Below are 250,163 nucleotides of genomic sequence, written 5' to 3' on the forward strand. Positions count from 1 at the left end.
TTGAACCTGGGTCTTCTGGTTCATAGGCGAGTGTGTTATCCACTAGGCTACTACTACCCACAAGGGACCATGGGCGGTGCAGACGTGGCAGATGTAGGAGGAATCTCTGGGGTCACTGAGAGTCTGCTATGCACAGCACACATTGGATGGGCAGCCGCATACGCATAGTGATTTCACTTGTGAGTTCTTTCATGTGCTGGCATTCTGGGGGTCCCCAGTGTAACACTTGGAATCAAGTGCAGTGGGGACATAAGTTCTTTGTGAGGTGGGGGCTCAAGGGTATGGCCTGCACCAGAGTAATGCCCACTCCACTGGTGCCAGGATGCAGGTGGGCGGAATAATGTGGTCAGGAGTGGGGTAGCTATTGTCCCTTGTATGTCGCCAGGAGAGGGCATCTGTTTTTGGTGTTCCGTTTCCCGGGGCGGTAGGAGAATATGTAATCGAACAGGTCTTGAAACACCAAGAACGGGTGTGCTGTCCCCTCCAAACTGTGGCACCGTGACTCCAGTGCCAGTTTGATCACAAGGAGCTCCCAGTAGCTGATGTCTTAATTGCCTTCTGCTGAGTCATTGTGAAAAGAAAGGGTAGCTTTTGATTTGTTCAGGAGTCATTGGAAGAGGACCGTCCTGATGGCCAGACTGAAGACGTCAACCTCCACTGAGCGTCAGGGTGGATGAGGATCGTAGCCTCATCCACCATTGATGAGGCCTTCAATAGAGGGTTGTGCTTGAGGAGACCACAGGAGATGGGTGGGTCTACCCCGGAGCAAGGACGTAAGTGGCTAAGCCACCTGTCTGTACCAGTGTATGAACCAGCAGTAGAAAGTGGTGAAGCCCGGGAGCTGCAGTTGTTATATGTTTCTGGGTACCGGCCATCCCGTGACAGAGGAGATCTTGGCTGGATCCATTGCAATCACCTGTGGACCGATAATGAACACCAATAAGGTGGTTTGGGTGATATGGAAAGAAGTGTTCCAGCACTTCTGGCAGGGGTCTCAATCAGCCTGACATCAGGCTACCATGCTCAGTCGAATGGCCAGGAGCAGTGGTGGCCTAGTGGTTAAGGAAGCGACCCCGTAACCAGAAGGTTGCCGGTTCGAATCCTGATCTGCCAAGGTGCCACTGAGCAAAGCACCGTCCCCACACACTGCTCCCCGGGCGCCTGTCATGGCTGCCCACTGCTCACCAAGGGTGATTGGTTAAATGCAGAGGACAAATTTCACCATGTGCTGTGTGTATCACATGTGACAATCACTTCACTTCACTTCACTGAATGTCTCAATCAGGACATGTAAGAATACCTGCAGTGCTACTGATCTATGGTGCTGTCCTTGTGGGCCCCTTATCTTCTTACCAGCCATTACCCTTCCTGGTTCCATTCCAATGTTCCAAGCAGACAATTGTCCAATTTGTGGCTTACCAGCTGCCCATCCCATACTCTACACACGTCAGTCCACTATTCCATGTCACCATCTGGCATCTCCAGTCTCTGCTCTGCCTTCACCTTGTATTATTGTTATTGTTTAGAATACATTCTTGGGTTTCCCGCATGATACTGCCATCTCTGCAACTTGTGTGCCCAACAGTAAGCAACAATGGTATGCTGAAAGCTAAACTGAGACAAAGGGGAAAAATGGGTTAACTGTGTGTTCTAAAAATTCTGTTCCAGACAAACCTTTACAGGCTGGACACCCTGGTGTGGCAACTGGATCCAGATCAAAGTCAACAGCAAAAATTATGAATGAGCTCCATGGATACACCTATCTCATTGTATGAGAGCATTTCTACAATCACAGGAAAGAAAGAAGTAATCAGGCAGGATGAAGAGGCTTTGATGTCTATGTATTCATCTAGTCCTGGTCTGGACTGTCAAATTTAAAAGTCAATGTGGGCCCTGAGCTAAAACGTTTGCCCACCCCAGCTCTAGGGACTCCTGCCAAGAGTGCAGTTTTCAATAAATTGCCTACTCTCCATTTTTGTCTTTTGCTCCTGTTTCTTTTTGTATTTTGAACAACCTGGTTATGATCCAAAAATATAATTTTATTCAGGAGTGTAGTTGAGCCTATGTGTATAATTTTAGCCTGGTGTTTAGCAATGCAAAAATAAATTCATTTAAACTTTTGCACCAAATTCCATTAAAACCATATGTTGTACACTGTAGTGGGCTGCAGCCCTGCCCTGAGTATGTCCCTGCCCAAGCCCAGTGTCCCAAGATGGGCTCTTGCAACCATGACCCTGAGTAACAGGACTGAGCGGTTAAGGAGTGAGTGTATGTTGTACAATCATTCCACTTGAAAAAAGGAACAGCAGTTATTAAATTATACAATATTTGTAGTTTAGAAAATAATTTCTATATTTCTATTTTTATTTGTTCAAATACACACATAACATACACATTAATGATTTCCAAAAAACTTGGTCTTTTATTAATTTGATTCCTATGAATAAATAGTTGCTGACTTATCAAATCAGATAAGATACTGACTAAAAAAAAAAATTCTAGTCATACATGCTAGCTTTTCCCTTATGTACTGTTAAATATTATAAATAAATGCAGTTTCTCAAAAAAAATTCCTTGAACATATATAGATTATAAAAACCTGTACACAGTTTACTTCAGGTATTCATAGCACACAATGAGTGTCATCAATGATCAACATGCACAGGTATAAAGCTTAAAACCTTTGGGTCTCAATGTCCAAAGCACAATAGGGGTAACGCTGCATGAATCCCAAGAATCGAACATCGATGAAGGTGGGAAGTTCTGATGAGAAGGCGACACATGGGCGAGCTTTCATATATTCTTTCATTTGGGAAAAAAAAAAAGAGAGAGAAAAACGTGAGTGAAAAGTACTTTGAACAGTAAGATAGTAGTGTTCTTGGTTTTGCTGACAGTTTCTTCCAGCACATCAACTTTGTGTAAAGAGAATTAACTATTTACTTGCTCCATAACATAATCCACAATCCAATTCCTATATGTGCCATAATAATAAAATCAATGTTTGACACTGCTGTGGCAGAGTAAGCTGACTGTTAAACAGGGCAAATGCCATTCACTGTTACGAGGTCAGTACCCCCAGAAGCAGGGTTTAATGCCGTAATAACAAAGTAGCAGACATTGTAAAAGGTGAAGTTAAATATGATTAGTGCACCTCTTGTTTTCCTCATCAGAAAGTAATTTAAATGGAGGTGTAACTAAATTATTTCTGCATGTGATTTGCAGTCTTGAGTGCTACAAAGATCACAGACCATAAATGTGCTTTGGTGTGACCGTTTTACTCCAACACATTGGTGCACAAAAGATTCAAAGAAAGACTACGAAGAGGCCAATAGAAGTCTCTGCCATAATTAGTGCATCATTTACTTCATCTCAATTAGGATTATATACGCACTGTATGCATTTCTAATTTACTTTTATTTGAAAGGTTACATTCCCTTACCATAAGCTGCTTGTGAAAAAGGTTTAGTAATATATTAATCAAACAAATTGATTACAAAATGCAATATTGCATTTTGTAAGGTCCCTGCAGTTCAGGTAAATTATGTAATTTACACTGAAGGGGCATAGTCTAAAGAGAGTGTAACAAATAGAAGTATTGTAATCGCTCTTAAATGTACAATGACACTGACATTTAAACAGGACTGAATAATTATCCATTAATCTTATGGGGATGAATAAACTGTAACTCACCTATAGACTAAGTGTTGAGTTCTTTGTCCAGAGGCTCTCTTGAAGTCAATGATTTTGGGGCCATTTCAGTGGGAGTCACTGGACTCTGGGTCATTTCTTGTTCTTTTTCATTTTGCATCTGCGCATAGACGTTGAGGCCTGGGATCTTCCTTAAGGAAAGATTTACAATGAGACAAGGGTGAAAGCAGCCATTCAATAAGTTTTGTCATGCTATTCTTGTTTATCATGTTCATACCTCATAGACTGATTCTGATTGGTGTTGCTTATGAATGTATATGAGAATAACAGACATGTCATGCTTTTCTTGTGATGTATTATCTTGTGATAAACATTTCTAATAAAAAATCATAGAATTTTAGAAATGTGACATGACTGCAAACTTTTTTTTTTTTTCCCAAATGCTGAATGCATTGGAGGTCATTGGAGGCTGCTAGTCTGACACTCAGTTTGTGATTGTGTTGTGCTCAGAGACAAAGAGGTACGTCTGTCAAATCTTTGGCCGAAACACATTACCTCTTGAATTTATAGATGACAAAAACAGCTAAACCCACTACTACAACTGACAACAGCATGAGCATGGCAGAGGCACTGTGGTCCTCACTGGTATCCACTAGGGGCGCTGTGAAGCAAAAGAGAGTTTAAATCAGCCAAAGCAATATGGTAGGAGGGTAAAACATCTGGCAGGCGACTAATGATGTCAGTTACATTAATAATTAGTATATAAACCATCCCCTTTGATTCTTCTTGCAGGACAAACTTCTGAAGAAAATATGAGGGAGCTTTTCTAGTTAGAGCTCATTAAGCAAGTTCTCGTGTATGGGTATGGAGCTCACCTGCTGATAAGTGGGCAGCATATACTGTGATCTGTATTCCTGGTCTCAGTGTGAACTTCACTAGGTTCTGATTGAGAAGTCCCAACACTACTTCTGAAAGCTAGAGAACAAAAGAAAATGAAGGACTATGTTCATAAATAACTGATGCATATACAACAATTTTCATATTGATCGAATAATGGAAACATTTACAGAAATTCTCACATTATTATTATTAGAAAGCCCAATCAGTCCATCAATCCTTTTTTGCAAACCTTTATGTAAAGGATTGGGGTCAGTAACAATCCTGATTGTAGCAATTCTAGTGTACAAGGCCAGAACAAGCTTTCATAATTTGCAGAATCAATCTGAGCAAATTTAGTTCACAAAACCTGCATGTTGGAAATCCGAAGAAACCGGTTAAACCCAGGTATGCTCAGCCACCATGTCACCATTAGTATATAACATGATGTAACATTAACTGTATGTTTTTGGTTAACTGCACTAACAAATCCTAGTTTTATTTTATGAGCATGTCTAGTTCACTTCGTTAATTCCTTCCATCCTTAAGCCTCAGTCAGCCTCATTATATTTCATGGTCCGGCTTCATAAATGTGCTTTGCCTCATTTAACAAATGAACCATGGTGTAAGCATCTCTTCCAGTCCTTCATTCCATTTTTCTTTTCAGTTTAAAATTAGACTCACTCATAAATTATTACTTATTGTTACTGTGCACAAGGGTCATTAAATCTATTCTAAATTTTAATAAGCAGTCCACACACTTCACTTGTGACCATGCAAACCCTGAATGAAGATTTACTGCATATTTGAATGGAAGGTGAGAGGGACAGAACGTGGTCTAAATGTGCTGGGTAAGACAAAAAAATCCATACTGCAACATTTGTGAGCAATAGAGTCTATTGTTATTTTTTAACAGATATTTTACAGTGGTGGCCTAGTGGTTAAGGAAATGGACCTGTAATCAGAAGGTTAAAGTATCATCCATCCACACACTTTCACGGCTGCCCTCTGCTCACATAAGTGTGATTTAGTTAAATGTGTATACATAAAGATACAGTTTGCATGAGTGTTTGATAGAATACCTGGTCTAAATGCATAGCGCCCTTCTCTGACGTTTCCTCTGCCAGGTATTTGTGTGGCAGCAGGTAAAACTCTGCAGTTGTTGGGAGGCCAGGAAGAACTGTAACCAGCAAGAGCTCCTCGCTGATCCCTGTGGCCTATGAAAGAGTTATGGAGAGGAGATTTAGAGATTGAGTTCATTCATTAGCTTTATTATTCAAAATATGTATAGAATCTATGTATAGACATTCTAATGCATTATACAGTTAGAGATTTTATCTTGTGCTACTTATGAAAGATGTCTCACCACACTTACCATAGTGTGTGCATTAATGCATTTGCCTTCTTTTAACGGAAGAGCTGGATTCTACAAATGCCATTTTAAAGTCAAAATTTTCCTAGCACTGAGGTGACCCTGAGTATTTTATGAGGTTCAGCCATTATGCACATTGACACTTTCAAATGCACTAGTTCATGCCCAGTAGTTAAACATGTCCATTTAAGGTTAGTGAAGATGTATTAATCTGGACTTTTCCACGTCCTTGTCATTCTGGTCTACACGGTTGAAAACTCACCCAAGTCAAAATGCTTTTAAAGGTGAATAATGCAGAGTAGCTGCATTTTTTTCATCCAATCATAAAACTTGCATCAGACACTGACAAGATATTGCTATCAAAGTGAATGTGGTAGACTGCAAAATTGTGGCTGTGGGCAATGTAGAGCTACACTGCATTTGCTCTAACGAACCATTTTCTCTACATTTTTCTAATTCTAGCCATAGACAGAGGATATGAAAGGACTACATGATGGTGTTGGTGTAGATCCATATGTTCAGATAGTGAGACATTCTGAGGGCTATAGCGTTTGACGTTTTAAATCTCACTTGAACCATGGAGTTCTTGATGACCCTGCTGACGTCTAGTCTCCACTCAGCAATGTCCGGATTGTGCTCATCAAGATTGGGGGAAAAGGCCAACAGTTGAGACCTGAAGTACTCTTAATCAAGAAATAAACAGAGCATGAAACAGTGACACAACAGAGGAGTGCCATGATCAGGCTGTTCGGCAAAGGAGTGAAGAGACCCACCATGGACTGCAATGGTTTTCTTGTCTTGCATGATTGCGTTCCCTGTGGACACCTGCACAGTGACTACATTGATTCCTTCTTGGGTGAATGTAAATGTGATGCTTCCCTCCAGGGTGATTACTGGCTGCAAATAAAATAAATAAAAAAGAAATTGAGAAGTCAACAGACAACTACTATGTTGTACAAGTATTTTAAATGTTTAGCCATTATTTTAATCATCAAACCACACATAACAAAAATAAACACTTTCACAACACCTATAATTCCCACACCCATTAGTGTTCACAAATCTGTCTAAATCCGTGTTAGTGAGCATTTCTCCTTTGCTGAGATAATCCCTCCCACCTCACAGGTGTGGCATGTCAAGTTGCTGATTAGACAGCATGATTATTTCATGGAGGGGGGTAAGAAAACCAGCCAGCATCTGATGTGGCCACCATTTTGCATCAACACATCCAGAGCACCCCAAATATGCTCAGTGGGTGACATGTCCGTGAGTATGCGGACCCTACAAGAACTGGGGTGTTGTCAGCTTCCAGGAATTGTGTACAGATCCTTGCAATATGGGGCTGTGCATTATCATGCTGCAACAGGAGGTGATGGTCATGGATGAATGGCACATCAATGGAAAACACCTCTCCAACGTGCCAGATGCCATAGACACTCAAGTGGGTTACAATGACTAACTGCAGTCAGATCCAGACCCCGATGAGGGCGACGAGCATGCAGATGAGCTTAGCTGAGACAATTTCAGGCAGTTTGTGCAGAAACCTGATTGTGCAGAAACCCTGTCCCGGTGGATGGTCTCAGATAATCATGAAGGTGAATGTGCTGGATGTGGAAGTCCTGGGCTGGTGGTCTAAGTAAAAGGCACAGCTGTGCAATATTCACGCTGTCTAATCAGCACCTTGATATGCCACAACTGTGAGGTGGTACGGATTGTTTTGGCAAATAAGAAGTGCTCACTATCACAGATTTAGACAGATTTGTGAACAATATTTGGTATTGTAATGGCTCTTTTGTGTACATAGAAAATGTTTCAGATATTATACAGTTCATGACAAATGGGAGGAAAAAAAAAAAGTGTTACATTTACAGCATTTATCAGATGCCCTTATACAGAGCGACTTACAATCAGTAGTTACAGGGACAGTCTCCCCCCTGGAGTGTCATGCTCAGGGACACAATGGTAATATGTGGGGTTTGAACCTGGGTCTTCTGGTACATAGGCGAGTGTGTTACCCACTAGGCTACTATCACCACTCGTCATATTTATGTGTATAAAATGTGTGTCAGATTGGGCAATTTGGTTGATTGTCTAATGAGAATAGTAATTTTGAACTTAAGTATGTTTTAACTCCAGTAATTGTATGTATTTTAAATTATTTAGCATTATTTATGTATGTGTACGTAACTTCAAACACTTCCCATCCCTGATTATTCAAAAATACAGACACACACACACACACACACACACACACACACACACACACAAAGTGAGACCAGGTATACATTTGTTTTATGCAAAATAAATCACAAGGGTTCATTATCATCTAAGCCTCTTACTTTGCTTTATTTGCACTAGAGAAGAATATAATGCTGGCTATTTCTATTTTCTGAATGCTACTCATGACTCACTGTAAACTTTAATAGAGCAGGGAGAATCAGTGATTTTCACTTTAATAGCTGCTGTAAAAATGGCCTTATTGCAATTCTACAATAAAGAGCACCAGAAATAAGACCCAATCACCTCACTGTTATTTCCAAGCCACCAGATGTAGGTAACTGTTCCCACTTGGCTGGGCCACAACACAGTGGTCAGGTTGACTTCCTTTTTCTTAACAACAACAAATGGCACAGAGAGATGAACGTACTCCAGCTGACCTGAAGATGGATGCAAACACAACAAGATGAACAGGGGGAAAAAAGTAAAAAAATGTTCAACATTTACATTATATGTGCTATTTGTTAATTAGGTTTGGACAAAAATATAATGAAGTTTAGTGATATAACATTTCAATGGTCACAATGCAAAAAACATTAATAGTTAACATTTTCATACATATAAAAACATTTTTACCAAAACCATGTTGAAATACAAGCACTATTTATCATGAATGTGGGTCTGGGCCGCACTTGCGGCGGGTGCTGAAGCAAGCAAGGATGCTGCTCTATATGAATTGCCAGTGTGCATGGGTTTGGTTCATTGCATGGGCTGGGGAGTGTCTCCACAGTGGGCTGAATGCAGGCAGAGCCAGAAGGAACAGTAGAACCAACCGTGGAGTACTGGTACTGGAAGGTTCTGAGCTGAAGATGGATCATACAGAAATAGGTAGTCACAGGGGCAGATGCGGTGTCTGAGACAGGAACTAAAGGGTCATCAAGGGCTAAGCGAGGGTCCGAGTACATTGAGGGCAAACAGAAGCAAGGGTAGTCCAGGAATCATGGTTGAAAGGCAGGCAGTTGGTAACTCATGAAAACAGGATCAAGAAACTGCTTACTACAGCATGAGGTTTGTCAGCAAAGAGTTTGTGCAGTGTGAAATTTTGCCCTAGGTTTGAAGCACTTCCTGGTCAGCTGGGGTATGCTGCGTGCCCTCTGCTGGTCTAGTGGATGGGTGGGATATGAAGTGACTCATATGATACTCAAGGGATGCATTTTGTATGTATAAGTGGCAATCAGGAACTTACATGTTATGTGTAGGTAAAGGATGGTGGTCTCCAACCCCATGCTGTTGGCAGCAGTCGCCACCACTCTATATATGCCCACGTTCTTGTACATGTGCTTGATGCCATCGTCAATGGAACTGACATTGGAATATGTGATGGTGTTGCCATCCCCGAAGTCTAACATGATGCTGGTTTGGGAGCCATCACCCTTTGGAGATGAAAACAATAGCAATCATTTTACTGAGGTGACCAAGGCAGTGGTGGACTAACCTTCTGATTACAGTCCTCTTCCTTAACTGCTAATCAAGTCAAGTAATTTAGTTTTCATTCAAACCATCAGAACAACTGTCTGACAGTGATTTGCCTATCAGCAATTATACAGGAACAGTTTACAGGGTTCATTGGATAAAATGTTTTCATGTGGCAAATATGAAAACCCTCCCCATTTATTTGCACTGGTTTACACATCTAACAGAGTAGGAGCTAAAGGGAAGATTAATTCTCTCTCAAATGGAATACCGATAAGCCTGTGGAACTTTGTTTTCATTAATAAAATAATTTTAAAAATAAAGAAAATTCAATTACAATCAAGATGTTTTTATATGAAAACTATATACCTGCAAACTATAACAATTATTATGAATGTTAATACTAACGAAAAAAGGCCTTCAAACAACTGTGCACTTTGTAAGTTTTGCAAAACAGCACATAGTAGGAAATAAATAATCTATTTCTACAGGTTGAAGTATACTTAACTGAAAGCAGGAAAATTCTTCCCACTTCCAGCTGGGCGTGACACTATTCATTGTTACACCATCCATGAATAATGCTTGTACCGTTAAATTGAATAAACAATTTTGTTTGGGAAATAAATACAAAATGCTAATAGCAAAATTGTACATGACCTTAAAACATTACTTTGGCGAGTTTATCCGCATGGCACACCATAACTTGACAATTTTTGCCATATCTTACTCATAAATATGTTCCAAATATGTCAGATTGTAGATTTCTATTAGACATTGTGGGAACTCCCACCTCCAGTTTGCTTCACTACCTCTTTACTCCATAATAACATAACACATTGGTTAAATTACATTGATACAAACAATGGTAATCAGATGTGACCTTTTTAATACATTTTTGACAAACAAGTAATGAGTGTGAAGTCAGTGATTTGAAAATAATTCTGGCCACAAAAATTGACACTTTGGATGTTTGGACTTGTGTACTCACTGCCAAATGGTGTTTGAGGGGACAGTAAATGTGCACTGTTACACATGTAATTACTTATACAGTTTGTATATCAACATTGTCATCTCTTCAGTGCTGTCCCAAGGAAAGATATAATAACATATTTACAAAAATGTAAGGTGTACACTTTTTTTTTTTTTTTTTTTGCTTAAAAAAAAAAAAAAAACAAAAACAAATTGGTCCACGCATTTAGAACACCAGGGTTAGATTACTGCAATGCATTACTGTCTGGATGCTCTAGTAGGTGCATGAGTAAACTCCAGCTAGTTCAGAATGATGTAGCGAGAGTTCTAATTAGAACCAGAACATTTGACCACATCACCCCGGTCTTAAAATCACTGCACTGGCTACCCATCAAATTTAGGATTGACTACAAAATTCTACTTTTGACCTATAAAGCCCTAAATGTTCTCAGCCCGCAGTACCTGACTGAGCATTTAATTATTTACAACCCGCCACGCCCCCTGTGTTCAAAGGGTGCGGGGTCACTAATGATAACCAAAGAACAGAAGGTCAGAGCTGGGAGCAGATCCTTCTATAAAGTTACACAGCCATGGAACGGCTTGTCAGTCAGTGTTCGAGACTCCAACACAGTATCAGTGTTTAAATCTAAACTGAAAACACATCTGTTTACTCTGGCCTTCTATTAAAATCCCAGGCTTCAAATACTGGATAGCAGCTTCCAACAGAAACATACACAAATAAGCACAATTAATTTAGTTGAAGTTTGCTCACTTACCTCCTCCAGAAACACCAGGAAGGTGACATTACTGTTTAAAGAGGCAGAAAGGCTGCCCTCATTGGTGACCAGGTGAAGACCTCTGGGAGCTTGGCTGGGACAATGCTGCTTGTGGGCTGTGTATAGGTCCGTGACCCCTCCTGTGCAGTTGTTGGACACCACTTTTCTGTAGCTACAGGTGAAATCCGGAAAAAAACTGTCAGCAGTTTATTTTACCATATGGTTAAATTGACCACAATAAAGTGATGGCAGTGGTGGACTAGCGGGTAAGGACGCTGACTCGTAATCGGAAGTGTTTCCAGTTCAAATTCCGTACTGCCAAGTTGCCACTTAGTAAAGTACCATACCCACACAGTGCCCCCCCAGCAGCGCCAACGTGTTTATTTTCGCAAGGACAACAGGAACAGACAGGAGAAAAACACGAAAGAACAAGGAACAGTCTTTCTGTCACGACTATGGACTTACGAGGGAAGGAAGCGCACAGGTGTGACAAGCTGGGAAGGGATTTTTATTATGAAACAAACAATAAAGAAATAAACAATGGCTCGGTGGCCAAAAACAATTTAACTTAAATAAAGAACATAAACAAACCCGCAGGCGTGTAGCGATTGCCAGAGCTCAAAACATAAACACATACGCTAACGGAGGTCAAGTTCATGAATGAGTTCACGAAAATGATGGAGATCTCTGGCATTTATGCGCCGTCAGGATTGGCCACCGGTGTTGAGCCCAGCTGCAGTCAATCCTGACAGAGGGCTATGTCCTCAGAGCCCCAGCAGTACCATCAGTGGAGGCGGCGGGGCAGACGGCAGCAACCACAGGGCTCCTACCCTGCTGTATCCTCCCCTTGGAGGACCCGGTCCCTCAGGCTGGCTCCCCGGCGTGGTCCCACGTGGCGGCCCCGGACCCTATCCGGGTACGTGCGGGCCTTGTCTCCGCACATCCCCTCTGACGCGTCTTGTGTCTTTCCCTGCACCGCGCAGGGAGGTGGCCCCGGAGCCTCCGGCAACCGTTCCAGGCCCCCCAGGCTGGTCCAGTCAGACACGCGAGGATGGTGTTGATCTCATCCGTGTCTGCTGCCCCACTGAAGGGTCCCGGGACCATTGGGCTGTCCCCCACGGGGCTGGGCACATCGTTGGAGATGGTGGTGGGCATGTGGTGTGGAGGGGGGTGGACGTCTTCTCCAGCAGGTGTGGGCGCTGGTGCTGCGCTGCCATTTCGCTGGAGAACGTCCGGGCAGAGGGAAGGCGGGTAGAGGGAAGGCAGCGCAGTTGCTGGCTGGCGACCTCCTGTAGCCCTCTTCCACCAGTTTTCCTCACACTGCTGGGAGGGACTTGGGTCTCCACGGACCTTGCGACGATCTAGGATGGGCACACTGTCTTCGACACTCTCGTCGTTGTCCGTGTCTCCCTCATCTTCCTCATACCCCCGGAATTCACGTGGGTCATCATGGATGTCACGACGATCTCGGACGCACGCAATGGGCGGAGCCATCCCGTCACCGACCGCCCAAAAAAAATCCACGTCATCGCCGCTTTCATCATCCGTGTCCTCCCACCGGTGACTCCGAGGGTCGTCCACCCTGCGGACATCTTGGACCCATGGTGCGATCATCTCCCATGGGCAGTACTCTGGCCATTCGGGCTGGAGCCTGCCCACCTCCTTGCTGGATGAACACCCCTGGAAGTGACGTGGATCCCCCACGGACCTTGCGACGATAGTGGACGGGCGCGATGTGCGGAGCCCAACTCGCGTCTCCCGTGCTCTCGTCTTCGCCATTGTCCGTGTCGTCCCAGTCCATGGGGAGCCTTGCCAGCAGAGATCGTGGGGTTCGCATCCTCTGCGCTCGTTGCCCACGTCACTTCCTTGCTGCTGCCGATGACATCGTCTTCCCCTCACCCGATGACGTTGTCGCTTCTGGGTTTCACGGTTCCACCAGTGCTCAACCAGAACAGGCGGCGTGTCTCTACCCCGGCGCCCATGCTCGTCGTGCCGGGCTGCATCCTTCTCGGCGTTTCTTCTCCTCTGCTTCTTACCTCTGCGCTTTTGGGTGGATCTCCGGCATTCTGTCATGACTATGGACTTACGGGGGAAGGAAGCGCACAGGTGTGACATGCTGGGAAGGGATTTTTATTATGAAACAAACAATAAAGAAATAAACAATGGCTCGGTGGCTGAAAACAAATTAACTTAAATAAATAACAAACAAACCCACAGGCATGTGCCGATTGCCAGAACTCAAAACATAAACACATACACTAACGGATGTCAAGTTTATGAACGAGTTCACGAAAATGCCGGAGATTTCGAAGGGGTGGAAGTCTCTGGCATTTATGCGCCGTCAGGATTGGCCACTGGTGTTGAGCCCAACTGCAGTCAATCCTGACACTTTCTTTAGTTGAGTTGACGAGGATTGGCCGAGTCGTTTGCAGGCAAAGGCAAATGATTGAGCTGCGAGAGGAATCCATCTTGGCTATTTATAGCCAGGAGGTGCGTCTCCTGCTGAAGGCACGCAACAATGCCTTCAGATCGGGTGATGCACAGGCCTACGGCATTTCCAGGGCGAACCTGAAGAGGGGCATCAAAAAGGCCAAGCACTGCTACAAACTAAAGCTAGAGGAATACTTCTCCAATGCTGATCCTCGACGCTTGTGGCAGGGCATTCAGGCCATTACAGACTATAAACCCAGCAACTCAGCCCCCACAACCACAAATGTCCTCTTTCTGAATGAGCTTAATGACTTTTATGCTCGCTTTGAAAGAGACAACAAGCAACCTGCTGTCAAGATCCCCTCATCTACCGACCACTCGCCCATCACATTCACCTCCTCAGATGTTTGCACTGCACTGAGTCGGATCAACGCGCGCAGGGCTGCTGGACCAGACGGCATCCCGGGGCGCGTACTTAGAGCATGTGCAGAGCAGCTCGCTGGCGTATTCACGGACATTTTTAACATGTCCCTCGCCCAAGCAGCTGTTCCAACATGCCTCAAATCTACCTCCATTGTACCAGTGCCGAAACATTCTAGCCCAACATGCCTGAATGACTACCGCCCTGTAGCACTCACACCCATAATCATGAAGTGCTTCAAGCGGTTAGTCCTGGCACATCTGAGGGACTTCCTCCCACCAACTCTGGACCCACACCAGTTTGCGTACCGTAGGCGCTGGGAGCTCAGAATCCATTCCACCGTGTAGTCAGGACCTCTGTTGATGATCCATGGCAGCAGGTGAAGGGGTGAGGTAATGAAATGCTTAAGATTGCTGACGTAAAAGACAGGATGAGCTCTGTTTGTAGGAGGGACTTGGAGATGGTAGGTCACAGGCTTGAGCTGGCTGAGGATCTGAAACCGAGGGGACAGCCTGGATGACATTGTTTGGAGGTGGAGGTTCTGGGTGTAGAGCTACATCCACTGCCCTACATAAGCACAAATTGGTAACGAATTTGCTGGGCAGTGGTGCAATGAAAAGGGGTGATGAGAGCAGACTGCACTTTCCTCCAAGTGCGTCTGCAGCCACAGATCAGCTGACTGGCAAACAGGGCCCCCCTGCAGGCACCTGGAGGGCAAAGATGGCCGGTTGTTATCCACAGCAGATCTAGAAAGGACTGAATCCAGTGGCAGATGAGACCTGCAGGTTGTTTGCCAACTCCACCCAGAGCAGGTAATATGGCCAGATGCGTTGGTGGTGGTCGCAAAACACTGCAGGTATTGTCCCAACTGTTGATTGGCTCATGTGACGTTAACACTACTTACCCCAATGACCGCCGCTTTTTTCTGCGAACATGAACCCGGCAGCGCCGCAACATCCACAGATGTTGACATTCGTGAAAACAAACATGACGAGGGAAGGGCAACAGGTCAGGAGAACAACAGGAAGGAACAAGGAACGGTCTGTCTTTAGTTGGGTTGACGAGGATTGGCCGAGTCGTTCGCAGGCAAAGGCAAATAATGACTTAGCAGAGAGAGGAATCTATCTTGGTGTCACCTCATTTACGCGGTGCTTCCGGTCACGTGTATGGAATCATGTGACATTAGCATTACTTACCCCAACCATTTTAACGTGAAAGAATGCATTACAGTAACACAGCAGTGAAATTCTCACACCTTGCATAATCCTACCTTTACTTTATTGAGTATGTGATAGTTATATCAGTGTGTGTGTAGGGCTGTACTCTTTGCTCCATTTCGTTTCTCTTCTTGTGTGTCTCATTCGTTTTTAGCCTGGACTGGTGGGGGTTTGGGAGTATGATTCAGTGTCACACTTAATATAAAGAGGATTGGTTCTGAATTGCTCTGTGAGGCTATTATGGCCGTGTCCACTCCCTTGCAGGATAATGGCCTAGAGCTGAGAGGTCAGCCTGCAGGTGCATGGAGTGCACCAAGTGGCTGATCATGCCTTTATTCATTTGAGCCTGCTTTCAGCATTTAGGCTTATGTTTTTCTACAATAAGCCCTTAATTGTATACTTATTCTTCCATTCTGTGATTTGCCAGCAAAGTCTCACCTTTCTTTTTCTCACACTCCTGGCCCTAGGCAGGAACGCAAAAAAATCAGGGCTCAGCCAGGTTTTCTCCACTTATTAATGTATAGTCGTGGCCAAAAGTTTTGAGAGTGACACAAATACTATCTTTTACAATGTTTGCTGTTTTCAGTGTTTTTAGATCTTTTTGTTAGTGTTTTTCTGTGGTGTATTGAAGTGTAATAACCAAGCATTTCAGTTACATACATTTTATGCAAAGTCATTTTTGCAATGTTGGCCATTTTTTGTTGGCCACTCTGCAATTCGCAGTGACATGCTGTCAATAAACTTCGTGCCAAATCCTGACTGGCAACCCATTCCTTCATAATCAGTGTTTGGAGTTTGTCAGAATTTGTGAGTTTTTATTTGTCCACCCTCCTCTTGAGGATTGACCACAAGTTCTCAATTGGATTAAGGTCCGGGGGGTTTCCTGGTCAAGGACCCAAAATTTAAATTTTTTATTTTTTTTCCCCTGAACCACTTAGTTCTCAATTTGGCCTTATGGCACAGTGCTCCATTATGCTGACAAAAGGCATTGTTCTTCACCAAACTGTTCTTGGATGGTTTGGAGAAGTTGCTGTCTGATTGTTTTGGTACCATTCTTTATTCACGGCTGTGAATAGGCAAAATTGTGAGTAATCCCACTTCTTGAATGAGAAGCAGTCCCACACATGAATGGTCTCAGGATGCTTTACTGTTGGTACAAGACAGGACTGATGGTAGTGCTCACCTTATCTTCTCCGGACAAATCATTTTCCAGATGCACCAAACAATCGGCGAAGGGCTTCATCAGAGAAAATAATGTTACTCCAGTCCTCAGCAGTCCAATCCCTGTACTTTTTGCAGAGTATCAGTCTGTCTTTTTTTTTTTTTTTTTTTTTTTTAAGAGAAGTGGCTTCTTTGCTGGCCTCTGACACCTGTCAACCTTCAAAAGTCACTCACACCGGCCTGATGCCATTTCTAAGAAAGCTCTGCACTGGTGGCACCCCGATTCAAGAGCTGAGGAGATGGTCCTGGCGCTTGCTAACCATTCCTGGGCACCCCTGAAGCCTTTTTCACAATGCTTGAATGTCTCTCTTTGAGAGGCCCTGTGAGGCCCTTTTTATGTAACACAATGATTCGATGCACGTGTTTCCTTGCAGGTAACCATGGTTAACAGAGGAAGGACAATTATTTCAAGCATCGCCCTCCTTTTAAAGCATCCAGTCTACTATTCTAACTCAATCAGCATGACAGAATGAGCTCCAGCCTTCACTTGTGGATCACTGAAATGATCTCAGCAGGTACTTTTGTGACACGCGAACCGGGACCAGAATGAGAGAGTCGTGTAGGAGGAGACGAGAGACCTCGGTGCGGCGGGACGCACGGAGGCAGGTAATCTCCTCCGCGTTACTCTGCGAACGCGGGCGGCGTGAGCCGCAACACCACGCTGATGTTGTCGTTCGCGTCTAAGGCACAAAGACAGGACAGGACAGAACAGGGCGACAGGACGGAGATCAGGTGTCGGGGTTACAGATAAACTGGAACGAGCTTACTTGGTTCGAGGAGTGCGGAGCCGGGTCTGACGACGGGGCAGGACAGGACAGAACAGGGCGACAGGACGGCGATCGGGTTTAAGGATTATTACTTCACTAGAACAAGCTTATTTGGCTTGAGGGGTGCGGAGCCGGTTCTGACAACGAGTGTCAATCAATGACCGAGCAGCCGGCAGCTGCTCTCTCGTCAATTTATAGGGCACACGTTACCTCGTTTCCGTGTTGCTCCTAGTCACATGATTGAATCATGTGACATTTTGTGGCAGGGCTGAAATTCAGTGGAAATGTTTTTTTGGGAATTAAGGTTATTTTCATTGCAAAGAAGGATTGCAATTAATCTAATCGCTCTTCATAATGTTCTGGAGATACAGCAGGGAAAATAAGTATTTGACACATCAGCATTTTTATCAGTAAGGGGATTTCTAAGTGGGCTATTGACGCAAAATTTCCACCAGATGTTGCAATCAAGCCAAATATTGAATTCGTACAAAGATATCAGAGCATTTGAGTCAATATAAATAAAGTGAAATGACACAGGGAATAAGTATTAAACACACTTTATTTAATACTTTGTAGAAAAGCCTTTGTTGGTGATTTACAGCTTCTAGACGCCTCTTGTATGGAGAAACCAGTCGTCTGCATTGCTCAGGAGTGATTCTGGCCCATTCTTCCACACAAACGGTCTTTAAATCTTGAAGGATCTTTGGGCCTCTTTTGAAACCACTTCATTATTTCCTTACATTTACATTTATGACATTTATCAGATGCCCTTATCCAGAGCGACTTACAATCAGTAGTTACAGGGGACAGTCCCCCTGGAGCAATTTAGGGTTAAGTGTCTTGCTAAGGGACACAATGGTAGTAAGCGGGATTTGGTCTTGGTCTTCTGGTTCATAGGCGAGTGTGTTACCCACTAGGCTACTACCACCCGGCTACTAGGCTACTCCTTGGCCTTGTGTTTGGGATCATTGTCATGCTGAAATGTCCACCCTCTTTTCATTTTCAGCTTTCTGGGAGATGGCAGCAGATTTTTTGTCCAGAATGTCTTGGTACATCTCTCCATTCATCCTGCCTTCAATAATATGAAGTACTTCTTGCTGAAAAGCAGCCCCAAACCATGATGCTTCCACCCCCAAACTTAACTGTTGGTATGGTGTTCTTGGGGTGGAGGACAAGGCCATTTCTTCTCCAAACATGGTGTGTAGAATGACAGCCAAAAAGTTCAATTTTGCTTTCATCTGACCATACTATAGTCTCCCAGTTATCCACAGGCTTCTCCAAATGCTTTTTCCAGTCCGAGCCGAGCCTCAATATGCTTTTTGTTCAGCAGTGGAGCATGCATGGATGCCATGGCGGTTCAGTGCATTGCTTATAGTATTCTTTGAAACAACAGTACTTGCTGATGCAAGCGCTTCCTGAAGTTCTGCCTGAGATGTTCTTGGCTCTTGGAGAACTCTCCTGATTATTCTTTGGACTCCTCGGAAAGGGATCTTACATGGAGCACATGATCATGGCCGGTTTATGGTGAACTGATGCTCTTTCCATTTCCGGATAATGGCCCCCACAGTGCTCACAGGCACATTCAGCATTCTGGAAATGCGCCTATAACCATTCCCATCAGAATGCTTTTCAACAATAAGATTACGAAGATCTTGGACGAGTTCTTTGCTTTTACCCATCATAAAGTATTTCCTGTGTGCCTGCTGGGTAATGAGAAGCCTTTATAGGCCATCAATTAGGACTAAAGCAACTGAAACTAATTAGTACTGATAGGAGGCACGGTTTTCTCTCTGACAGATTTCAGGTGATCGCCTGGCTTTCTATGCCATTTTGCACCTTGTTATCTTCATGTGTTTAATACTTATTCCCTGTGTTATTTCACTTTAATTAGTATGACTCAACCTGTATACTTAAATGTTCTGATACATTTGTATGAATTCAATATTTGGCTTGAGGGCAACATCTGGTGGAAATTTTGTCAATAGCCCACTTAGAAATCCCCTTACTGATAAAAATGTCAAATACTTTTTTTCCCCGCTGCATGCAAATTGTCAGGAAAAAAACAGCAGCGAACTTAGTGAAAAGAAGTATTTGGTATCACAAAACATTTGACATATATACACACACACACACACACAGTCGTTGCCAAATGTTTGTCACACACAACACTGTTCCAGCAGAGAGGGTGAGGACACCAAAGCAGAGCAACACTATAAAAACACTGGCGATTCTTCTGACTGATTATGGTACCTCTGACCCTGTTTGCCCCTGACTACTGCTCGTTTATTTCCCCCTGCCTGGCATTTCTGTGCTGTCTGACTTACCAGTTTGTACCTGGCTCACGTTCGCCTCTGATTATGTGTTGGCAGAGACATTGTCCCTTTCATTCCACAAGTGATCAACTGACTATGGGATTTTGATTTCTCAGTAGTAGGCTGTGTAGGGCCATGGTTACAGACCCTCTGCTTCCTGCAGTGCTATTCATCTCTTACAACATGCCATCCTGAGCTGAGAGTCCTACTTGCTTGCATATGGCCAAGATGACCACAGAGTCACCGATGGTGCATAAATTTAGCTAGAATGTTTGTTTTTCTATAATAAAACATGTATATTATATTCAACTTTCTGTTGCCCCCAGGCCCTAGATGGGAATGTGACCTTATATTAATAACAAAAAGGGAAGTCTGACAAAACTGACTCACCCCGTGCTGTTAAGGAAAGTGTGCTCTGTGGTGCAGCTTCTTGAAACTGAAGATGGGAGAAACCAAAAGGCAGGGGTGCACTTTCCATCACTCCGTCGCTCATACCCGTAATCGCTGCCATATTTTGATCGACCCAACACCATAGGAGCAGGAAATAAAGACAATTAAAGCTGAACAATACAATCATATTGTCACACCAGTGTAGCTTTCATCACAAAGGAAATCTACACAAGTACCCCCCCCCAAGCACTAAAATGTCTCACAAGATCAGACACTGAAGGTGTAGCATATTTGACTGATACATTGAAAGGCAACATAGTTGTGCATAGCCAGAGGGACTGGAACAAATTGCACCACTTAGTGCTACACACTACACAGATGCCAGAATATGACAGTAAATGAAAGCTAGTTTTTCCATACCTGCCCTCTTCTGCACAGGATAAAATAACAACCCACAACCCTACCATTTAATAAATCATCCTTCATAGAGAATACAGAGGAACACAAGTTGTGTGTGTGTGTGTGTGTGTGTGTGTGTTGAATGCAAACTATGTATTAAGATGCACCGCAAAGCTGTGATATTCTATAGCTGTGCACTGCACAAGGTACCAAGGCAAATCAAGACTTGGGCGAATGCATCTGTGCAAAGTTCTTACAAATGCACACACATAGCATGACAAACTTTACATTATAGGTGCTTGCAGGTCCTTTCCTCAATCCCTGTTGCTCACCGCTTGAAGTGGTGCAATTTGATACTTTATATATGACTTATATATAAATATTATATATTTAAATGTGAGATTGCCATGGCTGAATTTCAAAAAGAGACTTCAGACTACAGTATTGGAGGAACACTAAGACCTATATAAAAGCAAAAACAAAATGTTATGTCAGGGGACCTTTTAAGCAGACAATACACCGAATCCCCTTTACAATTCTAATGTCACATCAGTGATTAGGAAGACATGACGGCCTGATTAGGCTTTTATCCATCACTTCATTTCTTTTATCAGACAGCCATTTTGCCTCTGACAGCCTGAAAGGTCACATGAAAATTAATATTTGTGGTGCACCGCCATCCGGTGGTCGGTGAGTCATTAAAAGCAATGCAAGTGCTTCTGACTAGAGGCTGTAATGCTGCTGAACTTTAGCTCTGGATCCTGTGGTGAATTGCTTTTAGGCTACAAAAGAAGGCAACACACTGGAATGAATATATACAAAGCCCTCTGTGTATCTGAAATCCAGAAAAGGGCAGACTCACCACTCGAAATCCGATTCTGTGCAGTCACAAGGCTCTGAGATCATGGTGACCGACTGGTTTTTACCCATAACGCACCTAGCAACAGGCTTCAGTTTTCTGTAGATTCGTTTCACTCCCATGAGGCATGGATCCCCCTGCAAGCAAAAGTTAAAAAGTTTCAAAATGCTGTTCTGGTACAGTTTTTCTCGAAAATAGTAAAAAACAATTGTACATAATTCTCACTAAGCACAGAGGCATGTTTTACATCAGGGTATTTGGATGTTAATGGAAGATTGTTTTTGTGTGTAATGCATTTAATAGACAAGCTGTTGACACTCCCACCCACAGACACCTTGCCTTTTTGACAATTTAAGGTCTGTTTCTCTTCCAATGTTAATTGACATTTTTATAGCAACACTACTTTCCGCAGTTCAACACTGTTCAAACTTGTTTTAGTAAAGTAGGGGGGAACACTCACGTCATTGTGCAGGTGCCAGGTTTGATAGTCCCCTGGCGTGCATCGGCGGTTAAAAATGGATCTGAAGTCAATCTTCACCAGCTGCCACTCTGAGCGATGGCTTATATGACCAAATATTCTGCAGAAAGCGCAGAGAGCAGACACTTTTTTTTTTTTTTTTGTGTGTGTGTTTTCTTACTTTAAATAATACATTTATAAATAATACATTCATTTCAAATGCCATAGCTGTAAACAATCAAGCACCTAGCCATGGAGTCTGAAGATTTATGAAATAACAGGTCATTCTGAATGTACTGTCATATGTTGTCACTTTTACCTCATTGCTCAGGCTGTGAATTTTCTTCACTCATAGATATTCTATGACTGAAGATATTAGCATCTGATATTATTACAAGCATTTAGGAACATCAGAAATATGCCAGATAAAGTAACACAGACTTTCACAGTGCTGAGGTACATACTGCACATAAGAACAGTGTGGCAGCCTGATATGTCTGGGTGGCCTAGCGGGTAAGGAAGCGTACCCGTGATTGGAATGTTTACATTTATGGCATTTGGCAGATGCCCTTATCCAGAACAACTTGCAACATGCTTTCATGTTACCATAATTGAAGTATTCAGTCCTAGTTCACTAGGACTCAAACCACGAATACAATAATTTTATCCACGCCGCTGTAGTTTTTTCTTACATAAGTCAGACTAAAAGAAAGATACAAGTCAGTCTAAGAGGTGCCACTGAGCAAAGCACTGTCCCAAACACTGCTCCCCGGGTGCTTGTCATGGCTACTCACTGCTCCCTCAGGTGATGGGTTAAATGTAGAGACCACATTTCACTGTGTGCACTGGGTGCTCTGCTGTGGTGCATCAAATGTGACAAATAATCTGCAATCACTAATGGGGCAGTGGTGGCTTAGCGGTTAAGGAAGTAGACCCCTAATCGGAAGGTTACAGGTTGAAATCCTGAACTGCCAAGGTGCCACTGAGCAAAGCACCGTCTCCACACACTGCCTGTCATAGCGGCCCACTGCTCACTAAGGTGTTTGGTTAAATGCACAGTACACATTTCGTTGTGTCACTGTGTGTTCTTCACAATGATAATCACTTCACTTTCACTAATCACTTTCAAATGGAGTGAATGCCTTTCATGTTTTCAAGACTAGTGTAGTAGCAGCCCTTATTTCTTGAGAGAAACTCCGAAGGCCTTTAGCGAATCTCTTTACTGAAGCTCCTATGAAAAGTGTGCACTTTCATCAATTGTCATTTCTGGGCATGAAACAATACAGACGTGATCATTGCATGTAGCATATCATGTTTTAAACATTAAGCATTATAGGATCAAAAAGTGTTACTGGATACTCTGGATCTATTAGGTGTCAAGTAAAAAAAAAATTAAAAAAATCACAAACAGTATGGTTCTTTCCATTTTCTGATCAGGCCATCTCACAAGCCATGTACCCAAATTCTGTTTTATTGCTTTTTATTTATTGTTTTTATTGTGACTTTGGGGTACTCCGGATCCGCCTGTAATTCCAAATTGTGTTCACATGTGCTTGCCTGTATATAAATAGTTCTTTTGTATCTAGTCCTTGCCAGGTCATTGTTGGTCAGTCTGCGTTGATGCTTGTAATTGTGAATGATGTGCCTTTGTTAAAAGTGAATTCCCTTGTTCACATTAAGTTGTGCAAATGTATACGGTTTCCTGTTCCTGCCACACTGTCATGACCGTTTTAGACTTACTGAATGTACGTAGTAGAAAGTGTAGTAAGATTGCTTCTAAGTTAAAGTTTCCCTCCTTATCTGGAATCACACCCACTTCTTACATCATAATAAGTGTCTCTTCACCAGGTTCTCCCAAAACTCCATCCACAAACAGCGGAGAAGAGGTGAAGCCGTATTTATTCCACACACGACCCTCATCAAAGCTCAGCCTGAAAGAGAACAGCAACATTTTTTTCAGATACGTGGTTAAACAAATTTGCCATTAACAGAAGTCTTGTCATATAGATTGCTGTTTTAATTACAAATTGAGTACGACGTAATCTCCATGCTACAGAAAGGGCTATCAGCATTCTGAACACCCGAGAGAATTAAGAGGGAATTTCATGTGAGATTTGCTCAGATGCCTGTCTTACCAGAGGTGTCGGATAGGCAGAGGTGTGTGTCTAATAGCTACAAGGGCTCCTCCTTGGTCAAGGTACAGCACACTGTACTCCTCTTTAAAGATCTGTAACAATAGATAACATTTGCCAAAGGATTTTTTAGTATTTAAACCTGCATTAGAGGCACTTGCATACTTTTTAATACTTTAATTCATTTACAGAACGTAATAAGCATTGAACTATAAACCCAGCAACAATTCAGTCACTGTTTGGAAGCCACACTATTGATCTTCATAGACCATATTTTTGAAGCATAGAGCATAAATTCGACAATTTAGCAACACCTACCAGGCATGTTTCCTGACAAGTGAAACCCATGAGGCACAAATACATTGCTTCATTAAGATTCATCATTTTGAAAACAATGACACTTTGATTCATCAGTGTCCCTGGACTAGCCAGGTGATGCCTGTTCTCATGTACGTAAATATTAGTCAAACACAACACAAGTAAACACCAAATGTGTTTTAAGTGAAGGGGTTTTATTATCTAGGGAGAAAAAAAAAAACCCCGATAGTGCAGCAACAATTCATCCTAAAGGTCACAAAAGACCCCACAACAACCTCCAAAGAACTCCAGGACTCACTTGTCTCAGTTAAGATCAGTGCTCATGACTCCAACATAAGAAGAGACTGCCAAGACAAAATCCAGTGCTGAGCAAAAAGAACATTTAAGGCTCATCTCAATTTTGCCATCTTGGGGGGAAAAAAAAATCCCAAAGACTTTTCAGAAAATAATCTGTGGACTGACGAGACAATAGTTGAACTTTTGGAAGCCGTGTGTCCTTGGAGCTGTTTTGGTGCTTCAGGACCTGGAAGACTTGCTGTGATAAATGAATTCTGCTGCCTACCAAGCCTAATGCAGAATGTCCAGCCATCTATTCATGACCTCAGGCAGAAACAAACTTCTGCAGCAGTACAATGATCCAAAACACACCAGCAAGTCTACCTCTGACTTGCTGAAGAAAATCAGAATGGAGACTTTAGGATTCGGGTCAACTTCTTGGCCACTCAATTGTAGGATATGTAGGACACTTAATTCTATCTGTCCTGAAAATGTGTTACTGTTCAAACCAAAAATCTCATAATTATTTTCCACAGAACATCAGATGTAAGACATGCAACTCACCCAATGTGCTTTAATCTTAGTTGAATAAATTTTAGCCGGATTATTTTCACTATCTTTTTTTAATTAGTTGAGTTGAGCACCATTTAAACTGCACCACAAAATGCCAACCAAAGGGAAGCACACATGGCAACTAATCCAAATACAAAGAACAGTATCATATAATGGCAGCACTTAAACACCAATATCATCCATTTTCAAATTACCTCTCCAAACCTCCACCTCGTCTTTTTACCTTACCTCTCTCCATGTGTTGCCAGCATCTGAGGTTATAAACATACTAACGTTGCTGTTGCTCAGCTCAGTGCCTATGGATCCTGATAAGGAACAGATATGTTATGTTAATGCATCTCTTGTATATATCATCTTCTTTTAAAATGATACGTACAGGTCTACAATTACAGCGGCACATTATTATAGCACTTTACACTTCATGGATGGGCCACGTGTTCCAGGTAAAGTGGAAATTATTGTGCTTTAGCTGTTACCCAAAGCCAGTCATGCCGGATATTGCTCAACAGATCACAGGTACACATAAAGGCCACAGTTACAGTAGGGAGCCTGAATTTATCATCAAAGCCTTTTAAGCCAGGAGACAAACTGAATTTTAGCTTTTTGCTTTTGTTAAGAAATCCTGTGGGATACGCAGCCTCCCATTGGAAATCTAATGCAGAGAAGTCAAATCAATCTGGAACAGTGCATTACCTGATTAATTTTTTATTACTCACCCTAACAAATAAATTATCCAATAAATAAAGAGCTTGGAGCTTACATTTTGTTCATTGCAGTGTACCCACTCTCCAGATCCCTACACCAGGGGTTCCATACAACAACCGTCTGTATTTTCAACGTAGGTGTGTGTGTGTGTGTGTGTGTGTGTGTGTGTGTGTGTGTGTATATATATATATATATGATCTGATGGCTGGAAGTCAAACTTGGTCAGGAGGGCCTGAAGGAACCCCTGCTTTACATGACCTCATAACTGTGAACATGCTCACTTCCATTTACCTGAGGCCACTATAATTCCAGGAGCTGACTCCTTGCTGGCTATGTTTCCAGAAGTGTAGGGGTTGGCTGATACTTGGAGGTGGAGGTGAAGCGAACAGTATGGCTGAGGAACCACAAGGAAAGTACTCCAGTTAAAAGAAATATGGAAAAAATCTTCCTAGCCATTATCCTACTCAATAAAATTGCCAATACACAACTAGGAGTGTGTATTGGCAAAGATCTTAAGATACGTATCACAATATGGATTATATCTCGATATATTGTGATACTGTTCATATTTTGATACGATCTGTGTGAATCATATTAATAATTCAGACAAAACATTATGTAAAAACTCTGTAAAACAAAACAATTGTCTTCATTTAACACACTGAACTAGAGGACAGCAAAAAGATAAAATGCATAAGACTGAACAGAATATATTTAAGAGTCTGTCTAAGTCATTTATCTAAGGCTGGTGTGGTGCTTGACTAAGCCAGCGCCATATTTTTGTATACAAAATTATTGAAATTTTATGTCCCTGTATCGATACAATATCACCATGTAAAATTTGGTGATATTGTACACAGTGTAAATAAATAAAAAAAATACATTCAAGAAGGCCATACCTAAAGTTTAAGTTTGTGAAGGTTTGTATCTCTACATAGAAGTAGTAAATATAAGAGTCTGTGTTTTTGGTATAAAATGTCAGCTGAATTAATATCAAACCACTAACCTTTCACACTGATGCCTGAGTGGCAGACTTTGGTAGATGCTGCTATTTAAGCCTGTCTGAGGTCAACATCAGTCCAATAAAAGACTAAGAACCAGGAAGGGGGATCTCAATTTGGGATGGCTCTCACCAGCACACAGTGGAAACTGTTGCCCTTCAGGTCAACGGAGGGGGCCTGCAGCAGCCTCCAGTCCCTGCCCTTGTTGTAGGTGATGTAGGTCTTCACTTGCTCATTATGTTTTTTGTTGGCCAGAAACATTCCCTTTATCCCAGCAACCTAGATGGTAAATTAGAAATAAAGCATGTATAGGCTTGCAAAGTCTGAACTCATAAATACTACAATTCCACTGGCCCCAGCCCAAAAATTAGTTCTCAATCAATGGAATGATTATTTAAAAGACATTTTCTTGAATCAGAGAGACATTAAGTGATTAAACAGTACAGGAGGCATGTGACCATCACAAGCAGACTGTGACTCATGCTTCAAAAAAAAAAACGTGATAAGCAGAAAGGAGACTGCTCATATTTAATAATTGATGTAGACACCTCAATCTTACCGGATGCAGAAATTTTAGCATAAGATATTCATGGGTGGCAATCTTGATTAGACCACTGGATTTCAATCATGTACAAGAAGCCAAATTAAAGTTTACAAAAGGGACAGTGACATATAATATAATTAACGGTTTAATTATATGTCCACAAGATATTGCAGACCTGGTAAAGAATCAGTGGCTACAATGTTTCCTTTGGGTTTACCACTGAAATGTCAAGTAATAATCTAAAGCAAATTATCAGAGAACGTTTTTCAGATACCATACAGTACATTGACTTTACCAGTTTCATTGTGGCTGCACACAATGAAAAGAAATGCTTTTTGAATTTAAATTAATTTAATATGGTATCAGTCGACCTGGTCCTTCACCACGTTGTGTGTCTCCCTGGGTCCTCCATTGGACATAGTCTCTGACTGATGACCCTAGCTGGATTCAGTTTGTTCAGTCTGATCTGCTGTTGATACCAATCGGCCATCTTTGCCCACCAGATGCCCGCTGGGATGCCCACCAGATGCACCACTGCCCAGCATGATCATAGACATCCCCGGCGACTGCGCTTCTCGGTGGGACAGCAAGTGTTGCTCTCCACCCAGAACCTCCACCTCTGGACTGAGTTCTCAAACTGTCCCCTCACATCGGGCCGTTTCAGATCCTCAGAGAGGCTCAACCCCATATCCTACCATCTCCAACTGGTCTTCCACTTCAGCAAACTCAAGCCTTTCTTTTCTTGACTTGCCGGCTCCAGATCCCCTGCCACCACAGATAATCGACGGGGGTCCCACATACACGGTGGAGCAAATTCTGGACTTCCACTGGATGTGGTACGGGCCTGAACAATAGTCCTGGGTTGCCAGCCATTTCATTCTGGACCCATCCCTGGTGACTCAGTTTCAGCGTCGTACCATCGGGGGTTGGCCGTAGAGGGGGTACTGTCACGTGATTCCATCCACTTGACCGGGAGACAACATAGAAATGAGGTGATGTGACTCCTATAAATAGCCAAGAAGGACACTTTTTCCCTGCTTAGTCATTATTTTGCTTCTACCTGCAAAAAACTCGGCCCATCATCATCCCCATTGTGTCCAAGAAAGACTGTTCCTTGTTCTCTTTCCTGTGTGTTTTCTCCTGATTGTTCCTGTTATCCTTCCTTTTTTTAGTTTCGCGAACATCAACATCCATGGATGTTGCGACGCTGCCAATTCACGTTTGTAGATTCGCCTGCTTCCTTGTGCTTCACCACACCGGGGTTTTTCCATTACCACCTACACACGCTCGATCACCTGCTCAGACTTTTTGGTGTGACACAAATCCTCCTTTTATTGATAAAATTGAACAAATTAGGCTGAGGTTTACACCCTCTGTTTTTGACACCTCACAGCATTGTCAAGCTGTCTCAGCATTTTCCACTCATGTCCTTCAAAAAACATCAATATTTTGTGTCTATCACTACTGTAGTAAGGTCCTTAAAGGAACAGTCTGACCTGCCGTGCGCTATATTCCACTCATTCCTTACCATGGCACATTCACTCTATAAATGTTAATCAGTATTCTGTCATTTTACTCATCTTATTTTTGTCTATAACAAAGATCAACCTCTTTTTGTATCTACAAAATAAAAATACATCAGTAATATAGCATTGGTTATCTATATAATATTAACTTTAAATGTAAAATAATTTGATAATATTTTTGAAAATGAAAGCAGTACCTCATAAAGGTCGATCATAACGTTGCCCTCTGGGCCCATGCTGCTCATAACATTCTCCAGAGCCAAGGTGTAGTACACCCCGCTAGACTCTGACACATACAGATTGTATGTTTCTTGCTGGTTCCACTCCTGAATCGCAGCCACCACCCGTTTCTCGTCTGTGCTGATCACATGCAAATCCTGCATTTTGACACACATAGACACAGGCTAATGAACCTGACAAAAGACTGAGGGAAAATTTCATTAATTTTGTTATGGTGGATCATAACCAGGTTGTAAATAAGGGTTCAAAAAGAAATTACAAATGGAGACAAAATTCTTGAAAAGAGCATTTAAAGTCAAACAGGCTGTTCATCAGTTGATAGTCATTTTTAATTTTTTAATTTTGGTCAACATTTCCTCCCATGCAACAAAATTACCAGTTTGGATTATGCAAGGGTTTCCAGTGGTGTCTGGCTATGTAGAAATGTTGCAGCGCGCTCTGTGGTAATGACTGGGTCTTTCATTACAACAATGCTGCAGTACACAAGACCTGCCTGACAAAAGACTTCTTCTAGAAGATTAATCACTCTTTTGGACCATTGAGACACTTTGAGAGATGCAATGGAAAATGACAAAAATGGACATCAGTTAAAGACTGTGGATGCCCTTCTCCACTACATGAGGCAACGTTACCAAAAACCTCTTAGAAACACTAGTAGGGGCAGTGGTGGCTGCATGGTTAAATGCAGAAGATACATTTCGTTGTCTCGCTGAGTTGCAGTGTTTCATTATGACAATCACTGCACTATCAAGCATGCCTGAACAAATTTGGTAAAAAGAATGGTGAGGCTGCTCACTTCTGACTTTTTTGACACTTATAGGGGTCTTTTTTTTTTTTTTTTTTTGACAATGGTCTTGGACATTGGATCCAAGTGTGTGTGTGTATGTGTGTGTGTGTGTGTGTATATATGTGACTGAAAAAGAAAAGTAAGGAAATAATAAGGAAATCTTAATGCCAATATTTCCAACATTGTGCTAGGAAATATGCATTTGCATAATAACTCGCTGCCTCCTGGTCTTAAATGTAAACACTGTACAGCTAGACAGATAAAAGTGCATGAACATTAAAAAACATGAACATTAATTAACTTGTGTAACCAATGATACTGAAATGCTAGTAGTAAGTTACTGTAAAGTGCTTTGTTAATATGGTCTGTTCCAGTATTGCCAACATTCTGCAGAATCAATCATTCTCGACCACGCTGTAATGGCGAAGGTCCTTGCAAATAAATTCGGCGATGGACTTAGTGAATGCAGTAGTGATTGTCGGCTGACTTGGTTTGCCCTCATTATCACCTGAGAGTAGTTCACTGTGATAGCGAACAAGGTGCACTTGCAGATTCATAGTGCTGCTGTTATATTTTATCTTTGCAAAGCAGTTCTTGCGGATTGCATAGTCTTTATCCAGTGCTTTTTCGTCGACTGTCCCGTAAAACCTGAAGTGTTTCCACACTAGTGGAAACTAGCTGGTGGGTAAATTTTTTTTACCCGCCATTCTGTGCACTTCTTCTCTGTTGTTGTCAGTTAACTTGTGTTCTTCACCGGCCACTGTTTGCGCCACTTTACCCCATTTACTCGAACAACGCCCCCAGCAAACAGAATGGTAGATACTGGGTAATGGCGATGACACTGACAACAGGTAAATTTAAACATTTTGAGTAGTAATAAAATATCGATATTGGCCGTTAGTGTATCGATTATTTATTGCGACAGAGAGCACAACAATATATTGCAATATTAAGTTCTTTTTCCACCCCTACCTATAAGTGTCAAAAGAGTCAGTAGTGAGCCACCTCACCATTCTTCATATATATATATATATATATATATATGAGAAACAGAGTGAGTGAGAGAGAGATGGCAGTTAAAAAAAAGTTTCTTATATGCACACTTGATACACTTGCCAAAAGGCAGGGTAAAACACAGAGCTCTATTTTGGAACAGGCAACACGCTAACCTATTTTAAGTCATGCAATGTTCCATATGCTCAGCAAAATGCCCAAAAAGATGGGAAATTCAAGGAAAGGCTGAGTCTCATGTAAAGTAGCTTGTGAGGGACTTTAGCAGTCCATTGTGCTCGGTCCTAAACACCTTTTAGGTTCTGCCTGGTAGGTAGGAGTAATTAGGACCCTTCAAATGTTAGTCTCTATCACATCCCCATCTGCTGCATTAATTCACATTATCTTGAGTCTTTTATTTTCATTGGTCTTTGTGGTTTTGGCCATCATGCTATGTTTATTTTCAGTTATTAAAAAAATCACTACTTTCCAAGTTTCCATGACAGAATGCAGGACTACAAATAGACACTGTTGACACTGGAGACAGTCACCCCAGCACAAAGAAAAGTTTATTAAAGTGAAGTGATCTGTCATTGTGATACACTGCAGCACAGCATACGGTGCACATAACGAAATTTGTCCTCTGCTTTTAACCCATCACCCTTAGTGAGTGGTGGGCAGCCATGAGAGGGAAGCAGTGTGTGGGGATGTGCTCAGTGGCACCTTGGCAATTGGGATTTGAACCGGCAAGCTTCTGATTACGGAGCCCCTTCCTTAACTGCTAGGCCACCACTGCAAATTGAAAGGTCTCCAATTATGAATTATTATTATTTATTTTTTTTGCTTTTATATAGTGGTCTCCAAGTCTCTTTCCGAAATTCAGCCTTGGTGCAAAATTACAGCCATGTTTAGCCTGCCAGTCACACAGGTACAAACAAGAAGTAGTGTCAGCGTTTTTCCAAAAAAATCTCTAAACTAAAAAATTAATTTGTGCTTATTTTTACATCCAATAACAGAGCAACTGCAATGCTTCACACATTTGGAAGCCATGACTGTTGGTGTAGATACTTTTAGGGGAGAGGTGGGAAATTCTCTGGGTGGATAAAGCATGAGAAATGGGAGGTAACCTTTCCCCTTATGATAACATAAGGGGACAAATTCTAGATCCAACCGCCTGAGCTGCCGCTCTTTGAACGGCGAAGCAGAATGACCAAAGCCCTCTTTACACCTATCACCATGATTAGCCACTGCAGGACCATAGACAGGCTAGGGGAACTCGTATTAATGTTAAATCATCTCACAAAGTGAAATTTTCCATAACAGGGGACCTTTAAATGCCTGCTCTACAATTACTAAACATATGAATTACTAAATATACTCTACTGATCAGAGGCCAAAGAAGGACAAAGAGGAAAAAAGTTTTTTTCAAATGTCAAAATTGTAACAGTAACAGGACTGAAAATACAAAAAAAAAAAAGGTAATTAAATTAAATATGTATTACACAATTAACTGCAGTTTATAATTAACAATGTCATATCACCAAAATGCAATATTATGATAATGGTGGGAAAAGGTCCGGAAAAAATATCAAGATTCAATATTTCACCAATATTCTTGCCTCATCTGTTAATTGCATTCTGAGATATTTGCGTTATTCTGATCATGTTTATAAAGCACCAGTATAAGGCTACCTTTGGCAATGTGTACTTTGGCAGTTTCATGGGTGTGAAGACATCCCTCTTTGATGACACATAGTAGATGGTCCTCCCACCTGTTGTGACCTGAATGTATACAAATGTATTTAAAAGGATGATGAATATAAAACATGCATCTTTATACACTGTGATTTACCGTGGCTTCATTGAACATCATCAAGAGACCTGATTTAAAAATTCTCAGAAACAAACAGTCCCATATGAGAGTAACATACCTGAACAAACACATACTCGTCCTGAACCACTAGGGAATTGGGGTCAATGTATCCAGGAAATGGTTTCCCCTTTGTAGCATTGGTGCAGTTATGAAGTTTGCAGGTGATGTACAGGGCCTCTGTGGCAGAACAAATACATAGAATAAAACAATGTCCGGTGAAAAAGACAACCTGTGCCAGGCTTTACAACATCTTTGATTGCTCCTGTGTGGCTCTGTGGACTTTCAGTATTGTAGAGGAAATTTTATCCGCAAAGGAGGGAAGGTGCAGACTGCGGAAGAAGTTTTAAGATTAGTTTATTGAGAAGATCTCAATAAGGGCATGGAGTCCTGGAAACCAACTCCAAATAAAGCATGGGGCTTCACCAAAAGACAACCTGTTTCATCTCAGATAAGAGATGAAAGGTGGGCAGGTGGACTCAAGACAACTAGTCTGGTATGCACACAGAGATAACAGAACTTGTTTGTGGTATGCACAGCCTTGCCCCTGCTCACAACTGAACTCGAGGTCATATGCAAATGAAGCACAACATTAAAATACTCCACACATAGTGTAATTTAAATAATAAGAGAACCATGCCATATAAAACATAAATAATTATTAATGAGGTAGACACTTTTCCAATGAAGTATTAAATCCCAAACGTGGAAATGCTCTGAAACCTCCTGTTTTCTATGGCAAGTGCACCTGAAGAACAATTTTTGCACTGCAGCCAGCAAGGCAGAAAGTGGTGCAGGTTCTGCAGAAATCAGTCAAAGTTGAATTTTGTTGTGACCATTATGTGACTGACCACTGATGCTTTGTTTATTTGCATTAAAGAGTGGCCTCTGAAGCCAAGGTGAAGTAGAGGTTGATTATAGCATTGTTCAAAAGTTGATTATAGCAATTCAGTTTGGCCATAGCATTTTACTGTTATGGTCACCGGAATCAGAACGTGAGCACGTGTTGGAGGAGACGAGGAACCAGTCCACCATTGGGGTGTAATACTAGGGTGCCCCTGGCCCACGAGCTGGCCCCAACTCACTGTTTTGTTAGTCTTGATGACTCACAGGTGTCCCCCATTTGGATATTTAAGTTAAACCTTCCCTCACCCCTCATTGAACCGGTTTTGGTTAGACTGTTAATGCTGATGACCATGTTCTGTTAATCGAGCTGTTTTGTTTTTTATTTTTGTCCACCATTAAACCGCACCAGTTTCACCATGTTGTGCGCCTGTGCCACCTCCCTTGACCACAGCATTACACTGTCATTTGACAACTGTGCTAAGTAACAAGGCTATGAAACTTTCAAAATTACGCTCTTGTGCCAAGTTGGGTTACAGTTGAGATTTGGCCAGCTGTCTCTGTTCAAGTTTTGGATGTCATACTGTGAAGAATATCCCTAGCTGAATGTGATAGCAGTTTTTTTTTTTTTAAAAGCTTGCCTTTACATTCCACATATATGTGTGACACCACTTTTTCTCACTTGACAGCCACCAAAACAGAGTACAGAAACAGGCTGAACTCAGAAAACACTCCATGAGTTGTTCTGTCAGTGTGCCTTCCTCATTTCAACACTCCCCCATCACATTAGAATGTAGATTTATTTCATTTGGGTGCCAAATAATCCCGTGTGGGTGACTAGACCTGTAATTGAATTTGTTGAAAGTCATTTTGCATGTTGAACACAATTTGGCAGTATTCAAAAGCTCAAAAAGAGAAAATGCATAGGTTTCTTAGTTTTTATAGGCATAGGTAAATAATAATAACAATCATAATAATAATATAGACGTATGGACTTACAAAGCCTGACACGACTGGTCACCAAGACAATTTTGAGAAATTCTGCTCTAGTTAAACTCATAAAAATCCTGTATTAAAAATCTATTAAGAGAGGTGCAAGTAGCATTTAATATATAAAGTAAATCAGGACTGGGACTACAAAGGTTACAAAGCTTTTTGGATGTGTGAAAGGACACACAGGCCTCCAGAATAAGTACAGGTTTCCCAGATCAATGAAGTAATCTATCAGTTAGTAGATCTAATAGATTTAATAGTTTATAGATTTAAACATTTTGAAACTGTGGCTGTGAAATAAGAAAAAGTCATCTCTAAGATGGAAACACTGGAATCTCCAAGAACATTGATGCTGAAAGATAGGTAAACGATGTATATAGGGGCGTTGGAAAGTATGAGTCAGGTAAATTTAGTGTTGTGCAGCTCTTATGGACAGGAGTAAACTGTAAATTCTTAATGGGTAGAATGAATTTCCCTCCTGATTTCCCTTTCCTCCTTGAGAAATTCTGCTCTAGGCTATGAAAATATTTCTGTGTCCATTCTAATATTAATATTTCACTTTTTTGGATGGTTTTATATACAGGGATAAAAACATCTGATCTTTGGTTAGGAGATCCCACAGATCTCTTATATACAACCTTAATGGAAACATTACAAAGTTCAAGAGACCTATTGGGTGTGCAGAACAGTTCACACATTGGTGGAAGTTCTACAACGTTTTTCGGTCCCCAAAGCTCCCTAGATAAAATTAGAAGCATCTGTACAGATAGACTGTAGATTATAGTAAAACACTCCCAAAATTGTCTGCTTCATTTGCCCTCGGGTAATGTAGACTACTGGGATAGATTGAAGAAATTAACATGGGAGGGGTTGTGGCTGCAGTGACACAGAAGGCAGTTCAATATCTTTGATGTACACACTCAACATTTTTGACAAACACCACTCATGCTTTTTGCCGTCACTGCTGGAGTGTGAGCCCAAGGAAACACAAAAGATGTTAGTACTTGCATATTTGAGCAGAGTTTATAGACACACAGGTTTTTAGACGCAGACTGAGACACTTGTCATATTGGATTGCTGAACAAGCTCTGCACAGTATTATACCAAACCATTACACATTTTCAATCAGATTGACATCTCCATTCATTATTATAATTTCTTTTAATGTAATTATCAGAATGTTAGAATCTAACCTTCTAACAATACAACAGGAATGTTATGGAATATTATGTTAATACACTCAGCTCTAAGGCTGCTATACTTACGGGTTTCTGATATGATTGTCTCCAAATGGATCAGCCCAGGTTCTTTGTCCACCCCCATTTTTGACCTATGGCCCAAAGAGAAACATGTAGACTTTTGACTTCCTTCCATAGATGTTAAATTTCATATAAACTTTTATTATTAATACAATAATGAGTTGGTTAATGAACCAGCCCCGTAATCAGAAGGTTTGCTGGTTCAAATCCCAGTTCACCAAGGTGCCTCTGAGGTGCCACTGACAAAGCAACAACATTTTTTTTTTTTTTACTTCTTATATAGCCCAAAATGACATACAGTAAGTCTCAATAGGCTTTGACAGGCCCTACAGTTGACACCCCTCATAATTGACCCTTCTGCACACAAGGAAAAACTCCACAGAAAAAAAGAAGGCAGCATCTGTGGGTGTGGGGGAGGAGGATTGAGCCCACTTGGGCTGAGGTGAAGAGGCACATTGTTTAATAATGTTTTATTAAATGTTTTCTTTTTTTTAAATGAAATGTTAGTTTGATTTGCAATTCTCTCCAATATATACCAGGAGGTGGGCACTGAGGAACAGGAGCAGCATGGATAATTCTATAGCTCCTGATTGATGTGCTCAGTCTGCCTGTTAGACTGTGGATGATAGCCAGCCATGAGGCTGACTGAGAATCCCAGCTGTTGCCAGAACTGCCTCAAGAACCCGGTAATGAATCAGGAGCCCTGGTCACAGAGGCTCTCCTCTGGGAAGCTGTGGTGTTGAAACACCTCCAGTAGAACAATGTCTGCAGTTTGGGCCGCAGTTGGTAGGTGGGGCTGGGTCACAAAAATATACCAACACCATGATGACTGTGGTCAAGCCCGAGACCAAATCAATGGTTACATGTGACCTGGGACTGTGACCTATGGGTGACACAGATGGGACATGGACAGGAGTAAACTGTAAATTCTTAGTGCGTAGAATGAATTTCCCTCCTGATGTCTGAATAACCAAGGTCATAATTAGGGTTGCACCAATCGATTGTTAAGGGATCAAAATCAGGCGATCTTCAGCCTGATCAGACAGATCGGTGATCGAGTGGTCAGTCTGGCATATGTTTGATCCCAAACCAATCCTGCAGACAGCCACATATAGATCCACATGACAGGTGAGCATCCATTCAGATATAAGGTGCCATTTAGGACAGGAGCTCAGTGAAATTTTGCAAGAATTAATTCATTAAAAAATGAATTAATAAAACATGCAAGACCCATTATCTGTGCAAGAATGTTTGAACCACAGCGTATTAGAGCAGGCAAAATACAGCCTGAGCATGATCGAGAAAAGCTGATTTCAACTGAAGTAGTTCAGAAGTAGTTTCTTATCATGTTAGATAATACTGAAATAGAACTAATATTGGACCCAATAAATGTTTATTTTAATATGAGATTCAATTGTAGAACATAAATATATGGTATCTGTTGCACATCACTAGCAATTACACAAAACACAGAGCATGTGTTTGCCCACCCAGTGCTGCTGAATCACATTGATGTGTGAGAAGCAGAATTTCTTTCAGTTGGAATGTGGTACTGGTACTGAAAGTACAAGAGCAAAAATATCAATCCCATTGAGCTAGTATCTTTCCAATATTGATACCAACTTTGTATCAACAGTATGGATATTTGGGATGGAACGGTCCATCCCTAGTCTGCTAGAAATCATGCCCTTTGTGGTTGTAATTGCTGCTTGTTGAGCGTTCGATCCTCTGTCTCTGTGTTTTGGAATCACAGTTCGTTCGGTTAACTTTAGGCCACAATCCAACCACCATCTAAGGTCTTAAGCGTTATTATGGGGCCGATATCATCATGCATTAAAGTAAAACAAAAATTTTGATACTACTGGGATGATGATAATCTCTTTTGTAAAATATTCATGAATTTCTCTGGGTTGCATTCTGGTTTATTCTTCTCTAATTGTCTGAGAACCAAAGTCATAGGCCAAGACATAAATTTTCATCTGTGACTTGTTATAGTTGTGGCCCAAAATAATCCCCAGTCAAGTATTATGGCAGCAACTTCTTGTTTCAGCTGCATCACTGAAGGCCTCTGCTCTTGCAGCTTGTTCCCTGTCCCATTTGACAATTCTTCCAGAACTATTTGAGCACAGCTTTTTATAAATCTTAAGCCTGTTCTGCTATGTTCTAACTGACTGTCTGACTATCCAAGTCTGTCAGACAAGGGGCTAGCTACACAGACGGCAGATGAAGTGCAGCCTGGTATAAAAGAAATGGAGGATGGTAATCCCATTGTGATGTGAATCAGAATATTTCAATACTGAATCTTAAGATGTAATGTTTTTTATTTGCCTAGTGCATGCATATTGTATATGCATGCCACTGGGAGAAAGGACTTATCTTTTCAAAATCTACTGTTATTTTCAGGCATTTTTATTGAAAATGGTTTAATAAAAAGAAAATATCCAGTTGTGTGGACAAAAACTGCAGAATATGAATTTAATGTTTCACAGTGGGATAGCTAACATTTTTTTCTGTCTCCCAGTAGTTACTAGAGCAAGTATAGTATATAGTTTACATTGTCAATAATAATAATAATGAATTAATTCTTATATAACAATTTGCCATGGAAATCCACCATAGTCTGGTGAAATTGGTTTGTTCATAATTGCAAATCCTGCACCTTGTGATAAGAAATGTTATGAGCTATAATGCTGATCCACAATAATGGTGTGTTCTAAGGTGTTATACCCACCAGTAAAACCTATTTGGAGCAACTCTTTCATGGACCAGTTGCCATCTTCTTCCGAATTCTGTAGAGCTGTATAGCTGCAGGAGGAATAGTACAAAATAGTAAATTTAATGAGCATCTTTTTTTCCTCCTTTTTTTTTATGTTGCAAATGGAAGCAGATACAAGTCATATAATAGTCAGCTCTGGCCATCCCTATGACATTATAGCCTACATTCATCTAGTCACATATTTCAACTAAACTGTCTTAAAATCTACAGGTGTAAGTCAAACAGCTTCAGCTATGCAAAAAAAAAAACATTTTTATGATAAGTTGAAGCTACTGAAGTTAATGGATTCATGTTTAAGCAATCATGATCACATTATTCCCCTGTGCACAGCATGGATTTAGATTTCCATTCTGTATGTAATTAATTTGTGATTAATGTTACATTAACTTAAACAAGAAACTGCTTTTGTGCAATGCAATATTATTTAATCAAATTTACACCAAAGGCTGTGGTGTCTGATGTCTCTCTGCATTTTTTATGTCAAAAACTGTACCCACAGCATATGTCAGTGGCTACTAAATCTTTGCATATATTTCAGAATAGTGACTTCACTGAACGCCTGTTGAGTCGTTGTGTTTTTTTGTTTTTTCTTCAGTAGTTCGTTCAGTAGTTTTTTAACACTTAAGCATTGTAACTAAACCTTCACCTTTATTCACAAGAAATGTTTGAAATGTTTGCACTAATTAGTCAGGACCACAGTGTCTAAACAGTAGTCAGAAATTGTAATCTTGATTTTTACAAACATTGGTTGAAGATAATTGATAGACAAGCTAAACACTTAAAAAAAAAAAAAAAAACAATTGCACATGTTTGAGTCATGAAAGTTGTATATGATTTTGTATTGATTGTATAAGATTAAGACTAATAAAATTTCACAATTACATCCTATTCACAAGGGGTACCTGCTTACTGCCAGGTTGTCAGGTGTGTAAGCTTGGCCAAAAAGAACGATTAGCAAAAGACTAATGAGGTGGTGACACAAACAGGTCTGCTGAAGTGACCACTCATCTTTCCCAACCTGGACTTTTTGGACTGTGGCTGGGTCTCATTTCCCTCCTATTGGATGCACAGTTTATTTGATTTTAGCGTTAAGGCCAGGAGGTAAGCAGTGTCCCTATGATTTAAAATCCATCTAGATTCACACTTACTGACTACTACATTAATTGCACACATCCAGGTAAGGATTTTCATGTGGGTTTTACCTGACATCCTAACATCCAGGTGTTCGGACCTTTGCCCCAGTGTCCTGTTTATAGAGAGGTCTTGGATTTTTATGGCCCATTTGTCCTTATGTTTAGATCAGCAGAGAGAACTCTATAATCTTTAGAGGGGTCATCTTGCCCTGATCTGTGAGTGTTCTTTTTGGAGGCATGTTAATGGACTGTGGAATGCAGTACTATCTCTGCTTCCCAACAAGCATCAGAACCTGACCAAAAAACTGATTAGCATTTGCTTTTTTTAATCTTTTTATGTGACTGCTACCTGTTCCCTGTTATAAATAGCGCGCTATGGACCCAGTCCTGCTCAGCTATCTGTACTGTGCTGTTGTGTTCACTTTGCCACACCATGTCAAGAGATCTTTTTCTGTTTTGGTTTGGCCGTCAAGCCGTGTTATTTTGTGTTTAATTTAAATCTCCTTTCATGGCGATTTGACAGGTTTGGACACACCACAACGAATTGGTGTTGTTGATCTTGCCTCCACCTTTTCCAGATCTCAGACTGTTAGAGCATCTGTGGGATGTATTTAAAAACATACTTTTGAATGAATAAAGCAGGCTGCGGATGACACTCCAATATTCCAGACAATGGTTAAGTGGGAAAAGTCAGACATTCAAATAAAACTATCAAAAGCAAATTAGCCATAATGAGGAAGCAGCCCCGTAATCAGAAGGTTGCTGGTTCGAATCCCGATCCGCCAAGGTGCCACTGAGCAAAGCACTGTCCCGACACACTGCTCCCCGGGCGCCTGCCATGGCTGCCCACTCGTCACCTGCTGGCCTGTCTCCTGGTAGCACCTCCATGCTCTGGACACTATGCTGACAGACACACTAAACCTTCTTGCCACGGCTCGCATTGACGTGCCATTCTGGGTGAGCAGCACTACCTAAGCCACTTGTGTGGGTTGTAGACTCTGTCTCATGCTACCACTAGAGTGAAAATGCCACCAGCCTTCAAAAGTGATCAAAACATCAGCCAGAAAGCACAGGAACTGAGAAGTGGTCTGTGGTCACCACCTGCAGAGCCATACCTTTTATTGGGGATGTCTTGCTAATTGCAATTGGTTACCTTCTGGTCATGGCTGTAGGCGAGTATCCAGTCCTCCTGTTCAGGGTGGAAAAGGAGACTGAGTATGTAGAAATTCAGTCTGTACTTCTGATATGTGGCCCCTTCATCTGAGCTGATGAGCAGGCAGCTTTCCACTTCTGGATCTGTCAGCAACATGATCTGGACAGAAAGAAAGAAATTTGATAGTAAATGATCTGTGCTTATGCAGCATATTTCTTCTTCAACTGTGAAAGGGGCAAGGAGCACTATATTAAAAATGGAAACATGGCAGCTCTTTTGACACCCGTTCAACAGGAGAGTGCTTGCACATTAAAGTTTTGTTCTTGTTGCCTGGGTTGAAGGCTGTGATTTCAGTTATCTTTTTTGTAGCATGCATTTACATTTTTTTCTTTTACATTTATAGGTGCTGTAATATCTATAAACCATTAAGCCATAACATGTCGCGCATGGGGCTATGAAGTAACAGAACTAACAGAAGTCAGGGTACCATGCTGACTTGTGTCCTCCAACAAATGTCATTACAACTGACAAATGAGCATCAGAACTGGACCACATGGCAATAGAAGAAGTTGGCTTTCTGATGAATCAACATTTTGTTTCTGAATGTACTTTGCCAAAAGAGTCACATAGCCTCTGGTTCTGTTTCTTCTATACATCAGCAATGTTCTGCAGGAACACCCTGGGTCCTGCCAATCATGTGGATTCGACATGTACGACCCACCTAAACATTGCTGCTGACCAGTCACATTCCTTCTCTGAAACCAATTTCCTTTTTCAGCAGGATAACTTGCTCCACAAAACTGTAAAAAATGGTTTGAGACCATAAGGGGGGGCTACTCAATATCAGGTATGTGAACATGTAATAACTGATTGATGTAAACCAGATAAACCCAAGGCAAAATCAAGATGTTTAAAATGTGAAACTTCAAGGCACTACACAAAGATAAATGTATGAAAGAATGAGGGCACTAAAAAAGAAGCTTTCAACGGTGAAGGCTAAGACTGCCGAAATGTAAATCAAGGTTGTGCGAGATCCTATTTGGTGTTCTCTGTTCTAAAATGACAGCACAAAAATGATTTAACAATTTACTTAATTGATATTAATTGGATTAAGAATAAAATAAATAATATTTTGTTGATTGCTGATGAAGCAGTAAAATGGAAGCGGACCCATAATCAAAAGGTTGCCGGTTCAAATCCTGAACATCTAAAGTCCTACTGAGCAAAGCACCGTCCCTACACACTGCTCCCCGGGCACCTGTCATAGCTGCCCACTGCTCACTAAGGGTGATGGTTAAAAGCAGAGGACACATTTTGTTGTGTGTACCATGTGCTGTGCTTGCTGTGTATCACAATGACAAAAAAAATCAACTCACTTTAGTAATCACATGGGATTTTTAAGTGCCTATCAACTAGTGAGTATATGGAATATTATACATATAATTCAGAATCAACCGATTCAATAATAGGCTGAAGCTAGAAATGGCAGTTTGGGTCATTATATAATTCAGTACCCATTATTATTTCTGCTTGGCTAAAATACAGATGCATGAAAAATACAGTGCATCAGAGTTATGCTGATTTTTTTTTTCATACTTCTATAATGTGAAAATGAACATATACACTTGCCCAGATGAATGAGTATAAATACACTGGTCTATAGAACTTTGGGTACTCTCCAGCACTTTAGGAAAGTCATTTGCTATGAGAATGTTATGAAAGCAGTGCTCATTTTAATCCAGCACTCGAGGCAGTTATCCAAGGAGGAGCATTACAAAGTATCTGGAGGCTGAGACCATTTGTTATAGCATACATCGTAATGGCTGGCATTGAGGGCAGAACTCAAAACGAGTTCATCAATTCATCAATCGTAGACTACAATGCAACAGTACAGACCTACATGCTGACTAATTAGATAAGTCTGGGCCCACTGCCTGTGCTTCTAGAATGTCATGAGCCACTTATGTTCTAGCAGGGGTCTTATGTGTCGCAAATTCATTACTCACAGGAATTACAACAGGATCCACTTTAGAAGTGCCGACACTGTTCCAATTCATGGCAATGTGATTTGTACACAAGAATAGCTGCTAAGGTGAAAGCCCCACCATATAAATTTGTCAGGTATGTAAGTGGGTATAAATATAAGTGGATATTTGTATATTTAAAAAAAAAATCCTTAGAATTTACTTTAAATGAAAAATGGACAATCAATGTAATTCTTGATCAAATCGTTTTCTTTTAACTGTGTTGCAAAACTGCAAAGTCAAATCCATGTGTCATGACAACGGGCTGAACGGTGAAGGGAGCGCAGGTGAAGGACATTGTGACAAAAGCTGGGATTTATTAAATAGGAGTACAGGGAATGTACTCTGAGAAATCTGAGATTGATGAGGTCCTGTTAATCAGCCATGTGCACGGCAGCTGTGTGAGCCCAGGACCTGGGCGTCACACCATGTGGTTCATTTAATTGGAACAGGCCGGTTAATAGGAGCAGGCTCCGGAACATGCTATAAGTGGTGTTAAATAAACCAAAATAAATGGCAAGATAGCTGGAAACATACAAACAGGACACTCAGAGAACCCATTTCACTAAAACGTGTTTTTGGTTTCTAAAAAATCCCCGGGACAGGAGTAATCCACATCTTTAAGGGGCCCTGTAACGCCCTGGTTTTACCTAAAGTGCTTCACCCAAAGTTTTTTGTGTCTACAAATTTGCACCATAGAGAGAATTTCTTGTAGCTGCTTTGTGAGGTTCTGCAGTTGCTGCAGCACAACCGTCATACTGTCACGTGAATCCGCTCACGTTACCAGAAGCAACATGGAAGCGGGGTGACACGACACCTATAAAGCCATAAAATGGTCGCCTCTGTTTGACTATGACTGCAACAACTCTGCTCATCTCAAACCAAGTAAGTTGCCGGATGTACCGAGGCTTTGGAGCGTGTATCAAGTAGTGGAGGGGGCATTTCCGTGAAGCGGAAGAGAAGGATTTCCCCTGTGTGGGAACATTTTGAGCAGATAACTCATAATGTAAGCTACATCTAACATAATTTCAGGTGTATTATGTTTGCTTTTCAAGAACTGTATTTTTCACTGTTTATTTTAGTCAAAGGTGAGGTGCTTATTGTGTTCCAAGGAGTTGGGGTACAATAACAACACCTCAACCATGCTAAGGCATTATCATGCCTTACATGAGAATAAGGAGGAAACTGAAGCTTCACACACACAAGGTAGGTAATTACAATTTTACAAATGCACAATTTGTCCATGTGGACTTTTGTTTGTTACCTGTGTTTTTTGCGCAATAGACACTGTATTTATTCTCAGCCAGCAGGAAACAAGAGCTGGATAAAACCCTTGTCTCCATGATAGTGAAGGATACACATTTGTTTCCAAACTGGATCCCTATTATGTTCTCCCTACAAGGCAGGTATTCTTCACTCACACGGCTTCAAATGGGCTGTCATTTCTCCCCTTCTCTAAAAACCCACACTAAACCCGTCTGTATTGGATAGCTACCACCCAGTCTCCAACCTCCCTTATCTTTCAAAAATTCTTGAAAGAGCAGTCCTGGCTCAACTTCCTTCATTTCTCCACGAGCATGAGCTTTAGCCTTTTCAATCTGGTTTCAGGAAAGGACATTTGACTGAAACCTCCCTCCTGGCAATGGTGGATGACCTTTGTGCTGCAAGAGATGCCTGCAGATCATCTGTCCTCATCTTACTTGATCTATCTGCTGCCTTTGACACAGTTAATCCTGAAATTCTTCTCACCACACTCTCAGATTTAGGAATTACAGGAACTGTATTAAATTAGTTCACCTCTTATCTTCAAGACAGGTCTTTCAAGGTATCATGAGGAGGTGAGACATCTGTCCTCTCTTGGGTAACCACAGGGGTTCCACAAGGCTCTGTCCTTGGCCCCCTTCTATTCTCAATATACACTCGCTCACTTGGTCATCCAATCACATGGCTTCTCTTATCACTCCTACGCTGATGACACCCAACTCTATTTGTCTTTCCCACCAGAAGAGACCACTATTGCGACAAAAATCTCGGCCTGTCTCTTGGAATCATGTCCCACAATTTAAAGTAATAGGATTTTTCAGCCAAATAAAAGCCACTGAGGCAATAAAGCGACTGACTTCCGAGTGTGCCACCATTATATGGTCCAAACAAAGCAGAGAGGAAATCCCCCAGGCTTCCACCTCTCATGATGTCACTGGAAGTATTATTTTACATTTTGAGATCAATTATTCCTGTTAGATCACTTACTAACATTATCTGTGGTTTCCTCTTGTGTTGCAAACTGTTTCATTGTTTAGACACCAGCATCATGGAGGCATGGAAGACACAGAATATAACAGCAGATGCCACCGTGGAGGTCCAGCCCTACCTTTCAGAGCCAAATATAATCAGGCTCGAAAACCCTCTTGAGTACTGGGATAGGCAAGAAGGACTGTACCCCAAATTCTATAATCTTGCTCAGGCATTTTTGGGCACGTCTTCATCTTCTAAGCCATGTGAAAGAGTGTTTTTTAAAGGCCGGAGAGGTTGTCAAAAAAGCAATCACTTAAAACCAAAAATTGTTGAGAAACTGTTATTTCTGAATAAAATTGCCCTTGTTCTGTACAGTATTGTCCAAGTTACACAAGCATACACAACTTGCCATATCATATAATACTACCATTTTGTGAAAATATTCACACAGAATAGACCTAAACGATATTTTATTATACACGTGATTAGTGCTGCAAGATTAATCTAACCACAATCGTAATCGCGATGTCAGTCTGTGCGATTACATGAATGCAAAAAGTTGCGATTTAAATGTGACATGTTTGGTCACATGACTTTCGATTCGGTTCAATGGAGACCTCAGGTTTGTGACTTACATAGACATATGGGTACACGTACGTCAATGTCGCCGCCATATTGCGATAGGCTCTGCTGTGGCGTGAAGCATATACATGTCTATGGAGAGACGTGGATAAAAATGCCTCACTCTTGTGCTGCTTGGAGCTGTACAAACGGCTGTACGCTCCAAACCAGATCCCGGGGATTACATTTCATAGCTAAGGCTGGACTATTGTTTTGAATATATTTGGCCAATATTGTAGAATATTGTATTTTGAAAGCACTGGGCATTTCAAGTTGTTATAAGTAGTTTGTATGTTTCACTTTGAAATTAAACATTTCACTATTAGTAATTTGTATGCGACTTTTCATTGATATACAAGCAAGTGCCCTTTATCATATCGCAATCGCATATCGCAATATTGATCTCAATAATTGCAATATGTCTTTTTCCCCAAATCGTGCAGCCCTACACGTGATCATTTATGTAGAACAATTATTTAATCATACATGGTTTGTAATTATAAACCTGGCCAGTAGGTGGTGTCGTATGCACATGAAGCTTAGAGAAATAAACCCTTTCTCGAACCATTTGGCTAAAGTGGAGCAAAGCCTCATGAGGCTTCATCTCACCATCACTACAAGTAAGTAAAGGAACCTTTGTTCCTTTTTGCCTCATATACACAATTTCGTTTACCTGCTTTTCTGTCCCTTGTCGTGTCTTTCACACGAATGCCAATATCCGTGGATATTGCAGATGATGCTGTCTAAACGTTCACAGATTATATCGGTGGAGATTCCACCTGCCTCCTTGCACTGCTCCACAACTGGATTTCTGTCTCCACCTACACATGCTCATTCCGTGTCAGTTATTTGCCATTGTTTGCAGGCATGACGTGTTTGGGGTTAGGTCAGTTTGGGGGTTGTGCTAATTCTAGAAATTATAAATGGTCTTGAAGGTTGATGGAATGAGGCAGCAGAGAGGCAAAATGTAGGGTGAAACTCAGGGGAAAAAAAAATGTTTATTGTTCCCAAGGGGATTAACTGCCATTGGAGAAAAATAAAATCCATAAGCAGCAACATGGACCCTCTCAACAGAGCTCCAACAGTCCTCCACCTGCAGGGGGAGTACCCTCCTTAAAAAGGTCATAAAGCCCCATGCTTAATTGGGACATCCCATACCCAGGTTTACACGGGGGTGCTTTTCACATGAACATAAACAACTCCTTGTACATGCAGATTCCTTCAGACATACAAAACATTTCTGATAATTCCACCTATTTAAAACAGACCTACTCGCACCACATACCTCAACCCTCTAAAAACAGATGATTACTGATAAGGATAACGACCTCTAGCAAACGTGAACTCTTCAAAATGAGTCCCGGAACGAGGCCGCACTCCTTTACCCCTCCTTCCTCAGGATACACCAGTTCTTGTGTATGTACATGCATATAGTCTGTTTACCCAACACTGTGTGCCCTAGAATATGTGTGTGAGTTGGTGCGTTGGGTATATATGTATCAGAGTGTGTGCCTGTCTAAATAAACGCAAATCTGTGACACAACAGTCAGAACAGCACAATACACAATACATAGACACAAGTGCTTAAACCCAGACACTGTAAATTTTAGCAGCCACCTTTAAGTTGTGGTTTAAGGTGGCGCTCACAGTGTCACACTAATAAATCAGAATTTTTACAAAAAAGGCCGTTTTGACATCCACACGGAAAAGAGAAATTCAATCTGGAACCCTTTTAAGAAAATAACCTTTTTGGGTTCCCTGAAACGACATATCTGTGTGATCGGATAGAGATTTTTCCATTTTAGAAAAAAAAAACATAATCGTATGAACAGACCTAAAGGAAACCCAAAGCAACAACAGCATGAAAAGTCCAACAGGGACATGAGATGTCAACTCACATATAGAGTCCTGATCACCCAATACTAATTGACGGACCCAAGAGTATAATTCTTTCAACAGAACAAATCTTTTAAGGGAACATACTGAACCAAATAACTTCAAGTGATTTGTGCTGAAGCAGCATGCAGCAGCATTGTCTGTGCCACCTCGCCAATGCCTGAATGAAGGAATCATTCTAAGATCTATAATCTATGACAACACTTTGAAGTCAGTGTAGCCAAGATTTATTTCATATGAAGAAGTGCTGCAGTAATACTGGTGTAACATCTCCCTTATTTATACACCTCCCATTCATTTCCAGGCCATTGGCACAGGCAAGTTGGATAAGGAAAAAGAAAACAAAAACCAAAAGCCCATAATTCATTTTGAGGATGAGGAGCAGATTAATTAAGTTTTTGCATTTCTGTCTGACATTGTGAAGACTCTTCATCCTGGATGGGCTTCTACTAGAAGTGCTTTTTTATTAATTAGATATTCTTAGTTACTTTATTTGATTGATGCCAAAAATTTGATTCCTCTCAACAATAAACTGCCACTTAATGTTCCTACATTAGTTGGCTATAAAGACAGCATTATTCTGTCTTCGTTTTCTTTCTAACAATGGTAAATAGGGTAAAATAGCACTCAATCAGCTCTTCTTGTGGGTCCACATAAGCAAATTACTGAAAATGTTGAAATAGGAACGTTTACTACTTAACTATGTTATGCTGATGTTCCCTATCTGTACAACCTGACAAATCCAAAATTGTCAAGTGTGTCAAATTATTTTGAAATGAAAATTTGATTTTTCAAATGATTAGTGCTTATCTGTTCCTCTATTTAAATTCCATTTGTCATGTTGATCTGTTAGCTGATTAGAAATACAGAAATATTGGGATCACTTTTCATGTCAAATCATTTATAGTAATATATCTTCAAAATGAAGATATATCATTTAGACATTGCTCTAAATTTAATGTCATTTTTTTTCTGCAGTGATTGCAGGTGCAGTAATATTATATTTCATTCTTGATTTGAATAATTTTATAAATATTCATGAGAAATTACAAATAAAATGGGTCAACTATTTATCACAAAGTAAATCATCAGGCAGCCAGATGGTCAGTAAAATGGCCTGAAGTGTCAAGAGGGCAGGGTCATCTGAGAGATGGATGACCAACTCTGACACTGCATTCCTCAATCAGGGTTTCTGTTTGCAGTCTTATGAGCTTGTTTCAGAAAAATTAGTAATCTCTGTAACTTCTATTTTGCCATTCATTTGAATGATAGCAATGTATTTAAAATATTCATATGTTAACTCAACAATCATGCCAACTTAATGAATAATCCAGCAGAACAAGTGCCAAAAAATAATTCAGCATGAAGTTCACCCATATGGAAAGTTCACTTTTCTGCATTATCATGAGGTTCAATCAGGGATACCAACTGCATAAAAAAGTATGATTTTATTACTAAGTTACCTGTGTGATCGGTAATAACCTCAATGATTCCAAGACAACCAGTTCAAAGACTCGTTCATACCCAAGATGGTTTGGAAAAAAGACACAGGAACTAGTGTCTAACCCTGACATCACTGGTTCTTGTGGGTTTTATGTCTGTTTGTAGAGGCAGACCACAGGAAAGTCAATACTGATATTTATTGATCTCTCAATTACCACTTACAAGGCTGCCCACAACCTAGTAGCTGGGAGGAACATTACAGCTAAACCACCCAAAAAGTAGTAGCGTTGCAAGCCAATTATCTTGTGGCAGACTTGGAAGCAGGTCTTTGACAGGGACATATCAGTGACTCACGCAATGCCACACAGCTATGTGCTCCTTGCTGTTCATTCATTAGAAGGGCAGGGAGGTTTTGAAAATTCAGCCTGGAAGAGGGTCTGACACCGAGGCTCTGCTGTGACAGCAGAATCATGCTGTTCTAATTGTCAGCTTTTCAATGAATTATTTAAAGGATGTTATCTGCTGGTAATGTGGCTTTTTGAGCACAAAAAAGTGACTATATATAGATGTGCGTATGACACAGAGTGAGAGAGAGAGAATAGGCTGTCTTTTGAATTGCTCTTCCTCCAGATGCTGACAGAGAGCTACACAGACATGAATGTAAATTTTTTATGATTGAGCCTGCAGCTTAGATGGATCGTTTTTGCCCAAATGCACTAGAGTTTTCATCTGCTATTCTCTTTGTAAGCCTAAAAACCCTCAGCCTATGCATAAAAAATATTAAAGAAAAAAAATGTACCTAAATATCACCAGCCGATTAACAGCTAAGATAGTCAATAAATGTTTCTTTGGAAATGTGTTTTAAAAATATAAATAAATAAATAAAAATAATCAAGCCAAAATTGTATGCCTTATGGTGTGCTTTCCTTGCACAGAACAGATCAGATCTCAATAAAAAAAATAATAATAATCATGTGGGATTTCCATACTGTTTTGGAATGTGTAATGTTTTCAGAACAAAAGGATGCCACATTATTGCATTTTTCAACCTATGGCTTAATTCAGTCACCAGGAAATTTCAAATTTCAAAAAATCTAGTGAAATTTGGTGAAAATGCCATTGCATTGAATGGCCCCGACATGAGCCCTGTGGTGCTGCTGCATTCAGTCTGAAAGCGGCTTTAGATTTTCTCAAATGAGCAGAAAAACGGTCTGTGTTCAGTCCGTGCTAGCCTGACCCCACGGACATCTGAACCAGGCATTTTTCTGTCGTTTGTGGCTTCAGATGAGCATGGACTACACAGACTATTTTCTGCTCATTGTAGCAAATCAAAGCGTCCACACAGGTGTACAAGACCTGAACTACCCAGGCCACCCAACTACTGGTTCAGTCCTTAGTAATCTCAAGACTGGATTACTGCAACTCCCTTCTAGCTGGACTACCACTATGTTCCATCCGACTTCTGCAACTCATACAAAATGCAGCAGCATGACTGATCTTCAACCTTCCCAAATTCTCCCACACCACCCCTCTGCTACGTTCCCTCCACTGTCTCCCAGTAGCTGCACGCATCAGGTTCAAAATACTGATTTTGGCCTACAAAGCCAAACATGGAGCAGCACCATCCTACCTCACAGCCCTTATTACACCTTGCACTGCCCCTCGTATACTCCGAGCCTCCAGTACTGCTTGCCTGGTCCCTCCATCTCTGAAGGTAAAAGGAAAACATTCATCTAAACTCTTCTCTTGGCCCCTCGGTGGTGGAATGAACTTCCCCTCGAGGTCAGAACAGCTCAGTCACTGAGCACCTTCAAGCGACAGCTCAAGACCTTCCTCTTTAAAGAATATTTAGATTAACTTGTAACGTTCTTATTGTCTAACTTATGCACAGAATCTACAACAGAGTGAATAAAAAGATTGTATTCATAGTTGGGGGTCCTAGTGAACCGGAATTGATCTCTTCATCGATGGTAACTTAAGCACATTGTAAGTCGCTCTGGATAAGGGCGTCTGCCAAATGCCGTAAATGTAAATGTGAACTGTTTTTAAGAACATTATGTGACCATGTAGAAAATTTATGGACTGCATCCTTATTCACCGATATCGAGGCATTTGATTATAAGGTTGACACCTCTAGAGGCTAGTCAATGTATAAATTCCTTCATCATCCAGAAACTGCCTGCATGGTCTTGCCACATGAGGCAGAGAATAATAATGAACCAGAAGGAACCCAGGACCCACTTCACCATCAAAGGGTCAACTCTGTTATTGTCTGACTTATGTATAGAAACTATTGAAAAAAATTGTATTCATAGTTGGGGGTCCTAGTGATCACTTCATCGATGGTAATATGGAAGCACGTCGTAAATCGCTTCTGCCAAATGCCTTAGATGTAAATGTATAACAGGGCCTGTTTAAACCTGTTTCACCTCAGCTCCTTCTCCTTGGCATTACAGTAAGCTCGTCTTAAGAGGTGTTGCTGAAACATTTTTATCTTTGTGTGTCACAACCAATGTACCACAACCAGCCCACCAGAGGGAGCAAGATCAGCCGGGGAGACAGCGACCCGGAAGTGGAAGTGAGAATTCCCTGTGACAATAGTCTTCTTTACAAATGCCTGGTTGATCCTGCCTTTTGACCATGACTGTTGCCTGCTCTCGACCTTGATTTTGCCTGTTTACCAAGCAGTTCGGACCCCCAGTGGACCTGCTATCCCTCCTAGTTCATCCCCAGGTTCTGACGTCACTTCTGGGGACAACTGGGGGTGTCAGTCAGTCTCTCTTCTGGGTACCATACCCAATCCAATGGCCAGACCGCCTGGATCAACCCGGAGGTAGAACATACCTGTGATGCTACTGTTCGGCCCGACCCACCTCCCAACACCTCATCTCGGCGGAGCTCACGCAGAACCAACACTGTTTCTCGGCCACGGGGCGTTCTCCCTTCGACGTTGTCACTGGCCTCAAGCCCACCTGGTTCCCAACATCCACGATCGAGGGACCGGTTCCAGCAGTCAGCAGTCGAATCTGCCAACTCCACAAGCTCTGGTCCCAGGTCCACCGGGCCCTCAACCACACAGCTGACAGGAGGACCACCGTCGTCGACATGCCCTCGTGTACCCCCCCAGAGATAGGGTTTGTGTTTCCACCCGAAGACTGCCCATGTCGTACAGCCCCCGAAAACTGGGATCCTGCTTTATTGGTCCTTTCCGTGTGACATGACACATCAACCCTGTGGTTGATGTGCGCACAATATGCGTCAGCTCGGTTTTCCACGTCTCTCACCTCTGCAAAGCCTTCTCGTCCCTTCTGCCACACCCCCCCGTCATTACCACCACCTGGTACCCAGGAATGTCTGGTAGACTGGGAAGGCTACGGGCCTGCGGACCGGTCCTGGGTTCCCCAGATATTCTGGATCCTTCCCTGCTCCTGGGGGGTGTGTCACGAGCAATGTACCACCTCCAGCCGACCAGAGGGGGCAAGATCAGCTGGGGAGACAGCAACCCAGAAGCAGTTGCTTACTTGTCCTTTATTTATGAAGACTGTATGTATGTTTAAAACTCCTGGTGTGATCACACATGGCAAGGTCACATAGAGACACTGGAAATCCAATCCATGGATTTATATTTATATTAAAAAAGAAACTGTGCAGTGTCCAATTAGATAGACCTTTCAAAACAAACATTCAACCAAACAAGTTCTCATAGAAGTAAAAATGTATTACACACTTTATAAAATGTAGGAAGATGCGACACCTTAAGTGTGCCCCTTAAGTACTATACAGTACTGTTTATACATAATTGTTTCTGTTTAAGGAGTCCACAAACTATTCTCATTGTAGCATCTTATTTTGGAGAGCAGTTCACTTTGCCATTAGCATATATGGATGTTTTCTGTAGATGTGAAATGTGATATATCCTTATGTGTACTCAGAATATTGTGTATGTCTATGCTGATGCCTTAAATGAAGATAAGATTAGGGGAGTAGGATGTGATTGGTATACAGTGTGAATCTGGCAAGCGGGAGATTGTTAATTCAAGGTATTGACTCATTTCAGTCAACTGAATAAAATGAATCTATTCATTAATTCATTTTTTCATATATATACCACTATACTTGCACACACTGAACAGATCAAAGCAACAATTTGTAATAACGAATCAAAATATAACAATAATAATAAAACAGCAGCACAGTATGAGGTAATGAGAGATTAAAATGCAAATTGCAATACTTCAATTATTAAAGTGCAGAGTGCAGTACTGTTGTTCAGTTTGTAATGTGTAGTTTGCAAAAAAAGATGATTTAAGGCTAAAGGTGAGGTGATGTGGGTCCTGGGGGCAACATATTGAGGAGCCGGACAGCCTGGGAGTAAAAAACTGTTCCTCAACCTTGCAGGTCTGGCTCTGTTGCTGCAGTACCTTCTTTGTGAAGGCAGGAGTGTGAAAGGTTCATGAGAGGGGTGTGAAAGGTCCTGCACGATGCTGCAGGGCTTGCGGATGCTGCGTTTGCGGAATGTGTTGAGTATTGGGGGGAGAAGCATCCCAATGATGTTCTCAGCTGTCTTCATTACCGTCTGTAGGCTCTTGTGCTCTTGTGTTGCTATTGCCATACCAGACAGTGATGCAGCTGGTCAGGATGCTCTTGATGGTGCTTCTGTAGAATATGGTGAGGATGGGTGGGGGAGTCTCGCCGTTTCATATATAAGTGTGTACAGTGGGGTAAAGAAATATTTAGTCAGCCACCAATTGTGCAAGTTCACCCACTTAAAAGATGAGAGAGGCCTGTAATTTTATCATAGGTATACCTCAATTATAAGAGACAAAATGAAAAAAAAAAATCCAGAAAATCACATCCTCTGGTTTTTTAAGAATTTAGAAATTATGGTGGAAAATAAGTATTTGGTCACTAACAAAAGTTCATCTCAATGTTATATACCCTTTGTTGGCAATGACGGAGGTCAAACATTTGCTGCAAGTCTTTACAAGGTTTTCACACACTGTTGCTGGTATTTTGGCCCATTCTTCCATGCAGATCTCCTCTAGAGCAGTGATGTTCTGTCACTGGGTAACTCCCTCCAAAGATTTTCTATGGGGTTGATATCTGGAGACTGGCTAGGCCACTCCAGAACCTTGAAATGCTTCTTACGAAGCCACTCCTTCGTTGCCCGGGTGGTGTGTTTGAGATCATTGTCATGCTGAAGACCCAGCCACGTTTCATCTTCAATGCCCTTGCTGATGGATGGAGGTTTTCACTCAAAATCTCACGATACATGGCCCCACTCATTCTTTGCTTTACACGGATCAGTCGTCCGGGTCCTTTTCCAGATGCAACTCAGCATTCTTTCTCCTCCAAACATGACAAGTAGTTTTTACCAAAAAGTTATATTTTGGTTTCATCGGACCATATGACATTCTCCCAATCCTCTTCTGGATCATCCAGATGCTCTTTTGCAAACCTCAGACGGGCTCGTACATGTACTGGCTTAAGGAGGGGACACGTCTGGCACTGCAGGATTTGATTCCCTGGCGACGTAGTGTATTACTGATGGTAGTTTTTGTTACTTTGGTCCCAGCTCTCTGAAGGTCATTCACTAGGTCCCCCCGTGTGGTTCTGGGATTTTTGATCACCGTTCTTGTAATCATTTGGACCCCGCAGGGTGAGATCTTGCGTGGAGCCCCAGATCGAGGGAGATTAATAGTAGTTTATGTATTTAAGTATTTACCTTCCCTCACTGCCTTGTTGCTTTTTTTATTGTCCTTTCTATCATATACACACAGTACATTGGGGCTGTGGTGCCACAGAACACATGTAGGACAAGATCACAAGTGCAAACAGGATATATATCTAAAAAAAAGACAAGACAATGTTCAGTGCAATTCACAAAGGCTACATTGAGGATAAATGCAATATTTTGACCAGTCCTGTATTCTAGCAGCAGAGATGAGCAAGGGTCTGTCCACTGCTCACTACGGTGATGGGTTAAATGCAGAGGGCACATTTTAAGGCAGTGGTGTCCTAGCAGGTAAGGAAACAGGCATGTAATCGGAAGGTTGCCAGTTTGAATCCCGAACGATCAAGGTGCCACTGAGCCGGAAAGTCCACCCACTCTGCTCCCTGGGAACCTTTCATGGCTGCTCACTACTCCCTCAGGGGATGGGTTAAATGCAGAGACCACATTTCACTGTGTGAACTGGGTGCTGTGCTGTCACATGTGACTAATAATCCATTTCACTTTCACTTCACTTCAAACCAGGATGTCCAAAACCCAGGTGCAGAGCCCTCACTGTTTCTGGTTAGGTTTGAACCTGTGCCATTTACTTTCTTATCCATAACATTCTCAATGCTCCGCAATTGTGCATCATGCAGTTACTCTAGTCTGACAGATTTAGAGAGAAAAAAACTGAAAAAATACATGAAATGTGTAGTAAAGACTTGCACAGTCCAAAAATACTTTTTTTCCCAATGTCAGTTTTTCAGGACAAGATACATCTTATTACTTCACATTGCTTGACAGTTGAAATAATTTTTGTGGAAGCTCATTTGTGCTTCCCTTTCCTTTTGCTAAAGCTCCACTAGTCTGTTTGGCCATTAGTGATCCTTAATGAACCTGTTATACCATGGACAGAATCTTAATCCGCATTCACCACTGTAGCCCCTTCATTAGATTCAAGTACAATCTTTTGATCCCTTTGAAGTATTTGAAGTCAATTTCCTTCTTCCAGACAGCTTCTCTGTCTGGCCGCTTGCTGGACTTAACAAACAGCTGCACATTTGATTCACATTGCTGATTATTGAACTCCTGACTTTGGAGCTGGCACAAAATACAAATTGGACAGGGTGTGAGATTCCTGTCATATGTTCATGTGGATGAACAGACTGGATGTTTAATTTATGTGTTTCCTTTTGTATTTAAAGTAGCTTAATGATTTTTGAAAAAATGCACATACATATTGCAAAACCATGAAAACAACCTAGTTCTTTCGCATTTTAAGCTATTGAAAAGCCGTAATGTAGGCTGTAGTACTGTAATGCTCTCTGAGGGGGAATGCTAATGTGCATCACCATTCATTATCCCATTTTAATTCCAAGCTGTCCTCCTTAACGCAGTCATTTGGAGTATATGCCAGTCCATTTCAACAGATGTTCAACTTTACTATAATTTTTTTCTTATCCTGCACTTCTATTATGTTAGCACCAAATGCAACACACTGCCCGCACACACATACAGATTTAAACCAGTTGACCATCTGACCATGCCTTTTGAAAATGACCAGAGGGACTCTGCTCTACAGGAGTGTGGCATATGTGTTTGCCACAGTGCCCGAAGCTGTCACAACCAAAAGCAGACATGCTGAAAAGAGCCAGTTATGACATTTAACAAAAGCCCCTGTGTTTAATGAGGACAAAAAAAATAATCTAAATTATTTTTTTAAATTGTATCATTTAGATAAAATTGGATATGTCTAGTTCATGTGCTCATATGTATGAAGTTTATATGTAAATGGAATTTGTGTGTGTGCAATTTAACAAAAATATTTTTCATGCAGATTAGATTTCAGTGCAGGTGAATAAAATATTAATGTGCATGGGATGAAATGTCATTGCTTTCTAACAGTTTGGACACATTTAATCAGTTTTGCATTTTTTTCATAATGAAATAAGATACATGAAGCAAAAAGTTGAACATTTGCTGTGATGGCAGCGTTCACAATTTTTCTTCTTCTAAGACCCCTGTAGACTTTTTAGGCTTTTTCCAGCCTTACCAGATGTGCAAACAATCAATTAAATAAAAACTGATGTACCCCCCACACCCTCAGACATACTGAAAAGATAGAAACATATGGGCATAATTCACAGTTTACCAACTTTACATGAGATCAAAATCAAGAAATTAGCATATTTGTATGTTGATGTAATTAAATGCGCTCCTGGCCCACCAGGTGGTGTCCTTGCATATCACTGTCTTGTCTGACCTAATTAACTGCATATGTATTCCATTACACTTAATTAGAATTATTACTTAAGCTGTAGATTTCATCCCTCCAATGTTGCTCATCTTGTGTACATTCCCAAACCTTGGCTATAGTGATTCTCTGTTGACCATCAAGCCATTTTGTATTAAAACTGCGCTGTTGTGCACTGTGCCTCATTCTTGAAAATGAAAAACACATTAGTGACAGTATTAAAAGAAAAAATAGATAAAGTGGCCACAAGTGCTTATTGTAGATTTTTGTGTTGAATATATAACATTTTAAAATAAGTACATAACTCCACATGTGTTCATTCATAGTTTTGATGGTCATGAAAATACAGAAAAAACATTGAATGAGAAGGTGTGTCCAAACTTTTGGCCTGTACTGTGTGTGTGTGTGTGTGTGTTTGATATATATATAATTACCAAGCAGGTAAGGAAAAAAAAAACTCAATCACCAAGGTGCCACTGAGGTCCCCGTGAGCGAGGTCCCTGGGTGCCTGTCATGGCTGCTCACTGCTCACCAAGGGTGATGGTTAAAAGCAGAGGACTCATTTTGTTGTGTGCAGCCTGTGCTGTGCTAAGCATCCTAATAAAAATCGCTACATTTTCACTAAGTTCTGTAGTGTCTTGCAAGAATGATCCATGAATATGGATAAGCTACTATCTTTGATTGCACGAAAATCTATAAGTGCTTACAATATCTCGACTTGCATCTTTTGGAAAGAACTACGAATGCTGAAAAGTACATAAAGATGTTGCCCTCCAGACTACATCTATTTCAAGGAATTATGGGTGGTGTTTGTAGAATTTGAGAAAATAAATAATTTAATCCATTTCAGAATTGTGAAAAAGTGATACGCTGTGAACATTGTCCCCACACACACTGCTCCCACTGCTCCCCGGGCGCCTGTAATGGTTGCCCACTGCTCACCAAGGTTGATGGTTAAAAGCAGAGTGTGCACTTGGTGCTCTGCTGTGAAAATTAATCACTTTTACTTAATCCAGAGCGACTTTCATGTTACCATCAATGAAGTACCATCTGGTTCACTAGGACCCAAACCATGAATAAAATCATTTTATTCACTCAGTTTTTTATATAAGAAAGCTACAAGTTAGTCTAAGTGTTCATTCCACCACCGAGGGGTCAGAGAGTGTGAGGTGCAGTGCGAGGTGTAATAAGGGCTGTGAGGTAGGATGGTGCTACTCCATGTTTGGCTTTGTAGGCCAGCATCAGTATTTTGAATCTGATGCGTGCAGCTACTGGGAGCCAGTGGAGGGGACGTAGCAGAGGGGTGGTGTGGGAGAATTTGGGAAGGTTGAAGATCAGTCATGCTGCTGCATTTGAGGTCAGAGGTCAGATGGTACATAGAGATAGACCAGCTAGAAGGGAGTTACAGTAATCCAGTTGCAAGATTACTAAGGACTGAACCAGTATCTGGGTGGCCTGTGTTGATAGATAAGGGTGAATGTGTCTGATATTGTATAGAAGGAATCTACATGAGCGGGAAAGATTGGTGATGTGAGTCGAGAAGGAGAGTTTGTGGTCTATAGTTACTCCAAGGTTGCGTGCAATTGGAGGAGAGATCTGTAAGTTGATTAGGTGGATGATGATGATGTGAAGAAACTGCTGGAATGAATATTAGCTTTGTTTCTTTCTGGATGCACTGCACTTTTCAAAGTCAAAGTGAACTTTATTGTCATCTCACAATAAGTACACAGAGAGAGAAGACTGGGAATGTGTGCAAACTGAAATAACCCACAATACAAAAGCAGGACAATGGACATTACGCACCAATCCATAATATAGTGCAGGTCGAGACAAACCAGGTGGACAAGTATCAGCAATATGATAATAGTGTATGGATGTATTTAGTATACAGTGTATGTAGTACATGATATGGTAATATGATATGAATTATAGTATGGTGATGATGATAATAATAATAATACAACAGCACAGTGTATGGTGGTGAGAGATGTTTTAAAAGTGCAAGGTGCAATACTGTTGTTCAGTTTGCGCAAGAAAGATATCGTACTAGGGTTCATGTGGTGGACCTGCAGGTGATGTGGTTGCTTGAGTTGTGACATTATTAACTTTTTTTTAATTAAGATGTCCTCATAGACCATAGTTAGCAGTATGTGTGTGAGACCAGACACTTGCGAAAGATGTCTGTCATATGGTGTTGTAGCTATCTGTGTTTGTATGCATGTGAGTGTTCTTCTAGTTCATCGCACTTTCTGTTGTGCATATCCTGAACAGGATTATCTGAAAAATATTCTGATGGGTTGTAGAATGTCTTTGAGAAGACAATCAAAAGGATACCTGTTACATTTCAAATGTTAAGGGGAAAGAGTATTCCTGGTCACCATAACTAAATGTGTCCCTTTTTAAAGTACTTGCTATTGGCAATACTGTTTCTTTTACAGACTGCCCTCCACTATGAAAATGCATTCTGCATTCGTACTAGCTGCAGAGTGAGACAAGGACACCCGGTGAGCGATTTGCCAGCTCCCAACTCCCTTCCCTTTGTCCCAAATGTGGTTCTCTGAATGCATAAATCATGTGCTAGGTAGCACTCATACAGAAATGCTTCAATCTGAATTTTTCCCTGTTTTGTTTTTTTATGTGTTGCATGAAACTGAGAGCACTTGGAGTACATTTGTCTAAAATGTCACTCCATCCTTCAGCAGCAAGTGGTGTCTTACTGTTTAATTACTCAGTTTGGTGTTAAGCCACTTGGCCAGTTGAATGAGATGTGTGAGAGTCAAGTGAATGTCAGGAACGTGGCATGGTAGGATGGACACAAATGCTCAGTCTCAAAAAAGGGGAATTTAATCACACTTTGATTTTTTTTTTTTACTTCACTTTTTTTTAACTTCACAATTTAACAAGGGAGATTAGCATTGTCTACAAGATGATACAAAGACAAAATGTACATGAATATCCATGTGACTAAAGAACACTCTTAAGCTACATATTGCATAGCTATACATTGGATGTTTCTTACCTTTCGCTTATTGTTGGGACTGACATACAACAAACTTAGTATTGTCTTCATCCCAACCTTCTCATTAAGCTTCTCGTAAGTGGTTCCATAGTCTGTTGACCTGAAATTAAATCAGAAGTTGCTGTTGAACACTTTAAGTCAAGTTTTCTTTATAGAGCACGTTTAAACACCAACAGCTGGCCCAGATAATAAAACATAAAATTCAGGCAATTTTAAAATAAAGATGCTGGATAATCTACTAATGTGAAATGTGTGTTCTGTTGAGAGATGTTTGAAAAATCTATCTAAAATGGTCACTTGTAATCATTATGGCGCCGGTGGGGTCGGCTGCCGTCGCGACTGCTAAAAGCATTTCACTGCATATCATACCATGTGTAATAGTGTACGTTAGAAATAAAATTAGGATTTGAATTTGTCGCTTGGTGGGGCCAGTCTAATTTCATCAGAGAAGTGATGTTCAAAGATTTGTAATCAAAGTAAATGACATTCAATGATTTTTAGTCAAAGTAATAGTAATAACGGTGAAAACATATATGTGTTGTGATTCTTTTTATGTAATACTGTCTGGATCTTGGTGCTCTCTGAAAATGGAGCAAACACATTCACACAGCTGCTGCGAGACTCATTTCTGAAACCTTCTCATGTTAACACACGTGTGTGTGTGTGTGTGTGTGTGTGTCTTGGTATATAATTGTTTTTTTTTTACAAACGCACTATGGGGGTCTGTGTGAAACAGTATTTCAATACAATATATACTGGGTATAGTGTTGGAAGGGGTCGCTCACACCACTACATCTATAGGTGTTAAGTAACATAAAAAAACACAACAACTGCCCACAACTCCCAGGGGTTGTTGACTTGTGTCTCTGATGCCGAAAAACTGGCTTTCCTGTTAATGCCCTATTTATCACCCCATACTTTATGTGAGAGCCAACAATCAAAAATAGACACTATGAAAAAAATAATCCAATTATGTAAAATTACTTCTTTTAAAATATCACGTCAGTAAAAGTACAAAAGTATTTGCTTAAATACCCAAAGTACAAAATTCTATTATTAATGTTTAAGAGAATTCTTGCTTGTCTGACCTTCATTAATATGATCATAAGCACAAAATAAGGAAAACTATTTCCACTAGGTAAAAAACAGTGATTACGGAATAGAGTTTGAAAACTAGTTATGTGAATATTGTTGTACTGACAATAAAACTATTATCATGTTTGCTGTACACTGAGGACGCAGATGCTGGGTTATCCGTGCAGGCAGTGTTTATTCAAATTGACAACACAGACACTCCCCCTAATAACCAACATAGAATTAATCCACTACCCCACCTCAAAATAAATCATAATACCAAAATAGTCTCAGGGGGAATCAGGGAGAGGAGAGGTGCATCCTGCAAGATATTTGCATGTCCGTTCACTGTCTCTACACTGTTCAGATCTTGCTAATGTGTTCTTTGTTTCAAGGCCTGTTTACTACCCGTTACTATTACTCCTTCTGAACGTACCACCAGCACCCCCGGCATAAGAATAGGATTATTAAATGTTAGATCCCTTACACCTAAAACGCTCATTGTCAATGAAATGATTACAGATCAGGGGTTCGATGTACTGTGCCTGACCGAAACTTGGTTAAAACAAAATGAATTTGTAGCATTAAACGAGTCTAGTCCTCCTGGATACAGCTATGTACACCAACCTCGCTTAACTGGAAGAGGAGGTGGCGTCGCAGTAATTTATAAGGATAACCTCGGTATTACTCATAAACCCGGACAAGGATTTAACTCTTTTGAGATTCTATATACCAATATAACTCATGTAGTCTCACAAAATAAAAATCCTAAATTCATTCCATTGATTATTATTTATAGACCCCCTGGACCTTATTCTGAGTTTCTTAGTGAATTTACAGATTTTGTCTCCAACTTAGTTGTATCTGTGGATAAAGCCCTAATTGTCGGCGACTTTAACATCCACTGTGATAAATTAGAAGACTCACTAAGAACCGCATTCCTGTCTTTATTAGACTCAGTTGGAGTTAACCAAAATGTAACAGGACCTACTCACGAAGGTGGTAACACGCTCGATCTTGTGTTGACCTTTGGTTTAAATATAGAAGATATAGTTACTCTTCCGCAATCTGAAATGGTCTCAGATCATTTCCTCATCGCTTTTAAAATATGTATCAAACACAACAAACTCAATCCCCCTCGTTATAGAGACAAACGGACAATTACATCAAGTACGGCACAGAGGTTTATTAATACCTTACCAGATTTATCAACGCTGTTAAACTCACCGTCAGACCCCGCTGAACTTGACCAAGCGACCAAATGTCTAGAATTAACACTGCGTAGTACGTTAGATATAGTCGCTCCCCTCAAAAGGAAGATAGTAAGATTAAAAACTTAATTCCTTGGTATAATGATCACACGCGCTCGCTTAAGAAGACCGCCCGGAAATTAGAACGCAAATGGCGTCAAAGTAAATTAAACATATTCCGAATAGCTTGGAAGGAGAGCCTACTTAACTATAAGAAGGCACTTAGCGCGGCTCGATCAACGTATCTGTCCTCGTTAATAGACAAAAACAAAAATAATCCCGGCTTCCTGTTTAAAACTATAGCCAAACTAACCAGGAATAAGACAGAAATGGATGCGACCACCCAATATAATCATAGTAGCGATGATTTTATGAATTTCTTTAATACGAAAATTGTCGCAAATAGAGAGAAGATTAAAAGCACAACAAATAGCTCCGCCGATATTTCCATGGAAAATAATCTTCTAATAGACCACCGATTAGAACGATTCAACCCTATTAAAGAGCATGAATTAATCAAATTAATCTCATCATCAAATCAATGTACCTGCGCTTTGGATCCGATTCCAACAAGGCTCCTTAAGCAAATAGCACCCAATGTTATAAATTCTATCCTCAAAATTGTTAACTCGTCGCTTAGCACCGGCCACGTACCAAGTGCGTTCAAGGTAGCAGTCATTAGACCCCTGATTAAAAAGCCGGATCTTGATCGCAGTCAGCTTTCAAATTATAGACCGATATCCAACCTTCCGTTCATATCAAAAATCTTAGAAAAAGTTGTAGCCCAGCAGCTGAGCACATATCTAGACTGTAACAATATCCACGAAGTATATCAATCAGGTTTTAGACTTCATCATAGCACTGAGACAGCGCTGGTCAAAGTGGTTAATGACCTGCTGTTGGCCTCTGATCAGGGACGCATCTCGCTGCTTGTCCTGCTTGATCTGAGTGCAGCGTTTGACACTATTGATCACGCTATTCTCCTTGCCAGGTTAGAGAATGTTATCGGGATTAAGGGAACAGCCCTTGAATGGTTCAGATCATATTTGACCAACCGATATCAGTTTGTGGACATCAATGGTGTTTCGTCTTCACATAGTAAATTAGAGTTTGGTGTTCCACAAGGCTCTGTCCTAGGTCCGTTACTTTTTTCTCTATACATGTTACCTTTAGGCAACGTCATCCGCAAACACGATATACACAACGGTATACACAACGTCATCCGCAAACACGGTATACACACAGCTGTATCTGTCAGCAATGCCAGATCAGAGGCAGCAGCTGAACAAAATAGAGAATTGTCTGAAGGACATTAGACAGTGGATGCTCACCAACTTTCTCCTGCTAAACCCTGACAAGACAGAAGCGCTCGTAATTGGGCCTCAAGCAGCCAGGCATAAACTGGCTGACTACACAATAACCCTGGATAGCCTTTGTATCTCACCGAGTATTGAAGTGAAGGATCTAGGTGTCATCATTGATGCAGGTCTCTCATTCAGTTCGCACGTAGATAATGTCACTAGAATAGCATTCTTTCACCTTAGAAATATTGCGAAAATAAGAAATATCATTTCAATGCATGATGCAGAAAAGTTGGTCCATGCATTTATTACATCAAGGTTAGATTACTGCAATGCATTATTGCCTGGATGCTCTAGTAGGTGCATGAGTAAACTCCAGCTAGTACAGAATGCTGCAGCCAGAGTTCTAACCAGAACCAGGAAATTTGACCACATCACCCCAGTCTTACAATCACTGCACTGGTTACCCATCAAATTTAGGATTGACTACAAAATCCTACTTTTAACCTATAAAGCTCTAAATGGTCTTGCCCCGCAATACATGAGTGAACTTTTGGTTCCTTACGAACCGCCACGCCCCCTTCGATCAATGGGTGCGGGGTCACTACTGGTACCAAAAGTACAGAAGGTCACAGCTGGGAGCAGATCCTTCTCCTATAGAGCTCCGCAGTTGTGGAACAGCTTGCCTGTCAGTGTCCGGGATTCAGACACAGTCTCAGTGTTTAAATCCAATCTCAAAACCTATCTGTTTTCTCTGGCTTTTTGCTAAAGTCCTAGACCCTCATTTCACTTGATTTTGACGCAGTGTCAATTATAAAGTCCAGTTTATCACAGAGTCCCCCTGTTAGACACAGACAAAGTTAAATTCACCAGTTAGGCTGTCCTAGTTAGGGTACCGGGCCACTGTAGCACCAATATACCACATATTTCAGTATCGGTCGTACAGTCCAACCGTCTGCCGCTGCTTCTGTTTGTTTTTCTCCGAGACACGGAATCAAGCACCCAGACTACTGGCAGACCCCAGTGAAGAGACAAGCAGATACATCCTGGTTCCTGACAACTGCTTTACAAGGACAAAACATAAAACAAACCAGAGGGTCACCACAGCCACCACCACCACTACAACTACAGCTTCAGGGATCTTCAAATGGACCAGTAACATCATTACGGACATGTAATCTAGACCATGACACTGAATACATCCTGGACTTCTCCAACCCTACAACTGTAGGACTCATTATATCATATCCAACCCTGCACTGACACCATTTGCAGGCTCACTCTACCCTGGAAGGGGGTCCCTCTCTGTATTACTCCTTCCCAAGGTTTCTTCCTTTCCTTTTTTCTCTCTCCTAGAGTTTTTTTTGTGTGGAGTTTTTCCTTGTGTGCAGAAGGGTCAAGTGTGGGGGTGTCAACTGTAGGGCCTGTCAAAGCCCATTGAGACATACTGTATGTGATTTTGGGCTATATAAGAAATAAATGTTGTTGTTGTTATTCCGTTGAGTTTGCATTAAAGCTTCATTATGTAGTGCTTGTAAATGACTTTGAAACGGGTTATTGTGTAACATGTTTAAGTCTTGCTATCATAACTTTACTTATGTGCCTTTATTTTGTAAGTTCCTGTGAGACGGATACTTTTATTTTGAAATGACGGAAAACCGGAAGTTGACTGTATTAGCGCGGAGAGCGAAACAGGGAAAGGACATAAAACGACGGAAAACACGGTGATAAAGGGAAATAGCGTTACAGAAAGTGTATAGTTTTCTTTGTTTAGCTCCTGTCAATAGTGGACACAAGGTTTGTTGGAATTTTCTGTAAATTTATTTCAACTTTTATTTATGTTTAAGAAAGATACGGCTATACTTAGCTTTATTTAATGACTGTTTATTTTGTTTTAGATTGTTAATTTGTATTTATTGTTTTCTTTTAGCTCTTATGTTGGTTTGAGTTGGTTTGATAACGCAATGTGAATGAGAAAGAAATAAAGAGCATTAGACCATCAGTAAAGCTGTTTTAATTCGACGGGACGCTACAGTAAGAGCTTGTACCTCATCGATTCCATCTCACAAGTTCGATGTTCCGAAGAGGGATCCGATGATGGTCGAAAGCCGTGACACTCACTCATGATATGGAAGCATCAGCAAGCAGTAGTAAAGGTCAGATGATGGATGCCGGTCAGGACAGCGGAGAGGAGGAACTTCGCCGTTCACCACAGAGAAGATGCTTGCATATCAGAGAGAGGAGGCTCACAGAAAGGAGAAAAGGCTCATTCACCTGTACGACCAATGGAAAATCCAGGCACGCAAGGCCAGAGAGCTACTAAAGGTAGATATCCCTGAAAATCAAATTGCAGCTCTCATAGACACACTAGAGAAAGCAAATAATGATGTTACGGACCTCTATATGGAAATCAGAGACTATATTGCACCCTCTGATGAAACACGACGTCACGTTGATGCATGTGAGGCAGTGAGAAAGGACATTGTTAAAATTGCTTATGAAAGGATAGCAGGCATAGATGGAGAATTTGATGGTGAAACTGTGAAACAACGTTTCCATGAGCTGCTTAACAGAGACTATGCTTGCTCCATCTATGGATCAACAGTGTCACTTTCCAGCCAACATTCCATAGCCTCCATGGTAGCGATCAAAATAGCGGATGCTGCTGCAGAGTTAGCTGCAAGGAAAGTAGAGTATGAGATGTTACTGGAGGAGGAAAAACAATGTGAACGAATTCAACAGCTGGAAGAACAACAGAAAAGGGATCTAGCAGCCCAGAAAAATGAGCTGGCAAGACATAAGAGCTGCGCAAGCTAAATTGAATATCTACAATCAGGGAGGTATGCAGGAGGCTGATGTTGCAAGAGCTGACTATGATATTCAGAAGCCTTTGGGTTCAGCCCCTATTCACCAGTCCTTCCATGGTCCAGTAACATCACGGTCACAATCTGATGCATCCCACCTAGCTCAAGTAGTTCAAGACAGCATACCTCTGAATAGGCTTCCAATGCCAGAATCATCCATGTTCACTGGTGACCCCATCCAGTTCATTGAGTGGAAGGCCTCATTCATATCACTCATAGACAGAAAGAACATCTCTTCAGCAGACAAACTGTATTATTTAAAAAGGTATGTGGGAGGTCCAGCCAGGAAAACGCTTGATGGCATCTTTTATAGGAATGATGATAAAGCCTATAACGATGCTTGGGTTCGCCTCAACCACAGGTATGGTCAACCATTCATTGTACAGAGAGCCTTTAGAGAGAGGTTGGCAAATTGGCAAAAGATCCAGTCAAGGGATGCTGAAGGATTGAGAACGTTTGCAGATTTCCTGCATGCATGTCAGGAAGCCATGCCTCATGTTAAGGGTCTTGAGATTTTAAATGACTGTGAAGAAAATCAGAAACTGGTTCTAAAGTTACCTGAAAGGGCAGCATCACGGTGGAACCGGCAGGTCACTCAAGTTATGAACGACAAGCAGGAATTTCCGGACTTCAGAGACTTTGTTAATTTCATGCTAAATGAGGCAGAAATCGCCTGCAAGCCCATAACCTCATTTCATGCTCTCCATTTATCAGGGCCACGCACAGAGAAACACCATCTTAAAGAAAGAAACACTAAATCCAGTGTAGTCCACACACAGACAGTAACAGAGACTGGGAATCAAGGGCAGTTGATGTCTGGTTTAAAGGCTCCATGCATGCTATGCCAAGACAGTAAACATCGTCTGCACTGCTGTCCCATGTTCAAGGAGAAGTCTCTGGATGAAAGAAGGAAATATGTGAAAGAAAGGAAACTGTGCTATGGTTGTCTGAAGCCGGGCCATAGTGCAAAGGACTGCCGGCACAGACACTCATGCGACATCTGCAAGGGAAGACATCCAACGTATCTCCATGATGACAACTATACCAAATTCAAAACACCTACAGTCTCAAACCAGAGCCACACAGATGAATCAGCTACCACATTGTCTCTCAGTGTGAACACTGAAGAGCCGTTCTCAAACACCTCCATGATTGTACCAGTATGGCTGTCTTAGTGATCCAGGTATGGAAAAACTTGTTTATGCCCTGCTTGACACACAAAGTGATACGTTTTTGTTGACCAAGAAATTAGTCATAGCTTACAAACCAAGACCCATCCTGTGAGACTGAAACTCACCACCATGATTGGAAGAAATGCATTAGTGAACAGCGAAAGGATCTCAGGTCTCCGAGTAAGAGGCTATAACTCCACGATCCTCATTGATTTGCCACCTGCTTACACCAAGGATTGCATACCAATAAATCGAACACACATTCCTACCTGTGAAACGGCAAGACACTGGAATCATCTTAGTAAAATAGCTGAGGAAATTCCACCACAGCTGGATTGTGAGGTTGGCCTGTTAATAGGCTATAACTGTTCAAGGGCACTGGCACCACAGCAAGTAATCTTGGGAAAGGATAATGAACCTTATGCAGTTCGCACAGATCTGGGGTGGAGCATTGTGTGTTGTTCACCATCTAACCATGACACGCCAAGCAATACCAACATGTGCCACAGAGTTGCAGTCAAATAGCTTCCTCCAGTGACTCCATCGGATGTTATTAAGGTACTCGAGTCTGACTTCAAGGATACTAGTAAGGATGACAAGACGGTGTCTCAAGATGACATCACGTTTCTGAACATGTTAAAGGAGGGCATTAAGGAAAACATTCACGGCCATTATGAGATGCCACTACCCTTTAAGCAGAGGCCGCATCTCCCTAACAATAAACAACTAGCCATTGTCCGGCTCAGTCATCTTAAAAGAAAACTGTTAAAGGATGACGACTACAGGAACCATTATGTGAAGTTCATAAATAAGGTCATTGAGAAAGGTCATGCAGAAGAAGTCTGTGGTGAAGGAAAGGAAGGAGAGAAATGGTATATACCCCACCACGGTGTGTATTACTCCAGAAAACCAGGCAAGCTCCGGGTTGTCTTCGACTGCTCTGCTAGGTACAAGGGAACTAGCGTCAGTGATCACCTACTATCTGGTCCAGATCTGACAAACAGTCTAACTGGTGTCCTCATCAGGTTCAGACAACACCGTATTGCACTCATGTGTGATATAGAGAAGATGTTCCATCAGTTCCACGTATATGAAGCCGACAGAGACTATCTGCGTTTCCTTTGGTGGAAGGAAGGAGACCTGAAGGCAGAGCCTAAGGAATTCCACATGAAAGTTCATCTCTTTGGTGCCACATCATCACCTGGATGTGCCAACTATGGATTAAAACACCTTGCAAAGGAGAATGAGAGCCTGTTTCCCCTTGGCTCACAGTTCATTATGAAAGATTTCTATGTTGATGATGGTGTTGCTAGTGTAGCCAGTGTTCAGGAGGCTGTGCAGCTTGCAAAGGAAGCTCAGAAACTTTGTGCTATTGGTGGTCTGAGACTGCACAAGTTTGTGTGTAATGACAAATCGGTGTTAGAGAGCATTCCACGCTCTGAGCGTGCTGCAGAAGTGAAGACTCTCGACCTTGGCCTTAATCACTCAAGGATGGAAAGAGCCTTAGGAGTCCTTTGGCACATTGAATCGGATACTCTCAGATTTTGTATCTGCCTGAAAGATCAGCCAGCAACACGACGTACCATATTATCTACATTTGCCTCGCTTTACAACCCACTGGGGTTTGTTGCTCCTTTCCTGTTAACTGGAAAAGGGGTTCTTCAGGAAATGTGCAGGAATGGAACAGGCTGGGATGACCCTCTCATTGCTGAACTGCAGCCAGTATGGGAACGCTGGAAGTGTGACCTTGCGAATCTGGAAAAAATCATCATACCTCGTTGCTATGTGCCAGCTGAATTTGGACGTGTCTTGAAACAAGAGATCCACCACTTCTCTGATGCAAGTACACGTGGTTACGGACAGTGTTCATATCTGAGACAAGTGAATGAAGAAGGAAGTGTTCGTTGTGCTCTCATCACAGGAAGGTCCAGAGTTGCCCCTATAAAGGTCATTTCCATCCCAAGGCTAGAGTTGACAGCTGCTGTTGTTTCAGTTGCAGTAAGCAGCATTTTAAGGGAGGAACTTAGTTTCACGAACATTGATGAATACTTCTGGACTGACTCCAAAGTAGTTTTGAGGTACATCAGCAATGAAGCACGTCGTTTTCACACATTTGTATCCAACAGGATTCAAAGGATACATCTCACAACAACAGCTCAGCAGTGGCGATATGTTCCCACAGATAGGAACCCTGCTGATATTGCATCAAGAGGATCAAGTGTAAGTGAGCTTCTTACTTCCGACTGGTTTACAAGGCCTTGGTTCTTGTGGGAGAAGGAGATACCTCCACCTGAAGAGGTTGTCACAGAGATTACAGTTGGCGACCCTGAAGTCAAACAGGTTCAATCACTAAATGTACAAACAATCGAGGAAGTAGGTCTCTCAGACCGCTTATCAAGATTTTCCTCTTGATATAAAGTCACCCAAGTTGTCGCGCGCCTCCTCCGTCGCACGAAGAATGACAAGTCCACAGGACACAGCACTGTACAGGAGCGAGAGGAAGCAAGGTGTATAATTGTTAGAGACTTACAGAGACAACAATATACAGAGGAGATTAAGTTGCTCAGAAAGGGAGCTAAAATTCCATCTAAGAGTAAGCTGTACCATTTGGATGTCTTTCTTGATGAAGATGGAATCCTCAAGGTGGGAGGAAGACTGAAAAATGCATGTCTCCCTACTTCACAGAAACATCCTATGATTATTCCAAGGGATCATCACATCACCAAGATGATTATTTCTCATCATCATGAACAAGTCAGACATCAAGGAAAGGGCCTGACGATCAATCAGATCAGATCGAATGGATATTGGATTCCAGGAATCAATAGAACTGTTGCAACACTTATTCATCAGTGTGTCAAATGGCAGAAGCTCAGAAGATTTACAGAGGAGCAGCGAATGGCAGATCTGCCATCAGAGCGTGTGGATCCATCACCGCCATTCACCTACTGCGGAATGGACTGGTCCGTTTTTCACTAAGGAAGGACGTAAGGTACACAAAAGATATGGACTCCTTTTCAGGTGTCTATGCTGTCGAGCTATCCACATTGAAATGCTGGTCGACATGTCAACAGATGTTTTCATCAACGCCCTTAGGTGTTTTATAGCTTTAAGAGGAGCAGTACGTGAAATAAGGTGTGATCAAGGAAGTAATTTTGTTGGAGCTAGAAATGAACTGAAGGATGCTCTGAAGCAAGTGGACAGAAATCGTCTGATAACGTTTTTAGCGGAAAAGCAGTGTGACTTCAACTTGAATGCACCGCACTCAAGCCATGCTGGAGGCGTATGGGAAAGACAGATCAGGACAGTGAGGAATGTTCTTCGTTCCACTCTCTCACTCTCACCAGGAAGGCTAGACGATGCCTCACTGCGGACATTCTTCTATGAGGCGATGGCTATTGTGAATAGTCGTCCACTAACGGTTGAAAACCTAAATGATCCAAGCAGCCCTGAACCACTAACCCCTAACCACCTACTCACCATAAATCCTGTGATGACATTACCACCTCCTGGGAGATTCATCAGAGAAGACATGTATGCTCGCAAGCGGTGGCGTCATGTTCAATATCTTGCAGAGCAATTCTGGAGTCGATGGAAAAGAGAATATCTCTCCAATATTGATACCAGACAACGCTGGCATACTCCAAGAAGGAACTTGAAGGTCAACGACATAGCCATGGAGAAGACTGATGACTTGCCACGGAGTGAGTGGAGGCTGGCTAGAGTTATCGAGACAATGACTTCTAAGGACGGACTTGTAAGAAAGGTAAAGATACGTTTTGGAGACAAGAAGATGGGACAGGAAGATCAGCGTTCCAGCAGGCCTTCTGTTGTTGAACGTCCAGTTCAGAAATTGGTTCTGTTACTTGAGACTGTTTAATCATTCTTTCATTCTAGTTACATCCTGTCAGGATTGGCTGCAGCTGGGCTCCACACCTGACTCAAATCCTGATGCCCCATAAATGCCGGATGTTTCCGCCCCTTCTAGGTCTCCGGCATTTTCGTGAACTCAGACATGAACTTGACTTCAGTGGGTGAATGTATGTGTTTTCAGTTCTGGTAATCGCCACACGCCTGCGGGCAAGTTTACGTTCGTTATTGTAGTTAAATTGTTTTTGGCCATCGCGCCGCTGTTTATTTGTACTTATTGTTTATTTGTTAATAAAACCCCCTTCACAACATGTCAAACCTCTGTGCTTCCTTCCCCCGTAAGCCCGTAGTCGTGACACATCCTTTACACCAAATGGGTTTATGTATGAACGTTCTTTGAATATATAGCTACATGATCATACTGTTTACTAAATCTTGAAGAAGAGTAAGGTAATTTTGAGTTTTGAAATCATTTGTGTTTTAGTTTAACTTGTATGTAAAACACTCATAATTTGGTGGGAGTGTAAATGACTTTGAAACGTTTTTGGGTTATTGTGTAACATGTTTAAGTCTTGCTATCATAACTTTACTTATGTGCCTTTATTTTGTAAGTTCCTGTGAGACGGATACTTTTATTTTGAAAGGACGGAAGTTGACTGTATTAGCGCGGAGAGCAAAAGTTAACAGGGAAAGGACATAAAACGACGGAAAACACTGTGATAAAGGGAAATAGCGTTACAGAAAGTGTATAGTTTTCTTTGTTTAGCTCCTGTCGATAGTGGACACAAGGTTTGTTGGAATTTTCTGTAAATTTATTTCAACTTTTATTTATGTTTAAGAAAGCTATGGCTATACTTAGCTTTATTTAATGACGGTTTATTTTGTTTTAGATTGTTAATTTGTATTTATTGTTTTCCTTTAGCTCTTACGTTGGTTTGAGTTGGTTTGATAACGCAATGTGAATGAGAAAGAAATAAAGAGCATTAGACCATCAGTAAAGCTGTTTTAATTCGACGGGACGCTACAGTGCTGCCTACTCGCCTTAACACAACCTCAAATCACCTACAAAGAAGTTCAACAAAGTAAGGTTAAATCAGTAAAAGGAATGTGTCATGATCTGGTCCGTGACATTGTGCGTATCCATCCTTCTTCCTCGCCGTGCTTTGCAATCGGGACAATATGTTTTACATGGTTTAGTCAATAGTCAGCTTAGGCTTTTAATGTTTCAAGAGTTTGTCAAGAAAAGTGACCAATTCAGAAACCCTCCAGGGTAGTGAGTGGAAACAGGAGAATCTGGATAAAACCTATGCCCATTTGTGGACAGCATACAAATTCTGCACAAATATGTTAGCTGCAGTTTGGGGAATTTGTGTCTTTCAGATTTTACACTGTCCTGTCAACTGTCCTTTCACTACCCACTGGTGCATTAACAACAATATTTTTCCAGATCAACTTATCTGTGAATAAATTAGAAGATGAGTCAACAATTCAACATGACATCAACTTTGTACAAGCAATTCCAGCTGACAACTTTGACATGAAGTTAACCTGCCACCGTTTTTTTTTTTTTTTATATTTATATATTTATATATATATATATATATTGGCTATGTACAAAGTACAGATGGGGATGTAAAATGCAGTTTATTTTTAGTTCACAGACACACAAAGAGCAGGAAATTCCTAAACAGGGAAGCCTCCAACCCCCAAAAGACAGTGGTGCCTCCTGAAACATGTTATAATATTCTAATGAATACCAGCGGTTTCAGGTTGTCATCTTGGTGCGCCGGTGATAAATAAACAATGCTTGCCAGGTCCCTGTGGCAGACAGAGGGAACGGGAGAAGTGTTTATCTTAACGCATTAGTGACAGGTGTGGTTCTTGGTGAGGCAGGTTTCAGCTGCGCACAATGCTGGAAGGTCACACCACAACATCTTTAGGTGATAAAAAAAAAAAACACAACAACTGCCCACAACTCCCAGGGGTTGTCGACTTGTGTCTCTGATGCAGACAAACTGGCTTTTCTGTTAATGCCCTATGATTCACTCCATGCTTTATGTGAGGGCCAACAATCAAAAATAGATACTGTGAAAAAAATTGTCCAGGTTATGTAAAATTCCTTTCTTTAAAATATCAGTAAAAGTACAAAAGTATTTGCCTTCAAATGTACTAAATACCAAAAGTCCTATTACTAGTTTGTAAGAGAATTCTTGCTTAATCAACTAGTTTTAAGTTAAAAGACTTTTAGCACAACAATCTTTTTTAAAAGATGCCTTTCGTTTGTCTGTCCTTCATTAATATGATCATAAGCACAAAATATTGAAGGAAAACTATTTCCACTAGGTTAAAACCAGTGACTATTGAATAAAGGGTTTGAAAACTCTTTTGTCTCTCTTGTCTATCCTGAAGAGGCTTAGAATTAGAGGCCAGATGGTCCAAAATATGGCAGCCCGCCTCATCTTCAATCAGCCAAAATACACCCATGTTACACCTCTCCTTACCTCCCTCCACTGGCTCCCGGTAGCTGCTCGCATTGAGTTCAAATCCTTGATGCTTGCCTACAGGGCTGTAAATGGAACTGCGCCCTCCTACATCAACACACTACTACCTAGATACACTCCTACACGCTCTCTCAGATCGGCAAACGAAAGGAGACTAAAAATTCCTTCTTCACGGGGTCTCCGATTCCAATCATGTCTGTTCTCCGTTGTTGTCCCTGGCTGGTGGAACAACCTACCCTCCTCCACACGACTAGCCGAGACTATCACCACTTTTAAGAAGAAGGTGAAAACCCTCTTATTCCAAAAATATTACAGACAAATTTAACACATACACATGCATACACATTTAACAAACAAATACAAAATGTATAAATACATTATAATTTTTCTTAGTCTAGCACCCAACACTCTCCGAGCATGTTCTTCAATGACAAGTCTAAGCCTTATCAGGGCTCTTAGTTTGTATACTTGATATTCTATAGAAATCGAACGAGAATTGCTGGTGTCTTCCCATTGTAAGTCGCTTTGGATAAAAGCGTCTGCCAAATAAAGTAAAGTAAAGTAAAGTAAAGAATTCGTGGCTCAGCAGGGCTTGCTTCCTACCTTGATGAACGATCTTACCAAGTGACTTCCACCTCTGCTTCACATAGACTCTCCATTGGTATCCCTCAAGGCTCAGTACTAGGTCCTCTCCTTTTCTCCCTCTATACGAGATCACTTGGTGAGGTCATCTCCTCAAATTGATTTTTCTACCACTGCTATGCCGATGGCACACAACTCATCACTTCCTCACTCAGATCTACATGATGCTTCCAAAATCTCTGCATGTCTAACTGACATCTCATCTTGGATGGCAGCCCATCACCTCAAACTCATTCCTACCAAAACTGAATTAATATTCCAGCAAATTCTTCACCACGTCATTTTGTTTTCTCCGTATGTCGTCCCCACTTCCCCTCTGTGTGTCCACCAGATGGTGACCAAGCAGCAGAGCAGAACCCCAGGGAGGATGCTCCTGAGGGTGAGGTGGACGAGCCCAAAAATACCCCTTATGGAGGTAAGCTGGTGGAAGAGGGCAACGGGAAGTCGCCAGCCAGCAACTGCGCTGCTGGGACTGCCTCGCAGGGAATCCGCCTCTCCAGCTCTGGTCGTGGACACGCCTACCTTCTGCCCGGACATTCCCCAGCAGAAGAGGGAACCTTGCTCTCAGATGCAGATAAGATCACCACCGTACTCTTGTGTGGGGCTGGTGCTGTAGACAGACAGGATGGGTTACTTCCTGGAGTTTGATCGGCCAGAGTCCGAGCCATGGAATGGAACCTGCCCCACCACCACACCCAGGATCCAGTGCAGGAAGACCCCATGGTGTGGGACGAAGCACTGGCGGCTGGTGAGAGGGTCATGCCTTCAATGTTCCTGACTGTACCTCCTGAGGAGATCCCGGAGACATTTACACTTACAGCATTTATCAGATGCCCTTTTCCAGAGCGACTTACAATCAGTAGTTACAGGGACAGTCCCTACTACCATTGTGCTCAGGGGCACAATGGTAGTAGGTGGGATTTGAACCTGGGTCTTCTGGGTCATAGGCGAATGTGTTATCTAGGCTACTAGGCTACTACCGCCCTGGTGGAGGGAGCCAGAAGACCCTCTTATGTCGCCCCCACTTCCCATCTGTGTGTCCACCAGATGGCGACCAAGCAGCAGAGCAGAAGCCCAGGGAGGAATACCCCCTTTGGGCACCGTACTTGTTGGGGGCTCCTCCTGAGGGGGAGTAGGTGGGGAAGCAATGGTGCTGTGTCCTCTATGGGTGGTAGTAGCCTAGTAAGTAACACTCACCTATGAACTCACCTATGTTATCAGTTCTGGCAATCGCCACACGCCTGAAGGTTTGTTTTTGTTCTCCACTTTTGTTTCCCCTGTCTATGGCCCTCATGTCATTTTGTTTTGTGTAGTTTAATAAATCATTGTTTGCCAGATGTCCCGTCTCTGCGTTTCACTCCTCCTCAGCTCGCGGACGTGACAATACTAAATCAAATTAAGGTTGGTGTCAATACTGATATGTTGCACAAAGACTAAGAATATAGGTAACAATGTGAGTTGTTACCTCCTGGTGGACCACAGCAAGTAAAAAGTCTCTCCAAAGCTGATGGGTGAGATGGGTGAACCCAATTGTGATTGTGCACATTTGACGATTACTTTTTTAATCTACAAACACAAATGACTGTAACACGCACCAGAAAAAAGGGCCAGAGGAGTAGTCCAGAGTAGAATACATCTTACTTCAAGACTACTGTTAGAATCCCGAGAGGCAAGGTAAAGGTTTTTAAGGATTTCATGTTTTAAAATATCTTGTACACCGTAGAATTCAATAAAATCATGCACAAGACACCAGTGTAGGGATGTTACAAGTTACAGAAAATTACAATAAATTATAATTGTAATCCATTACATAAATGATTCATATTGTATACAAGATATTGACATTATATTTAATATTTGTATCAGGAAACCTACAAAACATGGTATTTATTACAGCCAATCGGTATGCAGTGCCCACTGACTATAGAAATCCCTGTGAAGTGGAAATGTATTAGTTGAATGTGACAAGATGGACTGTCCATGAGTATCCTTCCAACAAAAGCAAACACTAAAAGGGTTAAAGTGAGAAAGTTGTTGCGAGCTTCCTATTTATATTTCTAGTCAGCAGCAACCATTATAAAGTAAAGAGACATGCAGTAATATTTATTTTGTTACCCATTGTCCTCATTATCAAGTAAAGAGATGTCAGAAAAATAAATAAATGTACTCCATAATTTCTAAATATAAAATTGGCACATAGAAATAAAACAAAAATTCTCACAAAAATAGATGTATGATGTAGGGGCAAGGTACAGGATCATGGGGGAATTAGTTGAATACTATTTGAATACACAGCCCTGTAACCAATAAATGAATCTGAACCACACCATGGTTTCCCCCAATGTCTTGAGTCTATTTACTTATATGATAAACAGAGTTAAGCCAGTATCAGACCAAAGGCTATCACTGGCATGCACCACCCTCAGATCCTCGCATCTTGCGTGAAATCAAGATGGACAAAAGTTTGTTTATAGTAGTGGTTATAAATGGTTTATTATAGCGGTTTAACTGAACTATACCATTTTACTGCAATACTGTATGGAAGGCAGTACACTGGAGACAAATGTTGCATGATAAAGGGCTGCCAGTTGAAGGGAAAAAAAATGATTAATCATTTTCAAAAATAGTTAAGAAAAAAACTGACCTCCAAAGGGAGCTTTCTGTCACACTGCCGAGGTTGAAGTCGTAAGACTTTGTCAGCATTAGGATGACCTGTAATGAATGAGCAGAGTTTTAGATTATATCAAATTACAGAGATATATTCAATAACAGTTTGGTGCAGGCTGGTAGTATGGATAGGCATATAAAACCTGATATCAGTAGAAGTTGAAACGTTCTTTATTATTACTTGACCCAGCATTTTATTCACAATAGAACACAGATAAGTCTCAAAACATCTGGACATTGGCAGGTTTAATATGACGTAGCCTTTGCAATTTTTAGTTTTTGCAATTTGATGTTGAGAAATCTTGTGAAATAATTAAACATTATTTTTATGTACTTTCATTGAAGAGACTCTGCCTCTCTAAAACATCACTTGATATGAATTTACCTACTTGTATCCATTTTTCTATTTTGGCCTGTAAAACAGTTGGGATATTAACCTTAATGACTTAAAATGTGATTTGAAACCGATAATGTCAACAGATTATTGTAATCATGACTTCGTCTTTTAGGTGCAAAGACAGGCTAAAATTACAAAATTATATAATTATTAACATAATATTAATCCAAAAAATTAAAGCACAGGCTTGCATAGGACACCATACAGACCAGAAACACCAGGTGAAATGCATAGAGATCCACATACATGTACAGCATAAGCGTAAAGAGCAGAGAGTAAATTTCTCTGTGGAGTTCGGGTAGACACAAACACCATATAATAAAGAGAATGCAGCTAAGTGGTGGGAGGTGCAGAGGAGCAGATCCACCTCACTAACCAACTCATCACAATGTTCCTTAATAGATAAGATAAAATAATTTCACCTTGGGGAGCTTTGGGAGCTCCATACGAATGTTAACATGAGTTTATCTCTCTGCTCTTCTATGGTGTCTATGCTGTTTCCTAGCAACAATATCAGCAGTCATCTCTGTTCATTAGGTTGAATCTTAAATTAAGATTCACTACTTACCACCCACAACTACTTTCAAGTATTGTTAATGTCACTGAATGTGGTAAATTAAATGCATATTCATGGTAAATATATTAAATGAATAATTTGCAGTCCTACATTTAAATCATGCAATCATCAGTGCTCACCATTAGAAGATCAGCTATGCACTCCATGCATAAATTGCAAGGTTTTGATTAAGATGAATTACTGTGAAAGGACTGCAAAGAATGCTAATCATGGTTTCATGAACCATCCTGAATCCGATAGCCCCATGTACCATGGTCAGGACGTTAAAGAACACTAAGTGACTGTGACGACAACGCACGACGGCGTTGTCGTGCATTGTTCTGTAGGAAGTTATTCCATTGTTATGCTTCGGTTATTCTGAATTGAACTATTTATGTTTCTGGCCATCGCGCTGTTTCGATCTCTGTTTATTAAAAACCACGCACTTAATACAAAATGTCAAGCAATTGCGCCTCCCTCACCTCAACCCAACGTGGCACAATGCACAACCAACCATAGGCGCAGATTACAGAGATGGCATAAACCGGGAAGGACCATTTTTCCGGAATCAGCATGGGCAGAGCCAGTGGGCTTCCTGTGGGAGTGAGTCGTGCTGAGCTCCGCAAGCCACATCGAAGCGGTTTCTTTCCATTGGCACAATATTACAGCATCAAGGAGACAGTTCTGTCCAGGAGCCGGAAGGTGGAGGGAGTAGGTGGCTGGGGGCACCAGCTTGTTGTCTGGGAGGGCAGGGTGGGCAGTTAATCAGAGCAACCTCCTGAAGGGATGCGCAGGTACAGGGCATGCGAGTTCCCAAAACAAAAGGGACTAGTCCTGCCTTCATTCCTGACGTGGCATGGGAAGCTGCCTGAGTGCCTGGACCCACCTCCAGTTCAGAAACAGTGAGGGATTGTACCTGAGTTTCTGGGTCCACCAGTTTTAGTTTAGATTTTTTAAAACTCACTTTCACCCATGTCAAGCATTTCCGCCTCAACCCTCCTTCATATCAGTGAATTTGAATGGATACAGTGGGAAAAAAACAAGTTAAAATGATTTTAACCACCCCTTTCTTGAGATGGCATCGTGTTTTGGCAGTTTAGTCTTGCTGCGCTATAAAGATCCTCCCAAGCCTCACTTCGGCCTTATGGTGCTCCGTCATGTTGGAAAATACAGTTCTTCACCAAACTGTTCTTGAATTGTAGGGAGCAGTTGCTGTTGGAGGATGTTTTGGTACCATTCTTTATTCATGGTTGTGTTCTTAAACAAAATTTAAACTGAGCCCACTCCCTTGGATGAGAAGCAGCCCCACACATTAATGGTCTCACGATACTTTACTGCTGGCAAGAGACATGACTGATGGTAGTTCCCCAGTCCTCAGCAGTCCAATCCCTGTACGTTTTACAGAATATTAGTCTGTCCTTGATGTTTTCTTGGAGAAAAGTGTCTTCTTTGCTGCCCTTCTTGACACCAGGCCATCCTCCAAAAGTCTTCACCTCACTGTTGATGCCCTCACACCTGCCTGCTGCCATTCCTGAGCAAGCTCTGCACTGGTGGCACCCCGATCCCACAGCTGAATCATCTTTAGGAGATGATCCTTGGATTTGTGTGACTTTCTTGGGCACCCTGAAACCGTATTTTCAACACTCGAACCTCTCTCCTTGAAGTTCTTGACAATCTGATAAATGGTTGACATTGGTGCAATCTTAGTAGAAGCAATATCCTTGCCTGTGACGCCATTTTTTTTGCAAAGTTATAATGACTTCATGTGTTTCCTTGGCTGTAACCATGATTAACAGTGGAAGAACAATGATTTCAAGTATTAACTCAACCAGAATGATGACAGACCAGAATAATCTCAAGCCTTGTGCTCACCAACATTCTCACCTGTATAAACCAGAAGATTCTGAAGACTGAAATTGAAAGCATAATTATTTTCCTAGGATTAAGTTTTCATGGCAAAGAGGGACTTTACAATTCTTCTGATCATTCTTCTACTGTGTGCACTGCCACAATCTGTATTTGTTTGCACGGCAAAGTAGCCCCTAACATTTTGTTGTATTTGTAGCATCCTGCTTCAGTGAAATGACAATAAAGGCATAGGTAACTAACGTTATGGATTATATGAAAATTGCCATCATAACAATTGAGGAGGCAATTTGTGAAAACCAATATTTGTGTCATTCTCAAAACATCTGGCAACAACTGTCATAGAATCTCAGGGTCAAAACCAAATAGAGGCTAAGACCCACCCCTTTACTGCCTTTGAATTCTTCTGCAGGTGTGAGTGACACATAGAAATAAAAATGACCTGCAAACTGTCAACTACTTTTTGACTGAATGCAGGCAAGAAATGGCATCTGAAAAATGTGCTTATCCAATTCAGTGAATGTAAATGAATTTTACTTCTCCTGACTTTACTCATTCTACAATAATATGCACTGAATACTGCGGTATGGAAAAGATACCAGTATAACCTCACTTACAGACAGACAAGCCGAGAAAAAAAATATTACAGGTCTTTTAAAATAATGCTTTGAATTTAATTTAGCAAAAGAGAAATGCATGCTAATGACCAGGTCCATTTGTGTGTCCATAATTATTCATTAGCCATGTCTCTGTGGCTTGAGCTTATTATATGTGTGCATGTCTGTGTCGGTGTGTGTGTACATTTGCATATATTTAGCATGAAAGAAAGATGAAAGGAACCAACCCCAGTGGAGGCCTTCAGGGTTGCCTTTGTAAACATTAGCTAAAGGGTAGAGTGTTTGTGGGCCTTCTATCTGACACATATGGGGACTGACGTGGGTGGTTATCACTGAGCTGCCATGATAGTTGGCTTCCCACAGGAGGGTGCATATGGTACACTGCATTGTATGCCAGTAGGCCTAGCATGCTTCTCACAGTGTAAACACAGCCACACAGGATCGTCCACAGTAAAGCCTAGAGTAAAACAGTTTTACACTTAGAGTTCAGTGCAGCAAATTACCATATCACAACTTATTATGCAAATCCGGTGAAATATAGATCATTTGCCCAATGGTTTTATGATTTTGTCCCACAGCTATGGTTTAAGAGGAGATCTGTGTTGCCATGAGTTCAGGTGTGTTTTCATCTTGGCTTGTGAGTGTAGTGCTTGGTTATATAATTCACACATATGTGAATAATATATTTGCAGCAGAATCCTTGCATATTAAGATGAAAAATGTGTCAGTTGTGACAGGTCTATTTCAAGAGGATGTAAAAAATTTAAGATACAGGAAACTTTGTTTTGCAGACTATAAACAAATTTGAGATGGTGGGTCCCAAACAAAGTCTCCAATCGTTCCTGCAGTAACACTCCCTCCCTGAAATGGGATTTCATTACCATCTGTTATGTGCATAAAATTCAGTCAAATAAATACAGTAATGTCGTTGTGACACCCAGGAGCCGCTGGGCTCACGCAGCAGGCGCTCGTGCACTTGATTAACGGGTCCTGAACTCTCCAAGCTGATGCCAATTAAGCCAGAGTGCTCAGGACCCGTTAAAAGAGTGCATGCTGCGGCAACCATTGGTGTGGATTGATGTACCTTGTGTTTGTTGGTTCCTGACAACTGGCTCACACCTTCGGGTTATTTTGTGTTTTCTTTTTTTGGCCATCATGCCTGTTTCATTTGTTATTAATAAAATCCTTATGTCCTGCCATCCCTATGGCCTCCTTCTCTTACTCACTCAAAGTCGTGACAGTTCTGCATTTTTTTTTTTAATTCATAAATGTATTATTTCATTTACTATTTTTATTAATTAATTATTTGTTCATTAATTTACAAAACAACCAGATCTGCAATTCTGATAGGAATAAATCAATGATCATATTTTTTTGGTAAAATTCTATTTTAAACTGACAGCAAAACATCATACATTTTCCATCAAATGCTTTTTGCCGAGTTTTATTGCAGTTAAAACACTTCCAAGAAGAACAATGTTTTTGAAATTATTTCAATATTTATCTCTGCATCATATTCCATTTTTTTACTTTTCAGTTAGTACTGATCGTATGTCTATTCACTTCAACATAGTAAGACAGTATTATTATATTACTGTAATATTATTACTGCCTTGGATTTGTAAGATGATGTGAGCTCATTTACATGAACCTCCCTCTTCCCTCCCATGAATCTTTTGCATGTTGCGCAAAGACAAATTTAGGAATTTTAAAAAGTGTCTGACTGCTTAACCAAAAAATTCTGCATTGTGTTAAAATTATTTTGTTAACTACAGTATGCAGGGGTGGTTCTAACCTGTTTGATGCCCTGGGCAAACATCCCCTCCCGCATGGGCCAGCCATAGAATTAACCCCCCGTGCAGGCGCACCGCGCAAATCGAGGGCGCCCTTTCTCCCTGCAAATGGGCAATCCTAAAAACACAGCCAGCCATGATGTTGGGCCAGAATCGGTGCGTGCACAAAAAAAATTGCCCCCAGGGCATTGGCCCATGTTGCCCATATCAAAACCAGTCACTGCCAGTGAGGCATGAAAACTATTTTATGAAGAACATTTAGGCACAAAAGGACAATGTAATTTTATCATATTATATTATGTTAATGGTATTTTTAAGGGTCAGACTCCTTAGTCGATCTATAAGTGTTGATGTCGGTATCACAGAACCACATGGGAGCACAGCAGTTGAGAAGTTCTGTCGAAATGGAAAGTTTTTCTAGTTAAAATGTGTGGCTATTCTAAGCACTGATTTCCAGTGGGATTCTCAGGTAATAAGATCGTCACCATGAAATAGTCGCATTCTGGGATTTAGTGAAAACGCATTTTCCGTGCTAGGCGCATCTTTGAGGTGCATCTTTGAAAAAATATATAAATAACTCTGGAGCGTATGATTAAGAGTAGTTATAATAATGTACACTGAGTCTGAAACAAAAACCTTATAACAATATCTGGAGCCCAAAGTCTATGATTTATTATAAATTACTGGAACAGTGAACTGTGGTAGCTTTAATATGTTGCTTAAAATAAAGAGGTTTAGCTAACATAAAATATCTTAACAACTTAGGGTGTCCCCATTACTGACATAAATTGCAAGAGGAAATAATGTGAATCCAGTATTCAAGATTTGACTGGTAGGATGTCATTATTTTATTCAGTTTATTTCAGACCCGTTGTCACAGCTGAATTTAAATGCCATGGACAGGATTCTCAATACAAGATTCTTATAGCATATCCCATGCACTCCAAAAATGATTATGTATTGGAATTATTTGGCAAAGTATTTTTAGTGTTCAACAAATAAATTAAATTCAACACTCTCTTAATAAATGGAGAAAATGATTAATAATATTGAGTACCAATTCATAGTCCCAATTGAATGCGATAGAAACTGGTCAAAACTGTTTTTTGTGACCAATTAAACAACAGTGTCTACAGGCAAGAATGACTTCTCTTTAAAGACGTGTTAAATGAATTAGGCTTTAGTGTAGTATATTCAATTCAAATATATAGTAGTGTGTGTGTGTGTATAAGTTCAAATAACAATTCAGAGACTTTAATTTTGCATAGATACTTTGTAGTGATATTTATAATGCCTCTGTGTCAGCTGCATTGTTCCTTCAGTGTGAAATTGCTTTGTGATTTGTTTAATGAATTTAAAAGTAAATTTTATGGACAAGGTGCGTAGATTTGGAATTGCTGTTCAAGAGCATCATAAGTTTTAGGATTAAGTGGTGTCATAGAAATAACCAGAGCATCAACCAATCATAAATAAAAAAGATTCAAACAGTGTAGAAATTGAAGCCCACGCATAAATCAATCCATATTACATGTCAAAGACTTCAAATTTATTAAACGGGATTATGATTGGATTATATATCAAAGGATAGTGTAATTGTAAAGGACTGTGGTTTCATTGATTTATCGGTTCTGATGGCCACTGCCTGCCAACAGATTCGACATCTGCAAGCACCACCTATTAAAAAAAAGACAGAGGCCATATTGAGCAGTCTACCAGTATGATTTTTGGCAGTGGTGTTCAAACAGAGTTTTGTCAGTGCCAATGCCCAAAACTCCGGAATCAGCTAAATGGATTTGGGATCCATTTTACATGTCACGTCCTCAGCCCGACTGCCCCACCCACCTTCTCCTGCGTTCTAAACTTCAATCATCACCTGCATCTGTCAGCCCCAATCAGCTCCCTGCAAACGCCAGCACCACCAGACACATGAAAGGACCTTCCGATGCACATTTCCCTGCCAATGCTAGCGTGCCAACTTTCATGTGACACCTTGTGAAGGTTTAGTTTTCCTGCCAGTTCCTGTCTGTTTGTTTTTTTCTCTAAGTTTGTGAGTCGTGTCCCTTTTCATTGTGTGTATTAAGTTTAATAAATGACTGTTTGACAACTTGTGCCTTGGTCCTTTGTCCTCACCTTGATCCATTGACAAAATAATCTTAAACCTGCTGCTGGTCTATAAAATAGAACCAACTTGAGATGTTTGATTGATAAATAAGGTTTTGGATGCCGGAAGTCCATCCTGGGTCTGGTCCACCACAGGGCAGGCAAACCATTCACTTACACACACAATTTTGAGTAAGCAATTCATTTAGACTAGGGCTGTGCAATTAATCAAATTTTTGATCTCCATCTCATGTCCAAGCAATCACAAAAACAATGTAATCAACTAATTAAAAAATGGAAAAGGTAAAGTAGCAAAACTGCATGATCATCATCTGCATCACATTCATCAATAAAAAGCACATTCTATAGTGCCACTGGTGTGGCATGTTTTGGGCCAAAAAAAAGTTTGAGCCCTGGTTGTGTCAATAGTTGTAGCTACGCCTGCAAGATGGGAAATTCCAGGTTGCCAGAATTTTATGCTTTTATCTTTAATGAAGACCCCCACTTGTACATTAATCAAGCCTCCCCCAAGCAAGCAAGAGGCGTCACCAGGGTGCCAAAAGGCCAGCAAATGGCCTGAGGTGGCATGATAGGAAAGTCTTATTGGGAGTTGATGACCACTACCGTCGTAGTTTTGAAAGTGACACAAATACAGTTTTTCACAAAATGTGCTGCTTGTATTTTTAATATTGGAATTTGCATATACTCCTCAATGTTATGAAGATTGATCAGATGGATTGCAAAGACCCTCTTTGCCATGAAAGTGAACATAACCCCCCCCCCCCCTCCAAAAAAAATATTAAAATTCCACTGCATTTCAGCCCCTGGCACACAAGGACCTGCTGAAATGAGGTGACACGACTTCCATAAAAGGCAAGATGGCTGCCACCAGTCGCTCAGTCATTATTTCTCCTTGCCAGCAAATGACTCGACCAACTCCTCATCTTTCTGAAAAGTAAGACTGTCCCAGATTTGTTCCTCCATCGTTCCACTGTTTGTACACACGAATATCAACATCCATGGATGCTGCAGCTCTTGCTGGATTCACGTTCGCAGAACAATGCGGTCTCCTCGCACCGGGGCTTTCTTTTTTGCCTACGTGCACTCGCTCACCTGTTCCGTCTAATCGGCATGACAAAATCATTGTTCTTTCTCTGTTAACCATGGTTACCTGCAGGGAAACACGTGCAGTCATCATTGCGTTACATAAAAAGGGCTTCACAGGCAAAGATATTGCTGCTACTAAGCTGTTACCTAAATCTACCATTTATTATATCATCAAAAATGTTCAAGTGTTGTGAAGAAGGCTTCAATGTTTTGTTCCCCGAGCCACTTAATTCTCACTTTGGCCTTATGACACGGTGCTCCATCATGCTGGAAAAGGCATCATTCTTCACCAAACTGTTCTAGGACTGTTGGGAGAGTTGCTGTCAGAGGATGTTTTGGTACCATTCCTTACTCATGGCTGTGTTCCTGCACCCTTAGATCGCAGGGAGTATGGTGGATTGTAATTAACCCAAAGTTTACTCAGGTACTGTGGGGCCAAGGCCATTTTTAGTGCTGTATAGGTCAACAATAGGATTTTGTAGTCAGTCCTAAACTTGATTGGTAGCCAGTGTAGTGAACATAGGATCTGGGTGATGTGGTTGTATTTTCTAAATAAAAAAAAATCTCTCTGCGGCATTCTGAACTAGCTGAACTAGTAGAACTAAAAGAATAATTACAGATATTTATTGTGTAAATAATTACAGTAATAAATTAAATGCAGGTCTATGGCTATTGATGTGTAGAACATGGGCCTGGTGTGGGCTCACAAAAGTGAGTACACACCTTAACTTTTTGAAAATATATACTTTTGGACAACATTGAAGATATGACTCTTTGAAATTGTGTTTGCACAGCTGTCACATTTTTCATACATTTTCACTGAGGGATGTCATCACTTTTGTTGTCACACACTGTAAAAATAAATAAATAAATAAATACATTTCCCTCAGTCATACCATAATTACATGGGCGTGAAGTTCAGAGTCTTACATTTTTTTAAATGTTTTCCAAACTTTTTTTTTTTTTATTTTTATTTACATAGCAAATTTAGTTTTTATGATGATATGCAATGAGAATGCAATGAAGGATCCAGTAGTGGAATTTGCCTGAACACTCGCTGAAGACATAATGTCCAACCAGGTTGGGATTTTGGCAGGCTATGATTGAAAGGGTCTTTAAACAGCAGAAGCAGCAGAAAGTCATTGCCCAGGTCCTGTCTAGTGAATGAAAGGCCATGCATCTCATCCTCATATGGCAGGACATTGATGTATTGGAGGCAATCAATAAGCCATTTAGCCCTATTGTTGAATTCACAGAATTCTCAAACTAGTCTTCACCTTTTCACGAACTCCATATTTGAGGTTCAGAAGGAGGACTCAGACCTTTCTAAAACCATAAAGAAAAAGACAGTTGGATATTTCAGTGAAAAATATAATAATGCAGCATTGACATGACATGGCCTCTGCCCTGGACCAATGGTTCAAGGTTCAATATGGCAGCTTTACAACTCAGTAAGGAAATAACAGTGCATTTCAGCTACATGTTCCTCTTCAGACAGGGTTTTTAGCACAGGGGGATATATTGTATCTTGTTTTTTGGCATGTTGGGAGAGAGGCTTTGAGGCTTCCCTATCTCGGAGCAATTTCCATGTATGTGTGTTCTTATGTTCAGCGGATGTTTGACAGATTCTGTACGTGGGTGGAGGGTGGGTTTGTTTGTGTCATGTACCTGTCCTTTCTTCTCCAGTTGCGCACAAATAGTGTTGGCATAAATAACTTTGCGTTATCTATTTTAAAGTTCTACAAGAAGATTTGGGGGTCATGTTTGCAACACCAATAAACGCAGTGTGTTAATAATCGTGATTTTCAATTTTTGACCAAAATAATCGCAATTATGATTCGTTTTTTTTCCTCATTATCGAACAGCCCTAACCTAGCCACATGCTTTTGGATGGTGAGCGGAATATCTGCTGGAAGCCCGCACAGTGACAGAATGCAAACACAAAGCCTGGATTCAGACACCTGACCTTAGAAGTATGAAGCCACAGCACTAGCCACTGTGGCATGCAGTAATTAATGTAATGAAGCTCTAAAGCATAACTTACGAGCGATGGTAAAACAAATATACTCTTCCTCCACAAATTCTGTACATACCAATTTTATTGCATAACTTTTATTCTTTTTAAAGCCAAACAAATGTAATTACAATTGGGAGCAAAAAAATGTGTTGTCTTTTTACTAGTTCATAAATACAGTGTAGTGAAATCCCACAGAGGGAGTCCATTTCCAGAAAATTGCACTTCATAGAGAGGTAATTTATGCAAGTCATTTTATGGTGAGCCGGAGCTCCTGGCCTGCAATTTAAAATTGCAGACGTAAGCATCTGTGCCAACTTGGATGCGAACAAGCAGAATTGAAGCGTCTCTCTTAAGAAACAAGTGCAAGGCTTTCTTAAATACAAAGTCACACCAAAATGTCGAGTTGCATCATCTTTAGCTTACAGCATGCATTTTCCCTGACTATGTTTCTATAAACCTATGCGATATCAAGATTAACTTTTGGTCCAGTGTCATATAAATTTTTGTCATGAGGCTATGAGAGTCAAAGCACTGCATATAGTTACTTCAGTTTTATGGCTAATAGGGCACTTCTTAATATCAGACTGGTGTTCATAATGTAATGACTGATTCATCCTTTCTTCAGTAACAACAATTTATTAATGCAGTAACTAAATGTTCAGGTTTTCTGATCCCTCCCACAAACCTTGGAGAGTTAATGTTATTGCTCTGAAATGTTTAATTAGAAAAACAATGTTGGAGGATTTTGAATAGTCTCAAAATGGGTTGTTAGCAAGCCAGCAATGCAGACAAACGGTCAAAGCTATGTGACCTCATGCAATTAGATGTGAAGAAAATTCAGTAATTTATGCTGTTGCATACCATGAAACGAACTGGATAATGAATTTAGTGCTGTAGTGCTGTTGTGAAGAACAAGCTCCAACTGGACTAATATCTGAGCATCAGTGACTACTGCTAGTCTTTCAAACAGGAGAAGCTCAAATTAGGCTTATATCATAAAATGTTATTTGAATTCCTTTTTTGCAGAAAATGGTATGTGACCCTGTCGTACCAGGTTGCTCAAATGATCGTGTCCTATATTACAGGTGACTTGACCTGATTTTAACAGGAGAAGCTGCTCTCTATACCTGCTGATGTAGCACCAGTTGTTGCTACTAACAGCAGCTTTTATAGCTGAGGCGTCACACTATCCAAATCCATTTCTTTAAAAAAAAAAATCAAACAGCTTACCCCCGCTCCCCTGTAAGTCATGATATGAACGTAGTACTAGAAGTTCATATCTCAGTCTTCCTGAGTCACAGAAATGGCCAAACACTTGTCTCTTTATATTTTCCCTAGACTGACTAGTTTTAAAAAGCTCCCGCTTTCCAATTGTGAAAATCTGCTACGTCAGACTGTCTAGGATGGCCATGAACAGATTGCCGTAGCTGCCCTGGGGACCTATCCTGCAATTGTGACAGGTGGCACTTTCTCTCAGGACCATCTTAAGGGACTGATGTGAGATTTGCTGCTTTTGCATGAACTGCTTCATAAGCCTCCTCTGACCCCCTGTTCTTTATTGTCTTTTTTTTTTTTAGCCTTTTGCTGGACTATGTGTGTACAACATAAGCACAAACTGAAAAATTCTCCAATTTCATTATGAAGCCATCTAATGTGTGATCCATGCCCTCATCCTCGGAAATCTTGTCAAAAGTCCACAGGAGACCATCGTAATTGTTTCTCACATTGCTCACTATCTGTGACGCGATATTCCACTGAGGAGGAGCAGTTTCTGGCCAATCTTGAACACCCTGTAGACATAATTTTTGTGACCTTTTGAGAAAAGTGTGGTATGGCAAAATGCAAGGCAAGCATTTAGCACCATGGACAACACCAGGTTCACGCCGTGCCCATAACAATGCACAAACATTGCACTAAAGGGCTATTACTCTAACCGTGGTCAGTAGGCCGTGGAGAGATGAAGCAGCCCCATCACAGGATTTTCTCTAAAACTGCAGCCCTGAATGTTCTTGTTTGAAAAAAAAATGCAACAGACTGAGCATCTGGGCCCCCTGACACATTTTCCATCCACTCTCCACATACCTAACAATGACCGATGCTGGCTGTGGCGAGATACGTCAGTTGTTTCACCCACCTGCCATGCAAAAACAGTGGCCAAGTCATTTAAACAGACAACTACAAAGTCATATGTTCAAACCCCACTCTCTACTATTGAGGCCCTGAGCAAGAAACTTAACCCTAAGTGTTTCCTGGGGGACTGTCACTGTAACTACTGTGAGTAAGTCACTCTGGAAAAGGGAGTCTGACATTTAGCCTGTCCATGTGAGAACGGTTTTTTATCTAAAAGGGTTTGTTGGTTTTTAAAACGGCCGCGTCCACATGGTAGCATTTTCTGAAAAGTTATCATCCACAAGCATCAGGACACAGAAGGAGTAGGACCCAAACCCGAATTTGTACACTCACAGGTGGATTACTCCACACACACACCATCTGAAACACAAGAAGAGCCACACCTTAACCAACACCTTGTGAAACAAATAAAGATACCTAACAGTGGTGCAATGGTGGCCTAGCGGGAAAGGAAGTGGACCTGTAATCAGAAGGTGCCATGGTGCCACTGAGCAAAGTACACACTGGTCCGCGGGCACCCGTCATGGCTGCCCACTGCTCACAAGGTGTGTCCTCTGCTTTTAACCATTTCATTGTGTCACCGTGTCCTGAGCTGCAGTGTTTCACCATGACAATCACTTCACATTCACTCTCAACAGTGAAACCTAAACAAGACTCATTACCTGTGACCATGACATGTTTTAAATCGTGTCTCCTATCACTCGGTTCCTCTGTTAATGAAAAAAAAAAAAGTGAAGTGATTGTCATTGTGATACACAGCAGCACAGGACACGGTGGACACAGTGAAATGTGTCCTCTGCCTTTAACCCATCACCCTTGATGAGCAGTGGGCAGCCGTGACAGGCACCCGGGGAGCAGTGTGTGGGGACGGTGCTTTTCTCAGTGGCACCTTGGCGGATCGGGATTCGAACCGGCAACCTTCTGATTACGGGGCCGCTTCATTAACCGCTAGGCCACCGCTGCCCCCGCTAGGCCACCACTGTCCTTAATACCGGAACCTGGAACACTGCTACAGGCAAGCCTAAATAGGAGTGACTGCAGGCCACGCTGCCTGATTCCCTAAACCTGAAATCAGTGTTTTTCTGGGGACCTTCATCAGGTGTCTTTGAACCTCGCTGTAACTACCCGGTCTCACCCAAAGTGCTCTCCTTGTTTGGAGTCTGGTTGTCTTCCGCGGTGAGTTAAACAAGTCGTTGTGTCCCAGCCTGGTCTTTTCATTAGAAATGTGCACCGTGGAGAGTCTGGAGAGGTTTCGATGTTCTGCAGCTGCTGCAGCACAACCACAAACGTGTTGTCCACCATTTTTGTATGTATGATGTTTTTTGGCTTAAAGGTCAGGTTGGAGGTTGGGCTAATACATCAGCATTTTCACAAAATGAGTCACTGTTATGTGGAAAAGAGATATTCTCACTGGAACTGTTTTAAAAAATGAAACGCAGATTCTCTGTGGACACAAGGCCAGATCAGATAGAAATGTTCCTGTTTAAGAGAAAAACGTTGCGGTCATCTTCATATTCAGTTCTGTTTTTTTCTTATTGCTTAACACATACTCATTGGCATTCTTTTTGTTTAGGCGTTATTGTTTATTAATAGCAACATCAGATTTTTTCACCACAAGTTAATTCTCTCTAAATGTGCACATGGTGCACTTCTGTTTCTGCACTTTAACCGACAACCTTCTGTTTACGGGTCCGCTTAATAATGAATGGCTGTGATCGCTTTATTGTCTGGACCAACCCTTCATCATCAAATGGCAATCCTGGAGCATGAGTTAAAGAAAGTAGTAAAATGAGTAGACTATATCGGCTGCTGAGGAAAGACAGAAACTAACCATCATACAGCATACCAGAAAATATGTTTAAATGATGAAGGGAAAAAAAGAACTGTTCATATCTGCACAACAGCTGGCAAGGGCACGGTCACAGAGGCATGGCAGCTGATGCTTCTGCCATTAACTTTCAACTTATGGATAATGTGGCACCTATCCAAAGCCATCTTGAACCTGAGGCGTGTGATTGCCAAGGTCGTATCTGATGATGAAAACAGGATGAGCCAGCAGTTTTTCTTTTAACTTTTTTTCTTTTTCTTTTTCTTTTTTTATTTATTTTTTTTTTTTTTTTCCAGCCTCACCTCACCAAAATTCATACCAACCACAGTACTAACCAGTGGGAGACATGAGTCTTTAAATCATCACTCCCAAATTTACAGAAGTCTTATTCTGTTTTTGTTAATGTCCTTGTCGGGCTTTGCAAAAATGTCAAGTCAGCGGTTAATGTGTGTGAATAAAATATGATTTTTTTTTTTTTTTTTTTTTCATTTTAATCTCTGCCATCCGCATTTTAAGTTACATGCAGTCATATCAAAACATTTGGGAACCCCAGCATGCAAAATTTACCTCTTTAATTTAATGTCTTTAATTTCCTAAAAACATGTGCCTCTTAAATCAAAAACTGGCTGTGCAAAAAAAAAACCTTCTTTGGATGAACTTGTTAAGCCTTGAAATTCATTGACATGTCAAATAATGAGAAAATGTATTTAAGGTGGCCAATTGGAAGTAGTTATTCTCTTTTACGTTTTTCTGTAGAGTGATTGCATGGGATTCTCAAAGCAAGTCTCAGAAGATCTACAGGTAAAACCAAAGATTGTTCAGTATAATGGTTAAAGGAAATTGCTGTTTGAAATTGCTGAATGACTATGAATCTCTTATTTCATGAAACCATTCCCCTTCGAATGCTGTCAATGCAGGTAATGGAAAATGTTTAGGCTCTTTTTCCAATTTGGTCTTCTACAGCTTGAAGCATTTCAACGTCAACACAAATAGGCCAGTTAGTTGTAGGTGGAGGGCTGACTTCAGCCTGGTAAACAGATCATCCCTCCAAATGGATAATGATAGCTGGCTATTGGTTATGCTAAAATATGGAAATGAAATGACAAGGATACCTTTTTTGCTGGATTGAAGGTAAGGAAACAACATGGCTTTAAACATGACATGAATGTCAGATACAACTGTGAAAATCAGTCTAAAACCTGACTGGTATTTATTCAACACCTTGAACCAGGACCAAAAAGGGGGTAGCTCAGAATAGAGAGCAAATCAGATTGGTTGCTTCTTAATTCATCAAGCCAGTGCTGACAGCAGGCAGTCGAGGGTGAAAATTACAGAGCTCTCTACTCCTCGCATAAGGCTTGTTTGTGCTCAGGCCACATGGGAAATCCCAAACATCTAAGATAACAAAAGGAGTCTGTCTCCTCTCTGAATCTTTCCTTTCGGTCTGGCACTAAAGAATTTACTAATGTAAGTATGTGGTAAAAGAAGCCAGTTTGTGAGGAAGTGTCAGGCTCAGGACAAGAAGCTCTAGCGAAGCCTCCAGCCAGATTCAGCAGCAGACAACAAGAGAAACGTGTGAACAACTCAATCTTAACCACCAGCGTGTTGCATTCTTGTGACACACAAGCCTTGTGAGATTGATGTTAAACCAGGGTCTGAGCCTGACATGGCACTTCACTTCAGGGATTACTTTACTTACTTATACAAAGCTCTTATGTCCTACTTTTATGACTTTTTCAAAAGAAAAATCATACTTTGGTGAGTTTTATTAAAATAACTTTTTGGTTTGTACCATACCAGCTATACCATCGACAAAATCATATTTTTGGCACATACATTTGCCCTTCATGTGTTTTGATATATACAAACATACATGGCTTCTCAGTGTTTTTTCTTATTTTCTAAATGAACACTGACAACCTCCAAACTATGAAGGAGCACATATGGGATTATGTAGAAAACAAAAGTGTTTTACATTTTAGATTCTTCAAAGTCGCTACCTTCTTGCTTTGGCTGTTTTGCACACTCTTGGCATTTCCTCGATCTCCTTCGTGAACTGGAACTAATTTTAGTTAACAGGTCTCAAGAGTCAGTTCCTTGTCTTCTTAATGTGTTTGAGCAGAGGTAGTCTAGGTACCAAAGACTATACAGTGAATAGCCATATTTGACTAGTGGTTCAATCCACATTATGGGACAAACACATTCAATGAAGTGAAGAGAATTATCGTTATTTTAAGACATGAACTCAATCCTTAAAATTTCAAATGCAGTTGCAAAGACCATCAAATTCTATGATTAAACTGTTTGCCAGGAAAGGCGCTGGTTGCAAGATGTGTTGAACTATGGCAGACTTGAGAAACTCATCGCACAAAATACCTCCAAGAAAACATCCCTGGAAGAGTGCTCAGAGAATGGTCTGTACATTCTCATCGACATCTTCAACATCTCACTGAGCACCGCCGTTGTTCCAATGTGTTTCAAGGCCACCACCATCGTGCTCGTGCCGAAGAAGTCTTCAGTGTTGTCTCAATGACTATAGTCCACTTACACCAATCATGATGAAGTGCTTCCCTCCACCCTAGACACACTACAATTTACGGTCCGAACCGCTCCACAGACAATGCCACCACCACCACCCAACATCTGACCCTCATCTACCTGGACAATAAGAACACGTATGCACAAATGCTGTTCATAGACTTCAGTTCAGCATTCATCACCTTTATTCCTCAGCATTTGGTCAAGAAGCTGAGCCTGCTGGGCCTGAACACCTTCCTCTGCAACTGGATCTTGGACTTCTGTCCAGATCAGGAACAGCATCTCCAGCACCACCACACTAAGCAGTGGAGCTCCTCAGGGCTGAGTGCTCAGTCCAATGCTGTTCACCTTGCTGACCCACGACTGTGCAGCGATGCACAGCTCCAACCACATCATAAAGTTCGCAGATGACGTGGGTCTCATCAGCAACAATGATGAGTCAGCGTACAGAGAGGAGGCGTAACGACTGACTGGTGTAAGGTTCAACAAGCTATTTCTGAACGTTGACAAAAAAAAAGACTTTGTTGACTTCAGACGACAACAGAGGGACCTCTCACCACTGAACATAAACAGATCTTGTGTGAAGATAGCCAAGAACACAAAGTTCCTTGATGTTCATCTAGAGGAGAACCTCTCCTGAACTCTCAACACCGGCTCAACAGCCAAGGAAGCCCAGCAGCGTCTCTACTACCTGCGGAGGCTGAGAAAAACCCATCTTCCACCACCCATTTTAACCACCTCCTATAGAGGAACCCTTGAGAGCTTTCTGACCAGATGCATCATTTACATTTACGGCATTTGGCAGACGCCCTTATCCAGAGCGACTTACAACATGCTTTCAAGTTACCATCGAATGACTGTCTTGTTTGGGAACTTCACCATATCAGACCTCAAAACCCTACAGCGGTTTCATAATAAGCTATGCATAATTTTATCAACCAGACGCACCACTATTTTAGGTGTCCTTTAGTTCTGCCTTGTTTTTAATAACAACAAAAATTCCACTTAAAAATAAATTACAAATAAATGACACCGGCCTTCTGAACTTCTTTTAATCAGTCCTTGAATTTTGTCAGACAGACCCAGTTGATCACTTGAATTCACTGTGAAAGGAAGAGACATAGAAATGCCTCAACATCTCTCCTCCTCTATAGAGACTAATTATTTTCTCAGGGTCCTTCCCTGATGCAGATCTCTATATTTAGCACAGAGGTGCTGTGACTATAAAAGTTCTGGCACAGATGCGAGTTCTGATGTATTTCTGATGTATTTGAATCTGTGCTTGTTGCTTGATCAATGTGTGTTAAAAGCCTTGTGGTAAATTTGGCTGCCTTACAGATAAAAGTAATTAATACAAAAATAATAAAATTTATTTAAAAAAATACTGGAGGTGAACTATGAACTATGATGCTGAAAGTGGAAAGTGAAGTCAGTGTCATTGTGATGCACAGCTTTTAACCCATCACCCATGACAGGCGCCCGGGGAGCAGTGTGTGGGGACTGTGCTTTGCTCAGTGGCACCTCAGCGGCACCTCGGCGGATTTGGGATTCGAACCGGCAACCTTTTGATTACGGGGTTGCTTCCTTTCTAAAATAGCAGACTCACAAACAGTGTTGTGGCTTGACATGAACAACAAGATGCATAGCATTATAACAGAGAACATGAGGGAAGTGTTTGATTAATTTTGTTGTATTACAAAATACAAAATGATATAATTAACTGTACAATCAAAAAACATGAATGTAGGAAGTAAAAGCCATTATAATGCTGGCCACTTACTGTTCCAACGCCTAATCACTCACAGATGGCGCTCGTTTGGTGTGGGCAATTAGAACCAATTCCACGTACAATTATACGTGCAGCACGCCTTTTGCATTGTTGACTGTGGTTGTTTGTTGATCACTGTTTGTTACAATGCTTTTTCTGGTTTTTCTGCCACCATGCCATAATTTCACTTTGTTTTTATTAAAATATCATTTTTTTATGTAAGTGTCTAGCACTTGCGCCTCCTTCACCTCAACCCTGTGTGGCATGACAACCAGACATTTTAGCTTTTTTTGAAAAACTTATCGACTCATCGGAATCTGGGCCACAAAGCAGCATTCCAACATGGTCATGACCCCAATCACACTTCCAAGATGACCACTGCCTGGTAAAGGTGCTGGACTGGCCAAGCATGTCTCCAGACCTAAACTCCATTGAGCATCTATGAGGCATCTTCAAAAGGAAGGTGGTGGAGCGCAAAAATATTTTTTTAAATATGAGGGGTGTACTCAATTTTGTGAGATACTGTATATCTATTTTTTCAGCAGTAAATAGCAGGGAAATAAACGAAATGAACTATTTTATTTGCTAGAATTCTTTTAATGCTAATAAACAAACCAGGTAAAGCCATTTTCATTTAGTCACGTCCGTGCCAGCTCCACCTCCCCACAACACGCTCCCCCTCCCCAGAATATTAGGATCTGTGCCTGCGTGTCATGTCGCTTGTAGCCACGGGTTCCCTGGTAAGTTCCACTCCATCAGTGTGCATGTGATGTTACCTCAAACTCCCGGTGTTGTGGGTCTCTATTCGCGTGTCTCTCCTAGATCCCTCCGGCATGAATAGCGATCCTCACTGGTGTAATGAGTGTGATGTGCGGCTTGTTATGTCTACTCCGCCTCACCTACATAAATCCTTTGGGATTCGGAGTCTGCAGAGCTGTTATCCAATACACTTCCTGAGGTTTTCCCCCATTCCGGCTTCCCATTCGGTTGATTCTGCCATTATTGTGGTGTTTTGTGTGCACTTACAATTCTCCAGCCCATGGAGCTTCCTAGGGTGGAACGTTCTCCAGGAGCAAGGACTCCTATGCCTCATCCAGGCATAGGATTAAGAGCTGGTGATGTTTTAGCGTTTAGTGTTTGTTTTAGCACATAGCTCTGTTTATTTCTATTCAGACTGTACAGACATATTTTTTGCACCTCTGCATCCATCGTCCCTTCCCCGCCTTGGGCATGACTCATGTATATTTTTGTTTGAAAAGGGCTACAGAGTTGACTTGCTATGGTTCAAACAAATCTGATTCAGTATAATTTCATGAATGGGAGTCATACCTGTGACACAAATTTGGAGGACATTTAATGTCAATAGCACCTAAAGAAATGTATATTTGCTTTGAACATTGGGGTGATAGTAGTGATTGTCATTGTGATACACACCCACACCTAGGTAACACGCCCACCTATGAATCAGAAAACCACAGGTTCAAACCCCACTTACTACCATTAAGTCCCTGACTTAAGAAAGACACTTAAGTGCAAGCTACTCCTTTTGTAAATACAAATGTCCAGAGTTGCAGTACTGGCCACTAGTGGTTTTGGAGGTGGTAGAAATGACCATTCCAATATCAAAATAAGGCAAGTTTGAGTATTTTGCTGGCAGAACAATAACCTATAAATATAAATAATTACTTTTCTTATGATAAAGTCTACAAAATAAGAAACGTGACACAATCTAGATCTAAGCTACATATTTTTTTTAATAGGCATACATGAGTTATTTCTTTAATATTAGTATTTATATAATAATATTAATTGGATGTAAAGCCATTAAAATGGCCTCTTGCCCACTTCTGTGGATTATATGAAACTGTCTTTTGTCAGGTCAGCTAATGTAATTTGAACCTGTGTTATGCACTTGTTTCAGCACTTATGCAGCACTCCTCACCTGGTTGCCATCACACACGCTTGACACCACCTGAACCAGAAATGTTCATATAAAATAATGGATTTTGATTTAGATAACTGATAAAACTAGTATGTAGATAAATAATATGCATGAAATATGTAATTGCATTTGTCGTCAGTATTGCTTGTTTGAAGTCAACACAAGTGCAGAAGTGCAACATTCTGGTGTCACTGGTCCACCAGGTAAAGCCATTTATTTGATTGATTTCCCATGTATTTCCATGTATTTCCAATTACCATTTTTATATAAGCACCTGCATTTCCTCATTTTCTTGTTGCTGATGTGTGGTGTTTGTCATCTGGTCTTGCCTGAGAAGAAATTAAATTTTGGTCACTGTGCCGCTTTTGTTCACTAATAAACCTGTTATGCAATTAAGCCTCGTGCTTCATCTAAGACATGACAAAAACTCATTGCCAAATATGCAGAAGACATGGGGAAATGCACCCAGTTCCTTTTGACACTGCTAATTGCTTAATTAAAGGCGGAACAGCAATTGCTTCTGTTCTTTTAACATACAGAGAACCTTGGACAAAAATTTTGCCATTTCCTTCTGATTCATATTCATAGGACATCAGTGGCAAACCGGGGGTAGAGGACTGAATTTAAATGCAAATGCCAGATATTTGACCTCTATCACATTGTAAAGACATGAAATTACACAATGCTCAGGGCCTCACTTTGTAGTCCACGTCTTGCAGCAAACACTGGCCAAATGAAGCCACAGGCAGCATCAATCTTCTGAATGAAACCTTAAATGATTGATCGTTGGGAATGAACAGTGCTTATTCTCCTAGTTATCCCAATTCATTGCCTAAATGGCAGGTACTATATTTGTTACTCTGTCATGGTCTTTGTAGCAACCAGCACGTTTTCATTGTGGATGGGCAAATTCAAGAACTCTTTTTTGGATGCAAGAACCTCTTCATGAAGTGTGCAATTAGATTTTATAACAGTATTGTGCAGGCTTTTCATATTCTTATATATGTATGTGTGTAGATGTATATAATTATTAAAATACCATTCAATATGGAATTTTATTCAATTGGCAATAGTCCAAAATATCTGGTTGTCTGGTGGATAGACAGGTTAGACATACTTTGATCAAGGCTGTACATCATAATGACCAATTTCTGCTCTGTTGCATATTTCCCGTGGCACAGTATACCTAATCCATTCTATAAAGGACCACAATTGTCCTTTTATGGGTTTGACATTTGAATATGGTCCACTTGTAAAATAACAGAGGAATTGATTGTCCTGCTGTATATTTGCATTCCTTGGCGAGCGCAGCTAGGTATGTTTATTTTCATGTGTATTAAAAATTCTGATTTGTGTAAAATGTATAGTTGTGTTTGTGTATTTTAATGTAGTTTTCACGGTGCCGTAAAGAGACAAAGACTGGATGGGTTCTCAAGAACTTTGAATAAAGCAAAAATAAACTAAACATCAGTTCAGACTCACTTTTGGATCCAAGGGTTGCTACACCTTCAGCCAGTAATTAAAATGCTGAGAGTACGTCTGAGTACAAAAAGGAACATAACAGGATTAACATTTTCATGCACCTTCCTGCATGTTCAGATCAATTGGGGTGCAGCGGGCCAAGGGATCAAACATGATGGGAACTTGCTAGAGGTGAAATGCTGTGAAGAAGTCCTAGGACAGCAGAATACGATAATAAGATCTTTTCCCTCCTGCAAGCAACCTCCTGATGCCCAGCAGCAGGAAAAATGCACGAAGAGACCTCATTAAGGACAACATGGTGTATTTATGTACATTTTCTACAGCCTTCTGCCTTCCAAAATGAGATGCAAAGAACAGGCACTTGGGTTTAAAGATTGGCTATCTGATACGTGAAGAAGACAAAGGCAAACTTTGAAGACACAAATGGTATTGCATCTTTTATGTTCTGCTCCTGACGCTTGGGGGAGGGGGAAAAGCTGCAACCTTGCAATTCCTCAGTGTTGGGAAAAAAGAAGGGAAAGAGCAAAACTGCCACAGCCAGCAATAATTAACAGTCCCGGGTGGAGAAGCGATGCGCTTGCATGCGAAGCACATATAAACAAACTTTCTGCGCTCAAAAATAGACATCTTCAAAACAAATCTGTGCTTGTAAGGTCTAAAAGAATATAAGGAGAATAAAATAAAACAATTCAACACTCACTTGCGTCAAAAACAATCAGCAAATCCTATTGAAAATACAGCATAATTTACCCAATGAAAAAACGTAATTCAAGCATTTTCAAGCATTTTAATTCAATTCGGTTAAGGAAGCAGCCCCTTAATCAGAAGGTTGCCACCAAGGTGCCACCGAGGTGCCACTGAGGTGCCTCTGAGCAAAGCACCGTCCCCACACACTGCTCCCCGGGCGCCTGTCATGGCTGCCCACTGCTCACTCAGGGTGATGGGTTAAATGCAGAGGACAAATTTCACTGTGTGCACCGTGTGCTGTGCTGCTGTGTATCACAATGACAATCACTTCACTTCATTATCTCAACTTTTGTCATGAAACCATTAAAATAGTTTTAAATACTTACAAAGTCTGTACAAAGCTGCATGTATGCTGCATGACCACATAACAGGCAGAACAAAACACTATTTCAACACCAGGAACATTAAGAGTGCTATTTAGACACTGTGCTCTGCCTATTCAACTGGTTGCTTGCACTACAGTTCCAGTGTATGGTGTGGACATCAAGGTGCTTAGGTGACTGCGTAGATCCCAAGCGCCTGGAGAAACCCAGTAATCTCCCCAACACCAACAGCCTGTTCACGCTCAGAACCAGTTTTCCCTACCGCCAGCACTAGTTTGATGTCTTCCTGTAGCCAGAGTGCCAAACATCCGATAATTCTGGTCATCACTAATGATTTAAGACAATCAGAAATGACAAGTTGCTTTAAAGAGTTGCTGGAACAAGCAAAAGAGTTGTCTACAGCAGATTATTTGCATTAAATGATTATAATTAGTGCCAAAAAATAACATGGGCTTTATAATTTATTAATACCTGTGAGTGTGTCCATGCATCCTGGAATTACGCTATGCTACAGAAAAGACATTTGGCTCATAGTTCTACCTAATCTGAGATGAGGCAGTATATAGACTCGTTTAACTCGGACTTCATAAGGTTAAATAATGTAAAATAAAAATGACCAGAAATAATTTAGTACAAATAAAAAACTACCCAACCTGATTCTAGCACTGGAGGCTGTAAACTGATTGTACTACTCAGTTCGTACTACAGAACAGTATTTTTTTCAGGACCTGTTTATAAATGTATATTTAATTTTTTTACCTAACTCAACTATGGCCTAATGAACATCTAGCCATGAATGGTTTATATACAGACAACACAATCATAGATGGGCACTTCAATGTATACATGAAAAGTAATAATTATTCAGTTAGAACTGTGTTTAATTAAATTGTGGAGTCTTTTGGAATTAAACCAAATATTGTTGGGCCCACTCACCCTCTAAATATTTGATATTATTTACAATATTGCAGTAAGTACTCTAAAGATCCTAGCACTGAGCAGTAGTATTTTGGATACTGTTGACCACTCAGTGGCACCTCAGTGGCACATTGGCTGCTCAGGATTCGAACCGGCAGCGTTCTGATTATGGGGTCGCTACCTTAACCGCTAGGCTACCACTGCCCCTGTTAGTTGGTTCGTTTTTTTTTTCAGTCAATATTGATTGTATCATAACAAATAAATGTACATCCAACAAGGAATTAAGAGTCATGTTTGACTGTGATCTGTCATTTGAAAATCACACATTTGTTAGACTGATTCCTTTCACCTCTAATATTTAAGGTAGGGTAAGACGGACACTTACTAAGCATGATGCAGAAAAACTGCTTGTGTCTACAATCGGCTACTGTAATGTTCTACTTATTGGATGCCTATTATCATCTCTCGGTAAACTCTGTTTGAAAACCATTTTTTTATAGTCTTCACTGCACTGGACCCCTGTACTATTTTGTATCAACTATAAAATTCTGCTATTCCTTGGTGGACTTGTTAACAGACTACTGCCCTACACAAGAATTACACTCAAAAGACTCTGGGTTCCTACTAGTTATTATGAAATTCGCAGCAGTTGGACGAGCCTTCAGCTACAAAGCTCCCCTGCTAATGTTCAAAATCAAGATTATATCTTAATATAATGTCCAGACTTACGACACATCCTTTTATCCAAGCATTCTATAACAGTGAAATCCACATATACGATGTATCAATCATCTCATCTACCCTTCCTAGATAGATTGCCAGGGCCATTAATACACTCGACATATGTTATGTGTGTATAACCACCAGAGTATAAACTCTTTCTCTGAGCAACTCTAGAGCCTAGTTCCTGACACTGAGCTGCTGCTGAGATGTACTAGCATGACATGTAGCTGAACACAAAAGGAAACCAAAACCTGGCATGAGGGTCTACAAAGGAAACTGACCTGAAGGTGTGTGACCATAGTCAGGAAGACATAAAGCAAACACAAGGTACATTAATGTCCCATGGTTTCTCACTGCTTTTAACAGGTCCTTATCGCCCATGCTCAACTGGCATCAGCTAGGCGTGATCAGGACCTGTTAATCTGGCACATGAGCGCCTGCTGTGTGCACCCAGCAGCCTCTGGGCATCACATATGGTCTCTCTCTATGCATTTGTAGTTGATTATCAAAATGTACCATCTCAAGATGGAGATAATGCATTTTTTTTCGTAACATCTCTCTTTCCCCAGAGAACACTATCAGGTTTTCTATAGACATGGCACAGGCATGTGCTTACACAGCTACTTCTGCCTCGACCTTGACCAGAGTGCAAGGACCACTTCTGGCCAGAACATTTTGGTTTGATTAACCCCACCCTGAGTTTCTGCAGTCAAGCACTGGTGTGAGTGCGGAAAGCAGCCAATGGCTAGAAAACCTTGAATCACACACTGAAACATCTTAATATCGGAGGATATGTTGACAAGACTCAGAACACTGAGAACCCATATATGTCGAAAATAGGAATCCATGGCTCACAAAAATTACCATAATTTTTTATGAATAAGTAACAGCCTGTTTTTACATATTTCCAGCACAACTAGCACAACTGCAGAGAAAGGAAAAACCTAACCTTCCTGACTTTTTTTTTTTTTTAAATGTGAGCTCAATTTGCACAGAGACTTTTGCAGGCACTGTCACTGGTGGACTCCTAACTGGCCACAGGGGGCAGTAAATTCTCATGCAATGCTGCAATGCCATATGGTCAGGGAGCAAACAGTACCTGGACCTTCTCCCTAGTGTACGGGCATGGACACAATCCTAACAATGAACGCTTAGTAGGGTGCCAGAAAATCAGGTGGGCTGATTTAAAAAAAAAAAAAAAAAAAAAAAAAACAGAATGGCAGCTGGCCAGCAGGGGAGTGAGTATGGGGCCCATTAGACTTTCTCAGGGAATGGACAAGGGTAAATGGCTCCTTCTCATCAAAAGCTCTGCTAGGCTGGCATATGACTTAGAATTTGAAGATCTGGATGAAGCCATTGCACCATATAAAATGATTAGGTGCTTGTATACTTGTAAAACAAGGGATTGTTAATATATCCATTAGGATACATTTTGCAACAGAGAGTAAGGAGGGTCTGAGATTTTTTTTTCCATTTAAACCCTGGGCACTTTTCAGAGATCCCTGCTTGAAATGTACATGCCCAAAATAAATATCTACATATGATTTATATGTTTAACACACCTGCCAAATGCCTTAAATGTAAATGTAAATGTAACACTAACAAATCACGTGACACCAGGGGGAGAAAATACCTAAATGGGACAATTTGGACCTTTTCATTAAGGGGTGTACTCACTTTTGTTGATAGTTGTTTAGACCTTAATGGCTGTGTGTTGAATTATTTACAAAAGAAAAGTTAACTTACACTGTTATACAAGCTCTACACTGGCTACTTTCCATTACATCAAAGTGTCATATCTTGTCCCAAGGAAAGATATAATAAAATATTTACAAAAATGGGACCCAAGCTATAAACCTTATTTGTTTCATTTTACATGTCACTATAGTTATTCATTTTACAACTTTTTATAATGATTATATAATATTATATAATAAAATGATTTTATATTATATGTAATTATAGTGATACTTATACTGTACTACTACTTTTGATGTACTAATTGAACTTTAAGCATTGGAATAATTACAATCCTAATAACATAAAATTAAAAAGGTAAAAATTGGAGCAACAATTTTTTCAAAATGCAATAAAAGTAATAATAAATACGGTCCTCTGCAGTGAGCTTTGCTTCTCAAATTTTTTCAGTGGTGGGATCTCTGTAAACACGCTGCAGTTTCTGGCCATTCTGCTTGGTCAGTGCAGATCAATGTCCACTCACGACTCATCAGAGACTGGTGAATGATGTTCTTTGTCTATTCAGACTGCCTCTCAAATCTACAATCACAAAGAGCCAAATACAAGGTAGGGACAAAAATCCCAGTAACTTGCGTCCCCTTTCTTGACATCTCCCCTTTTTCCGGGTGACATATGGTTTGTCGGCTACATGCCTGAATGTAAAAAGAATGCCGTTCTATGGATAAGAACGCCAAAGGTAAGGCAAACAAGGTTTTTCTTGGACATTGGCACCTAAAATGCTTTTTTACATTCGCTTGTTTAAGTGCTTAGTGTTGGAATTGTGCTTTGTTTAGGTCAAATTTTGGCTCTGTCAAGATTGTCCATTATGTACATGTCTGTATATGTTCTGCGGGTGTTAAATAAATATAAGCATAAACTAATATAAAACTATCCAGACCCTCATCACATGCAGTTCAGCCTCTGTGCTTCTGAGCCTCCCACTCCAGTTTGCCAAAATGATATTGATGCTCTGGTGTCCTGTGTCCAACCAGGATAGTTGCAGAAGGTTTTCATTGACTGTACTACCCTGAATATGACAACCACCTATTTATTAGTTATAGTATTTTATAATATTAGTTCTGGCCTGGTTGGGAGTATAGGGGGTCATGACAATTCAGCCAATATACCCCACAATTAATCACAAAATTCCTATTTAATAAATATATTTAAATATCTTTCCATTACTCATAGCTTTAGTAACATTGACACCCATCATTAGCAATGAAACCAATAGTGTAAGGACAGAACAAAATTACATAAATAGCATGATGTGATAGTGAACGGACCTAGTGTGCATTTTTAATTTTATGCCTTCAAATTATGGTACACCTTTGAATGAGTTTAAACTTCAGGTTAACAGGTACAGTGTAATGAGAATTCATTGGTGAATTAGTATGTGTCTGCAGAACTGTTCCAATGAATTCTGCAGAACTGTGGGGAAAATACTTCCAATAATGCTCTTGAAAGCAGCATTATACTTTGCACAGGCACAGTGGAACCCACACTGAAGCAAACATTACAATAAGTGCTGATTGAATCTAGCTTAACTCTCACTCAGTTTATTATAAATTGCATGTGTGACTAAAATCAGTGGTTCATCCTACAGTGACATCCCCAATTCATCCAAATAATACAAGTTCTGTATAGCAAATCTCTGAATCTCTGCTCAACTGAAACGCAAAAACACTATTCTCTTGTGAAAATATCATTGAAATAATCCCCAGAACCACCAGGTTTTATGAATAATGGAAGGGTAAGTAATCAAATAATAATGTTGCTACAAACATCAACAGCCTTTTTATAAACAGTACAATTTAACAGCTCAAAATGCAAATCCATTTTTTCTTCCCTTGTTCACAAGCACTCTGCACACACCTCCAACACAAACGCAACACCCCTCTGCTTCACCCGCCACCAGAGCAAGCCTATTTTCAACCATGACTCCGCTTGCAATGATCCAAAATTACACCCAGAGATTATCACGTTTCATGAACACCACATCTGCTCTGTCAGGGCCTGACCGCATCTCTCGTTCTGAGAAGGATGAATACTGTAATGCTCAAAGACATTATGGAATAGATCATAACCAAATTCATACACTAGCTTTTTTTTTCTCTTTCCAAATTCGTTGTAGACACAGACCTCCTTGACAGCACTCCTTTTATTACAGCCCTATCTGGCTCTGTTTAGGTGGCACTCATTGAATGGATGAAAGAATTGCACTTCTTCACTTCTTAGCAGCCAATTGAAAGAGCTAAAATATTAATGGGTCTAGGGTTTTGTGTCCAGATCTAATCGTGAACTTCTTCAGCCATTTAAAATTGGAATTACAAACACCTCCCCCACCACCACCTAAACCCAATGAATACATAAATACAATGCTCAGCAAAAATAAAGGATCACTTTGACACATATACATCAGATCTCAATTTGAAAATTGATTGAAATGGGTGATAGGCATGCCACATCAATTTATGAAAAGTATCAACCTAGAGGGCAGTGGTGGCGGTGGCCTAGCGGTTAAGGAAGCGGCCCCCATAGTCAAAAGGTTGCTGGTTTGAATCCTGATCCGCCAAGGTGCCACTGAGGTGCCACCTGAGCAAAGCACCGTCCCCACACACTGCTCCCCGGGCGCCTGTCATGGCTGTCCACTGCTCACCAAGTGTGCGGTTAAATGCAGAGGACGCATTTTTTTTTTTATGACCGAGGATTTCAATAATGCCAGCTTCAAACGCACAGCGCCAAACAGCACGTCACCTGCCCCACCAGGGGCGAAAGGACATTGGACCCTTGTTGCACCACTACAAGGCAACCACGCAGCCATCTTCCTCATGCATAAATATAAAGGCTCAAACAGGAAGTTCCGGTTCAGAGGGAGGTCGCGCACTGGACTGAACAATCGGTGGCCACTCTACAGGACTCCCTGGATGACACAGACTGGGACTCTGAAACAGCTCCAAGGACATCGACAGGTTTACGGAAGCGGTTGTGAGTTTCATCAGGATGATACGGTGCAGAAAACGAACGTCAGAATGTTTCTCAATCAGGGCTGAGCAACCTCTACTCCTGCACCATAGAGAGCATCCTGACGGGAAACAACGCAACCTGGTTTGGGAACAGCACCATGCAGGACAGGCGAGCCCTGCAGAGGGTGATTTGATCATCTGAATGCATCATCTGTACCAAACTCCCTGACCTTCAATCAATCTACAGCAAGCAGTGCTGGTCCAGGGCCAAGAAGACTGTGAAGGACCTCAGCCACCCAAACAATGGACTCTTCTCTCTGCTGCGATCAGGGAAGCGCTTCCGCTTCCTTAAGGCCAACACAGAGAGAATGAGGAGGAGCTTCTTCCCGCAGGCTATACGAGCTCTCAACAACCACAACACTACATAGGACAGAATTCTAATACACTCCAGCACTTTTAAACAACATCTGGACTCACATATGGAACATTTGTACATGTTCACTATACAATAAATATTTTACAAAAAAATTTTCCCTACTCCTTACATATAATTTATGTTTAAAAACATAATATTTGTAATATTTGCGTATTCGTAATATTGAGGTCAACAGCAGTCACACAAGCATTTCACTGCATATTCTACCATGTATGACTGTGTATGTGACAAATAAAATTTGAATTTGATATAATTCAATTAAAACGTGATGCAGCAGGCTAGTCCAGTTTGCTGGAATAAGGAAACTCAAAATGACTCTGTCATTTTTATTGCCCTCACTTGCTTGTATGCATGTGACCGTGTGCAACTTGCCGTTGTCGGATGGTCCAAAACATGATGTCAGAGAGATGTTTTATTTGATTCAGGTCAGGCGATCATGGAGGTCAGTCAATGGTATCAATTATTTCATCCTCCAGGAGCTGCTTGTATACTCTTGCAACATGAGGCCAAAAATTAGCATGCATCGAGGGGAACCAGGACCCACCATAAAAGCCAAGGGTCTGAGAATGGATCTAAGAATTTAATCATGATATTTAATGGCATTCAGAGTGCCGTTATTTATACTTTGCAGCCTGTGCATGGATATGCCTCCCCAGACCAACACTAACCCACCATGTTGAAACCGACAATGCTGAACAATGTGTGAATTGTCTGTGAAAAGCAAAGGCCAGACGTGCCAATTCTGGTGTTCTCTGGCACATGCCAGTCAAGCTCATTGGTGCCAGGCAGTGAGTACAGGGTCTACTCGAATGTCAGGCCCTCAGACCGCCTTCATGAAGTCTGTTTTTTTTTTCAGTGACATTCATGCCTAGAGTAACTGCCTGTGTCTTGGAATCTCCTCCATGCTCTTTGATGTGAAAAAGCAGTATTTTAATGCTACATTAATATCCATATGCCTTAACGTATGAAAATCTAATAGTTGGAAACAACTGACAAAGCAAAAAGAAACTGTCAGTCAGTCTGAAAAGACAAATCAAATAAATACAATTTATTTCTGCCTGCCATAAGTGTACTTTCTGACCATATTTTCATTTAATGTTTTAAGGATGAGAGTGTTTACTACAATTTGTCTCATTGTATATTTCAAAAACTGTCACCAGCAGATTTAGATTCACAGCATTTATTAGACGCCCTTATCCAGAGCGACATACAATCAGTAGTTACAGGGACAGTCCCCCCCAGAGCAACTCAGGGTTAAGTGTCTTGCTCAGGGACACAATGGTAGTAAGTGGGATTTGAACCTGGGTCTTCTGGTTCATAGGCGCACTAATTGTTAAGTAATTTGTTTTTGTTTTTTTGTTTAAATTTATAAAGTTCATGTCCATGAGTATAAAGAGCTGATCAAAATATCACCCATATGGTCACCGCTAAACTTATGTCAGATAAACCCTGGTCAGAAAATCCAAATGGATGAAACTGTAGTGCTTGTGGGGACCGGTTGATCAAAGAGACACCCAATTGGCAAGGAGTCATTTAGGTTTCACTGAGGAGACAGAGACAAACATTTTTTGACAGGTGCAGGTGTGTCAGATTGCACCAGATGTCTTCATCTGTCTCTGATGCATTGTTCAAAGGACCGTCTGTCAGATGGTCTGTACCAAAGACAATTACCTATGCCCTTATTTTATTATTCACAGTGCAAAAGGACAAGGGACACAGGTGCAAGGTAAAGTAAAAGACAGAAGGCCAAGACCAATGAAAAAACTGAAAATGTACAAAGACCGGAAATGAAGAACAGGTGAAACTAATCACCAACAATGGCTACAGATACCAACAACAGGGCTATAGCATAGAAACTACAGCCTTAACCCATAAGAACATACAGGAGGCTGGCGTCCATGCTACTACCGGGGTAGTAGCCTAGTGGGTAACACAGTGGTGGCCTAGTGGTTAAGGAAGTGGCCCTGTAATCAGAAGGTTGCCGGTTCGAATCTTGATCTGCCAAGGTACAACTGAGGTGACACTGAGCAAAGCACCGTCCCCACACTGCTCCCCGGGCGCCTGTCATGGCTGCCCACTGCACACTCAGGGTGATGGGTTAAATGCAGAGGACAAATTTCACTGTGTGCACCGTGTGCTGTGTATCACGTGTGACAATCACTTCACTTTACACTTTACTTTACACTCGCCTATGAACCAGAAGACCCAGGTTCAAATCCCACTTACTACCATTGTGTCCCTGAGCAAGACACTTAACCCTAAGTTGCTCCAGGGGGAGACTGTCCCTGTAACTACTGATTGTAAGTCGCTCTGGATAAGGGTGTCTGATAAATGCTGTAAATGTAAATGTAGACTGAATTTTAACCGAAATCGCGATTGGAATGAATGCATTTTATTAAAATAATTGCAATGACTCTGTGCTTAATGTCAGGGTTGCTGAGGGAAGACGCGAGCAAGGACATGCTGGGTTGGCTGCAGTCAGTCGGTGAGCAGGAACCTGGAGTGTTGGTGACCCCCTGGGGTGTTAGGGGTGCAGACAGAAGAGAGGCAGCAGCAGTGGGAGCGTGGCTCATCGTGGTGGCGTACATGCATGCAGCCAAATGGGCGGAGTGTGTGCAGACGCTGCCACTCCGGTGTACGTGGGGAGAGTTCCAAAAGATTCCGTAACGGGAATCAGTCTGTCCGGAGGGGCATACAGCAGAGTAAACAGTTCAGGCAGTAAAACAAAGGTTCTGTCCTATTTGCAGTTCTCTCCACCCCAAGAACATCTGGCTGCAGACACTGTGGGGTGTGGAGCTCCGCAGTATGTGGAAACATGACAGTTAATCATGTTGCATTGATGTCCCTGTGTGATAGACAAGTTAGTTTGTCCCAAGTTAAAACCACGCCCACTTAAACGCAGGCAAAAACACTCACTCTCAACTTATAGCGTAATTCATATTTCAATGTATGGGTGGGTTCAGTTTTTAATACATAGTATTGTGTATTCTGAACAGACCAAATTGCAATATCTATCATATCATGAGTGTGATGTGAGGAGAGACCTAAAACACAACATAATTTGGCACCCAAACAAGGCGGGGCTACGATTCCCATTTAGTGCCCTTAAGATAAAAAAAAAAAGTCATGTCAATACTATGCATTTCCATGAGCTCCATTTGCATTGATGAGGTCCAGTTAAAGCTGTGACATTCTTCAATAATCTTTGCCGCCTGTCACTGATGTCCTGGGTATTTAGATGCAAATCTAATTCACCTTCAGGGCCAACAGCTTTCACCAGCATGCAAAAATACCCTTTTTTTTTTTTTCTGAAGCCCAACGTCAATGTTCTCTCTTTTCTACTTGTTCTACATATCTGGAGAAATCAATTATATTGTTATTATTATTATAGACTCATAATCAAATACTGGTGGTAAGCAGTTCTGTTTAACTAACTTGTTTTTGAGCAATGTTTGTGTTAATACTGGCAGCGAGCCACATGCATCAACACAGTTGCCTTTATATTAATGGAGCTGCACTAAAAGATGATGTCTTTCCTAGCCATTGCTTCTCATTATTATACTCTGAATCAAACAGTGTGGGGGAGTGAAAGGTGTACGTCAGCACTGAAGTTCACTTTGGTTGGTGGAGCGCTGTTTCTGTAAGACTGGAATCTATCCCGTCTTTGTTGCGTTATCGTTCCAAATGTGTTACACAACCACGTTCCTAATCTATAGACCAATCTGTTAATCGTATATAATAACACTTGCACTACTTCTAACTATGAAACCATATAAATTATCATATAAACAGGATATCCAGCAGGTATTATTTTTAACTGCAATAAGATCCATTCATTTGACATGTTTAGTCAAAAAGTCACGTAACAGATTAACCATCAAGTTAAGCACGGGGCAGTGGTAGCCAAACGACTAAGGAAGTGGACCCATGGGTGAGGTGGCACTGCGGTCCCCTTGAGCAAGGTACCGTCCCCACACACTTCTCCCCGGGCGCCATGAAAATAAGAGCTGTCAAAATGAATTAGCACAATTTTATTCAGTTGTGTTTTTTTATTTATTTATTTCCTTTGCCTTCCTGGGACTGACCTATGACACAAATATGAAATTCATCCTAGCCAGCGACAAACCCTGCATAGAGATCGAGACAGAAGGTGTTGGAGTTTTAAGATGATTCATCTTTTAAGAATGAATCAAGTGCGATGAAAATATTTTAACCCACACAGTGCCATGTGGCACACATTTTAGGGTCTTTATCACGATTAATGCATTACTTTGTTTTATTTTGTTCGATTTGACAAATACTGAAAATAGATTCATGTTTCTGTGTTGCCTGTGCTGTATGAGCTGTTCCAGGTTTGTGATTGACAAACAAGGCAACATGCTTTTTCCCCAATGGCCTGAAAACATGTCACTTACATACATTCAAGTCCTTCAACAGCATATTCAGTAAAAAAAAAAAAAAAAACTACAATTCCCCTTCTCCCAACACAGCAAACTGTGGCAACAACACTGTTTCTTTATGGAATGAGTAAAGTGAGATTCCTTACAGAAACTGTTTTCTTATGAATCTTATGTTTGTTGATAAAGTGAAGGGATGCCTAAGTGTAAAGAAAAACTTTCTAACTTGTAAGCATGTCAAAAAGAAGCTCTGTTTTTGAGGTTTCCTTACAATTTCTTTTAGAATTGGCCATAGAAAAGCATTAGCCCAGCAGTAATACCAGTGTATGCTACTTTTTCTTGCTAGAAAGACCAGTGGGGGAAATGCCAGAGCCCTACAAAATGCCCTGTCATAAAAGACACCTTGATTCTCAAATAGTGGTTGCCAGACAGAACCAGAATTGGTATGTCAGACACTGGCACAGGTTCACGCTGAAGTCTGGAAACAGCATGGTGAGAAAATCATTAATATCATTGACCTGACCCTCATTCATCCCAGAATCCAATTGAGAACCTCAGGGATTTTACGTGTTGCTGCATCCGAAGTCACTTAGCAGCCCTGTGTAGATGGGAATCCCCCCAGGACACCTTGCCTAATAATATTATCTAAATGTAAAATGCAAAACATATTTCATCATCCGCACCACAAAATAAGGCACACTGAGATTCTCAGAAACAAGGGACAAGAATGAATCTTTATTGAATGCCTGCTCTTCACATCTCAGATCTCATTAATGCCTATGGAATTGCCAGCTTGCACATCTGGAAAAGCCCCATCAATGCTGAAGAGCACAAAAAAGCGACATGCATATACAAAAATACAGATACACAGGAGGTAGTAGCCTAGTGAGTAACACACTTACCTATAAAACAGAAATCTCAGGTTCAAACCCCATTTACTACCATTGCGTCCCTGAGAGAGACACTTAACCCAGAGTGTCTCCAGAAGGACTGTCCATGTAACTACTGAAGTGTGATTGTGTATCCACACACACAGTAGTTAATTTTTTTAAACAAACAAGGTGGGATGGTGAATTGTATTATCAAACATATATTTTGTGATGAAAACAATCATGGGAGACCAACTGTGTACTATTTTTATTGTTTAAGAAAAAAAAAATTATAATATTCTGCTATCCTAAAGCAACCTGTATGGGGTGGATGTTATGTGTCAGATACTCAGATTTACTTGCAAAGCAGTCAGGTTTAGAATTTGTACTCAAATACCGGTGAGTACGCTGCACTCTGATTGTACTAACCCTTTAAAAATGCATCAGTAGCCTGCATTTGCATATCATCATTATTATTAATAGGCTTTGCTATGCAGGTAAATTCGTGTGGTTTTGTTCTATTCATATTACATAAATACAAAGTAGATTTAGTCGTTTTGGAACACACTTTTGGAAAAGTAGTATTTATTTATTGTTTGTGGCACTGCCTGGACTGATGGCAGCCTTCGCATTTGCCTGTGCCATGGGCTCACGCTGCTGTGCTGCTTACTGATGTAATTTTTTTTTTTAAGTTGGCCCACGCATTATTTGCGTGTGTCCTCTCCCTCACAGTATTTTAGTTTAAGAAGGGGGATGTTTTATAACTGTTTTCATTTCAGGAGGATGGCCACGCCCCCATGATTCCCCACACCTGACGTCTTACCTATTTTATTGTTTCTGCATCAGTGCTCCGAGTTCCGGTATTGATAAGTGAAGGGAGATGCCGTTTGCTCTCAGCCACTCATAACTAAGTCATAGTTTTGGTCGGAGATTGTGTGGTCTTGTATGTGTGAGAGATTGCGTATAATGATCATAAATGATTGTAAATAAAGTGTTTAAACTCTGCGCCTGGGTCCTCCTCCTTTCTGTGTCGTTACAGGTCTGGGGACAGGCCTGACTGACTGACCAATCGTAAGGGGATGCTCGCCATGTTGTTATTTAGAGATGCCTTTAAAATGTGAATTACTCAAAAATACGTATTAACGCCATAAATCTTTGAATTTCAGATTATTCTAATCATAATGTATTACATCATATTATATTGTTTGCATTTTACTGCATTTCACATTAAATGTAGTCATTAAAGTCAGACACATTCATGTTAACATATGATTTAATTAAGCTACATTGAAAAGTAAGATGTAATGTTGATTTACAATGCAAAAAATAATAATTCAACACTTTCAATGATCAGCAACATGTTTTGGACAAAAGACATACTTTTTTTGTTTGGTGGTTTCCCATTGTTAACCTTTATGAAACAATCATCAGAACTGATAAATATTCCTGCTCACACGGGGAGGTAATATCTGATGGCATTACACAATGTCAGTCCATGTGTGCCTCAATTCAATTTGTACATTTCACAATCCCCCTCAGTCTTACAATAGAACCTAACCTTTGCCACCGTGTTAATGGCTTTCAGTGCCCCCATCACAAAACATGTGATACTACGTCTTTCACTTTGACTGCATAATTTCACTATGAATGAACAGATGCAACCAAGCTGCACAATGCACGCTATAATAGACAGAATGTTGTAGGGGTACCCATGTGACATGCAAGGTGCAGGATCACGAGGGAATTATGGGAGAAGACTGGGAGATAGATACATAGATTGTCACTACACAAGTACAGTAAGATACTGTTTGCAGCAGTATGCAAATTTAAACTATAGTTTTCAGCAAAGATGACTTGAATATAAGTAAAAATGAAAATTATACAGTCTAGAGTATTTACAGTTTAAAGAAAGTAGTCAGTTAAAGTGCAGGTAAGATGATTGAGCAAAAAAAGTAGTGATGTGATACTTTCGTGACTTTTTTTTTTTTACACGTGCCGCAGACATGGTGGACAAATAAAATGTCATGTCTGTGCAATAAAATGAACCTGGACCGCTGAATGCCTTCACTTATATGCTTAACAATGCCGCGATGGAGGTAAAGAAAATTGTCCCAACACACACTACACATCCAGCCTGAGGACATGCAGACACATGCAAAATCCAGGCGTGTTAATGCTTTGTTGGTGTTTTGTGACAATCTTTGAAGAAATCAGAAAAAAAAAAACATTCAACCAACAAAGGTTTCAGCCCGTTTCGGTTTTTCTCTTTGTTAACTGTGACCTGTGTGCTCAAGTGGTCCCATTCCACCCAACCAGCCTATTGTCTTCCAATTATCTGGCACATAAATAAGGGAAATGTGGGGACGGCAGGTGAGAACCCTTTACAATGTCCTGAATCCGCTCCGAATGAGATCGTAACGAGCACATTTGTGTACTTTCTTTTCAGACAGGGCACTATTGATAAGGATTTGCTCGTGTTACAAATGTGTAGATAAAGAGGTAGGGCTCAGCTACAATAGTGGATGTGTTAATGTGGCAGAAATGACACTGCATGTCAAAATAATCGAGAACGTATCATCCAGAGTCTTCTGCGTGTTTTTTTTTTGTTTTTTTTTTGTCTGCTGAATGCATTTCACATCTATGTTGTAGGTCAGACCCCACATGGGAATAAAGCAAAATGAAATTTTATTCATCTATTTAAATGCATTACATATTTTGAAAGCAATAAACACCTTGACTTTGACAACCCTAATAAAAAATGTAACTTGATGACATTATTTAGTATTTAGTGTTTGGCCTAGTGCATAAGGAAGCAGCCCCGTAAGCAGAAGGTTGCCGGTTCGAATTCCGAAACACCAAGGTGCCACTGAGGTGCCCCTGAGCAAAGCACCGTCCCCACACACACTGCTCCCCGGGGCGGCTGTCATGGCTGCCCACTGCTCACCAAGGGTGATGGTTAAAAGCAGAGGACACATTTCGTTGTGTTACCGTGTGCTGTGCTGCAGTGTCTCACAATGACAATCACTTCACTTTCACTAAACCGTTCAAACTATGAACTTCACAACCTCTGTGGAAGACAAACACCCTTTTCTATCGAGTTTCTATTCAATGTTCAGACAATGTGCCCCTGAGAAAAGCACCGTCCCCACACACTGCTCCCCAGGTGCCTGTCATGGCTTCCCACTGCTCACTCAGGGTGATGGGTAAAATGCCGAGGTGTGCACCGTGTGCTGTGCTGCTGTGTATCACAATGACAATCACTTCACTTTCACTAAAAGGGAATTGTGAGTCGAGGAATGCACTCGTGAACGGTGTTACACTTATTTGTAAGTCGTAAACCATATTTGTCGCCGAATCAAGAAATACAATGAATTTATGGGTGGGTATTGAAAAGGGTTCGCCCTCCTCCAGTAGAGAAGTTGCGAAGTTCGTAGTTTTGAATGGTTTAGGACAGAATTAAAGTCGTTCACTTTTAAATGAATATAAATATAATTTTAAAATATATAAATATTTTAAATTAAAGTAATAATAAAAAGCCACGCCACTCACGCTGCTGTTCTGGCCGGACCAGTGCACCATCGCCTGGTTGTGCGCGGAGTCTCCGACCAGGGCGAAGGTCGAGCTGTCGAGCTTCGGCTCGTCCGGCCTCGAACCCGCCGCCCTGCGTTCGGAGCGGCGGACTCTGCGCGGCCGGGAAACTTCGTCTCCGCCGGGCTCCCGGTCCGAAAGCAGCCCGTCGGTATTCCGTTTGGTCCGGTCCCGGACGCCGAGATCAAATCCGTTTCCAGGTTCCAAAAGTTCCGAGCCGGACACTGTTGCGGATCCCGGCGCGCTCAGCTTCAGCGCCGTAACCCGAGCGGACGTTTTATCCCCGGGACGACACGACCTGCAACTTATCCCGCCGGCGGCCACCGGAAATAACGAAACAAGCAGACAGAAGGCGCAGCACGAGATCGGGCAGAAATGGACCCGACTCTCCATCGCGGACAGCCCGGGAACAGGGAGACGCTCAGCCCGGGAAGTGAGAGAGAGAGAGATGCTCAGCCCGGGAAGTGAGAGAGAGAGAGATGCTCAGCCCGGGAAGTGAGAGAGAGAGATGCTCAGCCCGGGAAGAGTGAGAGAGAGAGAGATGCTCAGCCCGGGAAGTGAGAGAGAGAGAGATGCTCAGCCCGGGAAGAGTGAGAGAGAGAGATGCTCAGCCGGGAAGAGGGAGAGAGAGAGATGCTCAGCCCGGGAAGTGAGAGAGAGAGAGAGAGAGATGCTCAGCCCGGGAAGAGTGAGAGAGAGAGATGCTCAGCCCGGGAAGTGAGAGAGAGAGAGATGCTCAGCCCGGGAAGAGTGAGAGAGAGAGATGCTCAGCCCGGGAAGTGAGAGAGAGAGAGAGATGCTCAGCCTGGGAAGTGAGAGAGAGAGAGATGCTCAGCCCGGGAAGAGGGAGAGAGAGAGATGCTCAGCCCGGGAAGAGGGAGAGAGAGAGATGCTCAGCCCGGGAAGAGGGAGAGAGAGAGATGCTCAGCCCGGGAAGTGAGAGAGAGAGAGAGATGCTCAGCCCGGGAAGTGAGAGAGAGAGAGAGATGCTCAGCCCGGGTATTGAGAGAGAGACATGCCCCCTCGCCCTTTCGTTCTTCCTTCCATGTCGTTTCGTTGGGCACGTCAGCAGTCAGGAATTAATGCTTGAAATTGACACGTTTAATTGATCCTCCCATTACATAACCAATATAATCAAACGAATTAGGACTCCCTTATGGAGTCCTAAAATGAATGAGTATTTAGGCATCAAACACTGTTTCAGTATTTAAATCTTCTGCCATCCGGCCCCACAATTGGAAATAAAGTCCCACACCTTAATATGAAACTGAGAAAACCTCTGAAGACTGACCCTATTCATGAAAGAACACAGTGAGGCACAAACATGTTTCTATTACTTCTACAGTTTAGACACACAAAAAAAAAAACATTTAGAGTTAAGACATTTAAACCGCTTTTTGTTTTACATTTTGTTTACATTTTGTCCATTTTGCACATATTTTCATCCAGAGTTAGTGGAAGTAATGCAACAGGAACAGAAAAGCAGTTGTCCTGGTGGAAGGTAGATTAGTGTGTATTTTATGTGCAACAGTTCTTTAGTACAAATGTAGCACAATGTGTTTGTGCAGATAGCAGCACTGCATTACAGAAGAGCGCAAAGGGAGGGTCACAGGTCAGAGTTCAGGTGTAGCGTGTGGGGTTTGAGGGAAGAGGCTTTCCTGCAGTCTGCTGGATCGGGCCCTGATACTGCAGTACTGTCTGCCAAATGAGAGCAGTGTGAAAAAATCGTACGGGCAATAGTATGTAGTAAATAGTATGGCCTTGCGGGAAAGGAAGTGGTCCTGTAACCAGAAGGTTGCCGGTTCAAATCCTGACAAACTTTCTGCGCTCAAAAATAGACATCTTCAAAACAAATCTGTGCTTGTAAGAACTAAAACAATATAAGGACTAAAAGGAGAATAAATGAAAACAATCCACCACTCACTCAAAAACCATCAGCAAATCCTATTGAAAATACATCATAATTTACCCAATGAAAAAACTTAATTCAAGCATTTTCAAGCATTTTTCATGCATTTTAATTCAATTTGGTTAAGGAAGCAGCCCCTTAATCAGAAGGTTGCCGCCAAGGTGCCACTGAGGTTCCACTGAGCAAAGCACCGTCCCCACACACTGCTCCCTGGGGGCCTGTCATGGCTGCCCACTGCTCACCAAGGGTGATGGTTAAAAGCAGAGGACGCATTTCTTTGTGTGCACCGTGTGCTGTCCTGCGGTGTTTCACTTAATTTTCACTGAGGAAGACCTCCTGCAGTGAGGGGTTAAAGCTCTGATAATGTTACCAGCCGCCTGAACAGTCAGGATGGACTCTATATGGTCCCCCTGTATAACGCTGTGAGCTGTGCATGGCAGTGTAGTCGTGGCTCAACAGTAGCGGAGAGAGCGGGGAGACTGCGTCCCAAAGCACGTCACGATGACGTGGTTAGTGCGACATGGCGGTAGTCATTCAAGCAGTTCACAGAGGATTTATTTGGCACTGGGATGATGGTGGTGGGCTTGGGATCATCATCTGGATGAGTGGTGTGTTGATGTCTGTGAAGACCTCAGCTGATGCCAGCTGACCAGCAGAGTCTCTGAGCAGCGCTGGATTTTTACTGGTACAGAGAATCAACAAATTCTCAGCAGGTGGCCTTCTAAAGTCCAGGTTAAAGACACATCCGTAACAGTTAAGCTCACACTATGATAATCATAGACCCCCGGGGACATTGTTGCACTTGACATATACCCAGTCATTGTACCTTAAACCCTCAGTCTGAGCCACCCGAGCCTAATCTGTCTAAGTCACTCTAGATCCTGGTTCCTGACACTGTGCTGCTGTACAGCCACCAAGCACCAACTGGACCAGTATCATCATAATGGACATACATTCTGAACTTTGACACTGGACTAAAATCTACTCTGCACTGTGCAGCACCTTCAAACATGGACAGATCCTTCATCCAAAGCCCAAGCCTACTGAAGTTAGTATTTCAAGATTAGGGGGTGCTAGTGGCCTAGTAGGTAACACACTCGCCTATGAACCAGAAGACCCAGGTTCAAACACCACTTACTACCATTGTGTTCCTGAGCAAGACACTTAACCGCAAGTTGCTCCAGGGAGGACTGTCCCTGTAACTACTGATTGTAAGTCGCTCTGGAAAAGGGCGTCTGATAAATGCTGTAAATGAAAAAGGGGAGCGAGATAAAACCAATAGAGAGAAGGGTTGAGGTAAGGAGAAAGGGTTAGGATTAGAAATTGGGTTAAAGTAATAGTTTGGTTTAAAAAATGAGGGGAGGTAAGGTAGAAAGGGGATTGGGGAGAGGTTGAGATTAGAGATTCCAGCTCTGAGGGAATATACCAGTAAAATTAATTTATTTTTTTTACAAAATCCAAGATAAAACCAAAACGAACAATAAGCCTATAAGTACTTATCTAAATTAGATATCCCTAGCAAACATCAACATTAAATATATTACTCACAATAAGTTAGGGATACTGTTATTTACATGAGTGCTTTTCCCATTTGCTCTAAATCTTATTGAAGTAAAAGTTCCCTTTGATATTAAGAATAATGTATGTGGAGAAACACCATTTTAATAGTGTTTAATATTTATTACTCCAAAAAATGACACAATGACAGGGATAGTCCCAAATAACAAAAAGAAATCCATAATAACTTGGCAGCAACGTCTCATGCTGTTGTTCTGAGGCAATGTGTTCCATATGGGAGTGGGATCATTCAGTCTCTACGTCAACTGCTCCCAGATGTGCTTTATGGGGTTTAGGTCAGGGGACATTGATGGCCATACCATATGAGACACTCCAACTTCCTGAAGTTGAGCTGTGACTATTCTGCCACGATGTGGTGGATCATTATCATCTATGAACAGAAAGTTGGGGTGTGCTGGTAGAATTGGGGGATGATGATGGGTTCTATGATGTCTCTGAGGTAATAAGTTGTACCCTGACTGGTGATGCCTGCCCAGACTGTTGCACCTCCTTTACCAAAGCAAACCCTGGGGACCATGTTGACCTCAGCGTATCGCTCAGCTACGCTGATGACCATCATTTCTCTACAAGGTGACCCAACATCCGACAGTAGAGTACTGCCCCTTTGTCCAGGTCACATGGTCTTGTATGTTCACTGTGGTGTTTGTGTCAGTGGAGTCGCCTGCAAAAGTAGTCTTGCATTCAAGCTAAAACGGTGGACTCGGTTGCGAATGGTTTGGCTGGAAACCTTTTGTAAGAATGGACATCACGGGAGCCTGCTTTTGCCTTGCATAACAGATGTCTGCAGGGGAAGTTGTGACATTCCTGTGTCGATGGTTGTACGTGAAGATTCGGCACCTTTGTTTTCCATGCCTTTTGTCTGACGGCAACGTGTGAAGTATCAGCCGTCAGGACCGCCCACCCTCTTTGTCTTCCCCAAATGGGAGGCACCGGGGGGCGTGATATCAGAAACAACAGGTTCTGATTGGCCAGTGACAACTTCCTGTAGGCCAGTGACAACTTCCTGTAGGCCAGGGGTATAAAGGTCTGCTCACTTGCTCAGGGGGTTTTCCATCGGAAGCCGGAAGGCTTCTGAGCCTTTCTCTCCCCCTCTCTTTCTCTTCTCCCTCTTTACTCTTTCTTCTCATTTTTATTTTCTCTGTAACCTTGGTACCTTTTTACATTCAATATTCACATGTTACTACAATAATTATTTACCGGTGTTAATAAATTAGAAACTGTTCATTTTTAACCTCTACTGTGCCATGCCTCTTTCTGCCAGGTAACATCAAATTGGAGTGGTTTAATACAGTGCTTTGTGTGGAGGGAGAAAGAGTTTTTTCTGCACACTCTATTCTCTTCTCCCACACCACATGGTCTTCATTGTTTTTACACTTTGTACCCTCGTATCTCACAGCCTGCAGCTGTGTGGCAGTTGCATAACGATGTCTGAGTGCATAGGTCCTTAGTTACTGGTCATCATTGTGCTCTGTCACTCGTGGGGCTCCACTCCTGGGTCTGTCATGAACTCTGCCAGTAGTTCTGTGTCTTAATGCAAGTCTGTGGTGGTTGTAGCCTAGTGGGTAACACACTTGCCTATGAACCAAAAGACCCAGGTTCAAATCCCACTTACTACCATTTTGTCCCTGAGCAAGAGACTTAACCCGAAGTTGCTCCAGGGGAAACTGTCCCTGTAACTACTGATTGTAAGTCGCTCTGAATAAGGGCGTCTGATAAATGGCGTAAATGTAAATGTCTGCTGATGACACTTTGAGACACACCAAGTTCACAAGCAGCATCTGACTGCCTGCTGAAGGTGCGCCATGACCAGGTGACTATTTCTTTAACAATTATCCTTAATCACAGTCAACAGGGGACAGTCATAAAATACAAAAACAATACAGGGACAGTCAAAACAATACAAAGGAAACAATACAATAATGGGCGGAATCAATAATTCAGGCTGTTGAGGAATGATGCTTTCTCATTTTTCAATCCAGGTCCTCTCCACCCTGCATAGTTTATGTGAAGTCCAACCTGAATTAGCTATGAGTCCACTGATGCCAAAATACAAGATCTTGTGCTCCTGAAAATGCTGGACCAAGTGTGTGATGCAAGTAGCCAGGCAAATGTTACATAGGTGATGTGAAAGTCTTTCTCAGATTGAGTTAGTAGTTTCCCCTACATACAATTTGATGGCACTTAAAGCAAGTGATAACAAATACAATTGATATGGTCCAAGTTACTGATGCCTTTTATTAATAAATTGTGATAAACATATGAGGTCTAATATGAGGTCTACTCAGTGGAGGGGGAGCATGTTACTGGGAAAGTAAAAGTAGCTGATCTCTCCTAAATTTTGATCACACCAAAACATCCCAATTTTTTTTTATTATTATGTAAAGATGGCACAGTCTGAAAAAACTAGAGGGATGAGTGGATAACTAGTGTAAGTAGAAGTGACCAGTGAACCTGTCATCATAGAATGGCAAGAAGAAAGAATTAACTTAACAGTATCCATCTTGGTTTATCTAAGGAATCTTTTTGAATAACCGCTGTGTACTGGTGGCTTCTCCAAAATCATTGGTAAAGGTTGAGAGTCTATGAAATTAGTGATTTGGGATTTCACAATACCTTTCATTTCAGATGACAACTGTGTTTATGAAGAAGAGAGTGCATAATTAGTGCATAATGTCTTACGATTCCCTATTATGAAAACTGTGATGCCTAAGAAATTGATTGCATCCTGGTGGTTGGTTTGTTTTAACCTTAATGGTTGGGTGATGGGAATAGAGGGTGTCAACAAAGATGTTAAAATCAATATAGAATAAGGGGCCATGCTCTTACAATGTCATCCAAAAAAAGGTCCTGTACAAGGGCCCGAATGTGCTGTTGTGAAGTCAGTTGTAGGGTGTGGGATATCTCCCTGTAACGGAGTGGGTTGAGGAATTGTCTGTGAGCTTCAATTGCATATTGACATGAATCTAGGATTACTATTTTAGAGCCCTTTGTCTGATGGCTTTATTACAATATTCTAGTTATTCCTAAGGGCTTGGCCAGTCTTTAAAAAAAAGAATACCTCAATTCTTGAGTGTTGAACTGATGCCTCATAGAAGATATCAGACAGCAGAATCTGGGACGCACCTGCGGGGCCTGATGAAACAGGTTCGAGTTCATGAGTTGAGGTGCCATGGCAACGGAGGTGCTTGGGTTCCAGCAGGTCAGATGCCAGAGACTCTTGGTGAAGCCCTGATGCTCCCTCCATTACAGGAGATGAACAAGCTTCTCCTGTGGGCCAGTAGGTGTGGAGGCTGAAGAGGTACAGAATTGCATTGGATAGAAATGCCAACAAGTTTATCACATTTATAGTGTCATGGCATGATCGTGGCCTTTTTATACTTGGTTTGATCTTCTGGGTCAGTGGTTCCAGTTTGGCTTGTACGCCCCCTAGGGGTGTAGTGATGGCACGGCGGCATTAACAGAAGATCTAAAGGAGTTGAATGAAATCCAATGCTGTTAGTTGTAGTGTATTTTTGTGTAACGCATCAGGCTCCAGACTCCAGGATCGTTATATATAATTGGTATCCATTTGTGGGTAGGTTGATCTGAGAAATAATCAATTAATTAATGATTAATGCCGTCTGTGATAGGAGTAGATGTCCCACGTAACTGTTCTAAACTCAATGAAACAGGATATGGGATAAAAGGCAGACCTTTATTTAAGATTGCAAACTGTGTTTGGGAGGGAACGAAGTTCTTGGATAGGTTGAAAACTAATGATGGATCTAGGCTTTTACCTAATTTAAAGGCAATATGGATTGTCCTGAATTAAGAACTGGCCTGCAGTAAGTTTAACTGAATGCAACAAGAATCCAAAATACTTTCTGCCGTGGCCATGGTCCAATGAATAATATCTGGTAAAGTAAAGAATTTTGTAGAGTTTATAGGCTGTAAATGCAGAAAATCAGATGAAATGTAATCATTGATAGCAGACTTGTTATGGATCTGATTGTGTCGTGTACCGAAGTTGAGCAGTGCCGAATAGATTTTTGCTTGTGGGGAGACTGTTTTAGCTCATTAGATTGAAAAGTTGCTTACATGATGTTTGCTTAGGATCGCTATCATTGTTGTTAATACTGATGGAAAAAATGACCTGTTCAGCTAAGTGATTCAGAGAAGGTTATAAAATCCGATATATGGTAAGTGGCTCCTGGAAAACTATCAATTTGAATATTCAAAATTGCCTTTGAGTCACCAATGATCACAATAGGTTTCATGGGTGAATAAATCCAATCAGATAGTTTCCTTTGAGAGGGTGGATGGGCAATTGGATCTTAACGTTTACTCCAACTGCATTTCAGACTGTTCATTTCAGTGTAGGGGCCCTTGGGTGGTTCAACCCCGAAGGGTCGTGAGGAGGAGGATGAGGAGGGTTCAGTAGTTAGAGAAATTGTAAGCTGTGTAGCTTTATCATTATTCTCTTTGCTCATCACTACCATCTGCGGTTGAGACTGCCCTGGGGAGGCAAATTTCAAACCAGAGGATAGTGTAGAGGTAGACATATCATTAGACAAAAGAATCAAATGCAGAAGTGGAGTGCTACAAAGTGAAGTAGATAATGGAATAATTTCCAGTTGGCTGTCAAGTGTATGATGAACCTGAGGTTGTATGTGTATTGTGGGATTAGAATGTACGGGTTACTATGTAGTATGTAATTTTGGACGAAATAAAAAATAAATGTTGTTGGTACAGTTGAAAAACTAAAAAAAAAATTCTGTGTTTAAGTTTTGTAATAATTGTGATCTTTCAGGATTTCATCTATAGAAAAATGAACAAACAAGTCATCTTTTTAAACTGTACTTTGATTTTCCAAAATTCAATTTCTTGATCAACAGATCTACACTTTATCCATGTTACTCATTTAGTTTGTTTTGAGGACCTGCACCTTATTGATGTGGTTGATCCTGTCCAATCCCATCAACATTTTCTGGTTTGGTGGTTTTGGCTGCTGTGTTTGGTGTGTGTATTTCCCTTTCAGGCTGTTTGCAGGGTGGTGTCTGGAATTGATGGTTCCGCCTACCTATCCCCTCATTATCAGTCTACCAATCGACTGATCAGACAGGAGCATTTAAGGACAACTCCAACCAACGGACGGGGACCTTAATGTTGAGCTGGAGGAGGATAGAGAGAAGAGTTTGGGAGTGTTGGAGAAAAGATAGAGAAAAGCTTGTGTTGCGTGTTAGTGTGGTCAGGATTCTGTTAGTTGTGGAATTTACATTTATGGCATTTATCAGACGCCCTTATCCAGAGCGACTTACAATCAGTATTTACAGGGACAGTCCCCCCCTGGAGCAACTTAGGGTTAAGTGTCTTGCTCAGGGACACAATGGTTGTAAGTGGGATTTGAACCTGGGTCTTCTGGTTCATAGGCGAGTGTGTTACCCACTAGGCTACTACGAGATTCTCACTGAAGGCATCAAAACAATGAAAGAACACTAAAGCCAGTCGGAAATAACTTAAGATAACTTCATAGAGATGGTTGACTTGGCTAAAGTCTTGTCGGATAAAATAATCTGCTCTGGCCCACTACCCCAATTTTGGCGTTTTAATGAAACTTGTAGCAGGTTGGTTGGTTGTCAGAGTTGTCAGAGTTATGTCCAAAAATTTAAGTGGGTTTTATTAATAACTGGTCAACATTTCAGGGAAAGCCTGTTTTTTTTGGGCAAGATTGCATTGCTGGGCATTCCATTCTATTGCATTCCAACTGGGCAGGCACCACTCAGTTATCTAAAAATTTGGCTCATAGTCTTAAAATAAAAAAAAAATTTCTGACTCGCCATCTGCTTCCTACAAGTTTCCTTAAACAAGTCGCATCCAATGTTATAAATCCTATTCTTCAAATTATTCATTCATGACATAGCATGAACCAAGGTAGAAGTCATTAGACCCCTGATAAAAAAAAAACTGATCTGACCCGCTGTTGGCCTCTGATCAGTGCTGCATCTCGCTGCTTGACCTGAGTGCAGATTGATCCGGCTGCTCTCCTCAACAGGTTAGAGAATGTTGCTGGAATTTAAGGGAATAGCCCTCTCATGGTTCAGGTCATATTAGACTGATCAGTGGACATTAATGGTGATTCATCTTCACATCGTAAAGTGGAGTTTGGTGTTCCATAAGGTTCTATCTTAGGTCCATTGCCATTTTCCTTATTAATTTTCACTGCTATGCTGACAACACAGCTGTATTTATCAGCAATGCTAGACGAGAGTCAGCAGCTGAACAGAGTAGAGAATTATCTGAAGGACATTAGACAGTGGATGCTCACCAACTTTCTTTTCTTAAACCCTGATTAGACAGAAGCTTTTGTATTTGGGCCTCATGCAGCCAGACGTAAGCTTTCTGACTACAACTCTGGAATCTCACCAAGTTAAGAAGTAAAGGATCTAGGAGTTCTTATTGACATCGGTTTCTCATTCGATTTGTATCACCCTAGAAATATTACAAAGACAAGAAATATTATCTCAATGCGTGAGGCAGAAAAGTTGTTCCATGCCTTCATAACATCAATATTAGATTACTGCAAAGCATTACTGTCTGGATGTTCTAATAGGTGCATACGTAAACTCCAGCAGGCAGAGTTCTAACTAGCAACAGAAAATTAGACCACATCACCCCAGTCTTAGGGTCACTAGACTGGCTACCCGACAAATTTAGGATTGACTACATATATATAAATAATACATACAGTTTCTAGAACATTATTACCAAATAGCCTGTGTTCCATTTTCATTTTGTTCATTTAACAGTGCGATTACCTACTACTGATCATAACGGCCATTTGTATCCAGAAGAATTAAAGACTGTCAACCTTGCTCTTCTGGGTAATGGAATGCCTTTAAATCCTCAGCCTCTGGCAATCAGTATCTGTCCTGTGCCTGAGCCACTGAAAGATAGATGCATTCAATAAACGGTGGTCTTGAGAAATCCGCAGGAAAAGATTAAGAGTGATAAATGGCCAGAGGAGGGGTTTTCCGTACACTTGATTTTCATTTGACATCCATTATATCTGGTGTCAAAGATATGGCTCATAAAAAAGGAGGAAAATGCAGACTTTGAACATCAGCCTCATAAATCTCACAGACACTTAAATAATGATCAGTTGCATGGAAATAGCATCCATTATAGAATCCAGGCACAGCTTTATCAAGACCTGCCTTAATTGGTACCAAACCTGTTGAAGTTGTGCGAGAGCTAGGTCTACGTTGCGAATGTCATTGTAGGAGCCTGGATGAAAGGGAGAATATTTGAGCGTGTCTCACTCTCTCCCTCTCCCACACAGACACAAATTCCTGTTACTCCCTCTGTGAGGAGCAAACAGAAACCCCACTCATTGAGCTGAACGCTGAGCTCGGTGCAATAATGCACTGGGTTGTATTGTTCTATAAAAGACCCGTTTGTCAGAAACATTCCACCAAACATATGGATTCTAGTGTATTGCTTTTAATACTGGATTGAGTATGTGTCTTTTGAGACAACATATTAGTTCACAATTAAAATTATAAGAGGCATGTTTGTGCATTAACAGTACAGTAACAGCAACCGTTTTCAAAGGGATATTTATTCAGGCAACCAACACATGCGCAATTTCTTCAAAGTCTATTCTTGGTTAAAATTTAGATTTTTAGCTTAATTTGATTCTTCCTAATCCTAATGCTTTGAACCCCTGATAAGAAATGAGCCAAAACAGTGCTAAATTCAATACTTGTCTGTTTGTTGGTTCTGGATGGAACATTTTACAGACACCCAGAAAGAAGTAGCTTTAAGCACCAGCACAGAAGACTCATTTAACTGGGTTAGCTATGCAATGTGTGATCCCTGTCACAATCATTCTGACTTGACTGCATTCATTCCAGAGGAAAGCAAGGGGAAGTCCAAAATGTTTTTCCAAATGGATTTCATTTCAGATTTTTTGTTGTGTTCCCCACAACCTGTAGATTCCATTGCTTTAGCAGGACCTCTTTAGGAAATTAGGCTTTATATAAAATAGCCGCAGTGTTGTGCATCAGCTGAATATGTGTTACACTGATTATTATCAGAATTAACACTAATTTTGTGACACTGCAGTTGTAGTTGTTGAGGAGACTGAAAGTAGGCCATTTCCTGGATGCCATTTTTTTGCCTCTGAAAAATGGCAGTAGGAAGCACCATTGACAGCTGAGCATAAGATGCTCATACAGATTTGGTTTCCAAATATCAGTCATTTGGCATACGAAGGAGAAATTAAGGAGGTTTCAGTGTTGCAGAAGGAGGTAAGAAGCCCTTATTTAAATGAAAAAGCTAAGATTAGCAAGTGATTCATTTTCTTATATGATCAGCCACAACATTATAATCAAATGCAAAGTATTATGAACTAAATGCACTGAAATATCGTGAAACTCACCCACTTAGGGTGTTGCACTAAGATGTGCTTAGTTTGTTTTGCACACATCAGGATGACAAATGAGGTCCAGACAGCAATGTTCTCACTGCATTCAATTATGAGATCGAAGGCTGTTTAGATATAAAGAGACTACAGCCACTGAGCTGTGAGCACCCTTAAACCATTTAATACTGCGTGTCCTTCTTTTTGCTTGGTTTGTTAGAGATTAATATAGAAGATCAAAAAACAATTATTTTAAGGTTAAAGAATGGTTTTTAATTTGCAAAAATGTCATGTTCCTGGACTAGGTCTCTATCGGTTTGTGATCTCAGCTAAAAGAAATAATCAGAGAAATTGAGTTAAACAAATGTAAAAAGATTAACCTTAATAGACTAAGACCTAATTAAAATTTGTACAATTTAAATGAAAATAATAAGAATGTAATTAATTTAGACTAATTCACCCTGGAATCAAATAAATAGTTAAAAAGAAAATATTATGATAAATTTGACAAATGAAGAAGAAAAACATCCATTTCCCCCGCTGATTTTTTTTTTTCAGTTTGCCCATTAACAAAGAAATGATCAGTCTATAATTTTAATGGTATAGTGAACTTTTTTTTTTTCATGTATTAAAAAAATATGTAATCCTGTATGAATCAACATAAATCCATTCGCAGATTTTCTCCAACCCATTAGTGTTTTGTGGTTGATTTTTGGCAACTCGAACTTTCAGCTCCCTCCTCAGATTGTCTGGAGACTGACTACGCCACTTCAATATACTTCTTACAATGAGCCGCCAGTCCTTTATTGCTTTGGCCTTGTCATGCTGTCACTGTCATGCTGGATATCCCACCCCAGACCTATTTTCAATGCCCCGGCTGAGGGAAGGAGGTTCACATCCATGATTTGACCTGTAATGGCCTCGTCCATCCTCCCTCCCAACTGCAGTGCAGTTGTCTTGTCCCCTAGGCAGAATAACAGAATCAAAGCATAATGTTTCCCACGTCCATGTTTGAAAGTGGGGACTGTGTTCTTGGAGTCTTAGGTCTGCATAATTCCTTACATCCCAGCAGGAGTTGAGAGTAAGTAAAACGAATTTCCAAAACACAGATTTTGGTGGAATATTGCTGTGGCAATTAGGACCGCAACAGTATGTCCAAACAGTGAATAAATGCTCTTCTATTATTGCTTAAAGCCCAGATTAATTATTATGGGGCAGCCTAATAGGTAAGGAAACAGAGGTATAATTTTTTAAGTTGCTGGTTCAAATCCTGAATCACCAAGGTGGCACTTAGCAAAGCACCCTCCACACACACTGATCCCCAGCGCCTGACATGTCTGCCCACTGCTCACTAAGGGTGATGGTTGAAAGCATTTTGTTGTCACCATGTGCTGTGCTGCAGTGTTTTACAATGACAATCACTTCACTTCAAGTCTCTCAAGTGTATTTCAAAACATCTGGAGAATCTGACAACAGGAGCTTAAACTCAGAGTACAAGATTACAGATTTTATGACCTCTGGAATATACCCTATGTGTGTTCTTTTCCTCAAAATGTCCTTAGGCTTTGTCTCTTTTATTTCAAAATTTCAGAAAAATCTTTTAATTTTTTTTCATTGATTTTTACAGTGAATAATTTATTCATCACTTCTTGAATTTGTCAATGGAGGCTTCATTATCTTACAGAAAGGCCCTGCCTCCTTTGTTCAAAAATGTCAAGAGAATCTTTCTGGATGAGTTGGGACTTTTTTTTTGTGAGTCTTTTTTTGTGCTATTATTATTAATGACCTCTAGAATATGTGGTAAAAGTGAAGCATAAAGGCACTTTATTTATGGTTACTTTACAATATCCCAAATATTTTTTGCTCTCTGTCCACAAAGGAACTGAATGTCATACAATATATGTTAAATGGCACTATGATGAGGATAACTAAGCTGAGGTTTTGCAATTGAGAACAGTTCAAAGTTAGGCAGTGATCTTCCAAAGGTTTAAGGAAATATAATATATATATATATATATATATATATGCACCTCAGGATTAATTCAAGAGCCACTTGGTATAAATAATGACTCCTACAGGTGTAATTCATTTAATAACAGGTCCAGTCATGTTGTTGTACTGGTTCTTAAATGAAGTTCCCAAATGGTGAAATGAGCAATCGATTGCCATCAGGCAGCTTAATTCCTTTCTGTCTTCAAGAATCTCTTCATGACTCATTGATTCAGAGAGCACCTCCCCTCCTAAACTATTACTACTGAAGTAAACAATGGTTAAATAATAATCCCTCCTCTTCCCTTTGCCTTGTCTCCCTCTCTCCTGGTCTCTTGTCCCTCTCAATTTCATCACTGGACTGCCTACATCTCAAGGAAACACCATGGTACTGTTAGTTGTAGACTGGTTCTCCAAGATGGTCCAATTTGTGACCACTGTCATCTGGGGTGGTGATGTGGCACAACGGGCCACCCATCGACCTCTTCTCCGACCGATGAGCCCAGTTTATAGCCCAGTTATGGTGGCAGTTCTGGGGTCAATTAGGAGAGCTCAAAAAATACTTGCACTGTTACAGTTCAGCCCGCCCCAAGCACCTGGTCCAGACACCTGCTCCTGGCCCAACTCACCCATAACCAGAACAACTCCTCAGCTACCGGCCTGTCCCCATTCAAGGCCTCCCTGGCCCCATTAGATCAAGCCATTCCGTGTCCACCTTTGCATAAATCCCATGGCCTTAATTGTCTCTGCCACGCTCCCTAAGGGTCAGCTCTGTCTTCCAAGTCTCCCTCCCATCTGTGCAAGGCAGTCAAGTCCCTCTTCCTGTCTGCTCCTTCTTGTCCTCTTCCTTCCTGACTGGTTGATTGAACTCTCAACGCGACACTCCCCCCTGTCTGGGTGTCGCAGGATCAGATGCCTGGTGGACTTGGATAGTTATGACCCTGAGGACAGTTCCTGGGTCCCATGCCACAATATCCTGGAGCCCTGCTACAATAGTTCCACAACACCCATCCCGTAGCCCCAGGCCTGTTTAGTGCCTGGCCTAGTGACGGAGGGGTTCTGTCACGGCCACAGCCACACCGCTGCACTCCCAGGGGGTGCACGACTCCCCGCAGAGTCAAAGATGCGGAAATAGAAGAGGCAGAAAGGGCAAAGGTCAAACTCATTTTGATCACATGGTTGTAAGCCCTATTTTCTGATTGACCCTACATCAAACCAACTGCCAACTACCCCTGGCCTGGCTCCTGACACTTCGAAATCCAAGTATCTGATATTTGTTCTGGTCCCAGTATTGACTGTTTTCGTCTGACTCCTCTACAGCCAGCTGTACTACTACAACCACTCCACAAAAAACCCAGTTCCTCGAGTCCCTGAGGAAGGTCTATCTCCCACCACCAATTCTCTCCACTTCTATAGAGGGACTATTCAGGGCATTCTTACCTGCTGATTCACTGTCTGTCACGGACACGAAGCACAACAGGACAGTGAGCACCTGTACGTGGAAATTAAAACCCTGGTGCGGAGAAGCGCAAGGAGGCTGATGAATTTCCATGAAGTTAATCTGCAAGCATTGTGGTCAGCCGAAACTGCAACATCCACGAATGTTGACACTCGTGAAAAAAGACTAAATGTGGAACAAGACAGCAGGAAGGCAGGATGAGAAAAAAAGGTAAGGAAAGGAACAATCTTACTTGCAGGTTTGAGGTGAATAGAGCTGGGTCGTTGATTCCTAACAAAGGCATTCAATGACTGAGCAATGGGAGGCGGCCATCTTGTCCTTCCTTGAGTGAAATCATGTAACTGTCTGGTTCGAGAACTGTACTGTATCGGACCACAAGAGCCTACAGCTTATAGTGAGAATCGCTGAGAAGATCATTGGAGTCTCTCTTCGCTCCATAACAGACATTTACCACTCCCACTGCATCCGGAAAGCCACTCATGGACTTTCCACTCTGAACTGACACACACACTCTATCTCTTATGTTCAGAATATATCTCTATTACATTTCTATAATATGTGGTAATATTTGCTCATTACCACAGCAGCATCTGTACATTGTTGCTCTGCACCTTCATGGCTTGTTTCACTGGTTATTAGCACTGTCTGTATTGTTATTCTTGCACTGCTTGTCTTGCAATGCCTGTGTCCCATGTTTGCTCTTTATGTAGCCAATTTGTCTGTCGGACACATGCACTTTATATCAGTATGTAACTTGTTTTTATGTTACATGTAGCACCAGGTTCCAGGGAAATATATCATTTCACTATGTATTGTCTAATATGTATGTAGCTGAAATGTCAATAAATCTCAATTTGAACTTATCAATAATGTTATGTTAAAACATTATGCCGACATCTCCTTTCAACTGTGTCCATTAGGGGTCCCAACAGCAGATCAACCAGTCTGGTCAAATATTTGGCAAAAGTTTAATGCCAGATGCCTTTCAACTCATTTACATGGACATACAGAGTAGCCCTCATCCCAAATGGCTGAGTTAAGGTAACACATAATGCATGCATATACAAACTATATGAGAAATTTGATGATGCCTGAGGAACATACTAGAAGGTTAGGTGGATGAGACAGCAAACTGTGCATCAGGAACCAGCATTTATTGATCTCATGGGGACATAATTTTAGGTCTCAGCCCTCATTAAGAGGTGAGCTGAGTGCGCAAGCACTAATTTCCAAATTTGTTAGCACTGCAATATTATATTACAAAGACCTACAGAAAGCTGGAGAACTGCAGAAGGGGGAAACAGACAAAGAAGAGGAGGTCTGACCAGCTGAAAAGAATTATGCATTATGGATCAACTTAATAATAATAATAATAATAAATTTAAGAGTGCTTTTAAAGGTATGTTAAGGCCTAAGGAATTCCATAGGGAGAGACCAGCAGATGAGAAGGCTCGGTGTATCCTGCGATGACCGGGCACAACTGATGACAGTTTCCAGAGCAATGATTGCAGGCCCTCTTGATTCCCCACAACTGATAACCTCCTATTAAAGTGTGCCTGCATCAGTGCTCCGGGTTCTGGTACTGAAGCCTGAACCTCTGAGTGAAGGGAGACACCCTGTGTGCTGAACCACTCTACTATTGGTTTGTTTTGACAGTTTCGGTTTTGGCACAAGTCATGGTAGGAGGCGGTCGACCGCCGGGGTCATATGAGTCCTGATATGTAATCAGAATCAGAATCAGCTTTATTGCCAGGTATGTTTACACATTCGAGGAATTTGTTTTAGTGACAGAACTCTACAGTGAACAAAAAGACAGTGACAAGACAAACACAGGTAGTGAAAGCAATCAATGTACAGATATACAAAATAGTAAAAACACAATATATCATATATATGATATATTGTATGTATATTTTAAAGTATATAAAATGTATATAAAAATGGTTGTGTTGAGTGATCCCTGGGTGAGTAGAGCCCTATGTTTGTCAAGTTTAAAATGAAGTCTTGTTGCACTAAAAGCAGGCCTGGGTCACTCGGTCACCCCAGGTTCCATGCTTTGTCCTAACAGATGGATTAAGGTTACCTCATACAAATATAATAAGTGCATTTCATGTGCATTATTTTTTGTGTGCTAAAGAAAAAATACTGTATAATTCATTAATGCACTTATTGCAAGTACATTTCTGTTTTAGTAGGTACACAAATTTGTACTAATGCTAAAATTGACTAAAAGTGTATTTAAATATCAAAATGTCATCGTCCCACCGCCGGGTCCACAAGGGGCACGCAGCCACCCGCAATAACAATGCAAAAGCATCTCAGGCCGCTGTAATAACATCCCAGAAGCATCTCAGGCCAGGGTCAGCATTGCTTATAAACAGTCCTTGTTCCGCAGTCCTTGTTCAGCGCTCGCTCATCATCGTGGTTCTTTCCCTTTGTAACTGCTTATTCTTTATTCCACATTGTGTGCTTCTCCCCCCACCACCGTTGTTCCCCAGACTGTTTCCCCGCTCCTCCTTTATCTCTCCCTGCCTCTTCACGCTGCTCCAAGCGTCCCGATTCTCCCAACCTTCCCGCGTCTCCCACAATTGCTGAAGCATCTGCAAGTGTGCCCCTCATCTAATTTATAACATACAATTAAAATTTACTAATCACAAGCATATTTCAGTCTCAGTTTTTCATAAATATATTTAATGTAAGAACATGAATATATTCTAATACTTAAATAAATATTTACATTTTGTTGAAAATTTCACTTTGTGAGATCATATAGAAATAGTGATAGGTGTTAAGAGTGCTTTGGTCATTCTGCTTCGCCGTTCAGAGAGCGGCAGCTCAGACGGTCGGATCTCGAATTTGTCCCCTTATGACTTCGGGGGAGGTAACCTTTCCCCTTATTTCTCATGCTTTTTCTGCCCAGAGAATTTCCCACCTCTCCCCTAAAACATTATCTCCACTGACCATCATGGCCTGACCATACCTGTATCTACTGATTGTAAGTCATTCTGGATAAGGGCGTCTGATAAATGCTGTAAATGTAAATAATTTCTAAATAACAGCAGTCTTTGAAGGTTTTGTAGTTTTGAAAGCATATATAGTACGCTTTTTCAATATGCTATCAAGTTGTTCAGTTACTAATCTCTCTCAGAATTATTTGGGAGTGGAATGACGCACTCTTTGTTTTTGATTGCATCAAAACACAATTTCTGAAGAACGGGTCAGTAGGCACTGCAGTTCCTTTACTAATACACAGTGCATTGAAAAATACTACCATGCAGAGAAATCTGCATGTTCTTGAATGATAGAATTAAATGATTTCAACACCCAGCAAGTCTTTGATAGAAAACTGTCAGCAATACAAATACTTGCTATGGCACAGGTTGCCAAAACCCTTACGTTATCATTCAGGTTTCTTGAATTTGAAGTTGACACACTGCTTTTCACAAGCATTTTAACTCTATCATTAGTAGACATTTATATCTACTGTTTTTTTTTGTTTTTTTCGTAGACTGAACCAGCAGAGAAATCTTTTAAGTTCTGCCCGGGAACATGGGTGCCTTTAAATGATTCAAAGGAAAAGGTTGATGACGCCCACAGAGGCCCAGTACATGGACATTAAATGTCATATTAGCAGTAACATATAAGTTTTCAAACTGCAGAGTGAACTTTTTGAGAGCTCCTTGCAATATTACAGCATTTCACATTTTCTCCCAAAAGTATGTGTCCAACATGTGTTCCGGAATGTCTGTTAAAGATGACTCTTCTATCTTGCTTTGTCTCACTCATGTATCTTATGAGACATCTAAAAATGCTTCTCAGTTTTTGTTTGTATTTTTCATTTCTTAGTCCTTCATGAAATAAGATATTTGCTCTATACATTTAAAATTGCTTTGTGAGTTTCATGTCGACCCTTTAACATTCATTGGCACAGTGCTTCCGCCAATCGGTCAGGAGTAATACAAATGTTCTAGAATCAGTTGGGTAGACGTAGAACTCAGACGGAGCCATTTGAGTTTGGGATATTTTATTTCAGAACTCTGTACTGCCATTGTACAGAAAGACACTTGTCCACATGGTTTCAACCAGAACTGAAGATGGATTGATGATCAATGTATACGTTGACTCAAATGCTGTTACTGGGAGGTGTGTATTATTCAAATTGCGTTTGACTTGTAAATTTGACATTTTGGTTTAAATTCAGTGTGGTTTGCTCATATCCTGCACGTTTCTTGACATGTTCTGACAGCGAAACATGTTTGAATGAACAGTTCAAGTGTAGGGAAAACCTGCAGTGTGTGATGGAACCCAGGTTAAGGTTGTTTTTTTTTTTTTTAATTTTATCATTATTTTGTGGTCAGTTTGGATACAATTTCTTTTATTTCCAAATTATTGTGTGTGTGTGTGTATATATATATATATGTACTAATTTTCTTGTTGGGATTACAGGGATGACTGTCATATTCACATACAGAAACTGATAATAAATCTCTTGCTCTGTAATATTGTGATGTTTCTTGTACAGAAAAAGAAATATAGTAAATCATAGGATGTTTCCCTAGTTGGGACATTAAGACCATTTGTCTTAGAAATAGAAACAGCATGAATTTCAAAGGAGAAAACATTGAGGTGTAAAAGACCAATGGTTAGAAGAAATTTAAAAGCTGAAAAGAGAGCTGCTGGAGTAGCAGAGTTATGAGTTAATGCCAGAACATCAAGTGAGTGTAAAGACAGAAGAGCAGCTATGAAGTCTGACAATCTGTTAACTGCAGATTGGCAGTTCCACCGGCCCACCGGCCACTCTAGTTGGGGATGAAGACTAAAGAGAGGGATAGATTAGTATTTTGAAGAAATGTAATAGCTTTATTGCACATGTTATTCTAATTGAGTAACCTTGAAAATGTAAACAAATTAACAGATAAGAGTTTGGAGTCACTATACAAGCCATGTAGCAGATTGACCTTGACTTTGACTCTGTAACCCCCGACTCTTAATTCTCACTTTAATCAGTGATGATAAGTTTTTGATTAAGAAGCTGATAATACTAATAGTCTAGCTTTAAGTACAAATAATGACAACAACAATGACATTTACCAATGACTTACTGTTAGACTTTACAGTAACACACAAGAAAAATGAAATTAATTTCATTGTGTCACGATTGGGCGCACATGTAGACGCACCTGGAGACGCACCTGTCACCAATCTGCACGACAGCAGGGCAGTTATAAAGGAACTTCGGAGCAGCCGGTTGGGGCTGCAACGTTTTATGTGGACCCTGCAACTTAGGTGTTTAGTCCTCGCAATCGCCACATGCCTGCGGGTTTGTTTATGTTCTGCCCTTTTCTTTTCCCTGTCATTGGCCCTCACACCGTTTTCCTTTGCTGTGTTATTATTAATAAAATCCCTTTCCCAGAATGTCCCACCTCTGCGCTTCATTCCCCTTCAGCTCATGGACATGACACATTGTGAAACACTGCAGCACAGCACATGTTTACACAACAAAATGTGTCCTCTGCTTTTACCCCATCACCCTTAGTGAGCAGTAGACTCATGTTGCTTAACGTAGCTCTGTATGCTTGAACCTGCCGAGTAGACCTCTTTTTACTGTGCTGTCCTCACAACACGTGACCATGTGAAGCTAGACATCCAATTCCCCAAACTCTTTTCTTATATTGTAACTGAAACATACAAAAAGGGAAAAATAAATTACTAGCTAATACACACGTTTCAATGCCACACTTAATTATTAGCCTAGCTTAAACAAGTGCACATAGTCTTGTGTTATTATGTTTCCTGATTGTTATCACCTGTGTCTAATTGTATAAAAGTGCCCTGTTTGTGTCTGTTCACTGTCGGGTCATTGTCTGGTGATGTTCCCCTTGTCTTGTCATCCATGTATTAAACCCCCATTTTGTGTCGTTGTGCGTATGAGTCTTTCCTTGCCATGTCCAGAATCATGACAGAATGACCGGACCAGATTTTGGATGCAGCCGACGCTGCCCCGCTGAGATACAAGGAGCCGCGAGTCGTTGGGAGGACGCCACCAGCCTCCTTGTCCCTGGACAGTATTGGCTTCATGTTCCGCAGGGTCGCGACATGCCAGATGGGTTTTTTGGATGATCAAGGATGCCTGTCCCATAATCCCATGTCTGACTCAGGGTAATGTCATGATCCGGTCCGGAGTTTCATGTTAGTCTTGTTTTATTATGTGTCCTGATTATCACCTGTGTCTAAATGTATAAAAGTGCCCTGTTCGTGTCTGTTCGCGCCGGGTCATTGTCTGGTGACGTTCCCCTTGTCTTGTCGTCCATGTAGTAAAACTACGTTGTGCATATGCGTCCTTCTTCCTAGCCATTGTCCGTCGTGACAAGATTCTTTATGTCGGGAGGAAGTGAGCTCCATCTGGAATGCAGCTGACAGACCAATGCGGCGACATTGAAGTTGACTCTGTTACTTACTTTATGTCTGTTTTCAGTTCCTGGAAATCACAACAAGCCTGCGTGTTCGTTTTATTTGTTTCCTTGGTTTTGGCCTTCGTGCTGATTTTTCCTTTGACGGATTTATTTAAAAAATCCCTTTATCCAAAGTGTCCTGTTTCTGCGCTTCCTTCCCCTGTCAACTGCGGACGTGACAAGGACAAAAAATTTCAAAATTATTTGGATGAACACCAGGGTTTTTGAGAATTGGAATAACTGAAGCAGTTTTCAGAGATGATGGACTGATTCCAGTGTTAGGGGAAGAATGGATAATAGCGGTTAGGAAAGGAACCAATAAGGGGAGACTAGCTTTAACTAACTAAATTAGGATGGGTGGGTTCAACAACACATTTAGTGGCTTTGGCCCCAGAGATTAAGTTCTGCGAGAGGCACGGGTAAAAACTGAGAGGGACTGGAAGGAGAGTGTGACAAAGGGTTGCTGATAGTTGCTGAGGCCAAGCTATCATAGATGGTTTCATAGTATCATAGATTGACTATTCGTCCACACAGGTAGTTTTTATAAAATAGTCAGTATAGCTATAAAGTTAGTTACTCATGATTTATTTTAATTGGCCTAGTGTGGTGCATGGGTATTCCTAATCTCATGCTGGTTCTGCTAGGATTGCCATTCGCATGTCTGTGTAGCAGTGGGTTTACGTCTGGTCAACGAGGTTTTGTTGATTCTTCTTCTGCTCAGGTCTTTCATTGCATTGTTGTTGCATACCACGCACATGGCAGACGATACGGAAGTCGCTTGGAAGGCAGACTTCCGAATTTGAGTGGGAGCTTGAGAGAGCCTAGTGGTGCAGGTTGAGCACTGAACAACAGAGAACTTGCGCAGGGCAATAAAGCAGATAAAATACAAAAATACATGCAGGTAGAAGGTGCAGTTTATGGGCATGACAGGACTTTTTTATATTTAGCCAAGGTCTCTGCCTTAGGCTTTGTGCTGGACCAATAGTCAGATGTTTGCAGCAGGGTTTGCATAATTTAGGGTCAAGGCCAATTTGTTTTTGATGGAAACCTTATTTTTTGATTATTAATTTTAATTTAATCTGCAACAACCATCCACCCCAAGATCTATTACTTTTCTTCCTGCCAGCAGGCAATGGGTGCTGCTGGTGAGTGTCTGAATGAAGTCAGGCTCCCATCTGTTATGAGTGTATGCCAACATTTCTGTTCACACAAGGTAAACAGTGCAGGGGAGACCTTAGCAGTTCCACCACGACTGCTCTCCTCTCTTTTCTTAATAAGGGAAGAAGGTTGCCAGTTACAGCTCTGCTGCTCCACATCCAATTCCCCAAAGTCCCCCTTAAATTGGACTCTTCAGCTGGTTTCCTAGACTTGACAGACTCCCCAGTCCTTCATCTCATCTTAAAACTTTATGGACTCTGAGGTAAAATGAGGGACCTATAAGCAATCAGAGCAAAGTGAAGTTTTAATCAGTGCAATTGTTGTTTATTCATCACCTTTAAAGGTCGACTCAGTTTTTTTTGATGCATCCTTGGTAGGAGCTGTAAAACCAACCATTTCGTCACACGTAATCGAAACTCATGAAAGTAGAATGGAACCGTATGAGCACCTTATGTGCCCTTACCGTACATGATCTTCAAGGAGTAGATGGGGGAATTATGTGATATGAATCCAGAGCACTGCAGAGCTGATCCTCCTGCCTACTTCTCAGGATGAATTGATCATTTATGACAATGTTTGATAGTTTTCCACCAATGTTTTTACTCTTGTTGTACAAAACAGACACTCCTTGGCTAGTTTCTGGCTTTTTAAAATTTTTTTAAAATATTTGTACCGCTTTTGGATCCTGGATCCTGATTGTGCTCACTGCTGCTAACTACCAATAGAGGTTGTTTGGGATGAGTGTGACTTACCTTCACGCTTACCTTTGACAGGAGGAAGCAGTAGGTCCTGGAGGTCCTCAACATTCAGATTGTTCCTCCCTGATAGGAACTTCAGAACTTGAGTGGGAGTTTGAGACGTCCTAGTGGGGCAGCTCCAGCACTGAACCACAGAGCTCTGGGTAAATAAAGAAGTGTGCATTGCCAAGTGCAAATGTAGGAGAGCTGAGCAAAATTGGAAGAAGGATAAGCTGCAGGACTCTCTCCAAATATTGAGAAACAGCTGGCGCTGCTATCAGAGAACATTTTTCTGACATTATTGACTAATTCCCACAATCCTCCTGTTTAAATTTTTTTATTCTGTTCTTAATGCTCCACAATCAGCCAACATGGGTAATTCAACTGAATTGTTTGAGAACTACTTAGACTTCTTCATTAATAAGTTGTTGAGCACCAGGGCCGTCATGTGTTCATCTACTTTGACCTGTCACCTTATCAATATCTGAAAGAAATGATTGGTTATGTCTTCTAATAGGGACCCTATCCCTCCCCATCTTTTTAAGGAGGTATTGGCACGCCAGGAAGAAGGGTTGTGAGAGGATGGGTGAGGGCTGATTGTCCTCAGCCTCCGGGACATATCGGCATGATCGGGCATCCGCCTTTGGGTTTTTGGTGCCGGGGAGATAGGATACTGTGAAGTTGAATCGGGTGAAGAACATGGCCCATCGTGCTTGGTGTGGGTTGAGGCATTGTGCGTTCTGTAGGTAAGCCAGATTCTTGTGGTCTGTTAAAACCAGAAATGGGGGGATTGCTCCCTCCAGACAGTGACGCCACTCCTCCAGCACCAATTTGATGGCCAAGAGTTCCCTGTTCCCGACGTCATAGTTTTGCTCTGCAGGGTTTAGCCTCTGGGAGAAGAATGCACAGGGGTGTAGTTTGACAGCGTGGGCTGTCTTTCAGGAGGGAGGTCATGGGTTGTGCAACCCAGCTAAAGTTCCGGATAAAGCGGCGGTAGAAATGAGCAAACCCGAGGAATTGTTGGAGCTGACGGATGGTACTGGGTATGGGCCAGTCGATGACTGCTGTGGTTTTGGTGGGGTCCATGGTGATTCCTTGGGGGCTGATGTGGAATCCCAGGAAGGAGATTTCTGTTGCATGGAATGTACTCTTTTCTAGCTTGATGTATAGGGAGTGCAGAATTATTAGGCAAGTTGTATTTTTGAGGAATAATTTTATTATTGAACAACAACCATGTTCTCAATGAACCCAAAAAACTCATTAATATCAAAGCTGAATGTTTTTGGAAGTAGTTTTTAGTTTTTATTTTTAGCTATTTTAGGGGGATATCTGTGTGTGCAGGTGACTATTACTGTGCATAATTATTAGGCAACTTTCCTTGCAAGGACATTCAAAAGCCTGCCATCCATGGATTCTGTCAGTGTTTTGATCTGTTCACCATCAACATTGCGTGCAGCAGCAACCACAGCCTCCCAGACACTGTTCAGAGAGGTGTACTGTTTTCCCTCCTTGTAAATCTCACATTTGATGATGGACCACAGGTTCTCAATGGGGTTCAGATCAGGTGAACAAGGAGGCCATGTCATTCGTTTTTCTTCTTTTATACCCTTTCTTGCCAGCCACGCTGTGGAGTACTTGGACGCGTCTGATGACTATTTTGAATGAAACGCTTGATTGTTCAATGATCACGCTTCAGAAGCTTTGCAATTTTAAGAGTGCTGCATCCCTCTGCAAGATATCTCACTATTTTTGACTTTTCTGAGCCTGTCAAGTCCTTCTTTTGACCCATTTTGCCAAAGGAAAGGAAGTTGCCTAATAATTATGCACACCTGATATAGGGTGTTGATGTTATTAGACCACACCCCTTCTTATTACAGAGATGCACATCACCTAATATGCTTAATTGGTAGTAGGCTTTCGAGCCTATACAGCTTTGAGTAAGACAACATGCATGAAGAGGATGATGTGGACAAAATACTCATTTGCCTAATAATTCTGCACTCCCTGTAGAGATGGTTCTGCAGGAGGCACTGGAGGACCTGTTGGACGTGCGATATGTGGGTTGAGAGGTCAGGGGAGTAAATGAGAATGTCATTGAGGTAGACGAAGATCAAATGGTCAAGCATGTCTCTCAGCACATCGTTGATGAGGGCTTGGAATGCGGCTGGGCTATTGGAGAGGCCAAAGTTCATGACCAGATATTCGTAATGTCCGGATGGCGTTATGAAGCCGGTCTTCCACTCGTCCCCCTCCCAGATCCAGGTGGTACACGTTTCGGAGATACAGCTTGGTAAAGATGGTGGCCCCCGCCAGGAGTTCGAAGGTGGTGTTCAGGAGTGGGAGGGGGTACCGGTTCGTCTTGGTTACTGCGTTTAATTTGCAATAGTCAATACAGGGTCGTAGGCCCTCGTCCTTCTTCCCCACAAAGAAGAATGGGGCGGCAGGTGGAGAGGTGGAAGGGCGGATGATGCCACTGAACAGGGATGCCGAGATGTACTTGTCCATTGCTATTCACTCCGGGAGCAAGAGGGAGTATAGACGACCCCACGGTGGTAAGGTGCCAGGGAGCAGACCGATCGCCAAATCGTAGGGTCTGTGCGGGGGCCTACAACCCGCTCTCGGCCGCACTCGGCGAGACATCTGTCAATGGACATGGCCAGCATGATTAAACTGTTGTAAAAAAGACCATGTGGTGTGAGAGAGAACAGAGAGTGTAGAAAAACTCTTTCTCCCTCCACACAAAGCACTGTATTCAACCACACCAATTTGATGTTACCTGGCAGAAAGAGGCATGGCACAATAGAGGTTAAAAATTAACAGTTTTTAATTTATTAACACCGGTAAATAATTATTGTAGTTACATGTGAATATTGAATGTAAAAAGGTACCAAGGTTACAGAGAAAAATAAAAATGAGAAGAAAGAGTAAAGAGGGAGAAGAGAAAAAGAGGTGGAGAGAAAGACTCAGAAGCCTTCCGGCTTCCGATGGAAAACCCCCTGAGCAAGAAAGCTCAGAGTCTCCTTTTCCACATGTGAGCAGACCTTTATACCCCTGGCCTACAGGAAGTTTTCAATGACCAATCAGAATCTGTTGTTTCTGATGTCACGCCCCCGGTGCCTCCCATTTGGGGAAGACAAAGAGGATGGGCGGTCCTGACAGCTGACACTTCACACATTGCCGTCAGACAAAAGGCATGTAAAACAGAGGTGCCAAATCTTCACACACAATCATCGACACAGGAATGTCACACCTCCCCCTGCAGACAGCTGTTATGCAACACAAAAGCAGGCTCCCGTGATGTCCATCCTTACAGTAGTGTGTTACCCCAATCGCGGTTTACCATCTCGTCTTTAACCTCCTCCCGGAGGCCATGGTAGAACGCGGCGGGGAGAGCGGCGTCGGTCCACTCACTGTCGCTCGCCAGGGTTCGGAACTCAATCGCGTAATCACTTACGCGCCGACTTCCCTGCCGTAGCGACATGAGTTGCAATGACGCCGCCCGGTCTCGCCCTGAAACACGATCTGGAAGCATTTACATTTACATTTACAGCATTTATCAGACGCCCTTATCCAGAGCGACTTACAATCAGTATTTACAGGGACAGTCTCCCTGGAGCAACTTAGGGTTAAGTGTCTTGCTCAGGGACACAATGGTAGTAAGTGGGATTCGAACCCGGGTCTTCTGGTTCATAGGCGAGTGTGTTACCCACTAGGCTACTACCACCCTACTGGAAGCGGTCCAGGAAGGCGAGGACAGAGAGGCAGACCGGATCGAGTCGTTCCACCAGCGGCGTTACCCACTCCAGCGCGAGTCCCGTCAGCCGGGTGATAATATATGCGACCGCCGTTTCATCATCGGGGAGGTGGGCGGCTTGGAGCCGAAGGAGCAGACGGTACTGGGTGATGAAACCGTGACATTTCTTGGGGTCACCGTCGTAAAGCGGTGGCGGTGCAAGGCTTGCCAAGGCAGACATGCGTGGCGTGGGAGCCGCGGCCACCACGGCGGGAGTGGGGTTTGAAGGACTGGGACCACCAGGATGGGAATGCAGCACGTGGACTTGCGCCAACGGATCGGCGAGCATAGAGCTAATCTGAATGAGTGGGCTCTGCTGCTGCAGCTGTGTGTTGTGTTGGTCCTGGATCATGGCGTGCTACAGCTGCAGGGATGCAATAATCTCTCCCAGTGTCTCCTGCATGGATCCTATGTCCGCTGCGTCAGGAGATGGCATGCTCTTTCTGTCACTAGGTGAATTCTGTGACGCACTTGCAGACATACTGTGTGTGGGGGGAATTTGGTCTGTGAGGGAGAGACTGGCGGGGAATGAGGACAGGGAGGAAGCAGTGGACGCGCTTCAGCGTGGCGGGGAGTGAGTTCGGGATCAGTGGGAATTACCGGGGCAGAGGAGAACCAGAAGACAGCGGGTTTCAGGATGGTCCAGGAGCCTGGACTGGACGGGAGGATGTCTTGGGTGGCAGGAAGGTAGGGGAGCATGAATTTCGTCTTAATCAAAGGATCAGGCAGGTTCAGGGTCATCAACAGGCAGAAGTTGTGGCCATGAAGTTCAAGTCAGAGTTCTGTTGTGGTTTCAAGGGGGTCAGGAAATTCTCAAAGTCGGGGGCAGGCGAAGGTCGTTTTTCATTGGTCAAGGTCTTAGGAGTGTAGGTAAGGATGAGGAATCTCATTCCAAGAGCGTGCAGCATCTCCTCGGGGGTCACCCTACTTTTATACTCGACGTTGCACGCTTTCATTTCCTCTTCCGGGTCGTTGTCTCCCTGGCTGGTCTGGCGCTCTCTGGTGGGTTGGAGGTGTGTTGGCCATGACAGGCAGTTTAACCAACAAGATTATACCTGTGAGTTTTAAGTATGCTGTGGTTACACCACTGATTAAGAAGCCCTGTCTTCTCTCCTCTGTAGTTTCAAATTTGAGAGGAAAGCTTCCTTTCCTTTCAAAGGTCTTGGAGAAAAAATCTTGCAACCAGTTGAAATTCTTTTTGAATGAGCACAATATTCTTGAAGTGTTTCAGTCTGGCTTTAAAAGCTGTCACAGCACTTAATCAGAACTTGTAAAAATTTTAAATTGCATTCTTTTAGCCACATATTCTGGATACTGTGCTGTTTTGGTACTCTCGGACTTTGACACAGTGGACCATAAGATTCTCCTGTCTCATTTGCACAACTGGGTGGGCATTCAGGGTGGTGTCCTAGAGTAAGAAGAAGTTTTTGTGTCCGTATCTGCGCCACTGAGTCTGCTCCTGCATCTCTTACGTGTGGAGTGCCTCAAGGTTTGATTCTTGGACCTCTTCTATTTGTACTTACTTACTTTAGGGTCTATTTTTTTGGAAACACAGCATTGCGTTCCATTTCTATGCAGATGACAGTCAAATCTATATGCCACTAAAACAAGAAAATGCATATTTTGTAAATTCTATACAGACGTGTATCAGAGAAATAAAAGCATGGATGTCACTGAATTTTTTTGTATTTTTAATGAAAAAAAGACAGAGATCATGTTGTTTGAGGCAAGTGAGAGCATTAAAATTGACTCAGGTTCTTTAAGTCAACCCTTGACAGATGCAGCCAAAAAATTGGGTTTTAGACTGGACAGCGAATTGACATTTGATGCACAGATCAGTTCAGTGGTCCAGACAACTGGATTGATTTGAAAAGTTTTTAATTGCTTTTAAATGTCTTCACTGGCATTGCCCCACAGTATCTGTCTGATCTGCTTCAGTTGTACGCACCTCCACGTGCTCTCAGGTCAGCAGAACATTCATTGTTACTTGTCCCTAAGACAAGGAGGAAGCTCGGGCGTGACCGAGCTTTATCAGTCGCTGCTCCAAGACTTTGGAACACAATGCCCTTGAACATCAGGCAGGCCAAATCCCTTCCTGCTTTTAAGAGCTCCCTCAAAACAGTTTTTTCTCCTTGGCTTTTAAATCTGTTTGAGATGTTGGTTTTACGGTCTCTTGCTTTTCTTTTGTTTGTGTACAACACCTTGGTCAACTGCGTTTTAAAGTGCTTTATAAATAAATTTGAACTTGGTATGAGTAGACCGAACAATGCCAATGTTCTTTTAAAATTGATCACAAAGATTACATCTAGACACCTTACATTTGTAATGGCCAAAAACTCAAAGCAGGGTATTTGAGCTGCCTAAACATTTATAAAGTGATAAAAGTGATTCTTATTGTGATACACTGCAACACAGCATACGTGCACCCAGGGAGCAGCATGTGAGGACAGTGCTTTGCTCAATGGTTTTGATCCATTGACCTCTGGGTTATGGGAGCAGCATGCTTCTGCTGCGCAACTCTGCTGCTCACCACCCTAGATGGGACTCAAACCCACAATCCCTGGCTTAGGAGGCCAGTGCCTTATCCATTTGGCCACTAGGGCTTACCATTTGTCACATGATTGGAATCCTACACCCTATTAACTTCCACTCATGCTTATGTGTCTCCAGTAGAGTTTCTCCAGATCCTTCTTTGCCATCACTGGGTTAATATTGTTATGTCCTTTAGGCCGTAGAATGGCTTGGGGTGCTCTGTTTTGTGCGTGTTCTCTTTTAGGCTGTCTGCTGGGGGAGGAGATTTGGATTTATAGCTCCACCCACCAATTCCCTCATCAACTGGCAGCCAATCAGCGCACAGGACAGAGAACTACTTAAGGACCCTTCCAGCCACCATTCTGGGCTCATTGTTGTGGAGCTGGAGGAGGAGGAAGCGAGAGGAGAGTTTTAGAGTTGGAGTTTGGATTGTGGCTTGTGTTAGAGTTGGATAAGAGTTGGTGTGTGAAGTGATATTTCAGTTGCACTGCACACATTCCCCTCGTTTGTTGTCGCATCTCCTGACCCCTAGACAGGGACGTGACAATATGTAGCAGGTTCCAAAAACACAGCTGCCTCCAACACATAGCACAACAAAATGGGGTGAAACTTACTCTAGTCACCCTAATGCCCATATATGGTAAACTGACCAAATTGCAGAATTGGTAAGGAAAGCTGTCAGTCATGCAGGTCTTAAATGTATGCAGCAAAAGTATATACACATTGCAAAATACTCTTACTGAACACATTAAATCACCTTGATTATCTCATGAAAAAAAAAAACAAACAAATTGAAATTTCCCATTTGTTTTTCATAATACACAAGCTGGTGTGACCTTTTTATTTTTTATTATTTTAATTATCAGCACAGCCCGCAAAGAGACTGGGGGCTCCTGATGCGCACACACACAGACCCTGCTGCAGTCATGTTATGTCCTGTACTTCATGTCATAGAGCAAGATGACCTGATGCTGAATATGATAAATTAGCCGACATTAGGCAGGCATGTTTGTCTGATTCATTCCTGAAAAAAAAAATTATTTATATATATATTTTTTTTTTATCTTCATTGTCCACACCCCCTGAGCTGTGCAAAAGGAGTTGGCTGCCCAGAGTTCTTCAGAACTCTCCATGCGTGCGTGCGAGACTTCTCAAATATATATATATAATATATTACCTTTGCACCATTTGGCTGAGATTGTCTTTCTGTTGAATAAATAATTTATTATTATTACTACAATTAATTGTCTGTTTTCTCAGATGCCCTGTTCACCCCAAGGGTCTGTGAACTGTGTCTGGTTGCTCTTACTAAAATTGCATCATTGGTGTACTTTTGCTATTTTCTGTAAGGTGTTATATTTATTAGAAATGTTGCTTTCTTTTGTGCTGCTTCTTCCTGCTTAATCTTTAAATTGCTGCATCCCTTAAATGATTTTAGAAAAACCATGAATTATTTTATCCAACATAACCTCAGTCCAGTCTAAAAGGTTGATGACAGTTTCTCCCCTTCAATTCAACTCAAGTTCACTGCTTTTCTCTGGACACCCAGTTGATTTATTTTTCAGTTTTGGTCAAGCAAGCCTCTGTTTTAATGAGCAGGTTTAATAATTTGATATTTTTCCATCTCAAAATGTATCAAAACCTACAGTCCTCATAATCTTAGTACTTTCTCCTTTGAGGAATTTCACATATAGTTGATGCGCTTTGGCTATGTAAATACATATAAATACATAACAGTTTATGTATTTATTCAACAAAAATCACTGTAATTACAAGCTGACTCATGTCATACTTGGATATTGATTTTCTTCAAGAGACTAATTTGATTACTATTTTTACTATTATATATTATGAGCAATTAAAGCCATCAGCTCCACCAATACAGTTAATCCCTTGACATTTAATCACTAACAAATTTGCCAATCAGTAACACAGATCAATTACTTGGTCAGATAATGCAAAGATTTGTGATCCATTAATCATTAATTATAAACAATCATGAGTGAATCCTGTAACAATTTAAGATCTAGTTCTCAGTTGCTCTTACTCCTTCAGGACCAAAATATTAAAAAAATTTTTCTGTTCATTAAAACAATTTATTCCCTATATCACACACTACCATGAAATGAAAGAAGTAAAGACCACAAGTCATTTACATTCCAAGCAATTAGAAGGCTCCCTCATTTTCTCAGCAGTTACAAGGACAGTTGCCCTGGAGCAACTTGGGTAAAATGTCTTGTGATTTGAAGTGATTGTCATTGTGAAACACTGCAGCACAGCACACAGTGACACAACAAAATGTGTCCTCTGCTTTTAACCACCACCCTTTGTGAGCAGTGGACAGCCATGACAGGCGCCCACGGAGCAGTGTGTGGGGACAGTGCTTTGCTCAGTGGCATCGGATTTGAACCCACACCCTTGTGGTAGTAAGTGGAGTTTGAACATCGGTCTTCTGGTTCATAAACACTGGAAATAGGACCACTATAACTTCTTGGATTCACACACATCCGCGAGCTGACTGGGGAATGAAGCGCAGAGGTGGGACATTCTGGAAACAATGATTTGTTAAACACAAAAACCAAACTGCCGCAAGGGCCTAAAACAGGGGAAACAAAAGGAGCTAACAGAAACAAACAAATTAGTTGTACGGTCCACATAAAATATTGCTGCTCCGAAAATCCTTATAACCAGGCTCCAACCATGTCCCTAATTATCACACCTGTTCCATGGCTGGAGCCCTGATGTCAGTCAGATTGGTGCCAGGTGTGTCCCCAGCCGCACCCAATGTGCGTGACAGATTCCTTTGCCTTTATTGGTCTAGGAAGTAATTCCACTGCAGTTCTTGGATCTTAATTCTAAAAAATTTATTATATGGGTGTATAATTGTATGGGTGTCACTGGGTTAGTCAGCTCAGTGCTATTATTTTCAGTTATATGTTATTAAAACCCCACAACCCATTACAATATGATTCTTGTTTTTTTGTAGGAGCATATTGATATTGACATAATCATGTCCACCGCTAACTTCCTGATTATATGGTATCCATGGTGATCCACAGACGATATAACTGATATATCAGTCACAGAATTCTGGTTTAATAAAAATACATTATGTCCAAATGTATTTCAAACCGTCCTAGTCCAGAAGTCTTAATGTGAGGATGGGTAAAGCAGCACTTTTAGTTTAAGATGGGAGAATAAATCATTGTGAAACACAGAAGCCTGTAAGGATCTGAGCTGAACAGAATGACATGGCAACTGTACATAAGATGCTCTATCTAGTTGAGATGAGGCTATGAGCCCTAGTTGTTGGTATCTTAATAACAGGTAGCGGGGAAAATACGGCTCTATCTTATTGTCTTTTCTACTGATTCAAGTTATCATGAAGAAGTAGTGTCTGAGTAATCTTCAATCCTTTCTCAATGGGGTTGTTCCATCTTGTAAAAGATTAAAAGCTTCATATTATTAAAACCGCCAGACTCCTTGCAGTAATTTACATAAACAAATTCATTATTCTAACAGTGTTGCAAACTTGACTTAATTTATTCAAATCCATGTAATAAGCTATATGGTTACTTGCCACATTCATTCATAATCAACTATAAAAAATTACTTAATAAAGCCACCTTCTTATGCAAATATTTTTGAATAATTTTACACCCAGAATGAGTATAATGATAACATTTATTGCATATGTTTTAGGAAAGCAAACCAATTATATTGGATTTCCAGCTTTTTTACTTAGAGTGGTGACTACAGCTCAATGCACCTCCAAAACAACTGCTCATCTAATTAAAAAGGAAAGCAAGCGTTATCTTAGAAAACGCCTCCCTGCATAAGAAGTGATACCTCCACATAATCATGTCCACCGCTAACTTCCTGATTATATGGTATCCATGGTGATCCACAGAAGACATAACTGATATATCAGTTACAGTGTGTCCAAATGTATTTCAAACCACCCTAGTCCAGAAGTCTTAATGTGAGGATGGGTAAAGCAGCACTTTCAGTTTAAGATGGGAGAATAAACCATTGTGAAACACAGAAGCCTGTAAGGATCTGAGCTGAGCAGAATGACATGGCAACTATACATAAGATGCTCTATCTAGTTGAGATGTGGCTATGAGCCCTAGAGAGGAGTGACCTGTCAAGAAAGTATAAAGACTGGAACTACCAGCACGCAGTTCTACCAAGACTCCTGTGGCCACTTCTTGTGTACAAGGTTCCCCTGTATAGAGTTTAATTCAGCAGTAATACAGTCAACTGTCCCTCAAAGTTTTTGTTCCACTGGCTTGTAGATTTACAGGTGCCATTAACATCAGTCATGGTGGAATACAAGACACCCAAGGTTGGCCATAATACTGAGGGTCAGCAAGGTGAATTGGCCCATCAGGCTGACATCAATGTCTGGCAGGAGTCTAGACAGGACACAAATGGAGGGCTGGCAGTGCACTGGGAGAGACAGTGGGGACATTGTGGGAATAGTGAACCAAGCCAAGCTGCGCCTGTTCTGTATTACCAGAGTCAGCTGCCCTCATGAGGTGTAGGGGAGACGCCCTGCCAGGATCAGCTGCTTAAGCCCCTGGCAGATGTACAGATTGCGGTCAATATAGACTCGGAAGTCAGATATATTTCTTCTGGGGCTTATACAGTTCTTTGTTATATTCATAGTAGTGCAAAGTTGCTCCAGAGGAATGGTCTGTACAGTTACTGAATTCAGGTCACTCTGAATAAGCACATCTGCTGAAGGAGTGAAATATACTATACTGGAACGAGGGTAAACACAGTGTACTGCTCCAACCAATGAGACCTATTGAGTTCTGGCTTTACACACTGTCTTAAATCCAGCCATTTGTGTTGTTCCATGTGTTCCAGCATATTCCTGTGTGAGGTGAACTGGTGATGATAAATTGGTCCCAGTGTGAGTGTGTGTAAGCCTTTGCAGAGAATGGCTACAATTTCCCCTCAACCTGCAGCTAGTACAGATAATGAATAAGTTTTGAAACAGTGGAATGAGTGTGTTGGGATAATAATGTTTCTTAGGTGTTTCTTATTATATTAAAAAAAGTAAATTGTTTTCTACATGCTGAACTTATGATAATTGTTTTGTGGTTGTTTGGCTCACAGTGGCTTTCCACAATGTATTAGTTGAAATAAAAGAATATGTATCTATGTTTTTTTTTTTTTAGTGTGTAGAATTATTTTTTTTTAATTGTTTTAGATTATAACAGTCAACATTAAAGAAGGAAACTAAAACCATGATCAAAGGCATTAGCTCTGCCCTCCTCCAACCCCCCAATCATCACCACTAACAGATTGATCTTGGTTGTATACCAAAAAAAAATACATTAAATATGGAACCTGAGCATGTATTTTCATTTGACAAAGGAGAAAAGGAAAAAATCGAATAAATAAAGATACAGTATTCAATCAGTAAATATAATAAGTATATATTTAGAACTAAATAAACTTACATGCTAGCTTCCATTATAAAATAATAAATATTTGCCCCATTTAAGGTTATAAAAGTCTAATGTTCCAGCCTTTTTTTTTTTTTTTATGCTGCTTCTCTTGCCAGTTCCGCAGTCCGCTCTAGGACTGAGGGTATTGCCTCGGCCTTCCGATTTCTAAGAGGTATCTGTCTGCCTATCATGATACAGGTTTGGGTCTATTTTTAACATATACTGTCAAAGACTGATTCGTCCCCCAGAACAAATAACTGAGGACATTGCGTATCCTCCTTCAGTACACTTGCACTTTGTAGACTGTAGAGAATGCAGAAGATGATCCGCTTCAAATTTACATCACCAGCAGTTTGGATTGTGAATTAGACTAAGTCTGAATAATCTGAATGGGGTCTGGCAGAAGCGGTGAATCCTTTTAAATTGGAATAAATCCACTTTAGCATCTTTTGACAAGCTTTTTATGTTTTTACAGATCTGTCCCCATGCATCGTCCTTCAGTGTTAGACCAAGGTGTCTCACCCATGCATTCTCGAGAGCTAGCAGGGACCAATCACCCACTGTTTGAATCATCATGGAAGAATATGCTGAATCTTTAATTCCTCGGCTATAGCACCTCCACTTGTGGTGGAGTTGTTGGTATCTTAATAACATGTAGCAGAGTTGTAGGTATGAAATTGGATAAAATTGTGACCTGGGAAAATACGGTTCTATCTTATTGTCTTTTCTAATGATTCATGCAGAAGTAGTCTCTGAGTAATCTTCAATCCTTTCTCAATGGGGTTGTTCCATCTTGTAAAAGATTAAAAGCTTCATATTATTAAAACCGCCAGACTCCTTGCAGTAATTTACATAAATTCATTATTCTAATAGTGTTGCAAACATGACTTAATTTGTTCAAATCCTTTTAATAAGCTATACGGTTACTTGCCACATTCATTCATAATCAACTATAAAAATGACTTCATAAAGCCACCTTCTCATGCAAATATTTTTTAATAGTTTTACACCCAGAATGAGTATTATGATAACATTTATTGCATATGTTTTAGGAAAGCAAACCAATTATATTGGATTTCCAGCTTTTCACTTAGAGTGGTGACTACAGCTCAATGCACCTCCAAAACAACTCCTCATCTAATTAAAAAGGAAAGCAAGCGTTATCTTAGAAAACGCCTCTGTGGTTGTACTTATTTTGGGGGAAGTGGGACAGACCAAAGGAGCAGACAGAGAGGGACAGAATCAATAAACTAATTCCAAAGTCTCTAGAAAGTTCATAGCTTGCAAAGCATGTGCAATAATGGCTATTATCACTTCAATTGCTCACTCAACCAAGCCAAACCATGTGTTTCAACTCAAACTATTAATCACTGCAACGACTTTGGGTAGAACTGTTGTGTTCCATGTGATTCCAGTGACACTGTTTCAGACATTGCAGGCAGAACTCGTTGGCCTGTTACATTAGGACTGTTTTTATCCCTTTTCATCCATTTGACAACAGAAGCAAATTGCAAGGAGGAGGGTGTGGGTGTGTATAGCCCAGGCTGACAGTTCCCTGTACTCTTCTCTTGTTAACAGGCATTTCTTGTCTTCATGTCAGAGACAGACCATATCCTGTCAGGAGAGGATCTGTACTGGTGCCATGAGGTTGCACTGTAACCTTTTGAGCCTCACATCATCGTATTCGTTTCCCAACCTTATTAACAGCTATCTCTGGAAAGCTGGAATCTCTTCAAGAAGGCAGCACAAAAGTGTTAGAAAAGAGTGGTAATCAGATCTCAGGACTGACAAGGGCCCAGCAACGATCAAACATAATGGAACAGGTCTGAGATCGATAAAAAGCAGTGATCTCAGACTGATAAAGGTTGTTTAGTAGCAACCAGCACTAATTGAAATCAATTTTTTTTCTGATGACAGACCATAAGCTCTTACACCTCTGAGAATTCATAAGCAAGTTAATATCATGGAAGGCAGCATGTACTGATTGCTTTTGCTTACACAATACACAACTCTGGCCCCTATTCCACTCAATTTGGATAAAATTGTGTTGAATCAATAACTACAGCAGTGCACAGTTTAATGGTGATTAGGCTCGCTGCTTTCTCAATGCTCAGATAAACAGGGTTTAGCGGGTCTTCTAGGAGGAACTGGAGAACACCCATGATTTTATAAAAGTGCTGAATAATTTTTCTTATAATAACATTTGTATCACATTTTTTTAAGAACAATTGGTATAACTTTTATAACAAATTTATTTAACCTATCATTAATAATTAATCATATAACAGTCACGGCAGGCAATAAAGGAGGACTCATACACACAACATCACGAGACAGCGGATTTAATACATGAAGTACACGACAGGGGAAACAACGACCCGACGGAGGACAGACATGAACAGGACTGCTTTATACAAATGTACAAAGGTGTCAATCATACACATAGCAACACAGGACAAACCTCTTCCATGAAAATTTGACAATAACATAAAACAGCTGGGACAAAGGTCTTTCTCTTGGGACACTCTTTGGGCCCTGTCCTTCTGACTTATCGCTTGGTGAATGTCCTCATCCAGGTCCCAGAGGATAGGAGCCAAGATGTGCTCAGCGGGCTCAGTTTTTCGAAGGGTTTCCAGGACAACATGTGTTCTGTGTTTTGGAACCTGGATGGTACAAGTGAGCTTGAAGTGAGCAAAAAAACAGGTCCCCCATTGTTCATTTTCATCTCTTATAGACTCTCCAGTGATCAGTGTGGACCAATACCTACAGTACTACTAGCTTGACTGCCAGCAGTTCTCAGTTCCCCACATCATAATTCCTTTCAGCCAGGGTCAACTTCATGTGTCATGGAAAATACTGAGAGTGAGTCAAGTCTAAGTCAAGATCTTCAAGTCAAGTCGAGTCAAGGATGTTCTTTAATACAGAATTCAGCATTCGTGGTCCCGTAGGTGCACACCCTCAACCATCCCAGCATGGACCTTAAGAACAATGTTAATTTGCATAGATACATCCTCCTGGGCGGAAATCTGACCTTAAAGAATTTGTGTGTGTGTTATCTAAGTTCTTTCTGCATGTAAGGCTTAATTAAAATATGCTTGGCAGATCTATGTTTTGCTCCCAGGAACCCAAGTAAGGCCAATTGATAACAGAGTGGAAATTTCCCTGAGTGAGCCTCCATTATGTGTGTGCATGTGAGTGTGTACATTCATTTTTACATAATACGTATTATGGCTGTAAATGTCCAGCCATTATCTTTTTGAGTTGGCAATAGTTGTAAGCCACAATCAAGCATTGTTCACCCAGCTTTGACATTTGGGCCTTTTTCGGGGGCAGTATTACTGTGTTTAGGGGAGTAGTGCTTGAAGTTTGCAAACCCTAATGAGTGTGGCTAAGCTCGCAATGCCTCAACCCCACGATGGTCCCCTCTGGCTCGGTGACATACCCCAGGAAGGAGACAATGGATCTGTGAAACAATTTCAGCACCTGGCATACATGACTTACATGCTGAGAGAGGTCTGGGAAGTACACCAAGATGCCGTCAATGTGTACAGCAATGTGTACTGTCCCAGTATGTCCTGGAAGACCAGGATAATAAACCCAGGGGCATTTGTGAGGACGCGGTACTCATAGTGCACAGTAAGGGGTACTAAAAGCCTTTCTCAACCTGTAAGCCCTCACGGATTCTGACCACACTGTATGTGCACCAGAGTTTGAGATTTGTGAACACCCATGCCACTTGTGCACCTTGGGGCCCAATTTTAATACTGCCCTGTTGCCGGTCAATTTGAAGGTTGTGCAAACGCAGCCACAGGTGTCCCAGAATGATGTCATACTTGTGAGAGTAAAAAAATTGCTATTTGCTGTACATGTTCGTTGTTCACTGTGACTTTTGCAGTGCAGTGATGAGTTGACCCTTGCCAATGGGTCGTCCATCCAATGCCTTGCAGCTAGTGCGTCCTCGCCCAGACTCTGAACACTGACGTCCAGGACATGACGGCACTGCTGACCCAGATTAGGGCTACAACAAAAAAGGATCAAACACCAGTAGCCATTTCCACTGTTTGCATACACATGGATATGTGGAATATGTAGGCAGGTGCCTGGGAATGCCGGGCACGCCTCCCTCTCCGACGTCCCCAGATCCATGAGTTCAGAGTAAACGACCCCGGAGCTGGGTAGTGCAAGATGATGTCCAGGTTATGAAGTGGTGCCGGTGCCATGGCAGGCCCACTCCGCCTGGAGATCGGGGCACAGACTGCAGCGGAATGTAGTGCATTCCATCCACTCAGCACTACCACCATCCGGAAAGTTGTGGCATATTCAGTCATGGGCCACCCCCATTGGTGCATTTGTCTTCAGAAATCAGTAGTTCTCTGTGATGGACTCTGTCTTTGGAACAGGTGTTAAATTCTTCTACCAGCGTTTTGAGCTTGGAGCAGCTAAGTCCTGACCACTGCTTGGAGTGTTTTAGGTGTTTAGGTCTGTTTTTCAGTTGGAGACAGCAAGCCATCCTTCACAGCAGTATTTCTTTATCTCAGTGATGATCTTGTTGTTCTTTGTGCTCTTTTATTTTCCTATTGCAAATAGACACAATCAAGTTGATATACAGGATGAGTTCTGTTTCTAAGTGAGTTTCTATGTACGTTTCCCCTTTCTGAGTGACTTCTGTGAGAATATCTGCTGTTGCCATGAATTTTCCTGGATTTCCAGATTATGTGCCTGTACCTCATTAATCACATTCTCAGCCTCTGGATTTGTAGTGGAAACTCAACTGCAACTGATTTCAAAGTGTTATCTTCTTGCTCTTGAAATAAGACTACTGCTAATCTGCAGACATGCATATGCCTTTGTGTTATTCAAGGTCATCACAGGTCATGTGATTAGCTCCTATTTTATGCTCTTGAATGGTCTTTGTTGGTTTGGTCCTCATATCCCCCAGAGAATGTGTTTTCAGGAATGGTTGAACTCCACTGATGTCCCCGCGGCTACACATGACACGACACGCAGACACAGATGTATATTCTAATACTCCGGGGAAGGTGAGCGTGTTGGGGGGGCGGAGCCTGTACGGACGTGACAGTATAGTCCTGTATGCTATACAGGAGCTGTAAATCTTTGCCCGTGTCAGATCAGGTTGGGTTCATAATCTATTTCCTCCATTTTAATTGCTCAGAAAACACAAAGTCCAGGTCAATAGTACCTATCCTTTCCATATGATTCGCATTCTCGAACACCATCGTCCGGTGATTCGTTTTAATTATCACGAGAGAGATGTGAAAATGGATGCTGACATGTGAAACTGAGTGAAGCACCTGGCAGGTATTTTTTTAAACCTGCTCATTTCCCTTCCCTCTCATAGCGTGTGCAAAGACAGCCAGGCTTTTAAAAAGCTAAACATTGCAAGAGCTCACAGGGTCATGGAAATGCCACAGTAAAAACAATGACTGCGTGACTGTGTCATTTATTTAAATGCACCATACAGCATAACAGTCAGCTTGGGCTGGGGCCTAACTTTTTAAGGACAATAATAGCTCAAATGTAGACTATATATAGCCTGCAGTGTAAACCTGTGAATAAAATATTCAAAATACTATGTGAATAAAACTGTGAATAAACGTTTCTAATAATTCATTTTATTGTTTTAATGTGTGCATATGGGAAGGAATTGGAGTTGGGAGGTTCTCACTTGTCACACAGGACTGGCTTCAGGGAAAAAAAGGTTGGGAACTACTGGTCTAGATGACCCAATATATGTTCCACTGAGGGTAGCATGTGTTTTCTCCTGCTTTTTTGACTGATTTAACCTCATCAGGTTGACACATATGAAGATCTTGTTTGGTTTTAGAACTTGGTTTGGGCCATGCCTACACACCATTTACGTTTACATTTACAGAATTTGTCAGACGCCCTTATCCAGAGCGACTTACAATCGGTAGTTACAGGGACAGTCCCCACCCTGGAGCAGTAGGTGTGATTTGAACCTGGTTCATAGGCAAGTGTGTTCCCCACTAGGTTACTACTTTTTCCTTTTGTCAGTTGTTTCTGTGGTGTATTGAAGTATAATTGGCTTTTATTGACAATTACATTGTAATTACTTGGAATGACAAGTTTATACAAAGAGTCAATATTTGCAGTATTGGCCTTTTTTTCAAGACCCCTGCAATTCCCTTTTTCATGCTGTCAGTCAACTTCTGGGCCAACTCCTGACTGATAGCAACCCATTCCTTCATAATTAGTGCTTGGAGTTTGTCAGAATTTATAAGTTTTTGACCACTGAGAATTGACTCAGTTCTCAATTGGATTTAAGTTCTGGTGAGTTTCCTGGCCATGGACTCAAAATTTCCATGTATTGTTTCCCGAGCCACTTTGGCCTTAGGGCAACCTGAATCCTTCTTCACAACACTTGAAGTTTTGACAACTTCACTCTCTCCTTGAAGTTTTTTTATCTGATAAATGGTTGATTTAGGTGCAATCTTAGTTGCAGCAACGTAATGTACTGATTACTGCACGTGTTTCCCTGCAGGTAACCATGGTTAACAGAGGAAGAACAATGATTTCAAGAACCACCCTCCATTTAAAGCATCCACTCTGCTATTCTAACTCAATCAGCATGACAGAATGATCTGCAGCCTTGTGCTCCTCAACACTCTCGCTTGTGATAACAAGAGGATCACTGAAATGATCTCAGCAGATCCTTTTGTGGCAGGACTGAAATGCAGTGGAAATGTTTTTTTTTTTATTATTATTAATTTCATTTTCATGACAAAGAGGGACTTTACAATTCATCTGATCACTCTTTCCCATTGCCATGTGAATTATATTTTTCTGTAATTCTGGCCCACAATGCTCTGCCAGACAGAGCATTGTTTTTCCTCTGTTAACCATGGTTACCTGCAGGGAAACACATGCAGTAATCAGTATATTACGTTGCTGCTACTAAGATTGCACCTAAATCAACCATTTATCAGATAAAAAACTTCAAGGAGAGAGTGAAGCTGTCCAAAAACTTCAAGTTTTGTGAAGAAGGATTCAGGTTGCCATAAGGCCAAAGTGGCTCGGGAAACAAAACATGGAAATTTTGGGTCCATGGCCAGGAAACTCACCACATGTGTTCATTCATAGTTTTAATGCCTTCAGTGAGAATCTACCAATGTAAATAGTCATGAAAATAAAGAAAACACATTCAATGAGAAGGCTCCCCGGTGTGGTCCGGCATGGCAGTCCCGATTTTCGGTCATCGCGCCGTTGTTTATTTGTATTCATTTTTAATGAACTTTTTGTCCATGTCTGTCCTGTTCCTGGCAATATAATTATATATACAGGATTTTGGTCAGCTCCTTTGTTGTGCTAAAAGCACTTTATAAATAAAAATGGCATGGTATGGTCATGTGGAGTCCGTGCCTTGACTGGTCAGGCCAATTTTGGTAGCATAATGATATGGCAGATCAGTTTAGTCTGCCATAGCATTAAAAAAATGAATGAATTTGAAAACACTCAACACTCATTATTGATAATCAGTATATCTAGTTACATTCTATATGTAGGCATACATTCTCTTCTTATATTCAGATAACAGAGAATGTGCATTTTTAATGCAGCAGTGTTGTTGGAATAGGTCAAAAGAATGTTCTTGGAGCGTTCAGATCTGAGGTCTTAAATTGTCAAGAGTGCCCTTGTCCCAGGCAATTGAAAGCTTAAGCTCTTGGATCAAGAGGTGTGTGCATGCATGAATGAAAGTCTTGTTCAAATAAGGACGGTCTGTTAGGGTCCAAAATGAGGGATGGTATGATAATACGCGTGTCTCTTTGTTTTTCAGGGACCTTCCAACAAAGTAAATGTTACCCACCCACCATTTGCTGTAATAGTATACATTCATTTCAGCTGCATCTTAGGTGCACATGAATAATCAAGTAGTCGGGGTAAACACTCCCATCTCAATTATATACTTTATACAGTACAATGAAACATCTTCAGGAACAGAAACACATTTTGACTAAAAATTTAAAATGCAAAAAGGTACTGAAGTACAAAATATATTATCTAAGCAAATTGTGAGCAGCAACAGGTCAAGAGATTAAAATACTATGATACAAAAAAAAGCATGCCATCAAAAAAACTCATAAAGGGTCCAAACAACAATTTGAGTCCATTGAAAGGCTGAGAATAGTGTAGTTTCTTCACTTCATAGTGTAGTTTGTTGTATCGCTCTCAGTCATTTAAAAATGATGTGTGTCTCACATTGATACTGGGCACAGTATATGTTTTTCCCTAAACTCACGCTAGTTTACAGTTTCTGTGATTATTTTTCTTTCTACCACGAATAGGTTCTGACAATCCGGGCTTCTGTGCTCCGTCTAATGCAACTTAGAAGTGTTTTTTTTTCTCAGCAACACATTCTAACCTTTAACATAGATTAGCTGATGAAAAGCCTTTCATGCGACAGCAACTGCCTGTGTATTGTTTTGCGTCTGCCGTGCATTTAGTGCTGTGTGACAACTTTATGCACTTATTTTTGTTTTATGAGATTATCAAGGTAATCAATGTGTTCATATTTCTACATTTATGAAGCCATCTTTTGCGAAGTCACTGAAGCAGCGCCGTGATCCAACATCAGCACACAGCACATAAGGACACATTTTTATCAGAGAAGATTTTTTTATTTTTTTGTAAGTGTTCAAGTGTAACTGGAAATTGTTAGGAAAATAGTGTTATTGTCTTAGCTTCACTGATCCAAGACGGCCGATACCTTGCTAAAAAACTGAGGGTAAAGGTGCTGGAACGGCCAAGCATTTCTCCAGACCTAAACCCTATTGAGCATCTGTGGGGCATCTTCAATCAGAAGATAGAGAAGCACAAGCTCCATGATATCATGAAAAGGATTCGAGTAGCAGCACATGAAGCTCTAATGAACTCCATGCCCAAGAGAGTTAAATTACACAAAAAAGCTGGAAAATAATAATGGCCATGCAAAATATTTTCACTTAGAGGTGTATTATTCACTTTTGTTGAGGACACAACAAAATGTGTCCTCTGCTTTTAACAATCACCCTTGGTGAGCAGTGGGCAGCCATGACAGGCACTCGGGGAGCAGTGTGTGGGGACGGTGACTTTGCTCAGTGGCACCTCAGTGGTACCTTGGCGGACCGGGACTCGAACCGGCAACCTTCTGATTACAGATCCATTTCCTCACCCCTCTAGGCCAACCAGTGGGTGCCCCGTGGTTAATGTCTATGTGTTTAGTTATTTTTGAGGGAACCGCAAATTTACACTGTTATACAAGCTGTACACTGACTACTTTACATTGTATCATAATGTCAGACCTTCAGTGTTGTCCCAGTGAATCGTTATGAATGGGTTGACTCAGTGCCAATGTGTACCAAATGGGGAAATGCATTTGTGAATAACCAGTCATCTGATGCAATATGACACTTTTCAGATAAGTGCAAATGGGGGCTAGCACTTCTGTTTCAGGTATGAGCCTCTTACTAAATCGTTTTCTGTGGTGCTGTGGAAGCCATTTCCAACATCAGCATTTTTTTTTTTTTTTTAGTTAAGTGCTATTAAAGGTTACCCCAAGACCCAGCTGATAGAAAGAGATTCGCCCAGCATGTTGATACCAAGAAAATGCTGAGAGAAGGGTGTTGCTGCCCTCTTAGGGCAACGTATTGCAATAGCAGTGAGTTGGAGGGCATTCATCAGTAGATGTTAATCTGACAGCATGGGGAGTGATAGCCCAGGCAAATGCTCCTGCATTTAAATGGACAAACAGGTAAGGGCCTTTGACTGTAATGTTTCATCTGGCACACATCACTTGCAAGGGCAGTGGTGGCCTAGTGATTAAGGAAGCGGCCCCGTAATCAGAAGGTTCCCGATCCACCAAGATGCCACTGAGGTTCCACTGAGCACCGTACCCACACGCTGCCCCCCGGGCGCCTGCTCCCCGCATGGCTGCCCACTGCTCACCAAGGGAGATGGTTAAAAATCATGAGAGACGCATTCTGTGGTCATGAAAAATTCGTCACTGGGTTTGAGAGAGGTGAAATGACTGTCCTGCATCAAGCAAATAAAACACAGGGCAGTCTCTTTAAGCTTTATGTTGAATGCTTAATGTTAAATATCAATTGATTAAGAGAAAGAGTATATGAACAGTAAATAGACAAGAGGAGGGTGTCAACTATAATTTCTAAGAAAAAAAGACCATAATAAATCATTATAAAAACATTAATGATAATAAATAATAATAATAGCAGTTTGGGCAAGGTAATATTTTAACTGGAGCTATAAGTTACACTACAAGTTTGAGGACCACACATCCGCAAAAAGACCGATTGCGAGTGCACTGCATCACATTAACACAGATTAGTACCACTAAAATAAGAACCACTTACTTTACTTTTATCTGTAACTGAACGTGTACCAGCATGCAGCTGGGGGCACCCATAAGACAAGGGAAAATGCATAAACTGCCATTTTGTTTGATTTACTGGTTAAGCTCTGGGTGTAGGAATTTAATATCTCAAACTCAAATGAGATGGTGGCCACTGCTGCCACTGTCCCCTCATTGGAAAACTACTCTCTTTGTTGACAGGCACATGACAGAACTTCTGCTCATATTTGTAATTTACAAATTAACAGTGGACCAGCCCCCACGTATGCCGAAGCTGTCAGAGGCACAAGTCAACTGAGGGCACGGGATCCTCCCCAGGGTTATCAGCAAACCAAACCGGACGATGTCCGGTGAGGGCTTTAAAGGTTGTTAGTCCGGATTTCAGTCCGACAGGAAATCCTCTGGCGGGTCATAGAACTGGACCACTTGCCGCAGGATGATGTCCGTGGTCTGGGAGGCGTGGCAGAGCAATCAAGTGGACTGGTCTAGGTCCACACAGACCATTTCACCCATTCTTTCCCTCGGTAGGCCGGTGGTCAATAGTCACAAGGGACCAGGGCCACCGGGATTGGGCATGAGCAGGTGCTGGGGTTACTGGGTATCTCAGTTTCTAACTTTAAGTGTGTGGAATTAGCAGAGAGATTTGGAACTCATTTTGACAGGGAGGCAGGTTTTTAACCAGTTTATTTTAAATTGAGTTATCTTCAGTTTGGAATCATTTATACGACGCACAAAAAAACGTTGGGCCATAATTATTGTGTTTTGAAATTTTATTCATTATTTTTCTTAATATACAGGGAGCATAAAGAGCCATGTTCTGCCACCACTGCCACTAGAGGCAAACATTTAATATTTACTCTCGCAATATTTTCTTCCAATAAAGAAATGCCTGCACAAGCGAACATCACTAACATCCTCTGCCTGTGTTTTTCCTGGCCCTTAAATACATACATACATACCTAAATATTGTCTCACAAAGCAGCACTACGAATAAAAAACTTCTATTCTAAGCAGTTGGTTTAATTTCCTGGTTCAATATACAGTTGACAAACTACACACCAAATCTGATCAGTCGTAAGTGGGGTTTGGCCTGACGCAATGGGCTGCCTATATCAAATAGATAAAATCCATCTTCAGCGTGACAAACCAGAGGTATGGCATGAGGGCATGTGAAGGCATGTTTAGTTAGGATCACCAGATCTCCTTTTTATCTCTGAACATGTCCGGCTGGGTTTTTAGAGTTGTCTGGGTTTTTCAGGCGATTAAACATATATGTCCTATACGTATTTTTGTGTTAGTAATAAAACCACCGCACACATATTTGCACTAGAAATAAAACACCTTTTAATAAAAACGTTCAGGCAACATTCAAATCATTTGCACGTTTTTTTTGTGTTTTTGATTATCGTGCCACGTTTCTTTGTTTAATAAAAGATTACTACTTTTCTCTATGTTTTACTACTTCCTCCTCATTCACCTAAGACAGGGTATCTGCGGATCATTAGAAAGTCTTAAATTCTATTTTCTAACATGAAGGACCTAAATATAGTCATAAAAATGACTAGTAATCCTTAAATCCAAAAACCAAAGGTCTTAAAATCCAGTAAATTTATTTAAATTTATTCTGCACTCGCCGGCGGACGTTTTCTCCTTATTAAAATTTTCTGACATTACTAAATCAGCAGTAGTGTAGAGGGTAGCGTATGTTCCTACATAAATTTTTTTCTGAATCAAATGAGACAAGCCTTCAATTTGTCAGTAATCCGCTGCTCACAGCACGCTGCGCACTTCTGGGTTCCGCGCCGTGCAATCGCGGTCAGACTGTGCAATTCACAAAAAAACACAAAATGATGCCATTTATATTATTATCACATGGAGTGAAGTGACAATATATTATCTGTCATTCTCTAAATTTACCAAATAATTAAACCGAGACCGGCTATTCAGTCTCTCGTCAGTGTGTTAGCCGTTCATGCCGTGATGCGGACTGGAGCAGGGGAAAGCAGTGTAGAGCTGTACATAATTTTCAATAATTTCATTCAGGTGAAGCCCGAACGTACATGATCGAGCAGCAACCACAAACTTCTGGTCTATAGTACCTATCCTTTCCGTATGATCCACTGGCAGTAATTTTGTTCTTGCGACTTTTTTTCTTTTTGTCAGATGATGTCACGCCTGAGTCTTTGCGGGGAAAGGATGATGGACGGCAAGGTGCCAGGGGAAGAAGAGTTTATTTAAAGTATAACAGAAAGCCAGGAAAATGTCCAAAACCAGTCAACCAGTCTACCACGTCGTGCACTGAACACAGGGAAGGGGCGGGATTCCACTTGACCCTCGGGCTTGCGCTGCTCTCATCTGGGAAGTCCTCGTTCACAATAACTCCTACATGAAATGTCAGGTGCGAGGACTGTGATGAACCGGGAGGTCACCCCCTCAGACACGGGGCCAGGTGGTTGGGCCAGGCTCGATGGAATTCTTCCACCTATCCTGGATGCAACACGTCCCAGGCCGGTACCCAACTCCGTTCCTCCAGGCCGTAGCCCTCCCAGTCCACCAAGTTCTGCAGTACCCCTCCACGCCTCCGAGAATTGAGGAGCCTCCAAACCCTGTAGGCGGGGACACCTTCCACCTCCACTGCGGCTGGGGGTGTCACGTCGCTTTGTCTGAATGCAGGTGTCCCCTAGTGACTTGCCTAAGTAGGGAAACATGGAACACAGGGTGAACGCGAAGATCTGAGGGGAGTTTCAGTTTAAATGATACAGGGTTCACTTGGGACACACGCCGATAAATCGCACAATGAGTTTAGTGCCGGGAAGGTTGAGGTGCAGGTCCCTCGTGGAGAGCCAGTCCCGGTCATCTTCTCTAATGACCGGTGCCAACGGTCCGCTTGGACTTTAAAGCGGTGAACCGCTGACCGCAAGGCAGTATGTGCCCCTTCCCAGACCAGTGGTGCAGTGGTGGCCTAGCGGTTAAGGAAAAGGTCCCGTAATCTGAAGGTTGCGGGTTCGAATCCCGATCTGTCAAGGTGCCACTGAGCAAAGCACCATCCCCACACACTGCTCCCAGGGCACCTGTCATGGCTGCCCACTGCTCACTCAGGGTGATGGGTTAAATGCAGTGTGCTGTGCTGCTGTGTATCACATGTGACAATCACTTCACTTTACTTTACTTTGACCTGCTCCGCCCTCCGATCCACACGAGCAACCCCTTACTGCTCCCCTTCTCAGGGACACAGAGGGGGCTGGCACCCAAGCAGGCACTGGAAAGGAGTCAGGCCCGAGGCAGTGTGATGCAGGGTGTATTCCAATCGTGTTGATTGTACCGGCAGTGCGCCCTTAAAAACCTGCTTAGCTCCTGTACATCCTCTCTGCCTGTCCGTTGGCCTGTGGATGATACCCTGAGGTGAGGTTTACAGAAACGCCCAGTGGCTTGAAGAACGCCTTCCACACCTGGGAGGTGAATTGGAGGCCACAGTCAGAGAGGATGTCTTCCGGGATGCCATAGACCCGAAAGAGGTGTTGGATTAGGGCCTCGGCCACCTGGAGGGCAGAAGTAAGGGACCGGAACGGTATAAATTTACACCCCTTCGAGAATCGATCCACTTCGAGAATCGATTGTGGTGGCACAAAGCACAGGAGGAGACGCTGGTCTGCACATCCTTCTGCAAAGAAGGCCACCAATACTTCCTGGCCACCACTTCTCCCAGATGCCCAGTAGCTGGTGTCGTGTGGGCCCACTCGATCACCCTCCCACGAAAGCACTCCGCTACAAAGGCTCGTTTCGGAGGACATCTAGGAGGGGCCGGGTGGTTCCGGGTCTCCTGCACGATCTCCTCGTCAAGGTCCCACATGACCGGAGCAACAATCATGGAAGGGGGCAGAATGGGAGCGGGCTCTTTTACGACCTCGCCTGCAGAATACTGCCGGGAGAGTGAATCCACTCTCCCATTTAGCTTCCCAGGCCGGTATGTAATTTTGAACCAGAAACGGGAGAAGAACAAAGTCCACCGAGACGAGAGTTCAGACGTTTCACCTGCCGGATGTATTCAAAATTCTGGTGATCAGTAATGACCTCGAAGGGATGCTGCACTCCCTCCAGCAGGTGGCGTCAGTTCCCCAATGCTGCCCGTAGGGCCAACAATTCCCGATTTCCCACATCATAATCAATTTCGGCCTCCATCAGCCTTTGTGAATAGAAGGCGCAGGGTAAAGCTTCCTGGGGCTACCATGATACTGGGACAGAACTTCCCCCAATCCCACTTTCAAGACATCCATGTCCACGATGAACGGCTTCGTCGGGTTGGGAATTTGGAGAACCGGTGCTGTGACAAACCGCTCCTTTACGGCGCAGGACGGCTCTTTTGCCGCACCGGTCCACTGGAGCGTTTGAGCGGCGCTGCCACCATACTGTAATTCCTGATGAAGCGGCGATAGTAACTTGCAAACCCCAGAAAGCGCTGCAGCCCCCGAATAGACGTGGGCTCAGACCACTCAGTCACCGTAGTTACCTTGGTTTCCTCCATAGCGATTCCCACTGAGCTTATGTGATAACCAAGAAATGTCACCTCCTTCATGAAGAAAGAGCACTTCTCAACCTTCACATACAACTGATGCAAGCGGGGTACATGGAGGGGACCATGACAAAATGGTGTGTGTGTTCCAGTTTATGTTTGGGTTGTGTGTGCATAACCAGGGCAGACCTAATATTAGTTGGTGGGGGGACTGCCACAGCAGAGACACACCCCTGTCCAGAGCCGCCACCTCCTCTCCTCCCACTCCACACGGGCTGAAGCGACCTGCATCGCCTCTGGGGATGTTGACCTTCGTCTGTCGCCCCCTGTCACTCCAGGGGTCTGAAAGCACCCACCTCCCGATCCACTGCAGTCACTGGAGCATGTTGGGGGGAGTGCCTCGTGCGCCTCTCCCGAAGGTGGTTGTCCAGAGAGATGGGGAGTGTTATCACGTCATCCAGGCCACGCCCAGCATCCCGACATCTCCAGTTGTAGTTCTGGCGCTAAGGCGGCCCAGAACATTGTCAGCGGGGCGTCCTTCCCCCAACCTCTCCCCGGAAGCGTAGGGCGTACTCACAAGCGGGAGATCTGCCTTGCTGGATGGTGTGGAGGCGCTGTCCCACGGACCGCCTCTGCTCCGGCCAGTGAAACACAACCTTAAAATGATCTACACTTTAGATACTTGCAGGTGCGTAGCTTTGCTCATCATACCTTTCCCACATTTCCCAATCTACCCCCAGACTCTGTTTTAGATGACCTTCTTAAACCAACTCCATCTCTGAAAGGTTCGGTTTCTCATACTTATAATCAGATTTTTAATATATGTACTAATTCACTAACCCCTCTGAAGACACTTTGGGAAGAGGATTTGGGACAGGAAATTCCTGATGAGATTTGGGAGGAGGTTTTGCTGCGAGTTCATGGATCATCTATTTGCGCTAGACTTGGCCTCATACAGTTTAAAATCTTACACCGTTCATATTACACTAAGCTGCAGTTATCACAAATCTATGAGGGCGTCAGTCCTTTGTGTGACCGATGTCAGCAGTCCCCTGCCAATATTATTCATATGTTCTGGCTTTGCCCTTCTTTACACCAGTACTGGACTGAAATATTTGACATGTTGTCAGAATTTGTGGGGAAAAGAATAGTTTGGGGTTTTCTCCTCACCTTCTTCATTATCTGTTCATCAAAGGGACATGCTGGCCTTCTCTACCTTACTGGCAAGAAGACTAATTACAACAAACTGGAAATCCTCGAAACCTCCCAGCCAAATTCACTGGATACGAGATATTCTTTATTTTGTTAAACTGGAAAGGATAAGACTTTCACTTAGGGGTTCCCTTAAGACATTTAAAAAGATATGGGGTCCTTTCCTTGATCTGGTTAAGAATAAGAATTTCCCTTCTGGTCCTGGGTGATACAGTCCACGTCTCGGTGGAGCTCTGCAGAAGTGGTTTTAAATTTATTTACTTATTTATTTATTTATTTTTGTATAGGTTGATGGTGGGGGTGGATTGTAGGCTGCTTTTTTTTCCCCCTCTTTTTTTATTTTTATTTTATTTATTTATTTTTTGGGTATATCTGAATGTCTATGTATGTATCAATATATATATATATATTTTATTATTATCCTTTTTCTTCTGTTTGGTTGTTTAGGTTTGAGAGTTTGAGCTGTTTTCTTTTGTAACCTTTTGAGAATATTGCTATTGCCTATGCTCTAATTCTAATAAACAAAGTTAAAAAAAAAAAATAATAAAATTATCTACAAAGTTTGCATACATCCTCGTCTCTTCGCCACTGCGGTGTGGATAGTCGTTGTAGCATGGTACTAATCTTCTGCTGGTCTGTGAGCCCAGTGACATCTGCAAAGTATAACTCACACCCGAGTAAAAAGTTCTTACACTCTGCGGGGTCACCGGAGTACCGCTCGGGAAGACTAGAGATCCGGCACAGGGGGGGTTCTGGAACCTAAGGATCTCCACCTGGATGGTGGAGCAGCTCCACCGGGGGGATGGGCCAGCAGTGGTGAGCACAGACAGATGGGTCCCTCTGCGCCATCACTTCTGCCAGGGTGTTGGTCAGACGACCCATCTGTCTGTGATGCGCTGCCACCACTTCCTCCAGAGAGTTGGGGGAGTGATCAGTGGGCAACGGCACTGAAGAGCCGTCCATCTTTTTGCCAGAGAGCAATTCTTCTGTCACGCCGGAGTCTGTGCGGGGAAAGGATGATGGACGGCAAGGTGCCAGGGGAAGAACAGTTTATTTAAAGTACAGGGTGGGCCATTTATATGGATACACCTTAATAAAATGGGAATGGTTGGTGATATTAACGTCCTGTTTGTGGCACATTAGTATATGTGAGGGGGCAAACTTTTCAAGATGAATGGTGACCATAGTGGCCATTTTGAAGTTGGCCATCTTGGATCCAACTTTTGTTTTTTCAATAGGAAGAGGGTAATGTGACATCAAATTGAATTTATTTGTAAATTGGTAATTTCACAAGAAAAACAATGGTGTGTTTGGTTGTAATGTAACTTTATTCTTTCATGAGTTATTTACAAGTTTCTGACCACTTATAAAATGTGTTCATTTTGTTTGTTAACTTCACCATTCACATAAAAGTTTGTCTGAACAAAATCTGCGTGAACTGAGGGTCCTGTTCCAATCTTTGTTTTGCCCATTCTGCAAATTCTGCGCCGTTCTGGGTCATCCTCGTTGAGATGCTGCAGAAGCTGAAGTTTGTAAGGGTGCCATTTGTGAGTAGCTAATATCCGCCGAAGGGATGTTTGACTAATGCCACTCTCCAGTGACATGCGGTGAGTGCTACGCTGTGGGCTCTTGCTGATTGAAGCTAGGACAGCCACTGATGTTTCTTCATTAGTGACAGTTTTCATGTGTCAACACTGAACCAGTTTCACGAAACCTAGCAAGCAGTTTGCTAACTGTAGCATGGGAGATGGGTGGTCTCGTAGGGTGTCTTGCATTGAAATCTGCTGCAATGACCCAGTTACTGCATTCACCAGATAGCAACACAATTTCGATCCACTCGATCCACGTGTTAACCTCTTTGACATGTGAACAAAGAGAAACTTGTAAATAACTCATGACAGAATAAAGTTACATTAAAGCACACCATTGTTTTTCTTGTGACATTACCAATAAGTTTGATGTGTCACATGACCCTCTTCCTATTGAAAAAAACAAAAGTTGGATCCAAGATGGCCGACTTCAAAATGACCACCACGGTCACCACCCTTCTTGAAAAGTCTGCCCCCTCACATATACTAATGTGCCACAAACACCAACCATTCCCATTTTATTAAGGTGTATCCATATAAATGACCAACCCTGTATAACAAAAAGCCAGGGAAATGTCCAAAACCAGTCAACCAATTCACCACGCCATGCGCTGAACACAGGGATCCCACTTGACCCTCGGGCTGGTGCTGCTCTCGTCCGGGAAGTCCTCGTTCACAATGTCTCCTGCATGAGATGTCAGGCAGGATCGTGAAACTCCGCCGGGGTCTTGGACAGATGGATGGACGGACGTGAGGATCACTACCCACGACCCAGGACTGTGATAACAGACACGCCCAGTGCACACTAGGGAATCGGGAGTTACCAGGGCACCCACGGCTACACGATATGACATGCAGACAGCGACGTACAGTCTAATACTCTGGGGAAGGTGAGGGTGTCGGGGGGGGCGTCCATCCAAACTTGACACACAGACGTGACAGATGATGATGACTGCATGTACAACATATGTATAACTCGGGCTAACCAAACTCAGGGATCCAAATACAGACTATTTATTTTGAATACTTATTACTTTTCACAGGGTTTTATACATTTATATTTACATGACATTTATCAGATGCCCTTATCCAGAGCGACTTACAATCAATAGTTACAGGGACAGTCTCCCACTAGAGCAACTTCGGGTTATGTCTCTAGCTCAGGGACACAATGGTAGTAAGTGGGGTTTGAACCTGGGTCTTCTGGTTCATAGGAGAGTGTGTTACTCCGTTTTGGTTGACCGTTCAAAGCTACAACAACCCCCCACCCACCCCTACTACAACTGTGCTGCTCTTTTAAAGCACCCTGCACATTGTCATGTCAAAATGACAGCTCATGTGGGAATGGACATACAGTTGGGCGACAGTGAAATTGTAGTTAAAAATGACGGTGCCATCCATCCAGGTTAAGCTATGCAGCTTAACCTGTGTAGCAAGTAGCAGTAATAATATTACCCCCCTCAATGGCAGTCTAACAGGGACAATATTCAGCAGGTAAAAAATCATATTAATTCAATTAATTTTAAAAAGGCCTCATTGCCTCATCACTAAAGAATGAGAGGACAAGCTGAGTTCGTACCAAGGATACCATACAGTGGAGTCTGTACGTCCAAATCGGCACGCTGAAGGCTTGGTCGAGGGGCATTGGTGAAAGTCGAGAGCCAGAAATCTAAGGCAGGTACAGGCAGGCAGGTACAGGCGTAATCCATCCAGGTCAGGGGCCAGACCAGGGTAGCAGTCCAAGAAACGGCAGTAGCATGCCACCATTTAAAGAATTTGAATGAGTGGGGCGCCACAGTCTTCATTCGTCTCTTTCCGCGGCCACTGCAGCGGCGAGCAGTCTGCAAGGGGTCTTGCATGTCACCTGGTGGTGTGCCAGGTCCGTGGGAGTCATGATGGTAAGATGAATTTTCCGGAACTCATATTGCTTAATATAAAGATATTTTTCAGCTTGAAAAACTGGGGGGGCAGCGCAGCTTCTATTGAAATGATTTAATCCCCCACTATGTATTTCGCATATCCACGTAACAAGCAAAATACACAACTACACAATCCACACACATAAAGCAGCAAACAGGAAAAAACAACAAGCAGTGGCGAATGCTGGACCCCCACTTTCCCCTCCTTGCCGTCATCCGAGTTCCGGGTTTCTCTGCTCTTGCCGGGCACTCGGGCAACGCCCCCTCGTGCCTGAAAACTTTGACCCCCCTCTCTCCTTCAAATGTTGGAACTGCATGTGCATATATTTTTTAGATTTGAGTTTGAAAAGAAAAAGGGAAAAGTGCAAAAGTTTCTTTTTTTGAAGAACTTATTTGCTTTTGTTTTCCACAAACTACCAGGAATTTGGACTTGGTCCACATGATTATGTACTTGCAGCAACTGCTTCCTAATCCCATTCCAGGAAATTCCTAGTGCTTAAAAATGTTCCTGAAAAAGTCAGTTTAAATGTGAGAACAGAGATTAAGAGATGGTGGTATATGAATGTCCAAATAAAAATAGTTGATTTATTGATTTTACTTTTAAATCTTTACTTATAAATCTTTTATTTACAAATGTAATTGGCACAAAAGAAAGTTTTTGTGTGTGTGTGTGTGTGTGTGTGTGTGTGTGTGTGTGTGTGTGTGTGTGTGTGTTAAATTTGTGTTTCCTGTATAAAAATGGTGATATTTGGACATTGCCTTTTGTAACACTTGTTCATTATTAAACGAAAATAATAATTGTACAATGTTTTCATACTCTTCATTTTGTAGTGGGTGTGATTTCTCAGCTTCTTATTATTTATCAAGCGCCATGACCATTTAAATGTGCGCTACCAGAAAGTAATGAACTGATTACTCACAGACACTTAGTTCCTCGGTGAGCGATTCCAGATGTCTTCCTGGAGAAGATGTGGGGAATTCCTGTTGAAGCATGATTTTTGGGAAGCCACTGGCTCAAGTTCAGGAAACCACCTCCTGCTCAGTGCTTAAAACAGAGCAGGGGGCTCTCTCCGACTTTCACTTTCTCTGCTCGCTGAAACATAACTGGAGTTGGAACTCTGTGTTTGCTTCGTTTGTGCAATGGCTTTAACATCTAGATTTCTCAGCCTCGTGCTTCTTTTGTTGTTCTCCCTGCAGCTAAACAAAGGTGAGTCCAATACTTTTATGACCTATTATATTTATATTTATGACATATACAGTAAGTGGTGTGTCTAAGAATGCTAAGTCTCATTTACTTACTTTTATAAGCAGTGGAACAATCATGCATAAGTTTAAGAATGTATTTAGGTTAAAAAGTTGCACCTCTAACTGTTTATGTATTAAGCACATTTAAAACAGCGCTGTCTCATTGTTCACAGGCTCGGTGATACCTAAACTTTGTAGATGTCCTAAAACAATCTCATATGTTCAACCACGTATGATTACGAATTTCACAATTACTGAGACAGGATCGTGCGGCACAGAAATCATGTAAGTTGCAGTGAAACCAAAATTTGACTACTAACCTCTGAATCAAATTAAATGTACATTTTGACGTTTTGCATGTTCTATTTCTACAGTCTCAAAGTCAACATTGTAGAGGTATCTGAGTTGTGTCTAGACCCAACTAAGATTCAAGGCAAAAAGTTCCTTTCCTGTTGGAAAAAGTAAGGAGCATTTTGCATTTTATCACGTTTGCAAAGACTTTGCATGCTATAGTAAAAATCCAATGTTTATTCATGTTTCATTGACTCTCTTGCAGCACTATCAAGCAAGAAGAAATCAGAAAACCAGAGTGTATTCCAAAGAGACCTGAATGAATGAATGAATGTGTGTGTGTGTGTGTGTGTGTGTGTGTGTGTGTGAGTGTGTATATATATGAGAGTGTGTGTGTGTGTGTGTGTGTGTGTGTGTGTGTGTGTATATATATATATATATATATATATATATATATATATATATATGAGAAACCATGTGTGATGCATATTGAGGGTAGTTTGGAAAGTTCAGTTTGTCAGAAGTTGCCAAGTGTCAAAACAATCCCCCCCGGTGGGAAAGTGACACTGAAAAGGAAATTATTGGCCAGAGGCCAGAGTTTGCTAAATCACTTGATTGTACTTGAGTATTGAAAATGTTTTCTGTACTCAGCACTGTTTTAAAGATTTTTAAGTTTGAATTTTGTCAAAGATTTTGAATGTTGATTCTATAGGAATATTTAATATTATTTAATATACTTTATTTGCATTGTTTTTTTTTTTGCTTTTTATATTAATCCAAGTGCACATTACATTAAAGCTTAAACTAATAAATATATATATATTTTATAATGAAATTGCATCAATTTCTTTCAGTTTTGTTTTACTAAATTATGCAGCATGTTCTTCATTATGAACATCATTATGCTATAATTAATTTCTGAATGGTTTGTTCGCGCTTTCACAACAAGTCCCAGGTTTAGTTTCTAGGTGATCTTTGTATGTATTTTTGTAGTGTCTACCATGTTCTTGTGCAATCCCTCTGGATGATTTTCTCCACTGTCACTCTCGCTGAATTTTGTGTATGTTCACCTTGCTAGGGGCTGTTCAAGCTATTTAGCTCAGTGACCTTAACTAGATGACCAGGGTCGGATGGGTGATGAGTGTACAAAGGGCTATTGTTATATGGTATTATTGGCTATTGTACAAGGGTATTGTTATATACAATTGTTCATGTGAACAAATTAGTACATCCCTTTAAATGAGTAATTTTTACTTAATGTTTTACTTATTCAATTCAGGCACACTACATCTGCTGAAAAGGTTTAGAACGATAGAATTTAGTTTGCTCTTTTGATGAAGTGAGTGGTATCACAAAAATCAAAGAGCTCTCCGTGGACTTCAGAAAAAAGGATTGCAGATATGTTTGGTGGGGCCAACATGGCCAATTTTATTATTTGATATGTAGGGAGATAAGATACAAAGATCTACTTTTCATGCATATTCCTACAAAAATATAGCACAATAAAGCTTGCAGTTAGGGAAAAAATATTTGAACCCTGCCCACTAACAAAGAAATGATAAGTCTATAATTTCAATGATAGGTTTGTATTGTTGAATGAATAAGACCATCGTGAGAAGGTTTCACAAATGAAATGAAAGAACCAACCGAGAACTACTTGGGAGGAACTTTTCAATGACCTCAAGGCAGCTGGGACCATAGTACCCCAACAAACTAGAAAGAAACTTGTGCTCAAGAAAGCACATGTAATCCTGAGTCCACTCAGACCAGACGTGATATTCTTCCTAAAATCTGAGGCTCAAGAGTAAAAACAAAAAAGCAAGACAAAAAAAATATTCTCAAATTGTCTGAGTTAAACTGGGTGAAAAGAGAGACAGATGTGTGGCATTCGGTGGCTGATGGGCAAAGTGATATATTGCTTTGGGACAAGCCCAGGAGGGAGGTGTCGCTGCTCCTTTTCAGAGAAAAGGGGTTCCAACCCCCTACTCCTGCTCCTTTTATGTCTGACCAGATGATGTCAGTAGCCAGAAATGCAACTCCGTCCACCCCTCCTCTGCCTTCTTCTGTATGCACAGCCTTTACTAACACACCAACTGTACCCAGACCTCAGCAAGATCAGGAATCAAAGACTAAAATGTCAAATTGACAAGGATACAAGATGCCCTCGTTGTCATGTCGGAGGACATTTATGAACACGCCCACTTCACATGTGGTGCCACCAATAAAGGTAATACACCTTAAATGCCTGTAGCCTGCAAAACTCACCATGGATCTTCTCTTCTGAAAATGAAAGTGATAGTGGCAAAAATTCGTCCAAACCTCAAAAAGTCAAGAGACCAATTCAACCATTGCCTTTTGAAAGAGGCAATTGACGTGTAATTCGTGTTGCAGCCAATCCTGACAGAATTGACAAATGTTCAAGGGAGCCAGTCAAGCTGGAATGTTCTGCAATCCACAAAGCAATATCCCGTCAGCCAAACTTCCACGGCTCAAAGAAAACGGAGTTGTCATCAAAACACACAGTTCTTTAAACAGCTCGGTTTGGTCCGTGGTGTCTGAAAGTGAAAGTGAAGTGACTGTCATCGTGAAACACTGCAGCCCAGCCCACGGTGACTCGACGGAATGTGTCCTCCGTGAGACTTTTCATTTGCTACTCTTTGAGTAAGGGGAGAACCGTGCAGTTACTGATGACGAATGTTGCTGTTTCGTTCCTCGTCTCTCTTCACATGTCTCAGACTTAGTTGCTGACAACAGAAAACAGGAGAAGGTCTTGCACTCACAACTGGTCACTCAACTCATTCAGGGTATTTTCATGCTCATGGTGCTCTTCTGCTTTTCATTGTGATCAAGTGTATTATGTTTTTGACTTTTTTTGACCTGTTAAAGCGGCTTCTGTAGCTGCAGCAGCTGATCCAGTTTATGTGTTTTAGGCTGCACCAATCTGCACCGGGCCAAATCTTTTCACAGATGTTCTGGATGAAAGTGATTGAATATCATTTTGTCACATCCAGCTTGTTTCATTAACACACAGACCAATAAAACGTCAGTTTTATGTATTCTGTATGTATTCTTTGACACGTTCATGATTCAGTTGTGACAATTTCTGACATTAATGGTCACACATTCCCCTCCTACATGTCTGACATCATATTAGGGCGACTGTGGAGAAACGCTGCGACCGATGACGCACTTCTCTGCACAGCTGTGAATCTGCCGTTGCCCTGGTAACCACTCTCCTACTGCCACTCTTCAGAGCTATTTATTCTGCGGCCATCCAAGCATCAGCACAGCAAAAATCAGCACCTTCATACTCAGTGAGTCAATTTCCAATTTCTTCAATGTTATTTGAGTAACAACATTTTAATGGTAATTATGGCAAGGGCTCGAATTGATATGAATTTCATGTCTGCTGTTATATGATCAGAGGTCTGGTGGCATCACCAAAGAAAATATGTCATTCCATGCTAACATTTCAGATTTCAGCATATTGTATGACACAAAGGACAGTGTTTTCTGTTTTCATGGCATTGTGGGTGGTTGTAGATCTGCGTCTCATGTACCGTGTCTTTTTAATTACGTCATATATTATTTAATCAATGGCACATTGTAAGGCACATGTAAAGCATGTTTATTACATGCATGCAGACACATTGAAATGTTTATTTACTTGTTTGATTTCTGAGTTTTCTGTAATCTAGTTCTGATGTATTTTATTTCCCTATATATTGTATTGCCAATGTATTGCCTGACTGAGAACCGTCAAGTTATTTCTTGCTCTCCAAGAAATGACTGCACCTACACAAAACTCCCAGATATTTAATATTATGAGACAATTACCATTAAAATAGTTATGTAGTCTGATGTATGCAGTAGTCAAACGAGATTATGTCTATGATGATGACTGTGATCTCTATTTGCTGCTATCATCATTGTCACCTGGTAGAATTTCTTAACACAATGAAATGGCATCACGGCATATTTTCTGGAAATCCCTGAATGTAGACATGGTGAAATTGGGCAGTAACCTGGCCGATAAGGTGGACGGAGAACAGTCTGTGGAGGATGGTTTTGATAACATCCCCCTGATAGCCCCACTGGAAGTGAGTCAGCTCCACCAGTCCTTTCCTGAAAAGGTAAGTATAGTACATCTATATAGCCTCCTAAACATATAAAAACATGTAAAGCATGTTTATTACATGCATGCAGACACACAAGCATATTTCTAAGATAACTGAGCTGGGCAGCGAAATGAGAATGGCAATGCAATTGATTTATTGATCACTGTATGTATGTCTCCGCTATAAAACATTAGAATGTAAGAACAGTTACAAGTGAGATAATTTGAGACTGATTGGATGGACAAAAAATTTAAAATGTAAAGTTGGCAAAGAATTGTCTTGTTCACATTTGAACCCATTTTTTTGGATGGTCTTACACAGCAATAATATAATCTTAGCATTACATCCACACATTTGGAAATGAAGGCCAGCATTCTTTTCCAGAATACCACATTCCAATATCCAGAAAAAAGTTGTAGGCTGGAGGCTTTTTTATATTCTTTCCTGTTAATGAGGGCCATGTGAATTTTATGGTTTCCTCACTGTGATTTCTTCCCATTTGTTTCCAACCTCTGTCAATTTCTCAGGTTTTTGTTAAAACAACAACAGAGTACCACTTGCAGGAGCAGAAAAAGAAAAGGTTGTATGTGCCCAGCATGAACAAGCTCAACATAAACCTTTCCAGGGGGGTGTCTGAGAAAGTGAAGGTAAAAACATTTTGGTTTAATTACAGCTATGGCTATTTATGCTTGCAATGGAACAGTTTCTAGAAGCCCCTCACCACCATGCATACATTATTTTGCAAATGCGAACAATATAAAGATTTGTAAAGGTCTGTTTTCTGTGCATTTTATGTCTTTCTGGGTAAATGGGCAAATAGCTGACTGGACTGATTCTCATTACCTTGGCATTTCTGGTGTGTCTTCTGCTCCTGATCATGTACAAGGCTCTGTGGTATGACCAACTCAGCTGCCCCGATGGCTTTGTTCTCAAGGTAGGCCTTGCAGCATCAACATGTTCCATGTCTGTGTCTAAATTTGGTAAGGATTTCATTACTACTTGAAATAAATACTTGATAACCTTAACGTAACTAAGAGTATCTATGATTAAACAAAACCATTGTCCTCCAACCTTGCTACAATTTTCCAAGAGAGCACCAATTTCACTGATGTTTTGTCAAGTCAAGTCAAAGTCAAAGTCAGCTTTATTGTCAATTCTGCCACATGTGCAGGACATGCAGAGAATTGAATATACAATTTTAAAAACACCATATACAAATAAGGGCACATGGTGGAGAGTTTAATGTGTTTTTGTCTTTGCTATGCAAATATATTGTGAATTACAAAAAACCTCTCACATTCACAAATTACATACTTGACATTACACAATTATATAAAAGGCTAGGTTATGAATTAAACCCCCTTAAACTATATTGCACAATAATATAAGGTTTAACCCTAGCCCTGTAACATTTGACCGGTTATTTGGATCTGTACCACATCAGATGTTTCCACTTTGGTTGTGTGGACACCCTCTTTTCTTCTCATGTTAGTGTTTTAGAGCCGCTATGCATGATTGTCATAATTTCATCAGCTTTATCCTGGGGGTACCGGCTTACATATTCAGGGAAAGCCGGTGGCACTTCCTTTCTTGATGACTCAGGTGCTCGGAGAGCCCTATCAGCGCTCATCCCACCCCTTGATGAGGTCACGCAACTCACAACTTATCCCTGAATGGGTTCTGGAACTCTAATGCAGTGGGTGGCATGTGCCCACATTGTTTGTTCTCTGGGTTTGTTCCACCTCATTCAGTTTTTTGTGAGCAATCATGCAGAATAATTCCCCAGGGAATTATTTCTAATTAGTAATGGTGCTTAGAATTACATGGCTTACCTTCAAAATTGCCCACCATAGCTTCATATTTCACCCCTAAATTTTGAGAGGATTGTGAATAGTGGTCCATTTTTAATCTATCTTTGGTTATTTCTGTGTTAATTCTGAAAAAATTTTATTCCTCTACATTTTTTTTATTTATTTCAATTTATGACAATATTTCTGTCCCTGAGATCACAGAGTCAACTTTATGAAAAATGTTAATTGGAATAAGAACGCTCTGAGGCTCTGAGATGTAGATAGTACTTACAAAGACCAAGACAACATTGTGGGTTAGCTTTACAACATCTTAGGCCTTACTATTGGGCATCCATTTTTAGAATTCTGAAATATTGGCTTCAGTCTGAATTATCATGTTCTCAAATTAATTGGCTGGCATTAGAAGCCAATTCAATTAAGCTTGTTTCTCTGAAGGCCTTAATGCACTCTCCTATTTAGCCTTCCACCTTACCTTACGTCAAAAATAGGATTGCGTCAGGAGTAGCCTTGAGGGTGTGCATGCTCAGAAATGTCTGCAGGAATGTGCCATACCTGCTGTTGCTAGAAGTCAGCCAGTCGTGACACTGCTGGCCGAGGTTCCCGGGTGATCAGTAAAGCAGGGACAGGAAACGATAGGCGAAATCCTGTTAACAGGCAGAGTTTGTATCAGAGGACAAACAAACAGAGGTGTCAGGCAGAAATCCAGTGCAGAGCGGGGGTCGAACCAGGGCAGCAGACAGGGAAATCTTTTTCCACTGTGGAGCTACAGCTGCAACAACAACAGCAGGAGAAGCAATGACATGAACAGACTGTAGCTGACATTCAACCTGACCTCACTCACCAGGCAGGTTCCCTGAACGGATTTATCACTGTCACCTGAATCCACCTTTCAGGCAGAGACCAGCTCCCGCACTGTGGCCTGTAGCCGGCTTACTCTGTCAGGGCTCCCAGGATTTGGCATCATACGGCATCGAGTTCCGGACCCTGGCCATTGAGAGAGGATGGAAGGAATAGGCCTTCTCCACCATATTCTATGAAGGCTCTATCATCAAACAATGACTCTACCGTCATGTTAGAATGATCTCATCCATTTCAACCCAGCACTGGATTGTGACTGACAGGAAGAGCGCTTCTACCTATGCAGCTTGCCTGCGCTTGACACTAGACGAGACAGAGCGTAAGTGCCAATGGAACCAGGACCTCTGCTTCTACTGTGGCAGGGGTGGCCATTACTGCAAAAAGTGCACTGAGAAAACTTGCCCACGCCAGTGGGTGGGAAACACCTCCAATCTCTGAGACCCTGGATCTCCAATCTCTGAGCCCCCATTGTCCTTGGCTATCCCTGGCTCTGAGTGCATCAGGCCTTCCTTAATTGGAGGGATCGGACTCTTTTCCAGTGAGGTCTGGACTGTCAGGCACACTGTCACTGTCACTCCTATCGCTGACAATCGACCCCTCTACCTGGGATGAGTGCTAGTGTACCTTGCCCTGTAGATCGACCGTCAGCTGCTGGCGCAACCCATGACTGCCAGCCATTCGTCCACAGGGCTCCTGGATCAGCAGTCTTTTTGAGGTCTGCTGTGGGTACCAGCCCACCTTCTTTGCACATAAAGAACCTGCGGCTGGACCCCCTTCCGCTCGTCAGCTGATCTGAGGCTCAGCGAGCATGGGCCAAGGCGCAGTCCACCCTCCTCTCAACCCCACAGTGTACCTCAACTCGGCACAATCGGCGATACCCGGTCAGACTGTGGTTTTGGGTGGGAGACAGAGTATGCCTTGCCACCCAGGACCTCCATCTCCGCTCAGAGTCACAGAAACTAACATCACAGTTCATCGGCCCCTACTGGCCCCTATCAGTCGCCTCATGTACGTCGTCACCTCCCCTCTTCTTCCACTTACTCCGGCTCCACCTCCACCTCGTATCATTGATCCCGTATCATGAGCGCAACCTGGACTCTCAACGTAGGGGTCGCGGGGTCCAGTATCTTGTCCACTGGCAGCATGAACGCAGTACCGGGTGACACGTTTTCCATTTAATCCGTGTTCTGATTGCCGGCTGGTGCTCAGTCATTGTGTGTCAACGTGGCAATGACTTGGCTCAACTCTCCTCATCTCCAGCAAGCCTTATCCTTTCTCCTGCTTTCCTCAAGCCTGATTCCTTGTTTGTGCTGTTTGTTATTCGAGCGTCAGCCTCCGTGGGGGTTGCAGTGTACACTGAATGCACTTGCAGAGTAAACAGTGGAGACTCACCCACCACTTTGCGTCCCACCACAGCCCTATCATGAAATTTTCGCTTTGTGAGACTATTTAACATTAATACGGCCTGTCTATGGTCCTGCAGTGGCTGTAAATGGCCATAGGTATAGAGAGTGCTTTGGCCGTTTTGCTTCGCCGTTCAGAGACAAGGATCTGGAATATTTCCCCTTATGTCGTCAAAAGCTTCAGACAAAGAAACGGCGCGTCCTGGGGAAATTTCATTGTGTGGCTAAAAGTGGGTGTAATTCTGTACCGTGGCTGAGTTTTCAGATACAGTTTTAGGGGACTACTGGATCCTGGATGTGTAAACTTTTTTGACTGCTGTTAAAGGGGTACTCATGAGGGAAAGTATGCCATAAAATATGTAAAAATAATAGGAATAGGCAAGTCTGTAATAACATAACAAACACAACTATCCAGTCTACAATCTTAGATAAGACTAAAAATAATGCGCATTAATCATATAAAGGCCATAACAAACATCACCTGAAATTCTGGCTGCTTAACAGGAAAGTGTATGTAGATTTGTGGATTTTAGCATATCATCATGTCAAAATTTGTTAAACCTCAAAATGGGTGTATACCCATTTTTCTGTTGTGCATACATTTGATTAATTAGAGTTTTTATGTTTAGTGATCAGATCTGCAAAACTAACATGTTTTAATCTTAAATTGGGCACAAGCTATAATCTAAATAAATTCATATTTTCAATTATGCAGAAGACCTGTATTAACACATATTTTTTACAGATATATAGTTGAAAATGGCCAAATGTGCCTTTATACAGATCTCATTACATTTCAAGCCAGTCAAATTTAGAAGCTATAAATTCTCAGATTGTAGAGTGTTGTGCATTTGTTGTTAGAATTAGATGAATAAATAAATGCTAGAGCTACTTTGTAATGAGTGAAGTTGAATTAAAGAATTACTCTGAAGTGTCTCACTTTGTGACATCACTGTACTGTACTGTATGGTCATGTGCAATAAGTGGATTGCTATCATTACTTTCCTCCGGCATTATCATGTAAACACACTGAATGTTGTCACAGAAATATTTTGTCGCATGTTCCATATATCTGTGATGCTATGTGTGAGAAATAGTTGTGGTTGACAGGGAGGCTATGCTGTCATACTACTAACTAGCATCTTAAAACGTTTCCAGCACAAGCATTGCACACCAGCGGCTCTGGAGATGTACTACTCAGAAAAAGACAGAGCCAGCATCTACACAGCCATCAGCCAGCTAAACCAGGCCAAGAGGAACTCTCCTGAACTGCCCTCCCCATGGCTTCCTGTTATCAATGCTCTGAAGGAGGCCCAGAAGGCCAAGGATGACGTTGGCCAGGAGTAGAGTCACCGAAAAATATCTGTTTATTACCTCGTCAGCATAAGATGGGTTGAAAAGAGTTCGGTGGTTTTGGCAGGAATCAGACAGCACATGGTTGATGAGTGTAAGCATTTCTCTGTGACTGTGTACATTTGTCTGCGTGTGTGGGTATGTGTCTGTCTGTTTCTGGCCGTGGGGTGTGAGGACCCAGAGCGAGGCAAGCATGCATGCTCTGAGAGGCCCTGAAGATGCAGCTCCGCCACTCTGGAGCCATCATCTACTGTCCTTCACCCCAAAAGTGTTTGCCTCAATGCTTGGTCTGTGAGTAGCGTTGTAAAACAAACCATGAGTATCTAGTTGTACGGTTTCAGTGTTTTTCATGTGCACTTCTGCAGTCACTCAGGCTTTATGTCTTGATAGTAGTGGTGCTTATTGTCATTGTTCTGCTCAGAGATCTAACCAATATATTACAATAATGGGAATGCAGTTAGATAGAAAAGAAAAACTGAATGCAACATACATATTCAACCAAACAAAATATGAATTATGAGTAAACCCAAAGCTATTAGTAACTATCATGTCATAATGAAAGTAATATAACAGGACAAATGATTTTAATCATTTACATGTTTATGATAATTTACCTTTTTTGAAACAACTGTCATTCAAAATTATATCAGGTTGGTTTAGTAAACTGAATGTTCAGACAGAAGTTACTTACACCAGCAAACACAGTATCTAAGAGGCTGACATAAATGAATGTTCAGTGTACATAATAATATATAAGAATATTATTATATGTTTTATTGTAAGATTCTTCTCTTGTGATCATAGTGGAATTTATTTATTTGCTCATTTATTTATTCCGAGACGCTGGGTGTTTCTTGCACTGCTTTAAAAACACTCAGGACCCTAATTTGGAGAGCTGATGAACAACTGAAAGTGAAAAACTATGTTACTATATTGATGCACAAATTTGAAAGTTGTCCTAAATTATTCAGAAGTTTGTTGGACATAAACTTCTCCTTTTAAAAGGCAATGGTGTAAGATCTATGGACTCGCTCTTAATCAAAATGCCTGCCTACATCACAGTCCCTTGAACCATACAATATGTCTATGTAATACATTTTTAATGAGGGACAAAATAAAATAATATATGAACCGTTCAACCATACAATAATATTAATGACTTTTTGATGTTGATTCCATTTACTGGAATTTAAACAGGAATGAGATGTTTGCTTCTGATCTTCAGTTCTGTGGCTGTAGACTGTAAGAAAATAAGAAAATAATAATAAAAAGAAAAAGTTTGCTGTTCACTTTTTATCATGGACTTTTTTTTTTCCCCCCCTTGTATAGTTCTACATATAGTCAGCCAGAGCTGAGTCTAGAAGAAAGTCTGTAAAATATATGTTGTATAGTTTGGTGTATTATTATAATTATTATATGATAATTTGTGAAGGGATACACGTAAAAGAAAAAGACATTTTAAATAATAATTGTTTGTCTTTTGAGAGTATTTGTTATGTCCTTAAGAGTCCCTTTCCTCTTTGAAATTCTGCATTTGCAAGATACTGTTGTGAAAGTGTTGGTATTTGCACTTACGCTTTTTTCCCCGCCCAGTCTTGTCGTCCACGTTAATTAAATCAGTATGAGGCATTTATGGGGCATTTACAGGGTCCATGCTCGCTGGTGGTGCAGTTTCGAGAATGAGACCTGCTGTTGTATATTTCCCCAGAGCTGGCGCCACACGAGAGTGCTGTTCTGCAGGCATCACTCTCCTCTACTCCCACTCAGGACTAATGAAAGGAGCCATAGCCCGCCTTGACCCAGTGCTATCTCAGCATTACCGCCTTTCAGTTAGACACTAATACACTACAACACTAGCTTCATCTTCATTTGCTTTCAACTATATTTTTTGTCCTTTCAATTGAACTGTACACAGTGCTGCAAAGAAAAAGGAATGCTCTGTGCGCCTGTTTCTCTGCTCCAGCTGTGTTTTTATCTCTCTTGCAGTAACGCACACTCAGGGCCTGACACACACACACCCACGCGCACACACACACAAACACACACATCCTGTCTGTTGTCCTTCTGCTGAGGGGAGAGTTCTTGCACGGAACATTGAAGTGTTGAGTCTGATTTTTAAACAAGCTTTTCACTGACTTTTAAGATCAAAATGTTGCCTTTACATTTTCCCCCGTTTTAGCATTTTTGGATAACACAAAAATGTCAGACAGGCATTTAGAAATACATCCATACAACATGTCCTTGAGGGCTCAACGCAATACTTCATCAATAATTGCAGAGGGCTGTTTTTGCGAGCGTATAACACTCTAAGACTATCTGTGGTTGGGTCAAGGTCAATAGGTCAAAGGTCACCATTCATCAAATCAAAAGTTGGCTATTTCTCACTGGCAGGGTGTTTTCGGGTCACAAGTTGAAGCTAAATGAGAGCACACGCATCTCCAACAGCTCCTCTATGATATACGCCAACTCTATGGAGAGCACAGCAAAGAGGTGGTGTTCTGGTTTTATGACAGTAGGGCCAACATTTCTTACTCTTCACTGGAGCTGGCCAGGGTAATGGATCAGATGACGGGAATATATTACTTTTGTGCATCAATGTTCTGTCACCCTTTCTCTTCACGTGATGCTAAGGAGAGAGTTCAAGGTCTGACCTCATGACTTTAGCCATTCTGGGAAATCAGAAGGATTGATTTAAGATTATGTGGATTTAATATTATGTTGGATCTACACCAATAATTGCTATTTGAACCTGTGACTTTGTGTTTTGTCTGCTGTGTTACACACTAGGCTACTACCACCCTTTATAAGAAACCTATGAAGAACTCAGAACTCCGGCATTATGTAGTGTCTGGTCAGGACATGGGAACTTGTTCTTCCTTTACCTCCTTTAATAAAGCTTAACCCAGGCACAACAACAGGGACTGGATCCTTCCATCTCTGACTTGTTCAGAGTAGTAATATCAAAACAGCAAGAGAAAAGAGGCTGTCAGATCCAGACTTAGGGGTGAGTGTGGTCCTGTAGAAAGATTGGGGATATAATGAGCTTTAGGCTATTACTGCATTCATTTACATTTACAGCATTTATCAGACGCCCTTATCCAGAGAGACTTACAATCAGTAGTTACAGGGGACAGTCCCCCCCCTGGAGAGACTCAGGGTTAAGTGTCTTGCTCAGGGACACAATGGTAGTAAGTGGGATTTGAACCTGGGTCTTCTGGTTCATAGGCGAACCCGCTAGGCTACTACCACCCTTGCGCATTCAGTTTTCTTAGCAATCCAACAGTACTTCGGATGAACACAACACCTGTGTTCTGCATACACAGAACACAGGACTGAAACCGTGGCCGCTTCCCAGTCTGCTGTGACCTGCTGAGTTTAGCTCAGACCTACCGCTAGAGGGCGCTCGAGTGTTATTTACGGCGGTAGCGTGGTGGTGACGGTGACGCGCGGTCACTAATGGCGGGCAGGAAGTAAACATCGAGAAGGCAAGGGATTTATGTAGCGCATGATGTTTACCACGAGAGTTTACTGCCAGCGTACTTCAAAGTTAAACGGAATAGACACGTTGTTTAGTGTAAAGTAGGCTATATTACACGTTATTCTTTGCACTGACGCTGCGGTAAGGATGCGAGATAAACATCAGAGCCAGTCCCACAATGACATTTCCCCGGAACGCGCCGTTTCGGTGTCTGTAGATTTAAATGCTAATTAGGAAGAGAGAGGCGGGACGAGGAGGAGCGCGGCAAATAGAAGTTGATAGGGCATATGACGTCATCGTTACGTTCACCAACCACAATGAATTCGTGTAGCCTTTCCCTTTATGACGACATAAGGGGACGCAGAAGCAGAACGACCAAAACACTCTTTACACCTGTCACCATGGACAGGCTAGGGGAACTTGTATTAATGTTAAACAATCTCACAAATTGATTTTTTTTTTTTTTTTTTATGATAGGGGAACATTCATGTTTATTTGAGGGGTTCTTATGTTTTTGTTCTGGTTAATTCATCAGGACAAAATACTCTGTCACCTTCTTAGTTTAGAACTAATCTTTGCTTGAAAATTATCCAGTAAATCAATGAACTGGCTCAACCCATCCAATACTAAGTATTAATTTCCTTTTCACGTTTTGCACATTTACTGTCTACAGTTATGGATGCCAACATGAAGCACAAACCTGAGGTGCGTATGAGAAGCTGATTGGTTGGATCCATGCTGGCTTCTCATGTAGGCTGAGTGGTCTCTGGCATACATGGAGTTATCCCCTGTATGTCACGGAACTGGCATCTGTGAGATTAAGGTAATATTACAGTCTCTGTTGTAGCCAAGTCCCTAAATCTCTTACTTGACCTGTATTCCTTCTTGGCAGGTGGAACCAAGACTGCCAATCTGTTGTTCGCATGTCCTTGATGTGCCGGAGTTAAATGGTTACACTAGATTTATAAATGTATTTCTTCTTTCTTGTGTCTTTTATTTTCTTATTTTCTAAAGACTTTTATTTTGTTTACCTGTGTTCTGATGTGGGTAAGGGAATTATAACGACAATCAGGGTGTTTGTTCAATTGCAGAATGTTAAAATGTGTTAATGTTTCTGGTTATGTTAAATATGATTCTGTATTTTTGTTTGTTCAATTTATGATTCTTATAAAAAGTTATGTGGGTTCTAAAAACTTTGATCACCCCCCGAAAAGTGGTTGGATGCGGCCGTGCCCTTGGGTTAGTGGGTTGGAGACCCGGTTTAGTTTTCTTGGACACATGGCATGAGCTGTGAGAGGTGCGTGGGGTTTGTGTGTAAAAAGTTATTGCTTCTATTTTAATTTATGTACATATTTGGAATATTTTGCATGTGTGTTATTTTGTGAATATTTTTTTATTTTTTGTTATTACTGTATATTATAGAGAGAGGTGCAGAGAGACGCGGTTTGTGACGCGATAATGTGACCTCGCTTTTGTACAGGTATGCAATGTTTTAAATTGTAAATGCTTTATGTTATGTTCAGTTTTCTTGGACACATGGCATGAGCTGTGAGAGAGAGAGGTGCAGAGAGACGCGGTTTGTGACGCGATAATGTGACCTCGCTTTTGTACAGAATACACTTTGCACGGAAAATTTCTTGGGTGCCAGCTCGTCTATTATGGTTCAAGAAAAGAAATCAAAAAATTACGCAGAAGAAGAACCGCTACATTATCACTGTGCCCATTTTAGTGCCCGCACTCTCGGCAAAATGAGACCAATCTGCACTTGTGTGCTGGGAGAAAAGGGACTGTGATTCACCAGTAATGGGACAATGTCACACTGGACCAGAACCATAACTACTACTACCAAGTTCCGGCACAGCTTCACATTGTATGAATCCCATTTGTTTGTTTGTTTGTTTATTAATTATAACCAATCACGATCTGTATTCAAGATTAACACAAGCGATTTTGTCGTTTCGTCTGATTTGATGGGAGTCGGTTTGTGAAATTGACGAATCTGCCGCCCTCGACATCCGCAGGAAAACAAAGTAAACGCGTTGAACTTGAAAGCCTTTCGCCCTTAAGAGCACCCGGGCGAGTCCGTTCACTTCATTTTATTGGTGTCGTTTGCTGTCAATCATTTCACCTTTGGCCAATCGCCGGAGCATCTTTCGCTTCCGTCTCCGAATAAATTATTTTCTCCCTTCCCGATTGGATGCGACGGCTCCATAACGGGAACGCCGTCTAGTTATTTTTCCGGTTTGACGGAAGGTTGTTGCGGACTCCTGGATTCACGCAGCGTGAGTAGATGCCGCACGTAACTTCACGGCCAGCGGCTGCACGTGTAAAATAAGACGACCGATAAGCGGACGGCTGCGTGCCGGGTTTCAGTCGTCGGAGCTGCCGCCATGGTCGCGTTTGGCGCAGTGCTGCCGTGTACTCGGCCGCATATAGTCGTTCTGCTGCCGGCTTCTGCTGACTGGCCTGTGCTCTCCTGGAGAGAGACGTCAACTGCGTTGACGGGATGATGATGATGATGATGGTGGTGGTGGTGGCAACAACTCGTATTTTCTGAAGCGGAGTAGGAAAACATATAAACTATTTGTGGTGCTATGAGTAAGAATGTGGTTTTTAATGTTTTGCCTAAAGCCCATTGAGATATACTGTATGTGATCATGGGCTATATCAGAAATAAATGTTGTGTTGTTGACACCTCTGTAAATTATTTATTGCAGGTATTCCAAACACAGGTGAAACCTCCGCGTTCAGATAACACCTGTTAAACTCGAGCTAATATATGTGTATTATAAGAGTATTATAACATTGGGAATACAGTGTGTATTATACGTGTATCATAATAAAGTGGAGGCCATTGGGAATAAGAGCAACTTGGCCATGAAGCGGTAGACCGGGTAAGGGCTTTGTGGAATGGGCTGCAACCAAACCTCGCATCAGTATTTGCGGTCGTGAAAAGGGTGACACGACTCCGGGTCCGAAATGTGTCCTCTGCATTTAACCACCAAACTGGGTGAGCAGTGGGCAGCCGTGGGGACGTGCTTTGCTCACTGGCACGTTGCCGGTTCGTGGAGAAAAAAAAAGTAATCTTTTTTTTTTTAGGTGTTTAATTGAGGAAAATTTGCATTTAATCCATTTTGGAATAAGGCTTCAACAAAATGTGAATAATATGAATAATTTCTGGATGCACTGTATAGGCTACTCTACTTACTACCGCATGTCTGAAAGTTGAGTCATGGCAGCTGGACTTGGAGACGTAGAGACGTTTCATTCTGCATCCACAGAACTTTGTCATTCTGAGGGAAGTTGGTTTGTGCCCACAGATTTATCCTCCAGGTTGATCTCACCTCACTCCCGGCTTGAATAGGCTCGTTAAGTGGAACAAAGGCAGGGGGTGGGTGGGTAGATGTGACAGCCCCGCCCTGGCAGCTCCTCCTACCCCCATTAAGAGGGTCGTTAACTCGCCTATGAACCAGAAGACCCAGGTTCAAACCCCACTTACTACCATTGTGTCCCTGAGCAAGACACTTAACCCTCAGTGTCTCCAGGGGGGGACTGTCCCTGCTCTGGATAAGGGCATCTGATAAATGCTGTAAATGTAAGTGATGCGCAGAGTATTACTGCTGGGGTCAACAACATTTGTGGAAGATTTTGTCTCAAGTAGCAGAATAACGTGAAGAATTCCCGGATACCTTCTCATTGGTTGTGTTGCATTTTGCCTAGATACAGTACTGCTATTTTCTGATTGGCTATTGTGTAGGCCTTTTCTTTTTTGACTGGCTGGTAATTGATCTAAAAAAAAGGCTATTTACATTTCCATTTAAGGCATTTTCGCAGACGCCCTTATCGCAGACTTACAACATGCTTCCATGTTACAATCAATGATGTGATCAATTCTGGTTCGTTAGGACCCCCAACTATGAATACAATCTTTTTATTCACTCTGTTGTAGTTTCTATACATAAGATAATAAGAAAGTCTGCCAAATACCTTAAATGTAAATGTAAGGTTACAAGTTAATCTAAATATTCTCTAAAGAGGAAGGTCTTGAGCTGCCGTTTGAAAATACTCAGTGACTGAGCTGTTCGGACCTCAAGGGGAAGTGCATTCCACCACCGAGGGGCCAAGATAGAGAAGAGTCTAGATGAATGTCTTCCTTTTACCTTTAGCGATGGGGGGACCAGGCGAGCAGTGCTGGAGGCTCGGAGTATACGAGGTGCAGTGCGAGGTGTAATAAGGTCTGTGAGGTAGGATGGTGCTACTCCATGTTTGGCTTTGTAGGCCAGCATCAGTATTTTGAACCTGATGCGTGCAGCTACTGGGAGCCAGTGGAGGGAACGTAGCAGAGGGGTGGTGTGGGAGAATTTGGGAAGGTTGAAGATCAGTCATGCTGCTGCATTTTGTATGAGTTGTAGAGGTCGGATGGTACATAGAGGTAGACCAGCTAGAAGGGAGTTACAGTAATCCAGACGTGAGATTACTAAGGACTGAATTTATTTCACTGGCAACTGGACTTGTTATGGATCCTTGACATCGTTTCGCCCTTCCATTCCAGAGGGCTTTCTCAAGTAAAATAACCATTTTTTTTTTTTTTAGATAACCATGACCTGGATGACTAAGAACCTTCTCGGCTGGTAATTGACCGGCTCTAGGACCCAGAGGAGATGCCTTGTTTCATAGTGAGGTATGCCACACACAAACGCCTGTGCAATTTCAACATCTTGAGATGTTTCTTGTGTGACGCCTTGGTAGAGAGACATGTTTTAATATGCTTTCAATTGAGATAGAACCAGCTGATATTTATTTCCTTTCAAAAAATAATTTCTTAGCAATTTGGTGACCAGTTTTTACCTGCTATATTTCAGTAAAAACAAGAATATAAGTAAAAATCTGACTAACTCCTATTCAATTTTAATCTTGTTTGTGTTTACATGACACACATACGCGCAAATGAATTGATTTCATTTGTGGATCGTTATTTTGTCTACTTTGTGTGTCCTTGTCTACATGCGTGTTCTTTGTGCTTCATAACATGTTCACAAACATCTGGAGCATTTATGGAGCGGCTTTGAACATTGTAGTAGAACATAAAATAATTTTTAAGGGGGCAGGGGCTTAGCCTCTTTTGCTTTTGTTGCAGCTAAAATTTGCAACGTATTGTTCTTTTGCTTCTGTACAAATGTGCAATTGGAAATGCATGCTTATATTAATGTCTCAAGTAGCATAGCTCTATAACAAATATCCAACATTATGGATTAGTACTAAAAAAACTTTTTTTTTGTTCCCTCTCTATTCCATGGGAATATAAGGTTAATATAAGGACATTTGTGGAAGACCAACTACAGACCAGCATGGTCAGTCAAAATATCATGTTCTCAAGCAAAGTGTTTTGGTATTTTCAAAGTAGAACTGCTATTTTGCTCTTCTTTTCTTCCCTGAAACAGATGCTTGGTGTCATCATTGGTGCGGGTATTGCCATAATTGTCATCGCCATCCTCATCTTTTTCTTACTGCGCAGGATTAGGTTTCAAAGTTAGTTTTCTCAAATTGTATTCTTGAATGTTTGTCTGTATTTTGTGCATTATCTACTTGCCCTTTGGATGACCTCTCCCTCCTGCACTAGATTTGGAAGCCCAAGAGGTGCCAAAATACCGCTTCCGTAAACGGGACAAGGTTTTATTTTATGGACGAAAGATAATGAGGAAGGTATGAGGAATGGGGTGTTCCCTCAGTTTTTTTTTTTATTATTATTTACTCATTTATTTAAAGGTTGTGTATCCTAGGGTCCTCTTATGCTGTGTCAATGTTTAACATTTGTCTTCATTTCTCTCTAAGGTCTCCCAGTCTACTTCATCTTTAGTAGGCACTCAATCTTCCTCACGTCCAAGACTCAAAAAGAAGCAGAAGATGTTGAACATTGCCAAAAAGTGTGCCAAATGTTTTATTAGTTTATTCCCTCCCCCTTCCTGTCACCAGTGGAATGAGGTTGTCCTCTTCCCTCTAGGATACTCCGCTTTAAGAAGGAGGTGCCCATCTTGCAGATGAAGGAACCTCCTCCCTCAGTGCTGGAAGCTGACCTGACCGAGTTTGATGTGGCCAACTCTCACCTTCCTTCAGAAGTGCTTTATATGCTCAAAAATGTCCGGTAGGTGTATATATGTATGTTGTATATAGTGTATATTCTGTTTATACCTGCATGTGTGCCTTTCTACTGTAAAGAAGTTAATTTTGTGTTTTTTTTTGTTTTTTTTTGTCATCAGTGTCCTCGGCCACTTTGAGAAGCCGCTATTTCTCGAACTCTGCAAGCACATGGTGTTTCTGCGCTTCCAGCAGGGAGAGTACATCTTTAAACCTGGCCAGCCTGACACGAGTATCTATGTTGTGCAAGATGGAAAACTAGAGTTGTGCCTGACTGGACAGGTGTGTCTGTGACTGTCTCTCCTCAGTTTTAGGAAGGTCATATGTTTTCACAGTGATTCTTTTGTCAGTGTGGATTAGGGCTGTGACACACATGGGTGTTAGTAGCCTAGTGGGTAACACACTCTCCTCTGAACCAGAAGACCAGGTTCAAATCCTACTAATTACCATTGTGTCCCTGAGCAAGACTCTTAACCCTGAGTTGCTCCAGGGGGATTCCCTGTAAGTACTGATTCTATGCCGCTCTGGATAAGGGCATCTGATAAATGCTGTAAATGTAATGTAAATGTAACATAGGCTTGGGTAGCTTCATTTTGATTTTGAAGTGGACTGACCTTAAAAGAGAGCAAGGAACAAAAAGCTGTCTGTTAGAAGTGATTGGTCCTGTAAGTTGCAATGTGGTAACTCCATGGAGTTTTAACCATTTTTTTTATTATTTGTTTTTTATTAAGCAAACTTAATCTTAACTCTTTACATCTGCATTCTTAAGAAGACTTACATTGGTTAAAAATATGGTTTAAATATTAACGTTTTCCAGGTCTGGATTCAGTGTCTGGACTCGTTATATATTAAATAATATTGTCTACTTAATATATTTTAAATACAGTAATAAAGCTATCACACTCTGTAGTGTTGTGAACAGTACTAAAGATACAATAAATGCATTGGTGTGGCATGTGGAGTAGTCATTTCATCCAACATTATGAAACCCTTTGTGTCAACCTAGGTATTACGCAAACATTAGTACTTGTGCTGATGACTGATGCTGCTTCACCCTGTTCTAACCATAACCGTAGTTACCTAACCATTTTCTAGTCATATTGTTCTGCTCTCATGATGTAGGAATCATATTTGTGGGTTTTGCAGAAGCGTTTCGTTTTGATATTAAAAACAAAACTGGTGCGTATGTGTTTTCTAACAGGATGGAAAGGATGGTGTCGTGAAGGAGGTATATCCAGGGGATAGTGTGCACAGTCTCCTCAGCATTCTGGATGTGATCACAGTGAGTCTCCCAGTCTTACTAGTGGTGGCTACACCACTTCCTTAATTGCTGCTCACTCTGAAGTTTTATATATATATACACACACACACACACACACACACACACACACACACACTCTCTCTCTCTCTCAAGTCCTGGTACTTCAGTGTAGCTACATTCAGTAGGTACATTGAGGGCATTTGGTAGGGATGCACCGATGCCACTTTATTGGAGGACGAATACGAGTACTCGCCGATACGAGTACTTCATAAAAACATGATTTGAATTTACAGGTAACAGCTTTAGTCATATAATTAAAAAAAGGGTCTAGTTTGGAAATAAGAACATTTATTTTAAATGAAAAGCATTTCCTCAAACACATGCGCCTGGCTGGTGCGTGAGCCGTGGAACTGTTTCGCATGTAATATGGATGCAATGTACTCGTGTTATTTGCCTGTTTTATTTTCACAGCACGTGGATTGTTTTGTCGTCTTCGTTCACTTTGAAATAGTTCCACAGGTCTTGCCTCGAGCTTCTCCCTGCTCTGAGCTGGGGGCAGGGCCTGGGGGCGGACACTCGGTGCCTGTGATTAACCCTTTACACGCCGCTCAAACAGATATTTCTCAGTCCGTGGTATCGGAGCATCCCTACAATTTGGGGTTCTGATCCTTCATCTTGGTGTGCTGCTGTGGTTCACCTGATTTTCTGATCAGAAGGCATCTGCAATTTGTTATGTATATAGTGCCTTCCAGGACAAAATGTTTATTTTGAAGTGAATTATAACCAGAAAGTAAGGTCAAGGAACAAATACTAAGTATTGGATGTGAAGGGGGAGTAACACTATTAGTAGAAGAGCTTTCTCTTCTGTGTTGCAAGGTGCTGCCTCCATGGAGACTTTTTTTATGTGTTATTTATTGCTATTTTTCTATTAATATCTTCATCTACATCATTAAGAACTCTTATATTGGTTAAAAACATGGTTAAAATATTAATGGTTTCCAGGTCTTTATTCAGGGCCTGCTAAAATGTAATGTAGCTTAATAGTGTGTTCCAGGACTGGGTGGTTAACACACGTCTTAACGCTTTTCAGACATGAGCTGCAACCTCCGGATTTTACCTTTATTTGAAAATGCCAATATCTGAATCAGTCAGACTTGACTGTATTTTGCTCTTAATGTAATATATATTTGCTCTCTTTCCCTCTCATATCAATGTCTCAGGGTCATCAGAAGCCATACAGAAGTGTCTCAGCTCGGGCTGCTGAGGTCTCAACCGTGCTACGACTTCCAGTTGAGGCTTTCTTGTCCATATTCGAAAAATACCCAGAAAGCCTTGTGCGAGTAGTGCAGGTTTGTATTACAAACTAGAGGTAAATACAGATGGAGATCTCTCAACCTAAGATTTCACATCTATCAATTTTTTTTTCTGATTGGGCCACATTGCCGCATCACTCCAACATGTTTACCTTGTTTCTGTGTAAAAATATATAGTTTTTAATTATACTGAATATAGTTAACAACCAGAGTCACTGTTTATTGATCAGTATTAGTTTAAACCAGGGATGTTCAAACCTTTTTCTGAGAAAAATATAGAAAAATATATGAATGGCTGGGCCACCCACTAGAGGTGAGGGATGTTGGCACACATGATTGGTTTCATAGTGTCATCCAAAGGTGTAATTTGCTGGTGGGTTAGAGGGGGTCATGAACCCTGCAAAAAAAAAAAAAAAGAATTAATCCAGCCAATATAACCCTCCAAATATCAATCTGATTAAATATACTAATTTTTTGCATAAATGCAAATATTTTTATTCAACTAATATGCCAACAAAATAACACCATGTTTAATCATCTTGTAATGTTATTCACCCCCAGCCAAATGTTTGGTATTACCCAATTTTTTATTTTAATTAAACATTCATCACGCCATGGGCTTCCTACATGCCAGCTTGATCCTTGCCTTGAAAACTCATTTCATCACAAAATATTTTTCAGACGTTGATGCCTCTATTGATTCTATTGTGTCTGTGTGACTCTTGCATGAGAGATGCTGACTTTTTCACATTGCGCATTCTACGACAACAATAGGATCCCATAGTGAGAAGAAATTACATATATATTTCATATCAAAGATGTGGTGCCCATTTAAACTGTGGGAGAAGACTGGTTTATCCAGATCCTAAAAAACATCTAAGTCCAGGTTTCAGCTACCAGGCATGCACCACTATGCTTAGTAGCTTCTTTGGAATGTATATTATGTAATGTAAAATGTGTCTAAATTTTGTAAAAAGGAAAATTGCATCTAATATAATTATAAAAATTATAGTAAAAATAACTTCTGAGTGTTTTACCCATCTTGCCATTTCCTGTGTAGATCATCATGGTTCGCCTACAGAGAGTTACGGTACTGGCCCTGCACAACTACTTGGGTCTCACCAATGAACTTTTCAGCCATGTGAGTTTACCCGTAAAACACTACCTCATGTTCTCTCTCTCAATACACACATTTGTATTGATATATGCTGTCATCCACATTTATGCTTTTACACCTCAAATAGATTTTGTATAGCTATACAGTATTATCATACTGGTGAGACTTGACATACAGTATCTCACATTTTTGTAAATATTTGATTTTTTTCTTTTCTTGAGACAACACTGAAGATATGACACTTTGAGAAAAGTGGTACAGAAATTTGCTGTCCCCTCAAAATAACTATTGTCTACTATTGCCATTATTGTCTAAACTGCAAAGAACTCTCTGAGGATTTGGAAAAAAAAAAAAGATTGTTGCTCTACATAAAGATGAACTGGGCGATAAGAAGATGCCAATACCCTGAAATTGAGCTGCAGTGCGGTGGCCAAGACCATGCAATGGCTTTATAGGACCGGTTTTACTCCCCGCCATGGTTGACCAAAGAAATTGAAAGTGCTGAACAGTATATCCAGAGGTCGTTGTTTGAAAATCAACATATGAGTGGTGCCAGCATTGCCCACCAAGGTGATTGGTTAAATGCAGAGGACACATTTTGCTGTGTCACCTTGTGCTGTGCTGCAGTGTTTCACAATGACATTCACTTCACTTTTCCCTTTCATATTCCTTGCTAAAGAAACTGTGGGTCAACCGCAAATGGAAGGTGGAGGATCGCAAGGTCTCTAACATCCTCCACCTGTGAGCTGGAAAGTGCTGGAAAATAATGGTGGCCACCATGTATTGGCGCCTAAAGATGTTCTGCCAGCAGTTTAGACATTAATGGCTGTGTATTTAGTTATTTTGAGGGAACCGCAAATTTACACTGTTATACATGCTCTACACTGACTACCTTGTATCTTCGTTTTCAAAAATCATGATCATGATCTACCTGTTTTCCATAATTTGCAGGAAATGCAGCCACTGCGACTCCAGCCTGCCCCCCCTCACCCTACCCGTACCAGCCCTGTTAGACACAGCAAACGCTTCGGCAGCCTGACAGTCCCAGAGGAGCACCATGAGACAACTGTTAAAGGCGAATTTCTGCCTGGTAAACGGGAATGTCAAAGAGCATCATTTGCTTGATATTTCTTGTGAAGTAATCGTTATTGATCTGTCCCAGTTCTTTAAATTAATTTTACTTCCTCTAAGTGGCTGAGTGATCTCTTTCTTGTAACTTTTATGTTCTGTTTGTAGGAATTGATCAAGGGAAAGATGGTTCCACAGTGCCAACTCTCAGCCGGACAATATCCATGCCTGTTGACATAGCTGGTAAATGAGAGTGGGTGTCCGTGGGGGAAATATTTTGGGGGATCAGTAAAAGATGTATTGCCTTGGGAGTGTTAACAGATGTCCATTTCTCTGATTAGAGTACTTGAATTAGGGTGCTTTCACACCCTTTCACACCTCTGGTGTGAACACTGTAATCGCCCTGAGGTGCGGATCAAAACAACGGCACAGAGACCCACAAAAAGAAGTTGTCTCAATTTAAATTCTAATTATAAACTCTGGTGCGGTCCACCTTGTGAGAACACGTACCGAACCAAAACAGGACCAAAAGCTATCACATGATTTGAGAACAGTGAATTATGGGTAAATTTGATTAATGCATGGGACCTCCTATGTTGTCATTATTTGCCTTCAGCAAATCAATTTTTGATTTGAAAAAAAATCCTGACGACGTGATTTGAAGCAATGTATTTTGGTTCGCTTGGATTTTCCCTGTGTGAAAGGAAACCAAACGATGCAATGTTCAAATCTCACCAACCGCAAATCCGAACCAAAGCAAACATAGAAAGGTGTGAAAGCGCTCTTAAAGCACCAATAACGTAATTGCATGTTTGCTTTTGTGAATAAATATCTGTAAGATCACGTTTATGATATTTGCTTGACAACCTGTGATCATAGAATTGTACAAGTTAAAAATTGAGTGAATCAAAGGAGGAAACTGAACCAATTCTTTTTCAAGGGACTTAGCCTATGTGCATATTGCAGGACAAATTTTAATATTTGCCAATGTGACAGTGTAAACAGTATATTTCACAATAATATTGTTTCAATTCTGATTTGGTCCACTTGGGAATGAAGTGGATACAGAATTGTTTCAATGCAACCTCAGTCTGAACAGGCCATTCATTGGAATTAATGCAACTTTTATCAGGCGGAAGTCACCACGTCTCTGCTTCTGTTCCAAACGTCGAGGAGTACACATTGGAAGCACAGTGAGGTGCTGGATTTCCTACCTCTACTATTAAGACGTTTGAGTGCATTAATACATGCCGCCGCCTCCGTACTGGAGGTTCGAGTTCCTGCATCAGTACACTCCTATCTGTTTTTGTGCATGCATGTCATGACAGCTTTGTTGTTTTGTGTGGGCCAATCCTGTGGTGAAACGTACACACTGAAATCTGATTTTGGCCACCTTAAAAAGAGTAATGTGAACAGGCAAACTGATAAATTGCTCTGAACAGGAGAATCAGAATTGCGCACCAAGGCCTGCAGTCTGAACATAGCCCAGAATGAGAAAGCAGTGTGCATGAATCGTCAGCCTTTGTTATGAGCGCCTCCCATTTTAATCTTTGTTTATAAGAGCATCAATAAAGTTTGCCTTCTGGTGGTCAGAAATAACTACACAGGTAGTCCTTCATAGCAAGCAGTGCTTTCTTTTGTTTATCTGCTAATCAAGTTTAGGTTTTTTTTTTTTAGAAATGTCCCCCTTTTCCTGTATTTTTTTTAAATGCATGAAAAGGTTTGAATAGGAAAAATTACAAAAAAGAATAATAATGAATCATTGATGCAGTTTGAAATATTGTTTTCAGGTATACCAAGATCAGTGAAAATGATTTTCTATTAGTGAAGCTTTTAAAGAGACAGGCTTGGGTTGACGAACACAGAATTCCATTGGGACTGATTATAGGTATCTCTACATTTATGCAGATATTCCACTCATTAGCAGGGATTAGGGATAATGCACCAATTGTTCCCTGTCAAAAGCAAGGACATTTCTAAGTCTAAACTTTGTAACAGCAGTGAAATGTGATTAACATGCGCTCCCCATGCGCTACAAGTATTATAGCGCCACTAAAATTGTGCTGTATAACATACTATAGGAAAGCACTTTAATGTGTTTAGAAAAGTTAGCCCCTTTGTGCATTGTGCCAATCATTACAATTCCTAACATCTTCAGTGTAAGTTCATTTTTAAATTAAATTTTTTCTATATTCAATGTTGTCACCGCACAACTGAAGAGCATCATTTTTGCATAAATCTGTGACTCGCTGGACAAACAATCTACTTTATGGCCAAGAAGGTAAATTAATGCAATTAACTGGCCCTTGGGGTAGTGTGGTTCAGCTAAGACGATTCAGGCTAATAAAAGTGACTTTCCAGGCAATCCCATTTACAATGTAGACTTGTAATTAACAGAAGCAGTTTCTTGCATGGTAAGGTTTTTATACTAAATCTGTTACGTTTGGTGGAGCACATCAGGAGAATGGTTTATGTAAGAATATATGCACACAGAAATAGTTTTTTATGACTGAAAAAATACTACATTAATAAGAAAATTTTTCTTTATTTTCTTGGCTTTGCTTTTCTGGACCTCTTATCATTTCTGAGGGCTGTGTTGCTGATGAACCATAAGAGACGTGGTGGAGTGTCTGATTTGCTACGTGTACCTGCTTGAAAAATTTAATGCAAATTTAATGCATTTGAAACAAGTCAAATGTACTTTTTTTTTGATTGAGCAAGACTATAACAATTGTATGGTAAATAGATGCACAAAGGGGTTAAGTCTGCTCTGTTGGATGGAAATGTTTTCTGAATAGAGCAAGTTGCTCTATTTTTGGACCTACAGTACAGGTCAAAAGTTTGGACACACCTTCTCATTCAATGTGTTTTCTTTATTTTCATGACCATTTACATTTGTAGATTCTCACTGAAGGCATCAGAACTATGAATGAACACATGTGGAGTTATGTACTTAACAAAAAAAGGTGAAATAACTGAAAACATGTTTTATTTTCTAGTTTCTACAAAATAGCTGCCCTTTGCTCTGATTACTGCTTTGCACACTCTTGGCATTCTCTCGATGAGCTTCAAGAGGTCGTCACCTGAAATGGTTTTCCAACAGTCTTGAAGGAGTTCCCAGAGGTGTTTAGCACTTGTTGGCCCCTTTGCCTTCACTCTGCGGTCCAGCTCACCCCAAACCATCTCGATTGGGTTCAGGTCCGGTGACTGTGGAGGTCAGGTCTCCACTTTTTGTTAAGTACATAACTCCACATGTGTTCATTCATAGTTCTGATGCCTTCAGTGAGAATCTACAAATGTAAATGATCATGAATATAAAGAAAACACATTGAATGAGAAGGTGTGTCCAAACCTTTGGCCTGTACTGTATATGCTTTTTGAATGATACTACCTTAAGTTATCTTACCTTAAATTCGCTGATGCTCTTATCCAAAGACATACAAAAACTAGTTATATGGACAGTGTCTTGCTCAGGGTCATAATGGTAAGGTTTGTATAGGCAAATCTAGGCTACTAATAGAGTTCAAACCTTTTTGTATAACTTTAATTTAGCATTTTCTAATGGATCAGAAATTCTACACACACCCCATAATGACAACATGAAAAAAGTTGAGGTTTTTGCCAATTTGTCATTATGGGATTGTAGACCTTTTGAGGGGAAAAAATACATTTAGGAATAAGGCTGTAATATAACAAAATGTGGCAAAACCAAACATTGCTCCAGGTGTACTGTCCGTGTAACAGCTGATTGTAAGTTGGACGGATATGAATTAAACTGAATTAAATGTAAAGTCATATTTGACTCATGTTGAGTATAGCATGCAGAATATCATGTTCATGTTCTTTGTGTGCTGCTTTACAGGTATTCAGAGGAGCCTACGCTCAGACTTTGACATGGCCTATGAGAGAGGTCGTATCTCTGTGTCTGCAGAGGATGGCAACACACCACCCACATTTACACGGGTCTGTTCATTTTTCATAATGCATCTTTATGGTTAAATGGCAAAGAAATTTGTCAGTCAGAGCTTTCTGTATATATATTCTTGTCTGTAGTGGAGTAGTAAGATACAAGAAACTTTATCTTGTTTCAAATATATTATAATCATGTAAGGTTTTAAAATATAAACTTTTAACTATGTTGAAATTAGAGCAGGAAAATAAGGATTTTCTTGCATAATGACAAAAAACTAAATGTCTCAACCACAAGCCCCTCGGCAAGAGATCTCAAGACTGTATTGATTCTGTATTTGATCTGGAGAACCGGTTGCAGAAAAGGTTCTGCGTGTAGTGGAAGGAGTGGTGAAGGATGTTCTTTAATAAGCAGATTTTTTTTTCTTTTTTTACAACGTTATTGTACAGCATTGTTCTGTGCGTATCTTCCTCTATGCCCTTTGCACTCAGTCTGCAGTGTCATTTAATGTCCCACTGACCAAAATATATGGTTTGCTATATTCATGTTCATCTTGCTGACCTATGGGTTTATTGCCCCATCCCCCAAGACTAAGATAAGATGGCCTGGTACTCCACCTCTAAACATTACCATGACCATGCTGAATCTGGTGCACTTCAGACAAGCTTCATCCCACTCATTGCCTGCATTTGAGGGCAGACCAGAGCTCTATGGCCATGCCCAAGCCAAACATAAAAAGTTTGATTCTTTTCTAATATGATGATTTTGCCAAATGTCAATGTTCTTCAAGCATCACAAATGTCTTAAACATCTGCTGTAAATTGAAATGTACTATTCTAAACAGCGGTCTTTACTGTAATTTAGATTATATTTAATTCAGATTTGCTCTGTTGTGTTTGTTAGTCTGTGTCCCAAGAACCGAAAGAGCGGAAGTCAGTGACTTTAGAAGAGGTCCCATCTGGAGTGTACCTATACCCAGAAGAAGAGGGTAGTCTGGAAAATGTCTACGGACCATTACCAGGACGACCCAACGGGGCCCTTTTTGAAGAAGCTAAGAAGGAGATCCTCAAATTAATGAAGATTGAGGTTTGTCTCTATAATGATGGTTATTATAAACAATCAATTTCTTACTCATTTGACATTTAAAATCTACTTACAATTTTTGCCGTTATGTAAATTTCCATTAAACATAGACATTATAAGTCATATAAGTGCTCTACCCTAATATACCCTAATCAACCAATGGACCATTCTCAAAACATCAATCGTGATTTATTCTGAAAGCAAACAAAAATACACCAGGACATAACAGTGAATATTGTGGGAGTGATTGAATTTGTTTTAGGGTATATACGGGTGCACCATCTAAACATACCCAGTCACTAACTATAATAACTGCTTTAGTTTTATCTAACCCCAAACCCCAAGGCCTCGTTGCCAGGCAATCAGCTTTAATGCAACATATTGTTTAATGCAGCCATTTTGCTCCAGTACACTCACAACACACCATCTGTTAGATGGAGAGGAAGTTACACCGCATTTCAAATTATTATGCAAATAACAGTCTGCATAAGTCTCAATCATAAGATGTATAATTCAAATTAGAAAAAAATGGACAAGTGTAAAGAATTGAGTGTTTTTAACCAGGACCAGTTTCAGATTGCTTAGAACCTTCAAAAAGTGGTCCAATGAATCAGGGAATCCAGTGAACAGGCACACAAGGTCATGTGTGGAGAAAAGGCTGGCCCATATTGTTCAATAGAATAATGGGAAAATGTTTTCCACATCTTGCGCTCTTCTCTCCACTTTTATGTCAGGACCCAAATTTGTTGAATGGACGAGTGACCCTGCACTATGCTAAAGCTGGGGCAGTTCTGGCCCGACAAGGAGACCAGGTAGTAATGAGTCGTGCAGTTCTGTTGTTAGGTTGCCGTTGGCGAGTTGACATTCATCTAATTTTGTCTCTACCCCCCTCTGTCAGGACGTGAGCCTGCACTTTGTGTTGTCAGGGTGCTTGCATGTGTACCAGCGTATGGTAGACAAGCAGGAAGCGGTTTGCCTGTTCCTGACGCAGCCAGGCGAGATGGTGGGCCAGTTAGCTGTGTTGACTGGGGAGCCGCTTATCTTCACCATCAAGGCTGTGCGAGACTGCACCTTCCTCAGGATCTCCAAATTCGACTTCTACGAGTGAGCCCTTGACTCAAAACCGATCTGTGATGTTTGATAAACTGCCTGTCCAAAAAGAGAAAAAGTCACACACTTAATTATTTCATTGGTATGCCATTAATCTTGTTTATGGCATTTGCTGTGATATTGTTGAGCTGAGCCAGACTGTAGGCCCTGTCAAAGCCCATTGAGACATACTGTTCGGGATTTTGGGCTAAATAAGAAATGCTCTTCTTACCATCCAGAGATTTTTTTTTTCAGCCAAGATCATGTAGAAATGATTGGACAGTCCGACCTCTGTGCAAATTCCTCTCCAATACATTCCAACTATTCTCAGTGGGGTTAGGATCTGGACTCTGTGGTGGTCAATGATGTCTCATGCTCCCTGAACCACTCTTTCACAATTTGCCCCTCATGAATCCTGGCATTGTCATCTTGGAATATGCCTGTGCCACCAGGGAAGAAGAAATAACTTTTTTTTTCTTTTTGGACAGGCAGTGTATAACCATTTGTGTTATTTTGTAGTTTTTAAGCATCAGTACATTTCAGTTTTGTACTAGTTTCCTCACTAAGACATGTAACTTGTTCTTACTGTTTCACACATGTCTACAAAAGCCACATTTTTCACATTCTAATTTCAACTTTGTGACCTGTGTGAAGAAATGATAATAAGTCATTAGAAATATGTTTGTTGAACCCTCTATCCTCTAATTCTTGACCAGTTTACAGTAATTATGATTAGGACCAATACAAGGTTAAACAATACAGACTTCTCTAGAACATCGGTGTGCATTGTCGAGCTGTTAGTACCGCTTTTTTGTCTTCTGATTTATTGCTGCTGTTCTGTATGCAACTGATGCAGGATCATGAGGGAGCAGCCCAGTGTTGTGCTCAGTGCCGCTCACACCGTAGCAGTCCGCATGTCCCCCTTTGTTCGCCAGATGGACTTTGCCATTGACTGGATGGCAGTAGAGGCTGGCCGTGCTCTCTACAGGTACAACTGGTTATGACTCTTTTAATGTTTAGTGTTTATTTGAACTATTGTTCATTTTTGTAAGTTGCATTTTTAATATTAAATACTTAGTTCAAGGAAATCGTTAAACTATGGTTTGGGGGATTTGGTGGTGTGTTTTGATGATCACTTCCTGTATCAAATGCAATGAACATCATTGAGATTTAACTGTTCCATTGGAGTCATAAAAATCCATAATATGAGCAGAATGCAGTTACATGACCTGTTTTGTGTGCAGTTGTGTGATAATTATTCTAGATTTATTCCAGAAAGGTTAGGATGTTCTTTAAATTTGATAAAAATGAACACTAAAAGACTTGTAAATCACATGGCCAATATTTTATTCACAACAAGACATAAATAGCATAAATGTATAAACAAAGATTTTTCAGTTTTATGTACAAGATGAGCTTGTTTGTGCCTGTCACACATGAATCTACAAGTGATGCACCCTAATCTGACAGAGACACTTTTGTCAGATGACTTCTGAAATCAACTGGTTTTGCACTTGCCTGAATTCATTAAGTATTCACAGCGCATTTTATTCCAAAATGGATTAAATTTATTTTGCTCAGAATTCTACGCACAACACCATATAATGACGATATGAAAAAAGTTTACTTGAGGTTTTGGCAAATGTATTAAAAATAAAAAAAATCTGAGACTGAAAAATCGAATCGATTCTCAGACCATGAGAAACTAAGTTCTCTTGTCTGATGAGACAGAATTTGAACCCTTCGATATGAATGCCAGACGTCAGGCAGCGCTCATCATCAGGCCAATACCATCCCTACAGTGAAGCATCATGCTGTGTGGCTGTTTGCCACTGGGAGATTAATCAGGATGGAGATGACTGAGGCAATGTACAGAGACATCCTGGATGAAAAACTGCTCCAGCGCTCTTGAACTCAGACTGGGGGGGGTGGTTAATCTTTCAGCAGGATAATGACCCTAAACTCAGCCAAGATATCAAAGGAGTGGCTTCATTACAACTCTGAATGTATCGACACTTAACATCCAACCTGATGGAGCTTGAGAGGTGCTGCAAAGAAGAATAGACGAAACTGGCCAAGGATAGGCGTGCCAAGCTTGTGGCATCATATTCAAAATTACCTGAGGCTATAATTGCGACCAAAGGTGCATCAACATAGTATTGAGTAAAGGCTGTGAATACTTTTTATTATTATTATTATTATTATATATTTTTTTCAAAACCTCAAGTAAACATTTTCACCTTGTACTTATTTAGTGTTTATAGAATTCTAAGGAAAAAATTAATTTGATCCATTTTGGAATAAGGCTGTAACAAAATGTTGAAAGCCCGGATGCACTGTTTGTTCTGTATGCTGTTTATTTGTAAGGTTCTTCTCAGTCAGTTTGCTTACTTAGGTGGGTGATTTATAATTTCATTCCAGCCATGATATTGTTGAATCCTCTATTTTGAACAGTGTTGATTATTGCCCATTCTCCCATAAATGACTTCTTGGCCCGAATTATGTAAAATAACTGATTGAGTATAATATTAAATGACCCCACACTTCAAAAATCTCCCCTATTGATCCCTATTATTAATCCTCTAGCTGAATGTATTATAAAGTTATTTGTGAGTTTAGTATTTGTCTTTTATTATGTGTCTTATTCTGTGGTTTCACTTTTAGGCAAGATGATCAGTCAGATTGCACCTACATTGTCCTAAACGGTCGTCTGCGTTCAGTCATCTGTAAGGCCAATGGTAAAAAAGAGCTTGTTGGGGAGTACGGTCGAGGTGACCTTATTGGAGTGGTGAGTTTATAACTGAGAGGTCAACAGTCACCCTGTGAGAATGTACAGATTGGTAATAACATTATGGTCTTATATTGAGTAAGCCCTCCTTTTATATTACAAAGAACATTTACATTTACAGCATTTATCAGACGCCCTTATCCAGAGCGACTTACAATCAGCAGTTTCAGGGACAGTCTCCCTGGAGCAACTTAGGGTTAAGTGTCTTTTTCAGGGACACAATGGTAGTAAGTGGGATTCGAACCCGGGTCTTCTGGTTCATAGAGTGTGTTACCCACTAGGCTACTACCACCCAAAGTAGCACTTACCTGTTGAAGGTATGCTATGATGATCCTTTAAATCCTGTAAGTTGCAGGATGTCTTCATGGATCCAAAATTTTTCAGAGCATGTCCTTCAGATGGACACATTATTCACATTAGTCACATGTTTCTACATCATAGGGATGGCATACTTACCAGACGTCCAATCCACGCAATGCATGTGTGTAGTTTCTTCATGCAGGGGGGCATCTTGCTTTCATTCCATTTTCTTCCTGCTTTCATTCCATTTTATTACACATTTATGGACCACTTACATGTGTGGGTTGAATGGGCTGCTACTGACATCTACATAACATGTCAATATCACCTTTAGAAGTATATTTAAATGAGTACAGCCCTCATATTTTTGTAAATATTTTATTATATCTTTCCTTGGTGCAACACTGAAGATGACTCTTTGATAACAATGTAGTCAGTGTACAGCTTGTATAACAGTGTACATTTGCGGTTCCCACAAAATAACTGAACGCAGACATTATCGTCTATACTGCGGGCAACAAAAGTGAGTAGACCTAAGTGAAAATGTCCAAATTGTGCGGTTACAATTATTTTCCAGCACACACACAGAAAGGGGACAGAAGGGACTGCAAACGTACACTGGTATACAAGCTGTACACTGACCTTATCCTACCCTCTTATTTTAGGTGGAGGCTTTAACCAGACAACCACGGGCAACCACAGTCCATGCAGTTCGGGATACAGAGCTAGTGAAACTTCCAGAGGGAACGCTCAACAACATTAAGAGAAGGTATCCCCAGGTTAGTCAGCCAGTTTCTCTGACATTACAAACGCATGGATTATATTGACTAGAAGATCATGACAGATGCAGCTGTTAAAATCTTTAGGAGAGGCCGAAGGAAGAAACCTGTGTGTGTGTGTGTGGTTGCCAAGACCATCAATTGGTGCTGTGTGTTTAAGAAATTGAACAGGCAACCAGATAAGACACATGGCAGACGTGTTTTTTTTTTTTTTTTTTTCCCCTTCCCCATCAGATGTTCCCTGTAGTTCTTGACTCCTCCGTATAAATTGTCTCTAGATCTTTCAGGTTTTGAGGCTTTCACTGGGCAACACAGAGTTTCAGCATCCTCTGTTGATTTTGTATTGGATTTAGCTCTGGAGACTGGCAAAAAATGTGTGTTTTGGGTCCTTGTCATCATGCTTTTACTGAGGGAAAGACTGCAGCACAGCACACGGTGACTCAACGAATTGTGTCCTCTGCTTTTAACCATCATCCTTGGTGAGCAGTGGGCAGTCATGACAGGCGCCCGGGGAGCAGTGTTTTGGGACGGTGCTTTGCTCAGTGTAATCAAACCAACAAGCTACTGATTATGGGTCCATTTTCTTACCCGCTAGGCCACCACTGCCCACTGGGAAGGAGGTTGTTGTGGCCCCATCCTACCCCTCCTCAATACAGTGCAGTCATCCTGTCCCCAGAAATGCATCCCCACATGTTTCACGGTTGGCACGGTCCTCCATTTTGGGGATGGCATTTATCGTTTTTCTTCCTCTATGTGATCTCTTTTTCATGGTTTTCTGCATTAATATAACATCAAGGGTATTGACGTGCCTAAAATATTGTTGAAAACAACCACAAATAAATCCCATGGCTTGTGGAAAAATTATGTGAACCCTCCAGTTAATGGCCTCAAAAAAGTGAAATGGAATGCTTGTTAAAAATGAGTTTGGATGTGTAGACTGGAGCTACTTTGAGTCAAAACCTTTTTTTTCCCAAGTCGATTGACTTCTTAGAGCTTTTGTCTGGACTGGTGCCTTGTGGACCTTCACCACCCTGTTGCTTACCTCCTGTCCTCTTGGACAGCTTAGGAGAGATGTACTGTCACGTTCCTGTAATTTTCTGGTGCGTCGGTCCCACATATTCCTCTCTGGAGTTTTGTGTGTTTCTAGTAATTCCCTGTTGTGGAAATTGAGTTCTGTTGTGATTCTTTTTGGTGAGAATATGTTTACTTTCTCAATTTTTCAGACAACATTTTTTTAGAATATAGTAACATAGTAATTTATCTTTAGTTGTTGGTGAAAGAACAGCATAGTAGTTATTTGTATCTTGAAAATAAGACATCTTCAAGCTCAAGACACCAGGATGCCTTTGGACTAAAGGGTCGCATCCAGCCTTTTGGTCAGTGGATTGAGATGATGTTGCAGGACATGTGTTAGGGGACGTTGTGTTAGGTTCTATGGGTCAGAGAATTCACTAGAACAGCCACCTCTTGACACGTGTGAATCTGAACTTTTGTCAATGTTGACGTGACAGGGAAATGATATAGCAGCTGTAAGAACCATTTTAACTTTCACTGGCATTGCTAGTTAGCCAAATGCCATTTAGTCTTTAAAAAGCAGTTTATATAACCTGAGCCTATAATGCCATTTTAAGTATTAGATGAGGATTTTTAAAAATATATAGTTTCTTTGTGTTTGCACTTACATATTTTATGGGACAGTTACTCTCCACTGTTGCAGAGACACTGCCATATTTGTTGTTCTCATTTGGTTATGTGAGTCGATGGCCAAAAGTATCAAGATCATTCAAATTGTGTCTCCATAGTTGGTTCGTGTATCAAAGAAAAGTTAATGACCGTGTAGCTAATTTATCATAACGCAGCTCTTCATTGTCTTCTTTAGCACACACTGTTTACTCACTCCACAGGTAGTGACCAGGCTAATTCATCTCCTCGGTCAGAAGATTTTGGGAAACCTTCAGCAGACGAGAGGGCCTTTCTCCAGTGAGTGTTGCACAATCTATTTTATTTAAAATATTTAACTATATTGACCAACTGTCCTGATGTGTTAATGTTGATTTTGATTCTACTACAATGTTACAAATATTGTGAGCACTTTCACTGAACTGCAGGATTTGAAATGCTGCTTCCCATAGCCCTTGTATTAATTTTTGCTTAAACAAATTCTGAAAATTTCACTTGTGAAATTATTTAACATTAAAGTTCCCCTAGCCTGTCTATTGTCCTGCAGTGGCTAGAAATGGCGATAGGTGTAAAGAGTGCTTTGGTCATTCTGCTTCACTGTTCAGATTTCGGATCTGAAATTTGTCCCCTTATGTTGTCATAAGGGGAAAGGTTACCTCCTGTTTCTCAGGCTTTGTCCACCCACAGAATTTCCCACCCCTCCCCTAAACCATTATTTCCACCAACCATCATGGCTTTCAAATGTGCGAAGCATTGCAGTTGCTTGACGGTTAGATGTAAAAATTAGCACACGTTTTTTGTTTTGTTTTGTTTTTTAGTTCAGTCACTTGAGACTCTGAAGAACCAGTGGGTTATTTTCTGGAAAAACACAGACACCTTTCTGTTTGCATCAAACGTTGTGGTTGGTGAATGGTGTTGATGACGTCATTTAGCTGGATTTAATTTTTTTTTTTTTTTTTTTTTTTTTTTTTTTTCTTTCACGTATTAGCATCTGCTCTGGGATTTCCCAGTGTGGCCTCTAGCCCTGATGTCACCAACCCTGCAAGTAACCTGTCCACTGTCGCTGTGCTGCCTATCTGCGATGATGTGCCAGTCAATGCTTTCAACTTGGAGCTTTGCCATGCACTCAGTGCCATAGGTCTGCCCATCCTGTACACGTCCCAACACACATCCACACACATCCTAGTTAGGTGTTTAGACCATGTGAAGTTTTTATTATTTATTCTTTTTTTTTTTTTTTTTCTTTTTTTTAGGACCAACTCTGCTGCTCACCAGTGACATAATTCGTGAACGACTGGGTGCATCTGCTCTAGATAGGTTAGCCTCACCGTCACACCCATATATATTCATAGAGTTTATTTATCTTTTCTTCTCACCAACCTTTTGGAGGAGTAGGAGGTTAAAGGTAGTCAAATATACAAATGCAGATATTTTTCATAATTAATTTATATTTTCTCTCACTCAGTATCCATGAATACCGATTGTCAGGCTGGCTTGCGCAGCAGGAGGATCTAAATCGTATAGTACTTTATCAGACAGACAACACCATGACTCCCTGGACACAGCGCTGCATCCGGCAGGCTGACTGTATCTTGATTGTGGGACTGGGAGACCAGGAGCCAGCACTTGGACAGGTGCAAATGCATGAAAATCCCATTAAGAACAAATCACTGCTCAACTCCTATATTTCAGTAATTACTTCTTGTTGCATGGGCTCCCCACAGCTGGAGCAGATGTTGGAGAACACAGCAGTGCGGGCACTGAAGAAACTGGTTCTTCTTCACCGTGAGGATTGCCCAGGACCCTCCAGAACAGTGGAGTGGCTCAACATGCGCAGCTGGTGCTCTGGACATCTCCACCTCAGCTGCCCCCGCAGAGTATTTTCAAGACGGAGCCCTTCTAAACTGGTACATCCATTATGTTTGAAAAGGGAAGGGTAGTGTTGTATTCAAGATCGCCTAAACTGAGATTAAGACACTGCCGAGACTTGAGGGTACCTAGACCGAGAACAAGACACACTATGGCGAGACGTTATTTGCTTGTGTTTAATAGTTAGATATATCGAGGTTTCTGTTTCCTTTATTTCCCATCCAGTCGAACCGATGATATACGCAATCGCGGTATTAATTTAATATTAGGATACTTCTGATGGGTGAGCAGATGGCTGGGAGAAAACGACAAAGCGATTGTTAGACATCCTTTCTTTATAATGAAGTGAAAAAAACAGAATATGTGTCTGAAAAGGCATGTAGAGAATTCTTGAGTATATAAGGTAACAATATAATTATACATTACATTTACAGCATTTATCAGTAATAAGAGAACAACATTATTTATTTCTAGCCCAAAATCACCTACATTATGTCTACCAATAACCTTGTTTTAATTAAAAAATGGGTTTTACTAAAAGAAAATGTTGTTTTTGCCAGTTCTACAAGGAACTTGTACTATATCTACTGGGTTAAATATAATTATATAATACAATTTACATTGACTAAAATTATCATGGATAATTCTGATTATGACTTAAATGCTCAAACTTTTGTCTAAAATTAGTCTGGACTAAGACTAATAAAGACTAAAATGACATCATGACGCAAAGACTAGATAAAAAAACAAAACAAAAAAAACAGAAGAGCTACGTTAATGTAAATGCTGGCTAAAATAGAAAGGTGTTGGAATACACCAACCAGTTGACAAAAAAAAGTGTCTACGCTCGGCCAACAAGCATCAGAACTGAACCAGAAGGTCCTGCATTCATGTGGATGTTACTTTAACGCCAGAATATTGTTGGTGAGACAAGGCCGAGACCAAATAGAACCTAGACAACAACAAAAAAAAAATCAAGAGCACTGCAACACTAGGGAAGGAATTAGTTTTTATTATTTTATTACAGTGGCTGTAGTTTAATGGCTGATAGGTATAGTTTTTGTAAAGTAAATTGCTTTTTAAACAAGAGTGATCATTCAAACAATTATTTAAAAAGGATCAATAATATAGGCTAATAATCAGTAAATATTGATTTGAGTATATGTTTATTGTATCCTGTGGGGAAAAATGGATGACAAGACTGATTAAATGAAAAACAAGGGTGTGTGTGTGTGTGTGTGTGTGTGTGTGTTGTTAGAGAGAGATGTATGAGAAGGTATTCGAGAAGACAGCTGACCGGCACAGTGACTTCTCTCGACTTGCCCGAGTCCTAACCGGCAACAGCATTGCCCTGGTTCTGGGTGGGGGTGGAGCCAGGTGAGTGCATTTAATCACTCATTGTCCAGTATGTTTAATCAAGCCCAGTTGTATGGATGTCTGATGCTGAAACTAGTGCCCATTTACTGTCTGTGTTCTACTTACATTCAATCAAGTGTTGGTCCTACAGGGGCTGCTCACATGTGGGTGTGATCAAAGCCATGGAGGAAGCAGGGATTCCCATCGACATAGTGGGTGGGACATCAATTGGCTCGTTCATTGGTGCCTTGTATGCTGAGGAGCGCAGTGCTGTGCGGGTCAAACAGAGAGCTCGAGAATGGTCAAAGGTGCAGTAGTATTGTCTTTTTTTCAACATGCACTGCCTGTACCAAAAACATGTTTTCAATGTTTCAATGAGCTTCTGCAACAACTAGGACTAGTTGATAAAACCTTGATCAAATAAACAGAAATAAAATCAAATCAATAGCCCTCATTTCATGCACCTTTGATTACATGAAAAGCCAATGATAATGAAAACAGCACCGTGCCAAATCAGTCATGTGGTTGGAAACTTTGGACTTTCAAAGTTGTCATATGATATTTGATGATATGATTCTTAATGACTCTCTCCATGGCTTTCATAACTAGTGAGGTGAGATCCACAGCTTCTATAGATCTCGGAAACAGGTGCTGAAACACGCCTCATAAGTGCTCTGTTATTCTGAAGAACGTGGCCGCTGATTTTGGTCCTTTTCACGGCATTTATCACCTCCTCCGTATTGAAGGAATGTTCTGCTACTAAAGGGTCTCTGAGACATTTACATTTATGGCATTTGGCAGACGCCCTTGTCCAGAGCAGCTTACAACGTGCTGTCATGTTAGTCAATAAAATAATCAGTTCTGGTTCACTGGTTCATTTTACTATGAATAATATCATTTTATTTCACTCTGTTGTAGTTTTTCTTACATAAGAAAGTTACAAGTTAGTCTAAGTATTCTCTAAGGAATGTCTTAAGCTGCCATTTAAAGATAGTCAGCAACGTCAAGGGGAAGTTGATTCCACCACCAAGATAGAGGATAGAGATGATCCATACAAAGGGAAAGTGAGGAAGTGTTAGTGGCTGTTTCCAGTGGTAAGGAGAAGAATTGGTCAAAGATTGAAAGATGTGAAGGTTATGGCAAATGAATGATGGATGGTGGTCAGTCTTGGGTCCAATTGGTAGAGTTAAGATGAAGGACATAGTGGTGGTCAGCAATGTGAAGTGGAGTGCAAGAAAGGTTGGTAGATTGAGAGGGATGATTTGAAGACCAGGCCGGGACATTCCCTCTTTTGTGGCTAGAAGAGTTGCTGCTGTTGGCCAAGGAGAAAGAGTGAAGAAGGGGAAGAAGGCAAATTTATCGAAGACTGAAGTTATTGTCTATTTTGATCCTGGTGAATAAGGAGTTGGCCTTTTTTTGGAGGACTGCTGGGCTGTGACCTGCAACCTAGATGGAGCTGTGGATGTTCCTTCGATTAATTTTCCTGAAGTAATTCCTGGGGTATAGTGTCTGACAACAGTGTTTTTGAACATCAGTGAAAGAACTTGGACTGGATGAACTTGACATGATTCTTAGAGAAACATCTTTTTAGTATATCTATAAAGTATACTGGAATTAGAAACGATAATAAAGGATTTAAGTAGGACAGGTTTAGACTTGAAGATTCTCCTGCTGTTGATTTATTACTTGCTCTGTACCGAGCATTTGCGTTTTGGTGAGCTTATCTCTACCGAAGAGTTAGATTTGGGATAGTCATTAAGTACCTAACTTCTTCCATCTCTGGTCAGTGAGCAAAACTAAACACCATCCATTCTTTATTCCTTTTAATAAACAATAGTTTTGTAGACCATATTTAATGGCATGCATTCTTTCAAGTTTTGGTTTAATTAGAAAAATAAAACTAGCTATTAATTCCTCAAACATTCTGCACTTCTATATCTAGACTGAAACGAAAATGTAAATAGAAAAATGTTAATGTTACCTGCCAAGTCTGGGGCCTGGGGCAGTGCCAAAGCAAAGCACACCATAAAAGGAGCTGTCCTTTTTCTCACTTCTTAATCTGTCAGAAAACATGGGGTGGCACCCACCCTTCTAACCTAGGTTGTCTAACAGTTAAGTGCACGTGTATGTTTTACACATGCTGTTGTCAATGAGAGGGAAAAGTAGGCAATTAAGTAACAGAGGGCAAGATCAAGGAGGCAATCGCACAGTGGGAACAATATACAAGGCAACACCAGCGCGGGTCTTGCTGTGGTTCATCCTGGGGAACGCCAGTACCATACTGCACAGCTAGACACCCCTGCTGTCATTTAACACCCAATTAATTAATTGCTCATTTATTCATGGTCTGTTTTTGCCACAGGCAATGAACTCCGTTTTCAAAACGGTGCTCGATCTGACCTACCCAATCACTTCTATGTTCTCTGGCTCCGCCTTCAACACAAGCATCTCCAAAGTGTTTCAGGACAAGCAGATTGAGGTGAGTGCACAAGAGTGACTTGTGACTGATTTTCTATGAAAACACATTGCCATATTGTGCTTTTATTGTGGAATTTTCAAATTGCTTTCAAATGTTTTGTTCCCAGAGCACCTATGAAACTAAGGAAATCTGTGTATGAGATCAAAAGATGAAAATTTAAAGAGATTATAGTCTCCAATTTTATCTCCTGGAATTCATCGCTAGATATGTTAAACAACACATTTCATACATAACCAGACAGTTTTTCAAGTGAGCAAAACAATTGGAACATGACAACAGATGTTTCTTGTTGGACATTTTCATATGAAATTGATTAAGTAGCCCTGCACATCTACACTCATTTGAACCGTTGGTGTATATCAATATAGACTGCATTTTATCCATTTTATCCACTGAATTTTCATTTAAGGGTCTACTCAAAAGAAAATAAAATAAAATACATAATTCTCACAGGAGAGAATACCTATGGACCCCCCATGACAATAATGGTGATCGGAGTTATTATAAATCAGGCTGTTTAAATACCTGGACCCAGGGGCCAACAAGTTGTGTGTTAAAAGTGTGTTGCTACTCACTTCCAAAGCATTGAAAAAGTGTGTGTGTGTGTGTATATATACATATACATATATATACACACACACATATATACATATACACACACACACACACATACACATATATATATATATATATATATATATATAAAAATTGTGCATCCACACAAATGCAGGACCCACTATTGCCCAGTGGTCCAGTCAGCATGGACACCTTGACTGGTCTGAAGCTATACAGCCCTATATTGTGGTCTTCTGACTATCATGAGCCATCCTGCCCTCACATTGTGCAACAGGGCGCCTTGGACATTCATAAATTAGTTGCTTGCTCAGCGATTTTTCCCTTAATTAAACCGCTATAGGTAGGTTTGGACCACTGGAGACTGGGAACATACCACAATCATCACAATCATAGTTTTGATGATGCTATAACCGTGCCTGTTATTTAAGGGCAATATTGCCCTTTACTTAGACTTTCCAATTTTATCAATTGTCAGTGCACCATCTTAAAGGGCAAATTGCTTATTTGTTGTAATAATATATCTTATTCACTGCCAGGCGCAATTGTAAGTAGATGCTAATTCAATTTTGTCGATGTTGCCTGTGTTAAGTTGATCAGTATGTAAAGTGTAATGCATGGGGAAAACAAAGCACCGATAATTTAACTATTTATTTGATTTGATCAAAGCAGATATTGTTTTTGAGTTGTATACAGGACCATGAACTACTTTTTAGTACTAGATGGTGAGATGTTTTATAATAATAACATTTTATAATAATAATAACATTTTTGATTTTTTTTTTTTTTATAAACATGTTGTTAATCTGTCTCGGTCCAGCCTGCATTCAGTTTATGGATGTCTGTGTTATCTTATCATACTTGCATTGCCAGGACCTGTGGCTGCCATATTTTAATGTCACAACTGACATCACTGCTTCGGCCATGCGTGTACACCAGAACGGTGAGTGACTGCTAAATCAGGGGTTGAACCCCTATAATAGTTGAGAAACTGTGTAAAATTAAAAAAAAAACTGAATGTAATGATCTAATGAACTTATAAAGTCAAATGTTTCAGCTTAGACAATGTAATTTTTAAGAAAATAATGTCACATTTAATTTAAGGGCAGCAAAACATCTCAAAATAGGCCATGTTCCTCTTATTTGCCTGGATAGGTTAGGGGACACTTGTCCCAACATGTTGCTGCCATTAAATTCAGAATTATCTTCAGTCTGTCATAAAATGCAGTTTCAGTATTGCCATTTACTTTTTGGCTAAATGCTAAATTGTGGGGGTGGAATTAGGCTTATGAGATTTGCAGGTCATTACATTTTATTTACAAGTCAAATTCTGGAAAAGTTGGGACGTTTTAAATATTTGAATAAAATGAACAATAAAAGACTTAAATCGCATGAGCCAATATTTGGTTCACAACCAAAAACAGATAACATAACAAATAAAATGAGAAAATGTACAATTTTATGCACAAAATGAGCTCATTTCACATCCGGCCGCAGAAAAGTTTGTGTTTTATTTTTCATTGAGTGCTCTGGACTGCAGTCAGGCCAGTTCAGCGCACAAACTCTTCTCAGAAGAAACCATGCTGTTGTAATAGCTACATTGTGTGGTTTTGAACTGCTAGACTTTTTTTTTTTGCATGATGGCGCTCAATATGGCATGTGCAGTTGGGATGGTAGGTGGTCTTTACCTACAGTGGTTTCTGAAAGTGGTCCATTTAGTAATGACATGCAGCAGATTGATGAAGTGTCGTCTAATCTTGTCCGCCCGTCTTCACTTCAGAGAGACTCTACCTCGCTAAGACGTCCATTTAATGATATAAATTATATAAAAAAAACTTAATTTGTTGCTAGATGATCTCCCAGATTAATCTTTTTAAACTTTGTTGCTTTTTCAGCCATTAGTTGCCCCCATGCCAACTTTTTCTTGCCAAAATCAGATCTGAAATGAGCTCATTTAGTGAATAAAGGTATACAATTTTCTAGTTGGAACATTTGTTATGTATTGTTCTGTTGTGAAATAAAATATTGGACAACATTTTATTTAATTTTAAGGAAGGTCACAACTTTTCCAAAACTGTGTCTGTTAATCCTGTTTAGATGGGAGTTGTAGATCCTAATCCTGAAAATTAATGGTTACAAATCAGTGGATCAGTGCTGGAAAAACTAGGAGTTTATATGCTAGGGATGTGTCAGTGGCAATTTGCAATTTTAGTTTTAGGAATAAATAGGTTTTTACTTTTCCAAACAAAATATGTCGCCTGGAAACCTGATTTTGAAGTAGTTTCCACACAATTTAAAATTAATTACAGCTCTGAACATTTAAATATCCAATGTGAATGTGTGAAATTAACACTTAAACTCATAGATAGAAATCATAAAACATTTACATATACTAAAACTACTCTTTTTGTTTAGGAGCAATTAACATTATTTGGTTTAGATGATAGGGTGCCTAGAGGCAAGGCCAACTGGGAACTTTAAGTTTTTTTTTATTATTATTATTCTCAGGCCGAATCCTTTGGAGAATGTGGCCTAAAACATAATAAAAGCATAAAACATAATTTTTGGTTTCTGACATAATACGCAGTTTAAAAGTGTTTTCTTTGCGGCAACAGTCTTACTCTGGGGGAAAAAAAACATGCCAATAGTTATGAAATAGTTATCCCTGGAGCTGCCTGACACCTCACATAAAGTGAGTTATTGCCTTGTTCCAGATGATACAGGATTACAAGTACAACTCAAGTTACAGCAGTTGTGAAGAAGTTCAGTATTTTTCAGAGAGTGAAACTCGTGTAGAAGTGTAGAGAGACATGTATATTTTTTCTTCTTTTACGATTGCACTATGAGGGGCCTGTGTGAAACAGCATTACAATGCACGGTGTACAGTGTGAACTTCTCTTGAAATTTGAATATTATTTCGATTAATTTCGCAGAGTGAAATATGCCTTGTTCTGCCTTGTTCTTTGGGGGGTGTTTTGAATCAGCAGTGGCCGAGGCCGAAGCCAGTGCTGATTAGGGCAATCCAAAAGCAGATAGGATAGGCTTGTTTGGGTTTCCGCGTGGAAAATCTTTAAATTCCCAGTTCAATGTCCGTGCTGGTCCTCAGCCAGAGCTGTTACTTTCTCCAAGACTATATCCAATTTGCGATCAATAGTCACAGTAATGTTGTCCAATCTGCAATAAGTCATCACAGTCTGTGCTCACTTCCTTCAATCATCTCGGCCAGCCTAGTCGGGGTTTGAGGAACTGTCACTCTTTTCTTCAATCTTCAATAAACCAGGCCAGTGTCTAATCCAATCAGCACAAGACCTGTTATCATGGTTCTGAATAGGTATCCTTGATGTACTCCACGGAAAGAGCTGCCAGGCACACCACCCAGCCGCATATGTTCCAGAAGGACTCTCTGGTTCGCCCGCACATGGATTGATGGTGGCAATCGTGTTGGGAGACCAGTTGATCAAATCAATGATTTTTTTTTTTTTTTAGCTTTGAGAGCAGGGCTGGCAGAGTCTCTCAAATTATGAGACAATAGACTAGACGAGACAAGGGGAGCAAGCAGGAAGGATAGTGAAGCAAGGGAGAGAAAAAAGATGCCTCCACTGAGAGCCAAGATAAGTAGATAGATATTCACAGTAAGTTGAGTCTAAGAAGAAAAGGTGCACCCACAACAGGGAAATAAAGGCGTCAAATATTTCACTCTGTGTCTAATGAATCTTGGAAATGAGTTTCACTTTCTGAAATGAGAGACAACATGTTGAACATCTTCACAATATTCACAATATATACACCATGTCTGGGTTAGATGATCGAGAAAATGAATGATTGGATAATGGGATTGGACAGGGGAACACGTTGTCTTCAAATGCATACTCCAAAGGATTTTGCCTGTGAATTCAGACATACCCCTTAGAATGACAAACTGTACGGCATCCTGCCACCATTGTCACTAACCAACCTTTTATTGAGCGGGTCAATAATTTCTCTTTCCATGCAGTGGTCTGGCCTGAACCGTGAACGTGAGATCTGCCACGCCGCATCCAACAGAACTTACCCCTTGAATTTGATAGAATTGGCCATTTGCTAATATGAGATCAGTTATTTCCTAATTGTTTGATTGCCAGTTGATGAAACCTGGTCTTGTTTGATTTACGTATTTTCCTGGCCAAATACCCACAGGGTTTGTGAGCGGTTTCCTGGCATGTGTCGACTAACTGTGATAATCCCTCAATTCACTTTCTCTGCTTATCCATACTTTTCATTAGATGGTCTAGTGAACATTTCTACAACATATCAGCTCTCCAACAGACTGTCTGACAGTTCTCTTATGTTTCATGTCTAATATATGGTACTCATTTTGGAGTGAGTAGTGTCTTAAAGCATAAGTAGCATGTGCATTGGCTATCCTACTGTATGCAGCAGCTGAAATCTAACATCCAGTCGTCACTTATGCTTGGCAGACGGGTCAAAAAGTAATCAACACGGTCAAACTATTAGTGTGATTCCAACTGTCTTCCTTCTGCCTGTTTTGAATCACGTTCTAACCATTTTCCTCATTCACATTGAGCTGCAGTAACTGTCTTCTCCTAACAAAACGTTTGCTAATGCTGACCCTTGTCTTAACTGCAACACATCCACTGGCTGTTGAATGAACCGAGGACAGGCTAGGCAATTTAAGGTGTCCACAATGGTGTTAATCAAGAAAGTCCAACTTAGTTTATAATTAGACTAAGTAAAATTAAGATTTAAAAAAAAAAAATTTATGTGATAGGCCAACATAAAATTAATTTGAATTGGGAGGGAAAAGATGGTGTGGGGTTTTTTTGTTTGTTTGTTTTTTTTTTTACAAAAGAAATCTGAAATGTGTGGCATGGATGACCCTATCTGACCTTAAATAAATACCTTAAATAAAATATAGTGCAATGAACTGCCTTCTGAAGCCACCTAATTAGTAAACAGTCTGCCGGTATGTCATTTAATATCAGTGTAGAAGTACAGCTCTTCTATGAAGTCCTCAGCAATTGTTGAAATACTCCGGTTTTCAGTCATAAGCCATGTAGGGAACAACGTAAACATGGGAGGTATTCTGGTCAGATGAGACCAAGTTCTAACTTATTGGCCTACATTCAAAATGCTATGTCTGGCAGAAATCTAACACTGCGCATCAGTCTGAACTTACCATCCCCAACTTGAAGCATAGTGGTGGTAGCATGCTGTGGGCAGGCTTTTCTACATCAGGGACTGGCAAAGAGTTTGGAAGGGATTTGAAAATGCATGCCACACTTTTCAGATTTATATTTGTCAAAAAATGTTTGATGATCCATATCTCCCTTTTTTTTTTTTTTTCTTGCATTATGTTCTCGCTCTATCCATTTAGGATTATCCCTCTCCACTGTCTGTCATTTTCCTCTTTTCTGTAATGTGGAGGGAGAGGACTGGTCCATTTTGATTTATTTTCCATCTTCATTTGACAGGCTGTGTCTGGCGCTATGTTAGAGCCAGTGCGTCCTACACCCCCTATTTACCTCCTCTCTGCGACTCAAAGGATGGTCACCTGCTTGTGGATGGTTGCTATGTAAACAATGTCCCAGGTCAGAGTTTTGTCCGCCCCAATGACCAATGAGTAACTTATCACCACCACACCAATTTCTCTCATCCCTCCTAACAGAACAATTTGACCACTCAGTTGTGGTCCCACACTCCACATTGTCTTATAACCCTGAAACTGACTGGTCAGACACTGGAAGGATTGAAATCATAAGAGTGAACGTTCCCCACTTCTTTTTGCCTATTCTTATGAGGTCATGAGCAAAACAATATATATATTTTTTTATTCCTTATCCTCTTATCCTCTCCAGAACCCTCCAGAGTTTTGATAATTGACATTTGACTTCCCTCGGGCTGAGGGGCACAATTCCTGTTTGGTTTTTTGAGATCCACTTCTGAACAAAATCTTAAGATGAGGGGGAAATTATTAGCATTTTGCGCTCATGGATTGTAACCAGGTTGTAAGGTTCAAAATGCAAAAAAACAGTAGACAAAAATAGTTAGTAGGTGATTTATTGAAAATAGCATTTAAAAGCAAAGGATACAGTAGTGAGTGTCTTTAATGTTCTTGTTGATCACATCCAAAATTTGCGTGAAGGCATGCTTGATTTTGAGTGTTTCCTGGAGGCTGGTGAGAACGTTTGTGCATGTGGTGAAGATAGCTTCACTAAGGGAACTGACTTCCATTTCTGTAAACTTCTCTTGCCATTCCATCCAAATGTTCAACATGGAATTTAGATCAGGGGAACACACAGTATTGTCCAAAGGAGTGAATTTATTCTCCTGGAAGAAACCCTTCATCAGAGGTGGGTATGGTAAACTGCAGTTTAGTCCTGTTGGAAAGACCCAGTCATTAACACATAGATGAGGGCCCACGGTCAAGAGGTATGCCCAGTACAACATCTCTACATAGCTAGACATTGTTTGACACCCCTGCACCACCTGCAACTACATTTTTTCCAAAGATGCGCCCAGACCATGATGGAGCCTCCTCCACTATGCAGCGTAAAAGTCCAAATGGGCATTATGGCATTGGAGGAAACATATGACATGTTTTGTTCTTTAAGCCCTTCTTTTACAGATGATATCTTATAGTTATTGGTCCCATTATCCTCACAATATTTCAGAATGAGACTGGTATTGTCTCAACAGCTAGAACAGCTAGCTGCAGTGATTCTAGGGGCTAGAATCACTCCAGTTATTAAGAAGCCCACCTCCAATCCAATATTAAGATTTCTAACTAGCTTACACAGAACAACCTTCCAGACCCAAAAATGCTCTTCTGACCATTAAGGAGAAACTACATGATCAACAAAATAGTTTCTGGACCTTTCTGCAGCATTTGACAGTCAACCACAAGGATACTTGACCATCCTTAGAAGTTTGGGAATTAGTGGCTCGGCGTGGTATTGGATGGCTTCTTATTTGGAGGACTGATCTAATCAGGTGACATGGAAGGGGACAACATCTGCTCCTGGCAAGCTCTCTACTGGTGTCCCTAAGTACTTGGCCCTGTCCTGTTCTCCCTTTTCACCAAATCTCTTGTTGAGGTCATTTCTTTGCATGGGTTATCCTACCACTGCTATGCAGATGATACTCAGCTCTTTTTTCATATTATTCAATATTATTGACTTTTTTTTATTATTACATATCTGTTTTTATGTTTTTTTTTCTTGGCATTTTTTATGTTTGGAGTGTGCAGCACGTTTGTCAGCACCTTTGTTGTTTTCAGTGGTACGGTATGATATAGTATGGAATGGTATGGTATGTGTACACTCCAAATACACACATTTCTGCTGGCTATGTAAAGAATAACAGGCAGACCAAAAATCAAATGACCATCATGTGCTTTAACTGGAAGAAACAAAGAAACGGCACAATAAACAAACATTGTCTTTCATTTTTAAGACAAGGGAGGTTGCAGGAAGGAATTAGCACGTATAAAGCTTGCACATTTTTCACCAAACCTTAAGGCTTCTTTAATTTTTTTTTTTTTTTTTTTTTTTTTTTTTTTTTTTTTTTTATATACAGCAGTTATGCCGGATGCTGTTTTCTGGCTCACTTTATTTTACAGGCTTCTATGGAAGAGCCCCCTGCCTTTGGCATCCTTAGCTTTTAAATTAGTTTTAAAACATTCAATAATGTTACTTTCCTTCCACTTAAGGACACGTTAAATTTAAGAAATGAACCATTATTGACACCTACTCATAATGTCTGACAATTTTGCTTCTTTCTGTTGAACTGCAGATCAGTGCAGCTATTTGCTAACAAGCAGCAATATGTAGCTTCTGAATTGGTCCTAATGCCTGCCTGCTATGCATAGCTGCTTAAACAGACTGTCAAATTAATCATATAATGAAAACCAGTCTGTTTTTTTCTCGCTTGCTTCATAGTGTGTACCTGCAGTGTAGTGTTTCCATGCTCACAAGAATAAATAGTTAGTCTAAAACAAAAAAATATATATATATATACTATACTATGTTTAGGCCCAGTCCAAACCTAAATGTTTTTCTCTAAAAACTGGTTTTCATTTACTATAAAAACTTGCATGTACACTGGAGCAATTTTATAACACCCATATATACACAGGGTAGAGGTGGTAGTACCTTAGTGGGTAACACACTTGCCTATGAACCAGAAGACTCAGGTTCAAACCCCACTTACTACCATTGTGTCCCTGAGCAAGATACTTAACCCTGAGATGCTCCAGGGGGACAAACAAATGAAGAAAAAAAAAAGCCTATGCACAAAAGGCATATACATACAGAAACTACAGGCCTAAAGACCAACCTGTCAACATTTTCTGGCTGAAGAGATGACTGAAGGTGGGTCATTATGAAAATACTTGTTCATCTTTCATATAAAATATAAAAAAAACCCATCCATTTACCTGTCTATATACAGGTGTCAGAACAGCGGCTGTGCCTTTCCTATGGGGTGGGGGCAGGAAGACAGATGTTCTGGTCTGTAACATGAATAGCATTTTTGTCAAGCACAAAATTTCATAACATTCAAGGTGATACAATAAAATCTTACTTATGAAATGTAATGCATTGATTCTTCGATCGCTTGTTTTTAGTTTAGAACCTCGTCCAAATATGACAGCGGTTTTGGCGCATGCCGAGAGGATGAATGCGACATTTTATTTATGAGCTGTCAGCCGGCGTACCGCTGGAGTGAGGGAGGCATCGCCGACACCTGAATGAATTAATCACTCGGTAAACTGCACTCGCCTGAATCATTTTCCTCTGAGGGCGACCGTTGCTGTCCGTTTTTTATTTTTTACGGTCCAGATAAACAAACCTAAAACGTTAGTCTGGCAGTGGGACACTAGACAGGAGTGACAGAGGGAGAGAGGGGTTGATAAGTAAAGGCTGATAAGCAACCATATGTATCCATCTGGTGCTAGCCCGGCCCGTCTGACAAATTTTAAGTCAGTGTGGCCCCTGAATTTAAAGGTTTGCCCACCCATGGATTAGGTGATCCGTCTTTTGCCGTAGAACAACCCATGTTCAAGATTCAGTCCAAATTGCTCACATTGGAAATCCCATTGGATTCCTTTTGGACAGCTGCGCCCAGGATCTTTCCTTCTATAACTACAACCTCAGGACAGGTAACCATGGACATTCCTGTTTCATACTGTTTTTCTCTTTTCCCATCTCCCTCACTCATGTTGATTACTTGATCACTAAAGTGAAAGTGAAGTGATACAGCACACAGTGGCACATCGAAATGTGTCTTAACCATAACCATTGTCGAGCAGTGGGCAGCCATGACAGGCGCCCGGGGAGCAGTGTGTGAGGACCGTGCTCTGCTCAGTGGCACTTTGGCGGATCAGGATTCTAACCGGCAACCTTCTGATTATGGGGCCGCTTCCTTAACCACTGTGTCAATAAATGTCGACATTTATTGACACATGCTACTCCGAAATGTGTCCAATCTCTGGTCATCTCCAACCTAGACTACTGTAACTCACTCATGGCTGGTCTGCCTTTAAGTTTTCTGTTACGTCCCCCCCAGGAAGACTATAGACATTTCGCGAACCTCCTCCTTCTACTCGCTGCGCTTTTGATGGTATGCAAAGTTTCACAGTAAATCCCTAAACTTTAATCTACATGAAATCTTTACCTCTCTTTCCATTTGCATTAAGCGCTACTCTACTTCTGCAGCTTATCCAGAACACTGCTGTGTTCCCTCCACTGGCCTCCTGTTGCTGCCCCCCCATGAGTGTAAATGCAGTTACGATACTTACAATATGGTGACAATCCATATTGGACGCAAAATGTGAATATATTAAGATTCTGTTCAGGAGTGTATTGTACATGGAGTCATCGAAAAGCAATATAAATATATGCAAATTTCTGCATATTGCTACTGAAAATAAAGCATTGTGTGTGTGTGTGTGTGTGTTTATATATGTATATATATTACACACACACGCACACACTATGGTTTATTGTCATATTTATATAAAAATATCCCATTTTATTTTGGGATGCGGTGTTATTACGATTTAGGTAAGGTTTATAAAAACTTTAGGATAATGCTTGGGTCCTAAGATTAAGGTTTTCTATACATAATAATAAAATGAATGGGTCACGCATTTCTGAGTGTAGCCTTTGATATTATATCTGTTATCATTATTTATTCTTTTCTTTTCCTCTCCACGGATTACGCCATGGTGCTTCATTTTACAAAAGCAAAACCATGTCTAGACATACACCTCAACTATATTTCGCACAGGTTTTATGGTTGGTTCTCAAATTTGTTCCTGGTGGCCTGCTTTCCAGAATGTTTCCGCTTTTGCCCCTAAGCAATCTCAAGTGTGTAATAAAGAAGAAAAGAAACTCAACAGCCGCCCCACTATAAATTAATCAGTGCTGAAGGTGAATGAGACAGGCTTTGAAGTTAAGCCTATTAAATTAGTAACAAAATAAAACTAAAACTACTGTCCCTATACGTCAGGGTAGGGGATTATTCACAGGCCATGGTCCATCTTTGGTTTGCCCAGTGGTCAGGCTTTGTGTTGCAGTGAATTTCCAATCTAGGCCAGTGGACATCTGGACGTTACTGAAACGAGACATTATTGAGATTGTACTCCCCCCCTCCTCCTGGTGTCAGGCTCTCTGTGGCGCTATGTGCGGGCGAGCATGACCCTATCCGGGTACCTGCCGCCCCTCTGCGACCCCAAAGATGGCAACTTGCTCATGGACGGCGGCTACATCAACAACCTGCCAGGCAAGTAAAGGTCTCCCCTGCCTGCACTGAGGGCCAGGGGTTGGGGAGGAGCTTTAAGAAATTTGAATAGGTAACAGGTAAATCTCATTATACTATTATCATATTTTCAACCATAGTTTAGCATTCTGGTTTTTTTTTTTTATTCACATCAGACCTAAATTGAGGTGCTTGTTTTTTTTTTTAATGAGGTTTAAATTTGATGCCTTTTTGTGTTTGAACCTCAGATGGGATAGGAGGATCTGGAAAAAACAAATTTGAATGCAAAATGAAAAATCATTTTAAAGTTTCATTGTTCACTAACTGTGTTTTGTCAGACTCTGAATGATAATGAATCATGTTATTTGTAGTTCAGTGTCTGTTTTTCTGTGCATCCTATATGTCTTCCGTTATACACACACCGTTATAGTGTCTGTGAATGTGTCCCTCCAGTAAAAAAAATAAATTGTGTTTCCAACCTGATTAGCAGCAAACGCTGTCACATGAAGTAAACATTTATTATCGTAACAGTTATCATTTCGAATGAAGAGATTATGTAAACACATTAATATATACTCCCCGGCCGCTTTATTAGGCACACCTGCCCCAACTGTGCGTATTCCAGAAACTGCTGATCTTCTGGGATTGTCACGCACAACCATCTCTAGGAATTACAGAGAATGGTCCAAAAAATGGAAAACATCCAGTCAGCCGCAGTTCTGTGGGTGAAAATGCCTTGTTTATGCCAGAGATCAGAGAAGAATGGTCAAGAGTGGTTCGAGCTGATAGAAAGGCAAAATAAACTCGTTACAACCAAGGTATGCAGAAGAGTATCTCTGAACACAACACATCAAACCTTGAGGCAGATGGGCTACAGCAGACCACACTGTCCTGTCATCTAAGAACAGGAAACTGAGGCTACAATTCTCACAGGCTCACCGAAATTGGACAATAGAAGATTGGAATAATGTTGCCTGGCCTGATGAGTCTTGATTTCTGATGAACATTTGGATGGTAGGGTCAGCATTTGGTGTCAACAACAGGTGGTGGTGTAATGGTGTGGGGGACATTTTCTTGGCACGCTTTGGGCCCCTTAGTACTAATTGATCATCGTTGCAACGCCACAGCCTACCTGAGTATTGCTGCTGACCGTGTCAGTCCCTTTATGACCACAGTGTACCCATCTTCTGATTGCTACTTCCAGCAGGATAATGCACCATGTCATAAAGCCCGAATCATCTCAGACTGGTTTTTTGAACATGACCATGAGTTCACTGTAGTCAAATGGTCTCCACAGTCACCAGATCTCAATCCAATAGAGCACCTTTGTGATGTGGTGGAACGGGAGATTCGCATCATGGATGCAACTGCGTGATGCCATCAGTTCAATATGGACCAATATCTCTGAGGAATGTTTTATATACATTGTTGAATCTATGCCGCAAAGGTTTAAGGCAGCAAAAGGGGGTACAACCCGGTACTGCCAAGGTGTGCCTAATACAGTGGCCGGTGACTGTATATGTGGTTAAAACTGGACAAAAAAGCACACTAATTCACAACACAATGGTGTGTGATCACAGATGCTAAGTTAATTGAATAAATAATAATGCTGCATGTCTTTGTCCCACTATCCCTACTGCTTGCTTGTGTGTCAATTTCAACTGTCATATCCCATAGCTGACATCGCCCGCAACATAGGCGCCAAGGTGGTCATTGCCATTGATGTAGGGAGTCAGGATGAGACGGATCTCTGCAATTATGGAGACAGCCTTTCTGGATTTTGGCTGCTGTGGAAGCGAATAAACCCCTGGGCAGAGAAAGTTAAGGTGAATCGGAATTTTCTGCCAAGTTGGGAACATTTCCGTTCCGTTAGAGACCCATTGACTTTATTCGGTGTCATGGAAAGTGCCTGAGTAATACTGGAAGTGAAAATTTTGTCTTCAGGTCCCTGACATGGCTGAGATCCAGTCTAGACTGGCGTATGTGTCATGTGTGCGCCAACTGGAGGTGGTGAAGAAGAGTGCCTACTGCGAGTACATCCGGCCACCCATTGACCGCTTCAAGACCATGGACTTTGGCAAGTTTGATGAAATCTATGTTAGTGTCCTCTTGGTTGAAATTGAAATTTACTGAATGTGTGTATTCTGTGCCTTTTAGTGGTTGCTCCTGACCTGACACCCAAAGGGAAAGCTTTCTCTATCATTATGACCCTGAACTGGTCAGGTTCAGATAATGCATGGACTGGTGGAGTAAAGGGTTGGTTTGAGAGTTTTGTTTGCATATGCAATTTTCTTTTTCAGGATGTAGGATACCAGCATGGCAAGCTGCTGTTCACTGGTTGGGCTCGGGGTGACATCATCAAAAACATGTTGAAGGACCGCAGATCAGCTGACTACAATGACAGCAAGAAGACCGACGTACGTTTCTTTGTATAAGCTCTCAAATTCCCACTTGCAGTGTTTGATTATTTTTTTTTTTTCTGATTATAACTATTCACGATTCTCTCTCAGACTTGCACATGCCCAGGCGCAGACTTCACAGATTTGGCTGAAATTGTGTCTCGCATCGAACCGGTCCAAAGCTTCGTCTCTACTGATGGTCAGTTACCATGTTAAAGCTTTTGTGTAGTTTTTATTTTTGTAGTGAAGAGCAGTCTGAGAGTGCAGACTTTCTACAGACAGCTGTACTATTATACTGTATGCTCATTTGGAACAGGAACCATGTACACTATATTTTAGGGTATAGAATATATTACCAAATGATATATTATGCGGTGGTAGTAGCCTGGTGTGCAACACATTTGCTTATGAACTAGAAAGTCACAGGTTTGAACCCCACTTACCATTGTGTCCCTGAGCAGATACCCTTATCCAGAGCAACTTACCATCATGACATGTTCAAGTTCAAGCCAGCTTTATTGTCATTTCAGCTATGTACGTGTTATACATGAAACAACGTTTCTCCGGAACCTGGTGCTACATGCAACATTTAAATAAAGTTACATACTGATATAAAGGGCACGTGTGCGACATCGACAAACCAGGCTACATAAAGTGCAATTCAAGAGTGACATTTTTGGGGGGGGGGGGGGCGCTGCGGAGACAGGGGGATGTAGACGTGTTTTCCAGTGGCTCCTCAGAAGGGTGACTTTTTATATAATTTTTACTTTTTAAGTGCACTCGATTTACCCTCTTTTTCGTACCAAACTTTAGTGCCAAAGCTGCTCGCCTATTATTTTAATTTTTAGTGTATGGCATAATGGTTAACCGCGGAAAAACTGAGCAATCTAAGTCAGGCCGCAGTAAACATCGGTCTTCTCCTGAGCTGGAAGCTACTTCACAGTCGGACGCTAACGAAAGTTTATTGCTGGGTATGAGACGAATGATGGACGAGATGCGAACCGACATCCTTGACAAATTTGATTGTATTATTTCGGAAACTGTCCGTAGGGAGATAACGGTGGCTCTGGAAGTTTTTGATGGCAGGTTCGCTGCACAAGGAGAGACAATCGCGAATCTCGAACGTTCGTCGAACGATCACGATGGTAAGCTTACCGAGCTGCAGGCTAGCGTTAGCACGCTAACAGCACAGGTAGATTACCTGTCCAGGAAATGTGAAGACCTGGAAAGTCGCTCCAGATTAAATAATATTCGCTTGGTGGGACTTCCCGAAGGTCTGGAGGGCCCACGACCAACTGAGTTTGTGGCGCAGTTCCTGCAGGACCTACTCGGTCTTGATGAGAAACCTGTGCTGGATCGTGCTCACCGTACCTTACGTCCCAGGTCCAAAGATGGCGAACCTCCGCGTCCACTTATTATTAGAGTTAACCTGTTCCAGGTTCGGAACCAGATTCTACGAAGAGCCAGAGAAATGTCTCCTCTTCTCCACATGGGTAAGAAGATCTCTATTTTCCTGGACTTCACAGCGGCGGTGGCGAAGAAAAGAGCGACATTCGCTAACGTGAAGAAGGAGCTCCACTGCTGCCCGAACATTAAGTTTGGACTTCTCTATCCAGCCACACTGCGCATTACACTGGCCAACGGTCAGACCCACAGGTTCGAGGATCCCGCTTTGGCGCTGGACTTTATTGAGAAGAAAGTGAAAAAGGTGGTGGTTCCAGACTCCCTCTAGCTAGCTAATTAGCTAACATGCCATTGTTGCTGGTAACATCGTGGAATTCATGTTCCCAGTGGTGTTCTAAAACTTTCTCACAAGGTGAGCTTTATATTCTTTTAAGAAGATCTGATTATGTACTCTTAATAGAGCTATGATGTCGATCTTTCTTTCTTGGTGCTACCTTTAGAAATATCGAAATTTAGATTGTGTGTGTGTGTAGTTATTTTATTCTCTTCTTTTTTAAGATATACTGTGCCTTCCTTTAGGTATTGTGAATGCCTATTAATATTGCCGGTGTTTTCAAGTTGTAGGTTTATGTTTCACTTACTAATCCTGTTTTTCCTACTGAGGGTTAGTGCAATTTGTTACTACGGGTTAACTTTAATTTACTTATTTTTGTGCACGGTTATTGGATTTCCAATTTGTCACTCTTCATTAGGAACGTCTTGTAGTGATGGGCAGTAGGTTACTTGCACCATCCACGGACGTGCCAAGAAGATGGTGTGTTATGGGGTGGGCGCGCCTCCAGTTTCGGGAGAGGCTTCTGCTAGGTTGGGTGGGGTGGGGTCTTGGTTTTTATTACAGTTATTTATTTTTCCTTTTTGTTTTATTATGCTTTCTTAATTTTATTTTACATTCAGCTTACTTCACTTCCCACTTTATTGCAGAGTTCTACTTTGAGACAACATTCCTCTTTTACTCTAATTTATGACCAGGGCTAATTCTGTATCGATCCCAGGTGGGGGCAACATTTTATTTGCTAGTCTCAACTGTAGGGGGCTCAACAATCCTATAAAACGTAGTAAGATCTTTCATTATCTTCATCACGCAGGTGCCCATGTAATATTTTTACAAGAAACACATCTCAAACCCTCAGACCATGTCAGACTTAAGAAGGGCTGGATCAATCAAACCTACCACTCTTCATTCTCAGGGAAAGCAAGAGGAGTAGCCATACTACTGCATAAATCTGTCCCTTTTGTACATACAAGTGTAGTATCTGACCCTAATGGGAGATTCGTGATTGTTACGGGCCAAATTCATAATACTTCTGTGGCTCTAATTAATATATATGCCCCCAATTACGACGATGAGGGTTTCTTCAAACGTCTCTTTTCATTGATTCCTGATTTGTCTACACATTATCTAATATTAGGGGGTGACTTCAATTGCTGGCTTAATCCCCACTTGGGCCGCTCTTCTTCTGCAGTTTGTGCTCCTTCTAGGTCGGCTAAGGCTATTTTATCTTTTATGAAAGAATATGCAGTTTCTGATGCCTGGCGTTTCTTCAATCCTACAAAACGTGAATACTCCTTTTTTTTCTCAAGTTCACCATACCTTCACTCGCATTGATCTTTTTTTGGTGGATAATAGATTACTTTCATCCACATCAGATTGTAAAAATGATGCCATTGCCTTATCAGACCATACATCAATCTCAATTAATACATTTTTCAAGAAATTTAATCACACTAGAGCACCATGGCGGCTTAATACTCGACTTCTTTTGAATGAAGAGTTTAATAAGTTCATTTCACAACAGATTGACTTATTTATTAGCTTCAATAAAACCCCTGATATATCAGCGTCTCTGTTGTGGGAAACCCTGAAGGCTTATATAAGGGGGGAGATTATCTCTTACTTAGGCTATGAGAAAAAACTTAGAAGGCGAAAAGAGACTGAGTTGTTGCAGCATATTTTTCATTTAGATAATGAATACGCCATCAATCAATCCCCAGACTTATACAAGGAGCGTCTCTCTGTGCAAGCAGAGTATGACACATCAAGCTAGAGAAATGATACTTCAATCCAGAGCTAACTATTATGAACATGGAGACAAGGCCAGCAAGTTATTGGCACACCAGATACGTCGGACAGCAGCTTCCCGTCAAATACTACAGATCTAAACAGTCTCGGGCAAAACCTCTGATCCCCTGGAAATGAACAAAGCCTTTAAGGAATTCTATGTGTCTCTTTACTCCTCTGATCTTACATTTTCTTCTGCTGAGTTTGATAATTTTTTTTTTACAAACTGCATATTCCCTCCATAGACACATCCATTGCTGAGGATTTAGAGAAGCCAATCACCATTGCAGAACTTAGATCGGCACTGATGTCTCAGCAAAGTGGAAAATGTCCCGGACCTGACGGATTTCCTTGTGAATTCTATAGAAAGTTCTGGGATAAACTGGCTCCATTATTGCTAGACATGTATAATGAATCGTTTGACTCTGGCTGCCTTCCTCAAACCCTTTCACAAGCCACCATCTCACTGCTTTTAAAAAAAGGGCAAAGATCCTTTGTGCTGCTCATCCTACCGCCCAATCAGTTTGTTGAATGCAGATTTTAAACTTTTATCAAAATTGTTGGCTGTAAGACTGGAATCTACCCTTCCAAGCATCATCTCTGCAGACCAAACAGGATTTATCCGAAACAGACACTCTTTCTCTAACCTTAGATGTCTGTTTAATACAATTTATAACACTCCGGATCCCTCAGCTCAGGAGGTCCTCATATCACTTGATGCTGAAAAGGCTTTTGATAGAGTGGAATGGCCCTATCTTTTTCATACACTGGGAAGGTTTGGCTTTAAAACAAACTTCATTTCATGGATTAAGATACTTTACTCCTCACCGCAAGCATCTGTTAGAACAAATAATACTCAATCTGAATATTTCCCCCTCTATCGTTCGACTAGACATGGTTGCCCCTTAAGCCCTTTATTATTTGCGCTTGCAGTTGAACCTCTTTCAATTGCACTTAGGTCTAACACTCAGATTACTGGAATTGTTAGGAATGGGCGGGAGGTGAGAGTGTCCCTTTATGCAGATGACCTCTTGTTATATATCTCTAATTCACCAGTTTCAATCCCTGCTGCTCTTACTACTCTTCAATCATTCTCTGAGATTTCTGGTTATAAATTAAATTTGAATAAAAGTGAATTATTTCCCATTAGTACTGCTGCTAGGAATTACCCTCTTTATAGCTTACCCTTCAAAATTGCCCATCATAATTTTACATATCTTGGTGTCTGTGTCACATCTAAATTTGAAGATCTTTTAAAGGCTAATTTTGTTTCCTTGCTGTCTAAGGTTCGAGAGGATTGTGAACGGTGGTCCATTCTCAATCTGTCCCTGACTGCACATGTTAATACGGTGAAAATGAATATTTTACCACGTTTTTCTTACCTATTTCAATGCATACCAATATTTCTGCCTCAGTCATTTTTTCAGAAAGTTTACTCTGTGATCTCTGAGTTTATCTGGAACAAGAAAGTTCCAAGACTACGCAAACAATACTTACAAAGACCAAGAAAACTGGGTGGGTTAGCCTTACCACATTTTAGGTTTTATTACTGGGCATCTAATATTAGGATCCTCAAATACTGGCTTCAGTCCGAACCATCAGATGCTCAAATCAATTGGTTGGCAATAGAAGCAAATTCGGTCAAACCTACATCTCTTGAGAGCTTTAGTGCACTCTGCTATTCTGTCTTTCACTTTGCCTTATACTAAAAATAGGATTGTTAGAACTACTCTCAGAATTTGGGTGCAGTTTAAACGGTGCTTTGGGTTACAAACTTCTTCCATCTATGCCCCGCTGGCGGAAAATCACCAGTTCCCTCCATCTCTGGTTGATGATCTGTTCTCTATGTGGTCAAAAGCTGGAATTCACTGTTTTAAAGACCTATACATAGACAATGTCTTTGCCTCTTTCTCACAACTGCTTCATAAATATTCTCTTCCTCAGCATCATTTCTTTAGATACTTGCAGGTGCATAGCTTTGCTCATCATACCTTTCCCACATTTCCAAATCTACCCCCAGACTCTGTTTTAGATGACCTTCTTAAACCAACTCCATCTCTGAAAGGTTCGGTTTCTCATACTTATAATCAGATTTTTAATATATGTACTAATTCACTAACCCCTCTGAAGACACTTTGGGAAGAGATTCCTGATGAGATTTGGGAGGAGGTTTTGCTGCGAGTTCATGGATCATCTATTTGTTCTAGACTTGGCCTCATACAGTTTAAAATCTTACACCGTTCATATTACACTAAGCTGCGGTTATCACAAATCTATGAGGGCGTCAGTCCTTTGTGTGACCGATGTCAGCAGTCCCCTGCCAATATTATTCATATGTTCTGGCTTTGCCCTTCTTTACACCAGTACTGGACTGAAATATTTGACATGTTGTCAGAATTTGTGGGGAAAAGAATAGTTTGGGGTTTTCTCCTCACCTTCTTCATTATCTGTTCATCAAAGGGACATGCTGGCCTTCTCTACCTTACTGGCAAGAAGACTAATTACAACAAACTGGAAATCCTCGAAACCTCCCAGCCAAATTCACTGGATACGAGATATTCTTTATTTTGTTAAACTGGAAAGGATAAGACTTTCACTTAGGGGTTCCCTTAAGACATTTAAAAAGATATGGGGTCCTTTCTTTGATCTGGTTAAGAATAAGAATTTCCCTTCTGGTCCTGGGTGATACAGTCCGCGTCTCGGTGGAGCTCTGCAGAGGTGGTTTTAAATTTATTTACTTATTTATTTATTTTTGTATAGGTTGATGGTGGGGGTGGATTGTAGGCTGGGTTTTTTTTTTTCTTTTGGTTTGTTTTGTGTGTTTTCTTTTTTTTTTTTCCCTCTTTATTTTTATTTATTTTATTTTTTTTGGGTGTAATATCTGAATGTGTATGTATGTATGTATCAATATATATATATATATATTTTTATTATTATTATCCTTTTTCTTCTGTTTGGTTGTCTAGGTTTGAGAGTTTGAGCTGTTTTCTTTTGTAACCTTATGAGAATATTGCTATTGCCTATGCTATAATTCTAATAAACAAAGTTTAAAAAAAAAAAAAGTGTGACATTTTAGCGTAGACAAAAAAATACAGATGGTACTAAAAAACATTGAAATGATTAATGAAGGTGCCAAGTAAGAAAATAATGTGCAAATTATTGGCCTGCATTAAGCAAATTAAAACACTGAGGAGACTGCTGACTGTCTCCAACAGGATAGTAGAGAACTATCATCACAGCACATGCAAATTCCCACTTGTGGGACTAATAAAGGTTGATCTTATCTTAAATGTATGTAACAATGGTAAATTTGGATAACGTTGAAATTAAGTAGAAGTGACATTGCATAAGATTATCAATGTTAAAACAATGTTAAATCAAACAATTTGGTCCATCAGCTGACAATTCTTGTGATTACAGAAATTTTCGTTGGACCTGAGTTGAGAGCTTTTATTCTTGTACAAGGAGACAAGTCAACACAGCGGTACAGGATTGTTCCTTTTATACAGTAGATATTAGAAGGTAGTATTAGTACAGAGAGAGAGAGGAACTTTCTATTATGCGTCAGCATTTCTTAAAGTTGTTAGTGTTCGGTTGTATCTACGAGACCTTCAGCGTCGCCTGTCAGCAATGATGCACTCCTGAAATCTTCAGGAATGCGATTAATGTCAACAATATGGTTAAGTTGGATTATATGCTGGTTAGTTGAATATAGTGGAATATAATGAGTAAAGAACAACTGTTAGTTAAGTTAACTCAGTTAAGTTCATAAGCAGAAATGTAGGAGAACCAATCAGAAGCGTCCAGCTACCAGTCAATATAGCCGGAGGACATTTTGCATCAAAAAATGCAAAGCAATAGAAAAAGTGTCACGTGTCCCATTACTTTATAATGTCGGATGCTGGCCAGGCTGTGTGCACCGGGCTTACGGTGTAGTTTGTGGGTTGGGAAAAGCAAGCTACACAGTTATTATTAAACTTATCACTAAGGTTCTGTGTTTTAATATTAAAATTGCAATCATAAATATTTCAATAAGTTACAGTAATTTGATTTTCCTACTGGTAGTTTTCTAAATACCTGCTCATATGAATGTTATAAAGGAAAATAAAAACCTTTGACTGCAAAACACTGCAAAACTACCTTCACAGTAGCGTACATCCCTCCGTACATCCTAACCACTTAACATCAACTTCTACGGATAAATGAGACTAAATAAATATATATATATAAAAATACCCACACAACCAAACAGGGTAAACGGTCCTAAAACAGATCTGCATCCACAGACCCATTTATCATTTCACTGTTACCATCATTCGGATTCCTTTATCTAATGTATCTTCTTCTGAGCAGCAGCTGAAGAGTCGGATTGTCTGACGGAGTATGAGGAAGACTGCATGGACACTGTCAAAGAGGAAGAGGGGGAGGGGGAGGAGGAAGAGGATGAAGCCTATGATCCAGACCACTCCCCTGAGTGGGGCCCCAGCGTAGCCTTCCAAACGGTACACCAACCTTCTCACGGGACACCTATGTCCTTATGTACAATACGTTGTGCTACAGTGTTCTGCTGTGACCTGACGTCCAATGTGGAATATCCTTGTTGCTGTCAAACTCGCATTAATTAGACTGTCTTAATTTGTACAGGATGAGAAGTCAGTCCATCAGAGGAGAAAACACACTGGTGACTCCACCACCTGCTCAGAGATCTCCGACTGCTGACCCAACTGGATTCACAATGTATCAGAATGCAAATGAAGGGACAAGAGAAACAAAACTTGGGTATAAAACATTACCACAAAGGAATTCACCTTTACATAGATGTTGATGTAGACTTAAATGACAAATTCCTGCATTTTATGATTTTACTCTTTTATGGAGAATCAGCTGCCTGTCATTTCTGTTTTTACTGTTTAGTCACTTTTTAAACACAGAAACAATGCAAATGGTTGTTGATATTTGTGAAAAAAATAACACTTATTATTCTGCATTGTTTGCTGTTATATTTTTTCATTTACAGTTCGGAGATGTTTAATGTGGAGGGACTAGAAATTTACAAGAATTACATAAGAAATGCTAGTTAATTCCAACGGTTTGACATTGAGAAGAACGTAAAAGTGTACGATAAAGCAACTAATATTTGACTTAAGTGAAGAGAAATGCTGATATTGATAATACTGTGATTTTGTGTGGGGGAGGGTCCCTTACAAAATAAAAGGGTGCTGCATGGCACTTCGGACCATAGGTTATGTAGAAGACTTTATTTCTTTGACATTTTTTTCCAGTTAAGAGAAAAACTGTAAAACTGCTATGAGATAAATCATATAAACAAACACTTTCAGTGCAAGAGTTCAGAAGAAAAATTACAAACTCATTCCACAGGACCGTTCATCCAATCACACAACTGGTCACGGACTCCCTGCGGCTCGGCTGCATTCTTCAGGATCCAGGCTGGCTGAGGACAGTCTGGAAGGCCCAATGGTTCACCTGCCCTCCCATGCATCCTCTCGCTGCTGTGCGGCCAAGCGCTTTTGTTCTAGAGGCAAAAGAATAAATACAAATCCAGTGCAGCCATTAGAACAACCACTGAAACCATCTCCACACTCTACAGTTCCTGACAAGTCTAGTCGCTTATCTATTTTGTAGAAACAGCTGCTATTAACCTGACTTAATTAACCAATTGGTGTTAGAAATAGCTCATATGAAAAGCTAAAACCCTACCAAATGATGTTAAATGCATTGAAATTAATTAGTTTCACTGAAAAAAAAAAAAATCATTTAATCAAGACAGAAAGGTCAAATTTTGGCAAGACAGAAGTTTTTAGTCTATACAGAAATTGAACAAATTTACTGCAAATACAAAAATGTCAGCAAATTAAGTAGTGGTGCTGTGAGATCCCAATGTAATATCTTGACTTCCATGAGCTTGAAGGACTGCATCCATGCGGTTTGGCAAGGATTCATACAATTTATTGATGAAGTCATCAGGAATAGCAAAGAAAGCAGTCTTGAATGCCTCCCAGAGTTCATCAATATTCTTTGGTTTCATCTTCCATGCTTCCTCTTCCATCCTACCCCACACATGCTAAACGATGTTCATGTCGGGTGACTGGGATGGCCAATCCTGGAGCATCTTTATCTTCTTCGCCTTGAGGAACTTTGATGTGGAGATAGAAGTATGTGATGGAGCACCATCCTGCTGCAGAATTTGGCCTCTTTTATGGTTGGGAATATAAAAGGTAGCTAAGATTTCTTGGTATTTCAGACTATTAATGTTGCTTTCCACCCTGCAGATCTCTCGCACACCCTGTAACCCCAGACCATGATTTTGGCGCCACCAAACTTCACTGTTTTCTGGGTGAATCTCGGATCCATGCAGGCTCCAGTTGGTCTCCTGCAATATTTGCGGTGACTGTGGTGTAATTCAACAGAAGATTCATCTGAAAAACCCACCATCTGCCACTTTTCCAGCGTCCATCCTATTAGCAGCCTGTGGACCTTGGCAAATGCCACACGGTTTTTCAATTGTCTTCTGTTTAGTGCTGGCTTCTGGACACTGATTCGACCACGGAGTCCATTTCGAGACAGAATTCGACAAACTGTTCTGGTTGACACAGGGACTTCAGGTGAACAGGTCTTGTGGAGCTCTGCTGCGGTGGAAAATGGGCTGGCCTTGGATTTTGGAGCCAACAAACTACTTCTCAAGCAGTTGTCTTGCAGGGTCTGCCTGACCTGGGCTTGTCAAAAACGTCTCCAGTCTCTTCAAATCTTTTTTTGATCCTCTGTACTTGACGCTGAGACACATTGAAGGTGTCTGCCACATCAGCAGTGGATCTGGTCTTCAGCCTCTTGATAATCAACACTTTAGTCTCAGGGTGAATGTTAGGCATGTTTGCAGAGGTCTAGTTGCAGTTGATGTGAAGGTCTAGTGAACTGGGCTTCTTTTTATACACACCGGAGACCTCATTGATCCATTATTAGTTACAGGCAGAGCTCATACGACAAGGCGACAACACTTATGTCTTTGCAAAAATGGACTCAATGGGCTTTACCAAGCTTTGAATATTAGAATACTTTTTGACAGTTTCGTTTTGCACTGAAACATTATTACAAAAGCTGTTGGGAATAAAATGAGCCATTTCTTGTAAAAAAAAAAAAAAAAATCTTGATTAAAAATATATTTCAACGGCACTTGTTCTACAAGCGACAAGACTTTTGTCAGGGACTGTATATCTCCTGGGTTGATTTGAGCAGCTTAAGAAAAAAAAATAAAAAAATGCAATGAAAGGGCAAAGCTCAGGATTTATGTGCACACACTGTACAGTCCAATACTCTGATGCAACCTGACGTTGAATAAGAAGCAGAAGAAGCCACATCATTTGCGATGCTCGCCAAAGCAAGACGCTCTGCTTTGGCCGTTCGAAAAAACGTGAGCATCCAGACAGGCTCCTCTCGTTCGTTTTTATTTTGTAATAATAATGTACTGCACACTGCGGTGGGCTGATGCCATGCACACGAGTAATCATGCAGAACATTCAGGGAAAGTAACCTCTACTCATTTTCTATGTTTTTTTACGTTTTTTATGCTTTATTATGCTTTTTTTTTTTTTTTTTTGTTACTGTCTCACATTGTTTAAATAAACCTACCATTGAAATTATAGACTGATCATTTATTTGTTAGTAGGTAAACTTACAAAATCAGCAGGGGTTCGAACAAGTTTTCCCTGACTATATCTTATATAGTGCTTGGCAAAATCACAGTTATAATCACAACTGTTCATGTTTATTAATATACCATTTCAATGGATTACCTCTGGCATCCCGGAGCTTCTTCTTCTCTGCTTCCCGCTCCGCTACGCTCCTGGGACTCCGGACTCCCAGCGCTCCGGTCACCAACCTGTGGGCCAAAGCCGAACTCGTCTGTGGTCTCTCCTTAGCCGGGAGGAAAATGTCTTGCCAAAAAAAAAAAAAAGGAACAATGAAGAAATTTCAGCAAAAGCTCTAAAATGAATGTTAAATATGATCGAGTACCTGAGCAGCCGTGCGCCATGGCTTTAGTGGCAGCGGAGGCTTTGGAGAGAGGCCGCACCTTCATTATGATGTGCTTGGACCGCAGTGCCTCTCGAGCTACAAGTCATCGTGTGACATGAGCAATGAGTAATGATGGATGGTTTGAAAGCACTGTGAATTAGTTTTGAGGCATTGAAACAATCTGACAAACATCTCCACAGCAAAACACATGACATTTTTTCAGTTCAGTTCCCAGTATGGGCCATGTCGGACTGTCCATTTCAGTAAATATTGGAAAAAAGCTTTAATATGTTCCAAGTTAGAATTGGTCTGGGCAGTACGGTGATCAGCAACATGGCCTCATACCTCCAAGTTTGTGAGTTTGAATCCCAGCTAAGACCTTGTACCCACAGTACTAAGCAGTTGAGGATAGTGCGTGAGAAGTGAGGCTGAATTTGTTATAAGAGGACATTTAATTAAAGAAAAATTTGCTATTAGGATCCTGATGGAGTTTCTTTTTTCATTCTGAAAATCAGTCCCGCCTCGTAAAGTTGAGCTCTCAAAGTTGAGATGTTGGTTTGGGAGAGGTAGTTTATGGGAAAACGTGAGGCGCTGTAACCAGATTAAATACTAGTCTATTGTGGTAAGGACACATTACCTGCAATGGGACTGCTGAAGAGACCGAGGGCGTGCGTGTCATCCACCCACTTTATATCAAACCCCCTCTGCCTGGGGAGAAAGTTCAAGTGTTCCAACTCAGGTATCACTTGCTTTTGTATGAACTCAGAATGATCACATTTACATAACACATAAATGAGAATACCATGGAATATACACCATTAATACCATACGTTACATATACCAATTCATATGTATGTACACCAATGAATTACCATATTAGACCACTAATAGGCAAGGCGATTAATACTAGAATATGGGAGCAACACATGCAGTACCACTTACATTTACCGCATTTATCAGACGCCCTTATCCAGAGCGACTTACAATCAGTAGATACAGGGACAGTCCCCCCCTGGAGACACTCAGGGTTAAGTGTCTTTCTCAGGGACACCTGGGACTTATGGTTCATAGGCAAGTGTGTTGCCCACTATGCTACTACCAACTGGGGCGGTAGGGGTGTTGAAATTAATCGTATAATCTACGCGATGCAGACGTGGACGATTCTACGTTGATGCAGTCTAGAATATGATTAATTACATCATAATGACGTGGTTTTTTGGCGACAACAACAGAAAAAATGCATCAGAATGCATCGATAATCACACCATTGAAAATCGGAATTGATTCGAATCGTGAGACCAGTGAAGGTCCACACCTCTACTTTTGCAGGATAAACTAGCCCGCAAGTAAACACTCTGGTGCGATGATTTTAGCAACTCTGGGTCCAAGCACTTCTAGGGCTGCAGGAAGGCAAACACCGAATTTACAATCGAGCCACGGACAACCAACTGGTTTCAGTCCCATAGAACAGCAACAAAGCTAATATATCCCAGCCACTACACTTTAGGAATTATTCCCACACTGTGGGTTTGGATAAAAAGCGGATTGCGTCCACTTTATTGGCAGAGAAAAGGGCACATACTGATACGACTGGAAAGCACGGAGCAAATCTTCCGTCTTGAACTCTGCAGGGAAGTCATATATCTCCACAATGTGTGAAAGTTCATCTTCGCTGAGCTCCACCTCCTCTTCTGGGGACCAGTTGTAATAATCAAACCGAGGCTCCTGAACAGACGGTTTCTTATGTCCCACATTTCCAGAGATCTACAGACGAAAGGAGATTATGAAATTACACCAAATCGCAGATTCTTATTCGTGAACCTTCTTTACTTGTAAGGCTTTTGTAATGCCCATAAATGCAACTAACAAATTAATTATGCAAAAATCAAAAAGATTACAGGTAACACATTTTCCTTAATTTTTTAGTACCTCTTCGAGCAAGTGGTGCTCCAAGCAATCGCCGTCATCGTTGAACAGTGTGTCCCAGCTCTCCCCTTCCTCCTCGTTCTCTGGCGCAGCCACGTCAGCAGCAGACGGGCTTCCATGCTCGCAGGAGGTCACGACGTCTTCCCGGAATGTTCCCGTATTCCCTGTGTCTCCTTGGTCTCTCCGTGTCTCCTCTTTGTCGTCATCCCTTTGCTTCGAGTCCCCATCCTTGACGCAGATACCGTCATCTGAGGGACGTGACGTATTCTCGGCGTTTGTCTTACCGCCCCCCTTGTCTTTCTTATTCTTCGTGTTGTTTCTCCTGGCCTTGTCAGTGTAACGCGGGTGAGGTTTTGTTTTCTTCTCCGCCGCGTCTTGGGGGTTATTTTGGGGGTAATGCTTCAGCTGGGCACCCCCAGCTTGTCCAGCTTCGCGCGGTCTTCCTTCCGGCACATTGAGAGCCTGGGCTGCCTTTTTGGGCTGAGGCTGTGGCTTTTTCCTCCCCTCCATCGCTTGGTGCTCAGCCATGACACTGCCCTTTTCAGGAGTATTTTGTGCTGATCTACAGACAGAACAATTCATACACATGCTGTATATGGGCACAAGATACACTGCCTGATAATGAAAATAACTGTCCTCATTTCTTAAACAGATCATGAACAGTTTCTACCGTACCTGCCGGTGTTGAATCATGATCACCTAAAAAAAGGTGTTGCTCGATCAGGTCTGGTTTCTGCAACCATTAAGTCGGATATAAAAGTCAGACGACCGAATGATCACACTTTTGCATCGCTGAATGCGTATTTTAACGCAGCCTTGCCAGGATCCAAAAGGCTCTAACTGTGATAGAACGAATGATAAACTGATTTTTCCAAGGTGAGAAATGGAAAAGAAGTTTATTGGGAGAGTGGCGAATGCATGATTCACTCGGAGCTAACTGGGTCCAGTCAAATATTGTTTTTGGGACAGGAAGTGTCCATGATGCCTTTGCGATCACATTTTAGCTATACTTTCATCATCCCTCATCCACTACAGTGCCAATGCACTACAATCGGTCCAGTTGACTTAAACTCTTGTCACATGGTAAACTAGGAAAACCAACAAAGCCTCAACAATGACTCTCCAGTGTTTGGCAAAGGCTGTTAAAAGATGATTTAACTCAGACTAATCGGATCAGTCATCCAAAGGATCAACGCCGACAGGAACTGAAACGCAAAGGCTGCGCTGACTGCGATTTGATTGTGAGAGAGGTTTATTCCACCTACCGGCCTGGATGCACAATTAAACGTCACAAATTACCGCGTGATAAATAAATCCACTCACCGACTTTCGTAGCCTCAATAACGCGGATGTTTGTTAGCGGAAAAAATGGTCGCGGTCTTTTTTACGTCACATCGCGTTGCATTGTGGGAAATGTGGTTTCTTTTTTGCGTTGTAAATGTATGCGATAACATACAGAAAACAAACAAGACCGAGCATTCATGATATGCACACTCTTAAGGCTGTGCAATTGGGCAATTAGTTCACTGTACAAACTCAAAAATATTTTATACAAACGTTTTTGTTTCTAGGATCTAGCAATCCTGTGAATCACTAACCTAATATTTTGTTGTATGACCACCGTATTTTTTTTATAACTGCTTCACATCTGTGTGGCATGGAGTCAACCTACTTATGGCACCTTTCAGCTGTTATTCCACTCCCATGATTATTCCCATGTTATTCCCATGATTCTTTAACAACATTCCACAATATCATTTACATTTCTTGGTTTTGCTTCAGAAACAGCATTTTTGATATCACCCAACAAATTCTTGATTGGATTAAGGTCCGGAGATTGGGCTGGCCAATCCATAACATTAATTTTGTTTGGTTTGGAACCAAGACATTGCACATTTACTGGTGTGTTTGGGGTCATTGTCTTGTTGGGGGGCAAATCAATTCCCCCAATAACATATGAGTAACATAAACAGTGGATACGTAAAGTATTCAGACCCCCTTAAATATTTCACTCTTTGTTATATTGCAGCCATTTGCTATAATCATTTAAGTTCATTTTTTTCCTCATTAATGTACAACCCCATATTGACAGAAATTTTTGCAGATTTATTAACAAAGAAAATCTGAAATATCACATGGTCCTAAGTATTCAGATCCTTTGCTGTGACACTCATATACAGTATTTAACTCAGGTTCTTTCCATTTATTCTGATCATCCTTAAGATGGTTCTATACCTTCATTTGAGTCCAGCTGTGTTTGATTATACTTATTGGACTGGATTAGAAAAGTCACACCCCTGTCTATATAAGCCCTTACAGCTCACAATGCATTTCAGAGTAAATGAAAATTGTAAGGTCAAAGGAACAGCCTGAAGACCTCAGAGACAGAATTGTGGCAAGGCACAGATCTGGCCAAAGTTACAATTTTTTTTTGGTTCACTTAAAGCTATCCGGGGAGAAGAGCCTCAGTGAGAGAGGTAAAGAAGAACCCAAAGAACACCATGGCTGAGCCCCAGGGGATGCAGTTGGGAAAAAATGTTGAAAGTCAACCATCACCACAGCCCTCCAGTCGGGGCTTTATAGCAGAGTGGCCATGACTGTCTGCCAGGGACAGGACGACTGGTCGCAATCAATGTAAAGATGAATGCGGCCAAGTACAGGGATATCCTGGATGAAAACATTCTCCAGAGTGCTCAGGATCTCAGACTGGGCTGAAGGTTTACCTTCCAAAGGAGTGGCTTCACAACAACTCTGTGACTGTACTTGAATGGCCCAGCTAGAGCCCGGAGCGCTGGGGCAAAGGGTCTGAATGCTTGGGACCATGTGATATTTCTTTGTTAATAAATCTGCAAAAATGTCAAGAATTGTGTTTTTTTGTTAATATGGGGTTCTGTGTGTACATTAATGAAAAAAAAAGAACTTAAATGATTTTAGCAAATGGCTGCAATATAACAAAGAGTGAAACATTTAAGGGGGTCTGAATACTTTCCGTACCCACTGTAGTTTAACATATGTTGCCTTTCCTGCCTAGCGCATTTGTGTGTGATCGAGATCGGGGCTACTGCGGCTCGTGGTACATGGCAACTACACAGGTCCTGCAAACAAATCAGGCAGGTCTTTTCTGTTTCTCTCAAATGGGAATCACTGATATGTCCCAATGCATCTGCAAGATGTATATTTCAACTTCCAATCTGGCAGAATCAGTGACACTCAGGAATAGACAGTGGCAATTCAGGATAGTTTGGTGATGACTGGAAAGTTGCCCGCCTCGAAAAACTGGAAGCGATAGCAACCCAAGCTGTATACTTCACGAGGGATTGCTATGAAAAACCCTACTGAGATATATCCCCAGCGGAGCCCCAACCTGATAGACTCAATGGTATGGTAATGGTAGCCCAGCAGCTGAGCGCAAACCTAGACAGTAAAAATATCCATGAAGTATATAAATCAGGATTTAGACCTCATCATAGTACTGAGACAGCACTGGTTAAAGTGGTTAATGACCTGCTGTTGGCCTCTGATCAGGGACTCATCTCGTTGCTTGTCCTGCTTGACCTGAGTGCAGCGTTTGTCACTATCGATCACGCTATTCTCCATGCCAGGTTTGAGAATGTTGTTGGGATTAAGGGAACAGCCCTTGTATGGTTCAAATCATATCTGACTGATCGGTATCAGTTTATGGACATTAATGGTGATTCATCTTCACATAGTAAAGTAGAGTTTGGTGTTCCACAAGGTTCTGTCCTAGGTACGTTACTATTTTCCTTATACATGTTACCTTTAGGTGACGTCATTCGCAAACACGGTATCAGCTTTCATTGCTACGCTGACGACACACAGCTGTATCTGTAAGCAATGCCAGATCAGAGGCAGCAGGTGGGGAAAATGTCCCAGCTCAATATACATGAGCAATATACCAGATAGTATTGTTTGTGTATTTCACATATGTCAGCTCCTACCCTCTCCCATGGACGATTAGGAAGGGGAGTCGTCAACAGCGGTTCTCTCTTCTGTGTTGGTCGTGTTTCCTGACAGTGTCTACAGCTGCTGACAAGTTGCTGAATGTCTTTTCCTATAGCTGGCCACCAAACACTTATTCCGGCTCTTTCTCTACATTTCACTATTCCTTGGTGTCCACTGTGAATCCTGGTAAGGACGTCGGCACGCATACTCTGTGGAATGATGATTCTGTCCCCACGTAGGACTAAACCTTGGGAAGTGGACAGGTGCTGCCTCACTCTTTAATATGGCTTCACAGCATGTGGAATGTCAGATGCATACTTGGGCCAGAATGCTAACACAGATGCTTCAGTAATCAAACGTTTTACGTTTTGAAATGCTTGATCTTGTGGCCCCCCCCATGTCCAGGGTGTGTCTTTACTTAGGAGGTCATTAAGAGGCTTTGTTACCTCAGACAGATGTGGAACATACCTGGCAAAGTAGTGGACCAGGCCCACCATCCTTCTTAATTCCAGAACATTCTTTGGTATCTCTAACAATCAGACCTCTATCTTGGTCTGATCTGGGCGTATACCCTGTGTGTCAATCACATGTCCCAGATAAACTTACCTGGTTCTGTCGCAGTAGACATTTCTCTGTGTTCAGCTTTATTCCGTCTTCGTCAATAGTGTGCAGCACACTCTGAAGTCTCATTTCATGTTGCTCCTGCATGTTTCCATACAATACAAATCCATACACCATACACATGAACACAGCAAATCCTTCTACATGCTTTAAGACTGCTGACTTCTCCCTCTGAAAGACTTCGGGTGCGCTAGTTATTCGAAAAGGTTGCCTACAAAAGAAATACATACCAAATGGCGTTATAAACGTTGTGAACTTGGCACTGTCCTCATTTAACAGTAACTGCCAAATGTCGCTAGCTGCATGCAGCAGTGAGAACTTTAGCCTGCGTTAGTTTGGGGAGAATGTCATCTATTGTGGGAAATACGCACTTTTCTCTCATGATTGCCTTATTCAGCTCTTTGAGATCAACGCAAATCCTGATCTGTCCATTCTTCTTTGTGACTGCCACCATGGGTGCACACCAGTCCGTAGGTTCGGTGATCTCCACAATCATGCAGCAACGGACCATTCTCTCCAGCCTCTTGATTAAGCCCATTGCCACTGATGCTTCACACCCTAGGAGGTTGTTCACAGTTGTTCCAGACACTACAAACAGCTTGATTCTGAACATATTATTCTTCAGTGTGGTTGTGGCTGTAAACAGTCCTTTGCAATGCAACTTTCCTCCGGGGCTATCAAAGTTAGTTGTAACAGTCCTGAACTGCAGTTCAAGTCTTTTCTGAAATCGCGCTTATATCAGTGTCTATTTTAAAGTTTACTTCTGTTCCGTGTATTAGGAGTGACACAGTCCATGCATTGCTTAATTCTTTTATGGTCTGTTTTTTTCCTAGGAAATGTGTTGCAATGGCGCCCTCTCGTCGTACACTGATGTCATTCACTTCGCGAGTGAAGGATCTCACCAAGAAGGGTGAGTGTGCCCTGGTTGTTTTGAACACACCGGAGTGGTGACACAACTTATCTGAGAGGAAAAGTAGTGGATAAGCTCCGCCTCTCACTATGCGGAGCCACTACTTCATCTATTATGGAGCAGCCTTGGGAAGCACTTTGACTGACCGACTCAAAGATTGGCTTCTTTACAGAGATCCAGCGAGGAGCTTGAGAACTGGTTAAGCCACCGGGCAGGCGTGGAGGAAGCTTGAGCCAGCAAGATCATTGGAATGGGACAACAGGGAGCATGGACCAAACCGGAGAATTTTCAGCAACATAAGATCACATGGTCCATTGTGTGGAAAGTAGACTTTTATAGAATTAGGTTCTTGGTCTAAGCCATATAAACCAACCTCCATGTCTGGGGAAAGACCAGCACACAATCCTGTTCCCAATGCTCAGGATCGGGGTCCCTGGAACACCATTTGAATTACTGCCCGAAAGCACTACAGAGGGGCGCTATCATTTGTACCATGATCAGGTGCTCAGGGCGATTGCTGACATCATAGCCTTGGTCATCAATACCAATGCTAATGAGAGGAAGCGAGCAAAGTAACAGGAGCTGATTGATGAACGTAAGAGGCAAGGCTGAAGGACGTACTGTGAGCCCTGGAGGTAAGATGCAGAGGATTTGCCAGGTGGTCACTCAGTGTATACACTGCTGGGCCTCACAGGAGAGGCAATGAAGAAGGCAATCAGATCCGCAACTGATGCCGGGTAAAAAGCCACAAGGTGGCTATGTATAAAGAGGGCTGATTCGTGGGGAATTGCTGTTGGCACACAGGCTGGGGTCTGATCAAACCCGATCAGGTCACCTGGGAGAGGTTGTCTGATGCCTGAAAGACCCGAAACACCCTATGGCCCCAGGTTACATCACTGATGACGTATCCCAGCGCATCTGCAAGATGTATCTTTCAACTATGTGCCTTATCATTTAATGTACTTTCAATGTACTTTGATGCATCTAATTAACTATTTTCCTTATACATAACACACATGCTTGGTAAGGTCTTAGTACACATTGCTGTAGTTAAGGAGAAAATAGCTTTTATGTTACCAAATCTAGTGTTAATTAAATTAATTTAAAATAAATAATTAAATGAATGCTGGCAACATCCCTGAGGGAACAGCACATCATATTACATCAGATGCACCTTAAAAGTGAAAATGACAGCCAATCGTTGCACTGGAGGCGGAGCCAGAGAACAGACATGCGACAACCACATACACAGGAACATAACAAATGTATATTCCTCCAAAGTAATAAAGATAAAGTGAAGTGATTGTCACACAGCAGCACAGCACACGATGCACACAGTGAAATTTGTCCTCTCCGTTTAACCCATCACCCTGAGTGAGCAGTGGGAAGCCATGACAGGCGCCCGGGGAGCAGTGTGTGGGGACGGTGCTTTGCTCAGTGGCACCTTGTCAGGTCGGGATTCAAATTTTTGTGTTTCCTTCATTTTTTGGAACAGCGTATATTTAGGTGATTTAAATAAGTTATTCTTTTGGAGTAATTTGAGCCTGAAGGAAGCACTACTATGAAAATTCAACTTTGCAGTGGCTAAAGAATCACTTTGGTTCTATCAAGAGATTTAAAGTTAAAATGTCCATGTAAGTCCATTGTAGTATTTCCTGTTTGCCAGTTGTTTTCTGATTTTCATGTGAGTGCTGCATCATACCAAATGCATATCCAATGATGTAATGCTACAATCACTTGCTGAAAAAAAGAATCACACTTGCCCATGTCCAGTTGGTGTATATTCATAAACCTTTAGCACAGGGAGCACAACTGACAAAAACAAGTAAATACACATTCCAAAATATGAAAAGACGAGACGACAAGGCTTCGTTACAGCAATACAAGAAACTTTAATTTAGACAAAGTCCATAACGCTGCATTTTTCAGGTCATCTGTTTTCAGTATAGAGTCTTCATTCCAGTCTTCATTTTCTCTGACCAAATCCACGGATGCTCCAGCAGTTGTTTTGCTTTTGGTCTCCTCGCTGGGTCTACTCTTAGACAATCCGACACAAAATCCTGGAAGCCCCTAGACCATTTGTGGGGTTCTTTCAGTCTTGGTGGTTCCTTGGTGTTTTTCCAGTAATCCAGTACCTCTAACATTTTTTTTTTTTTAACAGAGGTCTGCACTCTGCTAACTCCATGATTGTGATGCCTAGTGACCATATGTCACATTTTTCATTGTATGGGTGCTTAGCTGTGAGAACCACCTCTGGGGCCATATACTCGAGGGTGCCACACCTCTTGTATTTTGCCAGGTAGGACGTAGTGTGTGCAGCCAAGCCAAAGTCAACAATCGTAACTTCACATGCATCATTCAACAGAATGTTATCCGGTTTTATGTCCCTGTGCATGAAACCTTTGCTGTTTAGGTAGGCGAGGGCATCTAGAACCTCAAAGGCAACCAAGCGTAACTGTCTTTCATTGAAGGGACCATATCGTTTAGCTACACGATGTAAGTCGCCATGTTCACTTAGCTCCATGCACAGGAAGAGACTTTTCTTCCATTTGAAGAAGTCTATTAATTTGATGATGTTGGGGTGTTTACATTTCTGAAGTATTTCCACTTCTATTTCATCTGAGACTTTACCATATATATGGTTCATCACCTTCACAGCGTTTAGTTGACCTGTTTTCAGATTTATGGCCCTGTAAACACTTCCAAAAGTTCCCCTCCCAATGAGCTTCTCAAAGCAAAAGGCCTTAGTTGGATCTCGTAACTTTCTCTGATGACCAGGGCCGTCTTCTTCATATGGGTAGATGCTCTTATCCTCCACCAGGTTTATTGGTCCATCAAGCATACAGGCTCCTTTCCGAACAACATACTTAGGGTGTTCCCTCTGATGTTTTCCGGCCTCACACTGTTTTAAATTCTCCTTTTTAAAAAGTTTCTCCCTTTTTATATGTTGTTTGGCCTCCTCTCTTTGCTGCAGCATCTCTTTCTGTTTTAAGTCAGTCTCCCTCTTGTAAAAGTATCGTTCTACGTATAGGTTGGCCTCCTTTTTTAGGGACACATTGTGTTTTTGTTTGACGGCTTTTAGTGGCAAGCAGGACCATTTCTTTTCCAGGGCTTTATACTCTCTGAGTTTAATGTCCATCTTGCGTTGGATTTCCATCATTCTGACAATTTATATGTCAAAGAATCTGAAGAATATCACAGTTTAAATACTATTCTGCAACATTATATTAAAGAAATACTGTGCAAGGGGAAAAAGGGAAGGCTCTCACTCACACAG

The 250,163-nt window shown here is 41.2% G+C and overlaps 4 protein-coding genes, 1 long non-coding RNA gene and 1 other non-coding gene across 19 annotated transcripts; 3 read left to right on the top strand and 3 right to left on the bottom strand.

Annotated features, from left to right (window-relative positions):
* Positions 1-1,154: 1,154 nt before the first annotated feature.
* Positions 1,155-116,811, bottom strand: sorcs1 (sortilin-related VPS10 domain containing receptor 1). Of its 3 annotated transcripts, none has more exons than XR_003749072.1 (27): positions 116,276-116,811; positions 77,447-77,514; positions 60,129-60,228; positions 40,924-41,082; positions 38,593-38,666; positions 35,868-35,932; positions 32,828-32,946; positions 32,589-32,678; positions 29,077-29,256; positions 26,942-27,088; positions 26,100-26,202; positions 25,332-25,408; positions 23,940-24,031; positions 23,628-23,735; positions 21,808-21,925; positions 21,351-21,484; positions 20,090-20,203; positions 11,332-11,503; positions 9,360-9,546; positions 8,420-8,553; positions 6,670-6,793; positions 6,467-6,579; positions 5,607-5,741; positions 4,524-4,623; positions 4,204-4,309; positions 3,691-3,835; positions 1,155-2,802 (listed from the first exon to the last, which is right to left on the bottom strand). XR_003749072.1 is itself a non-coding variant. In XM_028971828.1 (27 exons), exons 1-26 carry the CDS (start codon positions 116,705-116,707, stop codon positions 3,698-3,700), a joined length of 3,393 nt encoding a protein of 1,130 aa, XP_028827661.1. In that variant the 5' UTR covers positions 116,708-116,811; the 3' UTR covers positions 1,155-2,802; positions 3,691-3,697. The 3 variants fall into 3 exon arrangements, 2 of the variants coding, with proteins under 2 accessions (XP_028827661.1, XP_028827662.1); XM_028971828.1 differs by having other exon boundaries at positions 3,691-3,839; XM_028971829.1 differs by lacking the exons at positions 60,129-60,228; positions 116,276-116,811 and having other exon boundaries at positions 3,691-3,839.
* A 29,509-nt stretch (positions 116,812-146,320) lies between these two features.
* Positions 146,321-146,393, bottom strand: trnar-ccu (transfer RNA arginine (anticodon CCU)). The gene has a single exon. It is a non-coding gene; the product is annotated as a tRNA-Arg (tRNA).
* Positions 146,394-176,113: 29,720 nt separating this feature from the next.
* caly (calcyon neuron-specific vesicular protein) lies at positions 176,114-183,769 on the top strand. Its single transcript, XM_028973536.1, has 5 exons — positions 176,114-176,251; positions 176,940-177,070; positions 177,583-177,702; positions 177,876-177,989; positions 182,286-183,769. Exons 2-5 carry the CDS (start codon positions 176,942-176,944, stop codon positions 182,472-182,474), a joined length of 552 nt encoding a protein of 183 aa, XP_028829369.1. The 5' UTR covers positions 176,114-176,251; positions 176,940-176,941; the 3' UTR covers positions 182,475-183,769.
* Positions 183,770-185,915: 2,146 nt separating this feature from the next.
* LOC114786984 (uncharacterized) lies at positions 185,916-187,015 on the top strand. Its single transcript, XR_003749276.1, has 3 exons — positions 185,916-186,099; positions 186,632-186,781; positions 186,851-187,015. It is a non-coding gene; the product is annotated as an uncharacterized LOC114786984 (long non-coding RNA).
* A 1,165-nt stretch (positions 187,016-188,180) lies between these two features.
* On the top strand, positions 188,181-246,862 carry pnpla6 (patatin-like phospholipase domain containing 6). Of its 8 annotated transcripts, XR_003749028.1 has the most exons (38): positions 188,181-188,240; positions 190,552-190,639; positions 191,265-191,309; positions 191,400-191,487; positions 191,579-191,661; positions 191,791-191,882; positions 191,960-192,100; positions 192,216-192,375; positions 193,295-193,375; positions 194,575-194,703; positions 195,728-195,808; positions 196,736-196,874; positions 197,021-197,095; positions 200,715-200,815; positions 201,666-201,848; positions 202,580-202,657; positions 202,744-202,949; positions 203,791-203,922; positions 205,599-205,722; positions 206,688-206,801; positions 208,706-208,781; positions 209,470-209,619; positions 209,735-209,798; positions 209,947-210,115; positions 210,206-210,388; positions 211,609-211,727; positions 211,858-212,014; positions 214,069-214,185; positions 215,632-215,701; positions 220,230-220,346; positions 225,424-225,540; positions 227,194-227,342; positions 227,461-227,613; positions 227,817-227,933; positions 228,027-228,114; positions 235,792-235,940; positions 236,083-236,217; positions 236,818-237,154. XR_003749028.1 is itself a non-coding variant. In XM_028971025.1 (37 exons), the coding sequence occupies exons 3-37, from the start codon at positions 191,307-191,309 to the stop codon at positions 236,155-236,157; spliced, it is 4,080 nt and encodes a 1,359-aa protein (XP_028826858.1). In that variant the 5' UTR covers positions 188,181-188,240; positions 190,552-190,639; positions 191,265-191,306; the 3' UTR covers positions 236,158-236,679. The 8 variants fall into 8 exon arrangements, 6 of the variants coding, with proteins under 6 accessions (XP_028826858.1, XP_028826862.1, XP_028826860.1 ...); XM_028971025.1 differs by lacking the exon at positions 236,818-237,154 and having other exon boundaries at positions 236,083-236,679; XM_028971029.1 differs by lacking the exons at positions 235,792-235,940; positions 236,083-236,217; positions 236,818-237,154 and adding an exon at positions 246,810-246,862.
* r3hcc1l (R3H domain and coiled-coil containing 1-like) lies at positions 236,682-242,783 on the bottom strand. 5 transcript variants are annotated; one of them, XM_028971033.1, is made up of 8 exons: positions 242,716-242,783; positions 242,068-242,125; positions 241,396-241,954; positions 241,049-241,230; positions 240,104-240,174; positions 239,467-239,562; positions 239,247-239,387; positions 236,682-236,971 (listed from the first exon to the last, which is right to left on the bottom strand). In XM_028971033.1, exons 3-8 carry the CDS (start codon positions 241,918-241,920, stop codon positions 236,919-236,921), a joined length of 1,068 nt encoding a protein of 355 aa, XP_028826866.1. In that variant the 5' UTR covers positions 241,921-241,954; positions 242,068-242,125; positions 242,716-242,783; the 3' UTR covers positions 236,682-236,918. The 5 variants fall into 5 exon arrangements, with proteins under 5 accessions (XP_028826866.1, XP_028826867.1, XP_028826864.1 ...); XM_028971034.1 differs by lacking the exon at positions 242,716-242,783 and adding an exon at positions 242,658-242,687; XM_028971031.1 differs by lacking the exon at positions 242,068-242,125 and having other exon boundaries at positions 242,716-242,780.
* Positions 246,863-250,163: the final 3,301 nt, after the last annotated feature.

The sequence above is a fragment of the Denticeps clupeoides genome, chromosome 3 (assembly GCF_900700375.1).
Source record: "Denticeps clupeoides chromosome 3, fDenClu1.1, whole genome shotgun sequence".
Lineage (NCBI taxonomy): Eukaryota > Metazoa > Chordata > Actinopteri > Clupeiformes > Denticipitidae > Denticeps > Denticeps clupeoides.

Coding starts and splice junctions, on each gene's coding strand:
- pnpla6 (XM_028971025.1), top strand. Junction 202,658..202,743: donor TGGCCCGACAAGGAGACCAG/GTAGTAATGAGT, acceptor CCCCTCTGTCAG/GACGTGAGCCTGCACTTTGT. Junction 215,702..220,229: donor CATGCGTGTACACCAGAACG/GTGAGTGACTGC, acceptor TTCATTTGACAG/GCTGTGTCTGGCGCTATGTT.
- sorcs1 (XM_028971828.1), bottom strand. CDS start 116,707: ATGGAGAGTCGGGTCCATTTCTGCCCGATCTCGTGCTGCGCCTTCTGT. Junction 8,554..9,359: donor CCTTTACCTACACATAACAT/GTAAGTTCCTGA, acceptor ATCCATCTTCAG/GTCAGCTGGAGTACGTTCAT. Junction 6,580..6,669: donor GAAAACCATTGCAGTCCATG/GTGGGTCTCTTC, acceptor TTCTTGATTAAG/AGTACTTCAGGTCTCAACTG.
- caly (XM_028973536.1), top strand. CDS start 176,942: ATGGTGAAATTGGGCAGTAACCTGGCCGATAAGGTGGACGGAGAACAG. Junction 177,703..177,875: donor GGGTGTCTGAGAAAGTGAAG/GTAAAAACATTT, acceptor ATGGGCAAATAG/CTGACTGGACTGATTCTCAT. Junction 177,990..182,285: donor CCGATGGCTTTGTTCTCAAG/GTAGGCCTTGCA, acceptor AAACGTTTCCAG/CACAAGCATTGCACACCAGC.
- r3hcc1l (XM_028971033.1), bottom strand. CDS start 241,920: ATGGCTGAGCACCAAGCGATGGAGGGGAGGAAAAAGCCACAGCCTCAG. Junction 241,231..241,395: donor AGCACCACTTGCTCGAAGAG/GTACTAAAAAAT, acceptor TTTCGTCTGTAG/ATCTCTGGAAATGTGGGACA. Junction 236,972..239,246: donor GAAGCTCCGGGATGCCAGAG/GTAATCCATTGA, acceptor TTTTGCCTCTAG/AACAAAAGCGCTTGGCCGCA.